At 46.8% G+C, this 209,119-nt stretch overlaps 1 protein-coding gene across 1 annotated transcript; it reads right to left on the bottom strand.

Annotated features, from left to right (window-relative positions):
- Positions 1-19,985: 19,985 nt before the first annotated feature.
- LOC148474934 (matrix metalloproteinase-21-like) lies at positions 19,986-158,633 on the bottom strand. Its single transcript, XM_088457968.1, has 7 exons — positions 158,490-158,633; positions 146,867-147,593; positions 144,367-144,506; positions 113,212-113,353; positions 103,904-104,155; positions 75,135-75,307; positions 19,986-20,442 (listed from the first exon to the last, which is right to left on the bottom strand). The coding sequence occupies exons 1-7, from the start codon at positions 158,631-158,633 to the stop codon at positions 20,134-20,136; spliced, it is 1,887 nt and encodes a 628-aa protein (XP_088314094.1). The 3' UTR covers positions 19,986-20,133.
- Between the last annotated feature and the right edge of the window lie 50,486 nt (positions 158,634-209,119).

The raw sequence follows: 209,119 nt of genomic DNA, 5'->3' as shown, positions 1-209,119 counted from the left end.
GCAGGAAACACTACAACCGAGCGCTGGAGCACTAATGGGACAGGCTGCAGGAAACACTACAACCGAGTGCTGGAGTACTAATGGGGCAGGCTGCAGGAAACATTACAACCGAGCGCTGGAGCACTAATGGGGCAGGCTGCAGGAAACACTACAACCGAGCGCTGGAGTACTAATGGGGCAGGCTGCAGGAAACACTACAACCGAGCGCTGGAGCACTAATGGGGCAGGCTGCAGGAAACATTACAACCGAGCGCTGGAGCACTAATGGGGCAGGCTGCAGGAAACACTACAACCGAGCGCTGGAGTACTAATGGGGCAGGCTGCAGGAAACACTACAACCGAGCGCTGGAGCACTAATGGGGCAGGCTGCAGGAAACACTACAACCGAGCGCTGGAGCACTAATGGGGCAGGCTGCAGGAAACACTACAACCGAGCGCTGGAGCACTAATGGGACAGGCTGCAGGAAACACTACAACCGAGCGCTGGAGCACTAATGGGACAGGCTGCAGGAAACACTACAACCGAGCGCTGGAGCACTAATGGGACAGGCTGCAGGAAACACTACAACCGAGCGCTGGAGCACTAATGGGACAGGCTGCAGGAAACACTACAACCGAGCGCTGGAGCACTAATGGGACAGGCTGCAGGAAACACTACAACCGAGCGCTGGAGCACTAATGGGACAGGCTGCAGGAAACACTACAACCGAGTGCTGGAGTACTAATGGGGCAGGCTGCAGGAAACATTACAACCGAGCGCTGGAGCACTAATGGGGCAGGCTGCAGGAAACACTATAACCGAGTGCTGGAGCACTAATGGGGCATGCTGCAGGAAACACTACAACCGAGCGCTGGAGTACTAATGGGGCAGGCTGCAGGAAACACTACAACCGAGCGCTGGAGTACTAATGGGGCAGGCTGCAGGAAACACTACAACCGAGCGCTGGAGCACTAATGGGGCAGGCTGCAGGAAACACTACAACCGAGCGCTGGAGTACTAATGGGGCAGGCTGCAGGAAACACTACAACCGAGCGCTGGAGCACTAATGGGGCAGGCTGCAGGAAACATTACAACCGAGCGCTGGAGCACTAATGGGGCAGGCTGCAGGAAACACTACAACCGAGCGCTGGAGTACTAATGGGGCAGGCTGCAGGAAACACTACAACCGAGCGCTGGAGCACTAATGGGGCAGGCTGCAGGAAACACTACAACCGAGCGCTGGAGCACTAATGGGGCAGGCTGCAGGAAACACTACAACCGAGCGCTGGAGCACTAATGGGACAGGCTGCAGGAAACACTACAACCGAGCGCTGGAGCACTAATGGGACAGGCTGCAGGAAACACTACAACCGAGCGCTGGAGCACTAATGGGACAGGCTGCAGGAAACACTACAACCGAGCGCTGGAGCACTAATGGGACAGGCTGCAGGAAACACTACAACCGAGCGCTGGAGCACTAATGGGACAGGCTGCAGGAAACACTACAACCGAGCGCTGGAGCACTAATGGGACAGGCTGCAGGAAACACTACAACCGAGTGCTGGAGTACTAATGGGGCAGGCTGCAGGAAACATTACAACCGAGCGCTGGAGCACTAATGGGGCAGGCTGCAGGAAACACTATAACCGAGTGCTGGAGCACTAATGGGGCATGCTGCAGGAAACACTACAACCGAGCGCTGGAGTACTAATGGGGCAGGCTGCAGGAAACACTACAACCGAGCGCTGGAGTACTAATGGGGCAGGCTGCAGGAAACACTACAACCGAGCGCTGGAGCACTAATGGGGCAGGCTGCAGGAAACACTACAACCGAGCGCTGGAGCACTAATGGGACAGGCTGCAGGAAACACTACAACCGAGTGCTGGAGTACTAATGGGGCAGGCTGCAGGAAACATTACAACCGAGCGCTGGAGCACTAATGGGGCAGGCTGCAGGAAACACTATAACCGAGTGCTGGAGCACTAATGGGGCATGCTGCAGGAAACACTACAACCGAGCGCTGGAGTACTAATGGGACAGGCTGCAGGAAACACTACAACCGAGCGCTGGAGCACTAATGGGACAGGCTGCAGGAAACACTACAACCGAGCGCTGGAGCACTAATGGGACAGGCTGCAGGAAACACTACAACCGAGCGCTGGAGCACTAATGGGACAGGCTGCAGGAAACACTACAACCGAGCGCTGGAGCACTAATGGGACAGGCTGCAGGAAACACTACAACCGAGTGCTGGAGTACTAATGGGGCAGGCTGCAGGAAACATTACAACCGAGCGCTGGAGCACTAATGGGGCAGGCTGCAGGAAACACTATAACCGAGTGCTGGAGCACTAATGGGGCATGCTGCAGGAAACACTACAACCGAGCGCTGGAGTACTAATGGGGCAGGCTGCAGGAAACACTACAACCGAGCGCTGGAGTACTAATGGGGCAGGCTGCAGGAAACACTACAACCGAGCGCTGGAGCACTAATGGGGCAGGCTGCAGGAAACACTACAACCGAGCGCTGGAGCACTAATGGGACAGGCTGCAGGAAACACTACAACCGAGTGCTGGAGTACTAATGGGGCAGGCTGCAGGAAACATTACAACCGAGCGCTGGAGCACTAATGGGGCAGGCTGCAGGAAACACTATAACCGAGTGCTGGAGCACTAATGGGGCATGCTGCAGGAAACACTACAACCGAGCGCTGGAGTACTAATGGGACAGGCTGCAGGAAACACTACAACCGAGCGCTGGAGCACTAATGGGACAGGCTGCAGGAAACACTACAACCGAGCGCTGGAGTACTAATGGGGCAGGCTGCAGGAAACACTACAACCGAGCGCTGGAGCACTAATGGGGCAGGCTGCAGGAAACACTACAACCGAGCGCTGGAGCACTAATGGGACAGGCTGCAGGAAACACTACAACCGAGTGCTGGAGTACTAATGGGGCAGGCTGCAGGAAACATTACAACCGAGCGCTGGAGCACTAATGGGGCAGGCTGCAGGAAACACTATAACCGAGTGCTGGAGCACTAATGGGGCATGCTGCAGGAAACACTACAACCGAGCGCTGGAGCACTAATGGGGCAGGCTGCAGGAAACACTACAACCGAGCGCTGGAGCACTAATGGGGCAGGCTGCAGGAAACACTACAACCGAGCGCTGGAGCACTAATGGGACAGGCTGCAGGAAACACTACAACCGAGCGCTGGAGCACTAATGGGACAGGCTGCAGGAAACACTACAACCGAGCGCTGGAGTACTAATGGGGCAGGCTGCAGGAAACACTACAACCGAGCGCTGGAGCACTAATGGGACAGGCTGCAGGAAACACTACAACCGAGCGCTGGAGCACTAATGGGACAGGCTGCAGGAAACACTACAACCGAGCGCTGGAGCACTAATGGGACAGGCTGCAGGAAACACTACAACCGAGCGCTGGAGCACTAATGGGACAGGCTGCAGGAAACACTACAACCGAGTGCTGGAGTACTAATGGGGCAGGCTGCAGGAAACATTACAACCGAGCGCTGGAGCACTAATGGGGCAGGCTGCAGGAAACACTATAACCGAGTGCTGGAGCACTAATGGGGCATGCTGCAGGAAACACTACAACCGAGCGCTGGAGTACTAATGGGGCAGGCTGCAGGAAACACTACAACCGAGCGCTGGAGTACTAATGGGGCAGGCTGCAGGAAACACTACAACCGAGCGCTGGAGCACTAATGGGGCAGGCTGCAGGAAACACTACAACCGAGCGCTGGAGCACTAATGGGACAGGCTGCAGGAAACACTACAACCGAGTGCTGGAGTACTAATGGGGCAGGCTGCAGGAAACATTACAACCGAGCGCTGGAGCACTAATGGGGCAGGCTGCAGGAAACACTATAACCGAGTGCTGGAGCACTAATGGGGCATGCTGCAGGAAACACTACAACCGAGCGCTGGAGTACTAATGGGACAGGCTGCAGGAAACACTACAACCGAGCGCTGGAGCACTAATGGGACAGGCTGCAGGAAACACTACAACCGAGCGCTGGAGTACTAATGGGGCAGGCTGCAGGAAACACTACAACCGAGCGCTGGAGCACTAATGGGGCAGGCTGCAGGAAACACTACAACCGAGCGCTGGAGCACTAATGGGACAGGCTGCAGGAAACACTACAACCGAGTGCTGGAGTACTAATGGGGCAGGCTGCAGGAAACATTACAACCGAGCGCTGGAGCACTAATGGGGCAGGCTGCAGGAAACACTATAACCGAGTGCTGGAGCACTAATGGGGCATGCTGCAGGAAACACTACAACCGAGCGCTGGAGCACTAATGGGGCAGGCTGCAGGAAACACTACAACCGAGCGCTGGAGCACTAATGGGGCAGGCTGCAGGAAACACTACAACCGAGCGCTGGAGCACTAATGGGACAGGCTGCAGGAAACACTACAACCGAGCGCTGGAGCACTAATGGGACAGGCTGCAGGAAACACTACAACCGAGCGCTGGAGTACTAATGGGACAGGCTGCAGGAAACACTACAACCGAGCGCTGGAGCACTAATGGGACAGGCTGCAGGAAACACTACAACCGAGCGCTGGAGTACTAATGGGGCAGGCTGCAGGAAACACTACAACCGAGCGCTGGAGCACTAATGGGGCAGGCTGCAGGAAACACTACAACCGAGCGCTGGAGCACTAATGGGACAGGCTGCAGGAAACACTACAACCGAGTGCTGGAGTACTAATGGGGCAGGCTGCAGGAAACATTACAACCGAGCGCTGGAGCACTAATGGGGCAGGCTGCAGGAAACACTATAACCGAGTGCTGGAGCACTAATGGGGCATGCTGCAGGAAACACTACAACCGAGCGCTGGATCACTAATGGGGCAGGCTGCAGGAAACACTACATCCGAGTGCTGGAGCACTAATGGGGCAGGCTGCAGGAAACACCACAGCCGAGTGCTGGAGCACTAATGGGGCAGGCTGCAGGAAACACTACAACCGAGTGCTGGAGCACTAATGGGGCAGGCTGTAGGAAACACTATAACCAAGTGCTGGAGCACTAATGGGGCAGGCTGCAGGAAACACTACAACCGAGCGCTGGAGCACTAATGGGGCAGGCTACAGGAAACACTACAACCGAGCGCTGGAGCACTAATGGGGCAGGCTGCAGGAAACACTACAACCGAGCGTTGGAGCACTAATGGGGCAGGCTGCAGGAAACACTACAACCGAGCGCTGGAGCACAAATGGGGCAGGCTGCAGGAAACACTACAATCGAGCGCTGGAGCACTAATGGGGCAGGCTGCAGGAAACACTATAACCGAGTGCTGGAGCACTAATGGGGCATGCTGCAGGAAACACTACAACCGAGCGCTGGAGCACTAATGGGGCAGGCTGCAGGAAACACTACATCCGAGTGCTGGAGCACTAATGGGGCAGGCTGCAGGAAACACCACAGCCGAGTGCTGGAGCACTAATGGGGCAGGCTGCAGGAAACACTACAACCGAGTGCTGGAGCACTAATGGGGCAGGCTGTAGGAAACACTATAACCGAGTGCTGGAGCACTAATGGGGCAGGCTGCAGGAAACACTACAACCGAGCGCTGGAGCACTAATGGGGCAGGCTACAGGAAACACTACAACCGAGCGCTGGAGCACTAATGGGGCAGGCTGCAGGAAACACTACAACCGAGCGTTGGAGCACTAATGGGGCAGGCTGCAGGAAACACTACAACCGAGCGCTGGAGCACAAATGGGGCAGGCTGCAGGAAACACTACAATCGAGCGCTGGAGCACTAATGGGGCAGGCTGCAGGAAACACTACAACCGAGCGCTGGAGCACTAATGGGGCAGGCTGCAGGAAACACTACAACCGAGCGCTGGAGCACTAATGGGGCAGGCTGCAGGAAACACTACAACCAAGTGCTGGAGCACTAATGGGGCAGGCTGCAGGAAACACTACAACCGAGCGCTGGAGCACTAATGGGGCAGGCTGCAGGAAACAACACAACCGAGTGCTGGAGCACTAATTGGGCAGGCTGCAGGAAACACTATAACCGAGTGCTGGAGCACTAATGGGGCAGGCTGCAGGAAACACCACAACCGAGTGCTGGAGAACTAATGGGGCTGGCTGCAGGAAACACTACAACCGAGTGCTGGAGCACTAATGGGGCAGGCTGCAGGAAACACTACAACCAAGTGCTGGAGCACTGATGGGGCAGGCTGCAGGAAACACTACAACCGAGTGCTGGAGTAGTAATGGGGCAGGCTGCAGGAAACACCACAACCGAGCGCTGGAGCACTAATGGGGCAGGCTGCAGGAAACACTACAACCAAGTGCTGGAGCACTAATGGGGCAGGCTGCAGGAAACACTACAACCGTGTGCTGGAGTACTAATGGGGCAGGCTGCAGGAAACACTACAACCGAGTGCTGGAGAACTAATGGGGCAGGCTGCAGGAAACACCACAACCGAGTGCTGGAGAACTAATGGGGCAGGCTGCAGGAAACACTACAACCGAGTGCTGGAGCACTACTGGGGCAGGCTGCAGGAAACACTACAACCGAGTGCTGGAGCACTACTGGGGCAGGCTGCAGTTATGTATGCTGTGAAGCTATACTGAACATAATGCTGTGAAGCAACAGTGGGCAGGTTTTCTGGAAAGCACTAGATCAGTATGGTGTGATGCAATACAGGAGCAGGTTTTCTGGACATCACTAGAGCAGAATGCTGTGAAGAAATACCAGAGCAATTACTGAAGCAAGAGCCAGGGTACTGAGAACCAGAGAGATTTGTTGTACTGGAAATGTGCTGTCATCAGTTCCGGGATTAAATAGGGCACCCTGAGGCTGGTTGAGACATGTGAGCACAATTGTGAGAGCTGGTTAGACAGAATTAATCATGTGATACAGTCCAAGATGGCGGCACCTGTGAGGATACTGGGTGACCTGGGTATCCTGGGGTTCAGGGATCACACAGTGGAGCGGATTATAATGAAGGAATGATGAACTTTATTCATGGAGACACAGAAATCCAACAGTAAGCAGGGTTTTATCAATACAGTCCACTCAGAGTTCAGCAAAGTCTTTTCCAGCAGCTGTATATCTCCTCCCTATCTGGACAGCAATGGCAGCTGTAGCAGGGCACACAGAGCTGCTATATATCTAAAGGCACTGAGAGGGGACAACACCCCAACATCCAGAGTCACACTGTACTCAAACACTATCTCACAATTCCTTTCATTCTCTCATTGGTGGGCCCAGGTGTCAGTCTTTCCAGAGAAGAAGGATGAGGGAATTGTAACAGAAACACTCCTTTGCTGTCTGCTGCTGACAAACTTCCTGTATGAGACATGCAGACTGAGGGCTTCAATTTAAGAACACAGAAATGGGTCATGGGGTTAACTCTTTTCAACATGCAGGCAAGTCCTAGAAGTCCTTTTCCCTTGCCTCCTCACAAACCTCCCCCTTCTTAAATCGAGGAGACAGACATGGTCTCAATGTTGGAGTCCTGACTGTCGACTCGGCCCGAGGCTGTGAAGCTTGATATTTGTTTCCTCACATCTTCATAGCCCATCAGCATTGTGATGTTCTCATCCCTTTTTGTGAGAAATGGAAAAGTTGAAACTTTGTAACGCTAGACTCCACCTCAACAACCTCCCATTTTCCCTCCGAGGTTCTGTTTATCCAATACAACAGGTTATGGTCAGTGACAACAGTAAATTCTTTCCCATAAAGATATGGTTGTAGCTTCTTTAAGGCCCAGACTATGGCCAGACATTCTTTTCCGATAGTGGCGTAGGTTATCTCTCGGTCAGCTAGTTTACAGGATAGATACACAATTGGATGTTCCCTACCATCTTCTCCCACTTGACTCAACACTGCCACACACCCTGATGCGTCTGTCTGCACAATAAACTTTCTGTTGTAGTCAGGGGCAGCCAACACTGAGGCTTGAGTCAGCAAGTCTTTTAAGGTGTTGAAAGCTTGCTCACACTCAACAGTCCATTCAATATTTGTAGCATATCTCTTTTTGGTCAAGTCCGTCAGAGCTTTGGCCATGGTGCTGTAATGTGGTATGAACTTCCTGTAATAGCCAGCAACTCCAAGGAATGCCTGCACTTATTTCTGGTTGACAGGTTGGGGCCAATTGGCAATAGCCTCCACCTTTGCTGAATCAGGTCTGATAGCATCTCCTCCGACCCAATGTCCTAGGTACTGAACCTCAGCCATCCCCATCTGACACTTATCTGGGCATATGGTGAGTCCAGCATGTCTAATCCTCTTGAGCACTTCTGTCACCTGAATTAAATGCTCCTCCAAGGTATGGCTGAAGATGGCACTGTCGTCTAGGTAGGCTTGGGAAAAGTCTTGACACCCCTCCAGGAGGTCATTAACCATTCGCTGGAATGTAGCAGGGGCGTTCTTCATCACGAAAGGCATGGTAGTCCACTCAAAGAGTCCTTCCGGTGTCATGAAGGCAGAACACTCCTGTGCCTCTTTGGTAAGTGGGATTTGCCAGTAGCCTTTGCTCAAGTCCAGTATTGAGACAAAATCAGTACCTCCAATCCGATCCAGTAGCTAATCAACACGGGTCATAGGGTATGCCTCAGTGGTGGTGACTTTGTTCAATTTGCGATAGTCCACACAAAACCGTGTGGTTCCATCTTTCTTGGGAACCAACACAACCCCAGCAGCCCATGGGCTTTTAGATGGCACTATGACCCCCAAAGCTAGCATCTCCTTGATCTCAGCATTTACCTGCCTCATAACACCCGGAGTCATCCGGTAAGTGACTTGTTGGATGGGCCTAGCACTTCCAGTGTCCACAGGGTGGGCGGTCAGATGAGTTCAACCAGGTAGACAAGAAAACTGGGCCTGTTCAGCCTCTAAGATCCTCCACATCTCTTGCTGCTGGGCTGCATTCAACTGTTGTCCCACCTGGACTGATTCCACTCCTTTCTTCACTTTAGCAGCTCCCAAAAGGTCAAGCAATGGATCAGTTTCTGTTGTCTCCATCAGAGGACAACATACCGCCATTGTTACTACTAGACGATCACGATAGGCCTTAATTCGATTTACATGGAAGGTGCGTAGGTACTTCCCTCCCTTATCCAGGGCAATCACGTAATTGACCGGTCTGGTGCGCCTTACCACGGTATACGGTCCATCCCACATGGCCTGCAGTTTGTTTCTTCGCACTGGGATAAGCACCATTACTTTTTGCTCTGGATACAACTCTCGGTCTTGAGCGTGGGCATCATACCATTCCTTTTGTCTCTCTTGTGATTCCCTGAGATGCTCTTGGGTTAACTGTAGCAATCTTCTCATGCGATTCTGCATATTCTCCACATATTGTAAAATTTGCTGCTGGTTTTCTTGGAAAGTTCCCTCCCAGCTCTCTTTGACCAGGTCAAGAGGCCCCCGCACTTTCCGGCCGTACAAAAGTTCAAATGGGGAATATCCAGTAGATGCCTGTGGGACTTCCCGATAAGCAAATAGAAGCTGTTGCAGGGCTCTCTCCCAGTCCCTCCCTTTGGACTGCACATAAGCTTGTAGAAGTCTTTTTAGCATTCCATTGAAATGTTCACAGAGTCCGTTCATCTGCAGATGATAAGAGGTGGTCCGAAGAGGTCAAACCCCCACTTTTCCCACAGGGTTTGCATTAGTTCACCTTGGAATTGGGGTCCTTGATCTGTGACGACTTCCTGTGGGTATCCAAGCCGATTGAATATGTCCATTAATGCTTGCACAACATGTTCTGTGTCAATAGATGATAGGGCCACAGCCTCAGGATAGCGTGTAGCAAAGTCCACCAGCATTAGATGTACTTTTTTCGCGTATGACTGGTAATAGCTAACGGTCCAACTAGGTCTATGGCAACACGGGCAAAGGGCTCCCCTATAATAGGTAATGGGTGCAGAGGAACTTTTCGCTGGGGCTTCCTCAGTCTCCGGCAGGTATCGCAGGTGTCTCGATACTGTTTAACGTCTCTAGAGATCTGTGGCCAGAAGAAATTCCGCAACAGTCGGGCCAGTGTCTTACACGTGCCAAAATGCCCAGCCGCTGGAATGTCATGAGCAAGGGCTAGTAATTGTGCTCTGAATGGTGTAGGTACCACCAACTGTTTAGTGGGCATGACTGTTTCCTGTCCAGACTGAGGAACGACCACTTGGTACAGCAATTCCTCTTCCCAAACTATCTTGCTCCCATCGGCTGTTTCCAATTCCAGGTCAGCTTCACTCCTTAATTTACTTAGAGAAGGGTCTGTCCGTTGGGCCTGTCGAAACTCGCTCCGGTCCACCTCCCCCAAGTCTATCTCTGAAGTACTGGACAAGGAACTGGAACCACTCACCATTGTGGTAGGGGTAGGTTGGTTATGTCCTGAATCTGTTACCTGGGTCACTGCTCTTTGGGTTTGGCTCCAGGTCACCACTTGAACGAAGTGTGTCAACAGTCCCTGTCCCAGATCATTCCCGAGGATGACCTTGGCTGGTAGCCCCTTGAGTACTCTGACCTCCAAGATTCCTTGATTGGCTCCCCAGTCAAGATGTATCTTGGCGACTGGATATCGGTCTGTTTTCCCCCAGCAATGGCAATTCGTACATGCTGTCCAGGAATCACCCGTGAGGTGGGAATCAGGTCTGGCTCAATCAATCAATGTGAGTGAGGCCCCAGAATCTTGTAGACCCTGTACCTGCTTGTCCTCTACCAATACAGGCTGTAAGTGCCCCTGCATATTCTGAGGAGTTGCCTGCTCCTCCCCCAGAACCAGGTCTACAATATACACCCCATCCATCATCTCGACTGCACCTGACTGGATGACTGCCTCGCAATAACCCTCCATGGGGTAACATACCACAGAGACTGGGGCTGGTCTAGCCCCAGGGAATGGCCCTCGCATGTTCTGGGTTAGCCACTTTGAATCTGGGTAGTTGATAAGAGATGTTTTTGATAGGGTCTCCTTTGTTACTATCATTGATGCGCGGGTCTCTGTCAGGGAGCTTCCGGTCTGCTGCCCACTCCCGTATATCTGGTGCCATCTTAATCATTAGTAGTTCTATCATGATTAGGTTGACGATCTGTTCCACGGTAGAGGCCTGTCTACCCTCAAGCCATTACAAGCTTGCCGTAGCTGACTGGGAAACTCTTGATAGGAAGCAGTCTCACTTTTGCTCAGTGTCCTAAATTTGAGACGATAAGACTCTGCAGTGATCTGAAACTTAGCCAGCAATGCCTTCTTTATACAGGTGTAGACTCCACATTCCTGGGGAGTTAGAGCCCTGTAGGCTTCCAGAGCCTTACCGGTGAGACTTGGCCCCAAGTACTTGGGCCATTCAGCTGGCTCTATCCCGTGCACTCCCATGAGATACTCAAAGATCTGGAGGTGAGTGTCAATGTCGGTTTCATTCTCTCTAAATGTGGGAACATCCTTAAATCCAAAGCGCTGCTTCTCTTGTTCAGCCCCTCTGGGCGATAGCACAGTTCCACTGCTAGTAGGGATTTGTACCCCTAATATCACTTGGATCACTCCAGCTCTCTCTTGTGTAGTTGCACTTTCACCTAGCGCCCCCAGCCAGCTCTGTAGTAGGGCGGGAGTAGCGGTGGTTGACTCGGGTAATCGACTGGAAGAAATGCTACCACTGCCTGTCGGTCCTTCTTCATCATCACTCAGGTGGTCGGGATCCTCTGAGTGTGCTCGATCCCACTCCAACAACCGCAGTACCATAATCTCCTGGGTGTCAGTCCCATTATATGCAATTCCCTTCATCCTGCAAAATCCTTGCAGGTGCGGTTTCTGAATCTGGGCTGTCCGGTAAAACTTCTCCTGCTCTCTCATAACGTTTTCAATTTGGCCACCGGTTGCAACTCCTGACTGACTCTCCATGCTGATATTCTCTGGTGTGAGCATTGCTTCTACTTACACCCCTGGAATTACTGCAGGAACTGTGTGACGTCCCGCCACTGCCACCAAATGTGAGGATAGTGGGTGATCTAGGTATCCTGGGGTTCAGGGATCACAGTGGAGCGGGTTATAATGAAGGAATGATGAACTTTATTCATGGAGACACAGAAATCCAGCAAACAGTAAGCAGGGTTTTATCAATACAGTCCACTCAGAGTTCAGCAAAGTCTTTTCCAGCTGCTCTATATCTCCTCCCTACCTGGCCAGCAATGACAGCTGTAGCAGGGCATACAGAGCTGCTCTGTCTACTCCCTACCTGGCCAACAATGACAGCTGTAGCAGGGCACACAGAGCTGCTGTATATCTCCTCCCCCTACCTGGCCAGCAATGACAGCTGTAGCAGGGCACACAGAGCTGTACTATGCCATCTCCCTACCTGGTCAGCAATGGCAGCTGTAGCAGAGCACACAGAGCTGCTGTATATTTCCTCCCTACCTGGCCAGCAATGGCAGCTGTATCAGAGCACACAGAGCTGCTATATATCTAAATACACTGAGAGGGGACAACACCCCAACCTCCAGAGTCACACTGTACTCACACACTATCCCACAATTCCCCTTGCTGCACCACCCTACTTCCCTCTCTCTCTCTCATTGGTGGGCCCAGGTGTCAGTCTTTCTAGAGAGGAAGGAGGAGGGCTTTGTAACAGGAAAACTCCCTTGCTGTCTGCTGCTGACAAACTTCCTGTATGAGACTATTGCAGACTGAGGGCTTCAATTTAAGAACACAGAACTGGGTCATGGGGTTAACTCTTTTCAACATGCAAGCAAGTCCCAGAAGTCCTTTTCCCTTGCCTCCTCACAGCACCCATGATGCAGAGCAGCATGAATCAGCCTAGATTGGTTAAAGTAAAAGGGGCTGGATTATCCATTGCAATCTTAACGGCAGGACTCTTATTTGAGGTATTACATTATAAAATATAACTTTTATTTCAATATTTTTAAAATAAAAACAGCAAATTTTGTATAATCGATGAGTGTGTTATAGGTAAATGAGAATTAGTAGAATGGTTGCACTAGAAAATCTATTATCCTATTATACATAACCTGCTCTATATATAGTGTTATATACACTGGATTCTCTTGTGTGCTTCTCAGTCATAGCTGTATACATCCCCACAATAAAGACGGTAGTGCTCGTTATAGGATGATAGATCATGTACAACCTTCCTGTTATTACACATTTACCTTCTACACTAACTGATTTTACACAATTTGCACCTTTTATTCATGTAATAACCTCCAACTATACTCTGTACAATCTGGATACACCCCAGAAAGACCGCCCCATATACAGTGTTATTCAGAACCCCCCAGTTTTCCCTCTCCCTATACTCTTATCTAAAACCTCCCCTATAATTTATCTAATTTCGGATCTCCACAGTGATGCCTTCCCATGTATACTGTTCTCTAAAACCTCCCCAGTTTCCCCTCCCATACACCCTTTTTCATGGAACTCCCCAGTTTTCCCTCCCATACACCCTTTTCAGAGCCGTAACTAGACATATTGGTGCCCTGTGCCAGAAAGAGTATTGGCGCCCCCCTCATTTTTCAAAGGGACATAGGCCCTCATTCAGAGCCGTTCGCTATTTGCGGTCGTTCGTTTAAAAACAAGGGGTGGCTATTCAAATGATCCGTACGCACATTGTAGTCTGTTCACACCTCTAAGTCTGAACGAGCGAGCAAAACATACGCTCGTTTATTTGTTAAAAACGCCCCCTGGCCGCTCGCATCCTACGTCATGTCCGCTATTTATTAGATTCATCGAGTACATCGACCAGCGTATGAACTGCTCGCTATTCTTGTGGTTGGTGTTTGCTACCACAAGTTTGCGAGCAGTTCTGGCTATAAAATAACCCAGTGACGTGAACAATGACGCTGCTGTTTTAAATATACACACCCATAAAACGCCCGTTTTGACCTTTAAGCACGCCTGCGTTCGGATCTCCACTCCCCATTTTCAAGCACCTTCCCCTGTTACCACCCACATACGCCTCATTCTGTCATTCAAAATAGCAGGCACTCGCTATATTGCGTACCAACGATTTTTGGCCGCACTGACTGGTTCGCGCATGTGTACTAAAAACCGTACGCATGCGCAGATGTGCAAACATCGCTCGGAACGAGCGTACTGCCGCTAACGAGCGGCTCTGAATGAGGGCCATAATGCACCCAAAATAGGGCCATGGCTTCATGGGGAAGGGCCAGGGAATAGATAGGAGAGACCAGGAGATGCTGGGGATAAATAGGGACATAATATAGTGCACCTGAGAGAGGGCCATGGCCTCATGGGGAAGGGCCAGGGAAGAGATAGGAGAGGCAAGGAGACACTGGGGATAAATAGGGACATAATATAGTGCACCTGAGAGAGGGCCATGGCCTCATGGGGAAGGGCCAGGGAAGAGATAGGGGAGGCCAGGAGATGTTGGGAATAAATAGGGACATAATATAGTGCACCTGAGAGAGGGCCATGGCATCATGGGGAAGGGCTAGGGAAGTGATAGGGGAGACCAGGAGATGCTGAGGATGAAATAAGAGGACGCTACAAGCAAGAATGATAATAAACAGAAATTTAACAGGCCCAATCAGCGCCCCCTGCCCTGTGGTGCCCTGTGCGATGGCACCGGCCGCACAACCCTAGCTATGGCCCTGACCCTTTTTCCTGGAACCTCCCCAGATTCCCCTCCCATACACCCTTTTTCCTGGAACCTCCCCAGTTTCCCCTCCCATGCACCCTTTTTCCTGGAACCTCCCCAGTTTCCCCTCCCATACACCCTTTTTTCTGGAACCTCCCCAGTTTCCCCTCCCATACACCCTTTTTCCTGGAACCTCCCCAGATTCCCCTCCCATACACCCTTTTTCCTGGAACCTCCCCAGTTTCCCCTCCCATAGACCCTTTTTCCTGGAACCTCCCCAGTTTCCCCTCCCATACACCCTTTTTTCTGGAACCTCCCCAGTTTCCCCTCCCATACACCCTTTTTCCTGGAACCTCCCCAGTTTTCCCTCCCATACACCCTTTTTCTTGGAACCTCCCCAGTTTTCCCTCCCATACACCCTTTTTCCTGGAACCTCCCCAGTTTTCCCTCCCATACACCCTTTTTCCTGGAACCTCCCCAGTTTCCCCTCCCATACACCCTTTTTCCTGGAACCTCCCCAGTTTTCCCTCCCATACACCCTTTTTCTTGGAACCTCCCCAGTTTTCCCTTCCATACACCCTTTTTCCTGGAACCTCCCCAGTATTTCCTTCCATACACCCTTTTTCTTGGAACCTCCCCAGTTTTCCCTCCCATACACCCTTTTTCTTGGAACCTCCCCAGTTTTCCCTCCCATACACCCTTTTTCCTGGAACCTCCCCAGTTTTCCCTCCCATACACCCTTTTTCTTGGAACCTCCCCAGTTTTCCCTCCCATACACCCTTTTTCCTGGAACCTCCCCCGTTTCCCCTCCCATACACCCTTTTTCCTGGAACCTCCCCAGTTTCCCCTGCCATACACCCTTTTTCCTGGAACCTCCCCAGAGTCCCCTCCCATACACCCTTTTTCCTGGAACCTCCCCAGTTTTCCCTCCCATACACCCTTTGTCCTGGAACCTCCCCAGTTTTCCCTCCCATACACACTTTTTCCTGGAACCTCCCCAGTTTTCCCCACCCATTGTTATCTAAAAGCTCCAAGGTGTTACCTCCCCCTATACACTGTGTTATCTAGACCTCCCCAGTGAAGCCTTCCCAAATACACTATTCTAAAACCTCCCCAGTTTTCCCTCTCATACACTGTTTTATCTAAAACCTCCTTTGTGTCATCTAGAACCACCCCAGTGTTGTATCCCTGTAGACTCTGTGTTAACTATAACCACCCCAGTGATGAGTTCCCATATACTCTGTGTTACCTAGAACCTCACCAGGGATGAGGTCCCATTTACTCTGTGTCACCTAGAACCTCCCCAGTGATACATCTCTGTATACTGTTACCTAGAACTTCCAGTGTTGCCTCCCTGTATACCCTGTGCTACATAGAACCTCCCCAGTGATACATCCCCATATACTCTGTGTTACCTAGACCCACCCCAGTGATGAGTCACCATATACTCTCTGTTACCTAGAACCACCCCAGTGTTGTATCCCTGTAGACTCTGTGTGAACTATAACCACCCCAGTGATGAGTTCCCATATACTCTGTGTTACCTAGAACCTCCCCAGGGATGAGTTCCCATATACTCTGGGTCACCTAGAACCTCCCCAGTGATACATATCTGTATACTCTGTTACCTAGAACTACCACAGTGTTGCATACCTGTACACCCTGTGCTACCTAGAACTTCCCCAGTGATACCCCATATGATTCCCCAGGATATCCCCATATGCTCTGTATTACCTAGAACCACCCCAGTGATAAATCCCTGCATACACTGTTACCTAGAACCTCTCCAGTGTTACATCCCTGTATACTCAGTGTTACCTATAACCTCCCCAGTGATACATCCCTGTTTACACTGTGCTACCTAGAACCTCCCCAGTGATACATCCCTGTTTACACTGTTACCTAGAACCTCCCCAGTGATACATCTCTGTATATTCTGTGTTACCTAGAACCTCCCCAGTGAAACATCTCTGTATACTCTGTGTTACCTAGAACCTCCCCAGTGATACATTCCTGTATACTTTGTGTTACCTAGAACCTTGGTTACTTTTGCTCTCCCATTCTGTGAATTGTATATTTGATGTTCCCCTGCAGATAAGAAGTCTATATACCAAGTCTGTGTACACAGCACACAACACATTTGTTTTAAGAACAATTAACAAACATCAGTCATGAAACAACCATAAATAATATGTTAATTTAATGCAACAGGAATCTACTGTTTTGTCTTTTGCATTAGTCCTAGAGGATAGGACCTTAGTACTGAAATAACATATATATAATATATATTACATACACACATTATAGAGCTTGTCTTGCTGAATAAAACAAGAGTTGTCTCACGTCTGAGATAATTGCTGGTGATGTTTTACCATAGTCTGTAATATTGGGGCCACTAGAGGCAATAAATACAAGAGCCACGTTATGAAGCACACAGCAGCTAAAGCTTGGTGCCACATATGTGGCCTCTGTGTGCACCTAAACGTTTGTGTGTAAAAAGAAAGATGGTGGCATCTGCAGGAGACGTTCTGGGCTGATGACAGGGAAAATGCTCCTCGCTATGTACGGTGTCCGCTATGTATGGTGTTCCTTACTGCCTGGGGGCATTCCTTACTATCTGGGGGGCACTCCTTCCTGGGGGTATTCCTTACTGCCTGGGGTGGCATTCCGTACTGCCTGGAGGGTGTTCCTTACTACCTGGGGGGGCATTCCTTATTGCCTGGGGGGGCATTCCTTACTGCCTGGGGGGGGCATTCCTTACTGCCTGGGGGTGGGTGTCACAAATAGACATCATCAGCATTACTTTTAATGGGGCACATTCGGTACCTTCCAGCCATACTTCTGTTGTGAAGCCCAAGTCTATCAATGTAATACAAAGCTACAGATACAGTATCAGGTGCCAGGTGTAATGAGGACTGACCCGCTGTCCCCTCACTCCTGTCATTCATTTAAGCCAGACTGGAGGAGGAAATGTGGGGAGTGCTTTCTAGGCTGCAGAGAGTAGATGAGCACCCGGATATGTTCTGGTGTCAGGGTGAGAACACAACGCATTTCGTATATATACACTGAGCTTCACAAATGAGGTCCAGAGGTTTCATGGACATTACAGTGACAATAGAACTTTCCAGACAGTCCTGTGTATCCAGAATAAGTGTGAGGTAATAGCATACAGAATGAGGAGCTCCATGTGCCAGATCCAGTCCAGGATTTACAAATGATTGGTCTGGTGTGTTAGCATGCAGAATGAGGAGCTCCATGTGCCAGATCCAGTCCAGGATTTACAAATGATTGGTCTGGGGTGTTAGCATGCAGAATGAGGAGCTCCATGTGCCAGATCCAGTCCAGGGTTTACAAATGATTGGTCTGGGGTGTTAGCATGCAGAATGAGGAGCTCCATGTGCCAGATCCAGTCCAGGATTTACAAATGATTGGTCTGGTGTGTTAGCATGCAGAATGAGGAGCTCCATGTGCCAGATCCAGTCCAGGATTTACAAATGATTGGTCTGGGGTGTTAGCATGCAGAATGAGGAGCTCCATGTGCCAGATCCAGTCCAGGATTTACAAATGATTGGTCTGGGGTGTTAGCATGCAGAATGAGGAGCTCCATGTGCCAGATCCAGTCCAGGATTTACAAATGATTGGTCTGGTGTATTAGCATGCAGAATGAGGAGCTCCATGTGCCAGATCCAGTCCAGGATTTACAAATGATTGGTCTGGTGTATTAGCATGCAGAATGTGGAGCTCCATGTGCCAGATCCAGTCCAGGATTTACAAATGATTGGTCTGGGGTGTTAGCATGCAGAATGAGGAGCTCCATGTGCCAGATCCAGTCCAGGATTTACAAATGATTGGTCTGGTGTGTTAGCATGCAGAATGAGGAGCTCCATGTGCCAGATCCAGTCCAGGATTTACAAATGATTGGTCTGGGGTGTTAGCATGCAGAATGAGGAGCTCCATGTGCCAGATCCAGTCCAGGATTTACAAATGATTGGTCTGGGGTGTTAGCATGCAGAATGAGGAGCTCCATGTGCCAGATCCAGTCCAGGATTTACAAATGATTAGTCTGGTGTATTAGCATGCAGAATGAGGAGCTCCATGTGCCAGATCCAGTCCAGGATTTACAAATGATTGGTCTGGTGTACTAGCATGCAGAATGAGGAGCTCCATGTGCCAGATCCAGTCCAGGATTTACAAATGATTGGTCTGGTGTATTAGCATGCAGAATGAGGAGCTCCATGTGCCAGATCCAGCCAACAGATTTACAAATGATTAGTCTGGTGTATTAGCATGCAGAATGAGGAGCTCCATGTGCCAGATCCAGTCCAGGATTTACAAATGATTGGTCTGGTGTATTACCATGCAGAATGTGGAGCTCCATGTGCCAGATCCAGTCCAGGATTTACAAATGATTGGTCTGGTGTGTTAGCATGCAGAATGAGGAGCTCCATGTGCCAGATCCAGTCCAGGATTTACAAATGATTGGTCTGGGGTGTTAGCATGCAGAATGAGGAGCTCCATGTGCCAGATCCAGTCCAGGATTTACAAATGATTGGTCTGGGGTGTTAGCATGCAGAATGAGGAGCTCCATGTGCCAGATCCAGTCCAGGGTTTACAAATGATTGGTCTGGTGTGTTAGCATGCAGAATGAGCAGCTCCATGTGCCAGATCCAGTCCAGGATTTACAAATGATTGGTCTGGTGTATTAGCATGCAGAATGAGGAGCTCCATGTGCCAGATCCAGTCCAAGATTTACAAATGATTGGTCTGGGGTGTTAGCATGCAGAATGAGGAGCTCCATGTGCCAGATCCAGTCCAGGATTTACAAATGATTGGTCTGGTGTGTTAGCATGCAGATTGAGGAGCTCCATGTGCCAGATCCAGTCCAGGATTTACAAATGATTGGTCTGGGGTGTTAGCATGCAGAATGAGGAGCTCCATGTGCCAGATCCAGTCCAGGATTTACAAATGATTGGTCTGGTGTATTAGCATGCAGAATGAGGAGCTCCATGTGCCAGATCCAGTCCAGGATTTACAAATGATTGGTCTGGTGTATTAGCATGCAGAATGAGGAGCTCCATGTGCCAGATCCAGTCCAGGATTTACAAATGATTGGTCTGGTGTGTTAGCATGCAGAATGAGGAGCTCCATGTGCCAGATCCAGTCCAGGATTTACAAATGATTGGTCTGGTGTGTTAGCATGCAGAATGAGGAGCTCCATGTGCCAGATCCAGTCCAGGATTTACAAATGATTGGTCTGGTGTATTAGCATGCAGAATGAGGAGCTCCATGTGCCAGATCCAGTCCAGGATTTACAAATGATTGGTCTGGTGTGTTAGCATGCAGAATGAGGAGCTCCATGTGCCAGATCCAGTCCAGGATTTACAAATGATTGGTCTGGTGTGTTAGCATGCAGAATGAGGAGCTCCATGTGCCAGATCCAGTCCAGGATTTACAAATGATTGGTCTGGTGTATTAGCATGCAGAATGAGGAGCTCCATGTGCCAGATCCAGTCCAGGATTTACAAATGATTGGTCTGGGGTGCAGTGTTTAGCTTCTGGGAACAGTTAACATTGAAGGGTGAACATCGCAGATATCAAACCATTGCTCATTGATTGGCTGGCGTGGAAGCAGAGCCTTATGGGACAGGGTAGTGCTGTCCTGCAGCTCTTTGTCTCCGGCCATTCTCCAGACATAGGTCTCCTTGATAAAGTATATACTCTGATGGGAGAAGGAGAAGTAGACGGCATCCAGGTCACCCTGTGGGTGGTCTCCCACCACCGATGGAGGGAACACTTCAATGATTGCTTTGGGGTACCCAGGAACCACCCTGTGGCTGATCACATTGAAAGCCGTCACCTGCAGGCCGGACCAAGAGAGAAATAAATAGAAGTCACACAATGGTCAAATGTATCATTTTTCAATGTCAGTTTATTGTTACGTTCCCATAATGTTGTAGCTGTAGGTATGAACCATGGTATGGGCAGATGATAGAATTATAGCTGTATGTACTAACATTCACAGGGCCCATTATTGGGGCAGAGGAGAAACTTATGTAATATTTAGGTGTAACATAACAAGCTGCTATGCTAAATTACAGCAGAGCGGGCGGAGGGCTTTGGTGCTCAGACGGGTGAGAGCATGGCATGGTACCGACTATTATTATTAGCATGGGCACATACTGTACCCACCCTCCACCCCAACTCCTCTGCCAACTGCATCCGGATAGACATATGCAGGTGAGCATGGAGGGCAGAGCAGAAATGCGCCATTCCCCCATATTAGTCATGGTACATAGAGCCTTATACCACGGTGTATACAATCTACTGTCTTATGGTCTGTATCTCAGAGAGAAGAAGATGCCGCTTCTCACAGGGCAAAGGTGCCCATTTCTGTATGAGGAAAGATGCGGCTATTCCTCTGTATTGTGACGTCCCCAGGTGTGCCCACCATCATGAGCATCTATACCAGGCTTATTAGCTGGTAAATATACATATACTATCTAACATATATCATTATCCCTGCAACTCATATTAAGACGCATCCGGAAAGGGAACATATGGCTGTCGGCTGCATGCTGACATTCCGCTGCGGCCGCCAACCCAACTCTCCAAACACAGGATACGGGCAGCTGCAAATACCCCAATCCATCATTAGATTGTGCACTTACAGGTAACCCGCAGGGGTGCACAGCCCCCCCCCCCCAGCACTATGTAACAGCGTGAGTACAGAAAGCGCTAATATAAATCGCTACTGCCACCTGTAACCTCCCCATTGCTCCACACAAGACTCCACCTGCATACATGTAATCAGCCTGCAGTCCCTGTCTACTCCCTGCGACTGTGTTACCTGATGAATGAGCTGAGAGTGTATTGTGCTTCCACCCCTGCTGTATGCAGCCAATAGGGGATGGATTCTGCATGACTGGTTCACATTTCTATTATCAGCAATTATAAAATAGGCAAATAATTAAAAACCCTAATCATAACCCTAACATTAGCCGTAACACTGACCCCAACACTAACAGTAACCCTATCATCAACCGTAACACTGACTCCAACTCTAACCCTATCATCAGCCATAACACTGACCCCAACTCTAACCCTATCATCAGCCATAATGCTGACCCCAACACTAACCCAATCATTAGCCATAACAGTGACCCCAACACTAACAGTAACCCTATAATCAGCCATAACACTGACCCCAACTCTAACCCAATCATTAGCCGTAACACTGACCCAAACACTAACCCTATCATCAGCCGTAACACTGACCCCAACTCTAACCCTATCATCAGCCGTAACAGTGACCCCAACACTAACAGTAACCCTATCATCAGCCATAACACTGACCCCAACTCTAACCCTATCATCAGCCATTACACTGACCCCAACACTAACCCTATCATCAGCCATAACACTGACCCCAACACTAACAGTAACCCTGGAATCAAAAAAAGAAAAGAAAAGAAAACTCTTTTGGCTGGGGGCACAAACTTAATATAATCTATTAAATCATAGTTTATTACATAATCTTCAATTTACGTACATAAAAGACATAACACCATATATAGACAGACAAATTACACAAAGGTTGTATATTTAAGTATCACACTGTTAATTAAACTATTGTTGGACAAATGTATCGTGTTCTGGTCACTTAGTAGTCATTTAAAATGCTTATTGTGATCCAGAATATGTCCTCCAAGTATGAACTGCCGTGTTCATATGTCAAGGCAAAAAATATTTCTAAAAAACATATTGGACGAAGTATCTGTAGGGAATATCACCAGACTGCCCCCTTATAGTATGGGGTAATATCTGTCAATGATTTGGATTGCCGAAATGAAAGAAGGAAAGAAAGAATAGTGGGTATAAAAGAACTGCACACTTTGAGGAGTGTATTACTGCTGTTAATGTATCTGCATGCATGGAATGATATTAATGAGTGTGAACCTTCTCAGTGTCAGTTATAACAGTCAGAAAACTAAGATGAGTAATTGTCATACTGAAAAGAAAGAATCAAGAATGCCATGCCTCTGCTTTCATATCTCTATGCTTCAGCGGTATCGTGCAGAGGAGATAATGATGAGAGTACATATATTGACAATAATTGATCCCTTTTAATAGTTGCATCTGCTTTCGGTCCTACTGTGCCCGACTCCTGCGGGCCAGTACCGATGAGAGTGCGAAGAAAGATAGTAAAATTCGGCTAAAGTCTGTAGTATTCCACATACATATTAAATAAAGTAATGTACAAATACATATGTGTACTTTTAGATACTTCAAAAAATATCGTTCCGTTCCGACATGCCAGGTACCCAATAAGTAATTAAAGACATTTGCTAATGATATAATGCTCCATCCTCTATCAGAGTATTCTCTCTAGTTTTATGTCTAAACTCCGAGCCAATGATATGTGCTGTGAGTGTTTATCCTGCTGTCTATCCTGTGACTAGTGTCTTTCACTTTACATAAAGTAGTAGGTGAGAGCTCATGCCTTGTCTTGTACACCTGAGAGTAAGTATAGTCACAGCACACCTGAGGATCTAGACAGCATTAGGTATGGTAGAAAAACTCTAACACTATCGTTTGCTAGTAGATAGTGGTCTGGTTGATTTAATCGATGTTTCTCCTTTGATAACACCTAGAAACAATCATCACGATAGCCATTCCCCCGTTAATTGGGTATTTCAACTATCAGTAATGTTGTACTAGGTATCACTCAATATTATACACCTGTTGTCACAGGCTTGAATATACATTTCCCAATGAAACATCATGATTTACATATCCCTTGTGAATAGATGCTGTGACAATCGATGGTAATCATACTGTCACAGATATCGCTCAGAATTTGATCTAAAAGTTATCACAAGCTTGAATACAGATTTCCCTGGTCTCTGTCACCTCATTATTCTCAATTCTTACATCTAATGGCATAAGGGTGAGAGACTGTATGGCCACAGTGGTCACTGGCTCAGATATAGGTTTCCCTGGTCAGACAGCATATAACTATGGCATAGGGGTGAGAGACTGTATGGTAACAGTGGTCACTGGCTCAGATATAGGTTTCCCTGGTCAGACAGCATATAACTATGGCATAGGGGTGAGAGACTGTATGGTAACAGTGGTCACTGGCTCAGATATAGGTTTCCCTGGTCAGACAGCATATAACTATGGCATAGGGGTGAGAGACTGTATGGTAACAGCGGTCACTGGCTCAGATATAGGTTTCCCTGGTCAGACAGCATATAACTATGGCATAGGGGTGAGAGACTGTATGGTAACAGTGGTCACTGGCTCAGATATAGGTTTCCCTGGTCAGACAGCATATAACTATGGCATAGGGGTGAGAGACTGTATGGCAACAGCGGTCACCGGCTCAGATCTAGGTTTCCCTGGTCAGACAGCATATAACTATGGCATAGGGGTGAGAGACTGTATGGTAACAGTGGTCACTGGCTCAGATATAGGTTTCCCTGGTCAGACAGCATATAACTATGGCATAGGGGTGAGAGACTGTATGGTAACAGTGGTCACTGGCTCAGATATAGGTTTCCCTTGTCAGACAGCATATAACTATGGCATAGGGGTGAGAGACTGTATGGTAACAGTGGTCACTGGCTCAGATATAGGTTTCCCTGGTCAGACAGCATATAACTATGGCATAGGGGTGAGAGACTGTATGGTAACAGCGGTCACTGGCTCAGATATAGGTTTCCCTTGTCAGACAGCATATAACTATGGCATAGGGGTGAGAGACTGTATGGGTAACAGTGGTGACTGGCTCAGATAAAGGTTTCCCTTGTCAGACAGCATATAACTATGGCATAGGGGTGAGAGACTGTATGGGTAACAGTGGTGACTGGCTCAGATATAGGTTTCCCTGGTCAGACAGCATATAACTATGGCATAGGGGTGAGAGACTGTATGGTAACAGTGGTCACTGGCTCAGATATAGGTTTCCCTGGTCAGACAGCATATAACTATGGCATAGGGGTGAGAGACTGTATGGTAACAGCGGTCACTGGCTCAGATATAGGTTTCCCTGGTCAGACAGCATATAACTATGGCATAGGGGTGAGAGACTGTATGGTAACAGTGGTCACTGGCTCAGATCTAGGTTTCCCTGGTCAGACAGCATATAACTATGGCATAGGGGTGAGAGACTGTATGGTTTCAGCGGTCACTGGCTCAGATATAGGTTTCCCTGGTCAGACAGCATATAACTATGGCATAGGGGTGAGAGACTGTATGGTAACAGTGGTCACTGGCTCAGATATAGGTTTCCCTGGTCAGACAGCATATAACTATGGCATAGGGGTGAGAGACTGTATGGGTAACAGTGGTCACTGGCTCAGATATAGGTTTCCCTGGTCAGACAGCATATAACTATGGCATAGGGGTGAGAGACTGTATGGTAACAGCGGTCACTGGCTCAGATATAGGTTTCCCTGGTCAGACAGCATATAACTATGGCATAGGGGTGAGAGACTGTATGGTAACAGTGGTCACTGGCTCAGATATAGGTTTCCCTTGTCAGACAGCATATAACTATGGCATAGGGGTGAGAGACTGTATGGTAACAGCGGTCACTGGCTCAGATATAGGTTTCCCTGGTCAGACAGCATATAACTATGGCATAGGGGTGAGAGACTGTATGGTAACAGCGGTCACTGGCTCAGATATAGGTTTCCCTGGTCAGACAGCATATAACTATGGCATAGGGGTGAGAGACTGTATGGTAACAGTGGTCACTGGCTCAGATATAGGTTTCCCTGGTCAGACAGCATATAACTATGGCATAGGGGTGAGAGACTGTATGGTAACAGTGGTCACTGGCTCAGATATAGGTTTCCCTGGTTAGACAGCATATAACTATGGCATAGGGGTGAGAGACTGTATGGTAACAGTGGTCACTGGCTCAGATCTAGGTTTCCCTTGTCAGAGAGCATATAACTATGGCATAGGGGTGAGAGACTGTATGGGTAACAGTGGTCACTGGCTCAGATCTAGGTTTCCCTGGTCAGACAGCATATAACTATGGCATAGGGGTGAGAGACTGTATGGTAACAGTGGTCACTGGCTCAGATCTAGGTTTCCCTGGTCAGACAGCATATAACTATGGCATAGGGGTGAGAGACTGTGTGGGCACAGTGGTCACTGGCTCAGATATAGGTTTCCCTGGTCAGACAGCATATAACTATGGCATAGGGGTGAGAGACTGTATGGCAACAGCGGTCACCGGCTCAGATCTAGGTTTCCCTGGTCAGACAGCATATAACTATGGCATAGGGGTGAGAGACTGTATGGTAACAGTGGTCACTGGCTCAGATATAGGTTTCCCTGGTCAGACAGCATATAACTATGGCATAGGGGTGAGAGACTGTATGGTAACAGTGGTCACTGGCTCAGATATAGGTTTCCCTTGTCAGACAGCATATAACTATGGCATAGGGGTGAGAGACTGTATGGTAACAGTGGTCACTGGCTCAGATATAGGTTTCCCTGGTCAGACAGCATATAACTATGGCATAGGGGTGAGAGACTGTATGGTAACAGCGGTCACTGGCTCAGATATAGGTTTCCCTTGTCAGACAGCATATAACTATGGCATAGGGGTGAGAGACTGTATGGGTAACAGTGGTGACTGGCTCAGATAAAGGTTTCCCTTGTCAGACAGCATATAACTATGGCATAGGGGTGAGAGACTGTATGGGTAACAGTGGTGACTGGCTCAGATATAGGTTTCCCTGGTCAGACAGCATATAACTATGGCATAGGGGTGAGAGACTGTATGGTAACAGTGGTCACTGGCTCAGATATAGGTTTCCCTGGTCAGACAGCATATAACTATGGCATAGGGGTGAGAGACTGTATGGTAACAGCGGTCACTGGCTCAGATATAGGTTTCCCTGGTCAGACAGCATATAACTATGGCATAGGGGTGAGAGACTGTATGGTAACAGTGGTCACTGGCTCAGATCTAGGTTTCCCTGGTCAGACAGCATATAACTATGGCATAGGGGTGAGAGACTGTATGGTTTCAGCGGTCACTGGCTCAGATATAGGTTTCCCTGGTCAGACAGCATATAACTATGGCATAGGGGTGAGAGACTGTATGGTAACAGTGGTCACTGGCTCAGATATAGGTTTCCCTGGTCAGACAGCATATAACTATGGCATAGGGGTGAGAGACTGTATGGGTAACAGTGGTCACTGGCTCAGATATAGGTTTCCCTGGTCAGACAGCATATAACTATGGCATAGGGGTGAGAGACTGTATGGTAACAGCGGTCACTGGCTCAGATATAGGTTTCCCTGGTCAGACAGCATATAACTATGGCATAGGGGTGAGAGACTGTATGGTAACAGTGGTCACTGGCTCAGATATAGGTTTCCCTTGTCAGACAGCATATAACTATGGCATAGGGGTGAGAGACTGTATGGTAACAGCGGTCACTGGCTCAGATATAGGTTTCCCTGGTCAGACAGCATATAACTATGGCATAGGGGTGAGAGACTGTATGGTAACAGCGGTCACTGGCTCAGATATAGGTTTCCCTGGTCAGACAGCATATAACTATGGCATAGGGGTGAGAGACTGTATGGTAACAGTGGTCACTGGCTCAGATATAGGTTTCCCTGGTCAGACAGCATATAACTATGGCATAGGGGTGAGAGACTGTATGGTAACAGTGGTCACTGGCTCAGATATAGGTTTCCCTGGTTAGACAGCATATAACTATGGCATAGGGGTGAGAGACTGTATGGTAACAGTGGTCACTGGCTCAGATCTAGGTTTCCCTTGTCAGAGAGCATATAACTATGGCATAGGGGTGAGAGACTGTATGGGTAACAGTGGTCACTGGCTCAGATCTAGGTTTCCCTGGTCAGACAGCATATAACTATGGCATAGGGGTGAGAGACTGTATGGTAACAGTGGTCACTGGCTCAGATCTAGGTTTCCCTGGTCAGACAGCATATAACTATGGCATAGGGGTGAGAGACTGTGTGGGCACAGTGGTCACTGGCTCAGATATAGGTTTCCCTGGTCAGACAGCATATAACTATGGCATAGGGGTGAGAGACTGTATGGTAACAGTGGTCACTGGCTCAGATCTAGGTTTCCCTGGTCAGACAGCATATAACTATGGCATAGGGGTGAGAGACTGTATGGTAACTAGGGGTGTGCACTGGACACTTTTCGTGTTTTGTGTTTTGGTTTTGGATCTGGATCTTTCTTCGTGTTTTGGATCTGGATTGGTTTTGCCAAAACCACCCTTCCGTGTTTTGGGTTCTGGGTTTTGTGTTTTGGATCTGGATTTTTTCTTAAAAAATAAAAAAAAAACGCTAAAATCACATAAATGGGCCTTTTTTTGTTCCTACGCTATTAATAACCCCAATAACATTAATTTCCACTCATTTCCACTCTATTCTGAACACCTCACACCTCACAATATTGTTTTTAGGCCAAAAGGTTGTACCGAGGAAGCTGGATGACTATGCTAAGCGACACAAGGGGGCGGCACAAACACGTGGCCCATCTAGGAGTGGCACTGCAGTGGCAGACAGGAAGCCAATCAGCGTTATGGTGCCCATTTGCATGTAGCATGAACCCGGGAGATCCGTGCTACATGCATCTGTGTGATTGACACAGAGCAATGACAGGTCCGTGAGACCCGTCTGTGCTGCTGTGGTAAAAAAAAAAAAAAAAACCTGTGTAAAAAAAGAAAAAAATGGCGTGCACCCCCCCAAAAAAGAGCAACCAGCCCCGGGCATTAGTAACCCAGTGCTGGGTGTGCTTAAATACAGGGGACAAACGACGTAGGGGTCCCCTGTACTTAAGCACAACCAGCACCGGGCTAGTCAGAACCAGCGCTGGTTGCCAAAATACGGGGGACAAACGACGTAGGGGTCCCCTGTATTCTGCGCAACCAGCTCTGGGCTCTGATCCGGTCCTGGTTCTGGAAATATAGGGGACAAAAAATGAGTAGGGTTCCCCTGTATGTTCCAGAACCAGCACTGGACTTTTTCTAGCGGGGGGCTGATGCCACAGCCAGGGGAGCCCTTTCACCGGGCCCCCCAGCCGCAGCATCAACCCTGACCGCTAGTCAGCCCAGGCCGGGGATCCCTGGAGAGCTGGGGACCCCCCCAATAAAGGGGTCACCCTCTCCAGGGCACCCCAGGCCCAGGCTGATAGCCCGGGGCTATCCCCGCCACCCCTGGTGGCGGTGGGTGGCGGGTTGATTGTGTGGTGTGGTGTAAATAAAGAATATCAAACATTGTCTTTACAAGTAGAACTGCAAGTCCCAGCTAGCCTGCCCCGCATGCTGGTACTTGGAGAACCACAAGTACCAGCATGCAGGGCATTAAGGGCCCACTAGTACCTGTAGTTCACCTGTAAAAAAAATGTTTAAAAAAACACAGGACACACACACCGTGACAGTATAAGTTTATTAAACATACATACACACACACACACACACACACATGTACACATACTCACCTATGTAACCTGTAGCATCGGTCCACTTGTCCGGTAAAGTATCCCTAGGGGACCTGTGAAAAAAAACATACTCACCATCTCCTATGCGAGGTTCTGTCCTCTTCGTTCCAAAGTAGGCATCCCCGGACTTGGCAAAAAAAAAAAACGAAAACGCGATCCACGAACTTAGTACCGTTCTATAGAACGGTACTTCCCGAATGAGAGCTTAGCGGCGGGGTATCACCATGGAAACCCCGCTGCTAAGCGTTCATTGGCTGAGAGAGGTCATCTCCCGTCTCTCAGCCAATGAACGGCTCCCTCCATTGTAGTCAATGGTGGGAACCGCAGGGTAAACTTTAATAACCTTGCGGCTCCCAGCATTGACTACAATGGAGGGAGCCGTTCATTGGCTGAGAGACGGGAGATGGCCTCTCTCAGCCAATGAACGCTTAGCAGCGGGGTTTCCATGGTGATACCCCGCCGCTAAGCTCTCATTCGGGAAGTACCGTTCTATAGAACGGTACTAAGTTCGTGGATCGCGTTTTCGTTTTTTTTTTTTGCCAAGTCCGGGGATGCCTACTTTGGAACGAAGAGGACAGAACCTCGCATAGGAGATGGTGAGTATGTTTTTTTTCACAGGTCCCCTATGGATACTTTACCGGACAAGTGGACCGATGCTACAGGGTTACATAGGTGAGTATGTGTACATGTGTGTGTGTGTGTGTGTGTGTATGTATGTTTAATAAACTTATACTGTCACGGTGTGTGTGTCCTGTGTTTTTTTTAAACATTTTTTTACAGGTGAACTACAGGTACTAGTGGGCCCTTAATGCCCTGCATGCTGGTACTTGTGGTTCTCCAAGTACCAGCATGCGGGGCAGGCTTGCTGGGACTTGCAGTTCTACTTGTAAAGACAATGTTTGATATTCTTTATTTACACCACACCACACAATCAACCCGCCACCCACCGCCACCAGGGGTGGCGGGGATAGCCCCGGGCTATCAGCCTGGGCCTGGGGTGCCCTGGAGAGGGTGACCCCTTTATTGGGGGGGTCCCCAGCTCTCCAGGGATCCCCGGCCTGGGCTGACTAGCGGTCAGGGCTGATGCTGCGGCTGGGGGGCCCGGTGAAAGGGCTCCCCTGGCTGTGGCATCAGCCCCCCGCTAGAAAAAGTCCAGTGCTGGTTCTGGAACATACAGGGGAACCCTACTCATTTTTTTCCCCTGTATTTCCAGAACCAGGACCGGATCAGAGCCCAGAGCTGGTTGCGCAGAATACGGGGGACCCCTACGTCGTTTGTCCCCCGTATTTTGGCAACCAGCTCTGGTTCTGACTAGCCCGGTGCTGGTTGTGTTTAAGTACAGGGGACCCCTATGTCATTTGTCCCCTGTATTTAAGCACACCCAGCACTGGGTCACTAATGCCCGGGGCTGGTTGCTCTTTTTTTGGGGGGGGGGCACGCCATTTTTTTCTCTTTTTACACAGGTTTTTTTTTTTTATTTACCACAGCAGCACAGATGGGTCTCACGGACCCGTTAGTGCTCTGTGTCAATGACACAGATGCAAGTAGCACGGATCTCCTGGTCCGTGCGTGCATCTGTGTCATTGAAATACACAGCAGCACAGACGGGTCTCACTGACCCATCTGTGCTCTGTGTCACTGTCAATCACACAGATGCATGTAGCACGGATCTCACGAGTCCGTGCTACATGCAAATGAGCACCATAATGCTGATTGGCTGAGAGCCGTGACAGACGGCTCTGTCAGCCAATCAGCACTTTGCCCATTAAAGGCAAAGGCATTTTTTTTTAAATGGCCGCTCGAGGCAAAACCTCGAGATCCGACAGCAGATCTCGAGGTTTTGCCTCGGGAGAGGGATCCGGGGCAGACAGGGAGATCCGAGCTTGGGCTCGGATCGCCCCGGATCCCCGAAGTTCGGGTGGGTTCGGTTCTCAGGGAACCGAACCCGCTCATCCCTAATGGTAACAGTGGTCACTGGCTCAGATATAGGTTTCCCTGGTCAGACAGCATATAACTATGGCATAGGGGTGAGAGACTGTATGGTAACAGTGGTCACTGGCTCAGATCTAGGTTTCCATGGTCAGACAGCATATAACTATGGCATAGGGGTGAGAGACTGTATGGTAACAGTGGTCACTGGCTCAGATATAGGTTTCCCTGGTCAGACAGCATATAACTATGGCATAGGGGTGAGAGACTGTATGGTAACAGTGGTCACTGGCTCAGATATAGGTTTCCCTTGTCAGACAGCATATAACTATGGCATAGGGGTGAGAGACTGTATGGGTAACAGTGGTCACTGGCTCAGATATAGGTTTCCCTTGTCAGACAGCATATAACTATGGCATAGGGGTGAGAGACTGTATGGTAACAGTGGTCACTGGCTCAGATATAGGTTTCCCTGGTCAGACAGCATATAACTATGGCATAGGGGTGAGAGACTGTATGGTAACAGTGGTCACTGGCTCAGATATAGGTTTCCCTGGTCAGACAGCATATAACTATGGCATAGGGGTGAGAGACTGTATGGTAACAGTGGTCACTGGCTCAGATATAGGTTTCCCTTGTCAGACAGCATATAACTATGGCATAGGGGTGAGAGACTGTATGGGCACAGTGGTCACTGGCTCAGATATAGGTTTCCCTGGTCAGACAGCATATAACTATGGCATAGGGGTGAGAGACTGTATGGTAACAGTGGTCACTGGCTCAGATCTAGGTTTCCCTTGTCAGACAGCATATAACTATGGCATAGGGGTGAGAGACTGTATGGTAACAGTGGTCACTGGCTCAGATATAGGTTTCCCTGGTCAGACAGCATATAACTATGGCATAGGGGTGAGAGACTGTATGGGCACAGTGGTCACTCGCTCAGATATAGGTTTCCCTTGTCAGACAGCATATAACTATGGCATAGGGGTGAGAGACTGTATGGTAACAGCGGTCACTGGCTCAGATATAGGTTTCCCTTGTCAGACAGCATATAACTATGGCATAGGGGTGAGAGACTGTATGGGCACAGTGGTCACTGGCTCAGATATAGGTTTCCCTGGTCAGACAGCATATAACTATGGCATAGGGGTGAGAGACTGTATGGTAACAGTGGTCACTGGCTCAGATATAGGTTTCCCTGGTCAGACAGCATATAACTATGGCATAGGGGTGAGAGACTGTATGGGCACAGTGGTCACTGGCTCAGATATAGGTTTCCCTTGTCAGACAGCATATAACTATGGCAGGGAACTCTCACAGTACACGTCAGTAAGTAACCAGGATTGATAGTAGCAGTAAGGTTGAGCATTACAATTGTGTATGTGTAGTGAGAAGTACCCTGTCAGTAATCAGTGATGTGTTAATAATCACTTGATGATCTGATTGTGGGACAGTCTAGATCCTGCATGGCCGGGTAATAATTATCCCTTGTCTGCAAGAATCACAAACCACAAAATATGTGTTTATCAATGGAAGTGTTAGCCACAGGGTGCAAATGATTTATTACCTTATGCGGCTATAATAGTAGGATTAAGCGTCACCTGGTCTGTAACAGCACCCGCTGTGCGCACAGCGGGAACGGAGGTGCTGCGTCTGTCTCCGATGATATCGTTTCGCCTCTGCTGGCTTGTTCACGGTACATTCAGGGTCTCTACCTTAGATCCTCCTAATAACAGACCACGGACCAATGAGCGGCTGCCTGAACGGTGTCCCGCCTCTTTTGCTGATTACGACCATGTGTGCTAGTGTGGGCTTTCACTTGTGATGTCTACATCAGGGCTCTGTGTTTCACTTAGCACTCTGCATGTGTTTGTTTTTAATTAGTGTGCCATTGTGTGCTGCGTGCAAGTTATATCAAATAGGGTATACATCAAAGCCATGGCATCTGTTCATTATTGTTGTGCCCTTCACTGCTGAACCACATGGTTTTTCTGTCTGTTACATAGTATCATCCCTGTATCGCATAGTGAATTAATCCTATAGCAACAGTGCAGTTTAGAATGAAAAAATTATATGTAGTGTAGGTTATGCAGCATTTTGCAAAATACAAAGAGCAAAATTATAGGGAGGGGAGAAAAAAAAAAAAAACAACGGGTGTGCACTTTAAAAGAATTGATTAGTTCTCATATATTATCTGACTATAGGGGTAATATATGGTTGGACATATCATGAAACACTGGATAGAGATATAGAGACATGATGTAAAATTGGAAATTAGATATTTAGCCACATATATCCTCACATTATAGATAGGGGAGGTAATTAAGTAGTTGGTACACTCTGAATCTTTATAAAAAGGTAATGATAGTGACACCTTGGTAATTATATAGTATCCTATGTGAGAAAAATTAAGAATGGAGCATTCTATATTGTGGGGAAGTTGTTATTAACAGTCCATATACAGGATCTCTTCACTGTCAGGTCTATATTATAAGCACCTGGTATTCCCAGGTGGTCTCCCATCCAAGTACTAACCAGGCCCAACACTGCATAGCTTCCAAGATCAGACGAGATTGGGCATGTCTAATGTGGAGTGGCTGTAAGTGTGATGGTAGTTCCTGTAGGACCTAAACTAAAAATGCCCCATAACTATTGTGCTCATTGAGGCCATGTGGTGTAAGGGTGCCCAGTTTAAATATCCAACGGCTTTCTTTTCTCAGGAGTTCCTTAGTCAGATCCCCACCGTGGATACCTAATTTTACTCTTTCTAGGCCATAGGCCTTAACCCCTGAGTATTCCCCATTGTGGGTCATATTGAAGTGTCTCGCAACCGATGTTAATTTTCTCAACCTTAGTAGATCTTTGGTCGCATTGCGTATGGTACCAATGTGCTCTAATATACGTGTTTTAAGTGGTCTAGTTGTCATTCCAACTTAGTGTTTACCACATCTACATTCTAGGCAGTAGATGGTCCCTGTCGTATTACAGTTGATATAGTCTTGAATTTTGACAGTTCTTCCATATCTATCTTCTGTTGTCTCTTTTTTAGACATATATATGCATGCCTTGCATGTACCACAGGCATGAGAACATTTTAGTCATTGTTGTTGTTTGGTGTTACCTCCATAGTGACTACTAACCAACATGTCCCTAAGGTTCGTTGACCTCCTCCACCCCATCTGCACCTTCGGTTGTAATTTTGGTCCCAGGTCCTCGTCCATGAGTACTATTGGCCACTTATCTTGAATTATCTTGCTAATAGTTTTCCATTCCTGGCAGAAACTGCCTATGAATCTGATTGTCCCTAGTTCCTTTTCTTTGGTTTTATTTTGTGGGAAAATCAAGGTTTCCCTATTGATGTTTTTAGTATAGTTGATTGCTCTCTTGACACTCCTGTGACTGTACCCCCTTTCCTGTAACCTACTTGACAACTCTTGGCATCTGATTTTGAATTCCGCATTGTTCGAACAATTGCGTCTTAAACTGAGGAATTCCCCTTTGGGGATATTGCGGATAGTAGGTGGAAAATGTGAGCTACTACTGTGGAGAACACTATTTGTCGCTGTCCTCTTTCTGTATAAGTCAGTACTAAGTTCATTAAATTCATTTTTGAGATCCTGAGATCTAAAAAAGTGATTTGCTGGTTGCTGATTTCCGAGGTTAGATGTAAATTCAACTCATTACGGTTAAGTATGTCCAAGAATGTCGTAAATTGTTCATCAGTTCCTGTCCATATGACAAAGATGTCATCTATGTATCGTAACCATAGACTGACATACTGTGTCAGTTCTTCATTTGCTTCACTGAAGACCATTTCTCGTTCCCACCAGCCCAGATAAATATTGGCATAGGTGGGAGCACAGGATGAGCCCATCGCTGTGCCCTGTGTTTGTAGATAGAACTGTCCCGCAAAGGTAAAGTAGTTGTTTTTGAGGACAAAATCCAACAAGTCAAGTAGAAAGATATGAAATTCACTTGTATCTTCCATTTTCAGAAAATATTGGACTGCTTGAATTCCTCTGTCATGGTTGATGCTGGTGTAGAGTGACTCGACATCTAGTGAAATAAGAAGATCATTCTCATTCACCTTAATCCCCAAAATCTTCCTAAGGACATCTGCCGTATCTTGTAAATTAGATGGGAGGCTAGTAACGTGTTTGCGGAGGTGGAGATCCAAGAACTTACTGGCCTGTTCAGCTAGGCCTTCTATACCAGAGACTATTGGTCTCCCCGGGGGTTTGTTCCTATTCTTGTGTACTTTAGGTACCATATAGAATGTTGGTATTCTGGGATAAGTTATCCCCAGGAAGTCATGTTCTCATTTATTGATGATTCCGTTGTTATAGGCCTGATCAATCAGCCTTCTATATTTGGTAAGACAATTATCTGTAGGATTGCGAAGGAACTGTTTATAACATTTGCTATTGGACAATTGTCTCTCAGCTTCTCTCAGATACATCTCTTTTGGCCAAAGGACCACATTACCCCCTTTGTCAGATGGCTTGATCACTAAGTCATCCCATGAACCTATTTCTTTCAAGGCTTTTCTTTCCATCTTAGTTAAATTGTCCCCTAATTTGGGGTTTTGAGTTGTACTCTGATAAAGTTTATCTAATTCTTTAGATACCCGGACAGATGGATTCTTGAGGATAAAAGGTTGATCGTTTAGAGCATATTGCTCTTGATTGTGTTATTGATGGCATATCTATGCCTCCCATTGAGTCTCGGAGTTCCTCTAAAGTATCAACCATGGCCCAGTCTTCCTCATCAAAATCTTCTAAGGATGTATCTTCTTGTGTCATTCCTAACTTTTGAGGTGGAGAAGTCTCTAAAGGACTAATGGGACTAGTCTGTGTTTCTCGTTTACTGTGATATTTCATAAGTAGTAATTTTCTACAGAATAAGTTGAGATCCTTCTCCCATGTGAATCTGTCAAAGTGACATACCGGAGAAACTCGCTTGGTGAGATTAATCACCTGTAATGTATCTGAATTATCTAGCGATGTTGTTTCTGCAGCCTCTTGGATTGACATTGAGGAGCCTGAAAATCCCATGATCCTGGATCTCCTCTGTTTTTTGCGGCTCCTCCGCGTCTTCCTCTTGGATTTCGATAGTGCTCTCTCGCTCCTCCTTTGTCCCCTAAAAAAGGAACTGTGTTGAAATGAGTGTTTGAGCTGGAAGTGTATCCTGAATTGTATGTAGTATTCTGGAATTCCTCTGTTTCTGTTGAGTCAAGTTCCGAAGAACTGGACTGTTGAGAGGGATACTTGTTTTCTGATCTCGACTTATGTTGTTTCCACCTAAAAGCTGTTCCTGTGGCAAAGTCTCTCTTATCTCTTAGGAATTTATTTTTCTTACGATCTACTATGGTTTGTTCATATTTAGTCAGATCATTTTTGATCTCCGTGAAAGAGTTTTGGAAATGTGTATCTGTCTCCCATTCTTCCAATTGTTTGCCTAGGGTCTCTATGTCCTTGTCTATCCCCTCCAATAAAAGTAAGTTGTGTTTGACTAGAATCGACATAAGGTCTAGAGAGCACTTATTGAGACAGTTCTCCCATTCATTTTTCAGATTAGTTATTGCTAACTCAAAAGATGGGAAAACTCTTGGTCTGAGCCCCCTCGGGGAGATCTTTAGTTTGATATAATTCTCCAATGAGGATATGTCCTAATTAGTCCTCACTTGTCTTTGTAATTGATATTTAAGTTTTTTAAGATTTTCCTCCCAATTTGTGTTATTTATTGTTTCAGAAAGTGTAGTGGGAAATATATTGCTCAGATCTTCCCTTATTTTGCTTCAACTGCTTAATTCATTCTTTAGGCTAAAGCTACTCATATTACCGTGATCAGTTATATATAGTTGCTCAGTATAATGTAGTGTGTCTGATGTAGTTTTCATGTAATGATATATTGAAGAGTCATATATATTTCATTCGGAGATAATTGGCCGTGCCTGGGACTACAAGGACTACTGCAGAGTGCTAAGTGAAACACAGAGCCCTGATGTAGACATCACAAGTGAAAGCCCACACTAGCACACATGGTCGTAATCAGCAGAAGAGGCGGGACACCGTTCAGGCAGCCGCTCATTGGTCCGTGGTCTGTTATTAGGAGGATCTAAGGTAGAGACCCTGAATGTACCGTGAACAAGCCAGCAGAGGCGAAACGATATCATCGGAGACAGACGCAGCACCTCCGTTCCCGCTGTGCGCACAGCGGGTGCTGTTACAGACCAGGTGACGCTTCATCCTACTATTATAGCCGCATAAGGTAATAAATCATTTGCACCCTGTGGCTAACACTTCCATTGATAAACACATATTTTGTGGTTTGTGATTCTTGCAGACAAGGGATAATTATTACCCGGCCATGCAGGATCTAGATTGTCCCACAATCAGATCATCAAGTGATTATTAACACATCACTGATTACTGACAGGGTACTTCTCACTACACATACACAATTGTAATGCTCAACCTTACTGCTACTATCAATCCTGGTTACTTACTGACGTGTACTGTGAGAGTTCCCTGCCATAGTTATATGCTGTCTGACCAGGGAAACCTATATCTGAGCCAGTGACCACTGTGCCCATACAGTCTCTCACCCCTATGCCATAGTTATATGCTGTCTGACCAGGGAAACCTATATCTGAGCCAGTGACCACTGTTACCATACAGTCTCTCACCCCTATGCCATAGTTATATGCTGTCTGACAAGGGAAACCTATATCTGAGCCAGTGACCGCTGTTACCATACAGTCTCTCACCCCTATGCCATAGTTATATGCTGTCTGACAAGGGAAACCTATATCTGAGCCAGTGACCACTGTTGCCATACAGTCTCTCACCCCTATGCCATAGTTATATGCTGTCTGACCAGGGAAACCTATATCTGAGCCAGTGACCGCTGTTACCACACAGTCTCTCACCCCTATGCCATAGTTATATGCTGTCTAACCAGGGAAACCTATATCTGAGCCAGTGACCACTGTTACCATACAGTCTCTCACCCCTATGCCATAGTTATATGCTGTCTGACCAGGGAAACCTATATCTGAGCCAGTGACCACTGTTGCCATACAGTCTCTCACCCCTATGCCATAGTTATATGCTGTCTAACCAGGGAAACCTATATCTGAGCCAGTGACCACTGTTGCCATACAGTCTCTCACCCCTATGCCATAGTTATATGCTGTCTAACCAGGGAAACCTATATCTGAGCCAGTGACCACTGTTACCATACAGTCTCTCACCCCTATGCCATAGTTATATGCTGTCTGACCAGGGAAACCTATATCTGAGCCAGTGACCACTGTGCCCATACAGTCTCTCACCCCTATGCCATAGTTATATGCTGTCTGACCAGGGAAACCTATATCTGAGCCAGTGACCACTGTTGCCATACAGTCTCTCACCCCTATGCCATAGTTATATGCTGTCTGACCAGGGAAACCTATATCTGAGCCAGTGACCACTGTTGCCATACAGTCTCTCACCCCTATGCCATAGTTATATGCTGTCTAACCAGGGAAACCTAGATCTGAGCCAGTGACCACTGTTACCACACAGTCTCTCACCCCTATGCCATAGTTATATGCTGTCTGACCAGGGAAACCTATATCTGAGCCAGTGACCGCTGTTACCACACAGTCTCTCACCCCTATGCCATAGTTATATGCTGTCTGACAAGGGAAACCTATATCTGAGCCAGTGACCGCTGAAACCACACAGTCTCTCACCCCTATGCCATAGTTATATGCTGTCTGACCAGGGAAACCTATATCTGAGCCAGTGACCACTGTTGCCATACAGTCTCTCACCCCTATGCCATAGTTATATGCTGTCTAACCAGGGAAACCTATATCTGAGCCAGTGACCACTGTTACCATACAGTCTCTCACCCCAATGCCATAGTTATATGCTGTCTGACCAGGGAAACCTATATCTGAGCCAGTGACCACTGTTACCATACAGTCTCTCACCCCTATGCCATAGTTATATGCTGTCTAACCAGGGAAACCTATATCTGAGCCAGTGACCACTGTTACCATACAGTCTCTCACCCCTATGCCATAGTTATATGCTGTCTGACCAGGGAAACCTATATCTGAGCCAGTGACCACTGTTACCATACAGTCTCTCACCCCTATACCATAGTTATATGCTGTCTGACCAGGGAAACCTATATCTGAGCCAGTGACCACTGTTGCCATACAGTCTCTCACCCCTATGCCATAGTTATATGCTGTCTGACAAGGGAAACCTAGATCTGAGCCAGTGACCACTGTTACCATACAGTCTCTCACCCCTATGCCATAGTTATATGCTGTCTGACCAGGGAAACCTATATCTGAGCCAGTGACCACTGTGGCCATACAGTCTCTCACCCCTATGCCATAGTTATATGCTGTCTGACCAGGGAAACCTATATCTGAGCCAGTGACCACTGTTACCATACAGTCTCTCACCCCTATGCCATAGTTATATGCTGTCTGACCAGGGAAACCTATATCTGAGCCAGTGACCACTGTTACCATACAGTCTCTCACCCCTATGCCATAGTTATATGCTGTCTGACAAGGGAAACCTATATCTGAGCCAGTGACCACTGTTACCATACAGTCTCTCACCCCTATGCCATAGTTATATGCTGTCTGACAAGGGAAACCTATATCTGAGCCAGTGACCGCTGTTACCATACAGTCTCTCACCCCTATGCCATAGTTATATGCTGTCTGACAAGGGAAACCTATATCTGAGCCAGTGACCGCTGTTACCATACAGTCTCTCACCCCTATGCCATAGTTATATGCTGTCTGACAAGGGAAACCTATATCTGAGCCAGTGACCGCTGTTACCATACAGTCTCTCACCCCTATGCCATAGTTATATGCTGTCTGACAAGGGAAACCTATATCTGAGCCAGTGACCACTGTTACCATACAGTCTCTCACCCCTATGCCATAGTTATATGCTGTCTGACAAGGGAAACCTATATCTGAGCCAGTGACCACTGTTACCATACAGTCTCTCACCCCTATGCCATAGTTATATGCTGTCTGACAAGGGAAACCTATATCTGAGCCAGTGACCACTGTTACCCATACAGTCTCTCACCCCTATGCCATAGTTATATGCTGTCTGACAAGGGAAACCTATATCTGAGCCAGTGACCACTGTTACCATACAGTCTCTCACCCCTATGCCATAGTTATATGCTGTCTGACAAGGGAAACCTATATCTGAGCCAGTGACCACTGTGGCCATACAGTCTCTCACCCCTATGCCATAGTTATATGCTGTCTGACAAGGGAAACCTATATCTGAGCCAGTGACCACTGTGCCCATACAGTCTCTCACCCCTATGCCATAGTTATATGCTGTCTGACAAGGGAAACCTATATCTGAGCCAGTGACCACTGTGGCCATACAGTCTCTCACCCCTATGCCATAGTTATATGCTGTCTGACCAGGGAAACCTAGATCTGAGCCAGTGACCACTGTTACCATACAGTCTCTCACCCCTATGCCATAGTTATATGCTGTCTGACCAGGGAAACCTATATCTGAGCCAGTGAACACTGTTACTACACAGTCTCTCACCCCAATGCCATAGTTATATGCTGTCTGACCAGGGAAACCTATATCTGAGCCAGTGAACACTGTTACTACACAGTCTCTCACCCCAATGCCATAGTTATATGCTGTCTGACCAGGGAAACCTATATCTGAGCCAGTGACCGCTGTTACCATACAGTCTCTCACCCCTATGCCATAGTTATATGCTGTCTGACCAGGGAAACCTATATCTGAGCCAGTGACCGCTGTTACCATACAGTCTCTCACCCCTATGCCATAGTTATATGCTGTCTGACCAGGGAAACCTATATCTGAGCCAGTGACCACTGTTACCATACAGTCTCTCACCCCTATGCCATAGTTATATGCTGTCTGACCAGGGAAACCTATATCTGAGCCAGTGACCACTGTTACCATACAGTCTCTCACCCCTATGCCATAGTTATATGCTGTCTGACAAGGGAAACCTATATCTGAGCCAGTCACCACTGTTACCCATACAGTCTCTCACCCCTATGCCATAGTTATATGCTGTCTGACAAGGGAAACCTATATCTGAGCCAGTGACCACTGTTACCATACAGTCTCTCACCCCTATGCCATAGTTATATGCTGTCTGACCAGGGAAACCTATATCTGAGCCAGTGACCGCTGTTTCTACACAGTCTCTCACCCCAATGCCATAGTTATATGCTGTCTGACCAGGGAAACCTATATCTGAGCCAGTGACCACTGTTACCATACAGTCTCTCACCCCTATGCCATAGTTATATGCTGTCTGACAAGGGAAACCTATATCTGAGCCAGTGACCACTGTTACCATACAGTCTCTCACCCCTATGCCATAGTTATATGCTGTCTGACCAGGGAAACCTATATCTGAGCCAGTGACCACTGTTACCATACAGTCTCTCACCCCTATGCCATAGTTATATGCTGTCTGACCAGGGAAACCTATATCTGAGCCAGTGACCACTGTTACCATACAGTCTCTCACCCCTATGCCATAGTTATAAGCTGTCTGACCAGGGAAACCAAGATCTGAGCCAGTGACAAATGTTACCATACAGTCTCTCACCCTTATGCCATTGGATGGAAGAATTGAGAATAATGAGGTGACAGAGACCAGGGAAATCTGTATTCAAGCTTGTGATAACTTTTAGATCAAATTCTGAGCGATATCTGTGACAGTATCATTACCATCGATTGTCACAGCATCTATTCACAAGGGATATGTAAATCATGATGTTTTTGTAGTGAGTATATAAGAGGAAATACAGATTGAATCTATTACATTGTCTAACAAAGGAAACCTGTATTTAAGCCAGTGACAACTATTGATGAATATTGAGTGATATCTGAGACAGCGTTATTACCATTAATTGTTGCCGCACCCTTTCACAAAGGAAATGCCTAATGTGATGATACTTTCCAATTCATTGGGAAACGTATATTCAAGCCAGTGATAACAGGTGTATAATATTGAGTGATACCTAGTACAACATTACTACCATCGATTGTTGAAATACCCAATTAACGGGGGAATGTCTATCGTGATGATTTTTTCTAGGTATTGTCAAAGGAGAAACATCGATTAAATCAACCAGACCACTATCTACCAGCAAACGATAGTGTTAGAGTTTTCCTATCATACCTAATGCTGTCTAGATCCTCAGGTGTGCTGTGGCTATACTTACTCTCAGGTGTACAAGACAAGGCATGAGCTCTCACCTACTACTTTATGTAAAGTGAAAGACACTAGTCACAGGATAGACAGCAGGATAAACACTCACAGCACATATCATTGGCTCGGAGTTTAGACATAAAACTAGAGAGAATACTATGATAGAGGATGGAGCATTATATCATTAGCAAATGTCTTTAATTACTTATTGGGTACCTGGCATGTCGAAACGGAATGATATTTTTTGAAGTATCTAAACGTACACACATGTATTTGTACATTACTTTATTTAATATGTATGTGGAATACTACAGACTTTAGCCGATTTTTACCATCTTTCTTCGCACTCTCATCGGTACTGGCCCGCAGGAGTCGGGCACAGTAGGACCGAAAGCAGATGCAACTATTAAAAGGGATCAATTATTGTCAATATATGTACTCTCATCATTATCTCCTCTGCACGATACCGCTGAAGCATAGAGATATGAAAGCAGAGGCATGGCATTCTTGATTCTTTCTTTTCAGTATGACAATTACTCATCTTAGTTTTCTGACTGTTATAACTGACACTGAGAAGGTTCACACTCATTAATATCATTCCATGCATGCAGATACATTAACAGCAGTAATACACTCCTCAAAGTGTGCAGTTCTTTTATACCCACTATTCTTTCTTTCCTTCTTTCATTTCGGCAATCCAAATCATTGACAGATATTACCCCATACTATAAGGGGGCAGTCTGGTGATATTCCCTACAGATACTTCGTCCAATATGTTTTTTAGAAATATTTTTTGCCTTGACATATGAACACGGCAGTTCATACTTGGAGGACATATTCTGGATCACAATAAGCATTTTAAATGACTACTAAGTGACCAGAACACGATACATTTGTCCAACAATAGTTTAATTAACAGTGTGATACTTAAATATACAACCTTTGGGTAATTTGTCTGTCTATATATGGTGTTATGTCTTTTATGTACGTAAGTTGAAGATTATGTAATAAACTTTGTTTTAATAGATTATATTAAGTTTGTGCCCCCAGCCAAAAGAGTTTTCTTTTCCTTTCTTGTTTGATTCCATTGTATCTTAACTCTAGAGAGCACCGCCAATCGTGTATATATAAGTTGATGGCATCAGAATTAGTGACATTTCCAACTACAATTTGAGATTGATCACTCACAGCTGTAAACATTTGGCAATACTAATTTGAATCTCTCAGCCTGTGCGGGGACACTCTTCTCGTTTCTTGAATACAACTAACAGTAACCCTATCATCAGCCGTAACACTGACCCCAACACTAACAGTAACCCTATCATCAGCCGTAACACTGACACCAACACTAACAGTAACCCTATCATTAGCCATAACACTGAACCCAACTCTAACCCTATCATTAGCCATAACACTGATCCCAACACTAATCCTATCATTAGCCATAACACTGACCCTATCATTAGCCATAACACTGACCCTATCATTAGCCATAACACTGACCCCAAAACTAACTGTAACCTTATCATTAGCCATAACACTGACCCCAACACTAACAGTAACCTTATCATCAGCCGTAACACTGACCCCAACACTAACCCAATCATTAGCCATAACACTGACCCCAACACTAACTGTAATCTTATCATTAGCCACAACACTGACCCCAACTCTAACCTTATCATCAGTCGTAACACTGACCCCAACACTAACCCAATCAGCTATAACACTGACAGCAACTCTAACCTTATCATCAGCCGTAACACTGACCCCAACTCTAACCCTATCAATAGCCGTAACACTAACTCCAACACTTACAGTAACCTTATCATTAGTCATAACACTGATCCCAACACTAACTGTAACCTTATCATTAGCCATAACACTGACCCCAACACTAACAGCAACCTTATCATTAGCCGTAACACTGACCCCAACACTAACAGTAACCTTATCATTAGCCATAGCACTGACCCCAGCACTAACCCTATCATTAGCCATAACACTGACCCCAACACTAACTGTAACCTTATAATTAGCCATAACACTGACCCAAACTCTAACCCTATCATTAGCCATAACACTGACCCCAACACTAACTGTAACCTTATCATTAGCCATAACACTGTCCCCAACTCTAACCTTATCATCAGCCGTAACACTGACCCAACACTAACCCAATCAGCCATAACACTGACCCCAACTCTAACCTTATCATCAGCCATAACACTGACCCCTACACCAACCCAATCAGCCATAACACTGACCCCAACTCTAACCCTATCATTAGCCGTAACACTAACCCCAACACTTACAGTAACCTTATCATTAGTCATAACACTGACCCCAACACTAACTGTAACCTTATCATTAGCCATAACACTGACCCCAACACTAACAGTAACCATATCATTAGCCGTAACACTGACCCCAACACTAACAGTAACCTTATCATTAGCCGTAACACTGACCCCAGCACTAACCTTATCATTAGCCATAACACTGACCCAAACACTAACTGTAACCTTATCATTAGCCATAACACTGACCTCAACACTAACAGTAACCTTATCATTAGCCATAACACTGACCCAAACAGTAACAGTAAACCTATCATTAGCCGTAACACTGACCCCAGCACTAACCCTATCATTAGCCATAACACTAACCCCAACACTAACCCTATCATAAGCCGTAACACTGACCCCAGCACTAACCCTATCATTAGCCATAACACTAACCCAAACACTAACTGTAACCTTATCATTAGCCATAACACTGACCCCAACACTAACCCTATCATTAGCCATAACAGTGACCCCAACTATAACCCTATCAGTAGCCGTAACACTGACCACAACACTAACAGTAACCTTATCATTAGCCATAACACTGAGCCCAACACTAACCCTATCATTAGCCACAACACTGACCCTTACCCTAACCCTATCACTAGCCATAACCCTGACCCAACACTAACCCTATCATTAGCCGTAACACTGACCCTAACACTAACCCTATCATTAGCAATAACACTTTTCCTAACACACCCTATCATTCGCCATAACTCTGACCCCAACACTAACCCTATCATTAGCAATAACACTGACCCTAACACTAACCCTATCATTAGCCATAACACTGACCGCAACACTAACCCTATCATCAGCTGTAATGCTGACCCCAACACTAACTGTATCATTAGCAATAATACTGACCCTAACACTAACTCTATCATTAGTAATAACACTGACCCTAATACTAACAGTAACCATATCATTAGCCATAACACTGACCCCAACAATAACCCTATCATTAGCAATAACACTGACCCTAACACTAACCCTATCATTAGCCAGAACACTGTCCCCAACACTAACCCTATCATTAGCAATAACACTGACCCTAACACTAAACCTATCATTAGCAATAACACTGACCCTGACCCTACCCCTATCATTAGCCTAAACACTGACCCCAACACTAACCCTATCATTAGCCGTGACACTGATCCTAACACTAACCCTATCATTAGCCATAACACTGACCCTAACATTAACACTATCATTAGCCATAACACTGACCTTAACAGCAAACCTATCATTAGCCATAACACTGACCCTAAAACTAACACTATCATTAGCCATAACACTGACCCTAACAGTAACGCTATCATTAGCCGGAACACTGACCCCAACACTAACCCTATCATTAGCCATAACACTGACCCTAACAGTAACCCTATCATTAGCCATAACACTGACCCTAACAGTAACCCTATCATTAGCCATAACACTAACCCTAACAGTAACGCTATCATTAGCCATAACACTGACCCTAAAACTAACCCTATCATTAGCCATAACACTAGTCCTATCATTAGCCATAACACTGACCCTAACACTAGCCGTATCATTAGCCATAACACTTACCCTAACACTAACCCTATCATTAGTCATAACACTGACCCTAACACTAACCCTATCATTAGCCGTTACACTGACCCCAACACTAACCCTATCATTAGCTGTAACACTGACCTCAACACTAACGCTATCATTAGCCATAACACTGATCCCAACACTAACCCTATCATTAGCAATAACACTGACATTAACACTAACCCTATCATTAGCAATAACACTGATCCCAACACTAAATCTATCATTAGCAATAACACTGACATTAACACTAACCCTATCATTAGCCGTTACACTGACCCCAACACTAATTCTATCATTAGCCATATCACTGACCCAAACACTAATCCTATCATTAGCCATAACACTGTTCCCAGCACTAACCCTATCATTAGCCATAACACTGATCCTAACACTAACCCTATCATTAGCCATAACACTGACCCCAACAATAATCCTATCATTAGCCATAACACTGACACTAACACTAACCCTATCATTAGCCATAACACTGACACTAACACTAACCCTATCATTAGCCATAACACTGACCCCAACACTAATCCTATCATTAGCAATAACACTGACACTAACACTAACCCTATCATTAGCCATATCACTGACACTAACAGTAACCCTATCATTAGCCATAACACTGACACTAACCCTATCATTAGCCATAACACTGACCCCAACACTAATCCTATCATTAGCAATAACACTGACACTAACACTAACCCTATCATTAGCCATATCACTGACACTAACACTAACCCTATCATTAGCCATAACACTGACCCCAACACTAACCCTATCATTAGCCATAACACTGACACTAACAGTAACCCTATCATTAGCCATAACACTGACACTAACACTAACCATATCATTAGCCGTAACACTGACACTAACACTAACCCTATCATTAGCCATAACACTGACACTAACACTAACCATATCATTAGCCGTAACACTGACACTAACACTAACCCTATCATTAGCCGTAACACTGACACTAACACTAACCCTTTCATTAGCCGTAACACTGACACTAACACTAACCATATCATTAGCCGTAACACTGACACTAACACTAACCCTATCATTAGCCATAACACTGACACTAACACTAACCCTATCATTAGCCGTAACACTGACACTAACACTAACCCTATCATTAGCCGTAACACTGACACTAACACTAACCCTATCATTAGCCGTAACACTGACACGAACAGTAACCCTATCATTAGCCATAACACTGACCCCAACACTAACCCTATCATTAGCCATAACACTGACCCCAACACTAACCCTATCATTAACCATAACACTGACACTAACAGTAACCCTATCATTAGCCATAACACTGACACTAACACTAACCATATCATTAGCCGTAACACTGACACTAACACTAACCATATCATTAGCCGTAACACTGACACTAACAGTAACCCTATCATTAGCCATAACACTGACCCCAACACTAATCCTATCATTAGCAATAACACTGACACTAACACTAACCCTATCATTAGCCATATCACTGACACTAACACTAACCCTATCATTAGCCATATCACTGACATTAACACTAACCCTATCATTAGCCATAACACTGACACTAACACTAACCCTATCATTAGCAATAACACTGACCCCAACACTAACCCTATCATTAGCCATAACACTGACACCAACACTAACCCTATCATTAGCCATAACACTGACACTAACACTAACCCTATCATTAGCCATAACACTGACACTAACCCTATCATTAGCCATAACACTGACACTAACACTAACCCTATCATTAGCCATAACACTGACACTAACACTAACCCTATCATTAGCCGTAACACTGACACTAACACTAACCCTATCATTAGCCGTAACACTGACACTAACACTAAACCTATCATTAGCCGTAACACTGACACTAACACTAACCCTTTCTTTAGCCGTAACATTGACACTAACACTAACCATATCATTAGCCGTAACACTGACACTAACACTAACCCTATCATTAGCCGTAACACTAACCCCAACACTAACCCTATCATTAGCCATAACACCTACCCTATCATTAGCCATAACACTGACCCCAACACTAATGATATCATTAGCCATAACACTGACCTTATCATTAGCCATAACACTGACCCTATCATTAGCCATAACACTGACACAAACACTAACCCTATCATTAGCCATAACACTGACCCTAACAGTAACGCTATCATTAGCCATAACACTGACCTTATCATTAGCCATAACACTGACCCTATCATTAACCATAACACTGACACTAACCCTATCATTAGCCATAACACTGACCCTAACAGTAACGCTATCATTAGCCATAACACTGACCCCAACACTATCACTATCATTAGCCGTAACACTGATCCCAACACTAACCCTATCATTAGCAATAACACTGACCCTAACACTAACCCTATCATTAGCCATAACACTGACCCCAACACTAACCCTATCAGTAGCAATAACACTGACCCTAACACTAACCCTATCATTAGCCGTTACACTGACCCCAACACTAACCCTATCATTAGCCATAAAACTGAAACTAACACTAACCCTATCATTAGCCATAACACTGACATTAACACTAATCCTATCATTAGCCATAACACTGACACTAACACTAATCCTATCATTAGCCATAACACTGACACTAACAGTAACCCTATCATTACACATAACACTGACACTAACACTAATCCTATCATTAGCCATAACACTGACCTCAACACTAACCCTATCATTAGCGGAAACACTGACACTAACACTAACCCTATCATTAGCCGTAACACTGATCCCAACACTAACCCTATCAATAGCCATAACACCTACCCTATCATTAGCCATAACACTGACCCCAACACTAACCCTATCATTAGCCATAACACTGACCCCAACACTAACCCTATCATTAGCCATAACACCTACCCTATCATTAGCAATAACACTGACCCTAACACTAACCCTATCATTAGCCATAACACTGACCCCAACACTAACCCTATCATTAGGAACAACACTGATCCTAACACTAACCCTATCATTAGCCGTTACACTGACCCCAACACTAACCCTATCATTAGCCATAACATTAACACTAACCCTATTATTAGCCATAACACTGATCCCAGCACTAACCATATCATTAGAAATAACACTGATCCTAACACTAACCCTATCATTAGCCATAACACTGACCCCAACACTAACCCTATCATTAGCCATAACACTGACGCTAACACTAACCCTATCATTAGCCATAACACTGACACAAACACTAACCCTATCATTAGCCATAACACTGACACAAACACTAGCCCTATCATTAGCCATAACACTGATCCCAACACTAACCCTATCATTAGCCATAACACTGACACAAACACTAAACCTATCATTAGCCATAACACTGATCCCAACACTAACCCTATCATTAGCCATAACACTGACGTTAACACTAACCCTATCATTAGCCATAAGAATGACACTAACACTAACGCTATCATTAGCCAAAACACTGACACTAATACTAACCCTATCATTAGCCATAACACTAACCCCAACACTAACCCTATCATTAGCCATAACACTGACCTTATCATTAGCCATAACACTGACACTAACACTAACCCTATCATTAGCCATATCACTGACACTAACACTAACCCTATCATTAGCCATATCACTGACATTAACACTAACCCTATCATTAGCCATAACACTGACACTAACACTAACCCTATCATTAGCAATAACACTGACCCCAACACTAACCCTATCATTAGCCATAACACTGACACCAACACTAACCCTATCATTAGCCATAACACTGACACTAACACTAACCCTATCATTAGCCATAACACTGACACTAACCCTATCATTAGCCATAACACTGACACTAACACTAACCCTATCATTAGCCATAACACTGACACTAACACTAACCCTATCATTAGCCGTAACACTGACACTAACACTAACCCTATCATTAGCCGTAACACTGACACTAACACTAAACCTATCATTAGCCGTAACACTGACACTAACACTAACCCTTTCTTTAGCCGTAACATTGACACTAACACTAACCATATCATTAGCCGTAACACTGACACTAACACTAACCCTATCATTAGCCGTAACACTAACCCCAACACTAACCCTATCATTAGCCATAACACCTACCCTATCATTAGCCATAACACTGACCCCAACACTAATGATATCATTAGCCATAACACTGACCTTATCATTAGCCATAACACTGACCCTATCATTAGCCATAACACTGACACAAACACTAACCCTATCATTAGCCATAACACTGACCCTAACAGTAACGCTATCATTAGCCATAACACTGACCTTATCATTAGCCATAACACTGACCCTATCATTAACCATAACACTGACACTAACCCTATCATTAGCCATAACACTGACCCTAACAGTAACGCTATCATTAGCCATAACACTGACCCCAACACTATCACTATCATTAGCCGTAACACTGATCCCAACACTAACCCTATCATTAGCAATAACACTGACCCTAACACTAACCCTATCATTAGCCATAACACTGACCCCAACACTAACCCTATCAGTAGCAATAACACTGACCCTAACACTAACCCTATCATTAGCCGTTACACTGACCCCAACACTAACCCTATCATTAGCCATAAAACTGAAACTAACACTAACCCTATCATTAGCCATAACACTGACATTAACACTAATCCTATCATTAGCCATAACACTGACACTAACACTAATCCTATCATTAGCCATAACACTGACACTAACAGTAACCCTATCATTACACATAACACTGACACTAACACTAATCCTATCATTAGCCATAACACTGACCTCAACACTAACCCTATCATTAGCGGAAACACTGACACTAACACTAACCCTATCATTAGCCGTAACACTGATCCCAACACTAACCCTATCAATAGCCATAACACCTACCCTATCATTAGCCATAACACTGACCCCAACACTAACCCTATCATTAGCCATAACACTGACCCCAACACTAACCCTATCATTAGCCATAACACCTACCCTATCATTAGCAATAACACTGACCCTAACACTAACCCTATCATTAGCCATAACACTGACCCCAACACTAACCCTATCATTAGGAACAACACTGATCCTAACACTAACCCTATCATTAGCCGTTACACTGACCCCAACACTAACCCTATCATTAGCCATAACATTAACACTAACCCTATTAGCCATAACACTGATCCCAGCACTAACCATATCATTAGAAATAACACTGATCCTAACACTAACCCTATCATTAGCCATAACACTGACCCCAACACTAACCCTATCATTAGCCATAACACTGACGCTAACACTAACCCTATCATTAGCCATAACACTGACACAAACACTAACCCTATCATTAGCCATAACACTGACACAAACACTAGCCCTATCATTAGCCATAACACTGATCCCAACACTAACCCTATCATTAGCCATAACACTGACACAAACACTAAACCTATCATTAGCCATAACACTGATCCCAACACTAACCCTATCATTAGCCATAACACTGACGTTAACACTAACCCTATCATTAGCCATAAGAATGACACTAACACTAACGCTATCATTAGCCAAAACACTGACACTAATACTAACCCTATCATTAGCCATAACACTAACCCCAACACTAACCCTATCATTAGCCATAACACTGACCTTATCATTAGCCATAACACTGACACTAACACTAACCCTATCATTAGCCATAACACTGACCCTAACAGTAACGCTATCATTAGCCATAACACTGACCCCAACACTATCCCTATCATTAGCCGTAACACTGATCCCAACACTAACACTATCATTAGCAATAACACTGACCCTAACACTAACCCTATCATTAGCCATAACACTGACCCCAACACTAACCCTATCAGTAGCAATAACACTGACCCTAACACTAACCCTATCATTAGCCGTTACACTGACCCCAACACTAACCCTATCATTAGCCATAAAACTGAAACTAACACTAACCCTATCATTAGCCATAACACTGACACTAACAGTAACCCTATCATTAGACATAACACTGACCCTAACACTAAACCTATCATTAGCAATAACACTGAACCTGACCCTACCCTTATCATTAGCCTAAATACTGACCCCAACACTAATCCTATCATTAGCCATAACACTGTCCCCAACACTAACCCTATCATTAGCAATAACACTGACCCTAACACTAAACCTATCATTAGCAAAAACACTCACCCTGACCCTACCCCTATTATTAGCCTAAACACTGACCCCAACACTAACCCTATCATTAGCCGTAACACTGATCCCAACACTAACCCTATCATTAGCCATAACACTGACCCTAACATTAACACTATCATTAGCCATAACACTGACCTTAACAGTAATCCTATCATTAGCCATAACACTGACCCTAACACTAACACTATCATTAGCCATAACACTGACCCTAACAGTAACGCTATCATTAGCCGGAACACTGACCCCAACACTAACCCTAACATTAGCCATAACACTGACCCTAAAACTAACCCTATCATTAGCCATAACACTAACCCTATCATTAGCCATAACACCGACACTAACCCTAGCCCTATCATTAGCAATATCACTGACCCTAACACTAGCCGTATCATTAGCCATAACACTGACCCTAACACTAACCCTATCATTAGCCATAACACTGACCCTAACACTAACCCTATCATTAGCCGGTACACTGACCCCAACACTAACCCTATCATTAGCTGTAACACTAACCCCAACACTAACGCTATCATTAGCCATAACACTGATCCCAACACTAACCCTATCATTAGCAATAACACTGACATTAACCCTAACCCTATCATTAGCCATATCACTGACACTAACACTAACCCTATCATTAGCAATAACACTGACACTAACAGTAACCCTATCATTAGCCATAACACTGACACTAACACTAACCATATCATTAGCCGTAACACTGACACTAACCATATCATTAGCCATAACACTGACACTAACACTAACCCTATCATTAGCCATAACACTGATCCCAACACTAACCCTATCATTAGCCATAACACTGATGCTAACACTAACCCTATCATTAGCCATAACACTGACACTAACACTAACGCTATCATTAGCCATAACACTTTCACTAACACTAACCCTATCATTAGCCATAACACTGACACAAACACTAACCCTATCATTAGCCATAACACTGACACAAACACTAGCCCTATCATTAGCCATAACACTGATCCCAACACTAACCCTATCATTAGCCATAATACTGACACAAACACTAACCCTATCATTAGCCATAACACTGATCCCAACACTAACCCTATCATTAGACATAACACTGACGTTAAAACTAACCCTATCATTAGCCATAAGAATGACACTAACACTAACGCTATCTTTAGCCATAACACTGACACTAACACTAACCCTATCATTAGCCATAACACTAACCCCAACACTAATGCTATCATTAGCCATAACACCTACCCTATCATTAGCCATAACACTGACCCCAACACTAATGCTATCATTAGCCATAACACTGACCTTATCATTAGCCATAACACTGACCCTATCATTAGCCATAACACTGACCCTAACAGTAACGCTATCATTAGCCATAACACCGACCCCAACACTAACCCTATCATTAGCAATAACACTGACCCTAACACTAACCCTATCATTAGCCATAACACTGACCCCAACACTAACCCTATCAGTAGCAATAACACTGACCCTAACACTAACCCTATCATTAGCCGTCACACTGACCCCAACACTAACCCTATCATTAGCCATAAAACTGAAACTAACACTAACCCTATCATTAGCCATAACACTGACACTAACACTAATCCTATCATTAGCCATAACACTGACACTAATCCTATCATTAGCCATAACACTGACACTAACAGTAACCCTATCATTAGACATAACACTGACACTAACACTAATCCTATCATTAGCCATAACACTGACCTCAACACTAACCCTATCATTAGCGGAAACACTGACACTAACACTAACCCTATCATTAGCCGTAACACTGATCCCAACACTAAAAGTATCATTAGCAATAACACTGACCCTAACAATAACCCTATCATTAGCCATAACACTGACCCCAACACTAACCCTATCATTAGGAATAACACTGACCCTAACACTAACCCTATCATTAGCCGTTACACTGACCCCAACACTAACCCTATCATTAGCCATAACATTAACACTAACCCTATTATTAGCCATAACACTGATCCCAGCACTAACCATATCATTAGGAATAACACTGATCCTAACACTAACCCTATCATTAGCCATAACACTGACCCCAACACTAACCCTATCATTAGCCATAACACTGACGCTAACACTAACCCTATCATTAGCCATAACACTGACACAAACACTAACCCTATCATTAGCCATAACACTGACACAAACACTAGCCCTATCATTAGCCATAACACTGATCCCAACACTAACCCTATCATTAGCCATAACACTGACACAAACACTAACCCTGTCATTAGCCATAACACTGATCCCAACACTAACCCTATCATTAGCCATAACACTGACGTTAACACTAACCCTATCATTAGCCATAAGAACGACACTAACACTAACGCTATCATTAGCCATAACACTGACACTAACACTAACCCTATCATTAGCCATAACACTAACCCCAACACTAACCCTATCATTAGCCATAACACCTACCCTATCATTAGCCATAACACTGACCCCAACACTAATGCTATCATTAGCCATAACACTGACCTTATCATTAGTCATAACACTGACCCTATCATTAGCCATAACACTGACACTAACACTAACCCTATCATTAGCCATAACACTGACCCTAACAGTAACGCTATCATTAGCCATAACACTGACCCTAACAGTAACGCTATCATTAGCCATAACACTGACCCCAACACTATCCCTATCATTAGCCGTAACACTGATCCCAACACTAACCCTATCATTAGCCATAACACTGACCCTAACACTAACCCTATCATTAGCCATAACACTGACCCCAACACTAACCCTATCAGTAGCAATAACACTGACCCTAACACTAACCCTATCATTAGCCGTTACACTGACCCCAACACTAACCCTATCATTAGCCATAAAACTGAAACTAACACTAACCCTATCATTAGACATAACACTGACACTAACACTAATCCTATCATTAGCCATAACACTGACCTCAACACTAACCCTATCATTAGCCGAAACACTGACACTAACACTAACCCTATCATTAGCCGTAACACTGATCCCAACACTAACCCTATCATTAGCCATAACACTGACACTAACAGTAACCCTATCATTAGCCATAACACTGACACTAAAACTAACCATATCATTAGCCGTAACACTGACCCTAACAGTAACCCTATCATTAGCCGTTACACTGACCCCAACACTAATCCTATCATTAGCCATAACATTAACACTAACCCTATTATTAGCCATAACACTGATCCCAGCACTAACCATATCATTAGGAATAACACAGATCCTAACACTAACCCTATCATTAGCCATAACACTGACCCCAACACTAACCCTATCATTAGCCATAACACTGACGCTAAAACTAACCCTATCATTAGCCATAACACTGACACTAACACTAACGCTATCATTAGCCATAACACTGACACTAACACTAACCCTATCAATAGCCATAACACTGTCCCCAACACTAACCCTATCATTAGCAATAACACTGACCCTAACACTAAACCTATCATTAGCAATAACACTGACCCTGACCCTACCCCTATCATTAGCCTAAATACTGACCCCAACACTAACCCTATCATTAGTCATAACACTGTCCCCAACACTAACCCTATCATTAGCAATAACACTGACCCTAACACTAAACCTATCATTAGCAAAAACACTCACCCTGACTCTACCCCTATTATTAGCCTAAGCACTGACCCCAACACTAACCCTATCATTAGCCGTAACACTGATCCCAACACTAACCCTATCATTAGCCATAACACTGACCCTAACATTAACACTATCATTAGCCATAGCACTGACCCTAACAGTAACGCTATCATTAGCCGGAACACTGACCCCAACACTAACCCTATCATTAGCCATAACACTGACCCTAACAGTAACCCTATCATTAGCCATAACACTGACCCTAACAGTAACCCTATCATTAGCCATAACACTGACCCTAACAGTAACGCTATCATTAGCCATAACACTGACCCTAAAACTAACCCTATCATTAGCCATAACACTAACCCTATCATTAGCCTTAACACTGACACTAACCCTAGCCCTATCATTAGCAATATCACTGACCCTAACACTAGCCGTATCATTAGCCATAACACTGACCCTAACACTAACCCTATCATTAGCCGGTACACTGACCCCAACACTAACCCTATCATTAGCTGTAACACTGACCCCAACAATAACGCTATCATTAGCCATAACACTGATCCCAACACTAACCCTATCATTAGCAATAACACTGATATTAACCCTAACCCTATCATTAGCAATACCACTGACATTAACACTAACCCTATCATTAGCCGTTACACTGACCCCAATAATAACGCTATCATTAGCCATAACACTGATCCCAGCACTAACCCTATCATTAGCAATAACACTGACCCCAATACTAATCCTATCATTAGCAATAACACTGACACTAACACTAACCCTATCATTAGCCATAACACTGACACTAACACTAACCATATCATTAGCCGTAACACTGACACTAACCATATCATTAGCCATAACACTGACACTAACACTAACCATATCATTAGCCATAACACTGACACAAACACTAACCCTATCATTAGCCATAACACTGATCCCAACACTAACCCTATCATTAGCCATAACACTGATGCTAACACTAACCCTATCATTAGCCATAACACTGACACTAACCCTATCATTAGCCATAACACTGACCCTAACACTAACCCTATCATTAGCCATAACACTGACCCCAACACTAACCCTAACATTAGCCATAACACTGACACAAACACTAACCCTATCATTAGCCATAACACTGATCCCAACACTAACCCTATCATTAGCCATAACACTGACGTTAAAACTAACCCTATCATTAGCCATAAGAATGACAATAACACTAACGCTATCTTTAGCCATAACACTGACACTAACACTAACCCTATCATTAGCCATAACACTAACCCCAACACTAACCCTATCATTAGCCATAACACCTACCCTATCATTAGCCATAACACTGACCCCAACACTAATGCTATCATTAGCCATAACACTGACCTTATCATTAGCCATAACACTGACCCTATCATTAGCCATAACACTGACACTAACACTAACCCTATCATTAGCCATAACACTGACCCTAACAGTAACGCTATCATTAGCCATAACACTGACCCCAACACTATCCCTATCATTAGCCGTAACACTGATCCCAACACTAACCCTATCATTAGCAATAACACTGACCCTAACACTAACCCTATCATTAGCCATAACACTGACCCCAACACTAACCCTATCAGTAGCAATAACACTGACCCTAACACTAACCCTATCATTAGCCGTTACACTGACCCCAACACTAACCCTATCATTAGCCATAAAACTGAAACTAACACTAACCCTATCATTAGCCATAACACTGACCTCAACATTAACCCTATCATTAGCGGAAACACTGACACTAACACTAACCCTATCATTAGCCGTAACACTGATCCCAACACTAAAAGTATCATTAGCAATAACACTGACCCTAACACTAACCCTATCATTAGCCATAACACTGACCCCAACACTAACCCTATCATTAGGAATAACACTGACCCTAACACTAACCCTATCATTAGCCGTTACACTGACCCCAACACTAACCCTATCATTAGCCATAACATTAACACTAACCCTATTATTAGCCATAACACTGATCCCAGCACTAACCATATCATTAGGAATAACACTGATCCTAACACTAACCCTATCATTAGCCATAACACTGACCCCAACACTAACCCTATCATTAGCCATAACACTGACGCTAACACTAACCCTATCATTAGCCATAACACTGACACAAACACTAACCCTATCATTAGCCATAACACTGACACAAACACTAGCCCTATCATTAGCCATAACACTGATCCCAACACTAACCCTATCATTAGCCATAACACTGACACAAACACTAACCCTATCATTAGCCATAACACTGATCCCAACACTAACCCTATCATTAGCCATAACACTGACACTAATACTAACCCTATCATTAGCCATAACAATGACCCCAACACTAACCCTATCATTAGCCATAACACTGACACTAACACTAACCCTATCATTAGCCATAACACTGACCCCAACACTAATCCTATCATTAGCCATAACACTGACCCCAACACTAACCCTATCATTAGCCGTAACACTTACACTAACACTAACCCTATCATTAGCCGTAACACTGACACTAACACTAGCCCTATCATTAGCCGTAACACTGACCCTAACACTAACCCAATCATTAGCCGTAACACTGACCCCAACACTAATCCTATCATTAGCCATAACACTGACGCTAACACTAACCCTATCATTAGCCATAACACTGACCCTAACACTAACCCTATCATTAGCCATAACACTGACCCCAACACTAACCCTAACATTAGCCATAACACTGACACTAACAGTAACCCTATCATTAGCCGTAACACTGATCCCAACACTAAACCAATCATTAACCATAACACCGACCCTAACACTAATCCCATCATTAGCCATAACACTGATCCTAACACTAACCCTATCATTAGCCGTAACACTGACCCCAACACTAACCCTATCATTAGCCATAACACTGATCCCAACACTAATCCTATCATTAGCCATAACACTGACACTAATACTAACCCTATCATTAGCCATAACACTGACACTAACCCTATCATTAGCCATAACACTGACACTAACACTAACCCTATCATTAGCCATAACACTGACACTAACACTAACCCTATCATTAGCCATAACACTGACCCTAACACTAACCCTATCATTAGCCGTAACACTGACCCTAACACTAACCCTTTCATTAGCCATAACACTGACCCCAACACTAACCCTATCATTAGCAATAACACTGATTCTAACACTAAACCTATCATTAGCCATAACACTGACCCCAACACTAACCCTATCATTAGCCATAACACTGACCCTGACACTAACCCTATCATTAGCCGTAACACTGACCCTAACACTAACCCTATCATTAGCCATAACACTGACCCCAATACTAACCCTATCATTAGCCATAACACTGATGCTAACACTAACCCTATCATTAGCCATAACACTGACACTAACACTAACCCTATCATTAGCCATAACACTGATCCCAACACTAACCCTATCATTAGCCATAACACTGATGCTAACACTAACCCTATCATTAGCCATAACACTGACACTAACACTAACGCTATCATTAGCCATAACACTGACACTAACACTAACCCTATCATTAGCCATAACACTGACACAAACACTAACCCTATCATTAGCCATAACACTGACACAAACACTAGCCCTATCATTAGCCATAACACTGATCCCAACACTAACCCTATCATTAGCCATAACACTGACACAAACACTAACCCTATCATTAGCCATAACATTGATCCCAACACTAACCCTATCATTAGCCATAACACTGACGTTAAAACTAACCCTATCATTAGCCATAAGAATGACAATAACACTAACGCTATCTTTAGCCATAACACTGACACTAACACTAACCCTATCATTAGCCATAACACTAACCCCAACACTAACCCTATCATTAGCCATAACACCTACCCTATCATTAGCCATAACACTGACCCCATCACTAATGCTATCATTAGCCATAACACTGACCTTATCATTAGCCATAACACTGACCCTATCATTAGCCATAACACTGACACTAACACTAACCCTATCATTAGCCATAACACTGACCCCAACACTATCCCTATCATTAGCCGTAACACTGATCCCAACACTAACCCCATCATTAGCAATAACACTGACCCTAACACTAACCCTATCATTAGCCATAACACTGACCCCAACACTAACCCTATCAGTAGCAATAACACTGACCCTAACACTAACCCTATCATTAGCCGTTACACTGACCCCAACACTAACCCTATCATTAGCCATAAAACTGAAACTAACACTAACCCTATCATTAGCCATAACACTGACCTCAACACTAACCCTATCATTAGCGGAAACACTGACACTAACACTAACCCTATCATTAGCCGTAACACTGATCCCAACACTAAAAGTATCATTAGCAATAACACTGACCCTAACACTAACCCTATCATTAGCCATAACACTGACCCCAACACTAACCCTATCATTAGGAATAACACTGACCCTAACACTAACCCTATCATTAGCCGTTACACTGACCCCAACACTAACCCTATCATTAGCCATAACATTAACACTAACCCTATTATTAGCCATAACACTGATCCCAGCACTAACCATATCATTAGGAATAACACTGATCCTAACACTAACCCTATCATTAGCCATAACACTGACCCCAACACTAACCCTATCATTAGCCATAACACTGACGCTAACACTAACCCTATCATTAGCCATAACACTGACACAAACACTAACCCTATCATTAGCCATAACACTGACACAAACACTAGCCCTATCATTAGCCATAACACTGATCCCAACACTAACCCTATCATTAGCCAGAACACTGACACAAACACTAACCCTATCATTAGCCATAACACTGATCCCAACACTAACCCTATCATTAGCCATAACACTGACACTAATAACAAGAGATATGGTAAGAACTTACCTTTGTTATCTCTGTTTCTACGAAGTCCATAGGGTCCACAGGGTTGACCTTGGGGTATAGGTTGGGAACCAAATCCGGGCACCACGCAGTTAAAGCTTTTAGCTCCCAGGATGCACTTGGGTCCACTCTCCCTATAACCCCGCCCCCCAGCCAGAGGCACCTCAGATTGTAAGTAGCCAAAGGCCGGAGGAGGAGAGAAAAAGAGAGAGAAAACTGGAACACTCTAGAACCATACTCACAGAAAAGGAGACGGGAAGCCGGTGACCAGTAACACAGCCCATATGAAGCCAGGTGCGTCAGGGCGGGCGCCCTGTGGACCCTATGGACTTCGTAGAAACAGAGATAACAAAGGTAAGTTCTTACCATATCTCTTGTTTTCTACTTCAGGGTCCATAGGGGGTCCACAGGGTTGACCTTGGGGATGTCCCAAAGCAGTTCAACCAAGGGTGGGGACGCTCCTGTGCTGAGAGGAGAATCCGTCGCCAAAAAGGAAGCATCCTGAGAGGCAAAGGAAACCAATGCCTAGAACCTTAAAAAGGTATGGACAGAAGACCACGTGGACACCTAGTAAGGCAAAACAGCCGAGGCGCCACGACGAGCCGCCCACGAGGGTTACACGGCCCGAGAAAAAAAAAAACAAGCCTCAACGACAGAAATGCCCACCCATGGGTAGGCCCCTGAGGAAGACATACGAGGCCATCCAGTCAACATTTCATTATAGGCCGGCCATCGTTTCCTGTTAAAACCAGAAACCGCAGACCACCAATAAGGAGCCCGCTTACCATAAGGAACTTGAACGGATCACATAAAGCCAAAGAGGCCGGACCACAGTCCATGAGGCCACAACAGCCGAGAGGACTGGGAACTGAATGGCCATACCATAAGTTCCAGAATAATATGGAACCTAAAAACCACTTTAAGAAGAAACACAGGGCGAGAGCAACTCACACCCTGACATGATGCCCTCCAGAAGAGGGAGCCACATGAGAACGCTCCCCATTCAGACACTCTCCTGGTTGATTTAAACACCCTGAGAGAGAGAGAGAGAGAGCTTAAACAATAGACCATGTAATGGCTATCACAACCAGCGGTTCCATTGACTGTCCCCGGAGGGAACAAAGAACCACTACTAACTCCCCAGGAGTCCCTAGGGAGGACAAGTGGAGACATAATCCAGAAAACACTCCAAAGGATGAACTGGATACCAGAGCGGAGCAATTCCATATCTTAACCATACCGACAGTGTAGAGATCCGCACTGTCAGGAAGGCCAGGCCAAGGGTGAAACCCAAGCCAGCTGGAAGGAATGCCAGAATATCTGGAAATCCTGGACACCGGAGGATCGTATCGACAGGTACGATACCATAAGAATTATGTATGCCACAGTCCGTGGCAGATCCCAGCAAAGTCTGGCCTATCTGCTCTAAACATCTCAATGAAGACAGAGCCAGGGAAGCCCGAGGACCACAGTAGGGGCGCAGTTAAAGACAAGCGATCCAGATCCAGGGAAAAACAAGGACCCTGAGACAACAGGTCCAGATAGTGAAGCAGTAGGAACGGAGCATCGAGGAGGAGACTCCGAAAATCTTAGTACCAGTGATGTCTGGGACGACCTGGAGCCCCCAGAAGGAAAGCCCCTCCGTCTCGAATTAAACTTCCGAAGACCTCGAGGAAGAAGGGAGACCGGAGGACACAGGTACACAAAGTGGAAGGACCACTTCACTGACAAAGAGTCACTGAAGGTAGCTTCAGTACTCCTAGAGCTGGACTGTAACACCGGTAATGTGTGATCGAGTCAGAAGGCCATGGGGATCAATCCCCTCAGGGAGGCCCCCTCTGCTCACCAGGAGTTGAAACCTCTCTTGGAGAAGAGACTAGTCCCCGGGATGCACGCCGTGACGGCTGAGGAAGCCCGCTTCCCAATGGAGAGCTCCGGGAATAAACACCGCAGAGTTGGCCAGGAGAAGACCCTTGGACTATGTCAGAATGGGTGACATTCCTAACATTGCCACCCAACTACCAGTGTTGCCTAGATGGAAGCCACTGTTGTGACACTGTCGGACTGAACCTATTCAGGTTTACCGTGACAAATGGGTTAGGCCAGAGTGAAAGTCCAAGACAGCTTAAAGTATCAACAAGGTAAGTGGCAGGGCAGAAGCGACAGACGTCCAACTGCCCCGAAATGAATGCGGACCAGACACTGTCTTTAGCAAAGAACACCCTGGACGAGATGGCCATAGCCACCCGGACAGAGACCAACTCGCCTCCGTAGAAAGTATCATCGTTCGAACAGCGATCCGATGGAAAAAACTCGATCCATCTGGAGGGGAGTCAATTATGGCAAGGCCTGGAATGGAACTGAGCACATTCCACCCTACCAAAAGGTAGACACTCTGGTAGACCGCGCATCACAAAGAGTAATGACATATGTCGACTGCGTAGATATCCGCACCCTCGAAGTTGAAGAGTGGAGATCTTGTCTTACGCCAGAAAAATTCTCAGATTCTGAGAATCCAGCAGTGCTCCCAGATGAAGAAAACCCTGTGAGGGATGCAGGGAGGACTTTTCTGTGACAAGAAGAAGCCCCGGTTATCCTGACCTGGCGGTAAAGTACCTTGGTGATCCTGCTAAAAGTAGGAGACCGTCCAGAGAAAGGAGCATTCGGATACACTGAACAGGTGAACTGTCAGAAAATCCATAAAGCTGGTAAACCCCGGTGGAGTTGAGGACAGCCCCAAAAGGCAGAGCCCGAAACTTACAAGTGTTGCTGTGGCACAGCAAACCTGAACCCATGCTGATGAGAGGGCTCTGTATGTACCCGTAGGTACGTATCCTGAATACTCGGATATACCATAAAATCCCCAGGTTCCAAACATCGGATGATGGAGCATGGACGATTCCACCTGAGTCAAGGCACCGTTGGAATCTGATTCAGGGATTTGAGACAGAGTATAGGCAAAGGAGGACCAGTCGGTCACCGCCCCAAAAAGAAAGTAGAACAACCAGTCCCTCACTGAGATAGTGAGGTTGGCCGAAATAGCTCTGCTTACCACAAAGACTGTATAGCTTTCTGGGATTGTAAGGCCCTGATCAGTTCTGAAGAAGGGCCCGTGTAACAATGCCTGTGAGGAGGCTGCATGAGCAATGAGAGGCCGTTGAGAATCAGTACCTCACTCTGGAAATTCCCCAGATGTAGACCTGTCCCGTCAGGCTGAGGGTATATCCTCAGGTGTAGAAACAGGGTCATCCGGAAGTCCAGGACTGCTCGGTACTGGATATGGTGGCCCCCGTGGAGGCCGACAGCCTAGGAAAAAACAGGCCTTTAGGCTGACCCTGAGGACAAAAAGACTTAACAGAGTTAGTCCGAATGTAGTGGGAGTAGCTAAAGACGGTATCTCCCCATTAGTGATACTGCCAATGATGCAACGATCTTGTCAAGGTCAGGACCAAACAAGAACTTCCCCCTGGAAGGAGTGTGCACCTCTGCTTTCCCATAACGCAGCCATAGGGTACTGCGGCGGATACAGACGCCGCCGAAACCCTGAAAGTTAGAAGACCGGCATCCCATGAGGTAATCCCACATATGACCACTGCATATTTTGTGAGCGGCAAAAAGATATTTGAACCTCAGACGTGTTGGAGGGGAAAAACGTCACAAAAGCATCACCATGCGATGGCCATGGTAGGACGGGCAACAGGCCCTGAAAACGAGTACATTGATTTCAGGCAAAGTTACCACCTACGGATCCGTAAAATTCGTCCAGGCCGGGATGGGAGGCGTATTAATGCCTGTAACCCGATGATTAACATACAAATCCATCCCAGAAGGGGATTTCCATTACTTGTGAGGACCCTCAGGGAATGGGAAACAGGAGGCCTTTGTGACTCCTCGTATCTGGGGACAGCCAGACTCCCGCTATGAGATCCACCCGCTGGGCAGAAAACGGGAGATGTATGATACTGGTGCAGGATCGACATTCTCTATATCCAGAATGAACCTGGCTAGCAGCCCCAAAGCAGGGATAATAATACTTGAGATCGGCTCCCCCCATGTGAGAGGGAAAGAGCCGAATATACCATCCAGTTCACGGCAGAGCCACTGGTCAGTAACCACAGGGCGTATATCACGCCAATTAGTATTTCGTATAAAACGACATCCACCAGGGTGGCCGTTGTGGTAATCCCTGCAAGGGGAATGACAGACCGATGTGGTATCGGAGGTAATTCATGTACTGTGAAAAACCCCGGCAGGGAGCGATAGTCTGTGACACAGGGGTAAATTGCAAGAAATTGCGAGATACCCCGAGTTCAAAAGGGCAGTATGGTGAAGTAACTCCAAGCGAGTGACGACAATGGGGCCCGCCCGGCGATCCTCAAAGGAGAGGATCCTGAGAAACAACGCCCTTTAAGGGGGTCGTGCAAGGGGCCCGGCACCAGATGGTGCCGCATACGTAAACCTTTCTGAGTTAAAATCCTCCGCACTAATTCCTGCAGGCTATGACTTGCAGGATAGCAATAATGGGTGCAGTATCGTGTGCAATCTCCTGGTCAGATATATCTGACTATCTTGACGGAAATATTAAGCAGCGCCATACCGGTCCTGACTGACGCTAAGATTAGCTGCAGGAACCCATTATCAGCGTACGCAACTCACAGTTCCATCTAAAATATGGCAACGTGCAGCACGCAACAGTATGTGACAAACCTCACAGATATTAACAAATATATATATGTGAGGTCTCAGAACCACCCCAGGTACACCTGTATTAGGGCAGATAAAGAAAAGGGATAGATATACACTGACAGGTGAGAGAAAAAGCAGACAGTCAGCACTAGCATAAGTCACATACAATGCAGACATATATACTGTACATACATTTGCATGACATATAATATACTGCACAATGTCGCTACATTCAACTGCCCAGATTCAGTGTCTGGGAAGGCTATAGCGCTGTGTACACTCACCCAAAATGGCCAGGTACGCAGGGGGACTGGGCTCACTGACATCCTAAGAGTTCTGCAGCACCACAGAGAGAAAATGGCCGCTGGAGACCTCAGAAGAAGCGTGGCCCGCGGAGGAAGCAGCTCAGCGACGCCAGACTGTATTATTGAAAGGCGCGCTGAGCTGAGGGGAGGAGCCGCTAGACAGGGAAGGCTTCCTCCCCTGGCTAGCAATTAACCCCCCGGGATGCCGGCTCCCGCTGCCGCTATAATCCCTGGTGGGCTGTGGACACGCGGGGTATGCCTCCATGGAGGGGGAGCCCGCCGCCACCGCTAGCGCCTCCGGTCTGTCCCCAGAGACCGGAGGCATAAGGCTGCATGTACACGCGGGTCACCGCAAGCGGTGACCACGCGACTTACCTGTCCCCGTCGATCCGGCAGCAGCCCAGGGATTCCTCCAGAGCCCGGCTAGTACAGACTCTGGGGTCCCGCTGCGATCCCCAGATCTGTACTGGCGTCGCAGCGCCGGCGGGGTGTAGGAGCGGCAGCTCAGACGTCCATTGGACAGTCTGATGCTGCCGCTCTGAAGAGTAGTAAAAAAATAATAAAATAAAACTCTTTTAAGCTTAGGGGCTGCTAAGCAGCCCCCCTGCAGTAACGGTGACCCGACTCCGGCCGGGCACCAACTTAAACTGAGGTGCCTCTGGCTGGGGGGCGGGGTTATAGGGAGAGTGGACCCAAGTGCATCCTGGGAGCTAAAAGCTTTAACTGCGTGGTGCCCGGATTTGGTTCCCAACCTATACCCCAAGGTCAACCCTGTGGACCCCCTATGGACCCTGAAGTAGAAACTAACCCTATCATTAGCCATAACACTGACCCCAACACTAACCCTATCATTAGCCATAACACTGACACTAACACTAACCCTATCATTAGCCATAACACTGACCCCAACACTAATCCTATCATTAGCCATAACACTGACTCTAACACTAACCCTATCATTAGCCATAACACTGACCCCAACACTAACCCTATCATTAGCCGTAACACTTACACTAACACTAACCCTATCATTAGCTGTAACACTGACACTAACACTAGCCCTATCATTAGCCGTAACACTGACCCTAACACTAACCCAATCATTAGCCGTAACACTGACCCCAACACTAATCCTATCATTAGCCATAACACTGACGCTAACACTAACCCTATCATTAGCCATAACACTGACCCTAACACTAACCCTATCATTAGCCATAACACTGACCCCAACACTAACCCTAACATTAGCCATAACACTGACACTAACAGTAACCCTATCATTAGCCGTAACACTGATCCCAACACTAAACCAATCATTAACCATAACACCGACCCTAACACTAATCCCATCATTAGCCATAACACTGATCCTAACACTAACCCTATCATTAGCCGTAACACTGACCCCAACACTAACCCTATCATTAGCCATAACACTGATCCCAACACTAATCCTATCATTAGCCATAACACTGACACTAATACTAACCCTATCATTAGCCATAACACTGACACTAACACTAACCCTATCATTAGCCATAACACTGACACTAACACTAACCCTATCATTAGCCATAACACTGACACTAACACTAACCTATCATTAGCCATAACACTGACCCTAACACTAACCCTATCATTAGCCGTAACACTGACCCTAACACTAACCCTTTCATTAGCCATAACACTGACCCCAACACTAACCCTATCATTAGCCATAACACTGACCCTGACACTAACCCTATCATTAGCCGTAACACTGACACTAACACTAGCCCTATCATTAGCCATAACACTGATCCCAACACTAATCCTATCATTAGCCATAACACTGACCCCAACACTAATCCTATCATTAGCCATAACACTAACCCTAACACTAACCCTATCATTAGCCATAACACTGACCCCAACACTAACCCTATCATTAGCCGTAACACTTACACTAACACTAACCCTATCATTAGCCGTAACAGTGACACTAACACTAGCCCTATCATTACCCGTAACACTGACCCTAACACTAACCCAATCATTAGCCGTAACACTGACACTAACACTAGCCCTATCATTAGCCATAACACTGACCCCAACACTAACCCTATCATTAGCCATAACACTGACCCCAACACTAATCCTATCATTAGCCATAACACTGACGCTAACACTAACCCTATCATTAGCCACAACTCTGACCCCAACACTAACCCTATCATTAGCCATAACACTGACACTAACACTAACCCTATCATTAGCCATAACACTGACCCCAACACTAATCCTATCATTAGCCATAACACTGACCCCAACACTAACCCTATCATTAGCCTTAACACTGACCCTAACACTAACCCTATCATTAGACATAACACTGACCCCAACACTAATCCTATCATTAGCCATAACACTGACCCTAACACTAACCCTATCATTAGCCATATCACTGATCCCAACAATAACCCTATCATTAGCCATAACACTGACCCTAACACTAACTCTATCATTAGCCATAACACTGACCCCAGCACTAACCCTATCATTAGGAATAACACTGACCCTAACACTAACCCTATCATTAGCCATAACACTGACACTAACATTAACCCTATTATTAGCCATAACACTGATCCCAACACTAATCCTATCATTAGCCATAACACTGACCCTAACACTAACCCTATCATTAGCCGTAACACTGACACTAACACTAGCCGTATCATTAGCCATAACACTGATCCCAACACTAATCCTATCATTAGCCATAACACAGACACTAATACTAACCCTATCATTAGCCGTAACACTGACACTAACACTACCTCTATCATTAGCCATAACACTGACACTAACACTAACCCTAACATTAGCAATAACACTGATTCTAACACTAATCCTATCATTAGCCATAACACTGACCCCAACACTAATCCTATCATTAGCCATAACACTGACCCTAACACTAACCCTATCATTAGCCATAACACTGACACTAACACTAACCCAATCATTAGCCATAATACTGACACTAACACTAACTCTATCATTAGCCATAACACTGACCCCAACACTAACCCTATCATTAGCCATAACACTGACCCCAACACTAACCCTATCATTAGCCATAACACTGACCCCAACACTAACCCTATCATTAGCTATAACACTGACCCTAACACTAACCCTATCATTAGCCGTAACACTGACACTAACCCTATCATTAGCTTTAACACTGATCCCAACACTAATCCTATCATTAGCCATAACACTGACCCCAACACTAACCCTATCATTAGCCATAACACTGACCCCAACACTAACCCTATCATTAGCCATATCACTGATCCCAACACTAACCCTATCATTAGCAATAACACTGACCCTAACACTAATCCTATCATTAGCCATAACACTGATCCTAACACTAACCCTATCATTAGCCGTAACACTGATCCCAACACTAACCCTATCATTAGCCATAACACTGACGCTAACACTGACCCTATCATTAGCCATAACACTGACACTAACACTAACCCTATCATTAGCCGTAACACTGACACTAACAGTAACCCTATCATTAGCCATAACACTAACCCTTTCATTAGCCATAACACTGACCACAACACTAATCCTATCATTAGCCATAACACTGACCCTAACACTAACCCTATTATTAGCCATAACACTGATCCCAACACTAATCCTATCATTAGCCATAACACTGACCCTAACACTAATCCTATCATTAGCCATAACACTGACCCTAACACTAACCCTATTATTAGCCATAACACTGATCCCAACACTAATCCTATCATTAGCCATAACACTGATCCTAACACTAACCCTATCATTAGCCGTAACACTGATCCCAACACTAACCCTATCATTAGCCGTAACACTGATCCCAACACTAACCCTATCATTAGCCATAACACTGACGCTAACACTGACCCTATCATTAGCCATAACACTGACACTAACAGTAACCCTATCATTAGCCATAACACTAACCCTTTCATTAGCCATAACACTGACCACAACACTAATCCTATCATTAGCCATAACACTGACACTAACACTAACCCTATCATTAGCCATAAAACTGACCCCAACACTAACCCTATCATTAGCCATAACACTGACCCTAACAGTAACGCTATCATTAGCCATAGCACTGACCCCAACACTAACCCTATCATTAGCCGTAACACTGATCCCAACACTAACCCTATCATTAGCAATAACACTGACCCCAACACTAATCCTATCATTAGCCATAACACTGACCCCAACACTAACCCTATCATTAGCCATAACACTGACCCCCAACACTAACCCTATCATTAGCCATAATACTGACACTAACACTATCATTAACAATAACACTGACCCTAACACTAACCCTATCATTAGCCATAACACTGACCCCAACACTAACCCTATCATTAGCCATAACACTGACACTAACACTAATCCTATCATTAGCCATAACACTGAGACTAACACTAATCCTATCATTAGCCATAACACTGACACTAACACTAACCCTATCATTAGCCATAACACTGACACTAACACTAACCCTATCATTAGCCATAACACTGACCCCAACCCTAACATTAGCCATAACACTGACCCCAACACTAACCCTATCATTAGCCATAACACTGACACTAACACTAATCCTATCTTTAGCCATAACACTAACCCTAACACTAATCCTATCATTAACCATAACACTGACACTAACACTAAATCCTATCATTAGCCATAACACTGATCCCAACACTAATCCTACCATTAACCATAACACTGACACTAACACTAATCCTATCATTAGCCATAACATTGACCCCAACACTAATCCTATCATTAGCCGTAACACTGATCCCAACACTAATCCTATCATTAACAATAACACTGACCCCAACACTAATCCTATCATTAGCCATAACACTGATCCCAACACTAATCCTATCATTAGCCATATCACTGACACGAACACTAACCCTATCATTAGCCATAACACTGACACTAACACTAACCCTATCATTAGCCATAACACTGACCCCAACACTAACCCTAACATTAGCCATAACACTGACACTAACAGTAACCCTATCATTAGCCGTAACACTGATCCCAACACTAAACCAATCATTAACCATAACACCGACCCTAACACTAATCCCATCATTAGCCATAACACTGATCCTAACACTAACCCTATCATTAGCCGTAACACTGACCCCAACACTAACCCTATCATTAGCCATAACACTGATCCCAACAATAATCCTATCATTAGCCATAACACTGACACTAATACTAACCCTATCATTAGCCATAACACTGACACTAACACTAACCCTATCATTAGCCATAACACTGACACTAACACTAACCCTATCATTAGCCATAACACTGACACTAACACTAACCCTATCATTAGCCATAACACTGACCCTAACACTAACCCTATCATTAGCCGTAACACTGACCCTAACACTAACCCTTTCATTAGCCATAACACTGACCCCAACACTAACCCTATCATTAGCAATAACACTGATTCTAACACTAAACCTATCATTAGCCATAACACTGACCCCAACACTAACCCTATCATTAGCCATAACACTGACCCTAACACTAACCCTATCATTAGCCGTAACACTGACACTAACACTAGCCCTATCATTAGCCATAACACTGATCCCAACACTAATCCTATCATTAGCCATAACAGTGACCCCAACACTAATCCTATCATTAGCCATAACACTAACCCTAACACTAACCCTATCATTAGCCATAACACTGACCCCAACACTAACCCTATCATTACCCGTAACACTTACACTAACACTAACCCTATCATTAGCCGTAACAGTGACACTAACACTAGCCCTATCATTACCCGTAACACTGACCCTAACACTAACCCAATCATTAGCCGTAACACTGACACTAACACTAGCCCTATCATTAGCCATAACACTGACCCCAACACTAACCCTATCATTAGCCATAACACTGACCCCAACACTAATCCTATCATTAGCCATAACACTGACGCTAACACTAACCCTATCATTAGCCATAACACTAACCCTATCATTAGCCACAACTCTGACCCCAACACTAACCCTATCATTAGCCATAACACTGACACTAACACTAACCCTATCATTAGCCATAACACTGACCCCAACACTAATCCTATCATTAGCCATAACACTGACCCCAACACTAACCCTATCATTAGCCTTAACACTGACCCTAACACTAACCCTATCATTAGCCATAACACTGACCCCAACACTAATCCTATCATTAGCCATAACACTGATCCCAACAATAACCCTATCATTAGCCATAACACTGACACTAACACTAACCCTATTATTAGCCATAACACTGATCCCAACACTAATCCTATCATTAGCCATAACACTGACCCTAACACTAACCCTATCATTAGCCGTAACACTGACACTAACACTAGCCGTATCATTAGCCATAACACTGATCCCAACACTAATCCTATCATTAGCCATAACACAGACACTAATACTAACCCTATCATTAGCCGTAACACTGACACTAACACTACCTCTATCATTAGCCATAACACTGACACTAACACTAACCCAATCATTAGCCATAATACTGACACTAACACTAACTCTATCATTAGCCATAACACTGACCCCAACACTAACCCTATCATTAGCCATAACACTGACCCCAACACTAACCCTATCATTAGCCATAACACTGACCCCAACACTAACCCTATCATTAGCTATAACACTGACCCTAACACTAACCCTATCATTAGCCGTAACACTGACACTAACCCTATCATTAGCTTTAACACTGATCCCAACACTAATCCTATCATTAGCCATAAAACTGACCCCAACACTAACCCTATCATTAGCCATAACACTGACCCCAACACTAACCCTATCATTAGCCATATCACTGATCCCAACACTAACCCTATCATTAGCAATAACACTGACCCTAACACTAATCCTATCATTAGCCATAACACTGATCCTAACACTAACCCTATCATTAGCCGTAACACTGATCCCAACACTAACCCTATCATTAGCCATAACACTGACGCTAACACTGACCCTATCATTAGCCATAACACTGACACTAACACTAACCCTATCATTAGCCGTAACACTGACACTAACAGTAACCCTATCATTAGCCATAACACTAACCCTTTCATTAGCCATAACACTGACCACAACACTAATCCTATCATTAGCCATAACACTGACCCTAACACTAACCCTATTATTAGCCATAACACTGATCCCAACACTAATCCTATCATTAGCCATAACACTGACCCTAACACTAATCCTATCATTAGCCATAACACTGATCCTAACACTAATCCTATCATTAGCCATAACACTGACCCTAACACTAACCCTATTATTAGCCATAACACTGATCCCAGCACTAACCATATCATTAGGAATAACACTGATCCTAACACTAACCCTATCATTAGCCGTAACACTGATCCCAACACTAACCCTATCATTAGCCATAACACTGACGCTAACACTGACCCTATCATTAGCCATAACACTGACACTAACAGTAACCCTATCATTAGCCATAACACTAACCCTTTCATTAGCCATAACACTGACCACAACACTAATCCTATCATTAGCCATAACACTGACACTAACACTAACCCTATCATTAGCCATAAAACTGACCCCAACACTAACCCTATCATTAGCCATAACACTGACCCTAACAGTAACGCTATCATTAGCCATAACACTGACCCCAACACTAACCCTATCATTAGCCGTAACACTGATCCCAACACTAACCCTATCATTAGCAATAACACTGACCCCAACACTAATCCTATCATTAGCCATAACACTGACCCCAACACTAACCCTATCATTAGCCATAACACTGACCCCCAACACTAACCCTATCATTAGCCATAACACTGACACTAACCCTATCATTAACAATAACACTGACCCTAACACTAACCCTATCATTAGCCATAACACTGACCCCAACACTAACCCTATCATTAGCCATAACACTGACACTAACACTAATCCTATCATTAGCCATAACACTGACACTAACACTAATCCTATCATTAGCCATAACACTGACACTAACACTAACCCTATCATTAGCCATAACACTGACACTAACACTAACCCTATCATTAGCCATAACACTGACCCCAACCTTAACATTAGCCATAACACTGACCCCAACACTAACCCTATCATTAGCCATAACACTGACACTAACACTAATCCTATCTTTAGCCATAACACTGACCCTAACACTAATCCTATCATTAACCATAACACTGACACCAACACTAAATCCTATCATTAGCCATAACACTGATCCCAACACTAATCCTATCATTAACCATAACACTGACACTAACACTAATCCTATCATTAGCCATAACACTGACCCCAACACTAATCCTATCATTAGCCGTAACACTGACCCCAACACTAATCCTATCATTAGCCATATCACTGACACTAACACTAACCCTATCATTAGCCATAACACTGACACTAACACTAACCCTATCATTAGCCATAACACTGACCCCAGCACTATCCCTATCATTAGCCTTAACACTGACACTAATACTATCCTTATCAGTAACATTATTGGCTGTGTTATTGTGTATACATGTTATATATACATATATTTTCCTGTACACAGTGTATCATGTATACTCACATTTCTCCTTTGGAAGAAGTAGACATTTTGGTCCCTCTGGTCATAGAAAGCTGTGTCTATGGGGCCACTCATTCCGGGGAAGCCATCTGAGATTAAACGTGGATAGATGGCGCCCTCTGGGTCCAGCACATATGCCTGGTCATTGTCATTATCATAACGCCAGTATAATACACCTGAGAGTACAGCAGAAACACCACGAGTTAGGGTGTGTGTGTGTTACGCGTGATGGTCACATCATATACACAAGAAATAGTGGGCCTGATTCAGCACGGATCGCAGTTGCCTACATGCACATATTCGGCCGATTCTTGCATACTGCGCATATTCATCGCAATGCACGAACCAGCCACTGTGATCACAGTGACTACATAGACCCATCGCAGAGTGATAGACAGGAACTGCCGCTGTTACATAAATTATCCACTGTGATGCTGTACGCAGCATGAGGACTCATAGCCTGCGCTGAGTTCAGCAATACCTCAATAAGGTCAGAGCTTTTGAAAGTGTGCGTGAGGCTGCGATGGTACTCGCTTGTACCGATGGTTTCACAGTCCTGCTAAACATTATGCATGCAGCTGCGAATGCAATAGCGTTCCTTACTGAATCAGGCCCAGTGTCCAGATTCGATATCAGTGTAAAGTTTAATAAACAACAAATATCCCCACGTTCTTTCTGCTCCCAGTATAAAAACAATAGTGATCTTCTGACCTGCTGCAGCCCAAATGTAAATGACATACAAGTAATACAAATAGCTGCAACATCATTCAATATAGATACAATGTTATTCATGAAATACTGTACTCAGCTACAGGAGACTATATGCAAAGTGCCAGTCATAAGTGGCTATAAAGCTGCTCGTGTCATTATCCTTATTCCCTCTAATCATAGTCATCATTATCCTCCTAATCATTATATCCCTAATCATCATCATCATACTCCTAATCATTATCCCCCTAATTATCATTATCCTCCTAATCATTATCCCCCTAATCATCATTATCTCCCTAATCATTATATCCCTAATCATCATCATCATACTCCTAATCATTATCCCCCTAATCATCATTATCCTCCTAATCATTATCCCCCTAATCATTATTATCCTCCTAATCATTATCCCCCTAATCATCATCATCATCATCCTCCTAAGCATTATCCCCTAATCATCATTATCCTCCTAATCATTATCCCCCTAATAATCACCATCATCTTTATCCTCCTAATCATTATCCTCCTAATCATCATCATCATCCTCCTCCTAATCATTATCCTTCTAATCATCACCATCATTATTCCCATAATCATTATATCCCTAGTCATCATCATCATACTCCTAATCATTATATCCCTAATCATCATCATACTCCTCCTAATCATTATCCCCCTAATCATCATTATCCTCTAATCATTATCCCCCTAATCATCATTATCCCCCTAATCATCATTATCCCCTCATCATCATTATCCCCTCATCATTATCCCCTCATCATCATCATCCTCCTCCTAATCATTATCCCCCTAATCATCATTATCCCCCTAATCATCATCATCATCCTCCTAATCATCATTATCCTCTAATCATTATCCCCCTAATCATTATTATCCTCCTAATCATTATCCTTCTAATCATCACCATCATTATTCCCATAATCATAATACTTCTAATCATTATCTCCCTAATCATCATTATCCTCCCAATCATTATCACCCTAATCATCATTATCTCCCTAATCATCATTATCCCCCTAATCATTATCCCCCTAATTGTCATCATCATTATGCCCATAATCAGCATAATCCTCCTAATCATTATCCCCCTAATCATAATTATCCTCCTAATCATAATCCCCCAATCATCACCATCATCATTATCCCCCTAATTATCATTAGCACAATCATTACTCCCCTAATCATCATGATCACCCTAATCATCATTATCCCCCTAATCATTATCCCCCTAATTGTCACCATCATCATTATGCCCATAATCAGCATAATCCTCCTAATCATGATCATACTCCTAATCATCATTATCCTCCTAATCATCATTATCTCCCTAATCATCATTATCCTCCTAATCATTATCCCCCTAATAATTATCCTCCTAATCGTAATCCCCCAATCATCATTATCTCCCTAATCATCATTATCTCCCTAATCATCATTATCCTCCTAATAATTATCCTCCTAATCATTATCCCCCAATCATCACCATCATTAGCCCCATAATCATCATTATTCCCCTAATCATCATTATCACCCTAATCATTATCACCATCATAATCATTATCCTCCAATCATCATCATCATCATTATCCCCCTAATCATCATTATCACCCTAATCATCATTATCCCCCTAATCATCATTATCACCCTAATCATTATCACCATCATAATCATTATCCTCCAATCATCATCATTATAATCATACCCTAATCCTTAACATCATCATTAACATCTCCCTAATCATCATCACTTTTCTCATTGTAATATCCCCAGGCCATAATGTCCACCATCATCATTGTGTTTGTACCTACCAGTGAGTACTGTCTCCTACACCTGTTATGTTACTTACCGGATGCATATGACATATGAAATGATGTGGTAATGTTTGTGTTTAGGTATTACATTAGGGAGCGGCGCTCTTACATCCCCAAAATAAGGAATATATGTTTCAAGGTTATAGGGGGAGAGAACATCCCCCCTCCTCTGAACTGTTGTGCCTGAGAGCACTCGGGAGCCCATTCAGACCCGCTCGCAAGATGCTATCGCTCGCTGGCAAAAAGGGGACGGACATTTAAATTAAGGGCTCGCACTGCGTCGCGTAAGGATGCCCACCCACTGTGTGTTAGTGAGCTATGGCAAAGTGCGCTCGCAAGTGTCTGAATCCGCCCCCTTGCCACTCGCATAACACGTCATCTCCGGGAAATGTAGGTTTAATCGGGACCATCGTGAACCATCGGAGCTGCTCGTAGCCCTTGGGGTTGATTTTCCCTGCCGCAACTACTGCGATCAGTGCGGCTGAAATACATGCAGGTGACGCATTCATTGACGCTACTTTGCTAATTATGCACGCCCTTTAAACAGCGTTTTAGGGGACTGACACGCACATCCACTCCCCTGTTCACAAGCACCTTCCCCTGTTACCACTCACAAACGGCGCTGTCACTCAAAGCAGAGACCTGATAGTGGCTTACGAGCAACCAAAATCAGATCGCAATGAATGGCTTGCGCACGCGCACTGTAAATTATATGCATGCGCAGATGGGCGAAAATCGCTCAGAGCGAGCGATCGCGCCTTAGTGAGTGCGTCTGAATCAGGTCCTCTATCCCTAGCCAGACGACTGTGTACTGCTGGGTTACTAATACCCCTTTTACACCAGAGCTAATTCTAGGTTATTGCAGAGTTAATCCGGGTAGCTCCTTGGTGTAAACGGGGACAGGGGGGTATTCCTGGGTAGAGTGACCCAGCAATCCAACCCAGGTAACTTGCAGGGTTTAACACGGGAATAATCCGTGAAACCCTGCAGTGTAAACGACGCGATCTGGGTCACGATGACCTGGAGCCTGCCGCATGCCAGCGCTTGGGTGACTTGACATCATCTACAATCGTCCACTTTCACGCCGGTAGAGTCGGGTCACTGCAGACCCGGCTCCGGTGTGAACGGTATTGACTCGGGAATATCCTGGGTCGATACGGTTTGGAACAATGTTTCAACCTCCGGGTCAGACCCGGAATTTAGGTATAAAAGCGGTATTCTAGGAAGTCCCAAAGCTGATACTACACACAGCTATAAGCTACAGACAGAAAGCTATAATCAGCTGGAAGGCCTCTGACATCACAAATGACGACAAGGGGTTAACAGGGGCTACTTCTATAGCCCCAGGGAAACCATCCTCCTTATCAACAGGAGTAAGTGTGCTTTGTTCTAGTGTGGTCTTTACTAGACCACCCGGCACCTGAAATCCACAGATGGGATTTGGGAACAACAGACTCACTAACTGCTCTGTATCCAGCCCCTGCATTCAAGCCACCCAATACCAGGACTCAGGGGTGTCACCTAATCATGGGTAAATGAGAGGTTTTAAAATGCCAAACCCAGGGCTTATTAGGGAGTGGAGTTCCTGGCCTGAGTGGCAGGACATATGCAGAGCTGGGCACAGGAGTCGGGAGATCCTGCCAGCCTGACAGCCACAGACCTTGCTCAATGAAGAAGGTCCTGGCGAAATATACGCGGCCAATGCGTATTCTCCTTCAGGCACTGTCCCAGGTGTGTGGCTGGTGTGCTGGCTGGGGATAGGTGACTGGTCGGTGCACCCTGCTCTTTGCAAGTAGAGGACTATCAGGCCAAGCAACCGGGATCAGCAAGACATGGACGGAGAAGCGTGGGGTCACACAGCAGCCTCCTCAGGCGTAGCTTTCCCCAGCTCAGGCGGGTAACACGATGAAGTAACTGTTCCCCTTTCTAATACTTAAGGGCCCTTTGTTTTAGGGACATGGTAGGATCCTCAAAGTTTGGCTAATTACTACTGGCAATTCTGTATATAGTGTGTAGTTGCTGTTGTTACATGACTATAATGTGTGCTGTGTATAATAAAGGTAACATTTTAACTTTGCTATTGTGTCATTCCTGTGTGATCCAAAAGGAACCGGGGTACCGTGCGAGAGCTAAAACCACTATATTTCTCAATACGGTGAAGGGCACATAGTATTCTCACAATCATCATCATCATACTTATTATACCCCAATCATCATCATTACCATCACCATAACAGTCATTACAATTGTCATTATCCTACTAATCACCATCATCATTATCCCCTAATCACCATCCTCCTTCACATCACTATTATCTTCATTATCATCAGTATTCTACTAATCATCCCCTAATCATTATCCTCACTATCATTAACCCTCTAATTATCAAAATACTCCACATCACCATCCTCCCCATCACCATTATTACCATCCTCATCACCATTATCACTATCCCCTAACCATGATCCTCACTGTCATCATTACCCCTCTAATCATCATGCTTCACATCACCATTATCATCATCCTCCACATCAACATTAACATGCTCCACATCACCATCCTCTACATCACCATCATCATCATCCACATAACCATTATCATCCTCCTCCACATCACCATCCCCATCATCCATATCACCATCATCCACATAACCGTTATCATCATCCTCCACATCACCACTATCCCCTAACCATGATCCTCACTATCATCATTACCCCTCCAATCATCATCATCATCCTCCACATCACCACCCTCCACATCACCATCATAATCATCCTCCTCATCATCATCATCATCATCATCACTATCCCCTAACCATGATCCTCACTATCATTACCCCTCTAATCATCATCATTCTCCACATCACCATTATCATCACATTCCTCCACATCATCATTACCGTCACCTTCCTCCGCATCACTATTATTATCCACCACATCACCACAATCCTCCACATCACCATTATCATGACCATCCTCCACATCACCATTATCATCACCATCCTCCACATCACCACGAATATCACCATCATCACTATCCCCTAACCATGATCCTCACTATCATTACCCCTCTAATCATCATCATCCTCCTCCTCCCCCACATCGCCATTATCACTATCCCCTAACCGTGATCCTCACTATCATCATTGCTCCTCTAATAATCATCATCCTCCACATCACCCTCACCACCACCCTCCAGATCACCACCATCATCATACTCCACATCACCATTATCATCCACCACATCACCACCATCCCCTAACCATGTTCCTCACTATCATTACCCCTCTAATCACCATCCTCCACATGACCATTATCATCACCTTCCTCCACATCACCATCCTCCACATCACCATTATCATCCTCCACATCACAATAATCACTATTCCCTAAACATGACCCTCACTATAATCATTAGCCCTCTAATTATCATCACCATCATCCTTTACATCACCACTACCCTCATCACCACCATCATACTCCACATAACCATTATCAACATCCTCCACATCACCACTGTCCTCCACATCAACATTATAGTCACCATCCTCCTCATCACCATTATTATCCACCACATCACCATTATCACCACCATCCTCCACATCACCCCCATCCTCCACATCACCATTATTATCCTCCACATCACCACCAATATCACCATCATCACTATCCAGTAACCATGATCCTCACTATCATCATTACCCCTCTAATCATCATCATCATCCTCCACATCACCATCATCCATATAACCTTTATCATTATCCTCCATATCACCATCATCCTCCACATCACCACTATCCCCTAACCATGATCCTCACTATCATTACCCCTCTACTCACCATCCTCCACATCACTATTATCATTACCATCCTCCAAATCACCATTATCACCATCCTCCACATCACCATTATCACCATCCTCCACATTACCATTATCACCATCCTTCACATCACCATTATTATCCACCACATGACAAAAATCCTTCACAACACCCTCAGCATCATCATCATCATCCACATCACCATCATCATCACCATTCTCCACATCACCACCAATATCGCCATCATCACTATCCCCTAACCATGATCCTCACTATCATCATTACCCCTCTAATCATCATCATCCTCCACATCACCATCATCCATATAACAATTACCATTATCCTCCATATCATAATCATCCTCCACATCACCACTATCCCCTAACCATGATCCCCTCTATCATTACCTCTCTAATCACCATCCTCCACATGCCAATTATCATTATCATCATCCACATCACCATTATCACCATCCTCCACAACACCATTGTCATCATGCTCCACATCACCATTGTCATGATGCTCCACATCACCATTATCATCACTATCCTCCACATCACCATATTTATCCACCACATCAAAACCATCTTCCACATCATCATTATTATCACCCTCCTCCACATTATCTTTATCATCATCCTCCACATCACCATTATCATCCTCCAACATCACCATCATCACTATCCCCTAACCATGATCCTCACTATCATTACCCCTCTAATCATCATCATCCTCCACATCACAATTATCATCAGCTTCCTCCACATCACCATTATCATCACCATCCTCCACATCACCATTATCCACCACATCACCATTATCATCACCTTCCTCCACATTACCATTATCATCACCATCCTCCACGTCACCATTATCTTCATCCTCCACATCACCATCATCACTATACCCTAACCATGATCCTCACTATAATCATTACCCCTCTAATCATCATCATCATCCTCCCCCACATCGCCATTATCACTATCCCCTAACCGTGATCCTCACTATCATCATTACTGCTCTAATAATCATCCTTTACATCACTATTAGCATCACCATCCTCCAAATCACCATTATCCACCACATCACCACCATCCTCCACATAACCATCATCACTATCCCCTAACCATAATCATCACTATCATCATTAACTCTGTAATCATCATCACCATCATCCTTTACATCACCATTATCATCAACTTCCTCCACATTACCATTATCATCACCATCCTCCACATCACTATTATCATCCTCCACATCACCACTAACATCACCATCATCGCTATCCCCTAAATATTGATCCTCACTATCATCATTACCCCTCAAATTATCATAATCATCCTCCACATCACCATCATCACTATTCACTAGCCATGATCCTCACTATAATCATTACCCCTCTACTCATCATCACCATCTTCCTTTACATCACCAACACTCTCGACATCACCACCATTATCATCCAACAACATCACCATAATCACTATCCCCTAACCATGATCCTCACTATCATTACCCCTCTAATCATCATCATCCTCCACATCACCATTGTCATCACCTTCCTCCACATTACCTTCATCACTATCCCCTAACCATGCTCCTCACTATCATTAGCCCTCTAATCATCATCATTATCATCATCCACCACAACACCAACATCATCATCATCCTCCACATCACCATCATCGCTATCCCATAACCATGATCCTCACTATTATTACACCTCTAATCATCATCATCATCCTTCATTTCACCATTATCGTCACCATCCTCCACATCACCATTATTATCGCCATCGTCCAAATCACCATTATCTTCATTCTCCACATCACCATTATCATCCTCCACATCACCATCATCACTATCCCCTAACCATGATCCTCACTATCATCATTACCCCTCTAATCATCATGATCCTCCACATCACCATCATCACTATACTCTAACCATGATGCTCACTATCATTAGCCCTCCAATCATCATCATCATCATCCTCCACATTACCATCATCATCATTCTCCACATCACCATCATCACTATCCCCTAACCATGATCCTCACTATCATCATTACTCCTCTAATCATCATCCTTTACATCACCATTATCATAATCATCCTCCACATCACCACCATCCTCCACATCACCATTATCCTCATCAGCATCATCCTCATCACAATTCTTTTCATCCTCCACATCACCATTATTATCCTCCACATCACCATCATCACTGTCCCATAACCATGATCATCACTATCATCAATACCCCTCTAATTTACATAATCATACTCCACATCACCATCATCACTATACTCTAACCATGATCCTCACTATAACCATTACCCCTCTAATCATCATCATCATCCTCCACATCATCACAATCCTCCACATCATCACCATCCTCCACATCACCATTATCACTATATGTTAACCATGATCCTCACTATCATGACTCCTCTAATTATCATCATTTACATCACCATTATCATCACCATCCTCCACATCACCATTATTATCCACCACATCACCACCATCCTCCACATCACCATTATCATCATTCCCCACATCAACTCCATCCTCCAAATCACCATTATCATCCTCCACATCACACCAACATCACCATCATCACTATTCCCTAAATATTGATCTTCACTATCATTACCCCTCAAATTTTCCTAATGATCCTCCACATCACCATCATTACTATACCCTAATCATGATCCTCTGATCCTCACTATAATCATTACCCCTCTAATAATCATTATCATCATCCTCCACATAACTACCACCCTCCACATCACCACCATCATCATCCTCCACATAACCATTATCATCCTCCACATCACCATTATCATCCTCCACATCACCACCATCATCACTATCTAACCATGATCCTCACTATCATCATTACCCCTCTAATCATCATCATCCTCCACATACCCAGCATCCTCCACATCACCATAATCATCATCCTGCACATCACCATCATCCACATAACCATTATCATTATCCTCCATATAACCATAACCATCCCCATCCTTCACATCACCATCCCCATCCCCCACACCACCATCATCCACAAAACCATTATCATTATCCTCCATAACACATCACATTATCATCATCTGACACATCACCACTATACCCTCACCATGATCCTCAATATCATTACCCCTCTAATCACCATCCTACACATAATCATTATCATCTCCTTCCTCTACATCACCATTATTATCACAATCCTCCACATCACCATCATCATCACCATCATCCACATCACCATAATAACTATCCCCTAACTATGATCCTCACTTTCATCATTACCCCTCTAATCACCATCCTCCACATCACCATTATCCACCACATCACCACCAACCTCCACATCACCATTATCATCACCATCCCCCACAACCATTATCATCATCCTCCACATCACCACCATCCTCCACATCACCATTATCATCACCATCCCCCACATCATCATTATCATCCTTCATATCACCATCATCACTATCCCCTAACCATGATCCTCACTATCATCAACATACCTCTAATTATCATAATCATCCTCAACATCACCATCATCATCCTCCACATCACAATAATCCACATAACCATTATCATTATTCTCCATATCACCATCCTCAACATCACAATCCCCATTCTTCACATCATCATTTTCCACATAACCATTATCATTATCCTCCATATTACCATCATCCTCCACATCACCACTATCCCCTAACCAAGATACTCACTATCATTACTCCTCTAATCACCATCCTCCACATCACCATTATCATTACCATCCTCCACATCACCATTATAATTACCATCCTCCACATCCCCATTATCATCACCAATCTCCACATCACCATTGTCATCATGCTCCACATCACCATTGTCATCATGCTCCACATCACCATTATCATCACCATCCTCCACATCCCTATCCCCTAACCATGATCCTCACTATCATTACTCCTCTAATCATCATCACCATCATCCTTTACAACACCATTATCATCAACTTCCTCCACATCACCATCACCTTCCTCCACATCACCATTATTATCCACCACATTACCACCATCCTCCACATCACCATTATCATCACCGTCCTCCATATCACCATTATCATCATACTCCACATCACCATGATCATTCTCCAACATCACCATCATCACTATCCCCTAACCATGATCCTCACTATCATCATTACCACTCTAATCATCATCCTTAACATCACCATTATTATCAACTTCCTCCACATCACCATTGTCATCACCATTAACATCACCGTCATCGCTATCCCCTAAATATTGATCCTCACTATCATCATTACCCCTTAAATTATCATAATCATTCTCCACATCACCATCCTCCACATCACCATCATCACTATTCCCTAACCATGATCCTCACTATAATCATTACCCATCTAATCATCATCATCCTCTACTCTCCACATCACCACCATCATCTTCCACATCACCACCATCCTCCACATCACCATCATCATCCTCCACATCACCAATATCATTATGCTCCACATCACCATCATCTCTATCCCCTAACCATGATCCTCACTCTCATCATTACCCCTCCAATCATCATCACCAGCATCCTTTACATCACCATTATCACCAACTTCCTCCACATCACCATCCCCTAAACATGATCCTCACTATTATTACACCTCTAATCATCATCATCCTCCACATCACCAATATCGTCACCATCCTCCACATAACCATTATCATCACCATCCTCCAAATCACCATTATCTTCATCCTCAACATCACCATCATCACTATCCCCTAACCATGATCCTCACTATCATCATTACCCCTCTAATCATCATCCTCCACATCACCATTATCACTATCCCCTAACCATGTTCCTAACTATCATCATTACTCCTCTAATCATCATCCTTTACATCACCATTATCATCACCATCCTCCATATCCCCATGATTATCCACCACATCATAACCATCCTTCACATCACCATTATCATTACCATCCTACACATCACCACTATCCCCTAACCATGATCCTCATTATCATCATTAACCCTCTAATTATCATCACCATCATCCTTTACATCACCACCACCCTCAACATCACCACCATCATCATCCTCCACATCACCATTATCATCACCATCCTCAACATCACCGCTAACATCACCATCATCGCTATCCCCTAAATATTGATCAACACTATTATCATTACTCCACTAAACATCATCCTTTACAGCACCATTATCATCACCATCCTCCACATCACAATTATCCACCACATCACCATTATCATCACCATCCTCCACATCACCATCATCACTATCCCCTAACCATGATCCTCACTATCATCATTATCCCTCTAATTATCATCACCATCATCCTTTACATCATCACCACCCTCAACATCACCACCATCATCATCCTCCACATCATCACTAACATCACCATCATCGCTATCCCCTAAATATTGATCCACCTGTCAAAACTGGATTATTGGCTGAGACAAGATCAGTTTAAAATTGAATCGCAGCGACACCATCTTGCGACTGGCCGCAAGACGCCATTTTGCGAAATGGCCGCCTAAGCGCCATTTTAGATAAACTCACACTTTAGTACATGTGGCGATAATACTATTAGCATCATGCAAATGCATCTGCGACCATCGCCATAGGTTACGGCAATTCACCAAAAGCCTATTTCATTACTTTACGTATTATAAAGGATATATATTTCAGAAATGGCTTTACAGTATGCCAAAATTGCATTAGCTGAATAGAGCAAATGGCTACGTGACAACTAGCTTGTGTAGATAAGCTTCCTGGACAGTGTCTGCCCCCACTACAGGTGGTCTGGCTCAAATACACACCTTACATTAGCAGGCTTCCTGCAATGACATGATTTCAAAGACTAGAGTGTCATCTTAGGTCTGTCTCTTGTAGCTGGGCTATTTGCATTCACACAAGAGACTGGGAGAATAAAGTGTTTTTCTTTTGAAGCCTGGGACAGGTGGGGGGGGACTGCTGACAGAGTGGGCATGTGGAACTATCTGGCTCAGCATATCACACTGCTAAGATGTTCACTTAGTGAGAGTTAAGTGCACCCTTCGTCATACACACATTAATACGCACAATTGCGCTGGTAACTAGTCGCATATTAGCGAATGCATAAGACTTTGTATGAAACCGCTGTTTTTATTAAGCTTTGTGCGCACGCATCTGCCCCAAGTTAACTAACGTCCTTATATCAAACCCCGAATACTCACACATTACATATTCAAACATAAGGTTTAATAAACTTTAAAGTATATGATTTAAGTTGGTTCAGTTAGTTTAAATGCTGAGAAATAAAGATATATGATAACTAAGGTTTTATATATACTAGGAAAGTCATTTTTGGTTTCGTACTGATGCATACTCTTTCAACAGAATTCCGGTACTATCGGTGTGAAGATCGCATCATGCATTCTCAACTTATGGACCGCAGAGACTACAAGCAACAATATGTGTGCTCAAACGCTGGGTTCTTAGTCTTCTTGCTGAATGACGAGGCGTCTCTTGCTGATGCCTATCACCGGGTCCGGAAGCGCTGCATATGTATACTGTACTTGGGTCTGTATAATTCCTTTGCGTCTAATTGTGTCTGGATCAATAGCGTGTAACTGACTGTACTTTTACTTGAATAAGACTTGTGCTTTGGAATCACAGATTCCAGGTCTAAGTCTTTATTTACTGTATGACTGCGTACGCAAATTAGCGTCATCCTTAGAAGGTATAGGCAGGATATTAGAAGATACAGGCAGGGGTATATAGAGGTTAATTTTAATATCAACAGATGGGGGCTCGTCGAGTGAAGTCACTTACCTACTCACACGGCACATACGGCTATCGATATCTCAGCAAAGGGTGGAGTGGCCACATGCAGGGTTTTCCTGCAACCGCTTTGTGCTGAAAAATCGCTATCCATTTTCGTTTGAGCAAAGGAAGCTGACAAGAATCCAGGGACAAGAGAGGAAAAAGTTTGTTTTCCTTTGTTGATAGAACCAAACATTTAAAAGGGTGCTGCAGTATTGAGTACGCGGCTGAGTCGCAGTTTTGCGCACAGCAAAGACGCACTTTTGTGTACGCAGTTAAAAAGTCATTATACGGTTGTGTGGTAGTCGCATTATTGTGTATGCGGCTGGTCGCACAATAGTGTATACGTACTTCCGGTTCTACTGCCACATGTTTAAACAAAGCCGTCGAGGTTTACCTTTTTCAATTGTTATCAATATCTGGGTTAACGTGTATTTTTCTGCGCAGGAAAAAAGTGTGTAACAGTGAATATTTGTTGGACAAAGTTAAGGGTATCGTATGATCCTTAAGGGCTAGGTGCAAGGGTTAGTCTAGCCGCTCGGTAAGTAGCTTACCGTTCTATACACAGCAGCAGGTGTACATGTTGTCTTTGTTGTAGAGAAGTGCGTGGGAGCGGCTGACATATAAACTCCCATAGGTGTGGAAGCTGCCTTACTAAATCTTATCCGGGTGTGGAAGTTGCCTTTTTCAAATCTTATCCAGGTGTGTGGGCGCCGCCGACTTAAATCATCCACAGGTAAGTGAAAGTATCTTGATTGTCTTTCACCAGTCTAAATCTTTATTGAAAAGCGTAGGATTTTGTCTCAGAATGGGAGCCATGCAAACAGTAGAGATGTTAGACAATGATGTGCTGCTAATGGAGGCGCCGATCGGATCGACCCGTCGTATTATGCATACTAAGTACGGTACTTATGCGATAAGGTATCGAGAGAAAGAGGTCAAATATTGTGAATGTTTAAAATTGTGGCAGCATGAAGGGGATGCGTGGCTTAAAAATGTGCAAGCGACGCAAACTAGCGTCGCGAGCGCATTGCCATAAAATACATCCACGACGCTAAATTGCAATACGGGCGAGCCGCAAAATGGCGCGCATGTGCGGCATGGTAGCATTGTGGAGAGTATTGCCAGCAGTTAACGCTCACCTCCCCCACCTTATGTGGATGGAGGTGCAAGTACAGTTACCAAAAATACCCATAAAAATGCAACAAGCAATTTGTACCCTCCCTTAAGTAACCATAAAGAAAATGTTTGATGTAGAAGATGAGCCTATTGAAATGTCTGCCATTTCCCATGCTGTGCAAATGATAGATGCTGCATCACCACAATCACTGGTGGTGCCGCCATCTCCATCGGTAACAGCAAGGGAAGTGCTAACACACTCTGCACCCATAGAGGAAGTTGTTAATACCATACGTAGCAGCAGCAGATTAATCCCCCAGCTAGGTAACCAGGTCAGAGGTAGCAACGCTACCGGTCTGCATCCCATTCGGAAGATAACTGTTCCGAATGGAAATGCAGATGAGAACGGTGTAGTGCCCATGAGGGAAGTAGTAATGCATTGTCCATGGACAAGGGCAGAACTAAATTCCATCATAAATGATTTCCCCGATCCCAAAAATGAACTAGCGAAATGTCAAAGATTTTTGAGAAATTTGGGTAGTTCTCATGAGCCAACTAATAAAGATTGGTGTGTGGTGTTAAGGGCCTGTCTACCACGCAATACCGACGTGACAAAATTTATCACGGATTGTGTATTGGATGGTGACGTTCCCTTAACAGACGAAGTGAACCAAAGTAACATTTCCCGCATTGTGACTCAATTGGGTGTATATTTTCCAGTAGTAGTTAACTGGAACAAAATCTTCACAATTAAGCAAAAGGAGAGTGAATCTGCAGAGGATTATTGCGATCGGGCTCTGCAGGCTATCACCCAGTACACTGGGATAGAAGATATTAAAGATAGCACTCACCACAGGGGAATGATAGTCACGGTACTCATGGACGGTCTGAGAGACGACTTAAAGACTCGGGCTCAGACCTCACAGCCTGGCTGGAGGGGACTTACAATAGATAACCTCATAGAGTCTGCCATAGAACATGATAAAAATATCACAAAGAAGAGAAAGACCCAGAGCAAAAAACTAATGGCTGTCAGTATACAAGCTCTGGAAGGAATGACAATAACATCACAGCCAACCGACACACCTGCACCCACACACACACCTGCACCTGAACAATTACACGTCCTCACCAATCCCACACCACAGCAAACACATCCTTACCCCACATATCATACACAACCACAGGTCCCATACTCATATCCCCCACTGTATCCTTACCCTCCCTATCCTTACCCATACCCACCACCTATCCCTCTTGCTCAAATCCCACAACAATCTTTTCATCCACCCCACTCAAAAACCTGTTTTAACTGCAACCAAGCGGGACACATAAATAAGTACTGCAAAGTGAAGAACACCACACAGGAACACGAGTTTCCCATGGGTTCATAGGTAACCCCAGTATCTTCTCCCAGGCCTTATATGACTGTTTACAATCTTTTCAATCTATCAATGGATCTGTTCTAATGTAAAATGTGGATGATTTATTGTTGTATTTTGGGTCATGTATAAATGATATTAAACTGTTGTGCTTTATCTCCCACTCATAGGACACAAGGTTGCTAAGGATAAACGGCAGCCATGCCAGGCTGAGGTCGACTTCTCGGAATACTATCCAACCCAGTGGCCCAGACATTATTTAGAGCAGTAGCTATTAATAACAAGATTTAATTGCAGGAACCTGTATGCGATACTATATCCCTAGAATTATTTAAAAAATGATAGGGGGACTTATTTTACAGGTGACGTTTCCAAGAACATGTGTAAGATGATGGGTAACAACACTGAGATTATCCCAGATTGTCTTTTCCTTTATTTGCCCCCCTTTGAGATACTGTTCAAACAGGCAGCCTCATGTGAAAATATGATAATGAGGTTACTGTGCAGGGTCTCACGAAGATGAATGAGAATAACCAAAATTGAAAGTGTTATTAACTAACATGTCTAATGCAAACTGTCATGATGTAAAATCTGGAGAATTTGTTATGATCCAAATTTTTTTCAGCTCAGGTTGTTTGACTGATTGGTGGAAAGGTCCATATCTGACGATACAGCATCCTCAAAGGGTGGCCAGGGAAGATATGTGGGTCCATTCACTCACTATAGGGAGGTTAACCAACCGGTGGAGATACAAGGTGGAGACAAGGCCGATAACGTGGACCTGTCAATTGCGAGCTTGTGCCGGAAGGATTAAAAAGGTGATGGTGAGATATCTGAGTTAAAGAAATGTGTAGATCAGTGCTTCAAGCAATGGAGTGGTCTGCTGTGGTCATCCTAGTTCTTTTTTTTCCAGAGTTTTTGTCGTGATGATCTGTTTGGGGATACCCAGTTTCTGTGATGGGGGACCGATAAAGGAAATGGGAGCTGATGGCAGTGCTGATGGAGTGGAGTCAGGAGGAGTGCAATGCCAATCAGGGGAGTGTCTGACCAATTTTAGTATTGTAATTGTTATGTTATTTGGGAAGAATACTTCCAGAAGTTATGACCCTCACACATGTTGAAATGCTTGGTATACATAAAAACACACCATCACCATATCTTCACACGCAATATGAACACAGAGGCAAGAGAAACATGATACCTGGTTATATGCATAAAACCGCTCAGTTAATTAGTGAGACAACTGGCTTTCAAGTTTTATTCGCACTGGACCCCACCAGAATTGCTCGGGGTACATTAAAATTTAGATATATTCAGGAACTTGCTAAATTGATAGATAATATCACCGAGATGTACGATGACACATTCAGGTATACAGGGAGAGAATTGCAAGCGTACAAGAAAGAGCTGGTGCAACACAGGCTAGTGTTAAATTATTTAAATGCTGTTACTGGAGGGTATGGCGTAACGTTAGCCACCCAATTTGGAGTAAAATGTTGCACCTATGTCACCAATGATACCAGCGACCCTAAGGAGGTGATAGAACGGAAGATGGATGAAATTCTGCAGCTAAAGTGGGAATTTCGCAAGAACCATAACGCTTCAGTGGCTGAAGTAGGGGAAAAGATAGAAGGATGGGTGTCATGGCTGAACCCAGTGAAATGGTTCTCAGGTCTAGGAGAATGGGTCCAGGAAGTGATCGCCAGCATAGGCAAATTCTTGATCCTTATACTGATTGTCATCATAATAATTGGCATATGCGTCCGATGTGTTCCTATTGTGTTGAAGAGTGGAAAATTTAAAAATAGAGTAAAACGAAAGAATGAAATTATGATGGTGGCCAGTATGAATACCGAGGTAAATACAGAACTGCATTACAACCCTGAGCTAGGAAATACTATCATTTAATGTATTATATTTAGCCATGCATAAAAATGTATTATTGAAATGTTATTTTTAAACGACCTCAGATAATGTAAAGTCTAAATTCCCCTTCAAGACTGCTTTTATAAGACTGGTGCATCCCCACACCTCTCACATGATCTTCCAAGATCCGCGGTGTGCGTATAATAGTAGTTTTATGTCCCCACTCAGAGACACATTATCGATGGATTAAGAACCACCTTGTGCCATCCCATAATAACACTAAGTAATATATAAATGTAAGCCTAAATTAAATTTTAAGATCAGATTGTGATAGCATGTTGTTCGCTATCAAAGGGTGGACTGTCGAAACTGGATTATTGGTTGAGACGAGATCAGATTAAAATTGAATCGCAGCGACACCATCTTGCGACTGGCCGAAAGACGCCATTTTGCAAAATGGCCGCCTAAGCTCCGTTTTAGATAAACTCACACTTTAGTACATGTGGCGATAATACTATTAGCATCATGCAAATGCATCTGCGACCATCGCCATAGGTTACGGCGATTCACCAAAAGCCTATTTCATTACTTTACGTCTTATAAAGGATATATATTTCAGAAATGGCTTTAGAGTATGCCAAAATTGCATTAGCTGAATAGAGCAAATGGCTACGTGACAACTAGCTTGTGTAAATAAGCTTCCTGGACAGTGTCTGCCCTCACTACAGTTGGTCTGGCTCGAATACACACCTTACATTAGCAGGCTTCCTGCAATGACATGATTTCAAAGACTAGAGTGTCATCTTAGGTCTGTCTCTTGTAGCTGGGTTATTTGCATTTCACACAAGAGACTGGGAGAATAAAGAGTTTTTCTTTTGAAGCCTGGGACAGGTGGGGGGGACTGCTGACAGAGTGGGCATGTGGAACTATCTGGCTCAGCATGTCACACTGCTAAGATGTTCACTTAGTGAGAGTTAAGTGCACCCTTCCTCATACACACATTAATACGCACAATTGTGCTGGTAACTAGTCGCATATTAGCGAATGCATAAGACTTTGTATGAAACCGCTGTTTTTATTAAGCTTTGTGCCCACGCATCTGCCCCAAGTTAACTAACGTCCTTATATCAAACCCCGAATACTCACACATTACATATTCACACATAAGGTTTAATAAACTTTAAAGTATATGATTTAAGTTGGTTCAGTTAGTTTAAATGCTGAGAAATAAAGATATATGATAACTAAGGTTTTATATATACTAGGAAAGTCATTTTTGGTTTCGTACTGATGCGTACTCTTTCAACAGAATTCCGGTACTATCGGTGTGAAGATCGCATCATGCATTCTCAACTTATGGACCACAGAGACTACAAGCAACAAAATGTATATTTCATGGACAACTGTTAGGATGCAGCATGAGGGAGGGGGGGGGGAAGACCCCCAGCTGTTAGAGGCAGGGAGAGTCTATTTGAACCAGCCTGTTAAATGCTCTGTAACAGATGCTTCTCCCCTGGGAACCAATGACATCAGCAACAAACTTCTCTATTGTCCTGTCTATTCTGGGGGGAGGGTATAAATATGTGTGCTCAAACGCTGGGTTCTTAGTCTTCTTGCTGAATGCTAAATGACGAGGGGTCTCTTACTGATGCCTATCACCGGGTCCGGAAGCGCTGCTTATGTATACTGTACTTGGGTCTGTATAATTACTTTGCGTCTAATTGTGTCTGGATCAATAACGTGTAACTGACTGTACTTTTACTTGAATAACACTTGTGCTTTGGAATCACAGATTCCAGGTCTAAGTCTTTATTTACTGTATGACTGCGTACGCAAATTAGCGTCATCCTTAGAAGGTATAGGCAGGATATTAGAAGATACAGGCAGGGGTATATAGAGGTTCATTTTAATATCAAGACACCACATCACCACCCTCCACATCACCATTATCATCCTCCACATCACCATCATCACTATTCCCTAACCACGATCCTCACTATAATCATTACCCCTCTAATCATCTTCACCATCATCCTTTAAATCACCACCACCCTCGACATCACCACCATTATCATCCACCAACATCACCATCATCGCTATCCCCTAACCATGATCCTCACTATCATTAGCCCTCTAATCATCATCATCATCCTCCACATCACAATCATCATTATCATTCTCCACATCACCATCATCACTATCCCCTAACCATGATCCTCACTGTTATTACCCCTCTAATCATCATCATCATCCTCCACATCACAATCATCATTATCATCACCATCCTCAACATCACCATTATTATCACCATCCTCAACATCACCATTATTATCACCATCCTCCACATCACCATTATTATCACCATCCTCCAAATCACCATTATCTTCATCCTCCACATCACCAAATCATCCTCCACATCACCATCATCACTCTCCCCTAACCATGATGCTCACTATCATTACCCCTCTAATTATCATCATCACCATCATCCTTTACATCACCACCACCCTCAACATCACCACCATCATCATCCTCCACATAACCATTATCATCACCATCCTCCACATCACCATTATTATCCTCCACATCACCATCATCACTATTGCCTAAACATGATCCTCACTATAATCATTATCCCTATAATTAACATCACCACCACCCTTAACATCACCACCATCATCATCCTCCACATAACCATTATCAACATCCTCCACATCACCACCATCCTCCACATCACCATTATCATCATACTCCACATTACCATTATCATCCTCCAACTTCCCCATCATCACTATCCCATAAACATGATCCTCACTTTCATTACCCCTCTAATCACCATCCTCCACATCACCATTATCATCACCTTCCTCCACATCACCATCCTCCACATCACCACTAACATCACCATCATCGATATCCCCTAAATATTGATCCTCACTATCATCATTACCCCTCAAATTATCATAATCATCCTCCACATCACCATCATCACTATTCACTAGTCATGATCCTCACTATAATCATTACCCCTCTACTCATCATCACCATCTTCCTTTAAATCACCACCACCCTCGACATCACCACCATTATCATCCACCAACATCACCATCATCACTATCCCCTAACAATGATCTTCACTATCATTAGCCCTCTAATCATCATCCTCCACATCACCATCATCACTATCCCATAAACATGATCCTCACTATCATTACCTCGCTTATCATTGTAATCCTCCACATCACCATATCATCTAAGAGGTGTGTCATACATGTACTGCTACATCTAAGAGGCGTGTCATACATGTACTGCTACATCTGAGGCATGTCATACATGTACTGCTATATCTGAGAGGCGTGTCATACATGTACTGCTACATCTGAGAGGCGTGTCATACATGTTCTGCTACATCTGAGAGGTGTGTCATACATGTACTGCTACATCTGAGAGGCGTGTCATACATGTACTGCTACATCTGAGAGGCGTGTCATACATGTACTGCTAAATCTGAGAGGTGTGTCATACATGTACTGCTACATCTGAGAGGCATGTCATACATGTACTGCCACATCTGAGAGGCATGTCATACATGTACTGCTACTTCTGAGAGGCATGTCATACATGTACTGCTACATCTGAGAGGCGTGTCATACATGTACTGCTACATCTGAAAGGCGTGTCATACATGTACTGCTACATCTGAGAGGCGTGTCAAACATATACTGCTACCTCTGAGAGGCATGTCATACATGTACTGCTACATCTGAGAGGCGTGTCATACATGTACTGCTACATCTGAGAGGCATGTCATACATGTACTGCTACATCTGAGAGGCGTGTCATACATGTACTGCTACATCTGAGAGGTGTGTCATACATGTACTGCTATATCTGAGAGGCGTGTCATACATGTACTGCTATATCTGAGAGGCGTGTCATACGTCTGAGAGGCGTGTCATACATGTACTGCTACATCTGAGAGGTGTGTCATACATGTACTGCTACATCTGAGAGACATGTCATACATGTACTGCTACATCTGAGAGGCGTGTCATACATGTACTGCTACATCTGAGAGGCATGTCATACATGTACTGCTACATCTGAGAGGCGTGTCATACATGTACTGCTACATCTGAGAGGCGTGTCATACATGTACTGCTACATCTGAGAGGCGTGTCATACATGTACTGCTACATCTGAGAGGCGTGTCATAATACTGACTTCATAATGGGAGTAAGGTGCAATCAGGGAGTCATGAAGATTGCTGCAGTCTCATCAGACATTTATCAGTAAGTACTATCTATACCTAGACTGTCTATGTGGATTAATTTAGTGTATCCTATGTCATCATTTATCATGCCTAACACACACTTACAGTATACACTTTATCATTGATGTTACTTACAGTCTTCCGATGGTCACAGATATGCATATGAGATTGCATGTGTCTGTATGCATGTATATACAATATGTGTATTATGCACATGCATGTACTTATCCATATGTGTTTGTGGATGTACTTATGTGTGTCACATGTTATGTTTTTATTCCTATTGATTACATTGTTGATAATACGATCCCACTATGCTTATGGGTATGGTGTATGTGTATGCACACCATTCCTTATATGACTCTTGTACAGGCTTGCCTACCCTCCCGATTTGGCCGGGAGCCTCCCGATTTTCAGGTGCCGACATTCCTAACATTCCCCAAACCCTCCCGACCTCCCCCCAGAATACACTGAAAATCCCCACAGCGGGGGGGGCACGTGACGCGATTCACGCTGAATCGCATCATCATGGCCCCGCCCCCTGCTTCACAGTGCCGAAAATAACAGCATTGTGAAGAGGGGGCGGGGCCAAGATGATGCGATCGTGTGGTCCCGCCCCCAACATGTCACAGACATTCGGACACACCCCACGCTGATAACAGCCGACAATCAGCTCCCTCCCGGAAGGAGAGAGCGGATTGTCAGCAAGTATGCTCTTCTATATATGTTTGTACACATTCACTTATTTTCAGTTATAATTATTATCCATTTATTTGCGGCTGAATAGTGAATACAGTCAGTTTTTATGCATCAAAATGGAGATGTCTATAGGCACCTAGGAATGATCCTCTCTTTTTATGAGTTTTCATTTCATTTGATTATTATGTCTCAAAATAGGTTTCTAACTATTCCTCCTCTAATAATAATTATTAATTATGTTTTCAGACTAGATTACCCTGACATTATTCTGTTATATTTATGCTGGGACACTGGATAATAGCGTCATTAATTCAGCATATTATTGTCTTTTATATCATATATATTTTTTATACAATATATGATATTTATTTATGAGCTAAACATTATATTTAAAATAATTTGCAGCAGGTGATTACTGTTATTTCAAGATAAATGAGACTGTTCTCAGGTGAATATTAGGATGAGCTACAGAAGGGTTAAATAAACTAAATGAAAGGGGAAGGGAAAGAGGGTAAATTCTCCACACTGATCTTAAATAGAGCTTATTAAACAATATAGTGGGAGTGCTATAGCCACCTCTGATGTAGGTTTCCATATTAAAGTATCATTAGTATAACAGGGTGGTGGCAGGGGCAGAACTATGGGAGACAATGGAGGCGCCTGCCACCGGGCTCCAGCTCTGAAGGGGCACCTCCTCCATTGTCCACAACATATTCACCCCACTCAGGGCTGTAACTATGTACCCGGAGTGTACCGTCATGGCCGCCCAATACATGGCGCCTCTTCCTGGCACCTGAGAAGCCCCCATACACTAGTGCAGAGCTCCATGTCAGACCATCAGCTGCTGCCTTCCTCTATCTATAGCCTGTCTGCATGTGAAATGCTACATTACAGTGTCAGCGGCTGTGACGGTGGGGCACCAAATTATAACTTGCCTCCGGGCGTCTGGGATGAACTTACGCCACTGGGTGGTGGTACTACCTAGAGTAAAATATGGGATTGTGAAAAATAACGGGTATAAGTTCATGAAGAACTATAACCTAAGATCTCTAAGACGGTGCACTCTAATAGCTCAATTGGTATCAGTTAAAACATAACCTTTATTAATACCTTGTACAATTCAATATAAAAGGACTTACACAGATATCCGAGAGATCTGACAAAAGATGTGAAAAGAGTGAATGTAAATCTCAGTTAATAATAACCCAGATGCAGTAGGCAATACAACATGAAACATGTACAAACATAATAAAAAACACCAGGTGGATTGATGTTAACAAATGGAATTCGCTAAAATAGTGAAACAAACAACAAATAATCTGATAATTTCCAATGAGGGATGTAACAGCAAAATTGAAAAATAGAAAGTGAAGGGGTATAAGATTCAATACTAGGCTCTGCTGCTCCTTTCACACGTAGAAAAGTGGAGGAAGAGGAGTGAGAGATCTGCTGGCATTGTCACCCCTAGGATAAATAGGCAACAGTGGCCCCTGGTCTTCACACCAAATTACTGCAATTTGTGTCATGCCCATGGTATTGGACCGCAAATGAGTGAATTTGTAGGTTGAGATAGGAACCACTGGGAAAGTACAGGGTACTGTGGTGATGTAACTGGGGTGAACAATGATGGGTGTCAAAAATCAGATATGTCACAATTAATGGTGTATATAGGAAGAGAGATTCAAATGACACAATTGGTATATTAGAACATTGTAGTAGTGGTTAACAGAAATATAGAGAAGCAGGGGCTAAAGATTCCACAACCAGGCTCTGCTGCTCGGTCTCATACATAATAGCAGAGGAGGAGGAGTGAGAGATCTGCTGCTCAGCCTCATACATAATAGCAGAGGAGGAGGAGTGAGAGATCTGCTGCTCGGTCTCATACATAATAGCAGAGGAGGAGTGAGAGATCTGCTGCTCGGTCTCATACACAATAGCAGAGGAGGAGGAGTGAGAGATCTGCTGCTCGGTCTCATACACAATAGCAGAGGAGGAGGAGTGAGAGATCTGCTGCTCGGTCTCATACACAATAGCAGAGGAGGAGGAGTGAGAGATCTGCTGCTCGGTCTCATACACAATAGCAGAAGAGGAGGAGTGAGATCTGCTGCTCGGTCTCATACACAATAGCAGAGGAGGAGGAGTGAGAGATCTGCTGCTCGGTTTCATACATAATAGCAGAGGAGGAGGAGTGAGAGATCTGCTGCTCGGCCTCATACATAATAGCAGAGGAGGAGGAGTGAGAGATCAGCTGCTCGGTCTCATACATAAAAGCAGAGGAGGAGGAGTGAGAGATCTGCTGCTCGGTCTCATACATAATAGCAGAGGAGGAGGAGTGAGAGCTCTGCTGCTCAGCCTCATACATAATAGCAGAGGAGGAGGAGTGAGAGATCTGCTGCTCGGTCTCATACATAATAGCAGAGGAGGAGGAGTGAGAGATCTGCTGCTCGGTCTCATACTCAATAGCAGAGGAGGAGGAGTGAGAGATCTGCTGCTCGGTCTCATACACAATAGCAGAGGAGGAGGAGTGAGATCTGCTGCTCGGTCTCATACATAATAGCAGAGGAGGAGGAGTGAGAGATCTGCTGCTCGGCCTCATACATAATAGCAGAGGAGGAGGAGTGAGAGATCAGCTGCTCGGTCTCATACATAAAAGCAGAGGAGGAGGAGTGAGAGATCTGCTGCTCGGTCTCATACATAATAGCAGAGGAGGAGGAGTGAGAGATCTGCTGCTCGGTCTCATACATAATAGCAGAGGAGGAGGAGTGAGAGATCTGCTGCTCGGTCTCATACATAATAGCAGAGGAGGAGGAGTGAGAGATCTGCTGCTCGGTCTCATACATAATAGCAGGGGAGGAGGAGTGAGAGATCTGCTGCTCGGTCTCATACATAATAGCAGAGGAGGAGGAGTGAGAGATCTGCTGCTCGGTCTCATACATAATAGCAGAGGAGGAGGAGTGAGAGATCTGCTGCTCGGTCTCATACATAATAGCAGGGGAGGAGGAGTGAGAGATCTGCTGCTCGGTCTCATACATAATAGCAGAGGAGGAGCAGTGAGAGATCTGCTGCTCGGTCTCATACATAATAGCAGAGGAGGAGGAGTGAGAGATCTGCTGCTCGGTCTCATACATAATAGCAGAGGAGGGGGAGTGAGAGATCTGCTGCTCGGCCTCATACATAATAGCAGAGGAGGAGGAGTGAGAGATCTGCTGCTCGGTCTCATACATAATAGCAGGGGAGGAGGAGTGAGAGATCTGCTGCTCGGTCTCATACATAATAGCAGGGGAGGAGGAGTGAGAGATCTGCTGCTCGGTCTCATACATAATAGCAGAGGAGGAGGAGGAGTGAGAGATCTGCTGCTCGGTCTCATATATAATAGCAGAGGAGGAGGAGGAGTGAGAGATCTGCTGGTGTGTTAGTCCCGAGAAAAACAGTCAAGAAATGGTTCCCGTCATCAACCCCAATTTCTGCTGTTAGTTGTCATATCCGCAGGAACTGGACAGCAAATGAGAGAATTATCATGTTGGTATGAGAACCTCTTGGAATAAATAGAAAAAATAATATGTAAAACACTACAATATGTTACCAAGGTTGGATGTAAATGTTATTAATGTATATCAGCAAAATAGTTATAATTACAATCTCAATAAACCATATAAAAGAACACATCAAATAGGGTAGATCTATAATGTGCATACCCACTGAAGTTACATCTGTAAATAAATATCCAATGTCACTTGGTAGTGAATGATAAATGGGACAGAAGTCTCGTTGCTGATTGATAAAAAAAAATTTTTTCTTTTTAATGAGTGAATCAAAAGTGTATGTTATAATCCCAGACAATATCCGTGTCAGTGACATTCCTGCACCATCTGGTGTTTGAACAGTATAAACCCAAACATAGTATATTGTCATTAATCCAAAATTGGTGTATAAGCAACCTCTATTTGCACAGTAAGATATTATGTCATATACAGAGAGTGGATTAATTAATAAGAATCAGGGGGAAGAAAACCCTGATAGCTCAAAGGTAATAATGATCAGCTGGTAATTAGATGTAGACACAATTGATACTGGAACACTATACACTGAAAGTAATTGGCAATCACGTGGTATTAGCCACGTAGTGTATCACACACTGGCAATGAAAGGGTTAACTCTGTAGTTTGTGAAAGTGAAAAAATAAATCCCGACTCCAGAAAGTATTGTAGCTCAAAATGTCGTTAAGAAGTTACTAACAATAGATAGCAATCTTAGGTAACTTAATAAAGGTCCCTGGTATACCACAGAGAGCATAAAGGCATATTAACAGTAATAGGGTAAATCCTAATCATCATAACATGCTCTTATCCGGTACTACTGATTGGGCAGAGTATTTGTAGTATGCTATAGAACAATTACATGACCTGGTGTTGGGGTGTCCAGTACTGCGCAGTCACGGGAGCACCCTGGATCCGTGCCGACGCACGTTTCGCCTCGTGGGCTTGATCACAGGGGACTCAGCTCAGTGTATCTCCCAGTGTGTCTGATCTATGTACATACGTGTATCCAATCGGGAGAGCCGAGTTGGGTAACAGGCATCAGTCTCAGCCTATTATGTAAGGAGAAGGTGGAGAAGTGGGAGGGCCCATGGAAAAGGAAATCCCTGAGCACGTAGTCATAGCACATTGCCGGGGAGAGACACATAGACGGAGCCTGTCAGCTGGTGCAGGGTGCGTTATCTCCAACCACTGCAATGACTATGTATGCTGTTATGTAAGGGAGTCAGGGAGATTGCTGTTATGTAAGGGAGTCAGGGAGATTGCTGTTATGTAAGGGAGTCAGGGAGATTGCTGCTATGTAAGGGAGTCAGGGAGATTGCTGTTATGTCAGGGAGTCAGGGAGATTGCTGTTATGTCAGGGAGTCAGGGAGATTGCTGTTATGTAAGGGAGTCAGGGAGATTGCTGCTATGTCAGGGAGACAGGGAGATTGCTGTTATGTAAGGGAGTCAGGGAGATTGCTGTTATGTAAGGGAGTCAGGGAGATTGCTGCTATGTCAGGGAGTCAGGGAGATTGCTGCTATGTCAGGGAGACAGGGAGATTGCTGCTATGTCAGGGAGACAGGGAGATAGCCGCTATGTCAGGGAGACAGGGATATTGCTGCTATGTCAGGGAGTCAGGGAGATTGCTGCTATGTCAGGGAGTCAGGGAGATTTCTGCTATGTCAGGGAGACAGGGAGATTGCTGCTATGTCAGGGAGATTGCTGCTATGTCAGGGAGACGGGGAGATTTCTGCAATGTCAGGGAGTCAGGGAGATAACTGCAATGTCAGGGAGTCAGGGAGATAACTGCAATGTCAGGGAGTCAGGGAGATTGCTGCTATGTCAGGGAGATTGTTACTATGTCAGGGAGACAGGGAGATTTCTGCTATGTCAGGGAGACAGGAAGATTGCTGCTATGTCAGGGACTCAGGGAGAGTGCGATGGTCTCGGGGAGTCAGGGAGAGTGCGACGGTCTCGGGGAGTCAGGGAGAGTGCGACGGTCTCGGGGAGTCAGGGAGAGTGCGACGGTCTCGGGGAGTCAGGGAGAGTGCGACGGTCTCGGGGAGTCAGGGAGAGTGCGACGGTCTCGGGGAGTCAGGGAGAGTGCGACGGTCTCGGGGAGTCAGGGAGAGTGCGACGGTCTCGGGGAGTCAGGGAGAGTGCGACGGTCTCGGGGAGTCAGGGAGAGTGCGACGGTCTCGGGGAGTCAGGGAGAGTGCGACGGTCTCGGGGAGTCAGGGAGAGTGCGACGGTCTCGGGGAGTCAGGGAGAGTGCGACGGTCTCGGGGAGTCAGGGAGAGTGCGACGGTCTCGGGGAGTCAGGGAGAGTGCGACGGTCTCGGGGAGTCAGGGAGAGTGCGACGGTCTCGGGGAGTCAGGGAGAGTGCGACGGTCTCGGGGAGTCAGGGAGAGTGCGACGGTCTCGGGGAGTCAGGGAGAGTGCGACGGTCTCGGGGAGTCAGGGAGAGTGCGACGGTCTCGGGGAGTCAGGCAAGTACTGTGCAGTATGATTTCTACAAACAGCTGTAACAGTGTCCTGTCATTGTGACAGGCTGCTACCTAGTAATATAATAACTTACAGAGACACTGTGGCACAATAACAATACTCTGTAATAAGAGGGTAGAACAGATAATATAGAGAATGTTACCTCATGCCTCATAACTCATACCTCGTACCTTTAAAGAACAGGGTGAGGTCCTTGTCCCGTGTCCAGATATGTACGAAGGCATCAATATCAGAATAGGGGATTCCCTTCCATCCGTTGGACAGTTTTCTGGGGTCTCTGTACCGAGTGCGATTATTTCGGTTCTCATACATCCAGTACCAGCCTTTCCGGAAGAAATACGTCTGGAAAACCCAACTTCCTGGAGTCCCACGATCCTGGTGAACCCAATCAAATACCGTATTGAACCGTCCGGAGCAGCGTCCTGTAACCGAAATCACACAGCATCACATGACCAAGCTGCAGCAATCACATGACCAAGCCTCAGCAATCACATGACCAAGCTGCAGCAATCACATGACCAAACTGCAGCAATCACATGACCAAGCTGCAGCAATCACATGACCAAGCTGCAGCAATCACATGACCAAGCTGCAGCAATCACATGACCAAACTGCAGCAATCACATGACCAAGCTGCAGCAATCACACTGTTATATGATCAAGCTGCAGCAGTCTCGGGGCCTGATTCAGATCCACTTACGAGCGCATAGCGCTCGCAAGCGGGTCAATGGCCGGGCAGTGCGCACGCGCGGTGTGCACACTGCACGTGCACGAGCCTCGAAGTGTGTGAGAACTTCACTCGCTCTGGGCTCACAGCAAAACGGGGCGGCTGTCGATGTTGATCGACAGCTCGCCCTGTTTTGTAGGCGGGTCGGAGGTAGTGGCTGGCCAAACGGAGGCGTTCCTGAAGGAACGCCTGCCGTTTGGGGGCGGCCCTGCTGACATCACATGTGATGTCAGTAATGAGATTCCGGCTCTATTAGAGCAGGGAGTTCACTGGGGCTTACCACAAGGGTTTTGTCGTAAGCCCGATGGTTGCGATGATCGCGACCATCACCTGGGTGCCCGCTAAAGCTGTGGGTGGTCACCCACAGCTTAGCGAGCAGCCTGGAGGCTGGCCCCAAAAAAAAAAAAGCAGGCCACCCTGATTCAGAGCGAGCGCTCGCTATTTGCGAGCGCCTCTGAATCAGGCCCTCAGTGTCAAGTGACCAAGCTGCAGCAGTCACAGTGATAGGAGAGAGGTATCTAAAGGGGACCTGTGTCTACAAGTTGACTAATACTTGGGAGATCTACAGTAGGTACTTTACTGGCTTTGCAGTGATGGATCTCTAGAATCCTACACCCATTGTAAGACTGTAGTACTAGGATCCTTATTCCAGAGAGGTGAAATCTAGAGCTATAGTGAGACCCTTAGGATGTACGGCAGGGGTAGCCAACCTTGGTCCTTGAGAGTTACTAATACCCCTTTTACACCAGAGCTAATTCCAGGTTATTGCAGAGTTAGCCCGGGCAGCTCCTTGGTGTAAATGGGGACAGGGGTGTATTCCCGGGTAGCTCCTTGGTGTAAATGGGGACAGGGGTGTATTCCCGGGTAGCTCCTTGGTGTAAATGGGGACAGGGTGTATTCCCGGGTAGCTCCTTGGTGTAAATGGGGACAGGGGTGTATTCCCGGGTAGCTCCTTAGTGTAAATGGGGACAGGGGTGTATTCCCGGGTAGCTCCTTGGTGTAAATGGGGACAGGGGTGTATTCCCGGGTAGCTCCTTGGTGTAAATGGGGACAGGGGTGTATTCCCGGGTAGCTCCTTGGTGTAAATGGGGACAGGGGTGTATTCCCGGGTAGCTCCTTGGTGTAAATGGGGACAGGGGTGTATTCCCGGGTAGCTCCTTGGTGTAAATGGGGACAGGGGTGTATTCCCGGGTAGCTCCTTGGTGTAAATGGGGACAGGGGTGTATTCCCGGGTAGCTCCTTGGTGTAAATGGGGACAGAGGTGTATTCCCGGGTAGCTCCTTGGTGTAAATGGGGACAGGGGTGTATTCCCGGGTAGCTCCTTGGTGTAAATGGGGACAGGGGTGTATTCCCAGGTAGCTCCTTGGTGTAAATGGGGACAGGGGTGTATTCCCGGGTAGCTCCTTGGTGTAAATGGGGACAGGGGTGTATTCCCGGGTAGCTCCTTGGTGTAAATGGGGACAGGGGTGTATTCCCGGGTAGCTCCTTGGTGTAAATGGGGACAGGGGTGTATTCCCGGGTAGCTCCTTGGTGTAAATGGGGACAGGGGTGTATTCCCGGGTAGCTCCTTGGTGTAAATGGGGACAGGGGTGTATTCCCGGGTAGCTCCTTGGTGTAAATGGGGACAGGGGTGTATTCCCGGGTAGCTCCTTGGTGTAAATGGGGACAGGGGTGTATTCCCGGGTAGCTCCTTGGTGTAAATGGGGACAGGGGTGTATTCCCGGGTAGCTCCTTGGTGTAAATGGGGACAGGGGTGTATTCCCGGGTAGCTCCTTGGTGTAAATGGGGACAGAGGTGTATTCCCGGGTAGCTCCTTGGTGTAAATGGGGACAGGGGTGTATTCCCGGGTAGCTCCTTGGTGTAAATGGGGACAGGGGTGTATTCCCAGGTAGCTCCTTGGTGTAAATGGGGACAGGGGTGTATTCCCGGGTAGCTCCTTGGTGTAAATGGGGACAGGGGTGTATTCCCGGGTAGCTCCTTGGTGTAAATGGGGACAGGGGTGTATTCCTGGGTAGCTCCTTGGTGTAAATGGGGACAGGGGTGTATTCCCGGGTAGCTCCTTGGTGTAAATGGGGACAGGGGTGTATTCCCGGGTAGCTCCTTGGTGTAAATGTGGACAGGGGTGTATTCCCGGGTAGCTCCTTGGTGTAAATGGGGACATGGGTGTATTCCCGGGTAGCTCCTTGGTGTAAATGGGGACAGGGGTGTATTCCCGGGTAGCTCCTTGGTGTAAATGGGGACAGGGGTGTATTCCCGGGTAGCTCCTTGGTGTAAATGGGGACAGGGGTGTATTCCCGGGTAGCTCCTTGGTGTAAATGGGGACAGGGGTGTATTCCCGGGTAGCTCCTTGGTGTAAATGGGGACAGGGGTGTATTCCCGGGTAGAGTGACCCAGCAATCCATCCCAGGTAACTTGCAGGGTTTAACATGGGAATGACCCGTGAAACCCTGCAGTGTAAACGGCGCGATCCGGATCACGATGACCTGGAGCGTGCCGCATGCCAGCGCTTGGGTGACATCATCTCCAAGCGTCCACTTCCACGCCATAAGAGCCGGGTCACTGCATATCCGGCTCCGGTGTGAACGGCGCCGACTTGTGAATATTCTCGGTCGATGCCGGCTAAATTCCGGATGTGATCTAGGTTGACGAGCATGTTCCACAGATTGTCGGGGTCGGGAAGGACCCAGCGTGCAGGTGCATTGCTGGTCTTTGCTGGCTATCCATTAGACGACATTCTGAACGTTCCGACCAAACCCTCGTCTAATGGATAGGTCCCTTAACACATTTGAAAAGATCCACAGGTGGAGCTAATTATTTCACTTGTGATTCTGTGAGGAGACCTGGAAAACATGTACTGTTGGTAGCTCTTGAGGGCCAGGGTTGGCTGCCCCTGATGTAAGGAATCTAATTTGAAGATCCAGGATGATGCCACCAAACGTTTGAATCTGTGCCCACCACTATTGGTTTCTATAACTTGTTCAGTTGTTCGCTTTACACCTGTGGGGTCACCTCCATGGACCTGTGAGAACCAGACAGGGAGAAGAAGCATCAGAGGGAATATTACCAATTATTCTGACAGATCTCTAAAAAAAAAACCTTAAAAGGTTCTGGAGCTGATATTTGGATATTGGGACAAATTATTGTGGGTTAGTAAAATATATCTTAAGACTATTTCTTATAGTTAAGAAGTAAAAATGTAAATAATTAATAAACTACTGCAAGTGTTATACAGTGTCACTATTTCTATCTACAAGAGAAAAATGTATATGTACTCTTTATATAGATATGTACGGTGTGTGTCTGGATATATTTATTATTTTAGTAAGGTCTATCTTGAATTATTATTGTTTTGATTGTATATGTGGATGTAATATTGAATGTAGATGCCAGATTTAAGGGATGTATAAAAAAAATATATAATAAATTTAGCCTCATACAATGAGAGATATATAAGTGTAGATATAATTATATATATACTTTTTTTTTCTTTTAAATGACTATAGGTGTGCAATATGTGCTCTATTTATCAAAAATATGTGTAATGTATTGCAGACCAGGCTTCTCTCAAAGTTTATAGTATATAGCAAGTGAAAAAACACAGTAATGTGAATAACCATGTGAGCAATTAATAGACACTATTGTGTCAAATCAGGTAATCAAACTTCCCCTCATAAGGAGAGCTCTGAATACAATGCCCCTGTCCTGAAAATGCTCCAGGTACGGACGGAAACGCATCGACGAAGGGGGTAAATATCATTTACCAGGCACTTATATAATTATAGATATTTATATTTTTCACATATATTTTAATAATACTAATAATATTATTATTATTATATACCCTACACCTATAGCGTAGTCCAAACTGTATTTTTTTGTGTGTGTTTAAATGGTGCCAGCTGGTATTGGCTGACTGGACTTGGCAGCAATTGAAGGTGGATAAATATAGCACAAGGATATATAGTTATGTAACTAACATACTATTCATATAGCTTTGCAGCAGTCACAGTGTCACATGACCAAGCTGCAGCAGTGTCACATGACCAGGCTGTAGCAGTCACAGTGTCACATGACCAGGCTGCAGCACTCACAGTGTCACATGACCAGGCTGCAGCGGTCACAGTGTCACATGACCAGGCTGCAGCGGTCACAGTGTCACATGACCAGGCTGCAGCGGTCACAGTGTCACATGACCAGGCTGCAGCAGTCCGTGTCACATGACCAAGCTGCTTGCATGTTGACTCCCTAGCTGCATCCTCCGGCGACTCCCGAGCTGCATCCTCCGGCGACTCCCTGGCTGCATCCTCCGGCGACTCCCTGGCTGCATCCTCCGGCGACTCCCTGGCTGCATCCTCCGGCGGCTCCCTGGCTGCATCCTCCGGCGGCTCCCTGGCTGCATCCTCCGGCGGCTCCCTGGCTGCATCCTCCGGCGGCTCCCTGGCTGCATCCTCCGGCGGCTCCCTGGCTGCATCCTCCGGCGGCTCCCTGGCTGCATCCTCCGGCGGCTCCCTGGCTGCATCCTCCGGCGGCTCCCTGGCTGCATCCTCCGGCGGCTCCCTGGCTGCATCCTCCGGCGGCTCCCTGGCTGCATCCTCCGGCGGCTCCCTGGCTGCATCCTCCGGCGGCTCCCTGGCTGCATCCTCCGGCGGCTCCCTGGCTGCATCCTCCGGCGGCTCCCTGGCTGCATCCTCCGGCGGCTCCCTGGCTGCATCCTCCGGCGGCTCCCTGGCTGCATCCTCCGGCGGCTCCCTGGCTGCATCCTCCGGGGGCTCCCTGGCTGCATCCTCCGGCGGCTCCCTGGCTGCATCCTCCGGGAGGGGGCAGCCAGGTCAGCATTGCAGGGAGAGAAAAAATAAATAAAAAGAAGGCAGCCATGACTGGGGTAAGTGGGGTGGGCCGCAGGCGGGCTGATGGGAGCCACCAAATAAGAAGCGTGCATTGCATGCTCAGAGACATGACAGCCACAAGGTAAGTGTAGCTGGAAGGCCTCCATGATGGGGGCGGGGAGTTAGGAAAGGATGTTTGTATGGTGTGAAATGGCCGGTGGGGAGCTCATACATTACGGCACAGCTGATGTCAGATCCAAGAGGGCGGAAGGACCTCTGACATCACAACCATGTGACCCGCGACGGCAGGGGGAGGGGCAAGGCTAGCAGGTTTACTATCCATGTGGACAGAGTGGGAATATAGTAACCTGTGGTGAAGGAAGCGAGCCCCCATGCCCAAAGCGTAGCGAGCCAAGCAAGCAACCATGTGACCCTGCCGTCGCTGGTCACATGAGTGTGACATCAGAGGTCCTGCAGCGCACATCACTATAGAGCTAGCCATTACGGCAGCGGGAAGCTGCAGCTCATTACTGCCTTCCCAGCCAGGAGCGTGTCAGAGCCGCAGGGGCCTCCCGTAATGGCTCCGTCACCATGTGCACAGCAAGGAGGTAACGCTGGTGCCAGTCAGCTCAGGCTGTGCCCATCTATCAGTCACAGAGCCCCCTCCTGCCGCCATGTGCGCCATCCCTTCAGTCACAGAGCCCCCTCCTGCCGCCGTGTGCGCCATCCCTTCAGTCACAGAACCCCCTCCTGCCACCGTGTGCGCCATCCCTTCCTGCCCACTCTGCCAGCGCTGTCTCAGGTGACAACACATCAACTATTTCATCATCACTTCATTGTGATCCACAGTTTTAATTATTGAAAAAATTGTATATTTCCTTAAATTGTGCTTCTATATTTTGTAACCATCTGGAAGTGATCACAAGCTGTCTCGCACATGCAGGGCCTGTGCTACCATTAGGCAGCTGTCTAGGGGCGCCAGCCACCGGAGGGCGCCACTGAGTCTACATAAAAAAAGATGGATGTCTCTTTTAGTCCTGGCTGGGTCTACTGATGACCTATGCAGGTGTGTGCGTTAATGAGTGCAGATAGGCTTTAGATGTGTGGCCAGCTTACAGGCCCCCATACATCAGCAATCTGAGGCAATGACTATAGGCCCCCATACATCAGCAATCTGAGGCAATGACTATAGGCCCCCATACATCAGCAATCTGAGGCAATGACTATAGGCCCCCATACATCAGCAGTCTGAGGCAATGACTATAGACCACCATACATCAGCAATCTGAGGCAATGACTATAGGCCCCCATACATCAGCAATCTGAGGCAATGACTATAGGCCCCCATACATCAGCAATCTGAGGCAATGACTATAGGCCCCCATACATCAGCAATCTGAGGCAATGACTATAGGCCCCCATACATCAGCAATCTGAGGCAATGACTATAGGCCCCCATACATCAGCAATCTGAGGCAATGACTATAGGCCCCCATACATCAGCAATCTGAGGCAATGACTATAGGCCCCCATACATCAGCAATCTGATGCAATGACTATAGGCCCCTCATACATTAGCAATCTGAGGCAATGACTGTAGGCCCCCATACATCAGCAATCTGAGGCAATGACTATAGGCCCCCATACATCACAATCTGAGGCAATGACTATAGGCCCCCTCATACATTAGCAATCAGAGGCAATGACTATAGGCCCCTCATACATTAGCAATCAGAGGCAATGACTATAGGCCCCCATACATCAGCAATCTGAGGCAATGACTATAGGCCCCCATACATCAGCAATCTGAGGCAATGACTATAGGCCCCCGTACATCATCAATCTGAGGCAATGACTATAGGCCCCCTTACATCAGCAATCTGAGGCAATGACTATAGGCCCCCATATATCAGCAATCTGAGGCAATGACTATAGGCCCCCCATACATCAGCAATCTGAGGCAATGACTGTAGGCCCCCATACATCAGCAATCTGAGGCAATGACTATAGGCCCCCATACATCACAATCTGATGCAATGACTATAGGCCCCCTCATACATTAGCAATCAGAGGCAATGACTATAGGCCCCCATACATCAGCAATCTGAGGCAATGACTATAGGCCCCCATACATCAGCAATCTGAGGCAATGACTATAGGCCCCCGTACATCATCAATCTGAGGCAATGACTATAGGCCCCCTTACATCAGCAATCTGAGGCAATGACTATAGGCCCCCATATATCAGCAATCTGAGGCAATGACTATAGGCCCCCCATACATCAGCAATCTGAGGCAATGACTGTAGGCCCCCATACATCAGCAATCTGAGGCAATGACTATAGGCCCCCATACATCACAATCTGATGCAATGACTATAGGCCCCCTCATACATTAGCAATCAGAGGCAATGACTATAGGCCCCTCATACATTAGCAATCAGAGGCAATGACTATAGGCCCCCATACATCAGCAATCTGAGGCAATGACTATAGGCCCCCATACATCACAATCTGAGGCAATGACTATAGGCCCCCTCATACATTAGCAATCTGAGGCAATGACTATAGGCCCCCCATACATCAGCAATCTGAGGCAATGACTGTAGGCCCCCATACATCAGCAATCTGAGGCAATGACTATAGGCCCTCATACATCACAATCTGAGGCAATGACTATAGGCCCCCTCATACATTAGCAATCAAAGGCAATGACTATAGGCCCCTCATACATTAGCAATCAGAGGCAATGACTATAGGCTCCCATACATCAGCAATCTGAAAACCACAATAGAACAATTTGAAGATTTATTGCCCGATCTTAGGATTTCCCAATTTAGCAATCTGCGCCCATACATTACATTACAGATCTTTTGCAGTGATTTCCAGATCATTTTCAGCAAACACAGATCTGCCAATCTTGAAGGCTCCATCATTTTACTAGTAACGGTCTGCAAATCTGCTGATCATGTCCATACATTAGCAATCTACATCCCCAATCCATCTGTGACATCCAGCATGTTGGACAATCTGATTTACCAAAATTGCAGAATTGCCACAATCGATTGCTGATGTATGGGGGCCTTAAAGATTATCTGTCCAACCAGACAACTCGTTGATTGGTTGGAATGAAAATCTGGTAACGAATGGGAGTAACTGATGATCAGCAAGTTGCTCCTAAATGCCAGAAAACAGATGAAAATGGCGTCAGACAAGTTTGTTAACTGTTTGATCTAAACAATTTGTTCATACATCAATTTTTGTCCATTTTCCGGCGTTTGGAAACAAATTGCTGATTGTCATTTGCTTTCATCCCTTACCAGATTTTCATTCCAACCAATCAACTAGTTGGCTGGTTGCACAGATAATCATTAGATGTGTGTATGCAGCTTTAGTGTGTATGTAGGTGGGGGTAGCTTTATGGAGTGCTGGCAGGGTAAGTGTGTGAGTAAGATTATCAGGTGCAATCTTGGATGTGTGGTAACCCAGCACCTGCACCTTTATTGTGGTATATTTATTTAATTCTTATAACTACTGTTGTTCTGGAAAAAGAGAAATCAGTGAATTAATTTCAGAAATAAGTGTATGAAGACTTGTCCAGACTAGTATGGAAGATACTATACATCTATCAACTTTAAGTGTAGGCAAATACCGGCGCCTCCCCTCCCAGTACCGGCCCCTTCCCTCCCAGTACCGGCCCCTTCCCTCCCAGTATCAGCCCCTTCCCTCCCAGTACCAGCGCCTCCCCTACGAGTTCCAACCCCTTCCCTCCCAGTACCGGCCCCTTCCCTCCCAGTACCGGCCCCTTCCCTCCCAGTACCGGCCCCTTCCCTCCCAGTACCAGTGCCTGTGTTTCGTGGGGAGGAATGACACGGTCATACTGGCATTGTTCTGGTTATATCACCGTGGACAGACTGTGTACTCACCGTAGATCCTCTGGATTGCTCTCCTGTCAGTCCCATCCAGTTCCGTCTTACTATTGGTTGGGATGTAGTTTGGCTGCATTACAGAGGTCAGTTCGTTCATATGACTCAGCCCCAGCACATGTCCGATCTCATGTATGGCCACCTGCACAGGACACACAAGCACCAGGGAGGGCCTCAGGGTTAGGTACAGATCCTACACAATATTACTCCTACTATTCATAATGTCACCGGTCACTATGTTGACAATTATTATGTCGACACCAGAAAGCTGACATGGTTAAAGTGTTATGTACAGGGGTGTGTGGTCCTAGCACTGGGCTAGGTATAACCCTGGGCTGGTTGCCCTATTGGTCTGTACATGGCAGAGCGGTCTGACTATGGCCCGTATTAAATTTGAGCTGAGCGGCGATAATTTAACGCGGCCTGGACTTAACGCTTCCTTCACCTGTTTTGTAGGCGTTAAAGTATCGCGCGCGTGCCCGCATATCCCCGTATTCAATTTGAAAGTAGGCGAAAACGGGACCCGGCGATACTTGGATCGGCATTAAAAAAACGGGAATTTTCGGGAAATAATCCTAGGACCCCCCTAAAGATGTCCAGACATGGGGGATCACTATGGGTACCCCCGTTTTTGGCTGCAAAAGAAAGTCGGCTTCAGGGACCAGTTCTGGTTTTAAATTTAGTGGTAAAAAAAAACGAGGGGATCCCCTTAATTTAAGACCAGCACCAGACCCAATCGACCGGGCTGTAATGCCACAGCCCGGAGACTCAATCACCTCCAGGGGCTCCAGGTCCAAAGCATTAGCACCCTAAATCGGTTAGCGCAAGCCGGTGATCTCGGGGGAGTCGGGGACCCCCCAAATAAGGGTCCCCCCCTCCCGAGCACCACAGGCTTACGCTGAAGCCCGGGGCTCTTCCCCATACCCCTGGAGCGGTGGGTATTGGAGTAATGGGGGGGCCTAATAATGTACAACTATTGTGTTTTACAGTGGAACTACAAGTGCCAGCATGCCTGCCATTTTGCACTTGTGGAACAACAAGTGCCAGCAGACATGCGGCACCTGTAACTTCACTGTAAAATAAATAGTTATAAAAAGACAACACACACACCGTGACAGTATAACTTTATTACACACACCTACCCATTCACACATACTTACCTATACCAGAAGTATCTGTCCCCTTCTCCAGTAGAATATCCTTAAAACATGGCTCTGCACAGAAAAAATCATACTCACCTATATCCTGGCGCTGGTCTCAGCAGTAATCCAGGCACTTTGCAAAACAAAAAAACGAGTATACACGACCCACGCAACAGCTATCAGTATGTGTGTTGCCACACATACTCATAGCTCCCAAATGCCAGCTGATGGCACATACACAGAGCATGCAGTCCCGAGAGCCAATCAGCGGCCACGCTGACTGTAGAGCGGCCGCTGATTGGCTCTGGCTACTGACAGTTCCCACGTGGTATGACTCGCCCACGTGGGAACTGTCAGTAGTCGGAGCCAATCTGCGGCCGCTCTACAGTAAGCGCGGCCGCTTATTGGCTCTCGGGACTGCCAGCTCAGTGTTTGTTCCGTCAGTTGGCATTTGGGAGCTATGCGTATGTGTGGCAACACACATACTGATAGCTGTTGCGTGGGTCGTGTATACTCATTTTTTTGTTTAGCAAAGTGCCTGGATTACTGCGGAGACCAGCGCCAGGATATAGGCGAGTATGATTTTTTCTGTGCATAGCCATGTTTTAAGGATATTCTACTGGAGAAGGGGATAGATACTTCTGGTATAGGTAAGTATGTGTGAATGGGTAGGTGTGTGTAATAAAGTTATACTGTCATGGTGTGTGTTTTGTCTTTTTTTAACTATTTATGTTACAGTGAAGTTACAGGTGCCGCATGTCTGCTGGCACTTGTTGTTCCACAAGTGCAAAATGGCAGGCATGCTGGCACTTGTAGTTCCACTGTAAAAACACAATAGTTTTACATTATTTGGCCCACCATTACCTCCATACCCACCAAGCCAGGGGTATGGGGAAGAGCCCTGACTCCCCCAAGATAACCGGCTTGCGCTGACCGATTTAGGGTGCTAATGCTTTGGACCTGGAGCCCCGGTGATTGGGTCTCCGGGCTGTGGCATTACAACCCGGTTGGTTGGGTCTGGTGCTGGTCTTAAATATAAGGGGATCCCCACGTTTTTTTTTACCCCTATATTTAAAACCAGAACTGGTCCCTGAAGCCTTGGGTTGGTTTCTAAAATACGGTGGAACCCTACACTTTTTATTCCCCATATTTTTAGAAACCACCACTGGCTGGATTTGGCTTTTGGGTGGGGACCTTATGTCATTTTTTTTGTAAATTTTTAACCCGTTTTTTTACAGGTTAAACAAAACGGGAATTTTCAGGAAATATTCTAGGGACCCCACTAAAGAAATGTAGACATAGGGGAGGAAAAAGGGTACCCCCATTTTTAACTCCTAAAAGAAGTCGGGGTTTGTAATAGCCGCGGCAGGTGCATAAATGCGGCTTTGAATAAGGTGATGCAGAAGAGCTTTTAGAAGTTTTTTGGGCAAAACAACTATGCCCAGCAAATTTGGGGTACTTGAAAATGGGGTTCAGCATATTTAAAACTTGCTAAAGTGACTTAAACAAATTTGAAAAATCCACCTGCTGCAAACACCTGCAATCAAAAAAACACTTGGGGCATACTTGGGGACCCCCCAGAGTCAAGTTCACTATTTTTTAAGTTTGTACCCCAACTTCTTTTTTTTCACCCCATTTTTCAAAGTAAATTTTTGGGGTGTCCTTAATTTTTTTTTTACATAGATTACCTTTGGGGGATTCTCTGAAGGCTACACGGGGGTTCCCAAAATGTTGCACCCCAAAACCCCAATTCTGCACTTTTTAATGCCTGCCATTCATAGGCAAGACTTTACCGCCTATTACATTGCATTGACATTCCACCTAGGCGGGCAGCAGGCATGTGACAAGCCCTGGGCAGCAGTGTGCTGAGAGAGCAGCAGATGTGTGACAAGTCCTGGGCAGCAGTGTGCTGAGAGAGCAGCAGGTGTGTGACAAGCCTGGGCAGCAGTGTGCTAAGAGCAGCAGGCGTGTGACAAGCCCTGGGCAGCAGTGTGCTGAGAGAGCAGCAGATGTGTGACAAGCCCTTGGGCAGCAGTGTGCTGAGAGAGCAGCAGGCATGTGACAAGCCCTGGGCAGCAGTGTGCTGAGAAAGCAGCAGACATGTGATAAGCCCTGGGCAGCAGTGTGCTGAGAGAGCAGCAGATGTGTGACAAGTCCTGGGCAGCAGTGTGCTGAGAGAGCAGCAGGTGTGTGAAAAGCCCTGGGCAGTAGTGTGCTAAGAGCAGCAGGTGTGTGAAAAGCCCTGGGCAGCAGTGTGCTGAGAGACCAGCAGGCGTGTGACAAGCCCTGGGCAGCAGTGTGCTGAGAGAGCAGCAGGTGTGTGACAAGCCCTGGGCAGCAGTGTGCTGAGAGAGCAGCAGGCGTGTGACAAGCCCAGGGCAGCAGTGTGCTGAGAGAGCAGCAGGCGTGTGACAAGCCCTGGGCAGCAGTGTGCTGAGAGAGCAGCAGGTGTGTGACAAGCCCTGGGCAGCAGTGTGCTGAGAGCAGCAGGCGTGTGAAAAGCCCTGGGCAGCAGTGTGCTCAGAGCAGCAGGTGTGTGACAAGCCCTGGGCAGCAGTGTGCTGAGAGAGCAGCAGGTGTGTGACAAGCCCTGGGCAGCAGTGTGCTAAGAGAGCAGGAGTGTGGCAAACCCTGGGCAGCAGTGTGCTGAGAGAGCAGCAGGCGTGTGACAAGCCCTGGGCAGCAGTGTGCTGAGAGAGCAGCAGGCATGTGACAAGCCCTGGGCAGTAGTGTTCTGAGAGCAGCAGGCGTGTGACAAGCCCTGGGCAGCAGTGTGCTGAGAGAGCAGCAGGCATGTGACAAGCCCTGGGCAGTAGTGTTCTGAGAGCAGCAGGCGTGTGAAAAGCCCTGGGCAGTAGTGTGCCGAGAGAGCTGCAGGCGGGTGACAAGCCCTGGGCAGTAGTGTGCTGAGAGAGCAGCAGGCGGGTGACAAGCCCTGGGCAGCAGTGTGCTGAGAGAGCAGCAGGCATGTGACAAGCCCTGGGCAGCAGTGTGCTGAGAGAGCAGCAGGCGGGTGACAAGTCCTGGGCAGCAGTGTGCTGAGAGACCAGCAGGCATGTGAAAAGCCCTGGGCAGCAGTGTGCTGAGAGCAGCAGGCTGGTGACAAGCCATGGGCAGCAGTGTGCTGAGAGAGCAGCAGGCATGTGACAAGCCCTGGGCAGCAGTGTGCTGAGAGAGCAGCAGGCATGTGACAAGCCCTGGGCAGCAGTGTGCTGAGAGAGCAGCAGGCATGTGACAAGCCCTGGGCAGCAGTGTGCTGAGAGAGCAGCAGGCGTGTGACAAGCCCTGGGCATCAGTGTGCTGAGAGAGCAGCAGGCGTGTGACAAGCCCTGGGCAGCAGTGTGCTGAGAGAGAGCAGCAGGCGTGTGACAAGCCCTGGGCAGCAGTGTGCTGAGAGAGCAGCAGGCGTGTGACAAGCCCTGGGCATCAGTGTGCTGAGACAGCAGCAGGCGTGTGACAAGCCCTGGGCATCAGTGTGCTGAGAGAGCAGCAGGAGTGTGACAAGCCCTGGGCAGCAGTGTGCTGAGAGAGCAGCAGGCGTGTGACAAGCCCTGGGCAGCAGTGTGCTGAGAGAGCAGCAGGCGTGTGACAAGCCCTGGGCAGCAGTGTGCTGAGAGAGCAGCAGGTGTGTGACAAGCCCTGGGCAGCAGTGTGCTGAGAGAGCAGCAGGAGTGTGACAAGCCCTGGGCAGCAGTGTGCTGAGAGAGCAGCAGGCGTGTGACAAGCCCTGGGCATCAGTGTGCTGAGAGAGCAGCAGGAGTGTGACAAGCCCTGGGCAGCAGTGTGCTGAGAGAGCAGCAGGCGTGTGACAAGACCTGGGCAGCAGTGTGCTGAGAGAGCAGCAGGCGTGTGACAAGACCTGGGCAGCAGTGTGCTGAGAGAGCAGCAGGCGTGTGACAAGCCCTGGGCAGCAGTGTGCTGAGAGAGCAGCAGGCGTGTGACAAGCCCTGGGCATCAGTGTGCTGAGAGAGCAGCAGGCATGTGACAAGCCCTGGGCAGCAGTGTGCTGAGAGAGCAGCAGGCATGTGACAAGCCCTGGGCAGCAGTGTGCTGAGAGAGCAGCAGGCGTGTGACAAGCCCTGGGCAGCAGTGTGCTGAGAGAGCAGCAGGCGTGTGACAAGCCCTGGGCAGCAGTGTGCTGAGAGAGCAGCAGGCGTGTGACAAGCCCCTGGGCAGTAGTGTGCTGAGAGACCAGCAGGCATGTGACAAGCCCTGGGCAGCAGTGTGCTGAGTGCTGAGAGAGCAGCAGGCATGTGACAAGCCCTGGGCAGCAGTGTGCTCAGAGCAGCAGGTGTGTGACAAGCCCTGGGCAGCAGTGTGCTGAGAGAGGAGCAGGTGTGTGACAAGCCCTGGGCAGCAGTGTGCTAAGAGAGCAGGAGTGTGGCAAACCCTGGGCAGCAGTGTGCTGAGAGAGCAGCAGGCATGTGACAAGCCCTGGGCAGCAGTGTGCTGAGAGAGCAGCAGGCATGTGACAAGCCCTGGGCAGTAGTGTTCTGAGAGCAGCAGGCGTGTGAAAAGCCTTGGGCAGTAGTGTGCCGAGAGAGCTGCAGGCGGGTGACAAGCCCTGGGCAGTAGTGTGCTGAGAGAGCTGCAGGCGGGTGACAAGCCCTGGGCAGTAGTGTGCTGAGAGAGCAGCAGGCGTGTGACAAGCCCTGGGCAGCAGTGTGCTGAGAGAGCAGCAGGTGTGTGACAAGTCCTGGGCAGTAGTGTGCTGAGAGAGCAGCAGGTGTGTGTCAAGCCCTGGGCAGCAGTGTGCTGAGAGCAGCAGGCATGTGACAAGCCCTAGGAAGCAGTGTGCTGAGAGAGCAGCAGGCATGTGACAAGCCCTGGGCAGCAGTGTGCTGAGAGAGCAGCAGGCGTGTGACAAGTCCTGGGCAGCAGTGTGCTGAGAGACCAGCAGGCATGTGAAAAGCCCTGGGCAGCAGTGTGCTGAGAGCAGCAGGCTGGTGACAAGCCATGGGCAGCAGTGTGCTGAGAGAGCAGCAGGCATGTGACAAGCCCTGGGCAGCAGTGTGCTGAGAGAGCAGCAGGCGTGTGACAAGCCCTGGGCAGCAGTGTGCTGAGAGAGCAGCAGGCATGTGACAAGCCCTGGGCAGCAGTGTGCTGAGAGAGCAGCAGGCGTGTGACAAGCCCTGGGCATCAGTGTGCTGAGAGAGCAGCAGGCGTGTGACAAGCCCTGGGCAGCAGTGTGCTGAGAGAGAGCAGCAGGCGTGTGACAAGCCCTGGGCAGCAGTGTGCTGAGAGAGCAGCAGATGTGTGACAAGTCCTGGGCAGCAGTGTGCTGAGAGAGCAGCAGGTGTGTGAAAAGCCCTGGGCAGTAGTGTGCTAAGAGCAGCAGGTGTGTGAAAAGCCCTGGGCAGCAGTGTGCTGAGAGACCAGCAGGCGTGTGACAAGCCCTGGGCAGCAGTGTGCTGAGAGAGCAGCAGGTGTGTGACAAGCCCTGGGCAGCAGTGTGCTGAGAGAGCAGCAGGCGTGTGACAAGCCCTGGGCAGCAGTGTGCTGAGAGAGCAGCAGGCGTGTGACAAGCCCTGGGCAGCAGTGTGCTGAGAGAGCAGCAGGTGTGTGACAAGCCCTGGGCAGCAGTGTGCTGAGAGCAGCAGGCGTGTGAAAAGCCCTGGGCAGCAGTGTGCTCAGAGCAGCAGGTGTGTGACAAGCCCTGGGCAGCAGTGTGCTGAGAGAGCAGCAGGTGTGTGACAAGCCCTGGGCAGCAGTGTGCTAAGAGAGCAGGAGTGTGGCAAACCCTGGGCAGCAGTGTGCTGAGAGAGCAGCAGGCGTGTGACAAGCCCTGGGCAGCAGTGTGCTGAGAGAGCAGCAGGCATGTGACAAGCCATGGGCAGTAGTGTTCTGAGAGCAGCAGGCGTGTGACAAGCCCTGGGCAGCAGTGTGCTGAGAGAGCAGCAGGCATGTGACAAGCCCTGGGCAGTAGTGTTCTGAGAGCAGCAGGCGTGTGAAAAGCCCTGGGCAGTAGTGTGCCGAGAGAGCTGCAGGCGGGTGACAAGCCCTGGGCAGTAGTGTGCTGAGAGAGCAGCAGGCGGGTGACAAGCCCTGGGCAGCAGTGTGCTGAGAGAGCAGCAGGCATGTGACAAGCCCTGGGCAGCAGTGTGCTGAGAGAGCAGCAGGCGGGTGACAAGTCCTGGGCAGCAGTGTGCTGAGAGACCAGCAGGCATGTGAAAAGCCCTGGGCAGCAGTGTGCTGAGAGCAGCAGGCTGGTGACAAGCCATGGGCAGCAGTGTGCTGAGAGAGCAGCAGGCATGTGACAAGCCCTGGGCAGCAGTGTGCTGAGAGAGCAGCAGGCATGTGACAAGCCCTGGGCAGCAGTGTGCTGAGAGAGCAGCAGGCATGTGACAAGCCCTGGGCAGCAGTGTGCTGAGAGAGCAGCAGGCGTGTGACAAGCCCTGGGCATCAGTGTGCTGAGAGAGCAGCAGGCGTGTGACAAGCCCTGGGCAGCAGTGTGCTGAGAGAGAGCAGCAGGCGTGTGACAAGCCCTGGGCAGCAGTGTGCTGAGAGAGCAGCAGGCGTGTGACAAGCCCTGGGCATCAGTGTGCTGAGACAGCAGCAGGCGTGTGACAAGCCCTGGGCATCAGTGTGCTGAGAGAGCAGCAGGAGTGTGACAAGCCCTGGGCAGCAGTGTGCTGAGAGAGCAGCAGGCGTGTGACAAGCCCTGGGCAGCAGTGTGCTGAGAGAGCAGCAGGCGTGTGACAAGCCCTGGGCAGCAGTGTGCTGAGAGAGCAGCAGGCGTGTGACAAGCCCTGGGCAGCAGTGTGCTGAGAGAGCAGCAGGAGTGTGACAAGCCCTGGGCAGCAGTGTGCTGAGAGAGCAGCAGGAGTGTGACAAGCCCTGGGCAGCAGTGTGCTGAGAGAGCAGCAGGCGTGTGACAAGCCCTGGGCAGCAGTGTGCTGAGAGAGCAGCAGGCGTGTGACAAGCCCTGGGCAGCAGTGTGCTGAGAGAGCAGCAGGCGTGTGACAAGCCCTGGGCAGCAGTGTGCTGAGAGAGCAGCAGGAGTGTGACAAGCCCTGGGCAGCAGTGTGCTGAGAGAGCAGCAGGCGTGTGACAAGCCCTGGGCATCAGTGTGCTGAGAGAGCAGCAGGAGTGTGACAAGCCCTGGGCAGCAGTGTGCTGAGAGAGCAGCAGGCGTGTGACAAGCCCTGGGCATCAGTGTGCTGAGAGAGCAGCAGGCGTGTGACAAGCCCTGGGCATCAGTGTGCTGAGAGAGCAGCAGGCGTGTGACAAGCCCTGGGCATCAGTGTGCTGAGAGAGCAGCAGGCATGTGACAAGCCCTGGGCAGCAGTGTGCTGAGAGAGCAGCAGGCATGTGACAAGCCCTGGGCAGCAGTGTGCTGAGAGAGCAGCAGGCGTGTGACAAGCCCTGGGCAGCAGTGTGCTGAGAGAGCAGCAGGAGTGTGACAAGCCCTGGGCAGCAGTGTGCTGAGAGAGCAGCAGGCGTGTGACAAGCCCTGGGCATCAGTGTGCTGAGAGAGCAGCAGGAGTGTGACAAGCCCTGGGCAGCAGTGTGCTGAGAGAGCAGCAGGCGTGTGACAAGCCCTGGGCATCAGTGTGCTGAGAGAGCAGCAGGCGTGTGACAAGCCCTGGGCATCAGTGTGCTGAGAGAGCAGCAGGCGTGTGACAAGCCCTGGGCATCAGTGTGCTGAGAGAGCAGCAGGCATGTGACAAGCCCTGGGCAGCAGTGTGCTGAGAGAGCAGCAGGCATGTGACAAGCCCTGGGCAGCAGTGTGCTGAGAGAGCAGCAGGCGTGTGACAAGCCCTGGGCAGCAGTGTGCTGAGAGAGCAGCAGGCGTGTGACAAGCCCTGGGCAGCAGTGTGCTGAGAGAGCAGCAGGCGTGTGACAAGCCCCTGGGCAGTAGTGTGCTGAGAGACCAGCAGGCATGTGACAAGCCCTGGGCAGCAGTGTGCTGAGTGCTGAGAGAGCAGCAGGCATGTGACAAGCCCTGGGCAGCAGTGTGCTCAGAGCAGCAGGTGTGTGACAAGCCCTGGGCAGCAGTGTGCTGAGAGAGCAGCAGGTGTGTGACAAGCCCTGGGCAGCAGTGTGCTAAGAGAGCAGGAGTGTGGCAAACCCTGGGCAGCAGTGTGCTGAGAGAGCAGCAGGCGTGTGACAAGCCCTGGGCAGCAGTGTGCTGAGAGAGCAGCAGGCATGTGACAAGCCCTGGGCAGCAGTGTGCTGAGAGAGCAGCAGGCATGTGACAAGCCCTGGGCAGTAGTGTTCTGAGAGCAGCAGGCGTGTGAAAAGCCTTGGGCAGTAGTGTGCCGAGAGAGCTGCAGGCGGGTGACAAGCCCTGGGCAGTAGTGTGCTGAGAGAGCTGCAGGCGGGTGACAAGCCCTGGGCAGTAGTGTGCTGAGAGAGCAGCAGGCGTGTGACAAGCCCTGGGCAGCAGTGTGCTGAGAGAGCAGCAGGTGTGTGACAAGTCCTGGGCAGTAGTGTGCTGAGAGAGCAGCAGGCATGTGACAAGCCCTGGGCAGCAGTGTGCTGAGAGAGCAGCAGGCATGTGACAAGCCCTGGGCAGCAGTGTGCTGAGAGAGCAGCAGGCATGTGACAAGCCCTGGGCAGCAGTGTGCTGAGAGAGCAGCAGGCGTGTGACAAGTCCTGGGCAGCAGTGTGCTGAGAGACCAGCAGGCATGTGAAAAGCCCTGGGCAGCAGTGTGCTGAGAGCAGCAGGCTGGTGACAAGCCATGGGCAGCAGTGTGCTGAGAGAGCAGCAGGCATGTGACAAGCCCTGGGCAGCAGTGTGCTGAGAGAGCAGCAGGCGTGTGACAAGCCCTGGGCAGCAGTGTGCTGAGAGAGCAGCAGGCATGTGACAAGCCCTGGGCAGCAGTGTGCTGAGAGAGCAGCAGGCGTGTGACAAGCCCTGGGCATCAGTGTGCTGAGAGAGCAGCAGGCGTGTGACAAGCCCTGGGCAGCAGTGTGCTGAGAGAGAGCAGCAGGCGTGTGACAAGCCCTGGGCAGCAGTGTGCTGAGAGAGCAGCAGGCGTGTGACAAGCCCTGGGCATCAGTGTGCTGAGACAGCAGCAGGCGTGTGACAAGCCCTGGGCATCAGTGTGCTGAGAGAGCAGCAGGAGTGTGACAAGCCCTGGGCAGCAGTGTGCTGAGAGAGCAGCAGGCGTGTGACAAGCCCTGGGCAGCAGTGTGCTGAGAGAGCAGCAGGCGTGTGACAAGCCCTGGGCAGCAGTGTGCTGAGAGAGCAGCAGGCGTGTGACAAGCCCTGGGCAGCAGTGTGCTGAGAGAGCAGCAGGCGTGTGACAAGCCCTGGGCAGCAGTGTGCTGAGAGAGCAGCAGGCGTGTGACAAGCCCTGGGCATCAGTGTGCTGAGAGAGCAGCAGGAGTGTGACAAGCCCTGGGCAGCAGTGTGCTGAGAGAGCAGCAGGCATGTGACAAGCCCTGGGCATCAGTGTGCTGAGAGAGCAGCAGGCGTGTGACAAGCCCTGGGCAGCAGTGTGCTGAGAGAGCAGCAGGCGTGTGACAAGCCCTGGGCAGCAGTGTGCTGAGAGAGCAGCAGGCGTGTGACAAGCCCTGGGCAGCAGTGTGCTGAGAGAGCAGCAGGCGTGTGACAAGCCCTGGGCATCAGTGTGCTGAGAGAGCAGCAGGCATGTGACAAGCCCTGGGCAGCAGTGTGCTGAGAGAGCAGCAGGCATGTGACAAGCCCTGGGCAGCAGTGTGCTGAGAGAGCAGCAGGCGTGTGACAAGCCCTGGGCAGCAGTGTGCTGAGAGAGCAGCAGGCGTGTGACAAGCCCTGGGCAGCAGTGTGCTGAGAGAGCAGCAGGCGTGTGACAAGCCCTGGGCAGCAGTGTGGTGAGAGAGCAGCAGGCGTGTGACAAGCCCTGGGCAGCAGTGTGCTGAGAGAGAGCAGCAGGCGTGTGACAAGCCCTGGGCAGCAGTGTGCTGAGAGAGCAGCAGGAGTGTGACAAGCCCTGGGCAGCAGTGTGCTGAGAGAGCAGCAGGCGTGTGACAAGCCCTGGGCAGCAGTGTGCTGAGAGAGCAGCAGGAGTGTGACAAGCCCTGGGCAGCAGTGTGCTGAGAGAGCAGCAGGCATGTGACAAGCCCTGGGCAGCAGTGTGCTGAGAGAGCAGCAGGCGTGTGACAAGCCCTGGGCAGCAGTGTGCTGAGAGAGCAGCAGGCGTGTGACAAGCCCTGGGCAGCAGTGTGCTGAGAGAGCAGCAGGCGTGTGACAAGCCCTGGGCATCATTGTGCTGAGAGAGCAGCAGGCATGTGACAAGCCCTGGGCAGCAGTGTGCTGAGAGAGCAGCAGGCGTGTGACAAGCCCTGGGCAGCAGTGTGCTGAGAGAGCAGCAGGCGTGTGACAAGCCCTGGGCATCAGTGTGCTGAGAGAGCAGCAGGCATGTGACAAGCCCTGGGCAGCAGTGTGCTGAGAGAGCAGCAGGCATGTGACAAGCCCTGGGCAGCAGTGTGCTGAGAGAGCAGCAGGCGTGTGACAAGCCCTGGGCAGCAGTGTGCTGAGAGAGCAGCAGGCGTGTGACAAGCCCTGGGCAGCAGTGTGCTGAGAGAGCAGCAGGTGTGTGACAAGCCCTGGGCAGCAGTGTGCTGAGAGAGCAGCAGGCGTGTGACAAGCCCTGGGCAGCAGTGTGCTGAGAGAGAGCAGCAGGCGTGTGACAGCAATATAGTGCAGTATCACAGCCTGATAATGACAAAGCCACCTCACACAGCATTAAAGTGTAGTATTATAGGGTTAGTGACTAACTAAATCCTGCAACACCGTGGAGAACCCTGCACTCCTTTTATCATGTATCCTCCAGTTTACTTCTAAATACAAGATCATATATATATATATATATATATATATATATATATATATATATATTGGAATCCATAGTGTTCTGGAAATTGCAGTTGACTTTCATTATAAATGCTTATTAATGGGCCTCACCTGCCTCTGTGTGTGCTGATCAGTGAAGATACAAGAGACATCTTATTACTACTGGAGAGAATTTATGGGAACATCCAGCTTCTTGATAAATGTTATATGAGTTATACAAAGTTGGTTATAAATGCACTTATACTATAAGGTATACTGTAATCATTAATGTGCTGTGATGTTTTGTAACTGAGGTTATTCACTTAGTAAATATTGATGAGCTGTTTTATGTATATTTTCTAATGTTGCAAAGTTATTATTACTGTGACTCACTGACCCGTCTTATGCTTGTATGGGAAATATGTGAATACCTCTGACTCTGATTTGCCCTACGTGATCTTTGATGCACTTATGTATGTATATGTTTTGTTATTGACCGTGTACTTGAATATTGTTGAAATCTGCATAGTAACAATACAGAGTATACAGTTACTGATTCTTACAGACCACCATCTTTCTATGAAGGCATCTGTTAGACTTAGGATCCCTTCCGTGTAGTCCCAGCTTCCTTACCGCTCTCAGCCGCACCTAATGCTGGGGACCAGGGGCAGAATGGGATGGGAAACCAGCCCGGGAAATTTCTTGAAGCAGCCCTAATGGGGGTGGAGTTTGTTGACGGGGTGGGGTCTGTGGAGGGATGGGATACTCCCTCCTCATAGAGCGTGATTATTATGCTGCGCACGCACACAGTACGATTAAGCAGGACGATATGAACAATATCGTTATCGTTCATATCATCTTGTTTCCGGCCCCCTCAAACGACCAAACGATGGTCGATATAGATATCAACCATCGCCCATGCATGCCGGCCAACATGGTCGATATCGACCATACTAGCCTGTTTACTATAGGCACCCGCGATCGTTATCTGATGGTCTGACCGTGTGTACCCTCCATTAGTCAGCGGCAGTTGTGGCCATCTCTCTGTCTTTTGCTGCATTGGTGCCAGTGACTTTATGCTAATGCTGCTTCCCTGGTGCACATCTGTGCGTCTGAATGTGCCAGGACTGAGACGCCCACTGTCAGGGGGTCATTCAGACCCGGTCGTTAGCGCCGATGCGCTCGGACCGGGTCGATGGCCCCCCACAGAACATGCGCACGACGGCGCTGGCGCCATTTGGGGGCGGCCCCACTGACATCACTAGTGATGTCAGTGGAGAGCTTCCGGCTCTGACAGAGCCAGAAGCTCTCCGGGGCTTACGACAAGGGAGACCCTACCCTAGGGTCTCGTCGTAAGCCCCGATGGTCTCTGACCATCGCGACCATCACCCGAGCGGTCATTAGAGCTGTGGGTGTAAACCCACAGCCTAACAACCGCAACAGAGGCGGGTGGTCAGGATGCAAGTGGCCGCCCAGTTTCTGAGCGACCGCTTGCATCCTCCGACCGCCTCTGAATGAGGCCCTCAGTGTCTATAGATGCCGAAATCACGCTTTGTGCTTCTGTATACGCCACCATTGGTCGCACCATTAAAACTTGCACCAGCACTACGCTAAGAGCAGATCATCTGTCTGTCTATGGCCTCCAATGTGACCGAGTCAGCGTCTCTGTATGTATCCACTCCCGTAACACGCCCATGTCACTCCCGTAACACGCCCATGTCACTCCCATAACACCCCCCATGTCATTCCCATAATAACCCCCGTGTCACTCCCATAACACACCCATGTCACTCCCATAACGCGCCCATGTCACTCCCATAACACCCCCCATGTCACTCCCATAACACCCCCCATGTCACTCCCATAACAACCCCCATGTCACTCCCATAACACCCCCCATGTCACTCCCATAACACCCCCCATGTCACTCCCATAACAACCCCCATGTCACTCCCATAACACCCCCATGTCACTCCCATAACACCCCCCATGTCACTCCCATAACACCCCCCATGTCCCTTCCAGTAACACCTCCCATAACACGCCCGTGTCACCCCCATAACATGCCCGTGTCACCCCCATAACACGCCCGTGTCACCCCCATAACACGCCCGTGTCACCCCATAACACGCCCGTGTCACCCCCATAACACGCCCGTGTCACTCCAATAACACGCCCGTGTCACTCCAATAACACGCCCGTGTCACTCCAATAACACGCCCGTGTCACTTCCAGTAACACGCCCGTGTCACTTCCAGTAACACCTCCCATAACACGCCCGTGTCACTCCCATAACACGCCCGTGTCACTCCCATAACACGCCCGTGTCACTCCCATAACACGCCCGTGTCACTCCCATAACACGCCCGTGTCACTCCCATAACACGCCCGTGTCACTCCCATAACACGCCCGTGTCACTCCCATAACACGCCCGTGTCACTCCAATAACACCCCTTACTACTGATATCTGCGTCTGATTAGCCAACACCCTGTAACCACAGAGGATCTCCCAAAATATTTCTAATACTCCTCAATATGTGTCTCCCATAATTTCCCTCTGTACACACAGCGCCCCTATAATACCTTTCAGTATAAACAGTGTCCTCCACCATACTAGTCCGCAGTACACACAACACCCTCATTTTATTATATTATCCCCCAGTATACACGGCACCCTCATATTACCCCCCAGCATACACGGTGCCCTCATATTACACCCAGTAAATACGGCGCCCTCATATAACCCCCCAGTATACACGGCGCCCTCATATTACCCCCCAGTATACACGGCGCCCTCATATTACCCCCCAGTATACACGGCGCCCTCATATTACCCCCCAGTATACACGGCGTCCTCATATTACCCCCCAGTAAACACGGCGCCCTCATATTACCCCCCAGTAAACACGGTGCCCTCATATTACCCCCCAGTACACACACCTCCATATTAACCCCAGTACACACAGCACCCCCATTTTACCCCTAGTAAACACCCCTCCAAATTGCCCCCATGACACCTCCATATTACCCCAGTATACACAGTACCCCCATAAAACCTCAAAGTACACACAGTGCCCCCATATTAACTCCCAGTACACACAGGCCCTGATTCAGAGCCGGGCGCTCTGACAGAGCGCTCGCTCTGAATCAGGGCCGGCCTTCTTGTTTTTTAGAGCGGCCTCCTGGCCACTCGCATAGCTGTGGGTGACCACCCACAGCTATAGCGAGCGGCCAGGAAGATGGTTGCGATGGTCAAGACCATCGCGACCATCGGGCTTGCGACGAGACCCTTGTGGTAGGGTCTCGTTGCCGCAAGCCCCGTAGAGAGCCGAAATCTCTCCCACTGACATCACTTGTGATGTCAGTGGGGCCGCCCCCAAACGGAGGCGTTCACATGGGAACGCCTCCGTTTGGGCTGCCACTCCCCTGGCCCGCCCACCAAAGGGGACGTGCTGTCACTCAACATCGACAGCATGCCCCCTTTGGTACGAGACCCGGAGTGACTGTTTGCCCGTCGCTATCCGGGTCTCACGCATGCGCACGACGGAGCTGGCTCCGTCGTGCACATGCGCACTGGGCCACCATCAACCTGCTTGCGAGCGCATATCGCTCGCGAGCGGGTCTGAATCAGGCCCACAGTGCCCCTGTATTACCCCCCAATACTTACAGTGCCCCCATGGTACCTGGTTTTTTTCATTCCTGTAGAGAAGGCAGTGACTCAGGCGAGGTCATCAGGAAGAGGCGGGCTTGGTAGGTACAGCCCCGATATGTGCGGTGCCCGGTGCTGGCTGGGTATTGTGTATAAGTTTGTGAGCAGTACAGGCTCACACCGCGCGGTCGCCACAGAGAAGGAGCAGGTCCCGCAGTAATTCCGCTGAAAGCCACCAGCAGTGAGGAAGGGAGGGGGGGGCCAATGTACAGAGGCTATAGAGGCTGCGCTGTGCCGCGTCATAGTGACCAGACTGACACCTCCGGCCCTCGCACAGATAATTAGCAGCCACCACCTGCTCCCCTTGTATTGCAGCTCGCACTGTGCTGCGTCTGCTCTGCTGCATGTGTGTGCGCCTGTCACTGGAGGCGGGCCGCGGAGGGCTGGAGGCGGGGTCCCGGGCTGCGCAAAGGCTTATGGGAGGAGCTGTTGTGGCTGGGCATGCGCAGCAGCTCCCCCATCGGCCATTTTTTATGGCACTAAAGCTTTTGCACGCAAAAGCTGTACAGCGTCGGCAGCAGCGGGACGGGGGAACGGAGGCTCGGGGAAGGGGATCAGTCATTGCTGAGCGGGCTGGACGGCTACCGGCCACCAAGAGGACTGGCCCAGCGGGAACTGGTCCGGCATCCTGGCGGCCCAATCTGCCCCTGCTGGGTACACACTGACAGATATATTGGTTGATCAATTGATTGGCCAATATACCTGCTGCCCGTCGGAGAGTGTGTACCCGCGATATGTCGGTGAACATCGTCATTCACCGACATGTCACATTGGCTGTGCTGTCCATTAGAAAGTGTGTGCGCGGTCTGCAGACGGCCTGTACACACAGCGGAAGCCACGGGAGGGGGTCAGGACATGCCTCTGTCCACCGGACACGCCACCGTCACATCCCCTGGCAACCGGGACCCGCAGCCAGACACAGATGATGGCCGTTCAGTGTGTACCCACCTTTAGCACCTGTGCTGGGTGGAGAAAACCAAGTACCAGGTAAAATGAGAACATCACTGTTTGATATTGGGTATAAGGCACAATGATCCCTATGGCTACATGTATTAGTATAAGTTCCCTGCATTGGGTATAAGGAACAATGATCCCTATGGTTACATGTATTAGTATAAGTTCCCTGCATTGGGTATAAGGCACAATGATCCCTATGGCTACATGTATTAGTATCATTTCCCTGCATTCGATATAAGGCACAATGATCCCTATGGCTACATGCATTAGTATAATTTCCCTGCATTGGGTATAAGGCACAATGATCCCTATGGCTACATGTATTAGTATCGTTTCCCTGCATTGGGTATAAGGCACAATGATCCCTATGGCTACATGTATTAGTATAATTTCCCTGCATTGGGTATAAGGCACAATGATCCCTATGGCTACATGTATTTTATCATTTCACTGCATTGGGTATAAGGAACAATGATCCCTATGGCTACATGTATTAGTATAATTTCCCTGCATTGGGTATAAGGAACAATGATCCCTATGGCTACATGCATTAGTATCATTTCCCTGCATTGGGAAAAAGGCACAATGATCCCTATGGTTACATGTATTAGTATAATTTCCCTGCATTGGGTATAAGGCACAATGATCCCTATGGCTACATGTATTAGTATCATTTCCCTGCATTGGGTATAAGGCACAGTGATCCCTATGGTTACATGTATTAGTATCATTTCCCTGCATTGGGTATAAGGCACAGTGATCCCTATGAATCAAGTATTAGTATCATTTCCCTGCATTGGGTATAAGGCACAATGATCTCTATGGCAATGATCCCTATGGTTACATGCATTAGTATCATTTCCCTGCATTCGATATAAGGCACAATGATCCCTATGGCTACATGCATTAGTATAATTTCCCTGCATTGGGTATAAGGCACAATGATCCCTATGGCTACATGTATTAGTATCGTTTCCCTGCATTGGGTATAAGGCACAATGATCCCTATGGCTACATGTATTAGTATAATTTCCCTGCATTGGGTATAAGGCACAATGATCCCTATGGCTACATGTATTTTATCATTTCCCTGCATTGGGTATAAGGAACAATGATCCCTATGGCTACATGTATTAGTATAATTTCCCTGCATTGGGTATAAGGAACAATGATCCCTATGGCTACATGCATTAGTATAATTTCCCTGCATTGGGAAAAAGGCACAATGATCCCTATGGTTACATGTATTAGTATAATTTCCCTGCATTGGGTATAAGGCACAATGATCCCTATGGCTACATGTATTAGTATCATTTCCCTGCATTGGGTATAAGGCACAGTGATCCCTATGGTTACATGTATTAGTATCATTTCCCTGCATTGGGTATAAGGCACAGTGATCCCTATGAATCAAGTATTAGTATCATTTCCCTGCATTGGGTATAAGGCACAATGATCTCTATGGCAATGATCCCTATGGTTACATGCATTAGTATAATTTCCCTGCATTGGGTATAAGGCACAGTGATCCCTATGGCTACATGTATTAGTATACTTTTCCTGCATTGGGTATAAGGCACAGTGATCCCTATGGCTACATGCATTAGCATCATTTCCTGCATTGGCTATAAGGCACAGTGATCCCTATGGCTACATGTATTAGTATTATATCCCTGCATTGGGTTTAAGGCACAGTGATCCCTATGGCTACATGTATTAGTATAATTTCCCTGCAGTGGGTATAAGGCACAGTGATCCCTATGGCTACATGCATTAGTATAATTTCCCTGCATTGGGTATAAGGCACAATGATCCCTATGGCTACATGTATTAGTATCGTTTCCCTGCATTGGGTATAAGGCACAATGATCCCTATGGCTACATGTATTAGTATCATTTCCCTGCATTGGGTATAAGGCACAATGATCCCTATGGTTACATGTATTAGTATAATTTCCCTGCATTGGGTATAAGGCACAATGATCTCTATGGCAATGATCCCTATGGTTACATGTATTAGTATCATTTCCCTGCATTGGGTATAAGGCACAGAGATCCCTATGGCTATATGTATTAGTATAATTTCCCAGCATTGGGTATAAGGCACAATGATCCCTATGGTTACATGCATTAGTTTAATTTCCCTGCATTGGGTATAAGGCACAATGATCCCTATGGCTACATGTATTAGTATCATATCCCTGCATTGGGTTTAAGGCACAGTGATCCCTATGGCTACATGTATTAGTATAATTTCCCTGCATTGGTTATAAGGCACAGTGATCCCTATGGCTACATGTATTACTATAATTTCCCTGCATTGGTTATAAGGCACAGTGATCCCTATGGTTACATGTATTAGTATAATTTCCTTACATTGGGTATAAGGCACAGTGATCCTTATGGCTACATGTATTAGTATCATTTCCCTGCATTGGGTATAAGGCACAGTGACCCCTATGGCTACATGTATTAGTATCATTTCCCTGCATTAGGTATAAGGCACAGTGATCCCTATGGCTACATGTATTAGTATCATTTCCCTGCATTGGGTATAAGGCACAGTGATCCCTATGGCTACATGCATTAGTATAATTTCCCTGCATTGGGTATAAGGCACAATGATCCCTATTACTACATGTATTAGTATCATTTCCCTGCATTGGGTATAAGGCACAGTGATCCCTATGGCTACATGTATTAGTATCGTTTCCCTGCATTGGGTATAAGGCACAATGATCTCTATGGCAATGATCCCTATGGTTACATGCATTAGTATAATTTTCCTGCATTGGGTATAAGGCACAGTGATCCCTATGGCTACATGCATTAGTATAATTTCCCTGCATTGGGTATAAGGCACAATGATTTCTATGGCAATGATCCCTATGGTTACATGCATTAGTATAATTTACCTGCATTGGGTATAAGGCACAATGATCCCTATGGCTACATGTATTAGCATCATTTCCCAGCTTTGGGTATAAGGCACAGTGATCCCTATGGCTACATGTATTAGTATAATTTCCAGCATTGGGTATAAGGCACAGTGATCACTATGGCTACATGCATTAGTATAATTTCCCCGCATTGGGTATAAGGCACAATGATCCCTATTACTACATGTATTAGTATCATTTCTCTGCATTGGGTATAAGGCACAGTGATCACTACGGCTACATGTATTAGTATCATATCCCTGCATTGGGTTTAAGGCACAGTGATCCCTATGGCTACATGTATTAGTATAATTTCCCTGCATTGGGTATAAGGCACAGTGATCTCTATGGTTACATGTATTAGTATAATTTCCTTGCATTGGGTATAAGGCACAGTGATCCTTATGGCTACATGTATTAGTATCATTTCCCTGCATTGGGTATAAGGCACAGTGCCCCTATGGCTACATGTATTAGTATCATTTCCCTGCATTGGGTAAAGGCACAGTGATCCCTATGGCTACATGTATTAGTATCATTTCCCTGCATTGGGTATAAGGCACAGTGATCCCTATGGCTACATGCATTAGTATAATTTCCCTGCATTGGGTATAAGGCACAGTGATCCCTATGGCTACATGCATTAGTATAATTTCCCTGCATTGGGTATAAGGCACAATGATCCCTATGGCTACATGTATTAGTATCATTTCCCTGCATTGGGTATAAGGCACAATGATCTCTATGGCAATGATCCCTATGGCTACATGCATTAGTATAATTTCCCTGCATTGGGTATAAGGCACAATGATCCCTATGGCTACATGTATTAGTATAATTTCCCTGCATTGGGTATAAGGCACAGTGATCCCTATGGCTACATGTATTAGTATAATTTCCCTGCATTGGGTATAAGGCACAGTGATCCCTATGGTTACATGTATTAGTATAATTTCCTTGCATTGGGTATAAGGTACAGTGATCCCTATGGCTACATGTATTAGTATCATTTCCCTGCATTGGGTATAAGGCACAGTGATCCCTATGGCTACATGTATCAGTATCATTTCCCTGCATTGGGTATAAGGCACAATGATCTCTATAACAATGATCCCTATGGTTACATGCATTAGTATAATTTCCCTGCATTGGGTATAAGGCACAATGATCCCTATGGCTACATGTATTAGTATAACTTCCCTGCATTGGGTATAAGACACAGTGATCCCTATGGCTACATGTATTAGTATCATTTCCCTGCATTGGGTATAAGGCAGAATGATCCCTATGGCTACATGTATTAGTATAATTTCCCTGCATTGGGTATAAGGCACAATGATCCCTATGGCTACATGTATTAGTATAATTTACCTGCATTGTGTATAAGGCACAATGATCCCTATGGCTACATGTATTAGTATAATTTCCCTGCATTGGGTATAAGGCACAGTGATCCCTATGGCTACATGCATTACTATAATTTCCCTGCATTGGTTATAAGGCACAGTGATCCCTATGGTTACATGTATTAGTATCATTTCCCTGCATTGGGTATAAGGCACAGAGATCCCTATGGCTACATGCATTAGTATCATTTCCTGCATTGGCTATAAGGCACAGTGATCCCTATGGTTACATGTATTAGTATTATATCCCTGCATTGGGTTTAAGGCACAGTGATCCCTATGGCTACATGTATTAGTATAATTTCCCTGCAGTGGGTATAAGGCACAATGATCCCTATGGCTACATGTATTAGTATCATTTCCGTGCATTTGGTATAAGGCACAGTGATCCATATGGCTACATGCATTAGTATCATTTCCCTGCATTGGGTATAAGGCACAGTGATCCCTATGGCTCCATGCATTAGTATCATTTCCCTGCATTGGGTATAAGGCACAATGATCCCTATGGCTACATGTATTAGTATAATTTCCCTGCATTGTGTATAAGGCACAATGATCCCTATGGCTACATGTATTAGTATCATTTCCCTGCATTGGGTATAAGGCACAGTGATCCCTATGGCTACATGCATTAGTATCATTTCCCTGCATTGGGTATAAGGCACAATGATCCCTATGGGTACATGTATTAGTATAATTTCCCTGCATTGGGTATAAGGCACAATGATCCCTATGGCTACATGTATTAGTATCCTTTCCCTGCATTGGGTATAAGGCACAATGATCCCTATGGCTACATGTATTAGTATCCTTTCCCTGCATTGGGTATAAGGCACAATGATCCCTATGGCTACATGTATTAGTATCCTTTACCTGCATTGGGTATAAGGCACAATGATCCCTATGTCTACATGTATTAGTATCCTTTCCCTGCATTGGGTATAAGGGACAATGATCCCTATGGCTACATGTATTAGTATAATTTCCCTGCATTGGGTATAAGGCACAATGATCCCTTTGGCTACATGTATTAGTATCCTTTCCCTGCATTGGGTATAAGGCACAGTGATCCCTATGGCTACATGTATTAGTATAATTTACCTGCATTGTGTATAAGGCACAATGATCCCTATGGCTACATGTATTAGTATAATTTCCCTGCATTGGGTATAAGGCACAATGATCCTTTGGCTACATGTATTAGTATAATTTCCCTGCATTGGGTATAAGGCACAGTGATCCCTATGGCTACATGTATTAGTATAATTTCCCTGCATTGGGTATAAGGCACAATGATCCCTATGGCTACATGTATTAGTATAATTTCCCTGCATTGGGTATAAGGCACAATGATCCTTTGGCTACATGTATTAGTATAATTTACCTGCATTGTGTATAAGGCACAATGATCCCTATGGCTACATGTATTAGTATAATTTCCCTGCATTGGGTATAAGGCACAATGATCCTTTGGCTACATGTATTAGTATCCTTTCCCTGCATTGGGTATAAGGCACAGTGATCCCTATGGCTACATGTATTAGTATCCTTTCCCTGCATTGGGTATAAGGCACAGTGATCCCTATGGCTACATGTATTAGTATCCTTTCCCTGCATTGGGTATAAGGCACAATGATCCCTATGGCTACATGTATTAGTATCCTTTCCCTGCATTGGGTATAAGGCACAGTGATCCCTATGGCTACATGTATTAGTATCCTTTCCCTGCATTGGGTATAAGGCACAGTGATCCCTATGGCTACATGTATTAGTATCCTTTCCCTGCATTGGGTATAAGGCACAATGATCCCTATGGCTACATGTATTAGTATCCTTTCCCTGCATTGGGTATAAGGCACAGTGATCCCTATGGCTACATGTGTTTTCTGAAATGTATCAGAGTGTTTTCATCAACAAATAGATCTTACTAATGGCTTTGGGGTTCATTTACATTCGGACATACTTGTAAATCAGTATTATGACACGCCTATCACATGTATGACACGCCTCTCAGATGTAGAAGTACACGTCTATCACATGTAGGACATGCATCTCAGATGTATCAGTACACGCCTATTACATGTATGACACACCTCTCAGATGTAGCAGTACACGCCTATCATAGTTATGGCACGCCTCTCAGATGTAGCAGTACACACCTATTACATGTATGACACACCTCTCAGGTGTAGGAGTACACACCAATCACATGTATGACACGCCTTTCAGGTGTAGCAGTACAAGCCTATCACATGTATGACATGCCCATCACATGTAGGAATACACGCCCATCACATGTATGATGCGCCCATCACATGTATGATGCGCCCATCACATGTAGGAGTACTCTCCACTTTACCACCACGCTCATAGGTGCTGCTTTCACAATCTCCCTGATAGGCAAGTACCTGTATGGTTTAACAATACCAAAGAATAGCCTGTAATGAGGGTCTGTATCTAAATAATGTGCTTATTAGGTGCTGCTAAACCACATAGGAGCAAATGTATGCTAATAAAGCATGTGTTCAGTATAGCCCAGGTTTGTGCATACCATATTTCATTTGTGAGTCACAGATAAATCACAAGCATATATTCAGTATATCCCAGGTATTAGCTTGCCATTTAGTTCACAAAAGACTGTCACAGAGAATACGCATGTTCAGTATAGCCAAGGTTTTAGCCTACCAGGAGAGTAATCTATAAACAGGATATATTCCTTATACAGTGACAATTGCTGACACACATAGAACACTTATCACATTATATAATATAATACTGTATGTCACGACCCTGTCTAGTTTTCACCTTTTGCCTGTAGACTTACCCCTGCCAGCTGTCTCATGGATCTGTGTGTGTAATCTGCCTGGGAGATCTGCTCTGATCATGCTGGCTGCAGCGCATCTCTGTTTGCTCTCCTTTCCACAGTGATTACTCACCTGGGCCTCCTCTGTCTGTGAGCACTGCTGGCCCTGATTGGAATCGCAGGTGTAGCTCTGACTCTCAGTACTGCAGAGATGATCTCTCCCTCTGCATGTTGTGCCCTCCACCTCTCAGAGTGCTACTACCAGACCACCTGTCCGTATCCACCAATTCCTGCCAGACCCAGGGTATAAACACCCTCCTCTGATAGCATCTGGGCCTGAACATCTCGTTACTTTACGTGGTGTATAACTTGTGCTGTATCTGTCTGCAAGTGCATCCTGTAATCCAGCTGGTTCCTAGACCAGTTCATCCGGTATCCTGCTAACAGCTATACCTGGTGCATCCTGCAATCCTGCTGGTTCCTAGACTAGTTCATCTGGAAATCCTGCTTACAGCAATACCTGGCAATCCAGAAATCCTGCTTACAGCAATATCTGGAGCATCCAGAAATCCTGCTAGTTCCTAGGCCAGTGCAACTCGTGTGTTTTAGCATCGGCTAAAAGTGAGTTCCTGCGCCCCTGACCTTAGTCTTGTGCTCCGCTGCTTGCCCTTCTCCTGGTTAGTCCCTGGCTCTCTGCAAACCTGCACCGTGTCACCCTGCCTTGCTTCCTGCTGTGGATCAACTCCTGCTCCCTCTACCTACCTATTCCTTCCTGAACCTTAAATTCCCAATTACCCAATCCAGCCTGCTCCTGACTTCCTGCCTTTGTCACAGCATTTCCGGATTACCCTCTTTAGCCCTTGTCTAAGCATTACCTGATTTCCCTTCAGCCATTGTCACATTATTGCAGTCCAGAGTCGAGTTCCGAGCCCATTCCCGTTCCAGGCTGAATTCTGCCCGTTCCGGTCCCAATCTGGATTCTGGTCAATCCACGTCACTCCAGTCCGGAGTCAAAGCCCAAGTTATTCAGTTCACCAGTTCAACTCAGCAAGTCTTCCTGCCGGTCCCAGTCTGGTTCCTCCAAGTTCCTGTCATTTATCATCAAAGGCAGCTCTCACTGCCCCATAAGTCGTGTAATAGAGCTATCTACCTCATCTGTGGTTCCTGTCATGCCGGTCTCCGCAGAATCCAGTTCATCACCTGAGTCAGGTAACTCAGACAAACGTGACACTGTAGTGCTTAGCAGATACTGGTCCTGATTCACTACGGATCGCTATTGCGATTGCAGCAGCGATTACACATGCAGTTCAACTGCGATAGTATGCTAATCCATGTCGTCGCAGCACAACATAAGGACGTTTACCTTACACACATCCGTAATGTTCAGCAAGACTGCAAAGTGAGTAACAGTGAGTACCATCGCAGCCTCATGCACACTGGCACAAGCTCTGACCTTACTCAGAATTGCTAACCTCAGCGCACGCTATGAGTACTCAGGCTGCATATGGCATCGCTGTGGATAATTTATGCACGCCCCTGCAGCGGCACTGAAACGCACTGACATGCCTGTGTTTCGCCAACCTCTCCCATGTCACCACCCACAAATGGCACTTCCTGTCAATCACTCTGCGATGGGTCTGCGTAGTCGTTGCGATGCATGCAAAGAATGCAACAATCAGCCAATTGCGAACAGATTAACAACTGCGATCCTTGCTGCATCTGGCCCTTGCTGCACCGTGTGTAGCCTTGTGTCATAGTAGTGCTATACTGTAGCCACAGAGTGGAGCCGTTATAAGTCACTGCCTCTGCTGTTCCCTGTTATACAGAGTCGTGAACAGGGAATGAGCACAATGACAGAAGCAGCATCTGCTGGCAGGATACCTCCATGTCTGCCCTGTTAGTACTGCAGCGCAGGATAGCACAACACAGGGACCAGCCATGAGCGCACTGCTGAGGGGATTCCTGTGGTGCCATGTGAGCAGTTGTGACAGCTCAGGAGCAGGCCGGGAAATAAATACTGTCAGTGAACCAATCAGAGCCTCATTCCTATGACTGGCAGGTAATGTAGCCAATCGGTGATGAGGTAGAGTGACTGAAGGATCAGCATGTGTGTCTGATTACAGGGGCTGCGCAGTCTGCGATTAGCCCGGGATGCGTGTGCTGAATGCCTGGTACGTGGTGCAGTATAATGAGACACTAGAACACGGAATTAATATCCATGTTATCATTGGGAAACATTCCTTCTCTGCCACAGGCAGCCTTTGTGTAGTAAATGGCATGCACAAACCTGGGATATACTGAATATATGCTGGTGATTTATCTGTGATTTGCAAATGATATGTGGTATGCACAAACCTGGGATATAGTGAACACATAGAAAAAAGAGAGATTTGTCCCCCAGCACACTGCAGCAAAAACAATACTTAAATCCTACATGATAATAGCGATTCAGGGGTATTAGTTACACACATTTGCAATTATATGAATAAGCGCCAGGCCAATCGTCAAGGCTCCTCTATACTGGCGTCCGTAACATTAAGGGGTTCACGTCCGAGAAGCAAGGCACCCCCAAAAAATTCCAGCCAAGGGCCATCCCCAGGGCATCACACAAAAAGGGGAAAAAGGTGATAGTGAAGTGAAAGCTGCATACACACACAATTTTTTTAATGATTATCGTTAAACGATATAGTTTAACGATAATTGATGGCAAAAATCGTTCACTTTCTGAGTCAAACGATGAACGATTATCGTTCATGCGCGTTCACATTTGTATTGTAGTTTGTCGTTTGTAGTTTGTCGTTCAGTCAGACTTGTCAACTCAACGATTTACATTAAGGGAATATGCAAAAATCGTTTGTAGTTCATAAAAATCGTTCATGACATTTAGTAAATGAACAACTTTAGTAAACGATTTTAGTAAATTTTTTCAAGGGAAAAAATCATTTACTCAAATCGTTCATTAAAAAAATCGTTGTGTGTGTATGCAGCTTGAGGAATAGATGTGTGAGGATAAATCAATAAGTGTTAATGAAATGAGAGAATTAAAATGACAAATAATAAACAAACAAATAGAAAAGTGATAAAAGTATTCTATGTGAATTAAGTGGTGATGCCATGAGACAGGCCCAGCCAGAACCCCCCGGGGGCCCCACTCCCAAACGCTCACCCCAAAATAATTATTGCTACATAATAGTAGCACCCACTCTGGGTCATATAATTATTACAAGCGCCTGTGTTATGCAATTAGCTGATTTGAGCAACTACCATTTTTTTTTTGTAGTTTTTTTATATAGTGAACACATGTTTTATTAGCATACATTTGGTCCTTGATATGTTTAAACCTGGGATATACTGAATGCATGCTCTAACTGCAACATGTGGGGTATATTTACTGAAGGTCGATTTTGTATTTTAGTGTCTAAATTATACATTTAATAACAGATGGTTTTATTTATTTTATATCTATTTTAAACCATATAAAAAAAAAAAATCATCTGTTAGTAAATGTGAGATTCAGGGGGATTTTACTGATAGTCTTTTTGGGTTGAATTTTGGTCGATTTTGTGTTTCAGGGTCTAAATCTCACATTTACTAAAATATTTTTTTTTTTTTACATCGTTTAAAAAATAAGAGAGAGACCCCGAGACACAAAACTGACCAAAAATCAAACAATTCACTTTTAGAAAATGTACACCATGATTTTCTGTGATTCTTTTATGGTTGTCATGACGGTATATGGTATGCTTAGACCTGGGATATACTGACTATATGCAACAAATGGTCCTATGTGGTTCACCTGTAACTGTACTGACCCCGCACTACTGAGTAATTATGTAACTGTACTGACCCTGCACTGCTGAGTAATGATGTAACTGTACTGACCCCGTACTGCTGAGTAATGATGTAACTGTACTGGCCCCACACTGCTGAGTAATGATGTAACTGTACTGACCGCGCACTGCTGAGTAATGATGTAACTGTACTGACCCTGCACTGCTGAGTAATGATGTAACTGTACTGACCCCGTACTGCTGAGTAATGATGTAACTGTACTGACCCCGTACTGCTGAGTAATGATGTAACTGTACTGACCCTGCACTGCTGAGTAATGATGTAACTGTACTGACCGCGCACTGCTGAGTAATGATGTAACTGTACTGACCCTGCACTGCTGAGTAATGATGTAACTGTACTGACCCCGTACTGCTGAGTAATTATGTAACTGTACTGACCCCGTACTGCTGAGTAATGATGTAACTGTACTGACCCCATACTGCTGAGTAATGATGTAACTGTACTGGCCCCACACTGCTGAGTAATGATGTAACTGTACTGACCCCGCACTGCTGAGTAATGATGTAACTGTACTGACCCCGCACTGCTGAGTAATGATGTAACTGTACTGACCCCGCACTGCTGAGTAATGATGTAACTGTACTGACCCCGCACTGCTGAGTAATGATGTAACTGTACTGACCGCACACTGCTGAGTAATGATGTAACTGTACTGACCCTGCACTGCTGAGTAATGATGTAACTGTACTGACCGCGCACTGCTGAGTAATGATGTAACTGTACTGACCCCGTACTGCTGAGTAATGATGTAACTGTACTGACCGCGCACTGCTGAGTAATGATGTAACTGTACTGACCGCGTACTGCTGAGTAATGATGTAACTGTACTGACCGCGTACTGCTGAGTAATGATGTAACTGTACTGACCGCGTACTGCTGAGTAATGATGTAACTACTGACCGCGCACTGCTGAGTAATGATGTAACTGTACTGACCGCGCACTGCTGAGTAATGATGTAACTGTACTGACCGCGCACTGCTGAGTAATGATGTAACTGTACTGACCGCGCACTGCTGAGTAATGATGTAACTGTACTGACCGCGCACTGCTGAGTAATGATGTAACTGTACTGACCCCGTACTGCTGAGTAATGATGTAACTGTACTGACCGCGCACTGCTGAGTAATTATGTGGATTTATTGAACAACCTAAACCTTATAGACTCTAAGGCAGATATTTTGGTTGTGTTCATTTTATTACTGCATTGTGCAACCATTGACCCCGAGAGAGATTATTTGCTCATGATAGATAGATAGATAGATTAGTTACATTTCTTATTTCCTTCACATATTATCTCTCACATATATCAAATTGGGGCCCTTTGACCATTTAATATTTGCGGTATATTCCCCAAAACACCAGTTTTCAGGGGACACCAGCAAATATTTAGTATCCTCAGATGTATGGTGGAGAGATCACAGTGGTTATCGGCTGCTGTACATTCATTTGCACCAGAAGCCGCATCCACTATAGGTCTCTTTAGGTTTCTATGGGAGATGCGATACTGTCAGACTTACCAACACCCGGCATGGGAAGCGTATACATCACATACAGTACCTGTAAGTAGCCAGGAGAGGCCCCCGGCAATGGCCGCCGCGCATATGTCTTCTGTAGACTGCGCTTGCCCAGAATCCCCATTACACTGCATCTGGTTAGGGCATTGGTCACACCCTGATTCCCTTACACCCGTTACTCTGCATCTCCTCACACCCTGATTCCCTTACACCCATTACTCTGCATCTGCTCACACCCTGATTCTCTTACACCCGTTATTCTGCATCTGCTTACACCCTGATTCCCTTACACCCGTTACTCTGCATCTGCTCACACCCTGATTCCCTTACACCCGTTACTCTGCATCTCCTCACACCCTGATTCACTTACACCCATTACTCTGCATCTGCTCACACCCTGATTCTCTTACACCCGTTATTCTGCATCTGCGCATCTGCTTACACCCTGATTCCCTTACACCCATTACTCTGCATCTCCTCACACCCTGATTCCCTTACACCCGTTACTCTGCATCTCCTCACACACTGATTCCCTTACACCCGTTACTCTGCATCTGCTCACACCCTGATTCCCTTACACCCGTTACTCTGCATCTCCTCACACCTTGATTCCCTTACCCCCGTTACTCTGCATCTGCTCACACCCTGATTCTCTTACACCCGTTACTCTGCATCTGCGCATCTGCTTACACCCTGATTCCCTTACACCCATTACTCTGCATCTGCTCACACCCTGATTCCCTTACACCCGTTACTCTGCATCTCCTCACACCCTGATTCCCTTACACCCGTTACTCTGCATCTCCTCACACCCTGATTCCCTTACACCCGTTACTCTGCATCTGCTCACACCCTGATTCCCTTACACCCGTTACTCTGCATCTCCTCACACCTTAATTCCCTTACCCCCGTTACTCTGCATCTGCTCACACCCTGATTCTCTTACACCCGTTACTCTGCATCTCCTCACACCTTGATTCCCTTACACCCGTTACTCTGCATCTGCTCGCACCCTGATTCTCTTACACCTGTTACTCTGCGTCTGCTCACACCCTGATTCCCTTACACCCGTTACTCTGCATCTGCTCACACCCTGATTCTCTTACACCCGTTACTCTGCGTCTGCTCACACCCTGATTCCCTTACACCCGTTACTCTGCGTCTGCTCACACCCTGATTCTCTTACACCCGTTACTCTGCGTCTGCTCACACCCTGATTCCCTTACACCTGTTACTCTGCGTCTGCTCACACCCTGATTCCCTTACACCCGTTACTCTGCATCTGCTCACACCCTGATTCTCTTACACCCGTTACTCTGCGTCTGCTCACACCCTGATTCTCTTACACCCGTTATTCTGCATCTGCGCATCTGCTTACACCCTGATTCCCTTACACCCATTACTCTGCATCTCCTCACACCCTGATTCCCTTACACCTGTTACTCTGCATCTGCTCACACCCTGATTCTCTTACACCCGTTATTCTGCATCTGCTCACACCCTGATTCTCTTACACCTGTTACTCTGCATCTGCTCACACCCTGATTCTCTTACACCCATTAACTGGTAACTCACATTTAATGCCCGTGCTGCGTCATCATTAAACGTTAGCGAGTTCATCATCAAGCGTGGTGTCTGCATTATTTTGTCCTAGTTACGTGTGTGTGTGTGTGTGTGTATGTATGTATATATATATATATATATTACACACAGACCTGTGTTGAGCCTAGAAAGGGGTGGTACATACTGGTCTGCAACCATGGCGTGAGTCCTGGGTGTAGTGAAGGCTAAAGTTATTCATAGGAACCAATTCTGCAACTAAGTGTTAGGACTGGGCAGGCCTGCATAAAATAGGAGGGTGCTAGAAGATTGGGGCATTGACTTGGGATCAGTAGGTACAGCATGGGGTAAGAGCACATACTACTTCCCCATTCGCTCAATTGTTCAGTAAGAAGTAAAAACCTTGGAAAGCTCACATCCAGAGCTAAAAGTCCTTATCTGTACCAGGTGAGTGGCTCAGGAATGATTCGATATGATGGCGTCCTATTCTGTGATATCCTCACCTTCAGAAGACTGATCCCCTGAGCACTGTTTGGAGGCACAAAATGCTCATCGTCATCGAAGTGAATGTCCCCCAGTTGCCAGGCGTGAGCAAACTCCCGGCCCATTCCATCGAACATCTGCGAGCAGCCCAGGTGCTGGCCTGGAGGGAGGAATTACAGATAAATCATTGTCCTTATCAGGGATAGGAATAGAAGCAGCAACGGTGCCAAATGAATGGGCCACCCCCACACAGACACCATCACAACACCCTCACACAGACACCATCACTGACACCGTCACATCGCCCCCTCACTGACACCATCACATCACCCCCTCACTGACACCATCACATCACCCTCAAACAGACACCATCACATCACTGACGCCGTCACATCGCCCCCTCACTGACGCCGTCACATCGCCCCTCACTGACGCCATCACATCGCCCCCTCACTGACACCGTCACATCGCCCTCAAACAGACACCATCACATCACTGACGCCGTCACATCGCCCCCTCACTGACGCCGTCACATCGCCCCCTCACTGACACCGTCACATCGCCCCCTCACTGACACCATCACATCACCCTCAAACAGACACCATCACATCACTGACACCGTCACATCGCCCCCTCACTGACGCCGTCACATCGCCCCCTCACTGACGCCGTCACATCGCCCCCTCACTGACGCCGTCACATCGCCCCCTCACTGACGCCGTCACATCGCCCCCTCACTGACGCCGTCACATCGCCCCCTCACTGACGCCGTCACATCGCCCCCTCACTGACGCCGTCACATCGCCCCCTCACTGACGCCGTCACATCGCCCCCTCACTGACGCCGTCACATCGCCCCCTCACTGACGCCGTCACATCGCCCCCTCACTGACGCCGTCACATCGCCCCCTCACTGACGCCGTCACATCGCCCCCTCACTGACGCCGTCACATCGCCCCCTCACTGACGCCGTCACATCGCCCCCTCACTGACGCCGTCACATCGCCCCCTCACTGACGCCGTCACATCGCCCCCTCACTGACGCCGTCACATCGCCCCCTCACTGACGCCGTCACATCGCCCCCTCACTGACGCCGTCACATCGCCCCCTCACTGACGCCGTCACATCGCCCCCTCACTGACGCCGTCACATCGCCCCCTCACTGACGCCGTCACATCGCCCCCTCACTGACGCCGTCACATCGCCCCCTCACTGACGCCGTCACATCGCCCCCTCACTGACGCCGTCACATCGCCCCCTCACTGACGCCGTCACATCGCCCCCTCACTGACGCCGTCACATCGCCCCCTCACTGACGCCGTCACATCGCCCCCTCACTGACGCCGTCACATCACTGACACCGTAGATAGATATCTATAATATAGATACTGTAGATACATATAAGGTAGATATTGTAGATATATATCTATCTCTACAGTATCTTTTATATCTATTATAGATAGATATAATAGATACTGTAATATAGATACTGTAGATATATAAGATACTGTACATATATCTACAGTATCTATATTATATCTACATATACATCTACAGTATCTATATTATAAGAGATACTGTAGATAGATATAATATAGATACTGTAGATAGATACAATATAGATACTGTACATATAATATAGATACTGTAGATAGATATAAGATAGATACTGTAGATAGATATAATATAGATACTGTACATATAATATAGATACTGTAGATAGATATAAGATAGATACTGTAGATAGATATAATATAGATACTGTACATATAATATAGATACTGTAGAAAGATACTGTAGATAGATATAAGATACTGTATATAGACTGCTCATGGTTGATTTGTGAGAGACGGAATGGGTATGAAATACCGCCGGCCGGTGGGTCGATTCCCGTCAACGGCAGCCCGACATGAGCAGAGTTCGAAGCAGCGGAAGCCCGACAGCGCTGGAAATCCCGATCGTGGATAGGTGAGTATCTACTAACCTGACCTAACCCTCCTTAGGGGTGCCTAACCCTAATCCCCTCTCTAAGTGCCTAACCCTAAATCCCCCCTTCCCCGCTGCCTAACCCTAACCCTCCCGGGGGGGTGCCTAACCCTAAGTCCCCCCTGGGAACCCTAAACCTAACCTCTCGCGGCGCCCGGCATCTCTATGATCGGGATGCCGGTCTCCAGGCGTCGGGGAAATGCGGGCATCTACATCTAGACGCCGGCATTTCACCCTTGCCGGGAAATGACAGTCGGGAAGCCGGCTGCCTGTATTTAGGCAGTCGGCTTCCCGGAGAGACAGGCCGGTTTCATGGTTGTTAGTGACTTGTCCATGTGACAGACATCTGACCATGAATGGGGGTACCGGTGTGGGGGCTCTGAGTGACAGTGGGAAGAAATGGAATTGTTACTTTTGTTTCGTTTATGTGCATTTACAATAATCTGTAATTCACCTTCTCCTAATCCTCCTCCTGTCCTGAAATCAGTGAGTAGGGAAGAAGTGTAATCTCAGGTTATACGCTGTCCTACTTACGTGTTCCAAAGCCCAGCTTGACATCAATAAGGTGGGCAGCAGAGTGTAAATCCTCTTCAAAGTTCAGGGGAACAACCTCACTCCAGATTCGAAAAGCACTCGTTAGTATAGACCTCTGCTGATCAATTGTCAGCCATACACTATAGCCTTCACCCAGGAGCCGCCATTTTACCGTAGCCTTGGAGAAAGCCCCCTTTTTAGTTGCAGCTTTTAATAGATCACTTCGTTTCTTCCTTACATGCCGGCCCAATTGCAGGTCAGTGACCATTCCTGATCCTGGGTGGACTCTTCTACGTTTCTCATGTAATCCTCTCCTGATTCTGTCACTGCCAGTGATGCTATTCTCCTGCTTTATATCTTCTGGCTGTGAGATGTCACCCTCTGTTGTGCTTTCATCCCCTGGCCTTTCTTCTTCTGGTACCTTGAGGTCAGGCACTCCACAACGTGGAGCATTCATAGCCTCCCGCGTTGCATCATCCAGTTCCCCTGTTACTTTCAACCTATTGGCTTCCTGAAATCTTTTCAGTGCTCCTACAAATCTTGGATTCAATGTGGGTCCTGGGCCCTGAGGAGACAGGGATTGGGTGGAGGGTAAAGGTTGTGCCTCACTCAGAAGTGCGGAGATGTCTGCTGGGGCTATATTCTCCCCTGATGTTGCTGGCATCCCATGGAATGGCAAAGAATCCCAGTGTACTGGCTCGATCCAACCATACTTCCAAAGATAGTTCTACAAGAAATAAAAATAGTGACCATGCAAAAACAATAATGTGGACAGCACCATGGCACAGTGGTTAACATCTCACACAAGACTGGGGTCATGGATTTAATTCAGAACAGGCGGAGTTTACATGTTATGCATGTGTTTTCGTGGGTGTGGGAGGGATTTTAGTGGTTGCTTGGGTGTGGAGGGATTATAGTGGCTGTGGTAGGGATTATACTGGGTGTGTGGGTGTGGTAGGGATTATAGTGGGGGTGGTAGGGATTATAGTGGGTGTTTGTAATGTGGGTATGGTAGGGATTATAGTGGGTGTGGTAGGGATTATAGTGGGTGTGGTAGGGATTATAGTGGGTGTTTGTAATGTGGGTGTGGTAGGGATTATAGTGGCTGTGGTAGGGATTATACTGGGTGTGTGGGTGTGGTAGGGATTATAGTGGGGTGGTAGGGATTATAGTGGGTGTTTGTAATGTGGGTATGGTAGGGATTATAGTGGGTGTGGTAGGGATTATAGTGGGTGTGGTAGGGATTATAGTGGGTGTTTGTAATGTGGGTGTGGTAGGGATTATAGTGGGTGTGGTAGGGATTATAGTGGGTGTCTGTAATGTGGGTGTGGTAGGGATTATAGTGGGTGTCTGTAATGTGGGTGTGGTAGGGATTATAGTGGGTGTCTGTAATGTGGGTGTGGTAGGGATTATAGTGGGTGTCCTGTGTTTGTTAGATACAATATATGTTTTACAGATTCCTGGTTCTCGCAGGAGGGCTGGTTCTTATGCAGAAATTGGTTGGTACGTTATTCGGGGGTGAGTAACACTTCAGATACTGACATAATGTAGTTAAAGAGGTCAAATATAACGTGCACTATATTATCTGGTATGATTTAATTTACATTTAGGGGTCTATGTATTGATAATTGTGGCACTGACCCAGTTATTAACGTTCCAACATGCCACGGATATTTAAATTTTTTATAAAAATACCCTGGCTATGTACTACGGGGAACTCACGGGGACAACAGTTATCACAACTGCTGTACCTAAGTTATATCCCCAGCATTTCGGAGAAAAGACTTCCCCGGGGAAAGCTGAAACTGCACATGCGCACAGCATTGGCTTCCGGGACTGGCCGGGGACTGCGGGGGAGAGATGGTGCCTGCAGCACCCATAGGAAACAGTAGTTTACACCATCTGAAATCTCCTGATTCCATGAATGCATAAATCTAAATTGACTCAAACAAAACAGTGACTGCTGCTACATATACACTATTCCCCTCAGGTTATTACAGGATAAAAAGTCCTTAAAAATCTAAAAACAATTACTGAGACCCATTGAATCAGCTTTTTTTCAGCATTCAATCTGCAGTTTTCTATATATTCATATACGGTGCAGAGTTTTTTGGGGGTTTTTTTTACACCTATTAAAATAGGTTTTATATAATTTTTTTTGTATTTACATGTAAAAGCATGTGACCAGTGTGCTATGTACTAATTACATGTGACCAGTGTGCTATGTACTAATTACACGTGACCAGTGTGTTATGTACTAATTACACGAGACCAGTGTGTTATGTACTAATTACATGTGACCAGTGTGTTATGTACTAATTACACGGGACCAGTGTGTTATGTACTAATTACACGGGACCAGTGTGTTATGTACTAATTACATGTGACCAGTGTGTTATGTACTAATTACACGTGACCAGTGTGTTATGTACTAATTACACGGGACCAGTGTGTTATGTACTAATTACACGGGACCAGTGTGTTATGTACTAATTACACGGGACCAGTGTGTTATGTACTAATTACACGGGACCAGTGTGTTATGTACTAATTACACGGGACCAGTGTGTTATGTACTAATTACACGGGACCAGTGTGTTATGTACTAATTACAACGGGACCAGTGTGTTATGTACTAATTACACGGGACCAGTGTGTTATGTCCTAATTACACGGGACCAGTGTGTTATGTACTAATTACACGGGACCAGTGTGTTATGTCCTAATTACACGTGACCAGTGTGTTATGTCCTAATTACACGTGACCAGTGTGTTATGTCCTAATTACACGGGACCAGTGTGTTATGTCCTAATTACACGGGACCAGTGTGTTATGTCCTAATTACACGGGACCAGTGTGTTATGTCCTAATTACACGGGACCAGTGTGTTATGTCCTAATTACACGGGACCAGTGTGTTATGTCCTAATTACACGGGACCAGTGTGTTATGTCCTAATTACACGGGACCAGTGTGTTATGTCCTAATTACACGGGACCAGTGTGTTATGTCCTAATTACACGGGACCAGTGTGTTATGTCCTAATTACACGGGACCAGTGTGTTATGTCCTAATTACACGGGACCAGTGTGTTATGTCCTAATTACACGGGACCAGTGTGTTATGTCCTAATTACACGGGACCAGTGTGTTATGTCCTAATTACACGGGACCAGTGTGTTATGTCCTAATTACACGGGACCAGTGTGTTATGTCCTAATTACACGGGACCAGTGTGTTATGTCCTAATTACACGGGACCAGTGTGTTATGTCCTAATTACACGGGACCAGTGTGTTATGTGCTAATTACATGGGACCAGTGTGTTTAGTTAGCAATAGACTCTACACCAGTGTTGGCTAACCTTGACACTCCAGCTGTTATGGAACTACATAACCCAGCATGCACTGCTACAGTTTTGCTATTAGGGCATGCTAAAACTGTGGCAGGGCATGCTGGGATATATAGTTCCACAACAGCTGGAGTGTCAAGGTTAGCCAACACTGCTCTACATGATAGAGAAGAGAGAGTGAGGAGATGCAGGAGACATAAAAACAGAGCTACACTGTATCACACGCACAGTACAGGCAGCGCGCCCCTGGTGTAATAACACGTGCAGTACAGGCAGCGCACCCCTGGTGCGATCACACGCACAGTACAGGCAGCGCACCCCTGGTGCGATCACACGCGCAGTACAGGCAGCGCACCCCTCGTGCGATCACACGCAGTACAGGCAGCGCACCCCTGGTGCGATCGCACGCACAGTACAGGCCATTCATCTGAGCACTGCATACTGTATGCAGGGAATGTGCACCCTACAAAGGATAGAGATATATGCAGATGTACTAATTCATTACTCTGTATTCTAGTTTAATTGGTAATCTAAAGTGGCTTAGAAAGGAAATAAAGATCTGCAGCTGAACTAATCATTTACTCTGCACTTTCTACATGATGATAATTATAAATCCGTGTTACGCCAATAAATAAACACACTGTATTTGTGGAGATCTGTTGGTCTGAGGGAATCTATATGTGGCGCAAATACACATGAGAATAGAAATAGATGATATGTGCAGAGAAAAATATGTATGTAATATAAGCCCCCAGGAATAACGCACTAATTATACCACTGGCCCCCAATGACCGATTCAAAGTAAAGTGTGTAATAATCCTTATTGGTACATTTTATCCTGTGTAAAATAGGTATTATTGTGTGAAAATCAAATGTAAGAGACTTGTATTTTATACAGTATAAACCACTCTGCGTAACGGACATATATGATGAACAAGTAATCTGTGCATAATACTAAAGCTGCATACACACGTATAGATTATAGCTACATACACACGTACAGATTATAGCTACATACACATGTATAGATTATAGCTACATACACATGTATAGATTATAGCTACATACACACGTATAGATTATAGCTACATACACACGTATAGATTATAGCTTCATACACACGTACAGATTATAGCTACATACACATGTATAGATTATAGCTACATACAGATTATATGTCAGATTATAGCAACATACACACGTACAGATTATCTGTCAGATTATAGCTACATACACACATACAGATTATCTGTCAGATTATAGCTACATACACACGTACAGATTATCTGTCAGATTATAGCTACATACACACGTACAGATTATCTGTCAGATTATAGCTACATACACACGTACAGATTATCTGTCAGATTATAGCTACATACACACGTACAGATTCTGTCAGATTATAGCTACATACACACGTACAGATTATATGTCAGATTATAGCTACATACACACGTACAGATTATCTGTCAGATTATAGCTACATACACACGTACAGATTATCTGTCAGATTATAGCTACATACACACGTATAGATTATAGCTACATACACACGTATAGATTATAAATACATACACACGTATAGATTATAGCTACATACACACGTACAGATTATCTGTCAGATTATAGCTACATACACACGTATAGATTATAGCTACATACACACGTACAGATTATAGCTACATACACACGTATAGATTATAGCTACATACACACGTACAGATGATCTGTCAGATTATAGCTGCATAGACACGTAAGGATTATCTGTCAGACTATAGCTGCATGTACAGATCTGTCAGATTATAGCTACATACACACGTACAGATGAAATGTCAGATTATAGCTGCATACACACGTATAGATTATAGCTACATACACAAGTACAGATTATAGCTGCATACACACGTACAGATTATAGCTGCATACACACGTACAGATTATCTGTCAGATTATAGCTACATACACACGTATAGATTATAGCTACATACACACGTACAGATTATAGCTACATACACACGTACAGATGATCTGTCAGATTATAGCTGCATAGACACGTAAGGATTATCTGTCAGACTATAGCTGCATGTACAGATCTGTCAGATTATAGCTACATACACACGTACAGATGAAATGTCAGATTATAGCTACATACACAAGTACAGATTATAGCTACATACACACGTACAGATTATAGCTGCATACACACGTACAGATTATAGCTGCATACACACGTACAGATTATAGCTGCATACACACGTATATATTATAGCTACATACACACGTATAGATTATAGCTACATACACAAGTACAGATTATAGCTACATACACACGTACAGATTATAGCTGCATACACACGTACAGATTATAGCTGCATACACACGTACAGATTATAGCTGCATACACACGTATATATTATAGCTACATACACACGTATAGATTATAGCTACATACACACGTACAGATTATCTGTCAGATTATAGCTGCATACACACGTACAGATTATCTGTCAGATTATAGCTGCATACACACGTACAGATGATCTGTCAGATTATAGCTACATACACACGTACAGATGATCTGTCAGATTATAGCTGCATATACATGGAAAGATGATCTGTCAGATTATAGCTACATACACACGTACATATTATCTGTCAGATTATAGCTACATACACACGTACAGATTATCTGTCAGATTATAGCTACATACACACGTATAGATTATAGCTACATACACACGTACAGATTATAGCTACATACACACGTATAGATTATAGCTACATACACACGTACAGATGATCTGTCAGATTATAGCTGCATATACACGTACATATATCTGTCAGATTATAGCTGCATACACACGTATAGATTATAGCTGCATACACACGTACAGATTATAGCTGCATACACACGTACAGATTATAGCTACATACACACGTACAGATTATAGCTACATACACACGTACAGATTATAGCTGCATACACACGTATAGATTATAGCTGCATACACACGTATAGATTATAGCTACATACACACATACAGATTATCTGTCAGATTATAGCTGCATACACACGTACAGATTATCTGTCAGATTATAGCTACATACACACGTATAGATTATAGCTACATACACACGTACAGATTATAGCTACATACACACGTATAGATTATAGCTACATACACACGTACAGATGATCTGTCAGATTATAGCTGCATATACACGTACATATATCTGTCAGATTATAGCTGCATACACACGTATAGATTATAGCTGCATACACACGTACAGATTATAGCTGCATACACACGTACAGATTATAGCTACATACACACGTACAGATTATAGCTACATACACACGTACAGATTATAGCTGCATACACACGTATAGATTATAGCTACATACACACATACAGATTATCTGTCAGATTATAGCTGCATACACACGTACAGATGATCTGTCAGATTATAGCTGCATACACACGTACAGATGATCTGTCAGATTATAGCTACATACACACGTACAGATGATCTGTCAGATTATAGCTGCATATACATGGAAAGATGATCTGTCAGATTATAGCTACATACACACGTACATATTATCTGTCAGATTATAGCTACATACACACGTACAGATTATCTGTCAGATTATAGCTACATACACACGTATAGATTATAGCTACATACACACGTACAGATTATAGCTACATACACACGTATAGATTATAGCTACATACACACGTACAGATGATCTGTCAGATTATAGCTGCATATACACGTACATATATCTGTCAGATTATAGCTGCATACACACGTATAGATTATAGCTGCATACACACGTACAGATTATAGCTGCATACACACGTACAGATTATAGCTACATACACACGTACAGATTATAGCTACATACACACGTACAGATTATAGCTGCATACACACGTATAGATTATAGCTGCATACACACGTATAGATTATAGCTACATACACACATACAGATTATCTGTCAGATTATAGCTGCATACACACGTATAGATTATAGCTGCATACACACGTACAGATTATAGCTGCATACACACGTACAGATTATAGCTACATACACACGTACAGATTATAGCTACATACACACGTACAGATTATAGCTGCATACACACGTATAGATTATAGCTGCATACACACGTATAGATTATAGCTACATACACACATACAGATTATCTGTCAGATTATAGCTGCATACACACGTACAGATTATCTGTTCAACCATCCAACTAGGTGATTGGTTGGAATGAAGATCTGGTAATGTATGGGAGGACCTAATAATCAGCAATTTGCTCCTAAATGCCAGAAAACAGATGAAAATGGCGTCAGACAAGTTTGTTAAATTTTGATCCAAACAATTTGTTCATACAACAGTTTTTGTCCATTTTCCGGCGTTTGGGAGCAAATTGCTGATTGTCAGTTACTCCCATACATTACCAGATTTTCATTCAAACCAATCACCTAGTTGGATGGTTGCACAGAAAATCTTTACGTGTGTACCCAGCCTAAGACATCATTTTCTATAAGAAGATAAATGCCAAAAGTATTGAGCTAATTATAGAAAGGATATCACAGGTGTACGGTAAATATTTGATTCCTTGAGGATTGATGAACATCACTGTCCAGCTGACTTTCCTAATTCTCCGAAAGAAGTCTGTGCACGTCCTTCTGGAATGAATTCCTCTGGTACTAACAGCTACATATAAATAAACATGGCTAAATGTAGATGAAATCATACCAGATAATATAGTGCACGTTATATTTCACCTCTTCAACTACATTATGTCAGTACATGAAGTGTTACTCAACACCGAATAACGTACCAAACGATTTCTACATAAGAACCAGCCCTCCTGTGGGAACCAGCCCTCCTGTGGGAACCAGCCCTCCTGTGGGAACCAGCCCTCCTGTGGGAACCAGCCCTCCTGTGGGAACCAGCACTCCTGTGGGAACCAGCACTCCTGTGGGAACCAGCACTCCTGTGAGAACCAGCTCTCCTGTGAGCAGGCCCGCTGAGAGCCGCGGCGGGCCCGGGTAATAGGGGGCGTGGCCTAATCGCAGAAGGCGTGGCCACGCCCCCTTCCCAGAAAAAAAACAAAGATATGCAGCGCCGCAAAGCGGTGCTGCGCGCTGGGGAGGGAGGCGCTCTGGACCCCCTCAGCCCTGCTCAAAGCCAGGGGGGGCGTGATCAGTGTGATCGCTCCCCCCACAGGCATAGGAGACTGCTGTGTGCTGGGCTGCTGTGAGGGAGGGGGAGCGGCGCCAGACCTGGGCCCCCGCCTGGCCCCTCAGGAAGCCCGGGCCCCGGTAATCTGTACCCGCTCCCCCCCCCCCCTCTCGGCGCCCCTGCCTATGAAAACCAGCCCTCCTGGGAGAACCAGGAATCTGTAAAACATATACTGTATCTAACATAAACACAGGAATATAACCTTCTGTAATAAGACACAGGGACAGACCTTCATCTTTATAATAGTGTCATTATTAGATATCTAAGTGAATCCTGGTGTACTGTATGATAGGCCAATACAAGCATATTACAAATAGATGTACATATAGTATACTCACATTATAACTATTGAGCAGTTTAGATTCTACAGTAAATAAAATAACACAGCAGGACGTCCCTCTTTAGTTTTTAATCACACTTTATTTTTTTATTTATTTTGTGAAATATTACACAGTCTATTGCAGACCTAATAAAAGAGGTTTTATCAATTATATTTTCTTATACGCCACAATAAAACGTTTTTATTCAGGAGTACCTGTGACGCGCTGGTAGACTAGGAGAGTATAGTTAATGTTATCAGGATAACATATTTGCTTATACATTAGATATAGATATATTACACACACACTTAGTGTAAAGAGTCCAACGTTTCAGTTCTCCCAGTTCTCTCTCAAGAACACACTATATACATATACAGCACATACCTTTATAGAACGTATCTCATTGGAGAGGCGGTTTCCCTGTCCCACAGCGATGCCGTGGGCAGCAATGATGTGGGCAGTGATGCCGTGGGTGCACGAGGAGGGCAGCGTCTCTGGGGAGGACTGAAACCTTGGACTCTACACACATGGGGGCATAGCCAATTAGCTGTAGAGTTTCACCCGCAGCTAATTTTCGGGCTAAAGTCCCGCGACGCGGGGATTAGCTATGCAATAAAATAGCTTTTTCCCCGCGTCCAAAAAACAGGACTTCCACGCGAGAACACATTGATTTCGCGAGAAATGCGGAATCAGTGTGTTATTCACGCTCGCGTGAGGCCGAATAGGGAGGCCTCACTCAGATTTTACCTCGCACCAACATGAGGTGTGAGGTAAAGCCTGACAGCGGGGACTCGCGCACGGGGTCTTGGGGGCACCCGCGCGTGCAGTCCCGGCTAATTGAATTCTGACCTGCGCGATAATTAGCCATGGGCTAAACCCCACAGCTAATTGGATATGCCCCTAAGAGTTGTTGACTCCTCTTTTTTGATAAATCCCACGAGTGCCGCCTTACGTTTGTTGCAAAAAGGTTTTGTATGTGGACTGCCGGCTTTGTTGAAAATATATATATACAGAAAAGCAACCCAGCCGGCACTCTGTAGGTAGCTGGAACGTGCTGATACCCTGCTTGGGTGCCCCCCTGGGGCTAGCAAACCCCTAAAGCAATCTGAGAATAAAAAGGTGGCGCTCCAAGTCCTGTTTAGAAAGGTGAAAAACGGGTGCTTTAATCAACGTTTCGGGGTCCAGACCGTGTGTCCTGAGGAAGGGGCCTGGACCCCAAAACGTTTATTAAAGCACCTGTCTTTCACCTTTCTACACAGGACTTGGAACGCCACCTTTCTATTCTCAGATTATATATTACAAAGGGTGCAAAACAAATCTGATATAATACACTGGAACGAATTACGCCTCAATTATCTGTAAAGTACCCTCACATGTCATCTAATACACCCTCACTCCAACTCACACTCCATCTAATGCAGCCTCACTCCAACTCACACTCCATCTAATGCACCCTCACTCCAACTCACACTCCATCTACTGCACCCTCACTCCAACTCACACTCCATCTACTGCACCCTCACTCCAACTCTCACTCCATCTAATGCACCCTCACTCCAACTCACACTCCATCTAATGCACCCTCACTCCAACTCACACTCCATCTAATGCAGCCTCACTCCAACTCACACTCCATCTAATGCAGCCTCACTCCAACTCACACTCCATCTAATGCAGCCTCACTCCAACTCACACTCCATCTAATGCAGTCTCACTCCAACTCACACTCCATCTAATGCAGCCTCACTCCAACTCACACTCCATCTAATGCAGCCTCACTCCAACGCACACTCCATCTAATGCAGCCTCACTCCAACGCACACTCCATCTAATGCAGCCTCACTCCAACTCACACTCCATCTAATGCAGCCTCACTCCAACTCACACTCCATCTACTGCACCTTCACTCCAATTCACACTCCATCTAATGCACCCTCACTCCAACTCACACTCCATCTACTGCACCCTCACTCCAACTCACACTCCATCTAATACATCCTCACTCCAACTCACACTCCATCTAATGCACCCTCACTCCAACTCACACTCCATCTAATGCACCATTACTGCAATTCAAGGTTGAAAGCAACTTTTTAATATTAATAAATAGAGCCCTAAGACTGTAGTCAGTCTGCAGATATCCCCATTACTGACTGTATGTACCTGAATCTTCATCAGCTTTAGTATCAATCTAGAGAAAAACAATGAAAGGAGCCATTTCATAGTGACCTAAAGAACATTTCATATTCCATAGTTTCTCTTTTCACAAGAAGCATTAGATGCATACCATAGAACAATAGCCAGGCACATCAGTCAGCATAGACTCTCCACAGCTTAGCAAAGCTTTAAAGGTCACTAATCCACTGGATCTACACGTTCTGATAGCAAGAACGTTGTCTGAGGGCTGGTGAAACGCGTCAGTATTTTGTATCCTACCAGAAAACAATTATTGATATGGCTGGATATTCTTGTTTTATGGTATGTATCTAGTTAAAGCTGCTGAATAATAAATATAATAAACCCACCATGTAGTGACTGTTTGCCTTGATTTATATATACAGTATATTTACTATAGAAATATATATTTTATATACATATATAAAACAGTAGGTAGAATCTATGACTAGTCTACTATATACAGTATGTATAAAATAATAATCTAACACTGGCAATCAGATACATACCTGTGCATAAGTCTGTGTAAGGATGGCCTCATTCCTTGGGGGTGACTCGATGTCCGAGCGATCTCGGGCATGGTAGATTCTCTCTGTGGCAGTGGGAGTCAGATGTATAAAGGGAATTACGAGGAAAGCTGTGAGTACCCCCATTTCCCTTCTACCCCACAGAGCATAGATTCCAGTTCCTTGGTGCTGCTGGACCTCTGTCTGTGATGGACCTCTGGGTCTCTGTGATGGACCTCTGGGTCTCTGCAATGGATCTCTGTGATGGACCTCTATCTGAGCTGGACCTTTCGGGTCTCTGCGATGGACCTCTGGGACTCTGATGGACCTAGTCTGTGCTGGACCTCTGATATGCTACACTGGGTTCCAGAGGCTTTGTCAGTGGTTTTCTTACGCAGTTACAATTTAGTTGTGGTTCTCTGTGCACTGTAAGATATAAAATGAGTGGAGTTGGTTGTCAGTAACTCTACAGTGCCCCCATTATAAATCCTGTATATGATTATAGAGCCCTCTGTGTGATGACCATTCATCTCTGGTGACCTCTATCACATCATGCGGCTTATAGGGACCGGAAGGCGCTTTTACATAGAGACCTTATTTGCCCAAGAGGTCGCTCCTCTGTGTGTACACGTCTGCTTCTTGGAACTGAGCCCCCAGAAAACCAGCCCGCTCTTAGCTTGGTGGGTCCACCTGGGAATGTGTATTGGGAGGGATGAAGCCACTTTTTCCTGAGACCTCTCCCCCGATTATTAATTCCACCTTTTAAAACCACTGTGCTTATGTCTTACACGAAGGATGTGAGTGAGGGGGCCGCGTGTATTACACGAAGGATGTGAGTGAGGGGGCCGCGTGTATTACACGAAGGATGTGAGTGAGGGGGCCGCGTGTATTACACGAAGGATGTGAGTGAGGGGGCCGCGTGTATTACACGAAGGATGTGAGTGAGGGGGCCGCGTGTATTACACGAAGGATGTGAGTGAGGGGGCCGCGTGTCTTACACGAAGGATGTGAGTGAGGGAGCCGCGTGTCTTACACGAAGGATGTGAGTGAGGGGGCCGCGTGTCTTACACGAAGGATGTGAGTGAGGGGGCCGCGTGTCTGTTACACTAAGGGTGAGGGGGCTAATCACTAATAAGCAGGAGGTGGAGGCATTCAGCCAGCTGTTCTCCATAGATGCCTCCCTCTGTCCCCATACTATATATATTATACTTATTATCATTAATCAGCAGGAGGTGGAGGCACCCAGCCAGCTGTTCTCCATGCCTCTCTCCCTCCGTCTCCTCAGTAAGATATATATATATATATATATATATATATATACTCTGAGTTGGGATAGCTAAGGGTGCGGTATACTACTATATACACAACCATATGTCTCATACCCCTATTTATACTGACACATCATTAATGAATATGTTGGTGATTCTGCCTTTTACCTTTTCTTCTCTTTCAGTTTCAGTTCGTAGCAGATCTGGAGAAATAAAATAAAATGTTATGAATAATGATGATAATTATATCAATACTAATATTTAACAATTCTATTGATAACATTAATAATTCTAATACAAATACTACTCATAGTTACAAAATAATACTACTAATAATAAATAAGAATTATATTATTAATATTAATAATAATAATAAATTAATATGACACCAAAATAATACAAACAAAAATATTAATAGTAATAAAAATAATTTTGACCAAATACTAAGAATATACAAATAATAATAATAATAACAATATTAATAATACAAATAATAATAATAATACAAATAATACTAATACTAATAATAATAATAATACAAATAATACTAATACTAATAATAATACTAATAATAATAATAATAATAATACAAATAATAATAATAATACAAATAATACTAATACTAATAATAATACAAATAATACTAATACTAATAATAATACTAATAATAATAATAATACAAATAATAATAATAATAATACAAATAATAATAATAATACTAATAATAATAAACATGTGTGACAGCCTCTCCTCATTTGTGTCTCTCGTGTGTGCTGACTGTTTCTAGGATCCTATCTTACCTGTCTCCTGTATGTCTCACTGAGTTCTCTCTTACCCCTTTTCCACCTAAATTCCAGGTCTGACCCGGAGTTGGAACAAAATTTTGCTGGCGCCGACTCTGGATATTCCCGAGTTGGCGCTGCTCACACCGCAGTCGGGTCTGCCGAGACCCGGGTTTCCGGAGTGAAAGTGGTCGCTTGGAGATGACATCTCCAAGCGACACTGAAGCCGGACCAATCAGCCGGCTAGCAGCGCACTCCAGGTCATCGTGACCCGGAGTGCGCTGTTGTCACAGCAGGGTTTCGCGGGCTACGCCCATGTTATACCCTGCTAGTTACCTGGGTTTGGATTGCTGGGTCACTCGACCCGATGATCCAACTCTCTCCCCTTTTACACCAGGGAGCTGCCCGGGTTACCCCTTCAATAACCCAGGTATTAGCTCTGGTGTAAAAGGGGTATGTCATCTTTTTCTCTGTCTCATCTCTGTCTCGCTGATCCTAGAAAAGGGCTGTCTGACACCTGTATCTGCAGTCTCTCTCCAGGGCACATTAATTAACAGGTTTACCTAGATTCATCCTTGTAAACGTCTCCAGCTGTGTAATTGGAAGTCTCCTAATGTAGCCCATAACTATGGAAGTTCTATGTGCTCTGACCGTAGACCCTTTAATAGGGTGGAAAAAATGAGAGAATTAAACCCCATTTACACCGGATCTAATACCCGGTATATTGCAGGGGTAACCCGGGCAGCTCCCTGGTGTAAAAGGGGAGAGGGTTGGATCATCGGGTTGATGATCCAATCCTGGGGATTACCAACCCAGGTAAATAGCCGGGTATAACATGGGCGTAGCACGTGAAACCCTGCTGTGAGAACAGCGCACTCCGGGTCACAATGACCTGGAGTGCGCTGCTCACTGAAGCCGGACCAATCGGCCAGCTGTGTTTGGAGATGACGTCATCTCCAAGCATCCACTTTCACTCCAGATAAGCCGGGTCTATGCAGACCCGACTGCGGTGTGAGCGGCGCTGACTTGGGAATATCCTGAGTCGGCGCCGGATAAATTCCAGGTCTGATCCGGATAGGAACCCTGTTCCAACTCCGAGTCAGACTCTGATATGGTGGAGAAGGGGTATATTACACTGAGCTGCGTTCCGGGGAGACCCAGCAATAACCCAGGTTTGTGCTCTGGTGTAATAGGGGTATAAGTCGCCTCGGATGACGCACTTTGTCTGTCTGTGATTGGCTGCCTACAGTAACTTCTTAGCATGTGGTGTTTTAGGTATTATATTGGGTTGTGAGTTTCTGCGCCGTAATCTCACGGATACTTTCTGTAATGTAGAAGGGATATAAATACAGAACGGAATTATGACACCCTATGATTCTAACTTCCTATCATTACTCATTGCGGTAATAAGAAATGATATATCTCCCAAATGTATTACAAGACACACGTAGGGTCCGGCCCTGTGACGTGATAGAAGGTAATTGCTAATACTATCCCATAATTCCTGGATCAGCGGGAACGTCGCCCTACGCACGACAGCCGCCATTGCGGGATGTGAGCCATAGGCTGTTATAGATAACGTTATAATGAGATGGTTTCACTTACTGGGCCCAGCTTCAGAATTCTTCACTTTTCCCAGTATAGGGCTGTCTCTCACCTGTATCTGTGGTGTCTCTTACAGTAGCTCCCAGTATAGGGCTGTCTCTCACCTGTATCTCTCAGGTGTCTCTTACAGTAGCTCCCAGTATAGGGCTGTCTCTCACCTGTATCTGTGGTGTCTCTTACAGTAGCTCCCAGTATAAGGCTGTCTCTCACCTGTATCTGTGGTGTCTCTTACAGTAGCTCCCAGTATAAGGCTGTCTCTTACCTGTATCTGTGGTGTCTCTTACAGTAGCTCCCAGTATAGGGCTGTCTCTTACCTGTATCTGCGGTGTTTCTTACACTAGCTCCCAGTATAGGGCTGTCTCTCACCTGTATCTGTGGTGTCTCTTACAGTAGCTCCCAGTATAAGGCTGTCTCTCACCTGTATCTGTGGTGTCTCTTACAGTAGCTCCCAGTATAAGGCTGTCTCTCACCTGTATCTGTGGTGTCTCTTACAGTAGCTCCCAGTATAGGGCTGTCTCTTACCTGTATCTGTGGTGTCTCTTACAGTAGCTCCCAGTATAAGGCTGTCTCTCACCTGTATCTGTGGTGTCTCTTACAGTAGCTCCCAGTATAGGGCTGTCTCTTACCTGTATCTGTGGTGTCTCTTACAGTAGCTCCCAGTATAGGGCTGTCTCTTACCTGTATCTGTGGTGTCTCTTACAGTAGCTCCCAGTATAAGGCTGTCTCTCACCTGTATCTCTCAGGTGTCTCTTACAGTAGCTCCCAGTATAGGGCTGTCTCTCACCTGTATCTCTCAGGTGTCTCTTACAGTAGCTCCCAGTATAAGGCTGTCTCTCACCTGTATCTCTCAGGTGTCTCTTACAGTAGCTCCCAGTATAGGGCTGTCTCTCACCTGTATCTGTGGTGTCTCTTACAGTAGCTCCCAGTATAGGGCTGTCTCTCACCTGTGTCTGTGGTGTCTCTTACAGTAGCTCCCAGTATAAGGCTGTCTCTCACCTGTATCTCTCAGGTGTCTCTTACAGTAGCTCCCAGTATAGGGCTGTCTCTCACCTGTATCTCTCAGGTGTCTCTTACAGTAGCTCCCAGTATAAGGCTGTCTCTCACCTGTATCTCTCAGGTGTCTCTTACAGTAGCTCCCAGTATAGGGCTGTCTCTCACCTGTATCTGTGGTGTCTCTTACAGTAGCTCCCAGTATAGGGCTGTCTCTTACCTGTATCTGTGGTGTCTCTTACAGTAGCTCCCAGTATAGGGCTGTCTCTCACCTGTATCTGTGGTGTCTCTTACAGTAGCTCCCAGTATAGGGCTGTCTCTTACCTGTATCTGCGGTGTTTCTTACAGTAGCTCCCAGTATAAGGCTGTCTCTTACCTGTATCTGTGGTGTCTCTTACAGTAGCTCCCAGTATAAGGCTGTCTCTCACCTGTATCTGTGGTGTCTCTTACAGTAGCTCCCAGTATAGGGCTGTCTCTTACCTGTATCTGTGGTGTCTCTTACAGTAGCTCCCAGTATAGGGCTGTCTCTTACCTGTATCTGTGGTGTCTCTTACAGTAGCTCCCAGTATAAGGCTGTCTCTCACCTGTATCTCTCAGGTGTCTCTTACAGTAGCTCCCAGTATAGGGCTGTCTCTCACCTGTATCTCTCAGGTGTCTCTTACAGTAGCTCCCAGTATAAGGCTGTCTCTCACCTGTATCTCTCAGGTGTCTCTTACAGTACCTCCCAGTATAGGGCTGTCTCTCACCTGTATCTGTGGTGTCTCTTACAGTAGCTCCCAGTATAAGGCTGTCTCTCACCTGTGTCTGTGGTGTCTCTTACAGTAGCTCCCAGTATAGGGCTGTCTCTTACCTGTATCTGTGGTGTCTCTTACAGTAGCTCCCAGTATAAGGCTGTCTCTCACCTGTATCTCTCAGGTGTCTCTTACAGTAGCTCCCAGTATAGGGCTGTCTCTCACCTGTATCTCTCAGGTGTCTCTTACAGTAGCTCCCAGTATAAGGCTGTCTCTCACCTGTATCTCTCAGGTGTCTCTTACAGTAGCTCCCAGTATAGGGCTGTCTCTCACCTGTATCTGTGGTGTCTCTTACAGTAGCTCCCAGTATAGGGCTGTCTCTCACCTGTGTCTGTGGTGTCTCTTACAGTAGCTCCCAGTATAAGGCTGTCTCTCACCTGTATCTCTCAGGTGTCTCTTACAGTAGCTCCCAGTATAGGGCTGTCTCTCACCTGTATCTCTCAGGTGTCTCTTACAGTAGCTCCCAGTATAAGGCTGTCTCTCACCTGTATCTCTCAGGTGTCTCTTACAGTAGCTCCCAGTATAGGGCTGTCTCTCACCTGTATCTGTGGTGTCTCTTACAGTAGCTCCCAGTATAAGGCTGTCTCTCACCTGTATCTCTCAGGTGTCTCTTACAGTAGCTCCCAGTATAGGGCTGTCTCTCACCTGTATCTGTGGTGTCTCTTACAGTAGCTCCCAGTATAAGGCTGTCTCTCACCTGTATCTGTGGTGTCTCTCTTACAGTAGCTCCCAGTATAGGGCTGTCTCTCACCTGTATCTGTGGTGTCTCTTACAGTAGCTCCCAGTATAAGGCTGTCTCTCACCTGTATCTCTCAGGTGTCTCTTACAGTAGCTCCCAGTATAGGGCTGTCTCTCACCTGTATCTCTCAGGTGTCTCTTACAGTAGCTCCCAGTATAAGGCTGTCTCTCACCTGTATCTCTCAGGTGTCTCTTACAGTAGCTCCCAGTATAGGGCTGTCTCTCACCTGTATCTGTGGTGTCTCTTACAGTAGCTCCCAGTATAGGGCTGTCTCTCACCTGTGTCTGTGGTGTCTCTTACAGTAGCTCCCAGTATAAGGCTGTCTCTCACCTGTATCTCTCAGGTGTCTCTTACAGTAGCTCCCAGTATAGGGCTGTCTCTCACCTGTATCTCTCAGGTGTCTCTTACAGTAGCTCCCAGTATAAGGCTGTCTCTCACCTGTATCTCTCAGGTGTCTCTTACAGTAGCTCCCAGTATAGGGCTGTCTCTCACCTGTATCTCTCAGGTGTCTCTTACAGTAGCTCCCAGTATAAGGCTGTCTCTCACCTGTATCTGTGGTGTCTCCTACAGTAGCTCCCAGTATAAGGCTGTCTCTCACCTGTATCTGTGGTGTCTCTTACAGTAGCTCCCAGTATAAGGCTGTCTCTCACCTGTATCTCTCAGGTGTCTCTTACAGTAGCTCCCAGTATAAGGCTGTCTCTCACCTGTATCTGTGGTGTCTCTCTTACAGTAGCTCCCAGTATAAGGCTGTCTCTCACCTGTATCTGTGGTGTCTCTTACAGTAGCTCCCAGTATAAGGCTGTCTCTCACCTGTATCTGTGATGTCTCTTACAGTAGCTCCCAGTATAGGGCTGTCTCTCACCTGTATCTGTGGTGTTTCTTACAGTAGCTCCCAGTATAAGGCTGTCTCTCACCTGTATCTGTGGTGTCTCTTACAGTAGCTCCCAGTATAAGGCTGTCTCTCACCTGTATCTGTGGTGTCTCTTACAGTAGCTCCCAGTATAGGGCTGTCTCTCACCTGTATCTGCGGTGTCTCTCTTACAGTAGCTCCCAGTATAGGGCTGTCTCTCACCTGTATCTGCGGTGTCTCTTACAGTAGCTCCCAGTATAAGGCTGTCTCTCACCACCTATCTGCAGTGTCTCTCTTACAGTAGCTCCCAGTATAAGGCTGTCTCTCACCTGTATCTGCGGTGACTCTCTTACAGTAGCTCCCAGTATAGGGCTGTCTCTCACCTGTATCTGCGGTGTCTCTTACAGTGGCTCCCAGTATAAGGCTGTCTCTCACCTGTATCTGTGGTGTCTCTTACAGTAGCTCCCAGTATAAGGCTGTCTCTCACCTGTATCTGTGGTGTCTCTCTTACAGTAGCTCCCAGTATAGGGCTGTCTTTCACCTATATCTGCTGTGTCACTCACCTGTATCTGTGGTGTCTCTCTTACAGTAGCTCCCAGTATAGGGCTGTCTCTCACCTGTATCTGTGGTGTCTCTTACAGTAGCTCCCAGTATAAGGCTGTCTCTCACCTGTATCTGTGGTGTCTCTTACAGTATCTCCCAGTATAGGGCTGTCTCTCACCTGTATCTGCGGTGTCTCTCTTACAGTAGCTCCCAGTATAGGGCTGTCTCTCACCTGTATCTGCGGTGTCTCTTACAGTAGCTCCCAGTATAAGGCTGTCTCTCACCTGTGTCTGTGGTGTCTCTCTTACAGTAGCTCCCAGTATAAGGCTGTCTCTCACCTGTGTCTGTGGTGTTTCTCTTACAGTAGCTCCCAGTATAAGGCTGTCTCTCACCTGTGTCTGTGGTGTCTCTCTTACAGTAGCTCCCAGTATAAGGCTGTCTCTCACCTGTGTCTGCGGTGTCTCTCTTACAGTAGCTCCCAGTATAAGGCTGTCTCTCACCTGTATCTGCGGTGTCTCTCTTACAGTAGCTCCCAGTATAAGGCTGTCTCTCACCTGTGTCTGTGGTGTCTCTCTTACAGTAGCTCCCAGTATAAGGCTGTCTCTCACCTGTATCTGCGGTGTCTCTCTTACAGTAGCTCCCAGTATAAGGCTGTCTCTCACCTGTGTCTGCGGTGTCTCTCTTAGCCCGAGTTGGGGCTGCGTGTGCTCTCTCTGGTCTCCTGGTTGCTTCTGTGTCTGCACATCTGGAGAATCTCACATACAGTTATGGCAGATGGGAGTTTTGAAGACTCACCCAATGGAATCAGCAAATCTTATCTGACATTAACACTTTAATTCCTAAATCACCTGAGCTGCTGCCATGTCTGTGATCTCATGTGCTGCGTGTAATCTGCCAGCTATCATATTCATAAATACCCAGCGTCATGGATCGGATATCACCCACGCTGCCCTCTCCACACCTTATTAACAGATCTACACCCCATTTACTCATCCTCCCTGTCTGGAAAACATTCCACATACAGCGTAAGGCAGGAGAGAGCTAATACTCCTCTGTCCTGTACTCACTTCCTATGGTACCTGTGCCCCTGATATACAGTTATTCTCCTCACCCAGCATAAGGCAGGAGAGAGCTAATACTCCTCTGTCCTGTACTCACTTCCTATGGTACCTGTGCCCCTGATATACAGTTATTCTCCTCACCCAGCGTAAGGCTGGAGAGAGCTAATACTCCTCTGTCCTGTACTCACTTCCTATGGTGCCTGTGCCCCTGATATACAGTTATTCTCCTCACCCAGCATAAGGCAGGAGAGAGCTAATACTCCTCTGTCCTGTAATCACTTCCTATGGTACCTGTGCCCCTGATATACTGTTATTCTCCTCACCCAGCGTAAGGCAGGAGAGAGCTAATACTCCTCTGTCCTGTGCTCACTTCCTATGGTGCCTGTGCCCCTGATATACAGTTATTCTCCTCACCCAGCGTAAGGCTGGAGAGAGCTAATACTCCTCTGTCCTGTAATCACTTCCTATGGTGCCTGTGCCCCTGATATACAGTTATTCTCCTCACCCAGCGTAAGGCAGGAGAGAGCTAATACTCCTCTGTCCTGTGCTCACTTCCTATGGTGCCTGTGCCCCTGATATACAGTTATTCTCCTCACCCGGCGTAAGGCAGGAGAGAGCTAATACTCCTCTGTCCTGTACTCACTTCCTATGGTACCTGTGCCCCTGATATACAGTTATTCTCCTCACCCAGCGTAAGGCTGGAGAGAGCTAATACTCCTCTGTCCTGTAATCACTTCCTATGGTGCCTGTGCCCCTGATATACAGTTATTCTCCTCACCCAGCATAAGGCAGGAGAGAGCTAATACTCCTCTGTCCTGTGCTCACTTCCTATGGTGCCTGTGCCCCTGATATACAGTTATTCTCATCACCCGGCGTAAGGCTGGAGAGAGCTAATACTCCTCTGTCCTGTAATCACTTCCTATGGTGCCTGTGCCCCTGATATACTGTTATTCTCCTCACCCAGCGTAAGGCAGGAGAGAGCTAATACTCCTCTGTCCTGTACTCACTTCCTATGGTGCCTGTGTGAGAGGTTGGTGCGGTGCAATGCCTGCTGCCGTGCAGGTGTACGTCTGTTACTTACCTTGCATCGCACTCTCTCACCTTCAGGCCGTGTGTTGAGCAGACGGTCCTGGAACCTCTGAATTGAACACTGACACGATGACCTAGGGGGAATGAGACGAGGTGAGTACCGTCCTTCCTCACGTCGACCGACGCGCCCTACCGAACCGGGGGATAAATTCAGGTTTTAAGTGAAGATCATCATTGGCACTTTTGGCCTTAGATCCCGAATTTTCACCTATCGGTACTCACGCACCAGGCGAAGATCCGTCCTTGCACCGGGTTGCAAGGTTCACCGTCCGCCCAGAAGGAAGGAGAGATAGATAGTGACAAACAAACAGGGAGAGACAGTACACACAGATATTCCTCACCGTGTCCACTCTTGCTCTTCATCCGCTCACTCGCCTACAGGTCCCTGTAAGGAGATACACAACACAGCCGTGCAGGGCCTAAACCTATGTCAAGCAACCACACATACTAAACGGCATCACCCTCAACCGACGGTGTGTGTAGTGCGACAGATATAACAACAACTAAACTTTTGCCCTGCACGGAACACCAATCACAGACCAAATATACAAGAGCAAAACACGGTACTGTCTCTTTAAATGTTTGCTACCTACCTAGAGCTGGCCAGCTCCTCTTCTCGGTGACTGGGGAAACCACTACCTCATGGGTGGAAGCCGTACAGCTCTCCACCACTGCTCACACCTCTAATCATCTATGCGGGGGCTACCTAATGGGCTCAGGGCCCTGGACCTAACGCCCAGGGTCTTACCAGCGGCTCAGGGCTTATGCCTGCCTACTGCAGGGTACTCAAAGGACTTGGGCCTACTGCCCAGAGTCCCGCTCTATTTTGCAGCTCAGGCCTAGTGGCCTGCCTAACGGTGGGCTCTGGTAATGGCCTGGGCCTAATGTCCAGACCACTTTTATTGGGGCTCAGATATAGGGCCTAGTGCCCTCCTGTATTGGTACAGGCCTACGCCTGATTTATGGCCACGGGCCTGGTGCCCGCCTACTTGATCATTTAGTGGCCTGGGCCTAGTACCCAGGCCACTCACACCTTATTACGGGCCAATCCTTTTAATGGGCCTAATGCCCGTTACTGTCCCCCGGGCCTTGTGCCCGACTAATTGCCCAGGGGCCTAGTGCCCGATAATACGCCACGGGCCTAGTGCCCGACAACCCCGGCGGTCTAGGGAGGGGGTATATGGTGGGCCTCACGGAGGGCCTACCTGCTACATTGCAAGAGGCTGTGGGGGGGAACTTCGTGACGCTCTTTCACTTCCCACCCCCGCAGTCCTCTCCGGTCCTCAGCCGCATTCTTTGGCCGCTGCCCATCCTTGCCAGCGGCGCCGCCTCTTCTTCTCTTCTTCCAGCCGGCGTCGCCTGTCTTCTTTCTTGACAGCGGCGTCTTCTGGCCTCTTCCACGGCTGCCGCGCCGATCTTCCGCTCTTCGGGAGGTCTTCTCTCCTCCCTCTCCGCCGCCGAACTGAACTTTCCCGCTCGGCGCCGTCTAATACAAGATGGCGCGAGTGGGCGGGGCTATGACGCGGCGAGCCGCGAATGGCTCGTCGCGTCCGCCTCTGATTGGCTGCTGGCCCGCGAGCCAGGTTTGGCTCGCGGCCAGAGCCAAACGCCCGCCGCGCCCAACGCCTGACCGGCACTGGGAGCAGGTACTCTCTCCCAGCGCCGGCTACTCGCCACTTCTTGGCTGCCGGGTGCCAAGCTCCGCTGAGCTTGCACCCGGAGCCAAGCTTCTCCCGGCGCCAAAGTACCGGCGGCACTGGTGAAAGGGACCAGGAGGTCCCTTCAACAGGTGCCCGCGGTATCTGCACTGATGCTAGGGACATTACATTCCCAGCGCCGGCAACGGATGTGTCCCGCAGAGGACACATCCCCCCTGCCTGCCCCTGCACCTCGGCTGATGCTGGGATCAAACACGTGATCCCAGCACAGCCTTCCACACCTGTGCCCCTGATATACAGTTATTCTCCTCACCCAGCATAAGGCAGGAGAGAGCTAATACTCCTCTGTCCTGTGCTCACTTCCTATGGTGCCTGTGCCCCTGATATACAGTTATTCTCCTCACCCAGCGTAAGGCAGGAGAGAGCTAATACTCCTCTGTCCTGTAATCACTTCCTATGGTACCTGTGCCCCTGATATACTGTTATTCTCCTCACCCAGGGTAAGGCAGGAGAGAGCTAATACTCCTCTGTCCTGTACTCACTTCCTATGGTACCTGTGCCCCTGATATACAGTTATTCTCCTCACCCAGCGTAAGGCAGGAGAGAGCTAATACTCCTCTGTCCTGTAATCACTTCCTATGGTGCCTGTGCCCCTGATATACAGTTATTCTCCTCACCCGGCGTAAGGCAGGAGAGAGCTAATACTCCTCTGTCCTGTAATCACTTCCTATGGTGCCTGTGCCCCTGATATACAGTTATTCTCATCACCCGGCGTAAGGCAGGAGAGAGCTAATACTCCTCTGTCCTATAATCACTTCCTATGGTGCCTGTGCCCCTGATATACAGTTATTCTCCTCACCCAGCGTAAGGCAGGAGAGAGCTAATACTCCTCTGTCCTGTAATCACTTCCTATGGTGCCTGTGCCCCTGATATACAGTTATTCTCCTCACCCAGCGTAAGGCAGGAGAGAGCTAATACTCCTCTGTCCTGTAATCACTTCCTATGGTGCCTGTGCCCCTGATATACTGTTATTCTCCTCACCCAGCGTAAGGCAGGAGAGAGCTAATACTCCTCTATCCTGTACTCACTTCCTATGGTACCTGTGCCCCTGATATACTGTTATTCTCCTCACCCAGGGTAAGGCAGGAGAGAGCTAATACTCCTCTGTCCTGTACTCACTTCCTATGGTGCCTGTGCCCCTGATATACAGTTACGCCGGGTGAGGAGAATAAGGCAGGAGAGAGCTAATACTCCTCTGTCCTGTACTCACTTCCTATGGTGCCTGTGCCCCTGATATACAGTTATTCTCCTCACCCAGCGTAAGGCAGGAGAGAGCTAATACTCCTCTGTCCTGTAATCACTTCCTATGGTGCCTGTGCCCCTGATATACTGTTATTCTCCTCACCCAGCGTAAGGCAGGAGAGAGCTAATACTCCTCTATCCTGTACTCACTTCCTATGGTACCTGTGCCCCTGATATACTGTTATTCTCCTCACCCAGGGTAAGGCAGGAGAGAGCTAATACTCCTCTATCCTGTACTCACTTCCTATGGTACCTGTGCCCCTGATATACTGTTATTCTCCTCACCCAGGGTAAGGCAGGAGAGAGCTAATACTCCTCTGTCCTGTACTCACTTCCTATGGTGCCTGTGCCCCTGATATACAGTTACGCCGGGTGAGGAGAATAAGGCAGGAGAGAGCTAATACTCCTCTGTCCTGTACTCACTTCCTATGGTGCCTGTGCCCCTGATATACTGTTATTCTCCTCACCCAGCATAAGGCAGGAGAGAGCTAATACTCCTCTGTCCTGTACTCACTTCCTATGGTGCCTGTGCCCCTGATACACAGTTATTCTCCTCACCCAGCGTAAGGCAGGAGAGAGCTAATACTCCTCTGTCCTGTAATCACTTCCTATGGTGCCTGTGCCCCTGATATACAGTTATTCTCCTCACCCAGCGTAAGGCAGGAGAGAGCTAATACTCCTCTGTCCTGTACTCACTTCCTATGGTGCCTGTGCCCCTGATATACTGTTATTCTCCTCACCCAGCGTAAGGCAGGAGAGAGCTAATACTCCTCTGTCCTGTAATCACTTCCTATGGTACCTGTGCCCCTGATATACTGTTATTCTCCTCACCCAGCGTAAGGCAGGAGAGAGCTAATACTCCTCTGTCCTGTACTCACTTCCTATGGTACCTGTGCCCCTGATATACAGTTATTCTCCTCACCCAGCATAAGGCAGGAGAGAGCTAATACTCCTCTGTCCTGTAATCACTTCCTATGGTGCCTGTGCCCCTGATATACAGTTATTCTCCTCACCCAGCATAAGGCAGGAGAGAGCTAATACTCCTCTATCCTGTACTCACTTCCTATGGTACCTGTGCCCCTGATATACTGTTATTCTCCTCACCCAGCGTAAGGCAGGAGAGAGCTAATACTCCTCTATCCTGTACTCACTTCCTATGGTACCTGTGCCCCTGATATACAGTTATTCTCCTCACCCAGCGTAAGGCAGGAGAGAGCTAATACTCCTCTGTCCTGTACTCACTTCTTATGGTGCCTGTGCCCCTGATATACAGTTATTCTCCTCACCCAGCAAATCAGTGGGGTAACATCCCTTCATCAGCTCTGCTGTGTTCTGCAATGCTCCTGACTGACGTTTGCTCATACAATGACATCTCTCATTACAGTGGTCATAATACCGACAGTCGGGATGCTGGTGCTTAGAATGCCGGTCCTGGATCCCGACACCTTTCAGAATCCTGGCGTCAACATCCTGATGGTAAATTCTGGGGTTAGGGGAAGGATCAGGGTTAAGCACTAAGGGGGGACAATTAGGGTGTGGAGAGGGGGTTGGTTAGGCACCGAGGGGGAGGATTATGTTGTGGGAGGTAGGTTAGGGCTAGGCAGGGCCGCAACAAGGGGGGGCTAGAGGTGCACATGCACCGGGTGCCGGAATGCAGGGGGTGAAAAAGGGCTGACCTGACTCACGGTGGCTGCAGATTGAGAAAACAGCCATCCAAAAATGGCCGCCACCTAAGAGGAGACAGATGCTAGAGGTCCTTACTGGACCTCTAGTGTCTTGTCTCCTCCTTGGCGGCGGCCATTTTTTTGGAATGCCATTTACAGCGATTCCATGCGGACTAGCCGTCCACATCGACTTTGCTGAAAACGGCCATCCAAAAATGACCGCCGCCGAGGAGGAGACAGACACTAGAGGTCCTACTGGACCTCTAGTGTCTGTTAGGCCAGTGCAAGTGCCAGGAGAAGATGCTGAAAGCTGCATCTTCTCCCGTGAAACCCCCTGGCAATGAGCATAACCCCCCTGGCAATGAGCAGGAAACCCCCTGGCAAAGAGCATGAAAGCCCAGACAAGGAGCATAAAACCCCCTGGCTACGAGCATAAACCCCATGTCAACAAGCATGTAACCCCTGGTAACGAGCATAAACTCCATAGAAATGAGCATGAAACCCCCTGGCAACTAGCATGAAACCCCCTGGAAAGGAGCATGAAATCCCCTGGCAACGAGCATAAACCCCCATGGCAACGAGCATGTAACCCCCGGCAACGAGCATAAACCCCATAGAAATGAGCATGAAACCCCCTGGCAACGAGCATGAAATCCCAGACAAGGAGCATGAAACCCCCCTGGCAAGGAGCATGAAACCCCCTGGCAACAAGCATAAACCCCATGGCAACGAGCATGTAACCCCTGGCAACGAGCATAAACCCCATAGCAACAAGCATGAAACCCCCTGGCAACAAGCATGGAACCCCTGACAACGGGCAGGTCATTTTAAAGTAATTAAATTAATTATTTTATGCCTTACTGTGGGGCATAAAATGGTGTCGGGCAAATATGTAAGTGGCTCTTTGGTAATAGGCATTACAGTGTGTGGCATAATGTGTAATGGGTATTATGGTATGTGGAATAATGTAAGTTAGTATACCAGGGACATTTGACTAGTGCACTGCCTTATGGAGGAGCAAGGACAAAATCCAGGTATGGGAAGGTAGGGGGCGCAAAATTGTTGCCTTGCACCGGGTGACAGATATCCTAGTTTCGGCCCTGGGGCTAGGCACTAAGGGGGGGAGGGTTAGGGTGGGGAGAGGGTGTGGATTAGGATACTGATGACAGGTGTCAGTATCCTAACCCTGTCAGGATGTCGGCATCGGGATTCCTACTGCCGGCATCCCATACCCATCACCGCATGTACATGTCGGCCTGGCTCTTTGCAATGGCAAACCTCAGCCTGCAGACAGCACTGAATGGAAGCAGACAGGTGGAGCAGGTTACAGTGTAACCCACCCAGACAGAATTGTCACTGGGCTGTGGTAGGGGTGGACAATCCCAGGTCTCATAGCCGTGATCTGAATTGCTATGGAATTGGCAAATATGAACTGAATAAGAGCAATAATTGTGGAAATAATTTTGATAGTCTCCATTATTGATAATCTGCGCAGGTGCAAACCATCGTGCAAACACTTTTCTCATTCAGCGCAAGTTTCCCATCCACAAATTATTAAACCATGGTTTCACTGCACACAAGTCACTAGTGGGTGTCAGCTGATGTCAGCCAGCCAATCAGGGGTAAGTCCTCCAGGCACATGGCCTGGGAAAGATATCATGAAGTCACAATCGATGTATGTGATATATCGTGAGCACAGTATCATCTAATCTAAATATGTAAATGATCAATATCAGACTAGAATTCTGACTGTTCTCATCAATCAATATTCAATGTCCATCTCTGTGATTAGGTTCAGCCATCCAAGTAGCTTGTTCTCCCTGCAGCCATTTTATTATCATCATCATCGTTATTATCATTATCATCATTATTATTATCATCATTATCATTATCATCATTATTATAATTATTATTATCATTATCATCATTATTATTATCATCATTATCATTATCATCATTATTATTATCATCATTTATATTATCATCATCGTTATTATTATCATTATTATCATTATTATTATTATGTATTATTATTATTCCTTATTATTATCATTATTATTATTATTATTATTATTATTATTATTATTATTATCATTATTATTATCACCATCATTATCATTATTATTATCACCATTATCATTATTATTATTATTATTATTATTATTATTATTATTATTATTACCATCATCATTATTATCATTATTATTATTATTATTATTACCATCATCATTATTATCATTATTATTATTATTATTACCATCATCATTATTATCATTATTATTATTATTATTATTATTATTATTATTATTACCATCATCATTATTATCATCATTTATATTATCATCATTATTATTATCATCATTATTATCATTATTATTATCATCATCATTATCATCATTATTATTATTATCATCATTATCGTCATCATCATTTGATTGTTATTATTCTTTTTATTAATAGCGCAAGGAAAGAAAACAAACTCTCTTGGTGGGGGCACTTTTTTATCAATCAAAAGTTAAAATAAAACTTTTATTCTAATATATATCTTTAAAATAAGACAAAACACACAGAGAGAAAGATCCCAGAAAATGTTTCTGTATTTAGAACCTGGAGAAACTAGGTACAAAGCCCCAATACCAGCGATTTTCAAACTTTTTCAACTCGCGGCACAACGACCAAGATTTTAAAATTGCTAAGGCGCACCATCCGTCCCTCACAGGAATAAAAGACATATTGGCCCCCACAGGAAAAAACACTCACAAATTGGCCCCCACAGGAAAAAGGACAGACATTGCCCCCCACAGAACAAAACAATCACATTGGGCCCCACAGAGAAAAATAAAATACCCAGCTGAGAAAGCTCAATGTCGTCCCTGTCCTGTCCCTCATCATCTGGGGTAGCTCAGTCATACTCAGTGGCGTGTGTGACCTATGTCATGCTGCCGTGTCTCGAAAAAGGTCTGAGCCTCTCTGAAGAGCCCAACACTGCCTGGGCCAACAGTACAAGTAAAACCAGCTCTGACTGCACTGACCTCGCGGCGCACTTCACAACCGCTTGCGACACACTAGTTAAAAACCGCTGCCCTATACAATTGCTCTGTAGACAGATAGATATGCAGTTGTATCACATTGTTTCTAAAGCCGTGTACACACTACACAATGTGTGTACCCAGTAACGGCAGATGCAACTGGCCAATGTATGGCGTGGTCTGTACACACTGTACGATCTGGTGCACGAGCTCCCGATATATCATTCCCCTCACTGCTTTCAGAAGCATGACGTCAGCCGTCAGGTCTTCAGATAGTCAATCTGCACTGCAGGCAGATCTGAGGATGCGATGAAAGCTGCGCGGGAGGGCGTACAGACTGGACGATGTATCGGGAGGGCGTACAGACTGGACGATGTATCGGGAGGGCGTACAGACTGGACGATGTATCGGGAGGGCGTACAGACTGGACGATGTATCGGGAGGGCGTACAGACTGGACGATGTGGATGATTTGTTGTTATGATTCGTCGGAAATGTTTTAAATCGCCCATTATATAGTGTAATGTGTACCCAGCTTTAGAATACAAAAGATATTTTGTTGCAATTTGAATAATTCTCAAGGTTACAAATGTTAGATCATGACAATGTATTTATAAGATTATCTCACATCTGAGAATAAATGCAAACAGCAAAAATATACATAAAGTGTAAAGGGATAAAAAAAAATCAATAATGCATAAATAAAATAATCAGCGTTCAGACCTCAATGGTAGGCATCAATGTACAAATAAGCACAGTATATCACGTCTCTGTATTTATATCCTGCCTGCAGTAAGTGGGGCGAGATCCACCAATGGGAGATGAGTTACTACTGTCTCATATTTGTTACAAGAATGTAATGTAATCAGTGCACCCGGACAGTGCAAATCACTGCTACACAGACAAGGTGGAGCCTTAACAAATTGTTCATATACAGTCATCATACGCTCCTACAGTATTTATCAAATATTTGCAAGACATCCATCCATTTCAGGGAGGGAGGGAGGAGGACTCAGGATAACTTATGGGGTGGGGGGGGCAGACAAGGGTGACACAGATGGGTAAGACATTGTTATAGGACAGAAAGGGGAGGCTTAGGGTGAGATCTGAAGGGCTTTAAAACAAAATTGGGTTATGAGAGGCCATTTCAAGTTTTGGAGACAGGAGGAGAGTCTGTAGGGAGAGAGTAGTGGGGAGCAGCACGGATGACGTCTTGGAGGTGGGATTGGGAGGAAGCAGGCAGTTGGGAGGGCAGTTGTCAGTCATTTGCAGAGGGGGCAGGCAGGAGTACAGAAGGAACATTTTGGATTACTTCTGATCTAATGCTAGAGAGTTCAATCGTAGTAGAAGACTTAAGAATTAATTTACTAGACGCCATTGGTCAGAGATATTGTATTGTTCACTGTTCATTATATTTGGATTTTTTGCTTTATAAGAATACTAATATAAATGTGTTTTAATTGTTCTTATTAGAGATTTCTAAAATAAATGAATATTGTCTCTGTGTGCTAATTACCTGACCACAGGTGTATATAATTATCGGGACACTTGGATTGGACATGAGTCCTTTAAATACCTTATAGGAACACTACAGTGACTACACCCATTTTCTTGCCTTCTGAGGAAACCGCTACCCTAAACAGCGGAGAAACACGTTAAGGAACAGGGACACTCCCTCTCAGAGCAGCTGCTTAAGAAGATCCATTGCCGGAATACCAGGGCTTTTGACCAGAAGCTGGCTAAGTGTGTTCTTTCATCTTACTCCCTCCAGTGAAGTGTGCCATTCCTCTCCACTTTGTGCCTGCATCCTGGAACAGTGGTAGCTGATTTAGCAGAGCCTTTTACTGCCTTCATCAGTGGCCGTCTATATCCCATGGAACAGCGGCAGTCTATATCCCTTGGAACAGCGGCCGTCTATATCCCTTGGAACAGCGGCCGTCTATATCCCATGGAACAGCGGCCGTCTATATCCCATGGAACAGCGGCCGTCTATATCCCATGGAACAGCGGCCGTCTATATCCCATGGAACAGTGGAGACTGATTAAGCAGAATCCTCACTATATTCAACAGCGGCAGTGGTAAGAAACAATAATCAGGAGACTGTGATAATTCTCCTAAGTGACTTTTGATTATAAAACCTCTTTCTATCTATGGGTTGCTAACATGGATCAACTTAAGGACACCAAACATAAGGAGAGTGGAGTTCTAACATAGCTGGTGAAATGATCTATTTTTCTCTGGAGAGAAGGATACGACTGTCCTCTTATAGGCTACTGAATATCATTTTGTCTAAAAAGAATACTAATTGGCTGCCCCCAATAATGGGCTTTTATTAGACGGAGTTCATTCATTTTTTAGCACATTTGTACTAATTATTTCTGAGGATATCATTATTATGTCTCTAAATGTATACTAATATATACTGTGCGACTTGCTATCTTATCTTTATGGATGTGTTTATAGATTTATTTTTTCTATATTAATACATTTTTCTTGATATCTTTATGCGCTCCTTGTTATTGTGAAATAATAGTTCTTGTTTATTCACCTAGAGTATTACAGATATACTCTGTAGGAGCAGCAGAAAATTATTATTATTATAATGAAATTGCAGATAAATTCTATATATTTGTAATAATTTGCCAATTACCACCAAAAATACAGCCCATAAAGCGCACCCTTACCTGGTTCATTTCCATCCAGGTTACACCCTGTGCTTTGCACATAGGTGTAACCAGTCTGAGGCCAAGAGTACCAATGAAGCTCATCCACTGACCCCAATGGTGGTAATCCTGTTTTTGTCTGCGCCCATCTGAGGCTCCAGGACTGTCGACTAGGAAAGCAGCAGTGGCCTGAAGGTGTAACAGAGTGGCAGACCGGCACCACGGCATGGTTTTTCCACCACCCCTCCACATTTAAGTAGAATACTAGAATGATCAATTGATTGCTTGGTTGATAGAATAATTAATTACAAAATTAAGATGTGTGAGGCAATACATTATTTCTGTTTAAAAATGTGTTGCAAATTAATAAAGATGTTAGACCAAGTGGACGTCACAGGGGGTCATTCAGACCCACTCGCGAGCACAGGACGCTCGCAAGCGGGTCGATGTTCCCCCCACTGCGCATGCGCATGATGGAGGGAGCTCCGTTGTGCACATGCGCGAGACCCGGCGAGCGACGGGCTCTCCATCGCTCCGGGCCTCGCACCAAAGGGGGTGTGCTGTTGATGTTGATTGACAGCACGCCCCCTTTGGTGGGCGTGCCTGCCAGATGGAGGCGTTCCCATGGGAATGCCTACCGTCTGAAGCCGGCCCCACTGACGTCACTAGTGATGTCAGTGGGAGTGATTTTGGCTCTGATAGAGCCAAAATCACTCCAGGGCTTGCGGCAGCGAGACCATACCGCAGGGTCTCCGTTGCAAGCCCGATGGTTGCGATGGTCAAGACCATCGCGACCATCATCATGGATGCTCACATATGCTGTGGGTGTCACCCACAGCTATGCGAGCGTCCTGGAGGATGCTCCATTTTCATGGAGGAGGGCCCTGATTCAGAGCGAGCGCTCTGGTCAGAGCGTTCGGCTCTGAATCAGGCGCACAATGGATACCATAGCTTTCTACGTGGATTATGTGCTTCTGTTCTTGGCTGGCGCTGATGACTCACTGCACAATTTGTACTCTGATCTTTTGAATAATTGAAGCAAATCCACTATTTTGTCTCTGAAGTGTTCCAATGGGTCTGCTTGGGCTCCTGCTCACTCTCTGCAAACTAGACCATCACCAATGGCCTCAAACAGCCCATCATTAAAATTAAATGGTGCAAGAAGGAATTGTCCTAGGGAACTCCCACCCACCCATATGTTACATTTTGCTTTCCCTTTTTAATATATAACAAACAAAGCACTTTTGCGACAGGGACTGCCACTTTTTTGCTGAAGTGGTTGACTTGGGTGGACCCCTATAAAAAAAAGCTACCAATGAGCTTAAGGCAGCTAACAGTGATGTCAATTATCTCTACAGTGGCAATATGTCATGATTATCACAATATTACCTCATCCCTACTGGACTTCATTAGAGAAATCTCTGTACTTTGATGTAATTGGCGGTAAAGGTCTTCCTCATGGAATTTGTAGTTCATTTTGATGAACATCATCTTTTCCACATTTTGAGGAAGTAGCCTCCTATGTTGATCACTGACAAGGTTCCCGGCTGTCCTGAAAACTCTTTCCGAGTACACATTGGAGGGTGGGCAGCTTAAGTAGAGCAAAGCCAGTTTGTCTAAGGGCCTCAAAATTGCCTATTTTTTCCTCCCAGTAGTACTGTCTGACATGCCTATTTGTACACTGTCATTAAAATAATCCTTCACCAGTGTCACGACCAGGGTTCCACGGCATGGAGGTTTGTGGTCCTTACCGGTGAGGGCGCTGTGGCGCGGTCCTTCTGTCGGGGGAGCTGGCATGTGGAGACTGGCATTGGCTGTATGCAGAGGTCTGCCAGCATTGGACCATCCTGGCAAGGGAAAGTCTAGTGGCATCTCTGTGTCAAAGGTGTCTGGGCGCCGCCATGTTGTCTTTGGCCATGTGACATAGCAGGCCAATCGTCTGTACGTCACCTGCTCTCTCTGGCCTATCACGTTCTGCTACTGGGTACTTAAGGGTGTTTGGAGCTCCCTGTAGTTGCCAGTGCAATGTGTTCACAGCGTAGCTGTGAGAGAGAGTTCTCTACGCTCCTGTACCCAGACTTGTGTTCCGGTGCTAGCCCCAGCTCCTTGTCAGTCTCTGGCTCCCTGCATAGCCTGCACCGCTCTGCCTAGCCTTGCTCAATGCTGAGATCAGTCCTGTGGGTTCCACCAGACTCTCTCCTGCCTGAACCTGTCTCCTCAGTTAACCCACTTCTGCCTGAACCTGTCTCCTCAGTTCACGCATCACAGCATTTCCAGATCTCCATTTCAGCCAGCATCACTGCATTACTGGATATCCCCTTCAGCCACTATTCTGCAAACCAGGATTTCCACTTCACTCCAGCAGTTCATCTGGACTCATTTCTGCCACTGATCTGGACATTTGTTACTCCCATTCCCTGCAGCTCCCTTCAGCCACATATATCAGTTTGTTATTACTGGACTTTAGTTTTTCTTTATTCATGTCTACAAACAGTCACATTAAACAACCCACCTTTCAGTTTAAACCTGTCTGCTCCTGTTTCCACCCCGGGTCCACAACAAATACAGACTCTGACAGTTTGCACTGGCCCAATGGATTCAGCTACTGGACAGGAGTCCAGAACAGATTTAATTCACGGCATGGCTTCTTGCCTGGAAGGATTGAGAACCATGCAACAGCAATTAGCACAGTATGTGCAAGAAATGGCACACCATCAGGATAATTTACAAGCTTTACTAACTACTCCAAGTATGCCTGCAGTTACTCCTGCTTTCACTTCTGTGGTATCTGCCTCTGGAGCTCCTCCTCATTTGTATATTTACCTAAACCTGGCAAGCTTGATGGCAATCCTAAACTGTGTCGTGGATTTCTAAATGAGTGTGATGTACATTTTACTTTGCAATCCTCCAATTTCCCTACTCCTAAAACCAAAGTGGCCTATATTGTGTCGCTGCTGTCTGGTTCAGCCTTAGATTAGGTTTCCCCGCTCTGGGAGTGATCTGATCCACTACTGGATAATTATCCAGAATTTTTAACATCATTCAGGAGGATTTTTGATGAGCCTGGAAGAACCACCTCTGCTTCATTCAGTATTATGAATATGAAACAAGGTATCCGTCCTGTCAGTCAGTACGTCATTCAGCTCCAGACGTTGGCATCAGAGCTCAGATGGAACAAAGAAGCCCTAACATCGGCTTTCTGGTATGGACTGTCGGATCGTATAAAGGATGATCTAGCCACTCGTGATTTATCCTCTAGTCTTCATGATCTCATTTCTCTTTGGAACAAAGTGGATATATGCTTTAGAGAGCGCCAAGCTGAGAAGCACAGAGCTGATCATTTTGGGTCTCATCCTCTACCTGCTCCTACCCATTCTCCTCCCTCCTTTACAGAAGAAGAACCCATGCAGGGGAATAATATCCGTCTTTCTAAAGAAGAACGATAGAGATGCATTCAAAAGAACCTTTGTCTATACTGTGGAGACACAGGTCACCTGGTGGCTTCCTGTACCTGCAAGCCAGGAAATGTCTTTCCTAACTAGTCCCAGGGACACACAGTTAGGAGTAATACTTCCGCCCCCAAAGCAAAATGACTGTCTTGCCCATAGCTCTAGAAATTAAGTCTAGTCCAGCATTCGTATCTGCCCTCCTGGATTCTGGGGCAGCAGAAAATTTCATGTCCTCTCGTTTAGCAGATAAATTACAAATTCCTTGCATCACCTTGGATCCTGCTATCTCCTTGACCTCTGTCGATGGTAGGCCTATTTCTAATGGAACTTTGACTAAAAGAACCCAATCTATTCTAGTTCGTATTGGAGCCCGGGAGGCAATCGGGAAGCTGACTGCCTAAATACCGGCAGCCGGCTTCCCGACTGTCTTATCCCGGCATGGGTGAAATGCCGGGCATCTAGATATAGACGCCCGCATTTCCCCGACGCTGGGAGACCGGCGCCCGGCATCACGATCGTAGTGATTCCGGGCGCCGCGAGCGGAGAGCTGCGGGGGGGGAGGGTTAGGTTAAGGCACTCGGGGGGGACTTAGGGTTAGGCACCCCCCCGGGAGGGTTAGGGTTAGGCTAGGGGGAGGGAGGGTTAGGGTTAGGCACCCCTGGGGGACTTAGGGTTAGGCACCCCCCCGGGAGGGTTAGGGTTAGGCTAGGGGGAGGGAGGGTTAGGGTTAGGCACCCCTGGGGGACTTAGGTTTAGGCAGCGGGCAAGGGGGTGGTTAGGGTTAGGCACTTAGAGGGGGGATTAGGGTTAGGCACTTGGGGTGGAAGTTAGGGTTAGGCACCCCTAAGGAGGGTTAGGGTTAGGGGGGTTAGGTTAGTGGATACTTACCTATCCACGATCGGGATTTCCAGAGCTGTCGGGCTTCCGCTGCATCGCAATCTGCTTCTGTCGGGCTGCCGCTGACGGGAATCGAACCGCCGGCCATGCGGCCGACGGTATTTCTTACCAATTCCTGGAGCCCTTCATATTGAACATATCAGCTTCTTAATCATACCCAAGGCTTCCCATGAGATTATACTTGGATACCCATGGCTGCGTAAGCACAATCCTAGAATTTATTAGAAAACTATGCAGGTTCTGTCATGGAGTGAGGAATGCCAGGGGTCTTGTCTTCTGAAGATTCAACCTGTGAGAAAAATTCAGACATCAGAGGCTCCATCTATACCTAAAGAATATCAATCATTTACCGATGTTTTCTCCAATAAACAACATCTTACCTCCTCATAGAGAATGGGATTGTCTTATCGACTTGTTGCCTGGGAAGCCGCCTCCCCATGGTCGGACCTATCCGTTGTCCCTACCTGAAACCGACGCCATGTCAATTATATCCAAGAGAATCTAAAAAAGGGATTTTTCCGACCATCTACATCACCTGCTGGAATGGGATTCTTCTTTGTTTCGAAAAAAGATGGAGGCCTGAGGCAATGTATAGATTATAGAGGCCTGAATGATATCACAGTAAAAAACAGATACCCATTACTATTAATTATTTAACAGGGTCAAGGGATCCACGATATTCTCGAAGTTAGATCTCCGAGGTGCATACAATCTCATCCGTATCCGAGCAGGTGATGAGTGGAAAACAGCATTCAACACAAGGGAAGGTCATTTTGAATATTTGGTCATGCCATTCGGGCTGTGTAATGCACCTGCTGTTTTTCAAGGTTTTGTTAATGAGATCTTTAGGGATCTCTTATATGTCTAAGTTATAGTCTATTTAGATGATATTTAGATTTTTTCATCCTTTCCTGAAGAACATCGCAATCATGTCAAAGAAGTTTTGTCTCGTCTGAGAAAGAACCAACTGTATTGTAAGCTAAAGAAATGTGTGTTCGGTGTACCAAGTATTCCATTTCTTGGATATATCATTTCCGGATCAGGCTTGGAAATGGATCCCAAGAAAGTCCAAGCAATCCTGGATTGGTCCCGTCCCACGTCTTTGAAAGCCATCCAGAGACTTGTCAGTTTCTCCAATTATTATCGACGTTTTATTAAGGGATTCTCCTCCTTGGTGGCTTCCATCATGGCCTTAACTTGTAAGGGTGCCAATCCTGCTCTATGGCCCCCTGAGGCGGAGACAGCCTTTCAACTTCTTAAACAAGCCTTTATCACAGCTCCCGTTTTGAGACAACCAGATGTCAATAGGTCATTTTTATTGGAAGTGGATGCTTCGTCTGAAGCAGTGGGAGCTGTCCTGTCTCAACGCTTTGAGGATAATCGGATCTGCCCACTTGGTTTCTTTTCAAAGAAACTCTCCCCTGCTGAAAGAAACTATGCCATAGTTGAGCAGGAACTATTAGCTGTCAAGTTGGCTTTAGAGGAAAGGCGGTACCTCCTAGAGGGTGCTAAGTTCCCCTTCACAGTTTTTATAGACCACAGGAATCTTCTTTTCCTGAAAAACATCCAATGTGTAAGTCCTCATCTGGCCCGATGGGCAATATTTTTTGCCAGCTTTCATTTTACCCTGATGTATCTTTCTGGGGCTCTCAACCTGAAGGCCGATGCCTTGTCACGATCACTGTTCAGTGAGAGTGGTCCAGAAACACTGTAGAGTACTCCTGTGCTTGAGTCAAAGGTTTTTGCCACTATACAACTATAACCACCTGTTGGGAAGACATCTGTTGCCCCAGAGTTGAGAAAACAGTTGCTGAAATTGGCTCACTTGTCTCGTTTTGCCGGTCACTCAGGCATTCGCAAGACCTTGGAGTTCCTGAAAAGATCCTATTGGTGGCCATCAATGAAGACAGAGGTAACCGAGTTCATCTCGTCCTGTACCCTGTGTGCTGAGCATAAATCTCTTCAACAGTCTCCAGCCAGAGAATTGGTGCCCCTTCCTGTGCTATCTTGTCCATGGACACATCTGTCCATGGATTTTATGATGGATCTGCCAAGTTCTAATGGATATACCACCATCTGGGTGGTAGTAGATCGTTTCTCTATGATGGTCCACTACATTCCGTTAAAAAAGTTACCTTCAGCACCTGATTTGGCTCAGCTATTTGTACACCATATATTTAGTCTACATGGACTTCCTTCAGAAATCGTCTCAGACCGAGGAGTCCAACAAAAATTCTGGAGAGCCCTCTGTTCTATTCTACAAGTAAAACTCAATTTCTCCACGGCCTATCACCCTCAAAGTAATGGGTCCACTGAGAGGGTGAATCAGGATCTCGAGACCTTTATGAGAATCTTTATGCAGGTATGGTAAGCTGTAACTGAATGTAGGTATGGTGAGGTGTAACTGAATGCAGGTATGGTGAGGTGTAACTGAATGCAGGTATGGTGAGGTGTAACTGAATGCAGGTATGGTGAGCTGTAACTGAATGCAGGTATGGTGAGCTGTAACTGAATGCAGGTATGGTGAGCTGTAACTGAATGCAGGTATGGTGAGCTGTAACTGAATGCAGGTATGGTGAGCTGTAACTGAATGCAGGTATGGTGAGCTGTAACTGAATGCAGGTATGGTGAGCTGTAACTGAATGCAGGTATGGTGAGCTGTAACTGAATGCAGGTATGGTGAGCTGTAACTGAATGCAGGTATGGTGAGCTGTAACTGAATGCAGGTATGGTGAGCTGTAACTGAATGCAGGTATATTGAGCTGTAACAGAATGCAGGTATGGTGAGCTGAGGCAGAGGTAATGAAGTCCAGCTGGGAGTGAAGGGAGGTAAGGTGCAGGGAACAGCAGGTTCAGGTACTCAGGCAGGTGAAAGGTATGTGGAGGGTGCAGGGTAAGTCCAGCAGGTTGGAGCAGGCAAGGTTCAGGCTAGGAGCGTAACAGACAGGCAGGCAGGTAAGGCACAGGTACTCTCAACTGCAGCTGAGAAACATGTTGCACTAGCAAAGGAAGGAAGGCTCTGGACCTTCCTAAATACTCAGTACCGCGCTATGACTGGCTGGAATGAGCACATGGCCTACCAGGATTGAACAGCCAGAATCACATGGCGCAGGAAAGATGGCTGTGCCCATGCCAATGGAACAGAAACACCACCAGACCTAACCGGGCCTAATGACAATGTGCCCACACAGAACCACGAGCAGCCAATGCCCCTCACCAAACACCAGCACCACTGCCAGAGACCCCCCGCCATAATGACCTCACAGGTAATACCCAGTTACTACCATGCTGAGAAACCCTGGCCGTGACATTACCCGCCTTTGATGTACCAGCTGTGGATGCCACTATACAGAACTTTGCTTCAGTCTTGGCTCAGGTGCGAGATGCTCTTGTGAAAACTTCCCTGCGGTACAAGGACCAAGCTGATAGGAAACAAAGAAAAGTTCCTTAGATGAGGGTCGGGGATCAAGTATGGCTTTCTACCTGCAATATTCACCTCAGGGTACCATCCATGAAGTTCGCCTCCCGGTTTATTGGACCATACTCCATTACAGAAATAATCAATCCAGTCTCCTATCGTCTTCAGCTCCCGTCTTATTTGAAAATTCCTAATTCATTTCATATATCTCTCCTCAAGCCATTAGTTCTGAATAAATTTCTCAGCGTTCTCTCTGTTCCCCCAGGATCCAAACTGAAAAAGGGCTGGAATTTGAGGTGTCTCAGATTCTGGACTCTCATATCCGTCATGGTGATTTGCAATACTTGCTTGATTGGAGAGGCTATGGTCCGGAAGAGCGTTGTTGGACCAGAGCAGAGGATGTCCACGCTCCCAAACTCATCAGCAATATCCACTCAGCTCATCCCGAAAAGCCTGAAAGGTGTCCTGAGGCCACCCGATAGGAGCGGGGTACTGTCACGACCAGGGTTTTGTGACATGGAGGTTTGTGGCCCTTACTGGTGAGGGCGCTGTGGTGCGGTCCTTCTGTCGGGGGAGCTGGCATGTGGAGACTGGCATTGGCTGTGTGCAGAGGTCTGCCAGCATTGGACCATCCTGGCAAGAGAAAGTCTAGTGGCGTCTCTGCATCTCAGGTGTCTGGGCGCCACCATGTTGTCTTTGGCCATGTGACATAGCAGGCCAATCGTCTGTACGTCACCTGCTCTCTCTGGCCTTTCACGTTCCGCTACTAGGTACTTAAGGGTGTTTGGAGCTCCCTGTAGTTGCCAATTGCAATGTGTTCACAGCGTAGCTGTGAGAGAGAGTTCTCTACGCTCCTGTACCCTAGACTTGTGTTCCGGTGCTAGCCCCAGCTCCTTGTCAGTCTCTGGCTCCCTGCACCGCTCTGCCTAGCCTTGCTCACTGCTGAAATCAGTCCTGTGCCTTCTACCAGACTCTCTCCTGCCTGAACCTGTCTCCTCAGTTAACCCACTCCTGCCTGAACCTGTCTCCTCAGTTCACGCATCACAGCATTTCCAGATCTCCATTTCAGCCAGCATCACTGCATTACTGGATATCCCCTTCAGCCACTATTCTGCAAACCAGGATTTCCACTTCACTCCAGCAGTTCATCTGGATTCATTTCTGCCACTGATCTGGACATTTGTTACTCCCATTCCCTGCAGCTCCCTTCAGCCACATATATCAGTTTGTTATTACTGGACTTTAGTTTTTCTTTATTCATGTCTACAAACAGTCACATTAAACAACCCACCTTTCAGTTTAAACCTGTCTGCTCCTGTTTCCACCCCGGGTCCACAACAAATACAGACTCTGACACCCAGTCTATGGATGTGACCGTGTCAGATTGCATTATGGAAGAGGTGTGTGGTATAAGAGATAGACAATGTCTACACAGACACCAGATGTTAGACAGTCAACATATAGACAGGGACAAAAGGTCGACACACTAAAGTTAGACATGTAAAAAGGTCAACAGATACAAAAGGTAGACAGGATCAAAAGGTCGACATGAAAGTAGTCAACAAAAATGGTCGACAATTTTTTATTTTTTTCCCTAATCTTCACCCTAACCTTCCCTTTGGTGCCTAACCCTCCATCCTGGTGTCTAACCCTAACTGTGGGGGGATGTGCCTAACCATAACCCTAAACCTAACCCTAAAAACAAAAATTGTTGACCATTTTTGTGTCGATCATTTTCATTGTCGAACTTTTGACCCTGTCGACCTTTTGTACCTGTCAACCTTTTTACAAGTCTAACTTTAGTGTGTCTGACTTTTGTCCCTGCCTAACAATTGACTGTCTAACATCTGGGGTCTATCTAGACATAGACAGTAATTAGATAGACAATCTATAGTCCGGAACCCACGGTAGAGGTGTCACTAATTTTGGGCAACTCTTTTAGCCCTGACCAGATGTCAAAATGTTGTTTTGACTCAACCGCATCACCAGTTGGTCTCTTCAGAAACTGGGAGACTTTGTTGTGTCATGTGTCACTTAGGGACGTATTTGGTTTTTAAAAGTGCGATTTTAATGTACCCGAAATTTATGTGGAACAGTAATTTCCCAGAAAAAAAAATTGCTCTCTACAATTTTTTTTTTTCATATATTATTATTATCATAATTTATTTATATGGCGCCACAAGTGTTCCGCAGCGTCTTTTATATAGTACATAAACAAATTGTTGACCAGTTTTTTACAGAACAATACAATACAGGGCCAGGACATGGATAATATATATTGCTACATTAGCGACCATAACACCCAGATAAGCAACAGAGCATAAGCAACCAAGTGTTAGGTGCCCTGGTGGTGAGTAAGAAGTAGATCAAACCAAAGTAGGGAGAAGCACAAGAGGGTAGAGGGCCCTGCTCTTAAGAGCTTACATTCTAAAAGGGAGGGGCAGACATACAGGCATGATACAGATGGGGGAGACAGAGAGGAAGGAGCAGCGGGTTAGGATGAGAGCTGGAAGGCTATGATGAAGTAGGGGGTCTTGAGAGCCTGTTTGAAGGATTGTAAAGAGGTGGAGAGTCTGATGGGGAGAGGGAGAGAGTTCCAGAGGTGGGGAGCAGCATGGGCAAAATCTTGGAGGTGGGAGTGGGAGGAAGTAATCAGTTGGCAAGAAAGGCGGCGTGCATTTGTTGAATGAAGAGAGCGGTATATACGCAAACTACCGCCAACAGATGCAATTTAAGTAGCCTAAATTGTATGTAACATAAATACTTTTATTATGGCCAATAATACACTTCTAAATTATTTTCCGATGTACGTCAGACATTTTTTGGGGTACAGACATAATTTCCTGCTTATCCTGGCTTTTTTGCCTGTTTTTGACAATAATCGTCCGTTTTCGCAGTTTTTTTTGTAAAAATTGTCTGATTTCACCTGTGATTGGATATGGCCCTTTGGCTCACCAGAAGCTCTTTGTATCTCTTAAGATTTGTGTTAGTTGGAACGATAGACATGTGACGGCTTAAACCTAGGATCACGCAGTTGCCAAAATATAGTGATCCAATGTTTTGATGCTGACAAACCTTGGATCCTGGAGAAGTGAATAAAGGACTTGATTATTAAAGTGTAACATACTTATTAGCAGAATCACTTTGTTACATCTCCTTCAGTTTCTCAAGCTGCTTCTCCAACAGTCTAATAAGGGGAATTACCTGACTCGAGCTGGCAGAGTCTGAACTCACTTCACAAGTGTTTCATCAGCACCTTGCACAACACAGAAAGTATTCTCCACTGCGCTGGGCTGCAGTACCCCCTCCTCTCCCTATGTCATGGCGTGTTGTGCAGCTTTGGATGGCGTGTTGCTGTTCCTCCATCGCTGAAGCATATGAAGGGTGGAGTTCCGCCTTGTGACCACCTCTTGCTTCAGCTGGAGACAGGGCAAATGTAACTTTTCTTGCAGCTGCTGCAATCTCCTGCATGCTGTGAATGGCCCAAATGTCCCACAGGCAGTGTCTCCTGCATGGCCCCTGTCATTTAAAAAAAAAACCCTGTACCACAAAGTTGATTCTGTGAGTGAAATATGAGATGTGTTGTAATCACCCAGCTGTAATATTTGTGGTGTTATCAGAAATGACAAATCCTCAGCAGAGTCCAAGCAGGGTCAGACATTCTGCTATGACTTCCTTTAATTCTAAATAACGGGATGACATGTGTATGCCTCTTAGTGAAGCCGGTGATATAGAGAGCAGCCTGCCTGGGAATGAGCTAACGTTGGGTGTTGTGTTGAACCATTCCCCCATGTGCATGAATCTTCTATGATAATTCTGAAAGACATCATTAGGAGCCCAGACACTGTCTGTGATTCCCAGATATAAGCTCTCTCTTATCACAGTAACATTTATATGCTGCCTGCTGTTCTGTGTATGGCATGTCTGCATGTGTTACTCATCTGTGTATAATGTATCATGCTATAGGGCACTGAGTGGGTGCATTGCAATCACATTGCTGTTGGAATTTAATGTTTTTCTAATGGTGATATAACCTGATTCTCCTAATTATTATTGTAACTTTTCCGAATACATGAATTACATACTGTCCTGGGTTACACCGGACTGTACTAGGATACACTGGGACTGTACTAGGATACACTGGGACTGTACTAGGATACACTGGGACTGTACTAGGATACACTGGGACTAAATTAGGATACACTGGCCTATACTAGGATACACTGGGACTGTACTAGGATACACTGGGACTGAATTAGGATACACTGGCCTATACTAGGATACACTGGGACTGTACTAGGATGCACTGGGACTGTATTAGGATGCACTGGGACTGTATTAGGATGCACTGGGACTGTATTAGGATGCACTGGGACTGTATTAGGATGCACTGGGACTGTACTAGGATATACATTACTGTAATAGGATACACTGGAGTCTCCTTCACCAGCAACTCACTCAGTAATAAACATTAGGGTGGGTTGAAAAAAAAAAAGTTTCCGCAACTGAGGGGCAACAGCCTTCCATGCCACCCAGTCACTCAGTGACCACTGCTGGGGACAGGCTGGACACCACAGTATACCTCTATCAGCGCTGCCAGAGCACAGCCTGCCCCTCTCCCCTGTACTACTAGCACAGGTACAGCATGATGAGCAGGGAAGCAGCAGGGGCAGCAGCCTTCCATCCCACCCAGTGACCACTGCTGGGGACAGGCTGGGGACCACAGTATACCCCTATCAGCACTGCCAGAGCACAGCCTGCCCCTCTCCCCTGTACTACTAGCACAGGTACAGCATGATGAGCAGGGAAGCAGGGGCAGCAGCCTTCCATCCCACCCAGTCACTCAGTGACCACTGCTGGGGACAGGCTGGACACCACAGTATACCTCTATTAGTGCTGCCAGAGCACAGCCTGCCCCTCTCCCCTGTACTACTAGCACAGGTACAGCATGATGAGCAGGGAAGCAGCAGGGGCAGCAGCCTTCCATCCCACCCAGTCACTCAGTGACCACTGCTGGGGACAGGCTGGACACCACAGTATACCTCTATTAGTGCTGCCAGAGCACAGCCTGCCCCTCTCCCCTGTACTACTAGCACAGGTACAGCATGATGAGCAGGGAAGCAGCAGGGGCAGCAGCCTTCCATCCCACCCAGTCACTCAGTGACCACTGCTGGGGACAGGCTGGACACCACAGTATACCTCTATTAGTGCTGCCAGAGCACAGCCTGCCCCTCTCCCCTGTACTACTAGCACAGGTACAGCATGATGAGCAGGGAAGCAGCAGGGGCAGCAGCCTTCCATCCCACCCAGTCACTCAGTGACCACTGCTGGGGACAGGATGGACACCACAGTATACCTCTATTAACGCTGCCAGAGCACTTTGCCGTGGTATTCTGCGGGCTTTCCCATATGGCGTAAATACCCTATCTTTAGGCGCTGGTTGACCGATTAAGATATTATCTGATTTTAATGGCAATCATTGTGATGATCTGGTGACCTCCTCCTCTAGCATCTTACAACCCTGCTACTGAGCCCATCCAAAAATTGTATACTATTTACAGTCTGTTACTGCTTTCCAGGGTATAATGGCAGGAAGGACATATACTGTAAGCAGGAGAGGGCACAGATAAGGCAGCTTACTCTTGGTGCTAGTGATACATGACCCATTATAATGCAGAGGGAGTGTGTGTGCATCACATACTGTGCTGGGGCCTGAACTGCATATGGGACATTAATGTGACCTTATATAAATGGGTCCTGACCATGTTGTGTTATGGTGTGTGCCTGCTGATATCCCCCATAGGAAGTTACAAAGCTGATACCCCCACAGTCCCCCTCTCTATAAGCGCTAGACAGTAAGCTAGAATCAGCTGAATGGCAAGTGACATCACAAATTACTATGAGGGGTAACAGAGACTCCTTCTATAGCCCCAGGGGAGCCAGTCCTCTTATCAACATGATTACATTTCCTTTGTACCAAAGTGGCCAATGCGAGACTGGCCAGCACCGATATCCACAGGGGGGGAGCAGGGAATGATGTGATCACTAACTGCTCAGTATGCAGCCCCTGCATTCAAACCCACCAATATTAGGGATCAGGGGTCGCACCTAACCGTGGGAACATCAGAGGTTTCATAATGGCAGGTGCTGGGGTTTTGAGGGAGTTCTGACCTGAGACCTGAGGTGGTGTGGAGGTTCCTAGCCTGAGATGCAGGACCCCAGGCTGGCCAAAGCAGTTGGGAGATTATGCCTACCTACCATCCACAGAGCCCAAGCGTACGCTCCCACTGGAGCAGTCCCGTGGCCTACGACTGGTGCGCTAGCTGGAGCTAGGTGACTGGTCTGCACGCCCTGCTCTTGGTGAGCAGAGGATGATCAGGCCAAGCGGGAACCACAAGTCAGGGACGGAGGAGCCATTTCCCGGAGAAGCGTGGAGCCACACAGCAGCCTCGCACTAGTGTGATGTCCCCAGCCCAGGCGGGTAAGCCGGACCTAGTAGCTGTCCACCTTTCTAATACTAAAGGTACCTCTGCTATAGGGACATGTGTTTGGGGTCCCCAAGGTTTAGCTAATACTACTGGCATCTCTGTATATACTGTATATAGTTGTAGTTGCTGATGTTACATGTAGAAGTAGTGTATGTGTAATATAAAGGTATCGTTATACCTTTGCTATTGTGTCGTTTCCTGTGCGATCTAAAGGGACTCATAAAGGACCCAGGGTACCGTGCGAGATTCTCAAGGCGGTATACGGCGAAAGGGCGAAAATAACGCACGCATAAACCCGGGATCCTCACAATCATCTCCTCGATGTGGTCCCACAAATATTTTTCGACCCTCATAATCGATGTGGAAACATTTTCCTTTCTGACCCACTGTTCAACCCACCATAATGGACATACACCAATCGCCATAACTTCATCCTCAGCAGCGCACATCCCTGCGGCCCCCACACATGAGCCTGCGGCCCCCACACATGCCCCTGCGGCCCCCACACATGCCCCTGCGGCCCCCACACATGCCCCTGCGGCCCCCACACATGACCCTGTGGCCCCCACACAAGCCCCTGTGGCCCCCACACATGCCCCTGCGGCCCCCACACAAGCCCCTGCGGCCCCCACACAAGCCCCTGCAGCCCCCTACTCTTTTATGCAGCCAAAGATAAAAGTGGATCCCACCACTCAAAACTATGAACTGTCCAGTTGCTTAACCAGTGGAGTGGTTCATTGGTGTTACACAATGTACAGCTGTACTCACTGTTCTACACACTCTGGTCAGGATGGAGCAGAGCGCAGTGTCATCTAACACCCCTTTACCCTCCAATGGGACACCAGGTTACTAACTCCCATTTCACTAGTCTATTGGTACATATAATATTATCAGAGCCTCCACCCAAGTACTAGTATATAGTATGGGCCTACTTGGGAAAACCCTATTATGCAAATATTAGAACAATGTAATAATTAATTGAGTAATCCAGTTAACTAGACTTGTAATGTAATATAGATGTCTATCATATTTAAAGCATATACCAACTATAACCATTAATAATTGCCTGCATTACCATATACCCGGGTATTAGGTTTCTTTTGATAAACACATTTATAGTGGGAAGCTTAGACCCACAGAGCTACATTCTTCAATACATAGCATACAATAGAAATGACATAACAGGTCTGAGGATTCTATGATACCCTAATCCCCCTTCTAAAAAGGTAACACACTAAGACTAAAGAGTCTGTCGCCCTAGTCCAAAAGTTTACTGAAGTTGTATAAGTTGAGTCTCATTGTTTCTGCAATAAAACATTTAGTATCCTGCGTCGGGGTCCCTACTATACAGTATACTGCTCCGGGGTCCCTACTATACAGTATCCTGCGTCGGGGTCCCTACTATACAGTATACTGCTCCGGGGTCCCTACTATACAGTATCCTGCTCCGGGGTCCCTACTATACAGTATCCTGCTCCGGGGTCCCTACTATACAGTATACTGCTCCGGGGTCCCTACTATACAGTATACTGCTCCGGGGTCCCTACTATACAGTATACTGCTCCGGGGTCCCTACTATACAGTATACTGCTCCGGGGTCCCTACTATACAGTATACTGCTCCGGGGTCCCTACTATACAGTATCCTGCTCCGGGGTCCCTACTATACAGTATCCTGCTCCGGGGGGGTCCCTACTATACAGTATACTGCTCCGGGGTCCCTACTATACAGTATCCTGCTCCGGGGTCCCTACTATACAGTATCCTGCTCCGGGGTCCCTACTATACAGTATACTGCTCCGGGGTCCCTACTATACAGTATACTGCTCCGGGGTCCCTACTATACAGTATACTGCTCCGGGGTCCCTAATATACAGTATCCTGCTCCGGGGTCCCTACTATACAGTATCCTGCTCCGGGGTCCCTACTATACAGTATACTGCTCCGGGGTCCCTACTATACAGTATCCTGCTCCGGGGTCCCTACTATACAGTATCCTGCTCCGGGGTCCCTACTATACAGTATCCTGCTCCGGGGTACCTACTATACAGTATACTGCTCCGGGGTCCCTACTATACAGTATACTGCTCCGGGGTACCTACTATACAGTATACTGCCTCCGGGGTCCCTACTATACAGTATCCTGCTCCGGGGTCCCTACTATACAGTATACTGCTCCGGGGTCCCTACTATACAGTATACTGCTCCGGGTCCCTACTATACAGTATCCTGCTCCGGGGTCCCTACTATACAGTATCCTGCTCCGGGGTCCCTACTATACAGTATACCTGCTCCGGGGTCCCTACTATACAGTATCCTGCTCCGGGGTCCCTACTATACAGTATCCTGCTCCGGGGTCCCTACTATACAGTATCCTGCTCCGGGGTCCCTACTATACAGTATACTGCTCCGGGGTCCCTACTATACAGTATACTGCTCCGGGGTCCCTACTATACAGTATCCTGCTCCGGGGTCCCTACTATACAGTATACTGCTCCGGGGTCCCTACTATACAGTATCCTGCTCCGGGGTCCCTACTATACAGTATACTGCTCCGGGGTCCCTACTATACAGTATCCTGCTCCGGGGTCCCTACTATACAGTATACTGCTCCGGGGTCCCTACTATACAGTATACTGCTCCGGGGTCCCTACTATACAGTATCCTGCTCCGGGGTCCCTACTATACAGTATACTGCTCCGGGGTCCCTACTATACAGTATCCTGCGTCGGGGTCCCTACTATACAGTATACTGCTCCGGGGTCCCTACTATACAGTATACTGCTCCGGGGTCCCTACTATACAGTATCCTGCTCCGGGGTCCCTACTATACAGTATCCTGCTCCGGGGTCCCTACTATACAGTATACTGCTCCGGGGTCCCTACTATACAGTATCCTGCTCCGGGTCCCTACTATACAGTATACTGCTCCGGGGTCCCTACTATACAGTATCCTGCGTCGGGGTCCCTACTATACAGTATACTGCTCCGGGTCCCTACTATACAGTATACTGCCTCCGGGTCCCTACTATACAGTATCCTGCTCCGGGGTCCCTACTATACAGTATCCTGCTCCGGGGTCCCTACTATACAGTATACTGCTCCGGGGTCCCTACTATACAGTATCCTGCTCCGGGGTCCCTACTATACAGTATACTGCTCCGGGTCCCTACTATACAGTATCCTGCGTCGGGTCCCTACTATACAGTATACTGCTCCGGGGTCCCTACTATACAGTATCCTGCTCCGGGGTCCCCTACTATACAGTATCCTGCTCCGGGGTCCCTACTATACAGTATCCTGCTCCGGGGTCCCTACTATACAGTATCCTGCTCCGGGGTCCCTACTATACAGTATCCTGCTCCGGGGGTCCCTACTATACAGTATACTGCTCCGGGGTCCCTACTATACAGTATCCTGCGTCCGGGGTCCCCTACTATACAGTATCCTGCTCCGGGTCCCTACTATACAGTATACTGCTCGGGTCCCTACTATACAGTATCCTGCTCCGGGGTCCCTACTATACAGTATACTGCTCCGGGGTCCCTACTATACAGTATCCTGAAGTCGGGGGTCCCTACTATACAGTATCCTGCTCCGGGGTCCCTACTATACAGTATCCTGCTCCGGGGTCCCTACTATACAGTATCCTGCTCCGGGGTCCCTACTATACAGTATACTGCTCCGGGGTCCCTACTATACAGTATCCTGCTCCGGGGTCCCTACTATACAGTATCCTGCTCCGGGGTCCCTACTATACAGTATCCTGCTCCGGGGTCCCTACTATACAGTATCCTGCTCCGGGTCCCTACTATACAGTATCCTGCTCCGGGGTCCCTACTATACAGTATCCTGCTCCGGGGTCCCTACTATACAGTATCCTGCGTCGGGGTCCCTACTATACAGTATACTGCTCCGGGGTCCCTACTATACAGTATCCTGCTCCGGGGTCCCTACTATACAGTATCCTGCTCCGGGGTCCCTACTATACAGTATCCTGCTCCGGGGTCCCTACTATACAGTATACTGCTCCGGGGTCCCTACTATACAGTATCCTGCTCCGGGGTCCCTACTATACAGTATACTGCTCCGGGGTCCCCTACTATACAGTATCCTGCGTCGGGGTCCCTACTATACAGTATACTGCTCCGGGGTCCCTACTATACAGTATCCTGCTCGGGGTCCCTACTATACAGTATCCTGCTCCGGGGTCCCTACTATACAGTATCCTGCTCCGGGGTCCCTACTATACAGTATCCTGCTCCGGGGTCCCTACTATACAGTATCCTGCTCCGGGGTCCCTACTATACAGTATACTGCTCCGGGGTCCCTACTATACAGTATCCTGCTCCGGGGTCCCTACTATACAGTATCCTGCTCCGGGTCCCTACTATACAGTATCCTGCTCCGGGGTCCCTACTATACAGTATACTGCTCCGGGGTCCCTACTATACAGTATCCTGCTCCGGGGTCCCTACTATACAGTATCCTGCTCCGGGGTCCCTACTATACAGTATCCTGCTCCGGGGTCCCTACTATACAGTATCCTGCTCCGGGGTCCCTACTATACAGTAATCCTGCTCCGGGGTCCCTACTATACAGTATCCTGCTCCGGGGTCCCTACTATACAGTATCCTGCTCCGGGGTCCCTACTATACAGTATACTGCTCCGGGGTCCCTACTATACAGTATCCTGCTCCGGGGTCCCTACTATACAGTATACTGCTCCGGGGTCCTACTATACAGTATCCTGCTCCGGGGTCCCTACTATACAGTATCCTGCTCCGGGGTCCCTACTATACAGTATACTGCTCCGGGGTCCCTACTATACAGTATCCTGCTCCGGGGTCCCTACTATACAGTATACTGCTCCGGGGTCCCTACTATACAGTATACTGCTCCGGGGTCCCTACTATACAGTATCCTGCTCCGGGGTCCTACTATACAGTATACTGCTCCGGGGTCCCTACTATACAGTATCCTGCTCCGGGGTCCCTACTATACAGTATACTGCTCCGGGGTCCCTACTATACAGTATACCTGCTCCGGGGTCCCTACTATACAGTATACTGCTCCGGGGTCCCTACTATACAGTATACTGCTCCGGGGTCCCTACTATACAGTATCCTGCTCCGGGGTCCCTACTATACAGTATACTGCTCCGGGGTCCCTACTATACAGTATACTGCTCCGGGGTCCCTACTATACAGTATCCTGCTCCGGGGTCCCTACTATACAGTATCCTGCTCCGGGGTCCCTACTATACAGTATACTGCTCCGGGGTCCTACTATACAGTATACTGCTCCGGGGTCCCTACTATACAGTATCGGCAACTGCTCCGGGGTCCCTACTATACAGTATCCTGCTCCGGGGTCCCTACTATACAGTATACTGCTCCGGGGTCCCTACTATACAGTATACTGCTCCGGGGTCCCTACTATACAGTATACTGCTCCGGGGTCCCTACTATACAGTATCCTGCTCCGGGGTCCCTACTATACAGTATACTGCTCCGGGGTCCCTACTATACAGTATACTGCTCCGGGGTCCCTACTATACAGTATCCTGCTCCGGGGGTCCCTACTATACAGTATCCTGCTCCGGGGTCCCTACTATACAGTATCCTGCTCGGGGTCCCTACTATACAGTATACTGCTCCGGGGTCCCTACTATACAGTATACTGCTCCGGGGTCCCTACTATACAGTACTGCTCGGGTCCTAACTGCTCCGGGGTCCCTACTATACAGTATACTGCTCCGGGGTCCCTACTATACAGTATCCTGCTCCGGGGTCCCTACTATACAGTATCCTGCTCCGGGGTCCCTACTATACAGTATACTGCTCCGGGGTCCCTACTATACAGTATCCTGCTCCGGGGTCCCTACTATACAGTATACTGCTCCGGGGTCCCTACTATACAGTATCCTGCTCCGGGGTCCCTACTATACAGTATCCTGCTCCGGGGTCCCCTACTATACAGTATACTGCTCCGGGGTCCCTACTATACAGTATCCTGCTCCGGGGTCCCTACTATACAGTATCCTGCTCCGGGGTCCCTACTATACAGTATCCTGCTCCGGGGTCCCTACTATACAGTATCCTGCTCCGGGGTCCCTACTATACAGTATACTGCTCCGGGGTCCCTACTATACAGTATCCTGCTCCGGGGTCCCTACTATACAGTATCCTGCTCCGGGGTCCCTACTATACAGTATACTGCTCCGGGGTCCCTACTATACAGTATACTGCTCCGGGTCCCTACTATACAGTATCCTGCTCCGGGGTCCTACTATACAGTATACTGCTCCGGGGTCCCTACTATACAGTATCCTGCTCCGGGGTCCCTACTATACAGTATACTGCTCCGGGGGTCCCTACTATACAGTATACTGCTCCGGGGTCCCTACTATACAGTATCCTGCTCCGGGGTCCCTACTATACAGTATACTGCTCCGGGGTCCCCTACTATACAGTATACTGCTCCGGGGTCCCTACTATACAGTATCCTGCTCCGGGGTCCCTACTATACAGTATACTGCTCCGGGGTCCCTACTATACAGTATACTGCCTCCGGGGTCCCTACTATACAGTATCCTGCTCCGGGGTCCCTACTATACAGTATACTGCTCCGGGGTCCCTACTATACAGTATCCTGCTCCGGGGTCCCTACTATACAGTATCCTGCTCCGGGGTCCCTACTATACAGTATACTGCTCCGGGGTCCCTACTATACAGTATCCTGCTCCGGGGTCCCTACTATACAGTATACTGCTCCGGGGTCCCTACTATACAGTATACTGCTCCGGGGTCCCTACTATACAGTATCCTGCTCCGGGGTCCCCTACTATACAGTATACTGCTCCGGGGTCCCTACTATACAGTATCCTGCTCCGGGGTCCCTACTATACAGTATACTGCTCCGGGGTCCCCTACTATACAGTATCCTGCTCCGGGGTCCCTACTATACAGTATACTGCTCCGGGGTCCCTACTATACAGTATCCTGCTCCGGGGTCCCTACTATACAGTATACTGCTCCGGGGTCCCTACTATACAGTATCCTGCTCCGGGGTCCCTACTATACAGTATACTGCTCCGGGGTCCCTACTATACAGTATCCTGCTCCGGGGTCCCTACTATACAGTATACTGCTCCGGGGTCCCTACTATACAGTATACTGCTCCGGGGGTCCCTACTATACAGTATACTGCTCCGGGGTCCCTACTATACAGTATACTGCTCGGGGTCCCTACTATACAGTATCCTGCTCCGGGGTCCCTACTATACAGTATACTGCTCCGGGGTCCCTACTATACAGTATCCTGCTCCGGGGTCCCTACTATACAGTATACTGCTCCGGGGTCCCTACTATACAGTATACTGCTCCGGGGTCCCTACTATACAGTATCCTGCTCCGGGGTCCCTACTATACAGTATACTGCTCCGGGGTCCCTACTATACAGTATCCTGCTCCGGGGTCCCTACTATACAGTATCCTGCTCCGGGGTCCCTACTATACAGTATACTGCTCCGGGTCCCTACTATACAGTATCCTGCTCCGGGGTCCCTACTATACAGTATACTGCTCCGGGGTCCCTACTATACAGTATCCTGCTCCGGGGTCCCTACTATACAGTATCCTGCTCCGGGGTCCCTACTATACAGTATACCCGTCCCTTCATCTGCTCCGGGGTCCCTACTATACAGTATCCTGCTCCGGGGTCCCTACTATACAGTATCCTGCTCCGGGGTCCCTACTATACAGTATCCTGCTCCGGGGTCCCTACTATACAGTATACTGCTCCGGGGTCCCTACTATACAGTATCCTGCTCCGGGTCCCTACTATACAGTATCCTGCTCCGGGGTCCCTACTATACAGTATACTGCTCCGGGGTCCCTACTATACAGTATACTGCTCCGGGGTCCCTACTATACAGTATCCTGCTCCGGGGTCCCTACTATACAGTATCCTGCTCCGGGGTCCCTACTATACAGTATCCTGCTCCGGGGTCCCTACTATACAGTATACTGCTCCGGGGTCCCTACTATACAGTATCCTGCTCCGGGGTCCCTACTATACAGTATCCTGCTCCGGGGTCCCTACTATACAGTATCCTGCTCCGGGGTCCCTACTATACAGTATCCTGCTCCGGGGTCCCTACTATACAGTATCCTGCTCCGGGGTCCCTACTATACAGTATCCTGCTCCGGGGGTCCCTACTATACAGTATCCTGCTCCGGGGTCCCTACTATACAGTATACTGCTCCGGGGTCCCTACTATACAGTATACTGCTCCGGGGTCCCCTACTATACAGTATACTGCTCCGGGGTCCCTACTATACAGTATCCTGCTCCGGGGTCCCCTACTATACAGTATCCTGCTCCGGGTCCCTACTATACAGTATCCTGCTCCGGGGTCCCTACTATACAGTATACTGCTCCGGGGTCCCTACTATACAGTATACTGCTCCGGGGTCCCTACTATACAGTATACTGCTCCGGGTCCCTACTATACAGTATACTGCTCCGGGGTCCCTACTATACAGTATCCTGCTCCGGGGTCCCTACTATACAGTATCCTGCTCCGGGGTCCCTACTATACAGTATACTGCTCCGGGGTCCCTACTATACAGTATCCTGCTCCGGGGTCCCTACTATACAGTATACTGCTCCGGGGTCCCTACTATACAGTATCCTGCTCCGGGGTCCCTACTATACAGTATACTGCTCCGGGGTCCCTACTATACAGTATCCTGCTCCGGGGGTCCCTACTATACAGTATCTGCTCCGGGGTCCCTACTATACAGTATACTGCTCCGGGGTCCCCTACTATACAGTATACTGCTCCGGGGTCCCTACTATACAGTATACTGCTCCGGGGTCCCCTACTATACAGTATCCTGCTCCGGGGTACCTACTATACCAGTATCCTGCTCCGGGGTCCCTACTATACAGTATACTGCTCCGGGGTCCCTACTATACAGTATACTGCTCCGGGGTCCCTACTATACAGTATCCTGCTCCGGGGTCCCTACTATACAGTATCCTGCTCCGGGGTCCCTACTATACAGTATCCTGCTTCCGGGGTCCCTACTATACAGTATCCTGCTCCGGGGTCCCTACTATACAGTATCCTGCTCCGGGGTCCCTACTATACAGTATCCTGCTCCGGGGGTCCCTACTATACAGTATACTGCTCCGGGGTCCCTACTATACAGTATCCTGCTCCGGGGTCCCTACTATACAGTATACTGCTCCGGGGTCCCTACTATACAGTATACTGCTCCGGGGTCCCTACTATACAGTATACTGCTCCGGGGTCCCTACTATACAGTATCCTGCTCCGGGGTCCCTACTATACAGTATACTGCTCCGGGGTCCCTACTATACAGTATACTGCTCCGGGGTCCCTACTATACAGTATCCTGCTCCGGGGTCCCTACTATACAGTATCCTGCTCCGGGGTCCCTACTATACAGTATACTGCTCCGGGGTCCCTACTATACAGTATCCTGCTCCGGGGTCCCTACTATACAGTATCCTGCTCCGGGGTCCCTACTATACAGTATACTGCTCCGGGGTCCCTACTATACAGTATACTGCTCCGGGGTCCCTACTATACAGTATACTGCTCCGGGGTCCCTACTATACAGTATACTGCTCCGGGGTACCTACTATACAGTATCCTGCTCCGGGGTCCCTACTATACAGTATACTGCTCCGGGGTCCCTACTATACAGTATACTGCTCCGGGGTCCCTACTATACAGTATCCTGCTCCGGGGTCCCTACTATACAGTATCCTGCTCCGGGGTCCCTACTATACAGTATACTGCTCCGGGGTCCCTACTATACAGTATCCTGCTCCGGGGTCCCTACTATACAGTATACTGCTCCGGGGGTCCCTACTATACAGTATACTGCTCCGGGGTCCCTACTATACAGTATCCTGCTCCGGGGTCCCTACTATACAGTATCCTGCTCCGGGGTCCCTACTATACAGTATCCTGCTCCGGGGTCCCTACTATACAGTATCCTGCTCCGGGGTCCCTACTATACAGTATACTGCTCCGGGGTCCCTACTATACAGTATCCTGCTCCGGGGTCCCTACTATACAGTATCCTGCTCCGGGGTCCCTACTATACAGTATCCTGCTCCGGGGTCCCTACTATACAGTATACTGCTCCGGGGTCCCTACTATACAGTATCCTGCTCCGGGGTCCCTACTATACAGTATCCTGCTCCGGGGTCCTACTATACAGTATCCTGCTCCGGGGTCCCTACTATACAGTATACTGCTCCGGGGGTCCCCTACTATACAGTATACTGCTCCGGGGTCCCTACTATACAGTATCCTGCTCCGGGGTCCCTACTATACAGTATACTGCTCCAGGGGTCCCTACTATACAGTATCTGCTCCGGGTCCCTACTATACAGTATACTGCTCCGGGGTCCCTACTATACAGTATACTGCTCCGGGGTCCCTACTATACAGTATCCTGCTCCGGGGTCCCTACTATACAGTATCCTGCTCGGGGTCCCTACTATACAGTATCCTGCTCCGGGGTCCCTACTATACAGTATACTGCTCCGGGGTCCCTACTATACAGTATCTGCTCCGGGGTCCCTACTATACAGTATCCTGCTCCGGGGTACCTACGTATACAGTATCCTGCTCCGGGGTCCCTACTATACAGTATACTGCTCCGGGGTCCCCTACTATACAGTATACTGCTCCGGGGGTCCCCTACTATACAGTATCCTGCTCCGGGGTCCCTACTATACGTATACTGCTCCGGGGTCCCTACTATACAGTATCCTGCTCCGGGGTCCCTACTATACAGTATACTGCTCCGGGGTCCCTACTATACAGTATACTGCTCCGGGGTCCCTACTATACAGTATACTGCTCGGGGTCCCTACTATACAGTATCCTGCTCCGGGGTCCCTACTATACAGTATCCTGCTCCGGGTCCCTACTATACAGTATACTGCTCCGGGGTCCCTACTATACAGTATACTGCTCCGGGGTCCCTACTATACAGTATCCTGCTCCGGGGTCCCTACTATACAGTATACTGCTCCGGGGTCCCTACTATACAGTATACTGCTCCGGGGTCCCTACTATACAGTATACTGCTCCGGGGTCCCTACTATACAGTATCCTGCTCCGGGGTCCCTACTATACAGTATACTGCTCCGGGGTCCCTACTATACAGTATACTGCTCCGGGGTCCCTACTATACAGTATACTGCTCCGGGGTCCCTACTATACAGTATCCTGCTCCGGGGTCCCTACTATACAGTATACTGCTCCGGGGTCCCTACTATACAGTATACTGCTCCGGGGTCCCTACTATACAGTATCCTGCTCGGGGTCCCTACTATACAGTATCCTGCTCCGGGGTCCCTACTATACAGTATCCTGCTCCGGGGTCCCTACTATACAGTATACTGCTCCGGGGTCCCTACTATACAGTATACTGCTCGGGGTACCTACTATACAGTATACTGCTCCGGGGTCCCTACGATACAGTATCCGGCTCCGGGGTCCCTACTATACAGTATACTGCTCCGGGGTCCCTACTATACAGTAATCCTGCTCCGGGGTCCCTACTATACAGTATACTGCTCCGGGGTCCCTACTATACAGTATACTGCTCGGGGTCCCTACTATACAGTATACTGCTCCGGGGTCCCTACTATACAGTATCCTGCTCCGGGGTCCCTACTATACAGTATACTGCTCCGGGGTCCCTACTATACAGTATACTGCTCCGGGGTCCCTACTATACAGTATCCTGCTCCGGGGTCCCTACTATACAGTATCCTGCTCCGGGGTCCCCTACTATACAGTATACTGCTCCGGGGGTCCCTACTATACAGTATACTGCTCCGGGGTCCCTACTATACAGTATACTGCTCCGGGGTACCTACTATACAGTATACTGCTCCGGGGTCCCTACTATACAGTATCCTGCTCCGGGGTCCCTACTATACAGTATACTGCTCCGGGGTCCCTACTATACAGTATCCTGCTCCGGGGTCCCCTACTATACAGTATCCTGCTCCGGGGTCCCTACTATACAGTATCCTGCGTCGGGGTCCCTACTATACAGTATACTGCTCCGGGGTCCCTACTATACAGTATACTGCGTCGGGGTCCCTACTATACAGTATCCTGCTCCGGGGTCCCTACTATACAGTATACTGCGTCGGGTCCCTACTATACAGTATCCTGCTCCGGGGTCCCTACTATACAGTATACTGCGTCGGGGTCCCTACTATACAGTATACTGCTCCGGGGTCCCTACTAGACAGTATACTGCTCCGGGGTCCCTACTATACAGTATCCTGCTCCGGGGTCCCTACTATACAGTATACTGCTCCGGGGTCCCTACTATACAGTATACTGCGTCGGGGTCCCTACTATACAGTATCCTGCTCCGGGGTCCCTACTATACAGTATACTGCGTCGGGGTCCCTACTATACAGTATCCTGCTCGGGGTCCCTACTATACAGTATACTGCGTCGGGGTCCCTACTATACAGTATACTGCTCCTGGGTCCCTACTATACAGTATACTGCTTCCGGGGTCCCTACTATACAGTATCCTGCTCCGGGGTCCTACTATACAGTATACTGCGTCGGGGTCCTACTATACAGTATACTGCTCCGGGGTCCCCTACTATACAGTATACTGCTCCGGGGTCCCCTACTATACAGTATACTGCGTCGGGGTCCCTACTATACAGTATCCTGCTCCGGGGTCCCTACTATACAGTATACTGCGTCGGGGTCCCTACTATACAGTATACTGCTCCGGGGTCCCTACTATACAGTATACTGCGTCGGGGTCCCTACTATACAGTATCCTGCTCCGGGGTCCCTACTATACAGTATACTGCGTCGGGGTCCCTACTATACAGTATACTGCTCCGGGGTCCCTACTATACAGTATCCTGCTCCGGGGTACCTACTATACAGTATCCTGCTCCGGGGTACCTACTATACAGTATACTGCTCCGGGGTCCCTACTATACAGTATACTGCTCCGGGGTCCCTACTATACAGTATACTGCTCCGGGGTCCCTACTATACAGTATCCTGCTCCGGGGTCCCTACTATACAGTATACTGCGTCGGGGTCCCTACTATACAGTATACTGCTCCGGGGTCCTACTATACAGTATACTGCCCGGGGTCCCTACTATACAGTATCCTGCTCCGGGGTCCCTACTATACAGTATCCTGCTCCGGGTACCTACTATACAGTATCCTGCTCCGGGGTCCCTACTATACAGTATACTGCGTCCGGGGTCCCTACTATACAGTATACTGCTCCGGGGTCCCCTACTATACAGTAAACTGCTCCGGGTCCCTACTATACAGTATACTGCTCCGGGGTCCCCTACTATACAGTATACTGCTCCAGGGTCCCTACTATACAGTATACTGCTCCGGGGTCCCTACTATACAGTATACTGCTCCGGGGTCCCTACTATACAGTATACTGCGTCGGGGGTCCCTACTATACAGTATACTGCGTCGGGGTCCCTACTATACAGTATACTGCTCCGGGGTCCCTACTATACAGTATACTGCGTCGGGGTCCCTACTATACAGTATACTGCTCCGGGGTACCTACTATACAGTATACTGCGTCGGGGTCCCTACTATACAGTATACTGCTCCGGGGTACCTACTATACAGTATACTGCGTCGGGGTCCCTACTATACAGTATACTGCTCCGGGGTCCCTACTATACAGTATACTGCGTCGGGGTCCCTACTATACAGTATACTGCTCCGGGGTAACCTACTATACAGTATACTGCGTCGGGGTCCCTCATATACAGTATCCTGCTCAGGGGTCCCTACTATACAGTATACTGCGTCGGGGTCCCTACTATACAGTATCCTGCTCCGGGTCCCTACTATACAGTATACTGCGTCGGGGTCCCTACTATACAGTATACTGCTCCGGGGTCCCTACTATACAGTATACTGCTCCGGGTCCCTACTATACAGTATCCTGCTCCGGGTCCCTACTATACAGTATACTGCTCCGGGGTCCCTACTATACAGTATCCTGCTCCGGGGTCCCCTACTATACAGTATACTGCTCCGGGTCCCTACTATACAGTATACTGCTCCGGGGCCCCTACTATACAGTTCCTGCTCCGGGGTCCCTACTATACAGTATCTGCTCCGGGGTCCCTACTATACAGTATCCTGCTCCGGGGTCCCTACTATACAGTATCCTGCGTCGGGGTCCCTACTATACAGTATACTGCTCCGGGGTCCCTACTATACAGTATACTGCTCCGGGGGTCCCTACTATACAGTATCCTGCTCCGGGGTCCCTACTATACAGTTACTGCTCCGGGGTCCCTACTATACAGTATACTGCTCCGGGGTCCCTACTATACAGTATACTGCGTCGGGGTCCCTACTATACAGTATCCTGCTCCGGGGTCCCTACTATACAGTATCCTGCGTCGGGGTCCCTACTATACAGTATACTGCTCCGGGTTCCCTACTATACAGTATACTGCTCCGGGTCCCTACTATACAGTATCCTGCGTCGGGGTCCCTACTATACAGTATACTGCTCCGGGGTACCTACTATACAGTATACTGCGTCGGGGTCCCTACTATACAGTATACTGCTCCGGGGTCCCTACTATACAGTATACTGCGTCGGGGTCCCTACTATACAGTATACTGCTCCGGGGTACCTACTATACAGTATACTGCGTCGGGGTCCCTACTAAGACAAGTATCCTGCTCCGGGGTCCCTACTATACAGTATACTGCGTCGGGGTCCCTACTATACAGTATCCTGCTCCGGGTCCCTACTATACAGTATACTGGCCGTCGGGGTCCCTACTATACAGTATCCTGCTCCGGGGTCCCTACTATACAGTATACTGCGTCGGGGTCCCTACTATACAGTATACTGCTCCGGGGTCCCTACTATACAGTATACTGCTCCGGGGTCCCTCTATACAGTATCCTGCTCCGGGGTCCCTACTATACAGTATACTGCTCCGGGGTCCCTACTATACAGTATACTGCTCCGGGGTCCCTACTATACAGTATACTGCGTCGGGGTCCCTACTATACAGTATCCTGCTCCGGGGTCCCTACTATACAGTATACTGCGTCGGGGTCCCTACTATACAGTATACTGCACCGGGGTCCCTACTATACAGTATCCTGCTCCGGGGTACCTACTATACAGTATCCTGCTCCGGGGTACCTACTATACAGTATCCTGCTCCGGGGTCCCTACTATACAGTATACTGGCTCCGGGTCCCTACTATACAGTATCCTGCTCCGGGGTCCTACTATACAGTATACTGCTCCGGGGTCCCTACTATACAGTATCCTGCTCCGGGGTCCCTACTATACAGTATACTGCGTCGGGGTCCCTACTATACAGTATACTGCTCCGGGGTCCCTACTATACAGTATCCTGCTCCGGGGTCCCTACTATACAGTATCCTGCTCGGGGTCCCTACTATACAGTATCCTGCTCCGGGTCCCTACTATACAGTATCCTGCTCCGGGGGTCCCTACTATACAGTATACTGCTCCGGGGTCCCTACTATACAGTATACTGCTCCGGGGTCCCTACTATACAGTATACTGCTCCGGGGTCCCTACTATACAGTATACTGCTCCGGGGTCCTACTATACAGTATACTGCTCTCGGGGTCCCTACTATACAGTATACTGCTCCGGGGTCCCTACTATACAGTATACTGCTCCGGGGTCCCTACTATACAGTATACTGCGTCGGGGTCCCCTACTATACAGTATACTGCGTCGGGGTCCCTACTATACAGTATACTGCTCCGGGGTACCTACTATACAGTATACTGCGTCGGGGTCCCTACTATACAGTATACTGCTCCGGGGTCCCCTACTATACCAGTATACTGCTCCGGGGTACCTACTATACAGTATACTGCGTCCGGGGTCCCTACTATACAGTATACTGCTCCGGGGTACCTACTATACAGTATACTGCGTCGGGGTTCCCCTACTATACAGTATCCTGCTCCGGGGTCCCTACTATACAGTATACTGCGTCGGGGTCCCTACTATACAGTATCCTGCTCCGGGGTCCTACTATTACAGTATACTGCTCCGGGGTCCCTACTATACAGTATCCTGCTCCGGGGTCCCTACTATACAGTATACTGCTCCGGGGTCCCTACTATACAGTATCCTGCTCCGGGGTCCCTACTATACAGTATACTGCTCCGGGGTCCCTACGCTATACAGTAATACTGCTCCGGGGTCCCCTACTATACAGTTTACTGCTCCGGGGTC

The sequence above is a fragment of the Taudactylus pleione genome, unplaced genomic scaffold (assembly GCF_031769625.1).
Source record: "Taudactylus pleione unplaced genomic scaffold, aTauple2 ptg000798l, whole genome shotgun sequence".
Taxonomy (NCBI): Eukaryota; Metazoa; Chordata; class Amphibia; order Anura; family Myobatrachidae; genus Taudactylus; species Taudactylus pleione.
This window is presented reverse-complemented; position numbering and strand designations above follow the sequence as displayed.

What these genes read in the sequence shown, in the direction of transcription:
- LOC148474934 (XM_088457968.1), bottom strand. Translation starts at nt 158,633, where the DNA reads ATGGGGGTACTCACAGCTTTCCTCGTAATTCCCTTTATACATCTGACT. An exon ending in CAAGCTGGGCTTTGGAACAC is followed by an intron (nt 144,507 to 146,866) that starts GTAAGTAGGACA and finishes TCCTCCCTCCAG; the next exon opens with GCCAGCACCTGGGCTGCTCG. An exon ending in ACTTCTTCCAAAGGAGAAAT is followed by an intron (nt 20,443 to 75,134) that starts GTGAGTATACAT and finishes TCCGGCCTGCAG; the next exon opens with GTGACGGCTTTCAATGTGAT.